We start from the raw sequence: 288,358 nt of genomic DNA on the forward strand, positions 1-288,358 counted from the left end.
TTCGGGGAAGTTTTCACCACTTCACTAAGTACACAATATGCTTAGCTCCAATGGGTAGCTTTATCTTGCGATTCGCTAAAATGGTTTCAACTCACTTCTCGTAGGAGGCTGTGGTGGGGGGTAGCCAAGTTGGAACACTTCGGGAAGCATCTTGCGGATCCGAGTGGTAGGCTTTCAAGTTGTTGGCGTAAAGAACATTATGAATTTTGAACCACGTCGGTAGCTGCAACTTGTAGGAGACATTGCCCACCCTACTGATAATTGGGAAGGGCCCTTCATACTTGCGCACCAATCCTTTATTTACTTTGTTCCTAAAGAATTGGAGTGATGCGGGTTGGAGCTTGACCAACACCAAATCGCCGATCTTGAACTCTTGTGGTCGCTGATAAGACCCTAAAGGCCTTATCGTCGCGTTGATACCAAATGATAAGACCCTAAAGTCTTATCGTAAAAAAGAAAAGAGAAAGGGATGATCACTTCGAGGGGATCGGCCTCCTTGATCGCTTCGAGGGGATCGGCCTCCTAGAGTTTGTCAAAAGACAGAATAGTATTTTTCATAGATAACTGAAAAGAAGCAGTTACATCCCTATTTATAGAGTTCCACCCAGAGTCCATCAGGACTTGAACTCTAATAATAAATAAATATTAAATAAACCTCTACTTGACTCTGAACCAAACCGACTAAATAAACAATTGGACTAAACAGACTTAATAAATATTATTCAAAAGCCCAGAAAAAGGGTCCTAATAGTTCCTCTCTCTTCAAATCAGCCTTGTCCTCAAGGCTAAGCAGCATCAATCTCGGGGAGCTTCTCTTTCAGCACTAGCCATAGACTATCTGCAACGCATCACAACCCGTTGATCAAGTAAGTATGGTCTCCACTTTTTGATAGTGTAAGCAACGGGTCGGTCTTTTAGTGTAGTAATCATTGCATGAAACTTCTGGCCCTGTATAATCAATTTTATGTTTGAACCTTTGCTATCACAAGTGAAAATCCATCCATCAACGATCTTTACTTCGAATCTGTCATAGTCTTCAATGTGGTGGGCCAATCGGTCAACAGTCTCACTGTCCATAAAATTGTTAGTGCTACCAGTATCAATCAAAACTATAATAGGCTGATGTTCCAGAGTTTCGCCAACTTCCATAGTTTGCGAGTTAGAGTAGTCGGCTAATGCATGCATTGTATGTATGGTAGGTCCAACATCTTCATTAGAATTTATACCTTCATGATCGGAGTCCACATTCTTAGCTTTCGGTTCCTCTCCAATTGGTTCAATCATCAGAAGTTGCCCTTGTTTACATCGGTGCTCCATACATCATTTTTCATCATAATACAAACCCCTTGTTGATCTTTCCTTGCTAATTTTTTTCTCATGTAGATTTGCAAATGAGATCACAGCTATCATAGTACGGGGTTAACGAGCCTTAACTTCACACCGGATCTTTGGAATAAACCCTTCAATAAATGTATCCAGAAGTTGTTGGTCCGACCAATCTCTAGCTTGATTTGACAATCTCTCAAACCTACTCTGATATTCTAACACTGTAGAAGTTTGATGAATTTTAGCGAGCTAGCAATCAACATTCTCATATTCGGATGGGCCAAAGCGAACAAGAAGCCCTCTTTTGAACTGCTCCCACGAAGGAACTCCGTGGAAAGTTTCTACCAATCGTACCACTGGAGTGCATCTCCCTCGAGCTGGATTGAGGCCACTTCTACCTTGGATTCTTCTAGGGCTCTGTGAAAACGGAAAAAATTTTCTGCCTTAGAGATCCAATTGGTCGGATCTCCATCTTTCCATCTTGGAAATTCCATCTTCATGTGTGAGTAATTTGTGTCACAATCTTGGGGCCTTTTTCCTATATTTTCATATATGTGCAACGTAGAACTTGAGCCCCCATTTTGTTGAAATTTGCTGAGGCTCTCCAGTAGGCTCTTTTTGAAAGTGTTTCTTGCATTCGGTTCTCAATTCTGATTTCCAATACTTCCATTTGTGCTTTCACCGAGTTATCAGTGGCCATTGTGTAAGACTGCAAATCTGAAATCTCAACTTCTATTTTTGGTGTCGGTCAAGGGCATCAACACTGTCGATGCGAAGTTGCAGAGGAGATGGATGCCGAGGGCAGTGCTGTAGTCACTGCGTTGGAGGAAGAGTTGCTGCCCTGTTTCTATCGCTGCGTGGGGTGAGAACGTCGGGGTTGGAAGGCAACTGCGTCGATGTGGCTGCAGTTGCAGCTACCCAAGGGGCGATCGCCGAGCAACGGGGTTGAGGCTGTGCGGTTGGGGGCAGCGGAGGCAGCGATGGTGGCGCAGTTGGGGGCAGCGTCGCCAACGGTAGAAGTGATGAGGGGGTTGGTCCGCTGGCCGGGAAGCAATGGGTCGCGATCCTTCTCCCTCGAGTAGGGTGGAGCAACAAGGGGAAGTGGCAGCGTTCGTTCTCACCCGAGCCAGGGGGAGTGGCGGCTAGGAGGCGAGCGGCGGTCGCCGCACGGTGGCTGGCAGCGGTGGTGGGTCGGTTGGAAGGCGACGGCGCTCGAGGCACGGCTGCGATCGACGAGGGGCTACAGCAACAGAAGAAGCTCTGTTTTTGCAACCGCTGCAACGAGGGGCTGCGGCAACCGGCGGCTGCGGTGGTGTTGTTGAGGTTGAGGCTACAGTGGAAAATTGGAATCGATGGTGGCAGGCTACAAGAGGAGGATTGCCATGTTTCAGTCACCAAGGGGGCATAGCAAAGGGGAGTGGCGGCGGTCGTTCTCGCCCGAGCCAGGGGGAGCGGCGGCTGGGAGGCAAGCGTCGATCGCCGCACGGTGGCTGGTAGTGGTGGTGGGGTCGGCTAGAAGGCGACGGCGCTCGAGGCGCGACTGCGATCGACGAGGGGCTGTGGCAACAGTTGTTTATAGAGTCTGTTTAGTCCAATTGTTTATAGAGTTCCACCCAGAGTCCATCAGGACTTGAACTCTAATAATAAATAAATATTAAATAAACCTCTACTTGACTCTAACTGAACCAAACCGACTCAATAAACAACTGGACTAAACAGACTTAATAAATATTATTCAAAAGCCCAGAAAAATGGTCCTAACAGTCGCCTTCCCAAGTCTACCCACTTCTTCAATCTTTTTGTCGCCTTCTCCAAGTAAGCCAGCGCAATATCTGTATTTCGATGCCACTCTCTTGCAAAGTGGTAGGTTGACAGACTATTCTCAATATACCCAATTACCATGGTATAAGGAGTTGACGGTTTTTGCCCTGTAATGATCTCGAAGGGGCTCTTGTTGGACGCAGAGCTCCATTGCAAGTTGTAGGAGAATTGGGCAATGTCCAACAACTTCATCCGATCTCGTTGGTTGACACTCACGTAGTACCGAAGATATTGCTCTAAGAGCGAGTTTATCCTTTCAGTCTAGTCATCCGTCTAGGGGTGGAGGCTTGTGAAGAAGTATAACTTCGACCCCAACAATTTAAATAGCTCGGTCCAGAATCGTCCCAGGAACCGATCGTCTCTATCACTGATGATATTGTGCGGAACTCTCCAATACTTTACCATATCCTTCATTATCAGCTTGGTCGCCTCCTCTGCTGAACAGTGTAGGGGAGCAGCAATGAAAGTTGCATACTTAGAAAATCGATCGACCACCATGAGTATCGATCCGAGTCTCCCTACTACGGGCAAGCTTGATATGAAGTCCAAGGAAATGCTCTCCCATGACCTTTTTGGTATGGGCAATGGTTCTAAAAGTCCCACCGGCTTCCGTTGCTCCACCTTATCTTATTGGCAAGTGAGGCACGTTCGAACATAATCCTCCACATCAGTCTCCATCTTTGGCCAATAGAAGGCCCTCTCCACGAGAGCTAAGGTTCTATGAATGCCTGGGTGTCCAGCCCAAAGGGAATCGTGACACTCTCTTAAGAGTTCATGTCTTAGATTGTCTACTCGAGGAACATAGACCCTATTCCCTTTGGTGCAAACGAGTCCCTCCTGGACCCAAAACCATCGTGCCTTGCCTTCTTTAATGAGCTATATCAGGGCTTCTGCTTGGGGATCACTGTATAGTCCATCCCTAATCCTGGAAAGGAAGTTGGAGTGCAACTGACTTGCTTGGCCTCTGCCCTCCAATTGTATGGCATACACACGCTCCACTTTTCGACTCAATGCATCGGCCACGACATTCGCCTTTCCGGGCTTATACTCCATTGCCATATCAAACTCAGCCAGGAAGTCCTACCATCGTGCCTGCTTTGGGGAGAGTTTCTTCTGAGTTTAGAAATAGCTCAAAGCGATGTTGTCCGTCCTTAGTACAAATCGCGATCCAAGAAGGTAGTGTCGCCAAACTCGTAGACAGTGGATCACCGCTGTCATCTCCTTCTCGTGCACCGGGTACCGTTGCTCGATTTCATTGAGTTTACAGCTCTTGTAGGCCACCGAATGACCCTCCTGCATGAGTACTCCCCCAATAGCGAAGTCTGAAGCATCTATATGGACTTCAAAGGGCTCCCCATAGTCTGGCAATTTAAGCACTAGTCTTCCAACACAGCAGCCTTCAGATCTTGGAATGTAATTTCACATTTATCGGACCACTTCCAAGGCTGCTCCTTTAGCAACTCCGTCAGTGGAGTTGCATGCTTCGAATACCCTGCTATGAAGCGTCGATAGTAGTTAACGAAGCCAAGGACGGATCTCAACTTTGGCACCTTCTTTGGAATTCGCCATTCCACAACCGCTTGCACCTTCGATTTTTTCATCCAAATAGAGCCATAACTGATTCGATGCCCCGAGAATAAGATCTTTGTTTGAGCAAAGTAGCATTTCTCCTTTTTCACAAATAAAGTGTTCTCCCTGAGAACCTCGAAGATTGTCCGAAGTTGCTTGACTTGCTCCTCGAACGTTTGACTGTAGATGACAATATCGTCTAAGTAGACGACCACGAACTTATCCAAATACTCCTTGAATAGCTTGTTCATGAAAGTCCAGAATGTGGCCGGAGCGTTGGTTAAGCCGACAGGCATCACCAAGAACTCAAAAGCTCCATACATGGTCACGCAGGTAGTCTTCGCTTCGTCGCCTTCAACATGCGCACCTACCAATACCCTGACCAAAGGTCGAGTTTTAATAAATACTTGGCTTTGCCCAACTGGTCGAACAAGTCCGCGATGAGCGGGATGGGATACTTGTTCTTTACCGTCACTTTGTTGAGGGCTCGGTAATCGACGCATAGTCAGAGGCTCCCATCTTGTTTCTTCTGGAAGAGAACTGCGGATGAGACCACCACTTAGCAGTTCACCTAACTACTTTCTAAGTTCTGCCAACTCTGGTGGGGGCATACGGTAGGGTGGTCTCGCTAGAGGCTTCACTCCCGACTCTAACTCGATGTTGTGATCCATGCCTCTGTGTGGCGGAAGAGTCTTCGGCAACTCGGGTGGCATAACGTCGTGAACTCTTTCAGGACGTTCCCACCACAGCAGGTTTATGAATGGCCTTCTCGTCGAGTGGCTCCAGCTTCATAGCAGCCACGAATGTTAATTCACCTTTTCGCACCCCTTTCTTTAGTTGTAATGCAAATATATGTTGGGGTTCCCAGGCTCCTCTCCGAGAGACAGGAACCACATAGGGGTCGTTATCTCCCATCACACAAAGGGAGTTAAGGAATGGCATTGGCACCAACTTCGTCGCGTGCATAAATTCTATTCCAAGAATCACTTGGAAGTTATCCAGTGGCACCGCCATCATGTTTGTGCTCCCGCTCCATGTTCCGATCTTGATGGGAACTCCCTTTGCCAACCCGGAGATTTGCTTGGCCTCCGAGTTCACCGCCTTCATTCGACTTGGACTCTTCTCCAAGATCAGCCCAAGTCGCTTTGCTTCTCGATCGACGATAAAGTTGTGGGCGGTGCCTGTGTCCACCATTGCATGAGTTGTTTGGCCATTGAGCTTGATGTCTACGTATATAAGCTCACCACTTCCTGCTTTTTGTAGCCTTGTCTTCATGTTCTCCCCCACTTGGCCCTGTATGGCGTTCAACAAACGCATTGCTCCCATCCGGCTCTCTGCGACTCCTCATTATCGCTACTGGATTCAAAACTACTCGAACTAAGAGCGACAGCCTTGCCCTTGTCCGATTTGGGGGGGTGGATAGAAGATGTTAAATCATTGAGTGCCTGTTTTTGTGGGCACTCCCTTACCATATACGACCCTCCGCACAAGAAGCATCCGCCAGGTTTTGGGGCTTTGCCTTTCAGACTTGGCCCTTTGTAGGAACTCTTCTTCCTTTATTCGCCCCCGAGCTCCTTCCCTCGAGAATATTTTGGAGGGCGATTGCCTGAAGATTGTTTCCTTTTTCCCGGGTCTTCAGAGAAAACAAAGTCGGTAAGCCTTTCTACGGCAGCAATTGCCCCGATCACATCGGCGACATTCCTTCGATGTAGTTCTTGTTGAGCCCATAGCTTCAAACCATTGAGGAAGCTGAACAGCTTATCCTTCTCGGACATGTCCTATATGTCCAGCATTAGTGCAGAAAATTACTTCACGTAGTCTCAAATGGAAGTACTCTGGCGGAGCTATCTCAACTTCCTTCTTGCGACGAACTCTGTGTTCTCCGGTAGGAACTAAGTTCTCAATTCCCGCTTCAAGTCCTCTCATGTGTCAACTTGACACCGACCCTATTGGATCTCCTCCCAATGGGTTCGCCCCAAAGTTTTGCATCTCCGTTCAAATACATTGTTGCTATAGAAACTTTGATTTCTTTAGAATCAGGCCTCGTAGCTCGAAAGTATTGTTCCATGTCGAACAGGAAATTCTCGAGCTCTTTAGCATCACTGGCCCCTCCATAACCATGAGGCTCGGGTGCCCTCAAGTTTTGTGGCGGCGCAACGTGGGTATTGCTTCCTCCCGTATTTAGTGCTCTTGTGAGCATGGTCACCATTTAAGTGAGTTCCGCCACAACTTCCGATGTTGCACGAAGTCTTTGGTGCATCTGACAATCGGTCGAATAGGGCCTTAACCTTGTCGATCCTGGACTCCACTTCTTCTTGCGAGCTTTCTACCCCAATAAGCCTTCGTTGGCTATGGTAGAGTTCCTCCAAGCTCGCTTCAAAAACATCGAAGCGGGTTTCCGCCGTTGTAAGTCTCTCCTTATGACTCTTTTTCCCGGTTAGCGTTCCAGATTGCGCCTCCTCCGCTCGCAGAGAACAGCCAACTTCTCGCTCATCATGTTCGCTGTCGCGCTCCTCCTGAGCGCCTCCAACAGCATGAGAGTGAGTGTGCACTTGCAGCCCACCTGTGGCTGCTTGGGGCAAGGGTCCGGCTTGCCCCGTCTTGCTTGATTCGCCACGATGCTTTGCCATGGCAAAGTTACGAAGTTTCTTCGCTGCTCACTCAAAGTGGTTGCCCGCTCTGATACTACAATGTCACGGACTTAGCTGGAATTGCCTAAGTCATGAGGCACCCTTACGGCAAAGATGCGAACTTAGCTTGCGTTGCCTAAGTCGCGCTTCGCCCTTGCGATTTACGTCCGCAAAGATCAGCCTACTTGCAACCTCTCGCAGGTCTTGAAGGATCTGTAAAAGAGAAAGTTGATTAGTTCAAAGAATGAGCGACGGACAAGTCCCGATGTCTCGCAAAAAGGGGAAGCTTTACAAGAAATTCAGCGAGCACCTTGCGTCCACAAGAGAAAAGAGGGGGAGGAGGAAAACAAAGACTTTAGAGGGTTGACAAATAGCTGCAAGTCCACAAACAGCTGCTCACCGGGTGTCGGGCGCGACAACAAGTTCCCGTCAAGGTAACGTGCGAACTTGTGAAATATTGTTCAACGCTCGACACTATACCGAAGCCCCATCCCCCATGGTGCCACCCGGGTCGTTTTAGGGTGTTGAGACGGCTGACGTTTCGCATGCGGCGGTAAGCTGCAGAAAACAACCTATGGCACGCGAAAGCAGAGCTGTTTTGGGGCTATTTTGCACGGTTCGGTAAGCTGTCGCACTATAGCGTTGCAACTTGTTCGAACTTACATTTTTACAAGCAAACGAACTTAAAACCAGGCCAAAACATGCTGTTAAGCAGTTGTACATGTAGACGAGGGCGATGAACGGTTCATTGAATGGAGTTGTTGTGGGTGTGCGACGACCGTTCATAACAGGACGATGACAGATCGAGATCGTCGAGGGAGAGCGGTGTCGGATTTCCAAGTTCTCCCTTTTCTTCTCCCTCAGCTAATACCGCCCGATAGCGGGCGACGACGGTCGAAATCGACCATCACCGATCGATTTCGTATGGTAATAGGACGGAAATAGCCCTAATCGATGCTACCACCCGATAGCGGACGATCCGTGTACCAATCTACCGGTGGATCGGTACGTACTGCCCATACCGAGCGATATCATTCGAAATTAAACTCCTTGCATTGAAGTATTATAGATATTATTAACACATAAATATGTTGTCATATTGACTTTGTATCCATAGCATTCAGCATTTTTTATGTAAGAAGTGGTGTATAAAGTGCAATAACTTTTATTAATGGTCATGCATATCTCATTTAGTATTTGCTCTGTGCAGGGTTAAATATCTTGTCTTGGATGAAGCTGATAAGCTTTTTGAGCTAGGTTTTGTAGAACAAATTGATTCTGTGGTCAAAGCCTGTTCAAAAACTACTGTAGTGCTACACTGTTCAGTGTGAGTTTTCCTGTTGAAAAACTTGCAAGTACAGTTATGGTTGATGCAGTTCGAATCATCATTGGTAGAAAGTATGCATGTAGAATCGTATTTACACTATGAACTTCCCAGTTTCTTATTCAGATGATACATCTCTAACAGAACAACTTTTGACAGAAATTCTGCCTCCGAGATGATTAAGCAAAAGCCTGTTTTTGCCGGTAGTGAAAAAGGGAATTTTGCTTGCTATTCGTCAAAGCTTTTCAGAGGTACAACTGATATCTTTATATTTCTAGCACATTAAATTCACATGATTAATCAAATATGCCTGTCTGTCAAGCAGAACAGGCATGATATCTTATTCCTTTTTAATGATGGATATCCTTTCTATATTATGAATATAAATATGTCAGTGTAGTGCACTAATACAATTGAAATTGTTTAAACGGTAGTTCGAGGCTCCCTAATAATATTGTTATTAGTAGCAATTTAGATTTATTTAACAATTTTTAAAACATTGAGCACTCTCTATTTCTCAAACAGTAATAATCAAACATCCTGCAGAGAGAGGGAGAGGGTCAATGGTAGAGATAAGGTTTGGGACTAGCATATCAGGTCATGCAAACTCATGTTGGGAATGCATCCTAATACAGAAGGCAATGCCTATTCAGAACTTTGGATTAGGATTGGATGTCATCATCTTGCTGAGAATAAACAGATGAATAAAGTTAAGTCTTACCAATAAGCAAATATGAATTCATGATTGGATGAGATGTTTATGAACCTTAAAACAATAGTACCATGCCCAAAATTCAACTTTTCCATCTTCTGCCTAGTTTCTACTGTTAATGATCTTTATGCAGATGCACACTCAGGCTTCATTCCTTGTGATCGTCTTTCCATATTCTAAAGCTTTTCTTTTCCTAATCTTATGCTTTTCTAAAATTTGTCTATCCAGATTCTAAAGCTCTTCTTTTCCCAATCTTATGCCTTGTGATCTTCTGCCTAGTTTCTCCTATTGTTCTAAGCTGTAACATTCTTCATCGAAGAGGATAAGCCTTTTCTGAGGAACATAGTCAATTTGATGGCAGCATCTGGCTGTGAGGTTCCTTCCTGGATTCTAGCTTTGCCTAGTAAAACAAAGCACCGACCACAGAGAGACTCGATATCAACCATTCCCGATGACAGTACCTAGTAAAAGAAATGCTGTAGTATGTTCTAAAGCATCAGGTTCATTTCTCCCATCCTTCCCGAGGTTGGATTTCAATCTATTCACTGATAAAAATGTTTATATGTCCTTCATAACTTCATAGATTATTAAGATCATGTTTTGAGTTAATATGATTATCTTCATAATCATACAGCTTAACCAGATCAAGTCCAAGAAAAAAAATCACAAATTTCAATTAGGAAAAATAAAATAAAATATTCTCTTGTAAAAGTGAATATTGAAGACCAATAATAGGGAAAAGAGAAAGGAATTCCATAAAGATTAACCAGATTGACGGATGACAAAATTAGTGCAAGTTTGTGGTCCTAGGTTGCCCTGATCTTAGTTAAGGATCTCTTCAAAATTGACATCATTTTATAAGCTGCCATTTAATTAATAGCTGCAGCAGAGGAAAAAAATTGTAGAGATCAAGAGAATAGTAAAGACATTGAGCCAAGAAGTGTAACAGAAGGAAGAAAAGTAATGATTTAAATAGGCGCTCGAGCGTCTCATGTGTAGACCAGGCGGTGTGCTTCAATGAGGCACCGCTTAGGCGCTTACTCAAACCCAGGCTTCGTGCGAGCACCTAGTTTAATAACCCTTTTTCTTACCCTTAAAAGCCACTCTTCACACTCACATGACCTCGAACCAATCCTAGCGTTGCTTCTGCCTCCATCGTCGATGCTTTCTATTGTTGCCTCAATCATAGACGCAACGAATCGAGACTTCCTCTCTATTGTCAATGGAGGAGTCCAACAACCTAGCAAGAGCTCGTAGCTTCCTTCAGTAACAAACCTTATCTTTCACCATGCTATTGTGTGCATCAGCGTTTAGCATTATTATAGAATAAGCAAGAACATATGTAGTATCCAGTGTAATGTTGGGCTTGTATTTGAAATCTGATCTGTTAGTTCGTGTCTTGCACAATTTAAGTATATCTGTAATATTTTCTAACAAACTAACATAACTCCCTTCGGTATATGAATCAAAGATCCTCGACGGATCTCTAATGGGGATCGGGATCTAATCAGCGTCTTAACGTAATCTTGAGAGACTCGACCAAGCATACCATATCCTTAGGTCACCAGTGACATCTCTATGTCGTAGGCAAGATAGCGAATCGCGATATAGGTGAGTCTCGAGGGACTCGACCAACTCAACCTACGTTAGGAATCGATTCCTACCTATAATGATGGAAGGTCACGTGGGTCAATCTAATTGTCTTACGTTTACCGACTTAATATTATCGAAAGAGGAGATTTTAATTTTGTCTCCTATGGCGTGTCATACACATACATATTTAATATATATCTACGTTGCATGCAAATATATATATATATATATATATATATATATATATATATATATATATATATATATATATATATATATATATATATATATATATATATATATATATATATATATATATATATATATATATATATATAGTAGGTGTGTCAGCAATCACACCAGATGATCATGGACAACATCCTAATATGATCAAGCCCGAGCCAATGGGCCTAATCACTCATATCAAGATCTATGTGTGCAGCGGCATATCTCTATGTCCTATGATCATCCATCTCGTTCTCGTCGGTTGCATAGGCATCTCCATGCCCTGTGATCATCCGTCTCGGTCTCGTGGGTTTCGCTATCGCCTCTACACTCCCGTCGTGTCTCCTCATATTATTACAACTTAATCATAGGCACGTAGGCCCAACAATAAATGAGAAAAAAATTGGAGGCTCACAAGCTCCAATAATAATAATAATCACATCACATGTATACACACATCATATGGTTAATGATCATCCATCTACATCATACATCACGTACACATCATTATCATGTAGGACTACTAGATAATAATAATAATAATAATAATAATAATAATAATTATTATTATTATTATTATTATTATTATTATTATTGTTATTATTATTATTATTAAATTATTTAATTAATTACTTTTCTACCTTTTGGGGTACCCTACAATAGGGTGCCCCACGCGGCCAGGTTTGGGCGGCTAGGATTCCCTAGCCCCCACGGTTACCTCTACAGCCAAGAAACACTAGCTATAGGGTGTACTTGCACAACCAGGGTTTGCTTGCCCATGCAACCAAGAGTCCTGGCCACTAGGGTAACCCTTGAGGCCAAGAAACCTTGGCCAGCAGGGGTGCCCCTTGTAGCTAGGCAAGGGTTGCCATGTAGCAGGTTGAGAGCAGTCTTGTTGCTCTCATTCTTGCTACTTTTAGCCAAGCTTAGAGCAGCAAGAAGGGCTCTCAGCCAAGGCTGCAAGCAGCCTTTTGCCAATCTAAGGGGTAGCAACAGTTGTTGCCCTTTCTTCCTCTTTTGTGCTAACACATCGAAAGCCCTTTGTAAAACACCTCATAACATAGAAAAAAAGTTGCACTATAGATCTATAATCTATGACAAAAAGATCGCAGCAATCACACAAAACACACAATACCTACACACATAACATATACACAATAAAAAACACATGCACAATACACATATACACACAACACATACTGCAAACAACACATACATACACATACAACTCATAACAACACACACTTCACACATATAATATACACAATGTATACAAACACAACTCATAATAACACACATTACACACAACACACATAGCATACATAACACACACACATACACACAACTCTTAACATACATAATACACATGCACACATACACACACAACTCATAACACTGACAATACACACACACATAACATACACAATACACACACACACATACACACAACACACAATACACACACACACACATAACATACACAATACACACACACACATAACATACACAACATATAATACACATACACACACAACTCATAACAACTCACATACACAATAAACAACACACAAAGACACCATACAATACACATACACACACATAACATACACGACACATACACACAACTCATAAACAATACACACTACACACAACACATACACACACATAACATATACAACACAACTCATAACAACACCTCATAAATCACAAACAACACACTACACACGCACACATAACATAACACAAAAAAAAAAATAATATACACTACATACACACAACACCCACAACACATACACACAATACACACATAACATACACAACTTATAACAACACACATAACACAAACAATGCACAACACACAAAGACACACACAATACACATACAAAACACACACACACACATAACATACACAATATACACACACAACTAATAACAATATACACATAAAATACGTATCACATACACTCATAATACACACACATACATACACACACAAACAACATACACTATACACACACATACATACACACACACTACACACACATACATAACATACACAATACACACACAACTCAAAAAAATACATACTACACACTTTGCACAACATGCTTTGCACAACATGTAATGTTAATGTATGTCCGTGTTTTTCAGTTTTGTTCATGCTTTGCACAACATGTAAACAGCTGACAGTAGGCTTAGCGACCCTTTTTTTTTCGTTTTGATGGTTGTCTTAGGATTGCAAACAAAGATTGTGTCAAGTGGGCACTTATGAGAATTTCGATCTGTAGTGGATCATTGGATCTTTTGTTGTCGGACCGTTCAAAACATATAAAATTTGTTTGTAATTTACATTGGCTATGAAGTGTTTGCTGAAATGATTGTTTGTGGATCCCGAGTAAAATATTTTCTCTAAACTGATTTTTCTTTTGTAGGTCCTAAGGGATCATCGGAGGTTTCGGGATGGTTGACCTTTACGGATGAACATATATAAGTGTCGCATGACTTAGGTAAAACTAGTCAAGTGCATGATAATGGAAAATTAAGAAATTAGGAGTTAGATCATCTTTATTTTGTCTAATAACCAATCCATTACCTGGGTTTTCATAGGCGAGTTACATCTTCGCTTACTGCCCTTCTGTGGAAAATTAGAATTCTATTGTTTTTTTATACATGTATCTCCTATGCTTATAATCTAAGTAGTGCAAAGTTAAAAAGTTCACTTTGTTAGGATCTTTTGCCAGCCAGCCATCGAATTCAGCTGTGTGAATCAGATGCAAAAGTTCTTGGTAGATCCATGGATGGTAACATAAATTGATGAGATTTCTGTAACATATTCATTGACTATTTATCGAAGAGAGTAGAATTTTGCTGCGATGTATTGTTTATGTTCTCACCTCTTGTTCTGGAATCAATTTTAACTTCATTCGAGGTAATGCTTCTATGTAGTTCTGATCTACTTGAATCTTTTGCTGTTCCCGGAGTCTGGATACCTGATCGGGTCTCTTACAAAAAGCTTAGCTTGTGTTTTTGTTGACAGTTATATGGAATTATTTTGTTCAAATACCGGATACATGCTAATTCATTCGTCGGCAAGATATGCTTATAATCTAAGTAGTGCAAAGTTAAAAAGTTCACTTTGTTAGGATCTTTTGCCAGCCAGCCATCGAATTCAGCTGTGTGAATCAGATGCAAAAGTTCTTGGTAGATCCATGGATGGTAACATAAATTGATGAGATTTCTGTAACATATTCATTGACTATTTATCGAAGAGAGTAGAATTTTGCTGCGATGTATTGTTTATGTTCTCACCTCTTGTTCTGGAATCAATTTTAACTTCATTCGAGGTAATGCTTCTATGTAGTTCTGATCTACTTGAATCTTTTGCTGTTCCCGGAGTCTGGATACCTGATCGGGTCTCTTACAAAAAGCTTAGCTTGTGTTTTTGTTGACAGTTATATGGAATTATTTTGTTCAAATACCGGATACATGCTAATTCATTCGTCGGCAAAATATGCTGAGAGCTACAGGATGTGATCCACACATAGTAGGAATTACTAGGAGATAGATTATGCACAAGGCTTTGTCAGGCATCTACATATACAGCACATACATATACACATTATGCACAAGGCTTTGTCAGGCATCTACATATACAGCACATATATATACACACAATTCATAACAACACACACATACACATACAACCCATAACAACACAACACACACATATAACATATACAATACACACACATACACATACAACCCATAACAACACAAATTACACACATACATAACATACACAATAAACAACACACAAAGACACACACACAATACACATACACACAACATACATAACACACACACAACAGACACATAACATACACAACACACACACACAAACAACAGACACATAATATACACTACACACTACACACATACATAACATGCACAACGCACACACAACTCATAACAACCGATACTACACACACACAAGTAACATACAAAGCACACATACACACAACTCATAACAACACATACTACACAAACACACATAACATACACACACATATACACACAACTCGTAACAACACATACTACACAAACACATATAACATACACACACATATACACACAACTCATAACACATACATATATACACACAACACATAACATATAAAACACACACATACATACACACACAACTCATAACACACACACATAATATACACAATACACACACAACATACACAAACACACCTCACAGGACACATACACAAACACAACAGATATTAACTGATACGATGCAGAACATTAATTCCAGGAAAAATGTGGAAGTTAAAGCCTAAACAAATATTACTGATCGAAAATAAAAATGTCTATTGCTTCATAGCATGTACTCTAAACATTATATATTTTGTATCCATGTGCATATATGTCAAAAAAAGAAAGACAAAGAAAATACAACCGAGAATACCTATAGAATAAAGAAGCAAACAAAACTAATTTTCGACTTAGTACAATTGGAATGCCAGCATTCTTAGGCAACCCAATGCTTGAGGGGGTCACAAATCCTTAACCCTTAAATTAGAGAAGTTGTGTTAGTGACTCCGAACCTAGGTCACCATTGTACAAGAGCTCATCCTCAAATACCAGCATTCTCATGTTGTATATTCTTAAAGTCATGCTAATCGGTAACACATATTTATAACTTTAGGACAGACTATCAAATGTTTATTTAATACAAATGTCAAACTAAGGTATAGAAAATATAATATTTAAGATGTAACATTGTTTTAGTCATGCTAATCAGTGATTAAGTAGGACTATTAAGTATTTATTTAATACAAATGTCAAATTATGACATTCAAATTAAAATATTTATGATACTAATTAAAACTACCAATAATAAAACAAATCCAAACATTTGAAGCTAAAATACATATGAAAAATTGACCATGTACTTGGGAATGTGTAAGTTTTACTTGGTCCCATATCTACCTTATATCAGATCATAACAGATAAGAGCTAAATATTGTCATTCAGACAAATTAACATGCATATGGACTTTACACAGTCAATCTATAAGAACAGAAACAAGTTATGAAGAACACACAAAGTGTTATTCTCGTAGATTAAATTTTAACAAAACAGAAGCAATGTAAACTATTTATTAAGAAAATATAATCTATCAGCTAAGCTATTGACTGCGTGGTAGCATGATAGTTTTTAATGTTTAAAATTAAATGGCAGACATTAACCAACAGACAGCACACCCTCTGAGTGATGTTGTCAGTAGAACAAGTGATCAAGTCACATACATATGTATATATAATTGCAAACATACATCAAGTCACGTTCTACAAGTAATTTCATATAGTTGCATTATTCACAATTGTTCATGTAATGAGATCATTCAAAAGGTGATCAGATCCTTAGTAGACTCAAAATCTTTTTACTAAAAGGGACTACACTCATAAAGAGATTCTAACCAATTGTTTAGTAAGTTTGCATTGTATTTGATGAGACTGTATCACAAGGTTAGATGACAATGTTCTATTTGTTACAATATCAAAATTTAGTAATTAATAGATATATAATGTTATACAGATCTTCAATTGAAATAATTAAGAAAATCTAGGGAAAGTCCTATACATGATAGGATACATTACCCACCACCCAATTATCAGGAAATACCAAAGATAAATTTTCTCAATAAAACTAATACAGTTTGTAGCTGGAGGAGGAAAATATCATTAACTCAAGTGGTTCACCTTAACAGCATCAACATTCATGTCCGCAGCACAATGAAGGTATGTGACTTTTGCTACGGATGTGACAAAAGCATCTCTCTGTGTCTGCATATGCATCACTGAGGTGACATGCACTGCATATCGGAAGCCCTGCAAACACTGTGCTGTGGCAGACTTGTCATCACTTTGGTCAAGCATCACACAGAAAGCAGCCATCATGGGGGCCCAGCAAACCTCAATCATAAATCTCAGGATTGCCGTATCCGTTGCAGCATAGAACATAGACCTAAGTCACCAATAAAAATAAAAATCCAAAATGAACATGGAAAAGATATAACATCATCCACTTTTTCTACTAGACTTACTCTGATTTTCCACTTTTTGCTTTAAACTGTTCTTGGTTGTGCCTAATGAGCAAATCATTTGCACCTAATGCTCTTTCTTCTGCTTGCTTCCAATTGACCAAGTTGGAAATCCTATCTAATCCCAAAAGCTTATTGATGCTGCTCGTTTGCTTACTCTGTGGAGCTGATGAATCAACACTAATTTTTTATTTCACTTTTCACAATTTGATCATATAAATAACTCAAATAATCTTCAGGTAAATCCTTCCCATCATCCATTCCTCAATTATTCGTATAAATTTGACTTTTGACATCTACAAAGAAAATTAGGTTTGACATTTTAGTACAGCGGCAGTTAAAGATTGCCAAAGAAAATCATCAGTAACAAACCGTGTCTTTCACCATGCAATTGTGTGCATCAGTGTTTAGCATTATCAAAGAATAATCAATAACATATGGAGTATCTGCACTGGTAAAAGAACTTGGGTTGCATTTACAGTAACGTTCTCGTAGCTATTCTCGTCACTTTCTGTTGGTTTTATCCCCTCTGTTATTATTAACAGTTCTTCTCTTTCCCTATAACTACTATTAATAGTAACTGATATACTGTTAATAGTATATTTTTAAATTAATATCATATTTTTATTTAAGATAAATTCCTTTTAAATGAATCTCTCTCCGAGCTACTTAAGACTTGCAAGGACAATACAGCCAATGATGCCCTAGCTGCCGATTCCTCTCTCTTTGCTGAACCTAAAAGAAGTATCCAGTGTAATGTTTGGCTTGTATTTGAAATCCGATCTGTTAGTTTGTGTCCTGCACAATTTAAGTATATCTGTAATATTTTCTGATAAATTGAAACAACTTCCTCCGATATGTGAATCGGAGACCCCCGACAAATCTCTAATGGGGATCGGGATTCAATCGGCGTCTTAACATAACCTCGAGAGACTCGACCAATCACGCTAAGCCCGTAAAGATAGGTAACTCTTGTCAATCACAACCCTTTGTTATTCCCATCCTATTTAGCCTCCGAACTTCCATGGTCTCGAGAGACTCGACAAGCCATGATGTTCGGTTAAGCCATCATCATCATTACAAGATGAGTCTGATTCAATGATATGCCCTCGAGGGACTCGACCAAGCATATCACATCCTCAGGTCACCGGTGACATCTATATGTCATAGGTCATAGGTAAGATAGTGAATCGCGATATAGGTGAATCTCGAGGGACTCAACCTATGTCGGGAATCGATTCCTACCTATAACGATGGAAGACAACATGGGTCAATCTAATTATCTTACATTTACCGACTTAATTTTATCGAAAGAGGGGATTTTAATTTGATCTCCTATGACATATCATACACATACATATTTAATATATATCTACATCGTATGAAAAAATATATATACATATTTAGTAGGTATGTTAGCAATCACACATCACATGACAAATCATATCAGATGATCATGGACCACATCCTAAGGTGATCAAGCCTGAGCCAATGGGCTTAATCACTCACATCAAGATTTATATTTTTTATTCGAAATTAAACTCCTTGCATTGAAGTATTATAGATATTATTAACACATAAATATGTTGTCATATTGACTTTGTATCCATAGCATTCAGCATTTTTTATGTAAGAAGTGGTGTATAAAGTGCAATTACTTTTATTAATGGTCATGCATATCTCATTTAGTATTTGCTCTGTGCAGGGTTAAATATCTTGTCTTGGATGAAGCTGATAAGCTTTTTGAGCTAGGTTTTGTAGAACAAATTGATTATGTGGTCAAAGCCTGTTCAAAAATTACTGTAGTGCTACACTGTTCAGTGTGAGTTTTCCTGTTGAAAAACTTGCAAGTACAGTTATGGTTGATGCAGTTCGAATCATCATTGGTAGAAAGTATGCATGTAGAATCGTATTTACACTATGAACTTCCCAGTTTCTTATTCAGATGATACATCTCTAACAGAACAACTTTTGACAGAAATTCTGCCTCCGAGATGATTAAGCAAAAGCCTGTTTTTGCCGGTAGTGAAAAAGGGAATTTTGCTTGCTATTCGTCAAAGCTTTTCAGAGGTACAACTGATATCTTTATATTTCTAGCACATTAAATTCACATGATTAATCAAATATGCCTGTCTGTCAAGCAGAACAGGCATGATATCTTATTCCTTTTTAGTGATGGATATCCTTTCTATATTATGAATATAAATATGTCAGTGTAGTGCACTAATACAAATGAAATTGTTTAAACGGTAGTTCGAGGCTCCCTAATAATATTGTTATTAGTAGCAATTTAGATTTATTTAACAATTTTTAAAACATTGAGCACTCTCTTTTTCTCAAACAGTAATAATCAAACATCCTGCAGAGAGAGGGAGAGGGTCAATGGTAGAGGTAAGGTTTGGGACTAGCATATCAGGTCATGCAAACTCATGTTGGGAATGCATCCTAATACAGAAGGCAATGCCTATTCAGAACTTTGGATTAGGATTGGATGTCATCATCTTGACGAGAATAAACAGATGAATAAAGTTAAGTCTTACCAATAAGCAAATATGAATTCATGATTGGATGAGATGTTTATGAACCTTAAAACAACCATGCCCAAAATTCAACTTTTCCATCTTCTGCCTAGTTTCTACTGTTAATGATCTTTATGCAGATGCACACTCAGGCTTCATTCCTTGTGATCGTCTTTCCATATTCTAAAGCTTTTCTTTTCCTAATCTTATGCTTTTCTAAAATTTGTCTATCCAGATTGTAAAGCTCTTCTTTTCCCAATCTTATGCCTTGTGATCTTCTGCCTAGTTTCTCCTATTGTTCTAAGCTGTAACATTCTTCATCGAAGAGGATAAGCCTTTTCTGAGGAACATAGTCAATTTGATGGCAGCATCTGGCTGTGAGGTTCCTTCCTGGATTCTAGCTTTGCCTAGTAAAACAAAGCACCGACCACAGAGAGACTCGATATCAACCATTCCCGATGACAGTGCCTAGTAAAAGAAATGCTGCAGTATGTTCTAAAGCATCAGGTTCATTTCTCCCATCCTTCCCGAGGTTGGATTTCAATCTATTCACTGATAAAAATGTTTATATGTCCTTCATAACTTCATAGATTATTAAGATCATGTTTTGAGTTAATATGATTATCTTCATAATCATACAGCTTAACCAGATCAAGTCCAAGAAAAAAAATCACAAATTTCAATTAGGAAAAATAAATTAAAATATTCTCTTGTAAAAGTGAATATTGAAGACCAATAATAGGGAAAAGAGAAAGGAGTTCCATAAAGATTAAACAGATTGGCGGATGACAAAATTAGTTCAAGTTTGTGGTCCTAGGTTGCCCTGATCTTAGTTAAGGATCTCTTCAAAATTGACATCATTTTATAAGCTGCCATTTAATTAATAGCTGCAGCAGAGGAAAAAAATTGTAGAGATCAAGAGAATAGTAAAGACATTGAGCAAAGAAGTGTAACAGAAGGAAGAAAAGCAATGATTTAAATAGGCGCTCGAGTGTCTCATGTGTAGACCAGGCGGTGTGCTTCAATGAGGCACCGCTTAGGCGCTTACTCAAACCCAGGCTTCGTGCGAGCACCTAGTTCAATAACCCTTTTTCTTACCCTTAAAAGCCACTCTTCACACTCACATGACCTCGAGCCAATCCTAGCGTTGCTTCTGCCTCCATCGTCGATGCTTTCTATTGTTGCCTCAATCATAGACGCAACGAATCGAGATTTCCTCTTTATTGTCAACGGTGGAGTCCAACAACCTAGCAAGAGCTCGTAGCTTCCTTCAGTAACAAACCTTATCTTTCACCATGCTATTGTGTACATCAGCGTTTAGCATTATTATAGAATAAGCAAGAACACATGTAGTATCCAGTGTATTGTTGGGCTTGTATTTGAAATCTGATCTGTTAGTTCGTGTCTTGCACAATTTAAGTATATCTGTAATATTTTCTAACAAACTAACATAACTCCCTTCGATATATGAATCAAAGATCCTCGACGGATCTCTAATGGGGATCGGGATCTAATCAGCGTCTTAACATAATCTTGAGAGACTCGACCAATCACGCTAAACCCATAAAGATAGGTAACTCTTGTCAATCATAACTCTTTATTATTCTCGTCATATTTATTCTCCGAATCACTATGGTCTCGAGAGACTCGACCAACCATGATGTTCGGTTAAGTTATCGCCATCGTTACAAGATGAGTCTGATTCGATGATATACCCTTGAGGGACTCGACCAAGCATACCATATCCTTAGGGCACCGGTGACATCTCTATGTCGTAGGCAAGATAGCGAATCGCGATATAGGTGAGTCTCGAGGGACTCGACCAACTCAACCTACGTTAGGAATCGATTCCTACCTATAACGATGGAATGTCACGTGGGTCAATCTAATTGTCTTACGTTTACCGACTTAATATTATCGAAAGAGGAGATTTTAATTTTGTCTCCTATGGCGTGTCATACACATACATATTTAATATATATCTACGTCGCATGCAAATATATATATATATATATATATATATATATATATATATATATATATATATATATATAGTAGGTGTGTCAGCAATCACACCAGATGATCATGGACAACATCCTAATATGATCAAGCCCGAGCCAATGGGCCTAATCACTCATATCAAGATCTATGTGTGCAGCGGCGTATCTCTATGTCCTATGATCATCCATCTCGTTCTCGTCGGTTGCATAGGCATCTCCATGCCCTGTGATCGTCCCTCTCGGTCTCGTGGGTTTCGCTATCGCCTCTATACTCCCGTCGTGTCTCCTCATATTATTACAACTTAAATATAGGCACGTAGGCCCAACAATAAATGAGAAAAAAATTTGAGGCTTGCAAGCTCCAATAATAATAATAATCACATCACATGTATACACACATCATATGGTTAATGATCATCCGTCTACATCATACATCACGTACAAATCATTATCATGTAGGACTACTAGATAATAATAATAATTATTATTATTATTATTATTATTAAATTATTTAATTAATTACTTTTCTACCTTTTGGGGTACCCTACAATAGGGTGCCCCACGCGGCCAGGTTTGGGCGGCTAGGGTTCCCTAGCCCCCAAGGTTACCTCTACAGCCAAGAAACACTAGCTACAGGGTGTACTTGCACGGCCAGGGTTTGCTTGCCCATGCGGCCAAGAGTCCTAGCCACTAGGGCAACCCTTGCGGCCAAGAAACCTTGGCCACCAGGGGTGCCCCTTGTAGCTAGGCAAGGGTTGCCATGTAGCAGGTTGAGAGTAGTCTTATTGCTCTCATTCTTGCTGCTTTTAGCCAAGCTTAGAGCAGCAACAAGGGCTCTCAGCCAAGGCTGCAAGCAGCCTTTTGCCAATCTAAGGGGTAGCAACAGTTGTTGCCCTTTCTTCCTCTTTTGTGCTAACACATCGAAAGCCCTTTGTAAAACACCTCATAACATAGAAAAAAAGTTGCACTACAGATCTGTAATCTATGACAAAAAGATCGCAGCAATCACGCAAAACACACAATACCCACACACATAACACACACAATAAACAACACACGCACAATACACATATACACACAACACATACTGCATACAACACATATATACACATACAACTCATAACAACACACACTTCACGCATATAACATACACAATGTATACAAACACAACTCATAATAACACACAACACACACAACATACATAACATCGATGACGATAAATACAACATACATAACACACACACATACACACAACTCTTAACATACATAATACACATGCACACATACACACACAACTCGTAACACTTACAATACACACACACACATAACATACACAACACACACAATACACTTACACACACAACTCATAACAACTCACATACACAATAAACAACACACAAAGACACCATATAATACACATACACACACAACACACACACATAACATACACGACACACATACACACAACTCATAAACAATACACACTACACACAACACATACACACACATAACATATATAACACAACTCATAACAACACCTCATAACTCACAAACAACACACTACACACGCACACATAACATAACACAAAAAAAAAAACAATATACACTACATACACACAACACCCACAACACATACACACACATAACATACACAACTTATAACAACACACATAACACAAACAATGCACAACACACAAAGACACACACAATACACATACAAAACACACACACACACATAACATACACAACATACACACACAACTAATAACAATATACACATAACATACGTATCACATACACTCATAATACACACACATACATACGCAACACACACACATACACACACAAACAACATACACTATACACACACATACATATAGCACATACACACATATACATAACATATATAACACATTACACATATACATAACATATATAACACATATACACACAACAAACATATAGCACATACACACACATCAAACATAACAAACACACATCATGTAATGTTAATGTATGTCCGTGTTTTTCAGTTTTGTTCATGCTTTGCATAACATGTAAACAGTTGACAGTAGGCTTAGCGACCCTTTTTTTTTTTTTTTATGGTTGTCTTATGATTGCAAACAAAGATTGTGTCAAGTGGGCACTTGTGAGAATTTCGATCTGTAGTGGATCATTGGATCTTTTGTTGTCGGACCGTTCAAAACATATGAAATTTGTTTGTAATTTGCATTGGCTATTAAGTGTTTGCTAAAATGATTGTTTGTGGATCCCGAGTAAAATATTTTCTCTAACCTGTTTTCTCTTTTGTAGGTCCTAAGGGATATCGGAGGTTTCGGGATGGTTGACCTTTACAGATGAACATATATAAATGTCGCATGACTTAGGTAAAACTAGCCGCACGATAATGGGATATTAAGAAATTAGGAGTTAGATCATCTTTATTTCGCCTAATAACCAATCCATTACCTGGGTTTTCATAGGCGAGTTACATCTTCGCTTACTGCCCTTCTGTGGAAAATTAGAATTCTATTGTTTTTTTATACATGTATCTCCTATGCTTATAATCTAAGTAGTGCAAAGTTAAAAAGTTCACTTTGTTAGGATCTTTTGCCAGCCAGCCATCGAATTCAGCTGTGTGAATTAGATGCAAAAGTTCTTGGTAGATCCATGGGTGGTAACATAAATTGATGAGATTTCTGTAACATATTCATTGACTATTTATCGAAGAGAGTAGAATTTTGCTGCGATGTATTGTTTATGTTCTCACCTCTTGTTCTGGAATCAATTTTAACTTCATTCGAGGTAATGCTTCTATGTAGTTCTGATCTACTTGAATCTTTTGCTGTTACCGGAGTCTGGATACCTGATCGGGTCTCTTACAAAAAGCTTAGCTTGTGTTTTTGTTGACAGTTATATGGAATTATTTTGTTCAAATACCGGATACATGCTAATTCATTCTTCGGCAATATATGCTGAGAGCTACAGGAAGTGATCCACACATAGTAGGAATTACTAGGAGATAGATTATGCACAAGGCTTTGTCAGGCATCTACATATACAGCACATACATATACACATTATGCACAAGGCTTTGTCAGGCATCTACATATACAGCACATACATATACACACAATTCATAACAACACACACATACAACCCATAACAACACAACACACACATATAACATATACAATACACACATACACATACAACCCATAACAACACACATTACACACATACATAACATACACGATAAACAACACACAACACACAAAGACACACACACAATACACATACATACAACACACAAACAACAGACACATAATATACACAACACACTACACACTACACACATACATAACATGCACAACGCACACACACAACTCATAACAACCGATACTACACACACACAAGTAACATACAAAGCACACATACACACAACTCATAACAACACATACTACACAAACACACAACATACACACACATATACACACAACTCATAACAACACATACTACACAAACACATATGACATACACACACATATACACAACTCATAACACATACATATATACACACAACACATAACATATAAAACACACATACATACACACACAACTCATAACACACACACACATAATATACACAATACACACACAACATACACAAACACACCTCACAGGACACATACACAAACACAACAGATATTAACTGATACGATGCAGAACATTAATTCCAGGAAAAATGTGGAAGTTAAAGCCTAAACAAATACTACTGATCGAAAATAAAAATGTCTATTGCTTCATAGCATGTACTCTAAACATTATATATTTTGTATCCATGTGCATATATGTCAAAAAAAGAAAGACAAAGAAAATACAACCGAGAATACCTATAGAATAAAGAAGCAAACAAAACTAATTTTCGACTTAGTACAATTGGAATGCCAGCATTCTTAGGCAACCCAATGCTTGAGGGGGTCACAAATCCTTAACCCTTAAATTAGAGAAGTTGTGTTAGTGACTCCGAACCTAGGTCACCATTGTACAAGAGCTCATCCTCAAATACCAGCATTCTCATGTTGTATATTCTTTAAGTCATGCTAATCGGTAACACATATTTATAACTTTAGGACAGACTATCAAATGTTTATTTAATACAAATGTCAAACTAAGGTATAGAAAATATAATATTTAAGATGTAACATTGTTTTAGTCATGCTAATCAGTGATTAAGTAGGACTATTAAGTATTTATTTAATACAAATGTCAAATTATGACATTCAAATTAAAATATTTATGATACTAATTAAAACTACCAATAATAAAACAAATCCAAACATTTGAAGCTAAAATACATATGAAAAATTGACCATGTACTTGGGAATGTGTAAGTTTTACTTGGTCCCATATCTACCTTATATCAGATCATAACAGATAAGAGCTAAATATTGTCATTCAGACAAATTAACATGCATATGGACTTTACACAGTCAATCTATAAGAACAGAAACAAGTTATGAAGAACACACAAAGTGTTATTCTCGTAGATTAAATTTTAACAAAACAGAAGAAATGTAAACTATTTATTAAGAAAATATAATCTATCAGCTAAGCTATTGACTGCGTGGTAGCATGATAGTTTTTAATGTTTAAAATTAAATGGCAGACATTAACCAACAGACAGCACACCCTCTGAGTGATGTTGTCAGTAGAACAAGTGATCAAGTCACATACATATGTATATATAATTGCAAACATACATCAAGTCACGTTCTACAAGTAATTTCATATAGTTGCATTATTCACAATTGTTCATGTAATGAGATCATTCAAAAGGTAATCAGATCCTTAGTAGACTCAAAATCTTTTTACTAAAAGGGACTACACTCATAAAGAGATTCTAACCAATTGTTTAGTAAGTTTGCATTGTATTTGATGAGACTGTATCACAAGGTTAGATGACAATGTTCTATTTGTTACAATATCAAAATTTAGTAATTAATAGATATATAATGTTATACAGATCTTCAATTGAAATAATTAAGAAAATCTAGGGAAAGTCCTATACATGATAGGATATGTTACCCACCACCCAATTATCAGGAAATACCAAAGATAAATTTTCTCAATAAAACTAATACAGTTTGTAGCTGGAGGAGGAAAATATCATTAACTCAAGTGGTTCACCTTAACAGCATCAACATTCATGTCCGCAGCACAATGAAGGTATGTGACTTTTGCTACGGATGTGACAAAAGCATCTCTCTGTGTCTGCATATGCATCACTGAGGTGACATGCTCTGCATATCGGAAGCCCTGCAAACACTGTGCTGTGGCAGACTTGTCATCACTTTGGTCAAGCATCACACAGAAAGCAGCCATCACGGGGGCCCAGCAAACCTCAATCATAAATCTCAGGATTGCCGTATCCGTTGCAGCATAGAACATAGACCTAAGTCACCAATAAAAATAAAAATCCAAAATGAACATGGAAAAGATATAACATCATCCACTTTTTCTACTAGACTTACTCTGATTTTCCACTTTTTGCTTTAAACTGTTCTTGGTTGTGCCTAATGAGCAAATCATTTGCACCTAATGCTCTTTCTTCTGCTTGCTTCCAATTGACCAAGTTGGAAATCCTATCTAATCCCAAAAGCTTATTGATGCTGCTCGTTTGCTTACTCTGTGGAGCTGATGAATCAACACTAATTTTTTATTTCACTTTTCACAATTTGATCATATAAATAACTCAAATAGTCTTCAGGTAAATCCTTCCCATCATCCATTCCTCAATTATTCGTATAAATTTGACTTTTGACATCTACAAAGAAAATTAGGTTTGACATTTTAGTACAGCGGCAGTTAAAGATTACCAAAGAAAATCATCAGTAACAAACCGTGTCTTTCACCATGCAATTGTGTGCATCAGTGTTTAGCATTATCAAAGAATAATCAATAACATATGGAGTATCTGCACTGGTAAAAGAACTTGGGTTGCATTTACAGTAACGTTCTCGTAGCTATTCTCGTCACTTTCTGTTGGTTTTATCCCCTCTGTTATTATTAACAGTTCTTCTCTTTCCCTATAACTACTATTAATAGTAACTGATATACTGTTAATAGTATATTTTTAAATTAATATCATATTTTTATTTAAGATAAATTCCTTTTAAATGAATCTCTCTCCGAGTTACTTAAGACTTGCAAGGACAATACAGCCAATGATGCCCTAGCTGCCGATTCCTCTCTCTTTGCTGAACCTAAAAGAAGTATCCAGTGTAATGTTCGGCTTGTATTTGAAATCCGATCTGTTAGTTTGTGTCCTGCACAATTTAAGTATATCTGTAATATTTTCTGATAAATTGAAACAACTTCCTCCGATATGTGAATCGGAGACCCCCGATGAATCTCTAATGGGGATCGGGATTCAATCGGCGTCTTAACATAACCTCGAGGGACTCGACCAATCACGCTAAGCCCGTAAAGATAGGTAACTCTTGTCAATCACAACCCTTTGTTATTCCCATCCTATTTAGCCTCCGAACTTCCATGGTCTCGAGAGACTCGACCAGCTATGATGTTCGGTTAAGCCATCATCATCATTACAAGATGAGTCTGATTCAATGATATGCCCTCAAGGGACTCGACCAAGCATATCACATCCTCAGGTCACCGGTGACATCTATATGTCATAGGTAAGATAGTGAATCGCGATATAAGTGAATCTCGAGGGACTCAACCAACTCAACCTATGTCGGGAATCGATTCCTACCTATAACGATGGAAGACAACATGGGTCAATCTAATTATCTTACATTTACCGACTTAATTTTATCGAAAGAGGAGATTTTAATTTGATCTCCTATGACATATCATACACATACATATTTAATATATATCTACATCATATGAAAATATATATATACATATTTAGTAGGTATGTTAGCAATCACACATCACATGACAAATCATATCAGATGATCATGGACCACATCCTAAGGTGATCAAGCCTGAGCCAATGGGCTTAATCACTCACATCAAGATTTATGTATGCAGTGGCGTATCTCCATGCCCTATGATCATTCATCTCGTTCTCATCGGTTCAATCGGCATCTCTACGCATCTTCATGCATCGCGATGGTCCATCTCGACCTCGTGGTTCTCGCTATCGCCTCCACGCTCCCGTAGCGCCTCCTCATGTGATTATAACTTAATCATAAGCACATAAGCTCAACAATAAACGAGAATAAAATTGAAAGCTCGTAGGCCCCAATAATAATAATAATCATATCACATGTACACATACGTCACACGGTTTATGATCATCTGTCCACATCACATATTACATGTACACATCATCATCATATATGACTACTAGATATATAGAGATGTAACTAAGTCATACAAAGAACCCATGAGAATCACACTAGTCTAACATATTCCCTCTTATACACATCAACTTCAATCAACCTCCACAATTCGTCCGGAAACCCTGAGGGGGGTAGCAAGATCTTCTCTTTGGGCTTACACAGATGGGTGAGGAAGTCAGCTGACTTCTTAGCTTCTTAAAGGATGAAAAAGAATTCCAGAATCTCGAAGCTCTCTTAAATAGCATGAATATATTCTTAAAGTAATTTGGCAACACCCTGACACATTATTACAACTGTTGAGAATATCCACAATGACTTGTGAATCAGACCAAAGATGGATCAAGTGAAATTTCCTTCTTTTAGTTTCAAAAGGACAAGGAGGATAGCTTATAATTCATGTAGTAGAATGAGATCTTCCTTTGATCTGCTTTTCGTCATAGCACAAATGGGGCTTCCAAAATAGTCTCAAAAAACACATCCCAACCCAACTATGGAAGTAGAGACAGAGGCATCAGTATGTATGACAATAATACCCTCAATGGGAGGGGTCTAGTGGTGCCACGTAGACTTAAGTGTTGCGAAGTTTGGACATGGATTCCAATTTGCGACAATGGCTTGAGTTGATGCGATGTCTACTACAATCGTGGATTCGTTTTGCATTCTCCTACTCACATCTTGCACAAAGACTGAAATAATAATATCTAGAGATCTTTAGGTGTTTGACTCAAATATGTGATTCCTCTAAACCCAGATATGATATATGATAGCTGTGAAAGATAGTTTCTCAATTCGACTTATGAAACTCTCGTTTTTCCAATGATTGCATACCCATATAAATTCTATGTTCCACCCCTGTGGCGAGTGGGATAGGTCGCATCTGCTCAAAATGGCTCCCCACACTCAGTGATGAGAAAGTGCAATAAAAAAAATAGGCGATGCATGCTTTCATCTTCTTGACTGCATAAGTAGCAAGAGGAATTGGTGCAGATTCTCCACTTTATCAATCTATCCAAAGTGCTCAACATGTTTAAACAAACAAGCCAAGAGATGAAAGAATACCTTGGTATGTTGCCCTTAAACCTGACAATATTACTTCATGCAACCATATTTGAAGGCTCATCCATTGCTGTGTAAGCTGATTTAAGTGTAAAAACTCCAAAAGTTGAAGGCTTTCACACCACACAATCATTCCGAGAATGAGGGAAAGTGATAATGTCAAGAATAGCATCCCAAACGAGGATTAAAGCTGGTGAATGGGGGTGGCCAACAACCCACACTCCATCCTTGCAAATTTCAAAAACTCTAGCTAAAGGGTTAGTGGAAATTTCATAATCAATATAGTCCCCAACAACAAGTTTTAGAATACCTCTTGCGTGTCACGGATCAAGCCAAAGAAAGGTGTCCTCATTTCTAATTATATGAGAAATCATAGATCCAACATGGACCTTTATTTGCAATATATTCTTGAAGCTCCACAAGCATACACTAGGAGTTGCTTGGCACGGAGGGTAATTCATCGACTAGAACAAATAATGGCTCATTTCTTATGACAAGGGGATGACATTAAAGGCCTCCACAAAGTTGCTTGGCAAGACATATACAATCCATTACAAGGAGAGGAACATGGCATTCAAAATCTTTATACCCTAAACCAAGCATATTTACTTCAATTCATTTGCGCGATAGCCTCCAAGAATATTCCCTTTGAGTCAAATGGCTTGCGAAGAGATATATAACCCAAAACACAATCTGGACCATCCCAAATGATGACTTATCATATCGAACTCACTATGGGGCCCAAGAAGCCTTATAATCAGTAATTTATACTGTACCTAGTCTACTTGGTATCAACAAAACTATTATATAGGAATCATAAAAGAATGTTCCAAAATTTTTAAAAAAAGGTGAGGCAGGTTCATTAGGTTCATTAAAAAGTTAGTGGGTCATATTATGATCTAAGCTAAATTTCATGGTATATGCAAAATAATTTTTCCGTTTCAACAAATGCTAGTTATTAAAACAACATTCCCAATAAGGAGAACAGATTTACTGAGAAGAAGAATACCTCTATTTGCCCTCATTCTGAGATCATTACTGAATCCTCCCTGTCCAACTCAAGCTGCAGCTGCTCTAATTCGAACTCTAACTTTGCTTCCAGTTGATCTATATTTCGTTTCTCGGTGCTAATCACATAATTCGAATGCCCATCAGATTCAATGGTAGACTTAGCCTCTTCCATATGAAAACTTGCCCCTTGATTCTGGTTGCATTTACTGGCATTCCCACGACAATCTGATGATGATGATGTGATATCATGAATTGATCTTAAGATGCCAAAATCATCGCCTATCTTTGGGATTACATCTTTAATTTATTTGAACAGCATTTCCATTTGAATTCATTGCTCCTTCATTTTGTTCAATTCAGTCGCCCACCTGAACAGGATGAAAGCCATACCCACTCCCATTCCTATGTCAAAAGATATCTCTTTCGGCTTCCTAGCTCCTGCAGGTCAAAGATGTGACATTGAACTCTCAGACCACAGAATAGTAACAAATACAAAAACGAGGAATTTAATGGAAAAACTTGATTGAAGAAGATGCAAAGTTAAAAATTTAGATTAAAACCCAAATCTTGTGCTGAAAAACCAGCAATGGAGGAACCTGGTAGTCAAGAACTACCAGCAATGTAGGAGCTAAGACATTCACTCGATGTGGATGGCTCACCTTCTTTACCTAATTCTTTTCTCTAATGTAGCCTTTAATTCCCATGCCTGCAGAAGGATTCCTCCATATTTGAATTAAGAAAAAAAAAAGACTAAAAACATAATATAATTGACTATATCTGTGAAGCAAAAAGACCTCGGTCACTAAATATACATGGAAATAAAACTTATGGATGCCCTATGAAACGTACGAGAGAAATGGTGGAAGAAACATCAAGCATCTCTATCCAAACCCCAGTTTTCCTTTTTATCCGGTAAATATTCTCTATTGTGACTCTCTTCTTTGCTCTCCTTTGGAGTTTGAGAGACTATCATGATGACGAAGTTTCGGGGAAGAGACTCGTGGGCATGCTTCATAAAAAGGTGAGTTCTTAGAGAGTTTTGAGACTCCTTCCTTTTTGTTCTAGCATGAACCAAACGTCGAACACTTAGCCTACAACTACACGTAAGAACTCAAAGAGGACTCGACATCCCACATGTACCTGCGAACGCATCCAACGAGCGGACGCCAGCCCCTCCATTGATCCCCTCCGTCATCTTCGAATCAGGAGAGGCCACCTTTTCTCTTCTATTCTCCTCCCCCTCCTCTGTCCTTTCTTTCCCCTTCCTCTTCTTTCGGCGACACCTCGAGAAGAACACCGTACCACCCATTCCGAGCCCCGTCTGTTCGCCACCGCCGTCGATGGACCGCTTCTGGAACGGAAGAGCCATCTGGGGAGGAACTTCCGCCGGAAAATAGCCCAAGAGGAAAGAGCAGAAAGGTCTCGCGTTTGCGGAGCAAAACCGCCCATTTCGCCGTCCTGTACGTGAGGACGGTGAAGGAAATCCAGGATCCACGTCTTCCCCGCCTCCGCTGCCACCAGCACTCGTGGAACGTCACCGGGCGCGAGGCTTCGGCTTCGGATTTCCCGCTCCAGCCTCGGGGACTCCACCATGGTCTCGAATCGGCAGGGCACTCCAAAGACGGGGAAGCCTTCATATACGTGACAGCGGGCAATGGAGGGATGGCGCGCACCGTAAAAACGATCCTGACCGTCCATTAATGGGTCTGCGTTCTGATGATGAAATTTGATGATTTTGAAATAGTATTGGGACACATACACATAACACACAAACAATACACAAATACACACAACAAACATACAATAAACAACACACATAAAAATAACGCAAATATAAACAATACACATATACACAATACATAACACACAATATACATACACACAAGATGTTGAATCTCGGATTTTGATGATATAATCAATTGATGGATTAATTGATCTAATCCATATTATTAAGTTAAGTGTGCAGGATTAACTACGATAACCAGAAAACATAAAGCAAGGATACCGGAGTCGAGCTCGATGGACGTTTAAGAGACCGAAGAATCATCGGAGATGCTGCCGGAACCATCCGAGAAGAAATCGGGAACGTGTCGGAAGTTCGCCGAAGGAATCGTCGGAGGCTCGCGGAGATCACCGAGAAGGCTCGGCTACTCGTTAAAGTCATCACAAGATCGGGAGCTTGATGGGAGTCCGTCAGAAGAAGTTCGTCGGAAAGCTCGCCGAAACAAGACTCGACGTTCGCGGTTGAAAAGCTTGCTTAGGATGTGTTTTTGTTATGTAGTTCACTTGTAATTAGGATTAGGATTAAGAGATAATCCTATATCCTGGTTAGGGGCCAACTGGGCCCAAAGTCAGAGTTGGTTTAGGCTAAAAATTAAGCTAAACCAGCGAACTAGAGAGCCAAGATTGAAGCCCAACTAGTGGCTGAAAACACTATAGTCGGGCTGAAAACACTGTAGGCGGTGGCACCGCCTAGCTGGGCGGTGGCACCGCCCAGCACCCGAGAGCTGGGCGGTGACACCTCCTTGGCTGGGCGGTTGCACCGTCCAGCACCCGAGCGCTGGGCGGTGGCACCGCCTGGTTGGGCGGTGGCACCTCCAGCACCGGAAACCCTAAGAAAATTCAAATTTTGGAGCCCAAAATTTGAATCCTCTTGAGGCCTATAAATACCCCTCTAATCTCAGCTGAGAGAACAACTTTTGAGAAGCATTTTGATTGAGAGAAAAGTCTTAGAAAGTCTTAGCAAGTCTTGTTTTCAATTTGCTAGAGAGTTCTCCTCCTTCTTTCGTATTGAAAATTTGTAAGAGGTTGAGCTGCTTGTAAAAGGTTGTAAGAGGGGTGTTTACCCTTCCATTTCAAGAGACTTGCTAGTGGAAGGTGGGAGCCTCATCGAAGAGGGGCCTCGCAAGTGGAGTAGGTCATTTGACCGAACCACTCTAAAAATCGGCGTAATCTCTAGTTTGCTTTTTATTATTGTCATTTACATTACTGCAAATCTTCTTACTGCTTTAGTTTGTATTACTCTTGCTGCGCAACTTTAAGAATACGCCTTCAAGTTAAATTTCTCAAGTTTCGTTCTTAACGTACGAAAGATTTTGATTAAAATCGAAGTTTTAATCCGCTGCACTGATTCACCCCCCCCTCTTAGTGCCGCTCCGATCCTAACACAAGACACAATACACTACACACACAACACATACAAAAATAATACAATAATAAAAACAACAAATACACAATACAAAATACACACAACACATACTACATACACACACAATATAAATACACACAACACATACTACACACACTACATACACACAACACATACTACACACACTACATACACACACAATATAAATACACACAACACATACTACACACACTATATACACACAACACAATACACATACACACAACACAATACACATACACACAACACAGACATATAATATACACACAATAAACAACACACACAAAAATAACACAAACAATACACACAATACATATATACAAACAACACACACATTACACATCCACAATACACATACACAATAAACAACACACACGAAATAACACAAACAACACACACAATACATATATATATATATATATATATGTAACACATAATACATAATACACATAACACTACAACACACTACACAAACAAAAATAATACAACATAAACAACACACATACAATACACATACACACAACACATACTACACACAAAAACAATACAACATAAACAACACATATACAATACACATACACACAACACATACTACACACACACTACTACATACACAAATAATATACACAACACAAATACAAACATATACACACACAACTTATAACAATACACACATACATAACATACACAACACACACACATAACATGCATAACACACACACAATATATATATACACACAACACACATACACAATAAACAACACATACGAAAATAACACAAACAATACACATAACACATAACACACACTACACATGCACAATATACATACACACAATATACACACACAATAAACAACACACACGAAAATAACATAAATAACACACACAATACATATGCACACACAACACATAACATACACTACATACATACAACACACTACAAACTACACACACAACACACACAAAAACAATACAATAACATAAACAACACAAACACAATACACATACATGCAATACATTCTACACACACACACAACATACATAATACAAACACATACACACATAACTTTTAACAACGCACACACATAATATACACAACACACACATATACACACAACTCATAACACACACTACATAAACACAAAACATACACACAAAACTTGCAACAACACACACACATAACATGCACTACATAAACATATACACACAACTCATAACAACATACTATACACAACACATACACAACATACATAACACATATAATATATACAATACATACACAACTTATAACAACACACACAGACACACACACACACAAACACACATATCATAACAACACACTATACACAACATATACACATAACACACATACAACTCATACACATATAACATACACAATACACACACATACACATACAACTCATAAAAATACACACACACGCATAACATACACAACACATATACATATAACTCATAACATGCACAACACACACACACGACTGATAACATAAACACACATACACACATAACTCATAACATGCACACGTACACACAACTCATAATATATATACAGATGACACAAACATAACACAAACAACTCATAACAAAAAACACTACACACACATAATATACACAATACATACGCATAAGCACACAACACATAACAATACACATACACACAATATACACAACAAACATGCACACATACCCAAACAACTCATAAAACACACACAAACAACACACATTACACACACACATATAACATACACAATACACACAACTCATAACACATACACAAACAACACACACACACACAATATATAAACACACACATAACATACACAAAAACCAACACACAACACAAAAGATACACACACACACAACTCATAACAACACATACTACACACAACACACACACATACACACAGAACTTAAAACAATACACACTATACACATAAAATACACAATAAAACAAAACACAACACAAACAACACAAAACACAAAAAAAGCACAACACTTAAAAAGACACAACATACACAAACAAAACACAACACACACATAACATACACAATATACACACACAACTCTTAACATACACAACACACACACACAACATACACACACAAATACATACACATCTGATAACACACATAACACACGTACATATACACACAACTGATAAAAACACATACTACACACAACACACACATAACATACACAATACACGTATACACACATGACTCATAACAATGCACACTACATACACACATAACATACACAACACACACACATGCATACACACACACATATCACACAAAACAAATACGCACATACAAAAAATAAACATACACACACGTAAATGGTACAAATAAACACACACAACTTACAAAACAAACAAACACACATATCACACGACAAACACACACAATACACTCACTTAGAATAAACACACATATACATAACACACACACAACATAGACAACACACACAAGCACAACATACAAAATAAACAAAACGCACACACCACACAGCACACACGCACAATATAGAAGACGAAACAAACACAATACAACACACACATACACAACACATAACACAAAACACACACACACAACACAACACACATAATACAATACACATAACATACACACAACACATAATACAAACACATAAGACACAACTCATAACACACATATACAATACAAACACACACTTCACACACACAACACATGATATACATAATCACACACATAAATACAAAACACACACCACACACACACACACTATACATAACACACACTACACACAACTCATAACAACACATACTAAATATATAAACATAACAACGCACACACAATACACATACACATATAACACACACACATAACATAAACAACACACACACAAACACACACAACTAATAACAACACACACTACACACACACAACATACACAACACATAACTAATAATAAAACACACTATACACACACAACTTTTAACACACGCATATATACACACAACTCATAAAATACAAAATACACATAATATACACAACACACACACACAACACAACATACATAACTCATAACATACACTACACACACATAACACACACGGCACACAAACAACACACTACACACACGTAATATACACAACACACACTGCACAAAAACATAAACATACAACTCATACAAAACACACACACACATACACGTAACATACACAATACAAAACGTCTCAAAATTTCATTCTGAAAATTATAATTTGCAAGTTCCTCTCGCTCCAAAAACTTCATAGCCAACTACCGTAATTAATCCATTACAAAGATTGCAATTAAATATTGTGGTAATGAATCCATCACCAAAAGGCCATAATAAAGCCTATTGAAACAAAAAATTCAACAAGGACCTACGTTGTAGCAATCATGAGGAAGTTTATTCGAGTGGGAACTGAACTTGACACAAGTAGTGGTTAGTAGCTCGAAAAAAAGTATGAAACATCTCAGAAGGATAACTTGGATAACAAAGGTTTAACAAGAATCTGCCCATAGCTAAATCCGAAGCTCCACTCTCCATGGATTTACTAATTAAATGTAAAGAAGTAATTTGAAAGTCTACAAACAGTATTTATGCTTGGCCAGACATTGAGAATAAGGACCTTCTAGTGCACCATAGCTAAATCTCAAACTGTAAATGGATTTACTGATGAAATTACAAGTAACGAGTAATTTGGAAGTCGGACTATTATAATCTACAAATGGTACTTGTGCTTGGCCAGAGGTATTGAAACTAAGGACCACTCAACGACTAGGAGATTCTATTGCACTAGTAAAACAAAAAACCTCATCTTACCCATAAATAATTACTTGAATCTGTATCTCGACCTTAGTCTACAATTTTTTATTTCATTAATGTTTGAACATTTTACCTCTTTTTCAAGACAAATGACATTTCCCATTATAAATGATCAGAAATCTTAAAAGTGCAATGCTGCAATGAAACTTACGAAAAAAAAAAGGTTTATCACTGAGCAGTTAACTAACGCAATCAATCAAAGTTGGGTAATCACATTTTTGTCTGTGTTGACTAACACAATAAGAAAAAAAGATGGGTAATCATATTTTTTATCATCTGATTAAAGTTGATTCACCTTTGCATATTCATACCATAGTCTATGGCCTTTCTAAAGATGAATTTGGGCCACAAATTCATTTCATGGAGTACTCATTCCTGCAGACTCCGTCAGTGCCCAAACATGTAAAGATATTGTTGTATCAATAGGTAATACTTGGCATCTCGTGCAGTTTTTCAGCAGCTCATACATATCTTTCAATTCATATAACTTTTTTTTATTATGGATTCAAGTGAAGGAATCTTTATTTAAACTTCAACTTTGTGATGCACATTCCAAAGGATGCAATATATCCAATGAAACAACTAGCCGTTGTTTCATCCAATTTCCCAGAAAAAGCACTGAGCGGATGGTACATTCATCTAATGATTAAATTTTAATTTTGTAATTGTGTAAGATAATAATAATGGTGGTAGGATGATATTGTCTGTTCATTTGGTGAGAGCACATTTTCTAACGGTATCAACTAAGCAAAGTTAAGTTACAAAGCAGACAACTCAGTATTGTAGTCTTGGAACCTTAAATCTTATCTTTCTATTATTGTCCATGTTCTGTGTGTTCTTCTAAGGCCTCTTGATAAAGAAAGCAGAGCAATGAACCGACTTCTTCATACAAGCTCTAGAAACGTGTGTTTGTGTTTTAATGGACTTTGTTACTTTTTTGTCTTATAGTTTGTTAATCAGACATAGTCATGACCCATGAATCTAATTATTTTTTATTTTTTTCCATTAGATAAGTAGATGCTTGAAGCTTTTACAGATGTACTCTAGAAGAGTTCAAGAGCTTCACTAAATAGTTTGCCAATTTGTCTTACAGTACATGCAAGTATTCTCCCAGTATAAAGATATCAAAATCTTACACTTTTCATGTATGGCAAATGCCTTCATGGGTTCAGTGATGAGGTAAGCATTATCATACTTTCTTTTTTTTTGTGGCTATAAATTCTTTTTCTATATCACAATTTTATTCTAGATGATAACATGATGAGTTGATTTAGGCAAGAGAAGCAAAATTTAAAAATCGTGTAAAGAGATACGTTGGAATGTGATGCTGCATGAGAATCATGATCGTGGCCACATATACTAGAATGAGAAGCTAGAATAGAAACCTGAACCATCTCGAACTATTCAAGATAATCATCCATTTTGGGATTGAAACATTATATTTGTTTATAATGAAAGACCATTGTCATATGAAGTTTCAAGCATAATTATACCCGTTGAAAGCATTATCCATCCTATAAATGAGAATTTTCTATTATATTTTTTGCTCAAAAATTCTCTTTGTACGGAACAAAAATCGAGAGGTTTGGGAGAACAATTTTGAGTGTGCATGATTTTAACAGACAACTTTTCATCATTTTATTTTTATTTATTTACTCTCTCTCTTAAAGAAGTTGATAACTCAATGTGTTATAAACAAACGAGGTATCCAACACGTTGTGTTTTATCTCTCTCTGTTTCTCTCTCTCTTCCACTCTATGTATATATATCATTCATTGTCATTACATCTTACTAGTGAATCCTCTTTTTCTCATGTAGTGATAATTCATAGAAATATTAGATGGATTCATGTAAAGGATATTGTGTCTAGGAGGAGATAGTTCTTTGGATCTTTTTCAATCCTATCTGACAAATTTTGGAGTTATTATTTTTTTTTTTAGTATCTCATATTTTTAAAAGAAAATCGATATGTTGATTATAATTTTATCTCTTAATAGATGTTTAATTTTTTTTAAAATAATCCTTAAAATACTAAAGAAGAATGGCTAACTTAGTTTGGTCATCGATGCATGTTTTAGCAAATCATGACTTCTTAAATGCTCTGATATTCGGTCCTGTTAATGATTTGATTCCTCCATCTCCTATCACGAGTTGGATCGTAAAGTAACGATTTTAATTTGTGTCTCTCGCCTATTAATATTTTTCAAAAGATCATTTGAAAATTATATCTAAGTTGATAAAACGGTACTCACTTTTAGTCATTACTTATCTCATTCATAACGGTCGTTATTTTAAATGGTATCATTATTTGCCATCATTTATATCATCTGTCATCATTGACGTCCTCCGTTATTATCAATTGAAATTTTAAAATTATCTAATTATCTATTATATATATTTTTAATCAAGAAAATTAATAATGCTAAGATAAAGAAAATTAGATATTTAATTTGTTGCATAATTTTTTCAATTTAAAATAATATAATTTTTTTAAAAAAATAATTTTTTTAAAAAAATAATTTTTTTTTCGGATAAACAAAATTATTTTAACGATAAATTTTATTTTTTAAGGATAAAATTATATTTTATTTTTAGGATAAAATTTTTATTTTTCGGATATAATTTTATTTTAGGATAAACAAAATTATTTTGTTTAGTTTTTAAGGATAAAATTTATTTTTTAAGGATAAAATCATATTTTATTTTTAGGATAATTTTTTTAATTTTATTTTTAGGATAAGTAAAATTTTATTTTTATTTTTAATTTTATTATTTTTTTATAATAATATAAATTTATTATAATATAAATTTTCAAATTAATAATATTTGGATACACATACCACACACAACTCATAACATCGCACTATACACACATAATATATACACAACACACACATACACAACTCATAAATAACACACACTATACACAACACACAAAACACACACTAACATACACACAACACACAACTCATAACAATACACTCATACACACACAACATACACAACACACACTACACACACACACACTAAACGCACAAACATAACAACACACACTAAAGACACAATACACATACACACACAACATAACACACACACAATACACATACATGCACATATAACACACACAACTCAACAACACACTACACACACAACTCAACACACACTATACATACACAACACACACTAGACACACATACACACGTATAATATACACAATACACATACAAACACGTTACACATACAACTCATAACACACACAAACAACATACACAACACACACATAACACACACAGCACACAAACAACATACACACAAATAACAATACACACATAACATACACAACACACACATAATACATACTACACAAACACAAACACACAACTCATAACACACACACACATACACAACACACACTACATACAAACTACACACAACATACACAACACATAACAACACACACTACACACAATATTCTTAACAACACACATTACACACAATACACACACAACTCATAACAACACACACTACACACATTACACACACAACTTATAACAACACACACAACACACACACACACATACACAACACACACTACATACAACTACACACAACATACACAACACACACTACACACCCACACAATACACATACACATATAACACACACAACACATACACAAAACATATACAATACACACACATACACAACACATATACAACACAAAACTCAACACACATTACACACAATATTCTTAACAACACACATTACACACAATACACACACAACTCATAACAACACACACTACACACATTACACACGCAACTCATAACAACACACACATACACAACTCACAAACACACACAACATACACAACACACATTACACACACTACACACACATAACAAACACAACATACAACTCATAACACACGCTATACACAACTAATAAACAACACACGCTATACACACACAACTCATAACATACAAAACACACACAACTCACTACACACACAAACTACACATAACACACACTACACACAAACAACACACACTGCACACAAACAACAAACACACAAATAACATACACAACACACACTATATACACACACAACTCATAACATACAAAACACACACAACTCACACTACACACACTACATAATATACACAATACACATATAACACACACTACACACGCTATACACACACAACTAATAAACAACACACAAAACTCATAACACATGCTATACACACACAACTCATAACATACAAAACACACACAACTCACTACACACACAAACTATACATAACACACACTACACACAAACAACACACACTGCACACAAACAACAAACACACAAATAACATACACAACACACACTATACACACACAACTCATAACATACAAAACACACACAACTCACACTACACACACTACATAATATACACAATTTACATATAACACACACTACACACAAACATAAACGCACAACTAATGACACACACACATACACACAATACACACACATAACATATACAACACAATACACACACAACTCACAAACACACACAACACACATAACATATACAACACAATACACACACAACACGCTCAACACAATATTCTTAACAACACACATTACACACAATACACACACAACTCATAACAACACACACTACACACATTACACATACAACTCATAACAACACACACAACACACACATACACAACTCACAAACACACACAACATACACAACACACATTACACACACTAAACGCACAATACACATGCACATATAATACACAACTCATAACAACATACTACACACAACTCAACACACACTAGACACACATACACACGTATAATATACACAATACACATACAACACATTACACACACAACTCATAACACACACAAACAACATACACTACACACACTAAACACACAAACAACATACACACAAATAATAATACACACATAACATACACAACACACACATAATACATACTACACATAAACACAAACACACAACTCATAACACACACACTACACACACAACACATAACATATACAACATGCACACACACACAACACAAACACAACTCTTAACAACATACAACATACACAACTCATAACACAACACACACATACACATAACATACACGAAACAAACACTACACACACATATTACTCTCATAACTCATAACAACACATACTACGCACAACACTCAAAACACATACAACATACACAAACAACTCATAACAACAAACACTCACACAACGCATAACATACTACACAACACACACAACTCATAAGACACACATACAACTCATAACTACATACAACACAAAAAACACACACAACGCACAGTTCATACACACAGCATACACAACACACATAACTCATAACACACACTACACACAACATTAACACACACACACAATACACATATAACACACAAAACACATACACAAAACATATACAATACACACACATACACACACATATACAACACACAAAACTCAACAACACACACTACATACACAACATACAACTAACTAATAACAACACACACAACTCATAACATACAAAACACATACAACTCACACTACATAGACAAACTACACACTACACACTACACACATAACACACACTAACTACACACTATACACATAACACACACTACACACAAACAACACACACTACACACACATAACACACACTGCACACAAACAACAAACACACACATAACATACACAACATACAATTAATAACACAACACACACTATACACACACAACTCATAACATACAAAAACACACACAACTTACACTACACACACAAATAACACACACTACATAATATACACAATACACATATAACACACACTACACACAAACATAAACGCATAACTCATAACACACACACACAAACACACATACACACAATACACACACAACACACATAACAAATACAACACAATACACACACAACACACTAAACACTCACAACACACTACACACACACAACACACATAACATATACAACACAATACACACACAACACGCTCACACTCTTAACAATACATATTACACACAATACACACACAACTCATAAAAACACACACTACACACACATCTCATAACAACACACACTACACACATTACACACACTATACACATAACTCATAACAACACACACAACTCACAAACACGCACAACATACACACAATACACAACTAATATACATAACACACACATACACTCGAAACTCATTACAATACACACTACATACACAACACACACTATACACACGCAACTAATAACAAACACATACTAAACGCACAAACATAACAACACACACTAAGACACAATGCATATATACACTCATAATATAACACACATACAACTTATAACAGCACACTACACAGACTACACACACACTTAACTTATAACAACATACACTACACAGACAGAACATACACAACACACACTAGACACACATACACATGCATATACAATACATAATATACACAAATACACACTACAAACACATAACACACAAAGCACGCAAACAACATGCACACACAAAGCACGCAAACAACACACACACAATACACACATAACACACACTACACATAAACACAAACACACAAATCATAACACACAAAACCCACACATACACACACGACACACATAACATATACATAACTACTCATAACAAATAACACACTACACACACAACACACACACATAACTCATAACAACACACATTATACATAACACAACACACATTACACACAACACACACATACACACAACTCATAACAACACACACACACATACACACACTCACACATATACACAGCACACACGGATACACACATTTATACACATAACTCATAAGGTACACATATACAAATAACTCATAATAACAAACACTATACACACACAACATGCATAACACACACATACAATACATACACAAACAACACATACTACACACACATAATATCTGCAACACATACACATAACATACACAACACACATGCACATATACACACATACATACATATACAACTCATAACACATTACACACACACAACACAAAAAAACATACTATACACACACAACTCATAACATAATACACATAACTCATAACACACACAAAACAAACACAACATACACACACAATACACAAACACACATAATATATACATAACACACACATACACTCGAAACTCATTACAATACACACTACATACAACACACACATATATACATAACTCATAACAATATACACATATATAACATATACAATGCACACACACATACACACAACTCATAACAAACATACAAACAACACATACATAACATACACAAACAACAAAAGAATACTCAAAGACACACATAACATACACAACAAACACTACACATAACGCAAAAAATACATATACACACAACTCATAATAACACACACACATAACATACACAACACATATACACACAACTCAAAACACACACACACATACATACACAACACACACACACATATACACACAACTCATAACATTCATACAAACATACACACACACAACTCAACATACACAGCACACACACATATCATACACAAAAAACACACATACACACACATAAATAATATACTCTATACATATACACATAACATACACAACACAAACACATAATATATACAACACACGCACAACTCATAACTACACACATTACACACACAATACATACAACATACACAACACACACAACTCATAATAACACACTACACACACACATAATATATACAACTCATAACATATACAACACACACACATACACATATAACTCATAACATACATACACACACAAACGATACACACAAACAATACACACTATACACACAACTCATAACACAATACGCACACACATACACACACATAATATATGCAATAATGCAGCCTTATATTAAATGCTACAATCTATGGCAGCTCAGTATACAATGGTGATTTTGTAAATTAACATTAAATATTTGGTATTTGCTGTTTCTGGATCCTTGTCCAGGGTGTCATTCACAAGTTTTACTGGATCACAAGATTAAAGTTTTTCAAGCATGTTTTGAAATGGACATGATGATATCCATGTTACATTATATTTTCACCTCTAAATCTTAGCCTGGTTTAGTTAGACAGCTTAAATATGATAAAGCAAATGCTCCTACCTATATCCTATTATACCAAGGTGAAGTATCAAGAAATTAGCCAAATAGAGAAAGAAGACTAAGTATCATTAGCAACAAAAAAATTTAACTAGGAACAGAAATGAATTTGATTAAAGTGTTATGAGAAAATATTGAACTACATGCAGTCTGATAAAAATGCAGAATAAAATGAATATCATTGTTTTTATAAATTAGTAAGTCTTTGTTAGATTTTTATGAATGGCCATATGGAGGTTTAGAATGTATACATACAAGTCATACAATTTGTCATATTCCATATCCATGTGAGTCATTTGTTCTTGTTTATATATTATATTTACACCTTGGCACAATGGTCCTATAAAATTGTACTAGGATATACCAGATGGTGGTCTATATTTGTACATATCTTTTGCTTCCAAAGTGTTCTGTTTTGTGTTTTGCTATTTCGAAATTATCTCTGTACTCATGTACATGTGTATAATGCCTTTCATATATATCTGTTATTCTGTCCAACAAAATGACATTGTAAATATATACTTGCATTACAATAGTTGGATGGACGGCCTATGAGTGGAGACATTGGTAAAGGTGCAACAAAAGAGGCGGTAGACTTTGCCGTTCATTTGGCTGCTGCAAGTAAGAAGCCTCATGGTAGATATGCAGGATAACACATATGGATTAAGTAAATAGTGATCGACATAAACCTTTCTGAAGCAGGATCAATAATTCTAGCAAATTTGGCTTCGTAAGGGTTTTATCAGCAAGCTGGTGGCACTAATGCTTTATCCATCAAGAGTTTAATGAAACAAGGGCTCTTCCAGACAATGACCATTGATGGTACGCTCCTTTGTACTTGGTGTAACAAAGGTTGTCTGATTTTATTCTATTACAACTTCTCTCTGGGTTTTAGTGAATTTACTTCAGAGCTTATTCTGTAACAAGCGAAAGAAATCTAAAGGGCATCATTCATCAAGAAGTACCACTATGATAGTTGTTTGTATATGTGTGAATTTACTTCAGAGCTTACTCTGTTACAACACACACTGCACACAAACATAAACATACAACTCATACAAAACACACACACACATACACGTAACATACACAACACAAAACGTCTCAAAATTTCATTCTGAAAATTATAATTTGCAAGTTCCTCTCGCTCCAAAAAGTTCATAGCCAACTACCGTAATCAATCCATTACAAAGATTGCAACTAAAATATTGTGGTAATGAATCCATCACCAAAAGGCCGTAATGAAGCCTACTGAAACAAAAAATTCAACAAGGACCTAAACTGTAGCAGTCTTGAGGAAGTTTATTCGATTGGGAACTGAACTTGACACAAGTAGTGGTTAGTAGCTCGGAAAAAAGTATGAAACATCTCAGAAGGATAACTTGGATAACAAAGCTTTAACAAGAATCTGCCCATAGCTAAATCCGAAACTCCACTCTCCATGGATTTACTAATTAAATGTAAAGAAGTAATTTGAAAGTCTACAAACAGTATTTAAGCTTGGCCAGACATTGAGAATAAGGACCTTCTAGTGCACCATAGCTAAATCTCAAACTGTACATGGATTTACTGATGAAATTACAAGTAACGAGTAATTTGGAAGTCGGACTATTATAATCTACAAATGGTACTTGTGCTTGGCCAGAGGTATTGAAACTAAGGACCACTCAACGACTAGGGGATTCTATTGCACTAGTAAATCTAAAAACCTCATCTTACCCATAAATAATTACTTGAATCTGTATCTCGACCTTAGTCTACAATTTTTTATTTCATTAATGTTTGAACATTTTACCTCTTGTTTCAAGACAAATGACATTTCCCATTATAAATGATCAGAAATCTTAATAGTGCAATGTTGCAATGAAACTTGTGACAAAAAAAAAAAAAAAGGTTAATCACTGAGCAGTGAACTAACGCAATCAATCAAAGTTGGGTAATCACATTTTTGTCTGTGTTGACTAACACAATAAGAAAAAAAGATGGGTAATCACATTTTTTATCATCTGATTAAAGTTGATTCACCTTTGCATATTCATACCATGGTCTATGGCCTTTCTAAAGATGAATTTGGGCCACAAATTCATTTCAGGGAGTACTCATTTCTGCAGACTCCGTCAGTGCCCAAACATGTAAAGATATTGTTGTCTCAATAGGCAATACTTGGCATCTCGTGCAATTTTTCAACAGCTCATACATATCTTTCAATTCATATAACTTTTTTTTATTATGGATTCAAGTGAAGGAATCTTTACTTAATCTTCAACTTTGTGATGCACATTCCAAAGGATGCAATATATCCAATGAAACAACTAGCCGTTGTTTCATCCAATTTCCCAGAAAAAGCACTGAGTAGATGGTACATTCATCTAATGATTAAATTTTGATTTTGTAATGGTGTAAGATAATAATAATGGTGGTAGGATGAGATTGTCTGTTCATTTGGTGAGAGCACATTTTCTAACGGTATCAACTAAGCAAAGTTAAGTTACAAAGCAGACAACTCAGTATTGTAGTCTTGGAACCTTAAATCTTATCTTTCTATTGTTGTCCATGTTCTGTGTGTTCTTCTAAGGCCTCTTGATAAAGAAAGCAGAGCAATGAACCGACTTCTTCATACAAGCTCTAGAAACGTGTGTTTGTGTTTTAATGGACTTTGTTACTTTTTTGTCTTATAGTTTGTTAATCAGATATAGTCATGACCCATGAATCTGATTATTTTTTATTTTTTTCCATTAGATAAGTAGATGCTTGAAGCTTTTACTGATGTACTCTAGAAGAGTTCAAGAGCTTTACTAAATAGTTTGCCAATTTGTCTTACAGTACATGCAAGTATTCTCCCAGTATAAAGATATCAAAATCTTGCACTTTTCATGTATGGCGAATGCCTTCATGGGTTCAGTGATGAGGTAAGCATTATCATACTTTCTTTTTTTTTGTGGCTATAAATTCCTTTTCTATATCACAATTTTATTCTAGATGATAACATGATAAGTTGATTTAGGCAAGGGAAGAAAAATTTAAAAATCGTGTAAAGAGATACGTCCGAATGTGATGCTAAATGAGAATCATGACCGTGGCCACATATACTATGACATATACTAGAATGAGAAGCTAGAATAGAAATCTGAACCATCTCGAACTATTCAAGATAATATTTGTTTATCATGAAAGACCATTGTCATATGAAGTTTCAGGCATAATTATACCCGTTGAAAGCATTATGCATCCTATAAATGAGAATTTTCTATTATATTTTTTGCTCAAAAATTCTCTTTGTACGGAACAAAAATCGAGAGGTTTGGGAGAACAATTTTGAGTGTGCATGATTTTAACAGACAACTTTTCATCATTTTATTTTTATTTATTTACTCTCTCTCTTAAAGAAGTTGATAACTCAATGTGTTATAAACAAACGAGGTATCCAACACGTGTTTTATCTCTCTCTATTTCTCTCTCTCTTCCACTCTATGTATATATATCATTCATTGTCATTACATCTTACTAGTGAATCCTCTTTTTCTCATGTAGTGATGATTCATAGAAATATTAGATGGATTCATGTAAAGGATATTGTGTCTACGAGGAGACAGTTCTTTGGATCTTTTTCAATCCTATCTGACAAATTTTGGAGTTATTATTTTTTTTTTTAGTATCTCTTATTTTTTAAAAGAAAATCGATATGTTGATTATCATTTTATCTCTTAATAGAAGTTTAATTTTTTTTTAAATAATCCTTAAAATACTAAAGAAGAATGGCTAACTTAGTTTGGTCATCGATGCATGTTTTAGCAAATCATGACTTCTCAAATGCTCTGATATTCGGTCCTGTTAATGATTTGATTCCTCCATCTCCTATGACGAGTTGGATCGTAAAGTAACGATTTTAATTTGTGTCTCTCGCCTATTAATATTTTTCAAAAGATCATTTGATAATTATATCTAAGTTGATAAAACGATACTCACTTTTAGTCATTACTTATCTCATTCATAACGGTCGTTATTTTAAATGGTATCATTATTTGCCATCATTTATATCATCTGTCATCATTGACGTCCTCCGTTATTATCAATTTAAATTTTAAAATTATCTCATTATCTATTATATTTATTTTTAATCAATAAAATTAATAATGCTAAGATAAAGAAAATTAGATATTTAATTTGTTGCATAATTTTTTTAATTTACAATAATATATTTTTTTAAAAAAAATAATTTTATTTTTAGGATAAACAAAATTATTTTAACGATAAATTTTATTTTTTAAGGATAAAATTATATTTTATTTTTAGGATAAAATTTTTATTTTTCGGATATAATTTTATTTTGGGATAAACAAAATTATTTTGTTTATATTTTAAGGATAAAATTTATTTTTTAAGGATAAAATCATATTTTATTTTTAGGATAATTTTTTTAATTTTATTTTTAGGATAAGTAAAATTTTATTTTTATTTTTAATTTTATTATAATTTTTTATAATAATATAAATTTATTATAATATAAATTTTCAAATTAATAATATTTGAATACACATACCACACACAATTCATAACATCGCACTATACACACATAATATATACACAACACACACATACACAACTCATAAATAACATACACTATACACAACACACAAACACACACAACATACACGACACACATACACACAATAACATACACACAACACACAACTCATAACAACACACTCTACACACACAACACACACACACACTAAACGCACAAACATAACAACACACACTAAAGACACAATACACATACACACACAACATAACACACACACAATACACATACATGCACATATAACACACACAACTCAACAACACACTACACACACAACTCAACACACACTATACATACACAACACACACTAGACACACACACACACGTATAATATACACAATACACATACAACACGTTACACATACAACTCATAACACACACAAACAACATACACTACACACACATAACACACACAGCACACAAACAACATACACACAAATAACAATACACACATAACATACACAACACACACATAATACATACTACATATAAACACAAACACACAACTCATAACACACACACACATACACAACACATACTACATACAACTACACACAACATATACAACACACACTACACACACACACAATACACATACACATATAACACACACAACACATACACAAAACATATACAATACACACACATACACAAAACATATATAATACACGCACATACACAACACATATACAACACACAAAACTCAACACACATTACACACAATATTCTTAACAACACACGTTACACACAATACACACAACTCATAACAACACACACTACACACATTACACACAACTTATAACAACACACACAATACACATACACGACACACACTACATACAACTACACACAACATACACAACACACACTACACACACACACAATACACATACACATATAACACACACAACACATACACAAAACATATACAATACACACACATACACAACACATATACAACACACAAAACTCAACACACATTACACACAATATTCTTAACAACACACATTACACACAATACACACACAACTCATAACAACACACACTACACACATTACACACGCAACTCATAACAACACACACAACACACACATACACAACTCACAAACACACAACATACACAACACACATTACACACACTACACACACATAACAAACACAACATACAACTCATAACACACGCTATACACACACAACTAATAAACAACACAGACAACTCATAACACACGCTATACACACACAACTCATAACATACAAAACACACACAACTCACTACACACACAAACTACACACTACACACAAACAACACACACTGCACACAAACAACAAACACACAAATAACATACACAACACACACTATATACACACACAACTCATAACATACAAAACACACACAACTCACACTACACACACTACATAATATACACAATACACATATAACACACACTACACACGCTATACACACACAACTAATAAACAACACACACAACTCATAACATACGCTATACACACACAACTCATAACATACAAAACACACACAACTCACTACACACACAAACTACACATAACACACACTACACACAAACAACACACACTGCACACAAACAACAAACACACAAATAACATACACAACACACACTATACACACACAACTCATAACATACAAAACACACACAACTCACACTACACACACTACATAATATACACAATTTACATATAACACACACTACACACAAACATAAACGCACAACTAATAACACACACACATACACACAATACACACACATAACATATACAACACAATACACACACAACACACATAACATATACAACACAATACACACACAACACAAATAATATACACAACATGCTCAACACAATATTCTTAACAACACACACTACACACATTACACACACAACTCATAACAACACACACAACACACACATACACAACTCACAAACACACACAACACACATTACACACACTAAACGCACAATACACATGCACATATAACACACAACTCATAACAACACACTACACACAACTCAACACACACTAGACATACACAACACACACTAGACACACATACACACGTATAATATACACAATACACATACAACACATTACACACACAACTCATAACACACACAAACTACATACACTACACACACATAACACACTCAACACACAAACAACATACACACAAATAACAATACACACATAACATACACAACACACACATAATACATACTACACATAAACACAAACACAACTCATAACACACACAACACATAACATATACAACACGCACACACACACATAACACACACACAACTCTTAACAACATACAATATACACAACTCATAACACAACACACACATACACATAACATACACAAAACAAACACTACACACACATATTACACTCATAACTCATAACAACACACACTACGCACAACACTCAAAACACATACAACATACACAAACAACTCATAACAACAAACACTACACACACAACATATATAACACTCACACAACGCATAACATACTACACAACACACACAACTCATAAGACACACATACAACTCATAACTACACATAACACAAAAACCACACACAACGCACAGTACATACACACAGCATACACAACACACATAACTCATAACACACACAACACACAACATTAACACACACACACAATACACATATAACACACACAACACATACACAAAACATATACAATACACACACATACACACACACATACACACACATATACAACACACAAAACTCAACAACACACACACTACACACACAACATACAACTAACAAATAACAACACACACAACTCATACATAACACACACTATACACACACAACTCATAACATACAAAACACACACAACTCACACTACACAGACAAACTACACACTACACACATAACACACACTAACTACACACTATACACATAACACACACTACACACAAACAACACACACTACACACACATAACACACACTGCACACAAACAACAAACACACACATAACATACACAACATACAATTAATAACACAACACACTATACCCACACAACTCATAACATACAAAAACACACACAACTCACACTACACACACAAATAACACACACTACATAATATACACAATACACATATAACACACACTACACACAAACATAAACGCATAACTCATAACACACACACAAACACACATACACACAACACACATAACAAATACAACACAATACACACACAACGCACTACACACACACAACACACTACACACACACAACACACATAACATATACAACACAATACACACACAACACGCTCACACTCTTAACAATACATATTACACGCAATACACACAACTCATAAAAACACACACTACACACACATCTCATAACAACACACACTACACACATTACACACAATATACACATAACTCATAACAACACACACATACACAACTCACAAACACGCACAACATACACACAATACACAACTAATATACATAACACACACATACACTCGAAACTCATTACAATACACACTACATATACAACACAAACTATACACACGCAACTAATAACAAAAACATACTAAACGCACAAACATAACAACACACACTAAGACACAATGCATATATACACTCATAACATAACACGCACACAACATAACACACACACAACTTATAACAGCACACTACACACACGCTTAACTCATAACAACACACACTACACAGACAGAACATACACAACACACACTAGACACACATACATATGCATATACAATACATAATATACACAATACACACACTACAAACACATAACACACAAAGCACGCAAACAACATACACACACAAAGCACGCAAACAACACACACATAACATACACACACAATACACACATAACACACACTACACATAAACACAAACACACAAATCATTACACACAAAACACACACATACACACACAACAAACATAACATATACATAACTACTCATAACAAATAACACACTACACACAACACACACACATAACTCATAACAACACACATTATACATAACACAACACACATTACACACAACACACACATACACACAACTCATAACAACACACACACACATACACACACAACTCATAACACACACTCACACATAAACACAGCACACACGCATACACACATATATACACATAACTCATAAGGTACACATATACAAATAACTCATAATAACAAACACTATACACACACAACATGCATAACACACACATACAATACATACACAAACAACACATACTACACACACATAATATCTGCAACACATACACATAACATACACAACACACATGCACATATACACACATACATACATATACAACTCATAACACACTATAGACACACAAAAACACACTATACACACACAACTCATAACATAATACACATAACTCATAACACACACACAAAACAAACACAACATACACACACAATACACAAACACACATAATATATACATAACACACACATACACTCGAAACTCATTACAATACACACTACATACAACACACACACAATATACACAACACACACATATATACACAACTCATAACAATATACACACATATAACATATACAATACACACACACATACACACAACTCATAACAAACATAAAAACAACACACACATAACATACACAAACAACAAGCAATACACAAAGACACACACATAACATACACAACACACACTACACATAATGCACAAACACATATACACACAACTCATAATAACACACACACCTAACATACACAACACATATACACACAACTCAAAACACACACACATATGCAAACAACTCATAACATACATACAAACATACACACACACAACTCATCATACACAGCACACACACATATCATACACAAAACACACACATACACACACATAAATAATATACACAATACAAACAAACATAACATACACAACACAAACACATAATATATACAACACACACACAACTCATAATAACACACTACACACACACATAACATATACATCTCATAACATATACAACACACACACATACACATATAACTCATAACATACATACATACACACACAAACGATACACACTATACACACAACTCATAACACAATACGCACACACATACACACACATAATATATGCAATAATGCAGCCTTATATTAAATGCTACAATCTATGGCAGGTCAGTATACAATGGTGATTTTGTAAATTAACATTAAATGTTTGGTATTTGCTGTTTTTGGATCCTTGTCCAGGGTGTCATTCACAAGTTTTACTGGATCACAAGATTAAAGTTTTTCAAGCATGTTTTGAAATGGATCTGATGATATCCATGTTACATTATATTTTCACCTCTAAATCTTAGCCTGGTTTAGTTAGACAGCTTAAATATGATAAATCAAATGCTCCTACCTATATCCTATTATACCAAGGTGAAGTATCAGGAAATTAGCCAAATAGAGAAATTAGACTAGGTATCATTAGCAACAAAAAAATTTAACTAGGAACAGAAATGAATTTGATTAAAGTGTTATGAGAAAATATTGAACTACATGCAGTCTGATAAAAATGCAGAATAAAGTGAATATCATTGTTTTTATACATTAGTAAGACTTTGATATATTTTTATGAATGGCCATATGGAGGTCTAGAATGTATACATACAAGTCATACAATTTGTCATATTCCATATCCATGTGAGTCATTTGTTCTTGTTTATATATTATATTTACACCTTGGCACAATGGTCCTATCAAATTGTACTAGGATATACCAGATGGTGGTCCATATTTGTATATATCTTTTGCTTCCAAAGTGTTCTGTTTTGTGTTTTGCTATTTCGAAATTATCTCTGTACTCATGTACATGTGTATAATGCCTTTCATATATATCTGTTATTCTGTTCAACAAAATGACAATTTAAATATATACTTGCATAACAATAGTTGGATGGCCGGCCTATGAGTGGAGACATTGGTAGAGGTGCAACAAAGGAGGCGGTAGACTTTGCCGTTCATTTGGCTGCTGCAAGTAACAAGCCTCATGGTAGATATGCAGGATAACACATATGGATTAGGTAAATAGTGATCGACATAAACCTTTCTGAAGCAGGATCAATAATTCTACCAAATTTGGCTTCGTAAGGGTTTTATCAGACAATGACCATTGATGGTACGCTCCTTTGTACTACACACACAACACACATAACATATATAACACAATACACACACAACACACTACACACACATAACACACATAACATATACAACACAATACACACACAACACATCCCATTCCTATGTCAAAAGATATCTCTTTCGGTTTCCTAGCTCCTGCAGGTCAAAGATGTGACATTGAACTCTCAGACCGCAGAATAGTAACAAATACAAAAACGAGGAATTTAATGAAAAAACTTGATTGAAGAAGATGCAAAGTTAAAAATTTAGATTAAAACCCAAATCTTGTGCTGAAAAATTGGCATACACCAGCAATGGAGGAACCTGGTAGTCAAGAACTACCAGCAATGTAGGAGCTAAGACATTCACTCGATGTGGATGACTCACCTTCTTTACCTAATTCTTTTCTCTAATGTAGCCTTTAATTCCCATGCCTGCAGAAGGATTCCTCCATATTTGAATTAAGAAAAAAAAAAGACCAAAAACATAATATAATTGACTATATCTGTGAAGCAAAAAGACCTCGGTCACTAAATATACATGGAAATAAAACTTATGGATGCCCTATGAAACGCAAGAGAGAAATGGTGGAAGAAACATCAAGCATCTCTATCCAAACCCCAGTTTTCCTTTTTATCCGGTAAATATTCTCTATTGTGACTCTCTTCTTTGCTCTCCTTTGGAGTTTGAGAGACTATCATGATGACGAAGTTTCGGGGAAGAGACTCGTGGGCATGCTTCATAAAAAGGTGAGTTCTTAAAAAGTTTTGAGACTCCTTCCTTTTTGTTCTAGCATGAACCAAACGTCGAACACTTAGCCTACAACTACAATTAAGAACTCAAAGAGGACTCGACATCCCACATGTACCTGCGAACGCATCCAACGAGCGGACGCCAGCCCCTCCATTGATCCCTTCCGTCATCTTCGAATCAGGAGAGGCCACCTTTTCTCTTCTATTCTCCTCCCCCTCCTCTGTCCTTTCTTTCCCCTTCCTCTTCTTTCGGCGACACCTCGAGAAGAACACCGTACCACCCATTCCGAGCCCCGTCTGTTCGCCACCGCCATCGGTGGACCGCTTCTGGAACGGAAGAGCCATCTGGGGAGCAACTTCCGCCGGAAAATAGCCCAAGAGGAAAGAGCAGAAAGGTCTCGCGTTTGCGGAGCAAAACCGCCCATTTCGCCGTCCTGTACGTGAGGACGGTGAAGGAAATCCAGGATCCGCGTCTTCCCCGCCTCCGCTGCCACCAGCTCTCGCGGAACGTCACCGGGCGCGAGGCTTCGGCTTCGGATTTCCCGCTCCAGCCTCGAGGACTCCACCATGGTCTCAAGTCGGCAGGGCACTCCAAAGGCGGGGAAGCCTTCATCGGAGTACTTATACGTGACAGCGGGTAATGGAATAGAGCAGAGCATGACACTAAGGAGAGAGAAATGAACGATGGAAGGATGGCACGCACCGTAACAACGATCCTGACCGTCCATTATTGGGTCTGCGTTCTGATGATGGAATTTGATGATTTTGAAATAGTATTAGGACACACGTACACATAACAATACACAAATACACACAATACACAATAAACAACACATGAAAATAACACAAATACAAACAATACACATATACACAATACATAACACACACTACACACAAGACACAATACACTATACACTATACACACAACACATACAAAAATAATACAACAATAAAAACAACACACACACAATACAAAATACACAAAACACATACTACACACACTACATACACACACAACACACACACAATATAAATACACACAACACATACTACACACACTACATACACACACAACACACACACAATATAAATACACACAACACATACTACACACACTACATACACACACAACACACACACAATATAAATACACACAACACATACTACACACACTACATACACACAACACAATACACACACACAACAAAACACTACACACACACAACACAATACACATTCACACAACACAGACATATAATATACACACAATAAACAACACACACAAAAATAACACAAACAATACACACAATACATATATGCAAACAACACATAACACACATTACACATCCACAATACACATACACACAACAAACATACACAATAAACAACACACACAAAAATAACACAAACAACACACACAATACATATATATACATATAACACATAATACACAACACTACAACACACTACACACACAAAAACAATACAACATAAACAACACACATACACACAACACATACTACACACACACTACTACATACACAAATAATATACACAACACAAATACAAACACATACACAAACAACTTATAACAATACACACATTCATAACATACACAACACACACACATAACATGCCCAACACACACACAATATATATACACACAACACACACACATACAATAAACAACACATACGAAAATAACACAAACAATACACATAACACATAGCACACACTACACATACACAATATACATACACACACAATAAACAACACATACGAAAATAACATAAATAACACACACAATACATATGCACACACAACACATAACATACACACAATACACATACATACTACAACTACAAACTACACACACAACACACACAAAAACAATACAATAACATAAACAACACAAACACAATACACATACACACAACACATACTACACACACACATAACATACATAATACAAACACATATACACACAACTTCTAACAACACACACACACATAATATACACAATACACACATATACACACAACTCATAACACAGACTATATAAACACAAAACATACACAACACACACATACACACAACATGTAACAACACACACACATAACATGCACAACACAAACATATACACACAACTCATAACAACATACTATACACAACACACACACACAACATATATACACATATAATATATACAATACATACACAACTTATAACAACACACACAAACACACTCATAACACACACAACTCATAACAACACACTATACACAACATATACACACAACACACATACAACTCATACACATATAATATACATAATACACACACATACACATACAACTCATAAAAATACACACACACACGTATAACATACACAACACATATACATATAACAACTTATAACATGCACAACACACACACACGATTGATAACACAAACACACATACCCACATAACTCATAAAATGCACAACACACACACGACTGATAACACAAACACACATACACACATAACTCATAACATGTACACGTACACACAACTCATAATATATATACAAATGACACAAACATAACACAAACAACTCAAAACAAAAAACACTACACACACATAATATACACAATACATACGTATAAGCACACAACACATAACAATACACATACACACAATATACACAACAAACACACATACACAATAAACATGCACACATACTCAAACAACTCATAAAACACACACAAACAACACACATTACACACACACATATAACATACACAATACACACAACTCATAACACATACACAAACAACACACACACACACAATATATAAACACACACATAACATACACAAAAAATAACACACATAAAAACAACACACAACACAAAAGATACACACACACAACTCATAACAACACATACTACATACAACACACACACATACACAATAAAACAAAACACAACACAAACAACACAAAACACAAAAAAAGCACAACACTTAAAATGACACAACATACACACACATAACATACACAATATACACACACTACACACACAACATATGACATTCACAACACACATACACACACAACTCTTAACATACACAACACACACACACACAACATACACACACAAATACATACACATCTGATAACACCCATAACACACGTACATATACACACAACTGATAAAAACACATACTACACACAACACACACACAACATACACAATACACGTATACACACACGACTCATAACAATGCACACTACACACACACATGCATACACACACACATATCACACAAAACAAATACGCACATACAAAAAATAAACATACACACACGTAAATGGTACAAATATACACACACAACTTACAAAACAAACAAACACACATATCACACGACAACCACACACAATACACTCACTTAGAATAAACACACATATACATAACACACACACAACATAGACAACACACACAAGCACAACATACAAAATAAATAAAACGCACACACCACACAGCACACACGCACAATATAGAAGACGAAACAAACACAATACAACACACACATACACAACACATAACACAAAACACACACACACAACACAACACACATAATACAATACAAATAACATAGACACAACACATAATACAAACACATATGACACATAACTCTTAACACACATAGACAATACAAACACACACACAACACATGATATATAACATACATAAACACACACATACACACTTAACACACAAAAACATACACACATATAAATACAAAACACACACCACACACACACAACATATACACACACACATCACATACTAAATAGGACACACACCCACACTATACATAACACACACTACACACAACTCATAACAACACACACTAAACAAATAAACATAACAACACACACACAATACACATACACATATAACACACATAATGCACACACATAACATAAACAACACACACAAACACACACAACTAAAAACAATACACACTACACAAACACAACATACACAACATATAACTAATAATAACACACACTATACACACACAACTTTTAACACATGCATATATACACACAACTCATAACATACAAAACACACACATAATATACACAACACACACACAACACAACATACATAACTCATAACATACACTACACACACATAACACACACGACACACAAACAACACACTACACACACGTAATATACACAACACACACTGCACACAAACATAAACATACAACTCATACAAAACACACACACACATACACGTAACATACACAACACAAAACGTCTCAAAATTTCATTCTGAAAATAATAATTGGCAAGTTCCTCTCGCTCCAAAAACTTCATAGCCAACTACCGTAATTAATCCATTACAAAGATTGCAACTAAAATATTGTGGTAATGAATCCATCACCAAAAGGCCGTAATGAAGCCTACTGAAACAAAAAATTAATAAGGACCTAAACTGTAGCAGTCATGAGGAAGTTTATTCGAGTGGAAACTGAACTTGACACAAGTAGTGGTTAGTAGCTCGGAAAAAAGTATGAAACATCTCAGAAGGATAACTTGGATAATAAAGCTTTAACAAGAGTCTGCCAATAGCTAAATCCGAAACTCCACTCTCCATGGATTTACTAATTAAATGTAAAGAAGTAATTTGAAAGTCTACAAACAGTATTTGTGCTTGGCCAGACATTGAGAATAAGGACCTTCTAGTGCACCACAGCTAAATCTCAAACTGTACATGGATTTACTGATGAAATTACAAGTAACGAGTAATTTGGAAGTCGGACTATTATAATCTACAAATGGTACTTGTGCTTGGCCAGAGGTATTGAAACTTAGGACCACTCAACGACTAGGAGATTCTATTGCACTAGTAAATCTAAAACCTCATCTTACCCATAAATAATTACTTGAATCTGTATCTCGACCTTAGTCTACAATTTTTTATTTCATTAATGTTTGAACATTTTACCTCTTGTTTCAAGACAAATGACATTTCCCATTATAAATGATCAGAAATCTTAATAGTGCAATACTGCAATGAAACTTGTGAAAAAAAAAAAAAAAAAAAGGTTAATCACTGAGCAGTTGACTAACGCAATCAATCAAAGTTGGGTAATCACATTTTTGTCTGTGTTGACTAACACAATAAGAAAAAAAGATGGGTAATCATATTTTTTATCATCTGATTAAAGTTGATTCACCTTTGCAGATTCATATCATCTGATTAAAACTTGCTGCTGTTAGATTGGATGAACAGGGTAATGAAACATCTGATAGTAGTGGTGCTTTCGATAAACTGTGGAAGGTACGCATTATGTTCATGTTCTTTGTGTTTGATCTCTGATATTTGCTGTTAACCATCTTATCGCTGATCAGTACTTAAATATCTTTACAATTAGGGTGTTATCTAGGTTAATTCAGTTCACTTTGTTTCGTTCCTGCAATTAAAATGAATGACTCAGTTTAGATTGATGCATGAAATAAGAAAATGTCTGGATTATGTTGAAGCATCAGATACACAAAATCATTGAATATTTTATAAACATGTTTACATGCTAAAAATGAACTAGCATTATTAGATCTAATCTAATAAAAATCCCAACGATCATTATGAATGAAGTCCACTCGAGAAAATAGAGAAAGCTACCCTAGAAGGAGAAAGAAATGAGAAGGGTTGAAACCAACATGAGCCGTAGGGGTTGCCACTCTTTGTACGCTTGAGCGAATTCTATTGATGAATGGTGGGATGCTGGTGGGAAAGTCGAGGTCTGATAATCAATGGTAGGATATATTCCAATAAAAGGGGAGCTATGGTGAACGTGTCCTTCCATTATAAAAAAATAGTTATTAGTAATGAATTAAAGTTATTTTCAAAAGTTAAAAATTATCATTAATTTTTAATATATTAATAATTTATTATAAGTTAATGTCACGTAAATAGATTTTGATGAGAGGTTTATATGTTATGTTTTAAAAAATATAAAAATTATTTTAGATACTAGTAAATCATAAGGGAAGGGCTTAAGCGATCTATAATTAAAATCATAAGGTATAAAATAAATATTAATTTTTTAAAAAAATTTAAATTATATATAATTATATTAATAATTTATTATGAATCAGTTTGTGATTTAAGTAAATCATAATAATTTATTATGAATTATCCATAATTAAAATCATATTAGGTAAAATATATTTTAACCCTATAAGTAATTATATATATTTGGATTTGGTTGAAATTGATAGGTACTTGTTTGGTCATTTTTAAACAAAAATTTAGTAAACCATTCTCATTGTAAGTAATAATAAATATCATAATGTTTTAATCATTTGGATATGTCAATAATTATTTTTAAAAAAAATTAAAAAATGATTTGATATGTTTTGAGACATAATTAGGTGGTTGGGGTTGGAAATAAAATCTGACCATTTCAAAAGGATTAGAACAAAGTAAGTTGACATTATCAACTACTACGTTGGATTCAGAGGACTTTTAGGGGTGGTTAAAGAAAAATCTATGTCATAATGTCTTAATTTTTCATCCATCATCGTGTGGAAGTCGAAATAGTGTTCGATCGGAAGATATGCTACCAAAACTAACCCGAGTTTAACCCACATGATTAAATTCGTTTTAATCTCTTAACAAAATAATTTACCAAACTGATGGGAAGGTCACGACTACTGTCGAGATAGGGGATTGAATAGAAATTTATAGCAAATCTCGTATAATTTTACCATGACTTAATGTACCTTATTTGGATCATCCTAATGTAGTCTATATTTATGCAGATGTAAAATAATTGACATAGGAAGGTCACACGTCAAATGTTTTACCCAAATTGCATGCAAAAAGACCTACTGGTTCAGAAGATCATCTTCTGCATCAGATGGATCTATTGGATGGGGACAAGTTGTGGTTCCTCCGCCCCCCTCCACCCACCAACACATCAATTAAGATATTTTCTTTTGGGAATATTGTTTCTTTTGGTTTGGTTTGGTTTGGTTTTGTCTTTCTGTAGCATACCCAACCTGTTGACAAGTGCACTGTAAAATCTCATTGCATCTCTCTTAGCTTAAACTGTTGAAATCTGAAATATTATTTCATGAGCTGGCGTCTGTGCGCACAGTTGTCGAGACCTCATTATATCCCACGCCTGGAAACCTCAGGATTTTCGTGAGTGCGTATTATCAGTAACCACTTAACGAGCTTCCTTGTGATGGCAATGGCAATATTCACTTCACGGCTGCAACATGCTGCTGCTCCTGTTCGTGGAAGACTAAATAACAGGAGAGAGGACACCATTTTTAGTCAACTGTACGTGTCCTGTGTATGTGTTCGATACACATCACTACAATACTGATAATAATATTATTATTATTATTACACAATTTTTTAGTGAAACGTACTCACGTGAGTTGCAGCGTAATTTTTTGATACGAGATACGACGAGCGATACTTTCCTCGTACCAATCTTATGTGTCGGCTACGTGTCCAATGATTGGCGGTGATTAGCAGCGGTTGCTTCCGATCACGACGAACGCAACTGACGACGGTTTAGAGGGCGACAATGACCCACGTAGAAAGAATAATTTTGATAAGGCGGGTCGTTGTGCTACCGACCGTAAGATATAGCACATACGTCGCGTTGTAGTATCATACCGTCCCCCGTCTACGGTAGGACACCGCGGGGCCCAGTCACTTTGTGGGAAGTCGAAGCTGTTTCCTCACTTATCACGCGCACCGGATCTCCGCCTACCTGCAGTCACCCGAGGTTTTTGGTCGAAGCAGCGCGATTGCGGTTCTGCGAAGAGAGAGAAAAGAGGGGAGCTCACTCACTCTCTCTTGACCGTCTCTCTTCGGATCCCCATCCTAGTATCTTCAAGCTCTTTGTTCTTTGTTCTTCTCTTCCAGATCCAATCGCGACCCTCCGATCATCCATCTCCCTCGGTATCCACGCCTCCGTGGCTTCTTTTCCGTGTTTCTTTCTTTCTTTCTTTATTCGTGCGATTCCTTTTTTTGTGTTTCTTTTGCATTTTATGAGTCTGATTTCGCTAGGGTTTTGGTCGGGAATGTGATCCTCTTTATCAATCTGGCCCGATTCATGATGGGAGGATTATTTGGCTTGTGGTTGTGGGGATCAGGTTCCACTACTGTTGGATTCGGTGAAATCGGTCCTCAAGTCTGATCATTACTTTGGGTTTCTTGTGCTCTGGGTTCGCGTCAACGTGAGGATTGAATGGACCAGGTGAGCGCTGTTGTGCCGCTCGTAGATGATGGTTTTGAATGGTTTTTCGGTTGGTAAAATGAGAGGCTTTTGGTTGCAGTACGAGAAGGTGGAGAAAATTGGAGAAGGAACTTATGGGGTTGTGTACAAGGCCCGGGATCGTCTCACCAATGAGACGATAGCTCTGAAGAAGATCCGGCTGGAGAATGAGGACGAGGGGGTTCCGAGCACTGCCATCAGAGAGATCTCTCTCCTGAAGGAAATGCAGCACAACAACATTGTCAGGTCGCTGCCTCTGTTCCTTCCTTTCTTCTCCTTTCCCATTTTGTTAAGTTTATTTTGTTTCTGAATCGTGCCAATGTAACATCGCTTACTTTTGCCTTTTGTGTATACGCTCCCAGTGTGTCGAAAAGAACGAATTCGTTTATAATTTTGCAGTTTTGGATGTATCGCTTTTTTTCACGGTTCGTCATTATCATATCATATTGCTTAGATACTAAGAAGTGCTTAAAATTTATCAGCACTTATTATTCCACGGCAATGTTGTCGAAGACAAGTACATGGGCTTGGAGGAACTATCTTAATATTAACCATGGAATCAGATCTTTCTAAAATGCCACCAAAGTTTGCAGATATTTGTCCACAATCAGGCTAAAATCAGTGAGATCGACTGCAATCTTGTATCATGAGATTGGCCAATTTCATATGGTCCTGGTGCCGCGAACCAGATTAGCATAAAGCATTTGGGATAATTGAAACTGAGAGCATTGATTCCACAAAACGTGCACCAAGATATAAGTTTATAATAAAAAATAACATTTAATGTTCAGCTTGGATATGGTTGTTTAAAAGGATGGTTTTGAGCAAGGTTCTAAATACCGTACCGTGCCAGTGTATCGATCAGCTGTCAGTACAGTATGTATCAAATTGTATCGAGCATATCGACACACAGGACACTAAAGTGTACCGATATACCGCCCGTACTGAGTTGTCATAGACTTAGCTATAATTGTATAAGTCGTGAAGCACCCTTGCGTCAAAGTCACGGACTTAGCTAGAGTTACCTAAGTCGTAAAGCACCTTTACGCTAACTTCTCGGGCTTAGCTGGGATTAACTAAGTCATGACGTGCCCTTGCGATATGCATCCACAAATGGTCAGCCAATTTGCAACCTCGCTCAAGTCCTGTAAGACCTGTAAAAAGAGCAAGTTGATTAATTCAAAAGCGAGCAGTGGACAAGTTCCGATGTCTCGCGAAAAGGGAAGCTTTACAAGCAATTCAGCAAACACTTTGCGTGCAAGAGAGAAAAGAGAGGAAGGAGAAAATAAGGACTTTAGAAGGAAATACGAACAATCGCAAGTCCACAAACAACTGCTCACCAGGTGTCGGGCGCGATGGCAAGTTTCCGTCAAGTTAACGTTCGAACTTGTGTATATCGATCAACGCCCAACACTACCCCGAAGCCTCATCCACCCCTGTGCCACCCAGGGGGTTTCAAAGGTATGAGATGGCTGATGTTTCGCGTGCGGCTATGGTCTACAGAAAACAGGTTGTGGCACGTGAAAATAGAGCCATTTTAGAGCAGTTTTGCCCAGCATGGTGAGCAGTGCTGCGAACTGTTCTTGCTTATTACATTTTTTCAACAAAAACACATAAAACCAGGGCAAAATATGCTGCCAAGCATCTGTACAAGCATGCAAAAGCGATGAATGGTTTGTTGAGCAAAAATATTGCGGGTGCACAATGACCATTCATGACAGAGCGGTACGGTACGGTATTACAAACCATGGTTTTGAGTCTTTTGACTGCTATTACAAATGATGTATGGGCATATGATAAGGGAAGAATTCTTTGTTTGTTGTTGCATTATCTGCTTTTGGTTGTGTCTTTGTCAATGCTGTAATTGTAACTGCTTAAACTTTCATGCAAGTATTGTCCTAATCACTTGATTTTACAGACTAACCATTTAAAGGCACTAAATCTTTGGCATATGCTACTGTTTAAATTATGCACTTATGAAGGCCTGTATTAAAGCTTGAAAATAAACCTTTGTATATAAGAACAATTTGTTGTTTTTACTTCTGTTGCTTCTTCTTACCTGTGATTATGATGATAAAAAGCTTTTTGTAATTGTTCCTGGCATTGAATTCAAAATAGCTTCAGTGTTTGGTGATTTTAATCGTTCTATTTGCATAACAGGTTGCAGGATGTAGTCCACAGTGAGAAAAGGATTTATTTAGTATTCGAATATCTTGACTTAGACTTGAAGAAGCACATGGATTCTTGTCCTGAACTTGTTAAAGATCCACGACTAGTTAAAGTGAGCTAGTCTTTTCTCTATATTATCTTAGTTTGTGTCATCTGTTACCTGTAAGAGTACATGCTTTCAAAGAGGTATCGCGATGGACATTAGTTGTACAAAAGCATATTGGTGAAAGTTAGATGAATCTAATTTTGCTGAAAAAAAATCAAGGTTTTGTCTTAGTACTAATGCAGAATATGGTAATCTTGTGGATTGGTTTTTTTGGAGTTTGTCTCCTAACATAGGAATGTCTTCTGCACTCAGTAAATTCTGGATGCAGAAAAGAATATTGACTCGGCCTTCATTTACTACTGCCATTCTGGAAATAAGTGTTTTATCTTTTGGGGTGTCATATTTTTAAAAATTGTAGTTACGATGCAGAAAAAGTTCTTCACTGTTTGCAGTCTCATACTGCCTAGTTGCTTTTGATGATGGTGTTATACTGGGGATATTAGAAATGTGTTTCTGATTTATGATAGTTGTATCTTGGAAACTTATCTCTCGCTTTCTTTTGCGTTTTCAGACATACTTATATCAGATACTTCGTGGCATTGCCTACTGTCATTCTCATAGGGTTCTTCATCGAGATCTAAAGCCTCAAAATCTGTTGATTGATCGTCAAACTAATGTGCTGAAGCTTGCAGACTTTGGGCTTGCTAGAGCTTTTGGCATTCCTGTTCGGACATTTACACATGAGGTGCTACTATGAGTTATATCAAATTTAACATGACATTTCGATATATAGTCAAAACTTATGTGTATAAGCTATTGATGTGTTGATTACAAATTTCTTTTGAAGAAATCAAGCTCATTTAGATCAAAATTTATCATAGTGTACTAGGTATTGTTATTACTTCAAAGCTATCTGGTAGTTCTTTTACATGTGGCCATTGCTGTCATAAAGAGTTCAGCTTCTTCCCACAAACAGTCTTTTAGATATTTGTACTAAATCAGATAATTTTCAGACTAAGGCAAGCCTTATAGTGCTGCCAAGCACCCCTATTCTGATTGGTGGCTGGTATACTACATGCCACCAGTGCAGCATAACTAAATGCCATGCTGTCATACTGGTGCCATCTGCTGGATAGAGGCACCAGGTGCTTTGTTTCCTGCCTTTCTCTTGAGTGCGATTATGCATGGTGAAGTGCAACTGGAAAGCATTAATAATTCTAGGGGTTTAAAGCTTTTCAAGCCTTAGAACATATGCTCCAACCCATCTTAGAAGAGTAATCTGAACCAAATTTTACCCTGATATGGGCCAGCTCAAGTCAGACCTAAGATTATGGCAGAAAATGATATGTATAGTTTAGTGCAAGCCACTGCTAGACCACTCTTATTGGTCTCAGAACCTTGTGCTGGCTCTAGTAGTTTTGGGCTTTACTTAACTTGCCGATACTCAAATCTCCTATGACTAAAGAACTTTCAAACTCTCATCTGTCTCTGCTGTGATTTTATCTAATACCTCAGGTAGTCACACTCTGGTATAGAGCACCAGAAATCCTCCTCGGATCCCGACATTACTCTACTCCTGTTGATGTGTGGTCCATCGGCTGTATTTTTGCTGAAATGGTGAATCAGCGACCATTGTTCCCTGGAGACTCTGAGATTGATGAATTATTTAAGATATTCAGGTTTGTTTGTTTCATGAGTGCTGAAAATGCTTTCCTTGTATTTGGTAGTTGTAACTTGAGCCTAATTTCTATGAAACTATTTTATCTTCAGAGTCTTGGGTACCCCAAATGAAGAAACTTGGCCTGGAGTTACTTCCTTACCTGACTTCAAATCTGCTTTCCCCAAGTGGCTTCCCAAGGTATGAGTGAAGAATAAATTTATTTGCTTTCACACATTGGTTGTGGGAAGGCTGTATGAAAAAGTTCAATTATACGGTTGACTTAAATGCATATAGAACTTCCTGAACCCAATTTTTAGTACAAATGAGAAGAACGAAAGTTGTTTGATTGTCACAATGATTTTCGCAAGTCCATTATTAGGATGCTGGACTCATCAATGAGGTGTTCTCTGTATTGTTGCGACACCTGTGTTATGTGATAAAGGATTCTTTCCCCTCTTTCCCCTGTTCTCCTTTTACCTGTGCAAGGCATATGGCACTATCTTTTGGATATTCATTCAAAATGCTAACAACCCCACATATTTGAGGGTTCAGATTTTTTTCTGCCTTTGTGACACAATTGGCTGTTCTTCCCCACTTTATCTCTCTAATTCCTTTGGTTCTCTCTTGAAGGTCTGTAATTGGGTTTCTGTTGTGCAGGATCTGGCAACAGCAGTTCCAAATCTTGAAGCTACAGGAATTGATCTTCTCTCTGTAAGTGCCAATAATTTTGATATATGCATATGTGAAAGAAAACATTGCTTTTATAATGTGAAATTCGAGACAAGCTCAATAGTTTTGTTATTTGAATTATACTTTTATGAAAAAAAAAAATCTACAAACACGCTGGACACTATATGCAACAATGTGCATTTCACTTGGATCGCAGTATGATAGCACCCCAGTTATCTCTAGTTCTGAAAGCTACTTTTCTGATTTTTCTAGTTGTTGGACCATTTTGAGAACATAATTATTTAGCCCTTAAATGATGAAATATCCATGATCATAGCTACAATTTGCATGGAAAAAAATAAATGTTATGTTTCAGCAAAATGGATTACATTTCTTTCACTGCTTATCCTGGCCAAATGGCCAATTAAAGTCCCTTGTCGCTAATTGTCCAATTAAAACATTGGTTATCAGAAAATGCTCCGCTTGGACCCTAGTAAAAGAGTCACCGCTCGACAGGCTCTGGAGCACGAGTATTTCAAGGATTTCAGATTGGTGCCATGACTATTATTCTCATGACACTTTCTGGATCATTTGCTAGTATAACAAAGTGTAGCAGCTCATCTCTGTGTCTCTGCTACCGCTATTACTTCTGTCACGGTTGCCTTCGCTATGATCAGATGTTGCTTTACTTGGATTTCATTGACATTCATGTCGACAGGATCTGAATCCTGAGTGCTGAAGGATCTTGGTACTCGCAGTTCACCTATATCAGGCAGTACAAAGAGTGTCACAACTCCTATGTTTGTACGTGTGAGACTAGTTTTCCTTCTTTTGAACCCATATCTGGCAATATGGTTTACTTCTATAGGTAGCATTAAGTATCATGTGTATGGTTGAGATATTTGTATTGCTGTTTAGGTTGCAAGAATCTTCCAGGTATTCATTGCAACGACGAAGGATGGTTCCTTTGTGAAAATTACCTGCTAGATTTTCTCTTCTGCTGGTGCTGAACCCAAAGCATTGCTTATTCCATCTAGTTGTAGTCACATTTATTGTGGGGCAATTTGTTGACGGTGTTTAAAGCAAAAGCATTGTTTGACGAAAATGTTTTCTCATTATGGCCTTGATTTAGTGGGTAATACTTAACTTTGTTTTAGTGTTCAAATGCTGCAACCTACGTATTAGTAACCAGGTCAGATCATTTAGCATGGTCCAAGTGCCTATGGGATCTTATTGGTCTAAGGTGCCACATCAGTTGGTCCCTCCAATGGGGAAAGATATATTCCATTGCTAGATAGATCTTGCAATAACAATAAGTTGGAATGTCTCAATTATTTAACTCGGGTAAACTAAGAGAATCTTTGGGTTTTCAAGTATTTAATCATTGCATACACATGCATTTCTTTATCTTCTCTTTCCGAATGCCCTGCAATAGCAGTCCGTTAAATACCAGATTTCTCTCTTTGTTGACTCGAGACTGCGATCGACAGGCCCTAACGATCAACTCAGAGGCGCTTGGTTCATATGGGTGGCCTGGACAGCTCAACTTTCATCAATTTTGTATATAAGGTGGAAAAAAAGATGGACGTCAAATAAATTATTCATGAACATAATATAAGATTAATAATAATGTCAATTACATTTCATTTGATCTGTTATAAATGAGCATATAGTCCTTTATCTTAGAATCTATAGATTTTCAATGATCCAATCTAAATTAAGTCAAATTCAACTGAAATTGTAACTGAAAGAAACAAAATTCAATAATAAAAAAATCATGTCTTAAACCATGGCTATAACACCACAAGTAAACAGTTGAATTCATGTACAAATAAAATACCATAGTACACAACGTAAATCTCATGATATTTATACTTAGTAGATTTCATAAAATAGAGTTTAATTGAAAAAAACATATACTTTTAACAGATTTTTAGGAAATCTAAATTTCCTGAAAGATAACTCAAATAGATAAAATCCTGATATTTCCCCCTTACTTATTTACTTTGACTTATGTTATTGATAGAAATATCATATTCTAATCTATGCGTTGAGAGAGGATAAGATTCTGAATTTGTAGTGTTATAAAGGATGTCTTCAATTAGGATATCGATTCAGAAGTGATACATATCCATTATGAAGACGTACTTATCCAAGAGTCATATCTTTGATCATTAATAGATATGACAATTCAAAATAAATTAATTTTTCTCATTAACCAATAAGATTTAAATTATTTATTAAATCATCATTAATATCACAGGAATAAAAAAGTCATATGGCCCACATTAATTTTAACATTCCAAGGATGGTTGGAGTAGGATCCATAATGGTATCTTCTTAAGGGGAATTCTATTCGATGGTATGAAGACAGAGTAGATTCAGATGTTGGATACTGCTAGTTGATTATCATTTAATTAATTGTTTAGTTAAAAAAAATATTTATAAAATATATTATAGAATGTATTTATAGAGAAGACAGAGATGGTTGTACAATACAATGTATTAAACATATTTTGTATTTAATTATAGTTTAATATAATAGATTTTATGGTGATGTTGATCATTTACCGAGAAGGAAAAGTAAGAGTCCAACTCATACCAGTCCTTTTTAAGTTTTTGCTTCTTGAGGAGGAATAATGAATGGCATGAATGTTTGATGGCCACCAAGGAAGTTGAGCAGTCATCAGAGAAATTGGCCAACTGGGTATCCTCCTTGTAGTAAAGCTTATTTATATCATCTCATTACTCTCGGTTCAACTGCAGCAGCAGCAGCAGCAGCACATGTCAAAGGTTTAGGTGTGAAGCACTAAATATTCACCTTCCTCCTCTCTCCTCTCTGTCTCGGTAATGAATTTACTACACCAGTATTCTTCATGGTGCCAAAACCAAAAGAAGCAGTTTGATGTGATGTTGAGCGATTCCTGGTTTTGCTAATTCTTGGTCCCATTGCTTGCGGCATTTCCACAGAGTTCAAGAGCTAAATCTTTATATGACCATGGTCTTCACGGGGTGGTTGAATAAAATTAATTAGGAAGCATCGACCTGCGAGATCTCGGAGCCCATCTTTGCACTTCTTCAGTGATTTCGTCGGAGAAGCTGACACCTCAACTGTGTAGATTAAAGATAAAGATACAAGCACAACTATATATATGATATGAATACATTGACACTGAATTCTCTTCACTTCTGTTGCGTTTCTTCTCCTCTCGGTCTGTACATGCATGCATGGCTTTTGGCCATAGGCGATCATTGCTACCAGTCTTCTTTCTCTGCTGCCTTCGAATCTGCTGCACGGAGCATGGTAACTCCCACCCAGTCTGATCTTTATATGTTAAGGCATAGAGCAAGACTCTGATGTGAACTGTTATCAATCCTCAGCATCAACCTACACCTTCGTGAAGCACGCAGTGCAGGCACCGCCGGTGTCGTACTATGACTACATCATAGTCGGCGGTGGGACGGCAGGCTGCCCACTGGCCGCAACCCTGTCGGAGAAGCACAGCGTGCTGCTGCTGGAGAGAGGTGGCTCGCCTTACGGAAACAGAAACATAACAGAGCTGGCATACTTCAGTCAGAACCTGGCCGACACCTCGCCGGCCTCGCCCTCCCAACGCTTCCTCTCCGAGGACGGGGTCATCAACGCGCGCGCTCGGGTGCTCGGGGGAGGGAGCTGCCTCAACGCAGGGTTCTACACGCGCGCCAGCCCCGAGTACGTGAGGGACGTCGGCTGGGACGGGGCGTTGGTGAACCAGTCCTACCAGTGGGTGGAGAAGATGGTAGCCTTCGAGCCGCCGATGCTTCAGTGGCAGTCGGCGGTCAGGGACGGGCTTCTGGAGGCTGGCATTACGCCCTACAACGGCTTCACGTACGACCACATGTACGGGACAAAGATCGGGGGAACCATTTTTGACAGAGACGGGCACCGGCACACCGCTGCCGATCTGCTCCAGTACGCGAATCCCGACGGACTGATGGTTCTTCTGCATGCCACGGTAGGAAGGATCTTGTTCCGGCAAACAGGTAATGGTGAAACATCGTGAGGAAGGAAAGAAATTAGAAGGTGTGAAACGAAGAAGAGAAAGAAAGGAAAGCTGGAATAAATCTTGCTTCGTACGTAAGTGCAGGAGGAGCGGCAAGACCGGTAGCTCATGGAGTTGTGTTCCACGACGCGGCGGGCGTGAGGCACAGGGCGTACTTGAACAATGGTGCGAAGAATGAGATCGTAGTGTGCGCGGGGGCAGTGGGGAGCCCTCAGCTACTCATGCTGAGTGGCGTCGGCCCGAGGGATCACCTCGAGTCACTGGCCATCGACGTCGTGGTGGACCAGCCCATGGTGGGGCAGAGTATGTCGGACAATCCCATGAACGCCATCTTTGTTCCTTCTCCAACGCCGGTGGAGGTCTCCCTCATACAAGTCGTCGGCATCACCAGGTTTGGGAGCTTCATCGAGGGGGCCAGCGGATCCAACTTCGCTTCACACTACTCCCAAATCACTCGCGAACTCAGATTTGGCATGTTTTCTGCTCAGGTACCTACTTAAAGCTGATCTGAAACTTGTACGTGCGTACCAGTACATCAGTCTCAGATGATGCACGAACACATTGAGCATATGTTTCCGCTGCAGACTGGCCAAATATTCACAATCAATGACATGAACGACCTTCCTGCTGCGTCGTCCTCCATGAGAGGAGGGTTCATACTAGAGAAGATCATGGGCCCCCTCTCCACAGGTCATCTTGATCTCAAGAACAAGAACCCGGATGACAACCCCTCTGTCACCTTCAACTACTTCAAGGAACCCGAGGATCTACAAAGGTGCGTCAAAGGCATAGAGACGATCGAGAAGGTGATACAGTCGAAAGCCTTCTCTAGGTTCAGGTTCCAGTATATATCGACGGAAGAGCTACTCAGAATGACCTTAAACTTCCCCATGAACTTACTGCCGAAGCATGACAACGCCTCCAAGTCCTTGGAGCAGTTCTGCAAGGACACAGTGATGACCATATGGCACTACCATGGAGGTTGCCAAGTCGGCCAAGTGGTCGACAAGGATTACAAAGTTGTCGGCGTGGATGCACTCCGAGTAGTGGATGGATCCACGTTCAACTTCTCCCCTGGCACAAATCCTCAGGCCACAGTCATGATGCTTGGCAGGTTTTTAATCTTACTTCCATGCTTGAGAATGATTATTTTAATTTTTAATCTTACATATGATCTCAGTGAAGAATTAATATTACTATGAAAATTTTGATCGTCCTCCTTCCCATCCCTTTCTATATATGTTTCTGTGATATATATATATATATAATCAGAAAATAATTTCAGCGGAGTTTAATAACCCGTATGTCATATTCTCAAAATGTCCCATCTACAAACAAACACTAAAATGCTCTAGAGGTCATTTGATTGCTTGACGTGTTGAATTTTGTGCTTTTCTATTACATGCATATAGGTACATGGGGATCAAAATCCAAACTGAGAGACGGGAAACAGATGATGAAGTACGGAGGAAATCCTGATGTGTGGACCAGGGAAAGCAGGGGGTGTTCGTGTAACTGTGCTGTTCATTTTGCCTTAAATCCATTATCATCATTTAATGAATGCATCCAAAATATGCCCATTTTCCCACCTTGCAGTAGAAAAAGATAGAATTTTCAAATGTTTCCTTCCCTGATGTTAAAAAGTAGCGGGGTCCACAGATGGGTCCCACGCTGGGAGCCAGACCCGACGGGCGAAAAAATCCGGTGGAAGTCGCTCCAAACGATCTCGAGATTCGTGAATTTCCATCTCGAATCAACGGGAAAGCACGTGTCCATTCTCTTACGGTCAGCCCCAGCTGTTCCAACTTCTAACAATTTGGTGGTCTCGCTCCCTGTTGTCTCCAGCTGGCGCAACCCGGTCGGACATCTAATTAATAAACATTACCTTTACCTCTTTCTATTTACCCAGCTTGCGTGTAGTTGAGGCTATTGGAGAAGCTTCGTGGGCCCACGTCACATGTCAGTATGCTAAAGAACTTCAAGGTACGTGAAGGCGGGTGGACACACAATTAATAGGTACCTTCCCGCTCAAATTTAGAATTGCACAATTACCCATCCTAAAGTGGGTCCGGGTTCTGTGCCGCTGCGTGACCAACCAATATCCTAGGCTTCACATTTTCAGAAAAGAAAAGAAAATAAAATAAAATCCAACGAACGACCGAAACGTTTACACCAGTGTCGTTGGGCTCCACGCCTTGTCACCACACCTCCACCCCTCGGCATGATGCTTAGTGTGGGGACCACGACGGCTGGGGCTGCGTACCCATCGCGACGAACCGACGCCACTAACGCACCGACGAGACCACTTGCCTGCGTTGTGGGGCCCGAGAGTTTGGCCGCCAACCGAGAACAACCACCCACGTGGGTACCACTCCCCCACGCCGGAGGGCCGCCCCACTGGGTTGGTTCCCCATCACGTCCCGCTTATCCGAGTTCGTTTTCGCTACGGAAGCATGCGGGACCCACGTCGTGTAGTGGTGAGCCCCGCCTACAAGTAAAGTGACTTGACAAAGGGGAGAACGCCAAGTAACATGGACCCTACAGTTGGTGCCCTACTTTGGTGTGCCATAAAAGAATGAGAAAATACGGGTGTATCCTCGCAGGAAAAGTTCGAGGAAGTTTCCCTTGGTAGAGCAAAAGTACTCTACTTATGCGTCGATGAATTACGCCACGACGTACCTCATCTTTATTGGGAGTTATCGGTGGAGCCCACAAGTGTCCCGTATCCCAAACCTAGCTAAGTGAGTTGGATGAGTCTGACGCGGGTAGGAATAGATGGGTATCGCAGCATGGGAGTCTTTGTCCGCACGCCGACCCCGGCTTTGCCTTCCGAAAATTAATCAGGATACCGGGGTTCACCAAATTCCCCGAATCAACCCTCTCTGTCACCCTTAATCTTGACCAAAGTGGACCCGTCCAATTCGACCCCTGTCTTACCCTTGGTCGTGACCCCGGTGGACCCTACTCGGCATCCGACGGCTGGTACAGCGTGGACAAGGGTCCCACTTTAGAACAACGGTCGACGTGCCGTAGGATGAAGATAAAAGAACAGGGGGTGAGCTTTTAGGGTTTCGATCCATCTCGTCTTTTGGTGCGTGGGAAGTGTGGGTGCGATCTCTTATTTTTGAGGGAAAGAGAAAAGTCGTGAGCTTTTTCGAAGAAGCGAAGGCGGAGACATGGAATCCCAGACGCACGGCGAAGAGAACCGACGGCGGAAGACTGACCTAGGAGCAGGAGGGGGAGGAGGAGCTGTCCCGACGCCTGCGGTCATACCGGTCCACCGATTCATCGTCCCCAAACCAGAGCCGATGGAGATGTTGGGGATGAGGGCATTCCAGATAATGCGGAGGCCAGCGAGCCGAACCAAGGATCGGCACACGAAGGTGGAAGGCCGAGGAAGGAGGATCCGAATGCCGGCGGCGTGCGCCGCCCGCATCTTCCAGCTCACGCGTGAGCTTGGCCATAAGTCGGATGGCGAGACCATACAGTGGCTTCTGGAGCACGCCGAACCAGCGATAATTGCCGCCACGGGCACCGGGACCGTCCCCGCCATCGCTACTAACATCGGCGGTACCCTCAAGATTCCCACCGAGGCCCCGACATCCGCTCCGGTAACCTCCACATCCACCCCCTCGGCCGTGGACGACGCAGCGTCGGCTGACGATGAAGGAGCGGGCAAGAAACGGAGGAAGAAGCTCCAGCCGTCGCGGACAGGCGGCGGCACAGTGATCGCCGGTTACTACCCCGTCCAAGACCCTTTACTTCCGGTGGGGGGTGCGATCTCCATATCCTCGGGCCTGGCGCCGACCGCGGGAGGGGCGCAGGGAATGGTCCCTGTGTGGGCGCTCGGAGGCGGCGCAGCTGCGGCTAGCGTAATACCGCCGGGGGCGCTGTGGGTGCTGCCGCCGCCGTCCGCCACGGCGGGCACGTCGAGCCAGTCCCAGGCTTGGACGTTTCCTCACGCGCCGCCCCAAATCGTCAATCTTGCGACGTCCCGACCGATCTCGACCGACGCGCTGTTCTCCGGCGGAGCACCCGGCGTCAACGTTGCCACCACGGCAGGAGGGAAGCATGAGCTGCAACTGATGTCTGCTTCCGGTGAGCCACTTCGCGGTCAAGCACATGAGCTAGACGTGGACGACGAAGACGAGGAGATCGAAGAGGACAGCAGCGAAGAAGATTAAAATTGGATGTAGGATTTTACGAGGAGAGGGCTTCTTCTCCCTCCTCTACTTTTTCCGTACTTTTTTTTTTTTTTCTTTTCTTTTCCATCTCTTGTTCCCTCATGTTTCTACCTCCTCGTCCCCCGTCCATTTGTTGCTGGTACTTGATGTATCGTTCCATTCAGTTGCATAACAAAGCACAGTCGCCTGCAGCCATGATAAACCATTCTTCGTGCGAGTGTAGTGCTGCTTCGATGCAGGTGGCGGCGAGGGACCGGGTCCGTTGCAGGGGAGGAGACGACGTGGTGCGAGGCTGCGCCTCTAGGTAGGACGCGGGACCCACTCCTCCTTTTTCTCTTCCTTATCCAAAACCGTGGACGGGGCACTGTTCCGCACGCGCGCAGTGGCGTGGGATCACCACGCATTTTTGTTTGGTGCCTTCCGTTCCGCCGACCAATTAAACTAGGCAGGGATGGGGGCCATTCGAGGTGGGCGGGGGGGCATCCATCACTTTGTCGCCTTCAGATTTGCACCAAATGTGGTGGTTACGTTAACCGGATCTTCCCATGAAATCAACTACCAGCCGGCCGTATTGTGAGTTAAGCTTTTGTCTCGTTTGTTCTGTAACCTGCTTATCGTCGAGTCGACGGGCATCCATGGATTCGTCCCTGCAGCAGGATCTGGATTATCCCCACCCACTTACTGATATGGTATCTAACGCTGAGTGGAATTACAGCAAATTGCAAAAGTTTTTTTTTGGATCTTTCCCATGCAATAGGATGACGAACGTTGTTGGGTTCCACACGCACTGAGGACAGACACTTGGGGGTTTGGGAGGCATGATGAACGTGATAGAGCAACTGCGAGGTCAGTTTACAGGCTCCTTCTCCTCGATCTTTATTTAGTTTGAAATGGGTGATAAATGTCTTTGATAGTTTTAATCACACCTATAATGAAGTTGTTGGGTTTGTAAGTTGCTACGCTGCCATCTTTCAACTTTTGACTGCTTGAAAAAAGGCTAGGGACGTATAATAAAAAAAAGATGTGGCTCTTCTTATTATTATCTTGGGACAAAGTTGCTTTTCCGTGTGACCTCTCTACTAAGTTTTGGAGGCTTATTCAAGATCGAATGAATATTAAATTTTAATTCTTTATATACCAACGTAGGGATGCTTAGGTTAAAGAGGGCTCTGATGTGTTCTTGTTACAGCTATTTGATTGTCGTAGGCTTCTTGGGTGGTCTGCTCATATGACAAGTGATGGGATGCAGATTTCTTTTAAATACAATCCTAACCCTAATGCAGGTGCTAGAAGAGAGGACAAAAAATAGTTGTTGTAAGCTATGGAGAAAATTAGAGGACTTCATACGAGAAGAAAAAAAGGTTCAATGATTGGATAGTCTATTCTGGTTCGATTTGTATATTGGTTAAGAACATGTTGAGTTGATATGAAAAGATAAAACCAATATGATTGAGTTTATAAATGACTTTCAAGATCTTCTGAATTACTTGAAATTAAAACTTTATTGATAGATGAGTTGGTGGATTTGTATTCTCCTTGGCACCTTTGCTTGATAGTTGGAGAATTTTAATAGGAGCTCTTGATAATTATAATCTTAATAATAAGTTTTCTATGAGTGCAATGAAAAACATAAGAAAAGAGTTGCTATAGAAAGGAGTAAGAGACAATATGAGAAGCCCTAAAAATTTTAAAATCATGATATATCAAGATGAAGGCTCAAATCCAAATCAAAAATGAAATATATCATTATGTAAACTAAGCTCAATGAATCTACTGGTGATATATGGTCTAGTGAGATAATAAACCAACTAACTTTGTTAAGCTTGAACCAATAGTATAAATTTCTTAAGCCTATATTAGTAGATATATACCTGTTAGACTATAAGTCGATGGAATAATCTTGAAATATCAATGTTTTAATTAGCTATGAATATCTTGTTTTGTTCATTAGAAAAATATGAATTTAAGAAAATCTCAACTTATGATACTACACGTGAAAATGAGTTCAAGTAGCTACAACTATGAATAATTTATTTTATTTTTTTTATAAAGAAAATAAACTTAAAAAATATGTTTATGAGACTAAATATAAAATATGAGTAACATTTAGACTCACATGATAGAATGCTACTTCTCAGTATGCCCTTTACTATGTTAACTCTCATACCAATTATTAGCGTCAATGGATTAAAATTGTTTAATAAAAATTACTCTATAATTGAATTGACAAGTAAAGTCACTTACAAAAAGTTGGGATCTAGAAATGATTATAATTCAATAAGTCAAAGATATAAGTGATCTTACACTTGAAGAACTCAAAGAGCTATTGATATTATCCATCAGACCCATATAAATCAATCCAAATTCTTATTCGCTTTTGATGTAAGACTAAATGGGAGTGTTACATGTATATTAAATTTATAGATATTATCAATGGATTAAAATTGTTTGATAAAAATTACTCTATCATTGAATTGGCAAGGAAAGCCACTTACAAAATATTAGGATCTAGAGATGATTGCAATTTAGGAAGTAGTTAAAGATACAAGTGATCTTCCAATTGAAAAACTCTGAGTTATTGATGACGAAGAAGAAGAAAGCTTACTCAATTAAAAGAAGAAAGGGACATTTAAGGCAATATGAAATAAATCTAGTGAATCAAAAGTAGAAGAATGATCCATTAGATTAGTGACAAAGTACCTTTATAACCTTTGAAAATAAGATAAGTGACCGATCTGAAATTTCTTTATCACATACAAGCATTTTATAAAATATATAATGAGCTAAAAATAGTTTGTTTAAAAATATAGTCATGATAAATAAACTCTAGACCTCGATAAATCTAAGTCTACATATTGTAAACATGCATTAATTATCTTTGATACCTTTTTGTTTTAATTGATTGGCTTATTGTTCACTTTAAGAGTCTATTAACCATCTCTATCAACTCAACTACCTTAAAACCAAGTCTTGTTTATATAATTAACAAAGTATTAAGGTGAAAAGAATTATAATAAGTAAAAAATGATAGTAAGAAAAGAGAAAAAAGAAAGAAAAAAAGAGGTGACTTACCATCATCTAGTGCCTCAAGACGATGTTGGATCCCAAGTTCTTGATCTTGAGTATTTTCTTTGGAAGCACTCATTAATCTATTGAGTATCTTCATAAGATAAGATTGAAAAATAAATTAAATCAATTCTATTAGAAATAGGAAAGATACTACAAGGTAAACTTAAATTACTTGACCAAACCAAGCCTCATCCATTCCTTGAATTATCGAGAAAATTTTTAGAATTTTAACAAGCTTCTCAACTTGCTCATAGTTGATTAGCCCTGTAGCTCTTTAAGGAGTATAGAGGCTATCAATATTGTCTATGGGTGAGTCCTAACATGTTTGGGAATGCACTTTTTTTTTTTAACTTTTATAATGCTTAAGGCTCCTCGAAGCCTAAAATAAGATAGAGCCATGACCAACTAAATCTTGGTTGACTAGCACATTTTCTAATAGTATTAAAAGATAGTATAAAAAAAATGACACACCTAAATAGGAATTTGATGCAAACTAAATATGAGCTATTCATGAATAATGAAGCATTTCACCCTAAAAGGAATGTGTAAAAGTCAAAACCCGATATTAAATATATTCAAGGCTATATTGGCTCATATGCATGTTGCTTGACAAGAGAGCTACTAACTAGTATATGAGAGTAATTAGATACTTCTCTTGGTAGGTGTTTGTATCAACCTCCTAAATCTTGGAGCCTTAAATCGTCCCATCTTATAAATGTACATGTTGATCTTCTCTATGCCTATATTTTATAGAGAAAACGAAGTTACAACATCTTAGTCTTTTGACATGGAGGACAGTTAACACCTTTGAGCGGGATAATTCAAATCCGACTCTTTTAGGTGAAGTTATGAGGATCAATGTCCTAAACCCTTAGATATATAAGACATTAGAATTTCGTAAAGATAGACTCATACTAAAGTAGCCAATGCTTTTACAGTTTAGCTTCTCATTGATAATAGACTTTGCTAGCATAGTAAAATCATTACAAGGTCACGATTCAAAGGATACAAAACTATTTTGATACCATATCACTCTCAAATCATAATTGCATGTTCGATATCAAAATAAAAAATATTCTTTATAATCATATAGATTCAAGGGCTCTTTTATAATGATATATTATCCTTTTCATTTGCTTTTCTTTGATATGTTATTATTCTCTTCACACTACATAAAATTCTCTCCTTATAAAGGGAGATAAAGATAAGTTTGTACTATCCTATATTTAAGACTTAAGAATCGAAGAAGAATTAATCGAGAAGCTTCTACTAGCTTTTGTTTTATAATTTCTCTTGTATTATATGATGCTCATTTTCTTTTACATTATGCCAATAACCCTAGATAAGATCCTATCGTAACTTGTTTGGTGGTGTCCATTGATACACTTGAGAAAATGAATAAGGTTGATTCCACTAATGCTCCATTGGATGAATAATCAAATTTTGACTATATCAAATGAGTTATATCAGCTCCGATTCAATCTATCCGTTGAAAACTAGATGAGTGGACAAAGGATGGGAAGATCAAACCACTATAAATTAATTTGCATTCATTCTTTTGCTTGTGACTTTTATTTATGATTGTTTATTTATTATTTACTTTACTGGTATTTTTTACTCGCACTCAATATTTGGATAATTGTGTTGTTAATACAAATTTTTTGATCAAGTATTAAAGTTAGTTAAAATTTACTATAATACTAATTCACCCCCTTGCCCCCTTAGTGTTATTAAGATCTTAACAATAAAAACTTAAACAAGAGCTCAAACAACCCCTGCCTTAGATGCTCCATCTACAAAGAAGAGCTCAAACAAGACTTTAAACTATCCCTACTTCATAAACTCTATCTATAAGAATAAGAGCTCGAACAAGAGCAAAAAGACCTAAACTTTGTTGAGAAGTGGAATATAAATGGTTGAAGTTTTATTGATCATTTCATATATTTTATAATGAGTTCTACATCATGGTCTATAAGGAAAATAGAATTGTTGACATTAAAGAATGTACATTAAGACATGATAATGTTGGCTCTATTTTTCTATTTCATTTAGAATCTAGATATCTCATGTATTTTGGAGTGTTCTATGAGCATGTTTTTTTGTTTGCCCCAATTTCTCCAAATGCTTATTCATGCTTGTTTTGATGGGCTTTTCATTCATATCATATAGAGAATAAGATGTTATTAAAGATACTCTTGACAATGTTGTGCACTTTGTTCAACTTTATGTGTTTATAACCTTGTGTCATAGATTATTGTTCAATTGTATGATGGATGAGAAGGCTACAAGTGTTGATGTTGATGAGACTATGATTGTAGATGAGAATGAGATAGTGAAAAAGGGCAATTTTAGAGGTCGATAGGATTGTAGGTATTGTCTATTGAGGAATGTGTGTACAGACTATGATAAAAAGGCTCACCATATAACTTAATTTATGTTATTAATAGAGAATTAGGGCTATAAAAGTATATAATATAGATAACCAACAAATAATATTATTATTTTTAATAAAGTCCCATGGTCAAAGGACGATTGATCCCACCATAAGAAGAAAAAATCTTGTGGCTTCAACAATAAAATAGTTATATCAAAGTCCCTATCTTCTAACGAAAAGAAAGTAGAATATAGTTGGAAAAAAAAAACAACAAAAAGACCAATAGTATTGATGAGTAACAATATGATAAGAACAATAAATGATGCAATTAGATAAATTGATAATATGGATGAAGAAGACTAGCTACGGCTTGATAAAGCCAAGAGAGATGCGATAGTGAAGTATACCGACATATATATTTGTATATGTTTCTTTTATTTCGTATGCAACTTATTAATAGATGCTTCTCTTCAAATATACAAGAAGAACGAGGCTATTAAAGATAAGGAAGCCATCAACAATAATAAGGTCATAAATCTTAATTATTTGGAATCGACTACATGATTTTTTTTGTTGCCATTAAGATATGTAAAAAGTCATACGGTTAAAAATGAGAAAGCTATGAATATAATATTCAATATGAAGTATTTATCATGAGTTTCATTTTTAAAGTTTTTTGAGTTATTTGTGATTGCCACATATTCTAGCATCATTGCATCAAAGGTTGCCAAGTCTAATGCATCAATTATTTTTAGCATTATTATGTACACATATTTTTGGGTAATATCTTTTTATTGCCTGATATTAAATTATATATTTCTAATATTATTTAACTAATTTAATTATTATATTTCAATATAAAAATATTATCATTAAGTAGGGACTTCGATATTCAACCTAAACTATCAAATAAAGTATGATGGACAGTCAATTTTATGTTCATGCCCTTGAACACATATTTCCATTGGCACCTCATGGCTTAAAAAAAAAAAGTATTATAATTCATCTTGGATTATAAAGAAGTATCGAATGACATTTAAGGCAATGGTAAATGAACTTTTCATGTGTTGTGGGTGAAATTTTATTTTTTTAGCTTCTGACTTTAATATTGTGATGCTAATAGAAAAAACTATCACAGAGACTGCTATGGATCAATTAGGGTGTCTCAATAAGTATATTGCTGAACATCAACTACAGAGATAAAATATCCAAAGTGAGTCTTTATAACTTTTATTTAAACTATGTATGTTTCATATCACTAAGATGATTTATTATCTTATTTTGTAGCAATGATAATAGTATTTTTGTTATCGAGTTCAACAATGCCCTGATCTATAATTGACCCTTGGATATGTGATAAGTAAACATATGCCGATATCGATTGGATATTGTGCAATTAACTATTGAAGATGATGGCAGCGAAATTAATTTCTCACTATCATGATATACTTTATTGTTGGGAACATAGGTTGTTAATTTCATAAAAGAAGCTTTGATATAAATTTTCTTAGGATGAATTATCGGTGATGTGGTTGTTTATGGCTACGATGGTTTTTGAGTTGCATTGGAATTGATTTATAGTGTTTTAGAATATGCGGTACAATGTTTCAATCATTTGTACAGTTATGTTAGGTTATAGTATTATAGTTTTTATTATATGTGTTAAAGAGTTTGGTTGCTATATGTGATAGATTTTTGATAAATTATGACAGTTGTCTTTTATAGTGTTTTAGTATATGTGATATACTAGTATGTTAAATGTGTGTTTTGGATAGTGAGCTTCTATAGTGTTTTAGTATATGTGATATAGTATTTTGTTAAATGAGTGTTCTCAATAGTAAGCTTGTACAGTGTTTTTAATATATGTGATATGGTGTTTTGTTAAATGTATGTTTTGGACAGTAAACTTTTATAGTGTTTTATGATATCATTATAATATTTTATTAAATCAATGATATGAACAAAACCACGGTAAGGTTTTAGGATTGAATCAACACTAAGTGGGAGAGGTGAATTAGTGTTATTAGAAAACTTTCGATGATTCAAAAGATTTTATTCGATAAAAATTGATATCTAGTGAGCTTGACTTAAAATACGTGTAAAGTGGAGTGAGCAATAAAATCAGTAAACAATAAATATAAACAGTAAAGGAAAAGAGCACACCGGATTTATAGTTGTTCGATCGTCGTGACATACGTTCCCTCTCGATTCCTCTTCACTCGAGGTCATCGGTTTTTATTACTGATCTTCTTTCAATAGACGAAGATTAACTACCCTATTACAATTATTTTTTCTTTCCATATGCTCAGAAAAGAACCTTTACACTCCTGTTTTACAAGTATTCCCTTACACACCTCTCTAAGATGAGAGACACTAAACTTTAAAAGAGATTATAATTTTTTTTCTTAAGGATTCTTTCCCTCTTACTATTTAGTTTCTCTTATAAACCGAGCAGGGATGAGTAAGGTATTTATAGGCCCCAAATGGATTCAAATTTGGAGTCAAAACAGTCTCATCTCGGGTTTTCAGGGTACTGGCGATACCACAGCTTACCAATTTGACATTGGGCGGTACCACCGCCTAGTCTGGCGGTATCACTGCTTGACACACTAACACTAGGCAGTACCATCGCTCAGTCTGGTGGTACCACTGCCTGACAGTCTTAGAGATTAGACTTTTGACTTTTTCAACTCATAGGCGATTCCATTGTCAGTTTAGTGGTGTCACCGCCTGACCCAACTTTTGGATTAATAAATGGGCCTTCCTCCATCCAAAACAGCCCCAACTTTGGCCTAGTGGGCCTCTATTTGAGTTATCTTAGTTACACCCAAAACTAACTCAATTAGACCTAAACTAGCTCGATCTAGATATAATTGATTACAAGCATGAATCCTATATTGTTCGGCATGTCATTGGTTCATCCAATGCTTCGTTTGATCCTTCGGTGCTTCATCCAATCCTTCGACGTATTATTCAATCGGCATATTGACCTTATGCAATTTTCGATCTCCTTAGTGCAATATCCGATCCTTCGGCCCGATGCCCGAACTCATGGTACTAAGTCTTTTTGTCATGTCGACCATTCCTCTAGCCCGACGTCCAATCTTCTGACATATTTTACTTCGGCCCAACATCTGATTCTTCCTACTTTAATCGAATTATCTTTCCTTGATCGAGGTTAGTTCTGCGTTACTCAAACACATATTAGATTATAATTTCATCGATTGAATTCATCGTTAAAATTCGATATTCAAGGCTACTATAAAAACACTATATCCAAAGGAACTCAATTGATGCTTGTCATTTTGTTTCAAAAAAACTACATTGACAGTTGGCAGGTTATTGGTCACATTTAAATTGATTTGTTGTACTTGGTGATATTAATCAACCTTACACGATATGTCTTAGTATTACCTTATACTACGATACCAGCCAACAAATAGTGTAATGTGAATCGACAATGGTATCTACAAAATTACATATCCTAAAGCATCACAATTTCTTTAATCCGGCAACAATACGTAAGAATGATGACTGGAGCCTAACTGTTTGCATACTAACATATCTTTTTTAACTCATGCCTTTTGTTGTTGATGAAAGAAGAGAAGTTGTGACTTATGCATCAACATCAACAGGAAGAATTATGATTTCTTGCTTATAAACTTTTTTGTTATTATATTACACATATTTGATTCATAAAAATGATTAATTTACTGGTATCTTTTGATTGACATTATACATTGATAATGGTTGAAATTTGAAACTTTGAAATGATTATGATTATAAATTGAAATTTAAAACTTAATTGAACAATAATTTTTAGGCTTAAATGATTGAATTATAATATTGACAAGATCAAATTTCTTTTAACTTAAATTCAATATAAGCATATAAAAAATATATGATCATTTGAGTTCAAGTTTTGTCTAACTTATTATGACATATAGACAAGAAGTCTTATTAAAATCCTATCATCAATTGGTTATCACCATCAATAAGGGAGAGATTATTAAATCTTGAATCTTAATGATGAAATCAATTGATGAGTTTATTAAACTATTATACTTTTGAAATAAGTGACATAGAAAATATTTCGATCATGAACATAAACCACCGAAGGATCAACTATCGAGTATGAGAGTTGGACATTGCGCCGACAAATTTTCATGTTAAAAATTGAATGTCAAGCTAAAAGATTAGTCGACGTGTCAAAGATGAGAATTATTGCTATAGATTCGAGCATTATGCTGGAAGAATTAGATATTATGTTAGAAGATTGGATATCGTAAAAAATTCGACATGCTAGTAGAATGGGCGATATGTAGAAGGAATGGGCAATATGCTAAGGATTCAAACAAAGTGCTAAAAAATTGAATGAGCGTATAATGTAACAAAAGCTTTATAAATATATCGAATATAGTTGATTTATCAAAGTCATTATTGAGATCATTTTGAGTCAACTTGAGTTGGTATTGGATTGAAACAATGCCAACTTATCAAGAAATCATTAGGTTTGAAAGTGGGCTAAATTGGTCCTGTTAAAAGTCAAAACTGATGGCCTAAACTATGCCTAGGTGGTGGTACCGTTAGCCCTAGGCGATAATACCGCTTGAGTCAACCAATAAGCATTATTTGTGCTTGTCAGTTTTTCCAGTGGTAGTACTACCTAAGGCAATGATAATACCACCTAGAACTAAACTTTACGATCGTAGTACCATTGAAGTCTAGAATTACGATGTCAAAAGTTATGGTGGTGATACCACCTAATGCCAATGGTAGTATAGTTTGTACTCAAAATTTTAGATATTTAAATTTTGTCTCAATTCTTAAAGCCTTTGGGGGCCTATAAATACCCGACTTAGGCTTGGTTGATAGAGCATTCATTCTTGAGTTTGTGAAGTATTATATTCCTCTCTTTGAGAATTGTTTGATGCTCTTACTCCCTCTTGAATTTAGTCATGATACTAAGTTGTAGGAGATGCGAGATCTATTATAAAAATGTGTATGAAGGTTTTCTTCTTATAAAAAGGAGAAGAGTTATAGCAAAGGTAGTTGATCTTTGTCCAATAGAAAGAAGATTTGTAGTGAAAGTAGATAACCTCAAGGGAAGAAGAATCGTAAGTGGATGCAGGTCGGAAAGATCGAACCACTATAAATTAGGTTCTCTTGCTTATGACTTTTATTTGTGATTGCTTACTTATTATTCACTTTACTAGCATTCCTTACTCGTACTTAATATTTGATTAATCATATTTTCAATATAAATTCTTTGATCAAACTTTAAAATTGATTAAAATTTACTATAATACTAATTCATCCCCCTAGTACCATTAAGATCCTAAAAATAAGAACTTAAACAAGAGCTCAAATAACCCTCGTCTTATATGCTTCATCTATAAGAATAAGAGCTCAAGCAAAAGTTAAAAGACCTTCTGAGTTTTTTCATTCATGTAGAAGAATATAAATGGTCAAAGTTTTATCGATCATTTCATATATTTTATAAGAAATTATACATCACAAGGAAAATAGAGTTATTGACATTAAAGAATGCACATTAAGATATGATAAAGTTGACTCTATTTTTCTATTTTATTTAGATATTAGATATCTTATTCTCCCATAGTATATTTACATGTATTATGGACTGTTGGGATTACGAAAAGGTATTTATTATTAATGAGATTTATCTGAGATTATGATGTCACCTTATTGATGTAGCCTACCCAATGAGGGAGAAATATTAAATTTGAAGACAGAGTCATCGAGGTACATATATGATAAGTAATTTTCAAGGCAACCACCTACTAGGAATTGGCTATATACTGTCAAGGACATTGATTTAATAAATGGTTTTTTATCATTTGTATATTTTATTTTTTTTTGTATTTATTTTGTCAATCTAATTATGTCTTGCATTATTCATTGTTGCCAATAGTTGACAACTTGTCAACTTTGGGCCACTATAATTGGGCACAAAGTATACATTCTTTTATATTAGATAGTGTGTCTGTTGTATTCGATTGAATCAATAGGATCAAGATAGGAGAATGAGTGGCCATCGGCGACTTTAAAGGGATCTTAGTAATATATGTGTGTGTGTATGTATGTATCTTTGCTATTGACTTCTTGGTTTGAGCATGTTTTTTTGTTTTCCTCAAATTTTTCAAATGGTTGTTTACGCATGTTTGAATGGGTTATTCATTCATGTCATATGGGGACTATCAATAAGATATTATTAAAGGTGCTCTTGACAGATGTAAGGATTATTGATTAATTTTTTTTTTACACTTTATTTGTTTGTAACCTTGTGTCATAGATTATTATTCAATGGATGGGAAGGCTACAAGTGTTGATGTTGATGAGACTATGATTATAGATGAGAATGAGATTTTAATATTGTCTACAAGTGTTTGGGTAATATCTTTTTATTGTCTCATATTAAATTATATAATTTTAATATTGGTTAACTAATTCAATTATTATATTTAAATGTAAAAATATTATCAGCAAGTAAGGACTTTGGTATTCAACCTAAGCTATCAAATAAATTATGATGGACCAGTCAATTTTATGTTCATACAGGTGAACATATATTTTCATTGACACCTCATGGTGTTAGACTTTAAGAAAAATATTTTTATGTATTATAATTCATTTCGGATAATGAAGTATATGATGACATATAAATGAACTTTTCATGTGTTGTAAGAGAAATTTTAATTTTTCAGCTCCTAACTTTAATATTGTGATGCTAATAGAAAAAAATGATAACAGATATTACTATGGATCAACTAGGGTGCTTCAACAAGTATATCATCAAACATCACCCATTTGTCAGATGGAAAATAAAAGAGTTCAAAATATCCAAAGCAATATGTATCGTGAGTCTTTACAGTTTTTGTTTAAACTACTTTGCATGTTTTGTATCACCGAGATGATCTCTTGTCTTATTTGGTAGGAATAATTATAGTGTTTTTGTTATTGAATTCATCAATGCCCTGATCTATGATTGGCCTTTGGATGTGTGATAAGTAGACATATGCCAATATCGACAGGATATTGTGCAATCAACTATTGAAGATGATGGCAGCTAAGTTCATTTCTGTCTATCATGATCTACTTTATTATTGGGGTACGTACATTGTTAATTTAATAGAAGAAGCACTGGTATAAATTTTCTTAGAATGAATTATCGGTGATGTGGTTGTTTATGATTATGATGGTTTTTAAGTTGGATTGGAATTGATTTATAGTGTTTTAGAATATGTGATACAATGTTTCAATCATTTGTGCAGTTATGTTAGGTTATAGTATTATAGTTTTTATTATATGTGTTAAAGAGTTTGGTTGTTATATGTGATATAGATTTTCGATCAATTATGATAGTTGTCTTTTTACAGTGTTTTAGTATATGTGATATACTAGTTTGTTAAATGTGTGTTTTGGATAGTGAGCTTTTATAGTGTTTTAGTATATGTGATAAAGTGTTTTTGTTAAATGAGTGTTCTCGATAGTAAAGCTTGTACAGTGTTTTTAATATATGTGTGATATGGTGTTATGTGAAATGTGTGTTTTGGACAGTAAACTTTTATAGCGTTTTATGATATCATTATAATGTTTTGTTAAATCAGTGATATGGACAAACACATTGTAAGGCTACTTCAAAAACAATATTATCTAGAGTAACTCAATCGATGCTTGTCATTTTATTCCGACAACCCACATTGACAGTTGGGAGGTTATTGGTCACATTTAAATTGATTTGCTAGACTATGAGGATATGGATCAACCTTACAAAATATGTCTTATTGATATTACCTTATACTACAATACAAGCCAAAAAATAATGTGTAATGTGAATCAACAATGGTGTCTACAAAAACTACATACCCCAAAGCATCAACCGGCAACAATATGGAAGAATGACGATTGTAGCCTAACTGTTTGCATACTAAGCATATCTTTTTTTTTATCTTTCCATTTTGGATCGATTCAATTCTTGCCTTCTTTCGTTAACCAATCTACACAATAGCTATTAGAGGTAATATGGTTTGATCATCTTCATGTTGAATCCAATATTATTATATGCTTAGGAAATATCTTTTCCTGTTCTAGTAGTTGACATTGGCCATACGAATATATTTTGTTGTCAATGTTGATTACAATCATCTCCGACGATGTCTAGACTTGAAATTCACAATTAGCATGAGGTAAAACTCCAAAGAACCAACATTTTTTTTTTATTTTTATTTCTTCATTTGCTTCTCAAAATAGCTCGTCAATATTAATCCCTTTACTATTTCACGATGAGTATAGAACTATTTTACGAGTTTTCTTCTTGTCATCTCTATTAAAAAATATATCGGTAAACTACAAATAATCCTAAGCATGGAATTTATACTTTTCGATCCATTCATAGTCAACATTTAACATCTATGTCCTAGGAAATAAGCATTAGCTCACCTCTCATTTTCAATTTAGTGAATCCAACGATAACTATTAATGTGATGTTCTCTCGTCCTTTGCATATATTCATTAAATTTGTAAATGTTTGTAGCTCTGTTGTAGTCCAAAATAATTTTGCCACTTCACAATCCCAAACATCACTCATAAATTTTTTTGACATATGTACCATCAATATCCAGATGATTTTCTGGGAAGATTTTCTTAATACCTTTAAGAATAACTAGGTTCTAGTCTGATAAATAATGATGCAACTATAATAGAAACCATTATTAAGAATCTCTATTTTCAATCTCAGTCACATCAAATGCAAATGGGAATAGTTTGTTTGCACCATCCACTTGTTGTAGCCATCAATCAATAAAGCACCAAAGATAGGTCTTCTATTAATCCTAAAATTCTTAATACAAATATAGTTATGGTGCTTTTATAAAGTTTCACAGTCTTCTTCATTTGCATTTCTAAAAAACTATAAAGATAATATAAAAATATATTGTAAAGGATACATTTTTATAATTATTTTATTCATTACATCATATACCATATACACAATTGCACTAGGGCATCATTTTCATCATAAAGTCCAAAAAATAAATCAAAAGATAGCATCTCATTGTTTTTATGAATTGTTTATAATGTTTTCATTCGTATTTATAAAATAACATACAAACACTGTAAATGATATATATTTTAGTAATTCTTCCATTCATTACAGTACATTATACATACACAATTGGACATCATTTGTATTATGAAATCAAAACAAGTGATGAAAATATATCATTTCAGTGTTTTTATGAAGTATTTACAATATTTTCATTCATATTTTTAAAACACTGTAACGATAACATAAAAATACTATAAAGGTAACATTTTCGTAATTCTTTTATTTATTACATCATATACCTATAAATAATTGAACTAGGATTTCATTTGCTAATATTACGGAGTCCAAAAAAAGGGCATAAGATATCATTATAGTATTTTTAGGAAATGTTTATCGTATTTTAATTCATATTTATAAAATATTATGAATATACCATAAATACATTGTAAAGATAATATTTTCATTATTCTTCTAATAATTACTGTTAGGATCATAATTACACTACTACGGGTTGAATTAGTATTTTCAAAATAAAATTTTGATTTGAAAGTTTCAGACCAGGAACCTTAGTCCATCGATACAAGCTAATTGCCTTCACGTCACTATTAATAACGTACCAACGACCTTTTCAAATGACATTACTATAATTTTAGTTCCAATGTCTACAATTTTCCTTTAGATCCGAACCCAATTCCAACCAATCAAGTGAATATCCTTCAAAATTTTCTATATTCCCATCTGAATGATTCGAGCTGATCAAAGAAGCATTTTGATGAACTCGAATGTGTTTCATAACTAGCAAATTCAAGATCGATCGATCGATCGATCATTTAAATATCCAAATCCGGATACGATGCGGAGACTTAATTACTTCAATTCAGACTGAATTCGATTTAAAGATATATCAAACAAATCAAATATTGCGTATTATTGAGAGAGAGAGAGAGAGAGAGAGAGAGAGAGAGAGAGCAAAAGAGAGGGTCGAGCCGACAAAGCGCGGTATCCCGGGTGATGGCGCTCACGTGATGAGCATCCGACGATCGCCAAATCAACGTCCGGTCGTGGACGACAGGCGCATCAACGGCCAAGATCGGCCCCACGCAAACCGGAGCGCGGGCCTCATCAAGGCCAAATGATTGGGGTTGGCCTTCGTAGCTTTGACTGATACAAGCAAACCCAAACCGAATGCTAAATAAAGAACGAGAGAGAAGACAAAAGAGAAGCGAGGCGGAGGAAAGAAAAAGAGAGGGAGGACAAGAAAAAAGAAAAAAGCGAGAGGAGGGGGGAGAAGAAAGGAAGCAATTGTCGACATCGTCGGCGTTGCAATCCGTTCGTTTCCCGATCCGATCCGATCCAACCTTCTCCTTCCCGTCCTTCTCTCTCCTCTCTTCTTCGCGGTGCCGCTGCGCTGGAAGGCAAGAGAGGGGGGAGGGTTTCTCTTTGAGGGAGGCCGATAGATTAAGACAGAGAAGGGAAGAGCGGGGGAGGGAACAATGCATATGATGCGGCGGCTGAAGAGCATTACGTCGGGGCGGCCATCGTCCTCGGACCCTGTGAGCTTTAATCCCTTTCTCATCCTCCCCTTTCATGTGGAATTCTCATGGAGCGAAGCGTTCTTTTTCTTTCCTCGTTGTTGTTTCTCTTGCATGTTCTAGTTTAACGGTGCTTTTGATTGGTATTGCCGGCGGCTTAGGAAGTTCTAATTTTCTGATTTATGGAAGGTAGTGCGGTGTGGTCTTTAATTAGCAAAATAATTCAGATTAGCTAAAGGATTTGATGCGATGTAGGCTGTTTGTTTGTAGTAACAAGTGTACTATGGTAGAGTTGCTTAATTTGTTGCGAATTGCTCTCTAAAACAAAACAAAACAATTCTTTTCTCAACTTTGGAGCAAGTTATGGAAAGGAAACTGTATATTTGTTTCAGGAAAATATCATGACGTGATGGCCACGATGATTAAATAGCTGCGTTGCCAACGTTGAATGCTTTTATGCATGTGGCTTTACCCGGTCAAGGACAAGTATCTGTTTCTGGGCTAAATTGGAACACGTTGGTTGGGTTCAATGTGACATTTTGAAATCCTTAATTGTAACTCAAGACCTTCTGTTTGTCAAGATTGGCAGAGTGAATGCAAATGTTTCTTTTGTTGAGGTGGTTTCCTCTGCTTTATTGATGTTGGGTTAGTTATTCCTCTATCACATTGATTGTGTGATTCTTATAAAGCATGAAGTGATAATTATGATGGCTTTCTTGTCAGTTTCTTCCACTTGAAAGGCTTTATTTTCTGGCTGGCATTAAGGATCGACTTCTTGGGCATTAGTGCAAAATCAGTCCCCCTTATAAAAGCATACGTGGTGACGTACAAATACAAATTCTACACAGCATTGCGAAGAAAGAAAAACGGAAGATTGTTATGAAGGTTTCTTGATATCTGTTTATGAACCCCCAAGTGGAAGGCTGGGTATACAATTGTGTGGTTGTATATATAATGACTTAGCTAATATACAAAATGGAAGTCATATAGAAGAATAGATCTAAATGATCAGTTAAAGCTGATGAGTAGTGATACAACTTGCACGAATTTTGTCAATTTTTAGATAAAGTACTGATAGAAATACTGCCCTCTGCTTATATATAAATTGGCAATTGTAAGGAAAGAGCTATTACTGTTTAGGCTTTTCTGTGGGAAGTGCAAATAGAGAGAATCTGTTTTACTTTCTCTAGGACCTCTTATGGGAAGGTTGCGGTGCCTCTCTTATTGGCATTGATTTTTTTAATTTTAATTTGATCAAAGAAAGATCAAGCTTCACCGATAATATAGAGTCCACCATTATTAACGATATAGAAAGGAAAGAGGATGAATTTTTAGGACAATATGGCAAGCTGGAAGTTATAATTAATTGCAGTTTTCATTATGATTATGGACTCAAGTACTGCTCTACACTGACCACACTGACTAGTATTTACTGATCTGACACCATACCAATGTGCTGTATCCAACCGTTCAAAATATACTGAAACTAGAAAGCATTCTTTTCAAATTTTTCCCAGCAGTATGAGTAGGATATAACTTTCTGGACCAACACTGTACTTGTACATGACCAGATCAGTATTAATATATTTATAAATCATATTTTTATATATTTTGACTCTCGTTGTGTTATTCACTTTTTGTCTTAATGGACTTTTTGCACCTTCACTAAGGGCGGGGACTATGGAACCAAAAAGACAAAGGTTGATCAAGATGGAGGAGGCAAAATCCTCGTGGAACCACATATGAGTGAAAAAAAATCTATTGAATTAGATCATTGTTCAGCTTTGAATCAAATGAATTTTGATGCAAGCTCATCGAGTTCTGATCCTCCTATGAAAATTCAAGAAGCAACTGTTGATCAGCTCCCAAAGGAAATGAATGATATGACAATCAAAGTTGATAAAGTTAATGACCATGATGAGAAGGTTTGTCATCTTGTTTTGGTTTCTATCTCCGTTATCTAAGAATTATCTGTCCATTTTACTGTTTCTTATTATAGACCTCAACTCATGATGGTGGATTTTACAGGAAAATGATGGGATTATGGTAAATGGAAATGGAACTGAGACTGGTCAGACAATTGTAATAACAATTGGTGGTCGAAATGGTCAGCCAAAACAGGTAAATATTATTTTCCTGAAATCTGAATCTTTTACATCGTTACAGATTAAGAACTGCTCTTTCACATGCCCTGTTCTCTGGGCTTATGGGTTTGTTGGCATTGAACTTATCTTTTTGTTGTTTATTTGGTCAGAGACACTAAGGATATGTGGTGTTGTCTAAGATTATCAGCGGATTTTGACCTTAGTTAGCCAAATGCCTGAAGGGATCTATTTGTGTGACCCAAAATTAGTTGTGAAGACTTGTCATTGATGTTGTTTGTATAAGTTTAGGGCTGATATTTAACTTTGGGAGTTGTCGTTTTTTTTCTATAGGGTGGGCTTGGTGTCATGGTAAGTTCTCATTTTTGCAATTCAGGTGACCAAGGTTCTGCGATTGGAATAGAACCTCTCCTTGCAGCAGCAAGGCTGCACATCTTTACTTCTTAGACTGGGAGCCTTTCCCAATGGGGTGTTCTTTTCTTTTGGCATTCTTGTTCTACCTGTAACATTGGTTTTCTTGGATCTAATTATACATAATTGTAAATTGAAAATATTAGTTCACTTGTTCTAATCTTGGGTTGCTATTCATTTTTTTTATAAGTTTGCCTCAGTTTTTGGATATGCAATGAATAATCCATTAAATAGGAACCAAGAACCCAGATAATTATTTTTTTGCCATTTTGATGCCAGACAATATCATACATGGCAGAGCGTGTGGTTGGCACTGGTTCGTTTGGTATGGTTTTTCAGGTACCTAAAACTAATTCCCTCTTGGTAGACCTCAGATTTATTTACAGTGCCATATCATGATTGATGGAAGTCCAATAGTGCTTTTTCTTGTATCAGGCTAAGCTTGTGGAAACAGGGGAAGCAGTTGCAATTAAGAAGGTTCTACAGGATAAAAGATACAAGAACAGGGAACTCCAAATTATGCAACTACTTAAACATCCAAATGTAGTTGAGCTGAAGCACCATTTCTTTTCAACCACTGACAAAGATGAGCTATACCTCAACCTTGTACTTGAATATGTTCCTGAAACAGTTTATCGTGTTGCAAAGTATTATAGCCGGATGAACCATCATATGCCTCTTATTTTTGTTCAATTGTATACCTACCAGGTGAACAGAGAGAAAAGCAATATGTTTTATTTCTTTTGGCTGTCTGCAATAATATTTTTATTTCAAAGTTCTGTATCTTTAATCTTTTCTTGACCAAGTATTAAGGATTGCATGTTTATTGGTGTAGATTTGTCGTGCTCTTTCTTATATCCATCGTGTCCTAGGGGTGTGCCATCGTGACATCAAGCCACAAAATATACTGGTAAGAATGAGATATATATACTTTGGTCTGGTGAGGTCCTATCAAATTTCATTTGTTTCCTTAGCCAGATTTATCTTTTGTTTTTTTTCTTGAACTTCTGATTGGAGATCAAAATTATTGCTCTCTGTTGTCAAACCTGATGAATTCTATATATTAAAAGTGTCATGTTAAATGCATTTTCCAAATAACCTGTTTTCTATTTTGGATAATTTTGCAGGTGAATCCTCAGACTCATCAAGTAAAGCTTTGTGATTTTGGTAGTGCCAAGAAGTTGGTATGTTGGCTAGCTTGTGTTTTGTAATGCAATCTTTTTTTTTCCCTCATAATGTTTTTATAGCTTTGGTAACCAAACATCTGATTTCAGGTTCCAGGGGAGCCTAACATATCTTACATTTGTTCACGGTACTATAGAGCTCCCGAGCTTATTTTTGGAGCTACAGAATACACCACTGCTATTGACATGTGGTCTACTGGTTGTGTTTTAGCCGAGTTTCTCATAGGGAAGGTAAATGTTTTTATTAGTTTATACACTCGTGCAATCTTTTAAAGTATCCTGCATTAGATGCTTCAGTTGATTTCTTCTAGTCTTCAATACCATATGATTTTAGCTAGAGTACAATCTTGAAATTCCTTTTTTGTGATGATTTGAATGGTGCAATATGCATCTTCACTTACTGATGTTTTTAAAGCACTAATATCTTTCAGACGTCTGATTTATATACTTCTAATCAAATGATATCTGCAACTCTCCTTTTCTTACTCAATAACTCAAATTTTCTATGTCCTGAGCTATACATTTAGAGAAAATAGTGACTGCATTGGAATGGACCACAAATTCTCCTTTTTTTTGTCTCATTTTTCCTTATTTGCCAATGAAAGAGTATCGAGAATAAAAAAATATGTTAACATCCAATATGGAGCACAACTTTGTGTTTCAACGGTGACAATAGCACCCATCATGGCTGTGGCTGGCAGCCTGCATGGTCATCATGACTGCCATGGCAACTACTATGATTCTGATGCTTTAAGTCATCATAGCCCATAGATTATTGATTACTAATCCGAGTCTCAAAATGAGGCTCCATGCTCCTGCCCTGGCCTTCATCAGAATATAGTCAATTATGCTATTCCTCAATTTATATTTTAATGAGATTTTTTTGTTCATTGGAGACGTGGTATGTCAATGAAGTATATTTACTATGAAGGCATAAACTAATTGTTACACCTTGGAAACAGTTGAAATGTGTTTGCATATGAAAAGTTACCAACCAAAATTTCCAACCCGATCTATATAAATGTAGTCCTAAAAATCATCACATATCATGCTATAAGTTTGTTAGTACCTTTTGACTTCGAACAATTTGCATAAGTTCTCCCAAAAATATTGGTAATTGGAATTGAGATCTTTCTTTCCCAAGATCTTGGGATAATATTTGACTTACAATTGGCAATTACTGGCTTCTAAGTAAAACTTTCTGTTTTGTACATATCATGGGATGCTAAATCCCTAAAAACCACCTTTCACATGTAACTAAACCAGCCAAGAGATGCCATTCTAGTTTTACATTATTTAGACTGGAACAGTCTGCAGAAAGTTTTATATCAATATGTTACAACTTACGAGAACTTGAATGTTCAGCAATTATGCTTCCGATTGTGCCTCCATTTTGGTATTTAGAATGTTTATGAAAAGACTACAATCATTTTAATCTATTATAACCCCATGTGCCAACAAGCTTTTAGGGGATTCTTCGTGGCTTGACATACTTCAGTTTTGTTAAAATTTTAGTTCTTTTAAGGTTCCAAATTCTTATTGATTAGTGTAAGTTAAATGGAGTTACCGGTGATTCTTGAACATCACTGACATTAGAAGATATATAGGCTCTCTTTTAGTGAGGGCAAAATGAAAGGGAGAAGGGGAGCTATGATGCAGCTTTTTTTTTTTAAATCAAAATTACTATATGACATATAGCAATTAATTACCACAAGTAAGAATTGGCTCTTTAATTTGTTATATTTCATGTTCATCTCATTTTTCCTCTTTGATATTGCCTTATCAAGTTACAACATCACTTTGGTATAAAATTGCCACATTTGTTTTCTCCACTTTCGATTTTATCTCTGCAGCTTTGTGCTACTCAATTTTTTTACTTCAACAAGAACTTATTTTTACAGCCTCTGTTTCCTGGGGAAAGCGGTGCCAATCAACTTGTGGAGATTCTCAAGGTTTTATATTCTGGATTCCCTGGTTGATATGTGTGCATGTTTGATCTATCAGAGATTATTCTTTCAACGATCTCATCTTTAACATGTTGCTATATAGGTATTAGGTACCCCGACACGAGAAGAAATTAAGTGCATGAATCCAAGTTATACTGAGTTTAAATTTCCCCAGATAAAAGCCCATCCATGGCACAAGGTCAGTAGATGGATCTTCTTATAATGAAGTGAACAATTGGTTCTTGATGGTTAAATGATTGAGTTCATATGCAGCTTTTTCATAAACGAATGCCCCCTGAAGCTGTTGATCTTGTGTCAAGGTTACTCCAGTATTCACCAAATTTGCGCTGCACTGCTGTAAGATAATCTTAACCAGTTGCCTGTGCTGATTGGATCTCTTTTGTCGTATCAATTACAGCTTTTATGTTCTTTTTCTATATATGATTGTTGTATCATCTAACATCACCTGAACATCGATTTGGCATAACTTTGTTCACTTTTATGAAGCTATTTCCTGTAAAGCTGTTCTTCCTCACCTGACAAGTGGTTTTAGGCAGCATAGGCATGCCTGATTGTTTGTTGTTGAAGTTGCTTGAATCTTATTAAAAGTGTTGTGCTATGGTAAACTATGTATATTTTTTACTTCCTAAGGGTAAAAAAGGGGATTTTCTGTGTTACGGTAAACTGACAAGACTTTTAACAGAAAGCTGAATGTAACATTTGCTTAGCTATCTAGGTTAGAACAGCATGGTCTATGGATACCTTTGCAATCTTATGTTGGTCCATATTCTTGTGTTCTTTTCATCTTGGTGCACACATACTCTGTTTTCCACTGAACAACTCAGGGAAGGCCTTTGCCTAACAGTTGATCCTTTTTTTGTGCTGTGACCTCAATTTACTCCCTTCACACTTATGTCAAGAGAAGATCTACACGTTTTATCTGTGTTTGCTATCTGTAAAACTTGGATTTTGTTTCTTCTGGTGAACAGCTGTGTCAGATTCCATGTTTTCTCTCTATATCATCCTTGGCTTGGTTAAACATGGACTGGATCAAAAACAGTTCTTTCAATAAGCTTGATTCTTATTGGAATTATGCATAGGAATATGAAAATAATATTTATCTGGTCAGTCATCAGTTGTTGAGATGTATGTTTCAAATCATCTCATGGAATTAAGAATGCACTTTCTTTTATTTGAGAAACAGATGTAAAAGATGTTTATTTCCATGGATTATGCAGTTGGAGGCATGTGCCCACCCATTTTTTGATGAGTTGAGGGACCCTAATGCACGTCTGCCAAATGGGCAGCCGCTTCCTCCTCTGTTTAATTTCACAGCTCAAGGTTATACGGCATAGCTGCTTTTTTGATGGCTCATCTACAAAGTTGTGTACAACTCATTTGGATGTGTTTGATGCAGAGATTGAAGGTGTTTCTCCTGAACTAATTCACCGCCTCCTCCCTGTGCACATCAAGAGAATGATGTAGACTGGAAGCTAAGTCTTGTAGACGTTAAGCATTTGTACAAGAAAAAGGGCATAGTTGAAGAGAAATCAAGAAATTTGGTAGTGAATATCAAAATGGTTTCAATGACAAGAATTTTGTATTCTCTATTGTGCATCAAATGTTTCATATGGAAGCCACGCATCAGCCCGTTCTGGCTTATCGTCATACAAGGTTTCTTTTGATGCTAGTCTGCAGTTGAAAATTTGTTTGTATGTAGTAGCAAATAATTCTCATGATGATTTCTTAAGTAAAGATCATTTTTTTTCCTACTCTCTTGATTGTCAAATGGAATGATGAGACACATGATGATGGCAATTCAAAAAAAAAAAAAAGTAGGGAAAGTCCATTCATATACCTTTAATGAAATTAAGGTATTCAAAATTGGAGTGGCATTTTCCTAATTGATATTCAATGCTATCATATTTATTTAGGGTGTCTTTTTTGGAAATTTTTTTTGGGTGTCTAAATCCTTGCTCATTATAATAACGCTAATAAAGCCTGTGATAATGGATTTTTGTAGGTCTAAAAAATATTACTTGATGTGAGCAAATAAACTGATTTCCGAATAAATTGCCAGATGTGAAGTCAACAAGTACGCAGGATGTTAACTTGACAGTGTCTATTATATTAGTTCATCATGTCATCACCAAATAGAAATGAAAAAACTGTGTATCAAAACAGAATAATTTTCTATGAATTATCGATTTCGGAATAATTTTTCCTAGTAGTTCCGTTGTTATAGTTTCTTTGAAATCGAATTCTGGTTTGCACACACCGCCAGTAGCACAAACAAAGGACAAATCAGTTAGTTCAGTGCATTCCTCGGTTAATTTGTGAGCACATGGTGGCTATTAGGAGTTCTCTTCGGTTGGGATAAACAAATATCTGATCAAATTGATGGGGAAGTTGCAATGCTAAGATCATTGTATCAAACAAGTCATGAATTGATGGAAATTTTACCCTTGGGGAATCTGCCAAATCAATCATGTTGGAATCAGCACTTTCTTTCATGTTCTTCTCTTGGAGGTGATTTTTTAAAGCTTCACAAATTAGATTCTGGTGAAGTTTTGTGTTTATACTTGTACATTACGCCAAACTGCCCTGATATAATTGAACTAATTCGGATTGTGTAGGAATCCCATCTGGGATAAATAACCAGATGTTTTCTATTGAGTTTATTATTGATTCTTGATGATCATCTATAAATTTGTATTAAGATTATTTGGAGTACATCAGAGTTGACCTCAGATTGATGTTTTCCTAAGAGTTACTGCATCAGAGTTGTGTGCTGCACTTACTATGTCTTTGCACTTTGAAAACTGTATCTATCTGAATGAAGTACTTGACATCATGCTTTTGTCGTTTTGAATTTGCAAGGACTTTATTCATATTCCGATGTTTGGTGCCAAGCGATCACTGCTTCGATGCTTGGATGATATACTGAAGCTCTTTTAACAGTCTAAGCAATTTATCTTCTACACACATGAGCTCTCCCTGCTGTTTCGCGTGCAAGTTTCTTCTTTATGTCTAGCGAAAAATTCAATTGCTACAAGAACTTCTCCAGGCCATAGATCAAGTTCTGCAACAAAGACCTTGTGGTTAGATAGATGATCCATCTGTGTGCTCATATAAGCTACAGAGTTGCTTTTTCCAAATACCTTCAAGCGAACCACCTTTCTAATGGCCAAGATGAGGCCTGGCATAAGACACTGAACATTTGTGATATCATGTCTCACAGAGTAAACCTGCAGAAACCATTTGGATTTCTTTTGCTGCTGATACACTATAAAAGAAATTTGTGTGTGGAAAGAACACCAGCATACCTCCCCAGGACCCGAGAAGTGTACTGTTGTGGTAGAAGTTAGACCCGGTAAAACCATGCTGTGGACACGCACTCCATCTTCACCCAGAACCTGACCCCTTGCCTTATAACAGAAATCACACTTGAGATTCGTCAGAGCATTTTCTCTGTGCAAGACACGAAAACTATGTACATCTGTTGATATGAATGCCATGCCTGCTATGAGTACTCACATTTGATTCCACGGTAGTTATCAGAACTCCATCTTTGCTGGTGTTATCTTAATTTCTCCATATGTTTTCAGTTATAATTTGGAAGCCCAGTTTGGGAGAACAACAAGAACTTGAGCATTTATTCTTTTTAACTTGTTTGTCAGATTCCACAGAGCAAAAGAAGGTTGCTGTGTTAATATTAGGTTTTTGGTGAATGATATACTATTGCGTCGACAGGAGGAGCTAAGAATTACCGATGCATAATAAAAATTAAAGAGTTCCATAATGCTCAAGCGGAATCAATATATTGTCGGTACTTACTGGATTGTCTGTTGAGATGTCTTCCCGATTGTATCTTTGGCCAAGATCTGTGAGATTATTAGCAATTTGGACTGCTTCTGTTGATGGTAGATCCTGTCCAAATCAAGCAAGTCAATGCAGATGCTTATCGAGTAGCCCAAAGATGTTACGATTCAAACAACTTTGGTTAACTTTGATGGACAGAAAACTTTGTTTGGTTTGACAATGGGGCGACTAACTTTTATATGCAGAGGGTCACAATCGATTTGTTGAACTCAAGACTGTGTGAATTCGCAGCTATCACTTGTAATATTAGACAGAAATGAATCGTTTGATGTGTCTCATAATATTATTTATTGGTCGATTGAGCACTGCGTTGCTATATATGTTGCAGTAAAGTTGCTTACGGATGGATCAGGTCTCGATTCAACAATCTCTACATTGTTGTAGTGGAAGGAAGCTTGGAGTGCTGCTTGCTGGAGGAGAAGAGAGCCGATAGACAGTGTTGGAGCAACAAGACAACCCTCGTAAGAATAACAGGAGACAGACATGTCAGAACCCTCCCTCCGGTTATCTTAAGAAGCATCAAACTGGCGAATGCTAGCTACTACGTAAGATTACTACTTCATGCTGTACGAGCTCACCATGCTAGCCTTGTCGCAGAATACAGAGAGTGCAGTTACCGTTTCTAAGTCTATATTTGGGACGTATACAACGCTCCTCAAGCCGAAGGCTGCTGCCTGCAGTTACCGGGAAGACAACTCGAGGGTGGCCATTCCAAGTGTCAGAACAAGATTCCAGGTTAATACTGTTTGTAGGTGATGGATTACCTGTTTGACATTGTCGTAGACGCTTCCAGGGTGTGTGAAATCGACAACGACTCCATTTGCCTTGGTCTAAAAAGCAAATGAAATGAAAGGGTACTATTCTATCAGAGAAGAAGAAAGATGATTTGAAGACAAATGCAGATGATGAGATACCATCACAGAGATAAAAGAAGTAAATACCTGGGCTATGGACCCTGAAATCATGGTCAGATCATTAAGAATTGGAATCTCCAAAGGCTCTTCCATGCCACATAACTGAAACAACTATCCATTGTAATCAAGGGGAAGACAGAGCACAACACCAGTACTCAAGAGAGAGAGAGAGAGAGAGAGAGAGAGAAAGAGAGAGAGAGAGCACCTTTCCTGCATCGTGTCCTACTAAATTGGTATCCACGGCACCGGCAATCTCCATTCCTCTGGCTTTCGTCACGGCGACGATGGCAGCTTTCCCAATCTCCTTTGTCGCACCATTGATCACCACCTGTTCCCATCAAACACGAGCTCTTAATTTGCTGCAAACTTGGCCGAGACTGAGGCTGGAGGACAACAACAGAGGGACATGGGTACCTTTATGTTGTTGGTGGAGGGCTGCATCGAGCAACAGAAGGTGGCGGCCGCATTAATGATTCTTGAGGTCTTGTTACAGCTTCTTGGATAGACCGGATGCTTCAAGGCGGTCATCTTCGCTGCAGCTGAACAATAGCGGGTGGGATGGTCGCTATGCTTTCTTCCCATCCACTTTAGATAACGTGTGCCGCGGATGCCTCATCTTCTCGAGCAGGTGGGCTTGCCAAATGTGTGGACTCCCACCATTTTCACACGCTTTCTGCTGCACGTGTGTCCACTGGGGCTTTGTGATTTAGATTGACCAGACGAAACCAGACTGCACCAAGTATCTGTCGTCTTCTCTGATGAACTAATAATAATGCTCTTGCATTTAAATATCTCTCAAGTAGGCAGCACCCAAGACGATGTCCACGAGTCCAAATCCGAACTAGAATTCCCCCCAGAGATACTACTACAGATCACATCATGATTTGAGCTGAAGAGCTTTGCAGCTGGATCCTGTACATCGCACGCTCCCTCTCGCCCTCAGTCGAACACGCTACCGCTTCCCGAGCTCACCTCACCTCACACCACAACACAACACAACATACTGCTCAGCAGTGGCGGCAGCAGCAGCAGCAGCAGCCGGAGGAGGCGATGGACCGGGAATGGAGGAGGGCTTTAGCATTGACTTGTAGGAGTCGACGTTGGTCCGGCGGTCGGCGGTGTTGGAGATCTCCTTGGCGACGGTGTCATCGGCACCGCCTAAACTGCATGAGGAGCGCACCAAGTACAGTACCACGAGGTGTAAAGGGGCGTGAGGCATTGTTGAGAAATGATTCATCGCTATGGACTAAAATACGGATGGATATCAAATAAGCAGCCTTTTTCTTATGTGCCAAGACGAACAGCATTTTTAGGGTTTCCAAGCACGCATATGACTTTAAATGTCAACTTGAATAAGTTTAGTCACAAGACGACCTAACCATAGCTCAGAGGGTTTGCATGATAGATATAGAGTCTTGTTCAGCAGAAACTGAGGTTTCAGCTACTCGGAACACACACACACTTGGGGAAGAACGTAGATGGAAGAGGTGTTGGTTGACTTTTAATGTCAACACCTTCTTCTTGGTCAACAGTAGCACAAGTCAGTGACAATTTGTCTTGTTCAACAATACCAGAACGTGGTAACGATTTCCATTTTCCATTAAAAAAAAACCACAAATTGGTGGCTGTTTTTGTTTAGTTCGATGCCAGTGGGAACTTATCGTTGCTACAATTTCCGAGGCAAACTATTATAAGCTAAAACAAAAGAAAAACATTCCTTTGCAAAATTCAACTTATGAAAACAATTCAAACTGTAGAAGATCAACATCTTTCATGTGCAATCTCTTTTTTCAGAGACTTAGACCAGAATGGCTTCACATTTACTAGCGACTGAAATTAAAAAGTATCAAGGGAGACGAATAAGAGGGAGGAGAAAATGCATTTTCTTTTGCATTTACAATGCAGAATATTAGCAAGCTCACTAATAATGATTTACATTCCTCAAGCTCAAACCCACTCTATCTTTCCACACAGGAAAACTGAAGCAGAAAAAACTAAAAGTAAAAAATGGACAACAAACGACTTCGCTTTGTATCCAGACCCTCCAATATTTTCTGGGGCTAAAAATAAAATTTACTGACATTTACAAATTAATAGATTAAGTTAGAACTTTGTCATCGCTTTGACTTGGCTCAAATTCAGAAGCAAATATTATTTTAGTCAATCTTAATCAGATCTTTTACTATTTCCGACACTTGGGGCGGACCTGTTAACCGTTCGCACACTGTATTGCTCATATACCCTAGCCCGGTTCTCAGCCCACCATTGTTCTGCTTGCTTCTCACTGAACCGCTTGCGACTGTATAAGAAGCAATGCGAAAATGCTTTTAAAACCATCAAAAGTTGTAACTGGATTTGTACATAATTGTTTATAACAGTAATATATGAAGCAAAGTCTCTAACAAGCATTTGTAAGCCACACTTTTGACCAATGAAAGATAATTGATGTCACATTGGTTATTGGCAAGCATGTAGACATATATCTTAAATGCTCTGTTCTGATGTCATACTTGCAACTTAGCATCTGCAAGAAGAACTTAACTAATGCCAACTTGCAATTGTTTGGGCTTGTCACTACACCAACAATAGCAAACTCTATGTCCTTCAGATGTAGTGAGAGATTTTTAGTATTATCTGCTTTTGACAGAAATTGAAAAGACAAGATAGACATACCTAAACCGAACCCGTTTTAGGTCTCTCGCACCTTCAGGCAAAGAAGTAAGGGTGATGTAGACACCTGGCTCATCTTGCTCAACCCATTCTGTTTCATGATTGGGATCAGCATCGATCACTTTACTTCCATTCCTTGATACTGGGGTACCTAGATTATTGCGACTACCAATGGTACTTTGTCCATTGGAACCTAGCACTTCACTGGAACCATTTGCATCTTTTTCACGAGAGGTCAACAGGCTGCTTAATTTCTCAGCAGTTGCATCTGAAAAACTACTTGAGTCGAGACTAGTGTTGAAGGATGCCGAGGAAGAAAGTTCACTGTTTTCAGCTGCTCCCACTGGCAATCTTTCAGCCATGTCCTTTAACTATTGCAAACATGTCAGAAACAGATGGAAGATGTAAGACCATAATCAAACAGTGCAAGATGCAAATGACTAGAATTACTAAATGACATTCCTGTGGACAAAATTTCCAGAATCAGTCATGTAATCTCTTCAATAGTGTGAATTATATTACAGAATATTTATTTGGTCAGGAAATGCAACGAGTATAAAAAACTTATGGATGCTGGCATCACAATTACATTGTTTCGCAGCTAGTTCTCAATCATCATAGTGAAACGGATGCCTGTTGTAAGAAACCATTTGGATGTCACTCTATGAGCTGCGCGTAATAGCTCAAGACAGCCGTATCATCCTCTACTGGAAACCTAACTTAAAACCTCTTTTGATGATTGAATGTTTGGCATGTGGTTTTTAGATGAATCCAAGAAAGACTTGCATATAATTTTTACAGATTTACAAACAAGCTATAATAGCTCTTCAATAGATTTATTATGGTAGATCTTCAAAAAGAAAGTTTGTAACTACTAACTATATTGATGTTATAAAAGATAAATATGATAGTATGGTTATTAGTATAAATTAACCTTAGGGAGTCCTTATCTTGTTTCTTTTTTTGGTAAAGAACAAACTTAATAGTTATATACAAAGTTCGCCTTACCGGTCCATACCGATATACTATGCGTTGGTATAGCAAGGCATACCGATGACACAAAAAATGACCAAAAATAGCTCCAAAAATTTCTAAAAAATACAAAAACAAGTTAGATTAGGGTTTCTAAGTTAGAAATAAATATAATTTATATATAATTTTAGTAAAAATAATTTAAATTAGGAAAGATTAGTGGCACATATATTTTTCAAGCTTTGAGGAGTAGCTTTGTGGTATGTTTCGGATTGTCCTTCCGTTAATATTGAATTATCCAAAAAGAAATTATTTGAATTGTTAGATTATTTGTTAAACAACTTAAATATTAAGGTTCAAATAAATCAAGTAATCGATTGATGAATATATTTGGTTCTACCACTAAAAAGAATGATGAGACTCTCTGGGCGATGGATCGAGGTCCTCGATATTATGTATCTGTATTTCAATTTAATATGTTTGTCGGACCTAATCCTGAAATTGATCCCATGACATATTATACTGATATACCGTATGTTATTCATGCATCAATATGGTGATAATCGTAGTTTGATCGTTGTGAACCACATGTGTCCGATGCGGCTCCTAAGGTAAGTACGATTATGACATATATTGGTGTAGAGGTTGGAGAATGCCATAACTTCTACTTTTGCCATTGATTTGGTCCTCCATATCATAAGATCGATCACCGTATTGCTATTAGTCGTAAGATTCTTCATAATATGATAACCGTGAATACGACAAGCTTTGCTAAGTGTCTACGTCGTGTAGGCTATATCATATCTGCTCAAAATCCTCCACTGTCATCCCCTTCCCCTTCCGTATATAAACTTAACTAGTACCTCGTTTAACTCCATGATATGAATCTTGGATGGCATGCATAAAATACTACTCCTCGATCCATGCACCACCCTCAAATTGTGTAGACGGGACTATCGACTCCCCAACGTCGCCGCCATCATTGGTCGAGGCACTGCTGTCCATGTTGCTGCCATGTCTCCGGACCGAGCGGGTTACTAAATGCAATTGAGAAGATGTCTCGTTGCCTTATTCGATTCTTTCCAACGGTACAACTGATGCTACTTTCTTTCCCTTTGCCTTTGCTTTTACACACTGGGCGAACGACTGTGATAGTTAGGTGTCTCTAGTTCCTCGAGTAGTCTAACTCAATGTGAGTGAGACTACTTAAGCTTTGTAGAGTTTAAGAGAGTGCAAATGAGAGAATGAGAGAAATATGTGAATGAGAAAGTAATTGAGAGAGTAGATGAGTTAGAGAAAGTGAAATGGGAAAAACGAGGGGGAAGAAAGGGTTTAAAAACCCTTAGATTTAGTTCAAATGATCAAATGGATCGTTTGAATTCAACAAATCCCAACCATTGATCAGTATCAATCGAAATCCGATTGTTACTGATTGGTACAGGTCAGTAACAATCGGATTTCGATCATTCTGACCAGTACAGACCTCGTATCGAGCGATATAGGGTCCCCAGTTATTGGCGGCCTGGTACAAGGTGGTCCACGTGCTGGTCTCCTATCAGACTAGTACATACCGCCCAATATAGGTCAGCATAGCAAATCTTCATGATGTATTTTATTTGCTAATAATTTATTTTAATTAATAAGAATTTAAATAAAATTCATTCTACCTAATCTAATTCTAAACTAAAGGTTTTAAATATGTAAAACTAAGGTTGAATATATGAGATATAATTTTAGTAATATTAAGGGAAGAACTAAGGATGGAAAAGATGTTTCAATAAGTTTTAGGTACCTTTAGATCTATTACTAAAGATTGGGAGATAGATATTGTTAATAGAGTTAAAACTTAGTGGTTAAAGTAAAGAGAGATGTTATAAGTTTTATATAATTGTCAAAATACCTTTAAGACCAAAAAATAAATATAAAAGATAATTGTTAGACTAATGCGCTTCATGGACTTGACTTATGGGTGGTTAGCAAGCAACTTATATCAAAAGTTTCTATCACCGAGATAAATTATTTTTGAATACTTAAGTATGTATCCAAATAAAATGAGGAAGAATCGCTTAAAACGATATAGACATGAGGGAAACATCAAAAAAATTTACTAGAAACTATAAATAAAAATATAAATTAATTCATTTAGGGATATTGCTTTATATAGAACTTTTTTAAGCTCTGCATGATATTTCAGCAAATCAATTCTGTACTAAAATAATAATTGAAGTACATGTTTGCCATTCAAAGCAAGTACCCTTACTTGAGCAGTGAGTGACTTGATTACTTCTTTGGCCGCTTTGCATTTTGCAGCTTCTTCTCCAGCAACTGAAATAGCTTCCTTCAATTGTTTAGTTGTTCTCTCTAACACAACCTCTTGAAGCTGAGCTTTATAAGTAAGATTTGCCACCTACAAATATGTTGCTAGAGATGAATGAACTACAACCGCTATGTTAATATAACCATATAGAAATCATTCTTTGACTAGCTCTGTGAGAAACTACAGTTACCTCATGATATCTCTACCTGATATAAGAACCTATAGATAACTAAACAAGATACTCAACAACAGATTTAATTTCTTTATCCAGTTGGCAGCATTCACCCACATGAAAAAAAAACAATTTCCAAATGCAAAATACCATGTTTAAACCAAGAAATTTTCAGCATGTTAAAATAGCATACTTTATCAGTCCTATTATTGGCATGCAGGTAAAGTCGCCATATGAAACAAGTTCAAATTGAAATCAGTTTGACTTTCATAAAGTAATTTTTTGAGTGATTACTTGTGTGTTCAGTATTTAAATGCACCATTCATGTTAATTGGCAAGAGATCTGGTTCAATGGACAGTCAAATTAGAGTTTAATGGTTCTATCTCTCTGATGATGTCAGAATGGCATCTTCCCTTAGCAATCACTTCAGTAACCACCACAAGTCCCTGCGACATTAACTAGGCATCTTTAATTGGATGTTCTCAGCACAGAAGCTATCTATACCATCTGAATTAACTGGAAGCTGAGTTTCTTGAAGGAAATAGGCATTGCATCTTGAACTGGAAGTAATCCCTGGACCTTTGGTTTCTGTTACGCTCTTCTTAAAAATTACAGGTTCTGTTTTTTATCTTTAACAATTTCCACTCTGGATCTCTCAAATTCCAACGCATAGTAGTGTTGTCTAATTAACAAATCGGAGGTTGTGAATAAACTAATTCCTTAATGCAGGATATTTTGATTTATTTTTCTTTTAAATACATCTTGTTAGTTTAGGGGTTGCAAATTTCAGAAGTCAAATAGCACTTCTTCTATGATCTAATTAAAAATCTAGGTTGCTGGTTCAATTAGGGCTCATGATCACGAGCCCTCTTCTCCATCTCAATGTGCGAAGCGTATGCCTGCTATCATCCTCTTCCACCTATCCACTTGCTGTCCTGTCACGGATTTAGCTGGTTTTGCCTAAGTTGTGTGGCACCCTTGCGTGTCTATCCTCAAGGGATCAGCCTCCCCAAAACCTTTTATGGTCCCTTAAGGACCTACAAAAGAAAAGATGAGTTACAAAAAACGTTTAACTCGAGATCCACAAGCAGCCATTTCAGCAAACACTTGATAGACAATACAAGTTACAAACATGGACTTCACAAGCTCTGAATGGTCACACGACAAAGGGTCTAAGGTGGTCCGCCACAGCCCCACAAGTGCTCATATGACACTACTACCAAACAAGGTAGTAAATCAACCCTAAACACTACTCCAAATGCCAATCCAGCCATGTGCCACCTGAGTAACTCCTAGGTGTTGTATTGGTTGATACTCCGCGCTACTCTGCGGAGCAAGAAAACCTCCAAAATGATTGCTTGGATGACCATTTTCTAGGCAATTTTGCCTCTGCATGATGACTATACAACCTACATTTACAAGCCTGAAACGACCACCAAAGCCAACTAAAATGAAGCTGTCAAACGTATTACAAGCCCTCTACATGTTGTGCAAAGTATGAACAAAACCAAAAGATACGAACATACATGAGCATTACATTAAACATCTCGTTTATAGCTTTGTTCATGACATTCTCTCCCATTTATCCCTTCGACATCCTCGTCGAAGCCTTTACAGACGCTGTATCTCCTCGCCTTTGTTGAATCTTCAATCTTCAATCTTCTGCTCTAGCTGCAACGCGTCTCTTGGCTCCCATTTGCACTCCACCACTATTTTTTAGTAGTCGAACTTTAATCCGCCACACTGCTTCAACTCGTAAATGACTCTGACTTTGGTGTAGGGTCAATCGAGTTGTGTTGATCCTTGTTGGTTCCTACGGATACTTCAGCTGAAGGATAAAACGTTCCTTGTTATGCGTCAATCTCTCAAACATCTCATATCGCTTGAACTGAGTGGATTCTATTGGAGCTTTAACGAACATCGCCTTGTAGACTTTGAAGTTTTTTGGGTCTTTTCTCCCGCAAAATTTGCCCATTGATTTCTATTCTACTCAATTGTTGTCTCCAAGTAGGTTTACATCATTTTTACTTTCAATTGGTATTCTATTGGGAAATAAAACGGACAATCTACTCTCGATAGCACCGATCACCATTAGTAAGGATTTGACAACTATTGTCTTCTACTAAGTTTCTTTGAGAGGTCTTTGAACCTGTGCAAAACTCCTTTGCTGGATAAATAAGAGAACTGGGGTACTCAGTTTCACCCATTCTCTTAAAAGTTTATAAGACAAAGGTTACTCGACTTCGCTCGCCTCCTTAAGGATTGTGCTCCATGCATCGAGCTGGTTACTAGCCTTCACCTGTTCTTTGCTCACACTTCCGAAGCACCCGAAGTGTTTGTACTCCTTGCGTTGAGTTAGCTATTGTGATTCGCCTTCTCATTGCAATTGAACTTTTGGACTGCAAGAAGTTTTGCCCGTAAAGAGTAAAATTTCACCCTGACTTGAAGCAAGTCTTCAATAGTTTTGATCGTCTTTGGGATTGTACCGTCTTCTCCATCATCTCTACAGCCTACTCCTCTGAGTAGAAAAAGTACAACACCACGTACTGCCTATTTCATTCCTTAGTCGAGCACTCCTACATCAGCCCGAAGTTCTCCACTTTTGGTTATTTTGATGAGAAGCCCATTAACACCGATCTTACGAAGTTCCCTAGTCTCTACCCTTCAGCCTTGTTTGCCCTTCAGCCTTATCTCGATACTTGGAGTTTGCCTCTGCATTCTCTACCTCCTCGGACCCCTTTCACGACCACACGCTCTCCGTCCATGAGTGCAAGGGATTGATGACTCCACGGAAGTCCCGCCTCTACGATACCATAGCGTTGTCATGCCTATGGCTATACTATCTGTTGTCTCGTATCAGTGTCCCTTTCTTCGTAATCGATAGATCCACCTCTGCGACATTATGAAACTCCTCCGAGTCCACCTCCTCTCTAACCGACGCTCAATTTTGGGTAGCTGAGTCCCTTTGGACTCGTCGTCACTTCCTCGCCCCTTTTGAACCTCTGCTTTAACACCTCTATGTTCTCTTAGCAATTCCCCTTGGTCGATGGAAAGACAGACTACAACTCTCATACATGGCCTCCGCCATCATGTTACAGGGCCCACATTGATTATGTTCTCCTTAGCTTCCTTAGTTGCAATGTTTGCTTACTCGGCCTTGTCCTCTAACTTATCGGACTCCCTTAAGCGAATATAAGATCTGGAGCAATCTGACTCTCCAGCCGCTTTGATCATACCTTTGTATGATCAAGTCCCCCTCATGGGACTCACTAGTACATGCACTTGGAATTCCCTCTCGGTGGTACATAACCCCCATATGCTGATGATCAAGGCTTTTATCCGATGCAAAATTCAATGCACGCACAAAAGACCTACCTCTACGATACCATGACATTCGCTCCTTGAATCCATAACCCTTCTTGTTGTCATGTTGTTCACCAAAGTGGAGCTCCCAACAGCTCCCGATCATACCTCTGCATGATCAAGTCCCTTGCAGGACTTCTCCCGTGTGTGTCGCATCGCATCGAACTATTCACCATGATCCGTTGCACCATGTCGTCTCCTAGTGATATCTCCATTGCATTCTGATCTTTATGGGATGAACTCAGACTGTGATCTCTCTATGTGTGACCTCTACTAGCATATTGCAAGGCCTCCGTCACCTTCAATTGTGTTCACTCCTTTGGCAATCCACCTTCGTCCACTCGCTCTCGGGCCACACCCAAACGAAGCACAGCTCTAGGACAGTCCATCATGTGCCTAGCAACTCCTGAAGTCTACCGACTTCGTTGAAGTTGGTGCGCCATTGTCTAGATCCTGGGCCTTTGCCCCCCAACACAATCTCCGCTGCGCATCGCTTCCTTCGCGGCAACTCAAAAGGCAGCATTGCGGTATATTCTTCAAGAGTACTCGCCTTCGTGTCCTCTTACCTCGTTCCAAGGCCTTTTGACCCCAACTTTGCCTCCGTAAATTAAGTCGTCTTAGTTCCTCTGTCAACTTCTTCACCAAGATAAGGTGTATGTGTCTTAAAGCTCTCTTCAACTTTAGCACCATGCAAGTTGAGTCCGATCTTCATATTGACTCTACGTGTGCCTTCGTTTAGTGTTGCCTTGAGTCGCTCCCCCCCTTGATCTCGCAATGTGTCTACCAACACATTATCTCGTGCGAGATCATGCGATGACTCCTCGTTGCTCGCTCAGTCCATTGAGCTTTGTGGAGTTATTATCTTAACGTACACTTCAACATATGCAATCCGTTGCACATGATTCTCCCTCTGGAGAACTAGGACTTATCTCTCCTGGATATCTGTCCCGTTGGAGAAACTTCTCTCTTCGCATCCTTCCCTCTGGAAGTTTCGGAGACCATCATCCTCTTGGACTATTCCGCCTTACTGAATAAACTATGCACTATTCAATGCACTTGCTATATTATGACTCTTCACCAATACAACCCTCAGTGTGCCCCTCAAGGCCTAGCAATATGCTGAACTCGCTGCACACTTCAATCTCCTACAGATATTTTCTTCCCATGTCGAAAAGAAAGTTATAATGCTTCATGGCATTAAGTTTCGGTCTTCTTGGGATGGCCATGGGTAACCCATCGTCCGCATACAAGCCCTTGCATGAGTACCAAATTCTTCGAGTTAGCAATTTCCCTCACCTCTGTGAATTTTACACAACTCTTTTGATCGTTGAGCAACCCATCCCACCTTACACAGTCTCATTCGTTGCCAAGCACCCTACTTGCCTTGAGCACCGTCAAGTTTGGTTGCCAACATCGAGCCATAGCTCTAACTCAACCATCCCAACCTTTGTGCACTACACGTTCTTCATAGCTTACTTGTCCTTGTGGTGCTGCTTGCGCGAAAGGGTTGGTCATTCCTCTAAATGTTAATCTCGGATGCTCACTCCTCTAAGTGACTCCTTTCCCTACGTCTTTGCACCTGTTTCCCCCAAACGGTCGTGCATGCTAGCTGCCCTCCACATAGCCCCGCTAGGTCCCCCACGTTTGCTTACCAAGTATTTCTAAGTATGCTTATCCCGCTCTAATACCATCTTGCATGGACTTAGCTGGTTTTGCCTAAGTCGTGCGGCACCCTTGCGTGTTCGTCCACAAAGGGTCAGCCTCCTCGAAACCTCTTATGGTCCTTTAAGGACCTACAAAAGAGAAGACGAGTCAGAGAAATCATTTAACTCGGGATCCACAAGCAACCATTTCAGCAAACATTTGACAGACAATGCAAGTTACAAACATTGACTTCACAAGCTATAAACAGTCGCACGACAAAGGGTCCAAAGTGGTCCGCCGTATCCCGAAGTCTCCACAAGTACCCACATAACACTACTGCGAAACAAGGCAGCGAACTAGCTCTAGACACTACCCCAAAGGTCCATCCAGTCATATACCACTCGGGTAGCTCCTAGGTGTTGTGCTGGTTGACACTCCACACCACTCTGCAGAGCTAAAAAACCCCAAAAATAGCTATCTGGATAGCCTATTTTTGGGCAGTTTTGTCTCTACGCGACGATTGCATACAACCTACGTTTACAAGCCTATTACAAGCACTCTACATATTATGCAAAACATGAACAAAATCGAAAGACACGGACATACATAAGCATTATATCAAACACCTCATTTATAGCTTTGTCCATGATAGCCCATTGCATGTCGCCCACTGCCCGTCACCCACCGTCGACTTCTTAGGTATACTTTCACCTCTTCGTTGTCTTTTCTTCTTCCTTACTCTTTCCCCTTCCTCCTCTTTCTTCCTTACTCTTTCTCATTCCTTGAAATTTTCAAGTAGTGACTCATAAAGCTAGAACAATCTCATGTTGGGGCTTCACTATAATTTAAATAGTATTCCTTAGATTCCATCAACATGCTTACCATTTTGAATACAACTTTGGAACAATAAAGTTCAAATGCTAGTAATAGATGTACAAGCCAATCATACACACATATATAGAGAAAATCCAACTTCATAAATAATCTTCACCTCATGCAAATATAATTTAAAACTATTTATTTGATGGCCCAGATGTAACACACTATGCTTTCCTGATGGAAAGATATTGCAGAATTCATTAAAAACCAATATTAGCAAAATTATATAATGCAGCAAAATTTATGAAAAGATATTGAATTAGTTATATAATAGGTGGCAGTCCACGTATCGGCACCTAATATTTCAGATGCAGATCTATTACATAGTAGCATATGCACCTAGAAAACTTTTAAATAAGTATGCCAAAATTCAGGAAACTGAAATAACAGCAGCAGCTATGAGTGTATAATACAAGTAGCATCGATGTACCAAGAGGCGAAGGACATCTATCTTTTACAAATTGGATTGAACATAGTATCCATATTGCAGATCAAGATGAGACAGAAAAGTTTTGACATCAATAAGGAAACTTTAAGATATTCCTCAGAAAAGTAACAAGTATATCACATTTAAATCTATCAAAAGATATGCTGAAGCAGGTGTGGAAGTACTCAGTAGTTCAAACATACCCAGTGTAATTGGACGCTGGATCAGAAAGCAACATAAATATATCCTTACGGATGCTTGACATTGTAAATTTACCTGAGCCCTTAACTTCAGAACCTCTTGGCTTATGCTGTCAGTTGCACTCTTTGAACCATCAAGAATGGTTCTCAGAGAAGTAAGTCCCTGAAGAGTTGGGTTTGGTGTGGTAGAACGAGGGGGGCTGGCCCTTCTAGAAACAGGTGATGTTGCTCTGGAAACAATTCTTGAGCCAGGAACAGAAGCTGAAAAGAACTTTTTCGATGTTCCAGATGCTGGATTAAAAGATTTTGAAATGTTAAGGACACCCCACCATGCAGTTCCATTTGGGATTGGAGAAATGCGACTGCTAATAAATTCAAATTTCTTGTTCCTTTTAGAAAATCCACTTTCCATTTGCTTAAAGGACTCCATTGAAGAAAATCTATGGATTTGCACATTTGATCTTGGATCCAATTTATCCTCCTCGATCATGTCACTGAACCCCTGAATCATATTTCCTCGTTTACTAGCAGCAGAATGAGATGATGAGTCAGTTTCCAAGGGCTTGCTTAACTTGATAAAGCAGTTGTCACATACACGATATGGTTTATGAGGATTTGGTGCCATAGAAGCCCTAAGAGATTTCTTATTGCTGCACGAATGGCAAAAAACAAGTGCACAATTATAGCAGTTATGACGCTTTCTCTTAAAATTAAAAGGCAGACAGCAGCCAGAGCACATAGACTGATCAACTCCAGACACCCATTTATGGATACAAATTGCTGCAGTAAAATTAGTGCCACAAACTACATTTCTAACTTGTTTATCCTTTAAAGCTTCAACTAACGTAGGGGAATTTCGGTCATCAGTATCACGATGTCCTAATCGACCATTTGCTCCTTTACCCCATGTGTAAACTTCAGTTCTTGAAGTTAAGACAGCAACATGATAAGCACCACATGAAATCTCCTCGACAAAGTTCTTAAGGAGCTTCCCTTCAACACGCACAGGGAGCTTTCCATCTGATTGAGGGTTTCCAAGTTGACCATAAACTGCACTGCCCATTGTGTAAACATGGCCTGAGGTAGTAAGTGACACTGTTAGGCTATGCCCACAAGCAACTTGACAAAAGTTTGGTTCAACCAACGCAGCTACACATGTAGGCACTAGTCTATTTTCTTTGTCACCATGTCCAAGTCGTCCTTTGTCACCATCGCCCCATGTAAATAGCTTCCCAGAAGAACAGTTGCTAGAACTTGAATTTCCAGAAATAACTTCTACAACCGCAGCAGTATGCCAAACACCACAAGCAGCTCGAACTGTGCGCAATCCCCTAAGGGATCCTACTTCCCGAGGTACTGAAATACTTCTGCGATCTCCATGACCTAGGACACCAAACGTTCCATCTCCAAAGGTGAACAGTTGCCCTGAAGAGGTTACAACAGATGTATGCCAAGGTCCACAAGAAACTGATGAAACATGTATACCCTCCAAGGGTCCACTAACCATTTTTGGAAGCCAGTGGCTCATTTCATTTCCATTCCCAAGGAGCCCTAGTGTAGAAGTACCATCACCCCAGGTGTAAAGGTCACCAGACAATGTAACAGCACATGTATGATGCTCTCCACAGGCTACAAGTTCAATATTCATATTTACAAGAGCATCAACTAATCTTGGTTGAGAGACATCGGTCTTTACTCCATGCCCAAGCCTACCTCCTGACTCCTCGCCCCAAGTATAAATCTCTCCTTGCTTGGTGACAAGAGCAGCATGTCTCCCACCACAAGATACATTTTGCACATCTAGTATTACAGCAGATTCTAAGGCTTTTGGCACAAGAGAGTCCATTTTAATAACTGAATAGCTACCAAGTCCCAGATTTCCACCACCTAGAAACCCATTTCCGGTCCCTTCACCCCATATGAATACATCCCCTAATGCGTCTCCATCATCATGACCTGAACCTTGACTGGATGAGCTTACAGCACTTGACAGACTGACCCTAAATACATCTGTCGCAATGACCCTTGTATGCCCATTTATACTGTCTGAGCATCCAGAAGATAATGAGTGGAGTGACTCAGTAACAGAATCTGAAGGAAAGAAAGACTTTGGAGGTACTTCATATGAAACAACCTCAGAAAATGACTTGTCCAACCCATTTTTTGTGGGGCTTTCATATGGACTTCGAAGTCGAAGAGTATCACTGCCATCCTGGATTAAATATGACTCAGCAATTTTCTTACATAATAGCAAAGTTAGAGAAGATAAAATGATGAGCATAGAGGACCTTCTGCATGCTATCACTGCTACCAAAGGGAGAATTTAAAGGAGAACTTCTACGGGTGTATGTTCTTGGACTATTTGTACCAGATGACACTCCATCACTTCTGGATTCTGTTCTCCATCTCCGATAATGGCTGCGTGATATCAATGTTTTTAGACCAGCAAACCAGACTTCAGCTTCATCTTTATCCTTACATATCTTGCATAGAGAAAATTGAAAATAGAAAAAGCAACATGGATGCTTAAATGTTAAGAATTACTAAAGGACAAGTTAAGAAAATTATCAAAGTCTTGACTACACTTACAAGATCTAGTGATCTCTCATTATATATGAGAGAAAATGACTGGCGCTCCTTCTCAGGTTGCCGGTATCTCTGAAAAATTGCCTGACAGACAGATATGTATTAGGAGTCAATCTTTCTAGAAAAAAAATTTTTTTCTTTCAGTGGATTATTCATTTTCACTTCCATTTGGTTAAGTCACTAAGAAATTACTATTCAAGACTATTTGCTTCAAAATATTACCACTTCACACCTGTCTTTGTCAGATCACCTTGTTGTCTCATCCATTTTTGCCAGCATAATATCTCATTAACTGATTAGGCAGGGTCCTAGATTCATCAGACCATGCATTGGTGGGAGCATAGAGCACTGGGTTCACCCTTTTCTTTGGATCTTCTGGTTTTTTTCATTGTTTGACAAACAATTAGTCCATGACATGATCAAACCTTTATTGGGGATTAGGTTTGTAGTGAAAATTTATCAGCTTGCTAGTTTTTAGTGGTTATTCCACAGTCTGCATAGTGAAAAATTAATTCTCTAAGAAAAATAAGATTTGATGGGTGTATTTTAGAATCTAGATAAAACAAATAGAGAGATAAAGTGGATTCTAATAACTAATCATAAAGAAATAGGGAACTCTGAAATTGCAAAAATTTATTATAGCAAAACATATTTTTGGAGAAGTTCAGTGTAATGTAAGGTAAATCTCAATAAGTGATCAAGAAACAATGTAGGAACAATAGATACATAGGGCTTTCAAAAGGGTCTCTAATTAAGAAATAGAATATAAATAAATAAACATAATACATATAGGTAAATAATTCAGGAATTGCTAATAAGGCCCAAAATCAAATAAATAAACATAATACAACCAGGATGGCATTCCTCAGCATTTTAATGGCTTTTCATGATGAGAAACAGAAACTACCTATGATATTTTTCATAATATTCTACTTCTGTTTACATAAATGAATGGATAAACATCCATTGATATCCAAAAGTTATATAAAGTGGAAATGAGAAGCATCAAATTTTCTCTTTAAGGATTTAAACAATAATAGAACTCCAACAGGACAAATGAACCACCCCTATGAAATACCCTTATGATGAACTAGAGTTCCAACCTTTTACATTTTGTTGTACGTTCATGATGAACAGAATCCAATACCTTTAATTATACAAGTACCATGTGAGGTGATCCACTGACAAAGAAAGAAGACATGGTAGGTGAAAAGACAACAGTGACAACTATCCAGCAGATATGTTACTGGTATCACAGTGAACAGACAGTATAAAAAAGGTGGTCAGGAAACAGCAGAATGGGTCCTTTCTAAAACAGAATAGTTTTTATACTGATATTCTGTTACTATCAGCAAAATAGCTATAAATCAATGATCTTCAAGAATGAAGAATGATAAAGAGAAAAAAAGTAATGAAAGAAAGGAGTTTTATGGCTAGAAGAATATTCAAAGTCTACTAGTTGCAAATTTCACCAATTCTCAAAAATAGTAGGATAGGTCATGCATATGCATAAACATGTATTGGCTTCCCCTAAGATTCCTTGGTCTCTAAAACATATGCACAAACCTGTTAGAAAAAGATTCAGTAGACAAACATAGTAAGAAGCAGTTATCCATGGTGACACTTGAGATGGGAGTAACTGGCAAAAACATATTACTTCCAAGGATGACATTCTGTCAGCAAAATAAGATATAAAGTGGATGATGTTGGCATCCATCCACTGACTTGATATATGCATAAGATTAGAAGAAGACACATTTGGTTTCAAGAGTAGATGTTTTGACATGCAACAAAGTGACAAGTTCAATCATTTTCTGAAATAATCTAGCTAAACAAATATCTCTGGAAGGTAGCAGCATATTTTGCTGTCTCCTTATGAAATATGTATCATCCAGAAATGCAATGTCAACTTTTTTGCGACTAAAGCTTATTTATAGTTTCAAGAATGAGACTATTTAATGTGATCAAATGGATTTTCCCCATGGCTCCAAGTATACTTCTCAAAAGAATAGTAACTCATATTTTTGCAAAAGAAAAAAGTTTAGTCCATAACTTATGCAACAATTCTTAATTGGTGAAACTTTGAGGCTCTGAAGGCTTGTGCTATCACAAAAAAGGAACTTACAGTGCGTTGTCCAGGCATGATTCTGGCTACATGGCTTAGTTTGACATGTTTCTCCTCTTTGCCCGAGAACCATATTAGTACAGACTCATCCTGAAAATACCAAAAATGCCATAAATGAACAACCAATCAATAAACAGTAATAAACAATACATGCTGACAGCTGATAGTAGTATCAAACAAGTGATTTCCAAGAACTCTTTATAGGTGCACATGTTCATCTACCAATTATTTTCTCAAATTCATGGAAGATAGGAGGTCCCTAAAAAAGAGCAAAGAGGGAAACTGTTATTGAGTTTACGGGTTAAAAATAATAACAAAACTCAAGCATAACCTCATGGGCTTATACCCCTTATAATGTAGTTACGAAGCATCATGGAAGAAAGCTTTTCTTTCTTCACAACTCCTCATCCTCAAAATTCATCTGAACATATCCCTTTAACTCTTCAAATACAGCTCCTATGGCTTAATTTCCCTATCCTATTCAATGTCAGCCACAGTAGGTCTCATATCTTTAGAGCAAATGCGGGAGTATATAAATTTCCTAAAATTTCTACTAAGATTAGCAATGAGAACAGTGTTGTCATGAGGTGTTGAAGTGTTCATCTAGACGCTCAGGGAAGGTGAGGTGAGGCCACGGCACCTGAAGAGAACCTAGGCAAGGCACCTTCAACTAGGCAACATCTAGGCAAGGGCCTTCAACCAGCCATCATGTAGGCAAGAGCCTTAGTTGAGGCATTGTGTGACTAGGAGCTTGCCTAATACTAACCTAAGCTTCTGACCCAATAAGCTTTTACCCTGCCTCCCACACACAATTTGTTTTGTATGTTCCATATATACCACTTTGATCTTGAGTTCATGCAACAAATTTATATAAAGAAGATAAACCAGCTGAAATATCAAACATTATATAATCTAGTGTAGATTAAGTACAAGTAAGCACTTTAAGACACATCTTGATTTGTGGAATGTCATTGATCCTATTTCTCTAAATAAAATTGATGATTTAAATGAATGATTAGTTGAGAGATAGATGCTAACACGTCAAATGCAGAAGATGATTTAGTTTTTAATTATCACACTTTGACATGATGTGATATACCAAGGGCAGCTGTGGTTGGGAGAACAAGGACATCTGAAAGACAACAAGCAACAACATAGACGAGAGAAACAACATCAAGTTAAAGATAGTACATGTTGAAAAGAAGGAACTTGATTATGATAAAATAGAGGAATGATTGAATGATAAAAAATAAGTGGTAAAATAGATAAGCACATGGATGATATCGATGATGATGATGTGGTGGACCTTGATGATCATTAGAATTCTCGAATTAATAGATATTTGACTTTTGTGTTTTCTATTTAGTTACCATTTTGATGATCAAATACTCTCTACTTATGTAATTTGGTGCTTTAATAATAATGGTCTTAAAAAGAAGTTAGGTGAGGATGATGTGGTGCAACACTATTTGTCAGATATTTCTTCTATTAGTGAGGTTCAAATCCTATCTCAAGCCATACTTGATCGACGTGTTATGACGCGTTATAGATATCCTGTCACTAAGGTGCTTGTTCAATGAGCCAACTTACCAATTGAATATGCCACTTGGAAGTCTTACAAAGCATTGGAGGAAAAGTTTCCAGAATTCGTTGCTACTCAGCCTTAAGGACAAGACTGTTTTGGAGAGGTGGGAAATGTTAAGATTCCTTAATTTTAGGAGTCCTTAATTTTAGGGATTTGATATTAATCTTTATTTTCCTATTTAGTTTTTCCTAGTTATGGTAGGAGTTTTTGAGTTTTTCCTATTATGTTAGGAGTCCTTTAATGCAGTAAATTAGGAATTGCTATTTTTATTTTTGTTAGAAATCCTAGTCCTAGTTGACTAAGGATTAAATAACTCTATATATATGTAATGTCTTTGGCTATTTTTCTCAAGTAATCAAATAAAACTCAAAGCCTTTGACCAACTTGGAGGTTGATCCCCTCGAAGAAATCAAAGGGAGATTAATCCCCTTGAAGTGGCCAAATCCCCATATATTTTCTTAGATAAAGCCCTAGGGTTTTATCACATGAGTATCAGTGTCAAAGGATTCAAATGATTAAAAGAAGAGTATACCCAATGTCCAAAATTTGGCCATATCAATCAAGAAATCCAAGATGAAAACTATCATGAAAATATGGACTTCATCCTTAGAGATTGTTACCTTTTTCGGTCTACTAAATTGTGTGTTTCTCGATCCTCCCATTGAGACTTGTTTGGGAAATACACGTATGTGGATTAGGGGATCATCTTGGACGAGACAAGACCATTGATCAATTGAGGATAGCTTTTACTAGCCTTCCATAAAGCTAGATGTTGCTCGAGTAATGTCGCACTTGTCAAATTACCAAAACTCATAAGCACAATACTAACCTATACACCCCCATTACTTATTCCATATTCACCATGGCAAGATGTGAGTTAAAGATTTTTTTTCCTTGTATCTCCCAAAACAGCCCATGGCCATGACTCTATTCTGGTTATGTTGTTAATCGATTTTCAAAAATGACTCATTTTATCTCATGTAACAAGACCAACAATGCTTCACACATTGCTAAATTGTTTTTTCGATAAATGGTTAAGTCACACAGTTTACCCTCAACTATGATATTTAATAGGGATATGAAAATTGTTTGGCACAACATTGAAGTTCTCTTTAGCCTTTCACCCTCAAATAGATGGTCAAATTGAGATTATTAATCATTCCTTGGGAAATCTTCTTAGATATTTAGTTTGGGAGAAACTAGGAAATTTGGTCTTAACAATACCCATGATAAAGTTTGCATACTATAACTCAGTCAACCGCTCCACTGAAAAAGGTCTATTTGAAGTTGTCCTCAACCATACTCCTCGCACACGCATTGACCTTGCACCACTTATATTTGACTATCGTGCCTCAGAACTAGCTCACTTTTCCACTCAACATATTCATGATTTGCATGCTAAGATTCAACATAAACTTGCCCTAAGTAATAAAAGTTACAAACTTACTACCAATGCACATCGTATAAGTCAAGAGTTTCAAGTTGATGATTATGTCTTTGTTCGCATTTGCCTTGAGAGATTCCCCAAAAACTCATTCAAGAAGTTGTATGCCCAAGACATTGGTCCTTTTCCCATTATCCAAAAATTGGGATCTAAAGCATATATACTCGATTTGCCTTCTGACTTAAATATTAATCCGGATTTAACTCCATATCATGGTACTTTTGAGCAAGGATTTTAATTTTGAATGATACCATCTGTACCGGGCGGTACGTACCAGCCCGCCAGCAAACCGGTACGAGAACCGCCCGCTACCGGATGGTACCATCGATTGGGGTTGTTTCCGCACCAATCGGTCGGTAACGGTCGATTTTGACCATTGTCGCCCACTACCGAGCGGTATTAGCCGAGAGAGGAGGAAGAAGAGGGAGAAGAAAAGGGAGAACTGGAGATCCGGCGCCGCTCTCCCTTGATGATCCTGATCCGTTGTCGCAGATGAGATGTCGCCTCCTCCTCGTCTGAGGCGACGAGGCCTCGACATCGTAGGTGACTTCTCCTCATCCGTACGGGGAGAAGAAGCCTTGGCGGGGAGAAGAAATTGTTCCCCACACGGGGAGAAGAAACGAGGCGACGTCGTCGAGGCATCGCCGACAACTTCTCCTCATCCGCGTAAGGAGCAGAAGCCTCGGTGGGGAGAAGAAACTGTTCCCCACACGGGGAGAAGAAACCGTGCGTGGGAGAAAAAACCGCCTCTTTCTCCCCGCGATTTCTTCTCCCTACGTGGGGAGAAGAAACGAGACGACGTCGCCTCCTTTTTTTATTTTTTAACTTTCATATATATATATATATATATATATATATATATATATATATATATATATATATCGAGCGGTACGCTTGTACCATACCATACCGAGCTAAGATCAAAACTCCGGTACGGTACAAAATTGCAATCCTTGCTTTTGAGTCTCCTTATATGGCTACTAGTGTCCCTCCAAGTGACAATCCTACTAAAGGACCTACTCTCTCACAACACAAGGTTGACGTAACATCATTCTTGATAACCTCCTTCTTATGTCTGATACTAACATCACTTTATACTTTCTTATCAAGTGTCATGATCGTCCAGCTTCCGATGCCACTTAAATTACTTTTGAGGAACTTCATGACTTTACACCAGACTTAATGGACCATACCTTACAAATCACTCTCCGAGGTCGAATTCTTTTCACTAGGGGAGAATGATGGGGCATCATCTAGCTTTATAAAGAATTTGAAAAAAGTTTATTCTAGATAAAGAAATCAGCAAAAAGTCATCAATTAGTTAGCCTAGAAACTCTTAAGAGTTTTATGAAAAATTGAAGTCTTTTTAGTCTTTCTAGGTGCTAACCTCAGGACTCTACTTTTATATTAAATGAACTCTTTTATTAAGTGCACGAAGTTGTTTCAAAACTGTTTAGGTCTCATAGAATTCACATTTTGGATTTCTAAAAGACAAACAAATTCCCTAGGAGGGAATCATTGCCTACATTGATTATAGTAAGACTCCTAAACCCCTATAAATAGTAAGGCATGTCAATGGATGAAACACTTCATATTTGAATAAAAAGAATTACATCTTCTCTTCTAGTATCTTACACTACTCTCTAATCTCACACTTTTCTTTCTCTCTTTCCCTCTCTTCCTCCTCCCCTCTTCTCTTCTAGTATCTTATATCACCCATTCCTCCTCTTCTTCTCTTTCTCCTCTTTTCCTCCTCCCCTCTTCTTTCTCTCTCTTTGGCATCGTTTAAAAATCTTAGATACCAAACCAGTACTAGTTGCTGGCCAGACCAGTATGGATCTAGTATGTACTTTATGTATCAACACACGGTATGCTAGCATACCAGTCACATCAAGAAGGATGGAAAAGGAGGAGGAGGAGGAGAAGAGGAGGCAAGGGGCAGAGTAAGAGGATGAGAAAGAAGAGAGGAGAAGAAAAAGAAGAGGAAAAGAAGTATTGGGTGACGAGTAGTGGGCGATACTTGCGCTAAGGATAAAGACTCTCCTAATTCAAGAGAGAGACAAAATAAATACAACCAAATATATGAAAAAAAGGAACCCGTGTTAGCTTACTACCTAGTTCAAACATGTTATCAGGCCTAAACTAGGAGGTAAGTCCGATGCTAGAGGTTACCGAGAGGTGAACCGAACCCAAACCATCCAAATTGGACTAATCTGCATCTTGATTCACTGTTGGATTGACATCCATCTAGTATATAAAGGTTTCAGTGGTTTAGATAGATCATGCTCTTTGGTCTAGGTGATACCAGCTGATATCGACCCGTACCAAATGTCAGTACATCACCTCATACAAGTACCATAATGATCTGGTCATTGGTCTGCATCGGTACTAGAACCAACTTTTAATTCATCAAGCTCAATATTGCTTGGCATATGATTTTTTTTCCAATTTTACTAAATGGTGCTAGTCACTAGATTCCTTGATACCTTGGTTATACATGTCTGATAATTACCAAAATTGACTTCTATCCATTAATCAGGTATCACGATCAATCTCAATCCTAATATCTAGAGTCAACGGTCAACAGAACTTGATCCAAGTCCCTTAAATCTTGGATTAAATGAGGTGATGTGAGCTCCACTTGTTAAGGCTCTCACGAATAATTTTCTTACAGGCAAACAAGATTAAACATGAGATATCATAATTGAACCATTCACATGTAAAAAAATCAATATCAATTACCAACTATTATATAAAGTGAATACAGTGTGTTTTTTTTCTCGGGCAAATAAAAGACCATATGCGAAAGCTTTAATAAAAAATGATCATATATTGTATAGTCTTTAGCTGTCAGCAAAACAGAATTGTACAGTAACTAAGGCTATTGTTTTTTATTTACATGACATAAAGGCAAAAGAGAAAAGACAAACAAAGACTTGTAAGTAAAACTGGAAAATATATTAGCAATCTTGAAATGTGAGAATCTGAATTCCTGGACAAATATACAAAGCTTACATTGGATAATCTAAATGGGCAAAACTTGGGTTTTCCTCTGCGTCCATACTTTAGCAAGTATGCTCCTTTCTTCAGAGCAGTAATAGCCTGTGAGAGATGAAAAGAAAATCATGTTGTTTGTTATGCAAGACAAGTTCGACTGTTCTGAAACATAGCCAGATTAGAGCATGTCCACTAGGAAAACAATGAAGTTTAGGCATATTATTATTTAGATAATATTTGTCCACAGAAAAGATAAGAGAATGTCCATTAAGATAAACAGCATAGTTTAGGCATATTACTATGTAGATAATATCTGTGCATAAAAATGGTAAGAGAATATGCCCAATAAGATATTACCATTTGAAGTTTCAAAAAAGTTGTATTTTTCAATTGGATGCTGAGGTCAGTGTCCACTCTCTAATAAAATTGACTCTAGTACCACTGCAAAATGTTTTCTTTGCTTTTTTACTAAAAATTTATTTATTGAAATCCCAGGACAACTTTTCAATTTTTAACTAAAACATTAAGTTGGGAGTTACTAGAATCCATAGTCTGGCTCTAGAAACAGTCCGACAGAGCATCAGCAAACTGAAAGTTTAAATTTGAAACATATATATTTAATATCTCAGACATTTCCTCAGGAAAAAAAAAAACTCAGACATAATATGACACAGAAAACAGAAAATTATCATGAAAATTAGACATATGCTTAAGACATATTTCAATGGAAAACAACTGGCACCAAGCAACAAAAATTATCCAACAAAAAAGCTAAGTACATGTATTTCTTTTTCTGACTTGTTATATTTTTATCTATTAGCTCTCTGTATATATAATTTGCTTAAAATTTAACACTGCATATTTGACTAAAATGTATGGAACAAGAAAAAGGAGGCAGCAAATAGACAAAATAACATAACGGACAAACTTTTGGACTCTTAAAACCATATATATGTATATATGTATATATGTATGTATATATGTATATATATATATATGTATATATGTATATGTATGTATATATGTATATGTATGTATATATGTATATGTATGTATATATGTATATGTATGTATATATATATATATATATGTATATATATATATATGTATATATATACATATATATATATACATATATATATACATATACATACGTATATATATATATATATGTATATATATATACGTATATATATATATATATATGTATATATATACATATATATATGTATATATATGTGTGTATATATATATATTCATATGTATGTATATATACATATATATATATACACACATATATATACATATATATATGTATATATACATATATATATGTATACATGTATATATATGCATATATATATAAATGTATATATATGCATATATATGTATATTCATACACATATATATATAGATATATATATATGTATGTATATGTGTGTGAGTATATATATACCATGATAGAATACCATTATGGTAAAAAAGGGAGATCAGACGGAACTTATCAAGGATAAAGTTCAAAGTGAACTTCATCTTATTACTTTAGAGGGACGTAATCTAGATAAACAGCCGACCAGAATCTATATCTTCTATTATAAAGGCCTGTCATGGTCAGAATTCAGCAGTAATGCACAACTGAAAGATAATAGATGGTGGGCCAAGATATCAGAAGAGAAGTTCTGGGTTATTTAGAATTTTAGAGTGCCTAAAAACAGAAGAATGGCAACTTATTTTATTGAAGAGAGAAAGTATGTCCATAGTAGAGATACCAGAGAGGAAAAGGTACAAAAGTAGTGAAAAATACAGGAAAACAGATGAGAAGAGAGATAAGGGCCTTTCAAACCCTGAGAAAGCTTTGGTATATCAAGGACCAGCTGAACAACAATATCATATTCTCTCACCAACTAGGACTCATGAATATGTATAAAACTGAAGCTACTGGCCAGCCAAATTTTTTTTCCATGTCAGCTAAATTGAATATAATAGAACTATAAAAAGAAATATTTATTGGCTTATGTAAAAACCAGTTGTGCCCCTTCTAGGAGGCACTCCAATTCAATAAGACTCTGAACATATTTCTCTTGTTTGAGGATAAAAATAGTTAAAATCCTGAAAATATTGACCTAAAGTAGACCTAATGACCTATGATACAACATACACATAGGCTTCACCCAAATTGATCATAAGATAAAATATTGGGCACACCAAGAGAATAATTCCAAAATAGGCACAATATGCCAACAACAAGACTAGGGAAATTAAAACAAAAGTAAGGCTTAAGGGGCTCTGTAGATGCCACACTATGATACATCATGACCAATCTGTTTGATAAATGCAGATTTTATATGTTTAAGAAATAGATGAAGCTAAATTCTCCAACTATATAAACAGTAATAGAACCAAAATAAGTTTTCAGTTGTATCACAGACCTAACATGTTCAGTGGAGCAATGTTTATATAGTGCTGCGGCCATTTCCTCCTCTGGTCAAATCAACGAAGATAAATATATGGCTAATAAGTTGAAGCTAAATTCTCCAACTATGTGAACAGTAATGGGACCAAGATCAGTTTTCAGCTGTATTGCAGAAATCAGTTTCCTCCTTTTCCCAAGTGTTGTCCACCCAAATCACCAAATACATACCATATGATAGGTAGTCAAGAAATTTAAGGACTTGCTAGTGAGTTTTATTGGCACCATCTGAAACAATTAATAGGCCTCCTCTCCCTCTCCAAATGAAAAACAAGGACTCTTCATGTGATCATACCAAACTCTGAAAACCAAACGATAGAAAACTAAGAACACCAAACAGAAGTTATGGACACTGCTCCACACGAAATTGGATGAAAGAGAACCAAAACCATAAAAGCAGCATCACTTTTTCGTTCTTGTCAGGATAAAAATTGGTTAGGGAAAAATCTTATAAAATGCACAATTTCTAGAATGGCCTAGTTACCTCCATAAAGGGTTCTTATTAGATAAGAATATTTTCACTTTGCATTTATGCTTTAACAATATAAATGCCTGGAACAACTCTCTCACGACCTCAGCCAGTGGTTCTTTAGTGCAAAGAAAACTTAGCAATAAGACATAACCTACTGCAGTAATCAATGAGAAGAGGAAAGCAATATTGACATGCACATAGCAGTTTTAGATGTATATTTCATGTGCATGTAGCTGAACAAATATAAGAAATTCTCACTCTTACTTCTTTTGGTTCATCTGATTTTCTACCTAGTCTTTCTAGTCTTATGTTTTTTATTCAATGATAGGAATCTCACTGTCCTCTATTTTCCCCCTAACGTCCCTTAAGTACTCCCCAGAAAAGCAAACTCATCAGGAATGAGTAAGTTAGGGAGCAACTAACACAAATAGCAGTCAACATTCTGGTTAGGGCTTCAAAAATACCACATCATCTAGCAGCATCGATAAACACTAATGAATCTAAGAGTGGTCGACTGTCGTTACAAGAATTTAATCACTTCCAGAGGAGCATTTAGTTTTTAATGTACCCTCGTAAATAAAAAAAAAACAAAGTTCAATTTGCAAAAAACTGTGAGAATACTTCAACTAATATATATGGGAGCTGTAACCGAAAACTGAATACTCCAACCCTGAGACTAGTACGACAGCTTGTAATTTGTACTAGGACACACGCCAAAGTCTACAAATGCAAGCAAAAATAGCATTTTAGAGAATAACAACGAAAGCTAGCAATATGGACGACTGTGATCGCCGTGGCAACAACAACAACAAAAGGACTCCCAACTTTTTTCCAGTTCAATCACACAAACCAAAGAAAAATATTTCACGGGGTATCCGTAAACTTTACCTGCTCGATGTCCCTCTCCACGTGGCCCGCCCTGCCGCGATCCGCCGCCGCCATAACCGCAGCCGCAACCGACCATCAAGCTTCAATCTTTCTGCTTCTCACAAGAGAAATCAAAACCCCCCCGCAGCTGTGTCACAAACGAGGCCTCCAAATCGTTAATCCAATGAAAATCACTTGTGGGAAGATCTAAGCATTACGAAATGCTCCAAATGCATCCTTGATCCATCAAAACCCAGCCTCGATTCCGATTAGTAGAAAAAATTCCTGTTTCGGAGCACTTGTTCGGATCTTAACAGAGGGAAGAGGAAAGAGATGGGATTTGAAAAGCGCTCCCCTTCCTGGCTTCACTTAGCTGTAATTTTTCCTTGTAGCTGTTGATCTAGCAAGTTGATCCATTTAGGAAATCTGATTCACGATTAGGGACCTCGTACAAAAGATATTTATGAACAGAGATGACTGCTCCCCCCCCCCCCCCCCCCCCCCCCCTTCCTCGCTTTGGCTTTGATTTTTCGATTATAGGTTTTAGGAAGTCCATTTTTACGAATAGTTGCTAATACGAATACAAAATTAAAAATTAATATGACCCTCGATTAACCAAAGCTTCGCTCTTATTCTTACTTAAACAAACAGTCCATCGCGTCTAACTCGTGCGGTCAGTTATCAACTTTTACTTGCGCAATAGTCCCATAACTTTAATCTATTTCGGAAAGAGCCCTCTCGTCTAACTTGTGTGGTTCGGTCCTCCGCTTCGATGCAGGGTCATCTCACCGTCAGTGTGACGGTGATCGCTTGGGATTTGGTGGTGGCCAGAAGCTTATGATAATAATAATGGCGTTGTTCTTTTTAAGCGTGAGTTGGCGAGGGACATGAGCCCGGTTGATAACTAGCAGTCAAGGGATGGGTGTTGTAAATAAAGATAGTAATCATTGCTTTGCCATAAGGTTTAATGGTAAATTAATTATTCAGGGCCTCCATGGAGGGAGGAATGTCATCACGACCGAACGAAAGTACTTTTTTTTTTTTTCTCAAATTATTAGCTTCCATTACTCGAAAATTTGAGCTTCCGTTATTAGCGTCAATGTCAAGTAAGCAGCATTTAAAGAATCTGAGGTCTTGTAACAGGCGGATGATTTAAAGAATCAGTATTTGTGAGGTCTTTAAATTATAGTGACCTCACAATTATAGACTATAATGTTATTAAAAATAATAAATGATAAGAATAATTATTGAAAAAGTTTTATTGAAGTAACTTTAGCTTTAATACATTAACATGTTCCCTCTCCTATTTATAGAGAAAGGATTGGCCGTGGAACCAAAGACAAGAGCGAAACTTCGCTTTTCTCACTACTCAGGTACCATGATGAAAATAATAAAAAATAAAAACAATTATTGAAGAAGCTTTATTGAAATAACTTTAGCTTCAATACATTAACATGTTCCCTCTCCTATTTATACAGAGATTTCCTCATATAGTTGGAAAAATCTTATCTTCTATCAAATATAGGATAGAGGACTGAATATTAAAAGACGAGACATAATACTATAGTGGTGGGTCTTCGAGTGCTGACAGAACTTGTGCTTTGGAGGGGATAGCATAATTTTGATCGTAAATGGAGTATGGATGATCCCAAAACGTAACCAAATCTATCATATAAGTGCTCTACAAAGGCATAACCCAACTCATGTTTGAGCAAGACTTCTATACTCTTGAAGTGTGACGGTGATAGAGTGAATTTAAGTGAATCCAATCAAAGTAACCCAACTCTTTATCAGCTCTGCATCAATTGAGAGTCCTTTTAAAGTACTTAAAATTCAGCAACCAACAACTTCTCACCTTTGGGTGATCGACTACATAAGAAATAGTAGTATGTCAATACACTATCTTCTCATCAAGTTACCTTCGCAATGGGAGATAATGTGGACCTACTTGGAGGAGAGGGTGAAGGATTAGAAGATGAAGGGGCAAACTTCACGAGAGAAGGCCACATACTCTCCAAATTTTATAACATGGCACTGTAAAAAGCTCCAATCAATAATAATCAAACTCTTGTAAGGTGACACCTTATAACCTATTGCAACGTAGGATGCTACAATATTATGAAAATATAAAACAAAAGTTCTAAAAAAAAAAAATCCTTACTTCTGAATAAAATATAAAAAGAACATCTAAGATGATTTCAACATATCAAAAGGATACTGTTATTCTAATTGATTTAAACATACCATAAACATTTATATAATGTAGTGATCTAATACAAAACTGAAATATGATTCATATTCCATATCAAAAGAGAGCAAAATCTACTTAAACCCATAAAATAAAAAAAGTAGAGAATAGTAAGACGTAGGGGGAAAAAACAGAAAAAGAGAACATTGATTACACATTATAAGATGCAATGTAATGACACTCAAAACTACATAATTATAATAACACCCTGGATAGAGCTTAATGCTAGAAATGGTTCCGTCTGGCTTACAATATCCAAGTCCAAGATTGTTGTGCTTTTAGGTGGCTGTACATGTACCATACTTGTAGCCTTGCGTTACTGCTGATGATGCAGCACCTCGAGAGGTAACTTTTTTAACCATCTTACCCATAAACAGTATCCACCAAATACTTGTCAAGACATAGATCTCATGCAACTCTCCACATACATCTCTTATTCGTTAGCATACATTATAGCAATTAACATTTACAGTCTGCTTCATGAGTCCGCACTGCCTACCAGTGCAAGCAAGAAACTCTTGTAATATCCAGAAGTGTCACCGATAACATCATCATTCAGAGTGGCTCGGTATCTCTTCTTATACTCCTCTTTTATCTTTTTCATATCGATCTCAGCTCGACTTACTATAGATCTTGTAAGAGAGGCCTCATCTGTTCCAAGTCCTAAGATTGAAGATCTTATCACCTAGAACAACAAGTATTTTAAATAACAAAACAATATAGAAAAACACATTTTTGTTACAGTTCTTGTGATATTACCTCCGCAAAGTGTCTCTCAGGGGAAGTCAGGCACCAAACAATAGCCTTAAGCATTGAGAACAATTGGCTGCTGCCTTGATTGCTGATGTCCTGTTCGAATTATTAAGAATGTTGACTATGAATCTTTTAGCTCACTAAACATCGAGAAACATTTGAAAGAGAATAACAGCAAACAATTCAACCGAATACTTGAAGCAAGCAGAAGTTTTTGGATGTTGTTTTTAGGTTTCAGCATAATTGTCACCTATAGAACTACTAATCTGGATCTTATTTGTTGAAATCTATTATTCATGAATTTCTAAACCTAGATAGAAAATCAGATGGTTAGAAATGAAAAATATAGCTTAGTGTATTTTGTAATTCCTTTTCTCATTGCTCTAAGCACCTCATCAATGGCTTTTCCAAAATTTTGCTCATAATGCTTGAAAGTTTCTTTGAGTTGAACTTTGTTCCTTGTGCTTAGTATGCGAATAACTTCCGCATGGCAGGGTTGGCTTTTTCTAATGGCATCATGGAGCTCAGCTGCCTCAGATTTTGCTATCTCCTCGTCCACATGCTCGCCATCATACCTATATGAGCTCACTAGTTGAACCAACAACTGCGCAGAAGCAAAATGGCATGAACTGTTCCTGTCAAATACTCCACCAGCTTGCCATATTAAAGTAAGCGAGTACATATATATTAAAATTATGCATCTCAACTACCTGTCTGAGAGGGTTTGTTTCAGAGAACTTGAAAGCTACGTCTTCTTCAATAGATGATAAGAAAAGGGAATGATATGCCTTTCTGACAGCCATCAGATGATCTGAACATGATGCACAGGCAACTTCTATGATCACCCAAACATGACGATCATCTTTCTTTTTCAATGCTTTGTGTGCAAGCTTGGCATCTCGTTCTGCAGGGTCTGCCGTCCACAACATCACGGCACCCTATACCACAAGACAAAAACATTCTGGGTTTACTTCAAGATGTAAGAAAATATGAGATGGCTTTCTTATTACCAGATTTGGTCCAACAACAAATAACTGTAAGCTCAGACTTGCCATCCAATGCCTGTACGTTTGTTAAATGTGTCCTGTAACTGGTGATACCCAAGAACAAATATCCTACTCAAAATTGATAACCTTCAATGCTGAACTTGTCCTGCATGACTTTTACAATTTGTATATATTGAAACAATCATAGTCCGTGACCACTAAATCAGCAATTGATACTTTCCTGTAGCTAAGTTTTTCATCTATGCACTTTCTTTAATCATGAGAATTAGGAACAGCACTAGAGTTCACAACTGAACAGAGAAACAAAAGAACTTGTGAGTTCCTAAAACATTGGTTACATTTTTCTTTTTCAACTGATCCAAGTTATAGCACATCAGAATGAAGTTCCCAAATGCGAATCTAGAGAAAGAAAAAAATTGATGTCACAGAACTGCCAAACAATTTTCCAGAGTAGAACTGGACATCTTGAAACTTTGAGTAAAGAGAAAGATCAGAGGCTCCAAGAAGTTGAAACAATGAAATTTGATTTCTTCTCCACCTTCATTCTTCAATTTGATTGATCCGGATGGTCATATAGCATTCTAATTCTCCTAGCAACCACATACTTTATCAATAAAGAAAGCCCAAACTCCAGCGAAAAGCAAAAGCATCTCCAACTACTAATGTGCAAAGGCTTAAACACCACAATTTCCACAAATCTCACATGATGTAACATTAAAACTACATGTTCACGCAGATCATGGTATAAATTATTGTTTCTTCCGACCATAAGTTAATAGATTATGAACATTGTAGTGGTCAAGGTTCTCGATAGTTATTGAAGATAATAATGTCACCGCGCTCCTCCAAAGCCACCTAATTTATCCTATACAATACTAAATTCAACTCCAATCTTGAAACAGTATTGGAGTTTATAAAATAGTTCTAAATAATATTAAATAAAAAAATGCACAAGCGAGTGAATTGCCCCATAAGGTACATAGTAAAGAAATTTATAAAAATCCAGTCCAAAATTGCAATCAAGACCACAAAAGATTCACAATTCTTCAAGCTGGAAGGCATAACTAGATATTACCCTGAAGTCGCCGGATAGCTCCGAGTGGAGGCGTTGGAGGAGTGATTCATTGTACAAGCGATCATAAGTCTCAGAGATCGCAGCACGCTGCGCCGCTTTCCGGTGGCACAAAATCCCGATGATGGCCTGCTCGTCCGTTCCCCACCCTTGGCATACATCGTGTAAGATCTGTGTCAGTGGCCTTAAGAATAATGATACATGCCGCACAACATCAAGCTGTAGTACATCGCATGGTTACCTTGGAAGGCTTTCCTCAGATTCTGGGCGTCTTGCTCGGGAGATGGAAGGGGGTTTGGGACTGTGATGGACGCCATGATCCCCTCCTCTGCCGGTGCGAACAGGTGGGAGACTTTAGGCTTCCACCCCACCTCTTTGTATGACAGCTGTGGCATAATTGAAAGGCAGTTGGATGAAAATGACATTTCCCTTTTATTCTGGGGTATCTTTGGGCCCACATGAGCACCTAACGGTTTAATGTAATCGCGTGGATCACATGTCGCAACGCAACTATTTCAGGTTATGCTTGCGGGTATTACTGGCTCGCGTTACCGTTTAATTTAACTAGCATTTGAATGCACCAAATAAGAATCAATAAATATTATTAACAAAAGTTTGAATGTACCAATGAAGATGTCATTCACGTATAATATCAATCAAGAAAGTAATAACACTCTCACTTATTTTCTTACCCACAAGGTTTATTTTTGTTCTTAACAAAGTCATAAAATCTGATCGTCTCATAAAATTTTATATTCTAATTTTGGAAAGTTTGCTTTAGTCCATATATATAAACCTAAGAAATCTACATATCTTATTTGGACTCTCCTTGGATACGAATCTCTTAGGTTGTATCATATACACCTCCTCCTAAGGGTTATTATTAAGGAACATGATTTTCACGTTCATTTGTCAAATCTCATCGTCATAGTATATTGCAATAGCCAACAAAGTTTGAATAGATTTCAACATGACTACAGGTGAGAATGTTTCATCATAGTCAACACATTATTTTTAACGATACGCATTAGCCACTAACCTTGCTTTATAAGTCTCCACCTTTCATCTACTCCAATCTTCTTTTGAAGATTCATTTGCAACCAATGGGTACGATACTTTCAGGTGCATCAACTAGGTATCAGGATCTCTTTTATTTTCTGAGTTTTAAATAATGTTTTATTGAGTTTGTTAAGAGTCGGATAGGAGCTTATTTAATATTTATTTATTTATTAGGAGTCCAAGTCCTAATGGACTCGGGGGTGGAACTCTATAAATATAGATGTATCTATTTCTTTTCATCATCTATGAAATATTATTCTAGTATTTCAGCAAATCCTAGGAGGTCGATCCTCTTGAAACAATCAAGGAGGATGATCCTCTCAAAGTGATCATCCGTTCCCGTTGTAATTCCTTGCATCACATTTCCACCGCAGCCATCATCAAGTCTTTTCCTCAAAACAGCAACTAGCATTAGCGCCACATTCTGCTCAAGCGAGAAAGGACTACCGTTGCAAGTCCACTGCTGACCACCCTCATGCCAATCATCATTGTTTCCCAACTGTGGTCCTTGGCGTCTCTACAACGACTCCTCTTCCTTTGCAATTCCTCATCCCTCGCAGCAATAGAAATAGGGCAACTTCCTCCATGTCTCATCCCACCTTCCACTGCAGTCGTCGATCACCATTGTTTCCGTCTTCTTCACCACCGGCATCGATAGCAGCAGCCGCAGCCTCAGCCTCAGCCCTCGACTACTCACGACCCCTCGGTGCTACCAACGTCTCATTCCACACAATGACAGAAATAGGGCAACCCCCCACACCTTATCCCACCTTCCGTCGTAGCCGTTGATCGCCACTGTTTCCGTCTTCTTCACCACTGGCATCGACAACAACAATTGTTGGCTCAGCCCTTAGTCGCTCATGACCCCTCATTGCCGCCAATGTCTCATTCCATGCGGCAACAGAAATAGGACAACCCCCCCATGCCTCATTCCACCTTCCGCCACAGCCACCGATTATCGTTGTTTCCTTCTTCTTTGCCACTAGCATCAATAGCAGCAACCATGGCCTCAGCCCTCAGTCACTTGCAATCCCTCGGCATCACCAGCGTCTCATCCCATAGTGCGATAGAAATAGAGTAATCCCATGTCAATCATCGTTGTTTCCCAGCCCTTGGCAATGCTACTCCCAGCCGAGTCACTATTTCTGCCTCCCAGCCATGCCCTCAATGCTGCCTCGGGCCGATGTCAACCTCCCAGCCTCAACAGCAGCCCTTGATAAAGATGTTCTCAGTCGCAACACCATCCAGCCTTGCCCTCAACGTTGCCCTAGGCCGACGTCACTAAAAGTTGTACTAAATAGGACAATGCTAATGCCTTGACTAGACATCAGAAATAAGAACCGGGGATTATAGATCTGTAATCTTATGCAACAGCTACCGATAACTCAATGAAAGCCCAATTAGAAGCCTTCGAAACCAAAATTGAGAACCTACCGATAACTCAATGAAAGTCCAATTAGAAGCCTTTGAAACCAAAATTGAGAACCAACTGCAAGAAACCCTTAACGATTTCAAAAAGAGCTTATTGGAGAACTTTAGCAAGTTTCGACAATGTGAAAATTCAAATCCTGCATTAAACCGATCTAAAGATATAGGAAAAGGCCTCAAGAACATAACACAAGCTACCAATGCATGAAGGTGAAATTTCTAAGATGGGAAGATGGGGATCCGACCAATTGGAAGAAAGATATGTATAAGAAAGATTAGTGTGCAAAAACATACGGAATTGAAAACTACGCGTATAAGAAAGATGTGTTACCTAAGGAGATCATATAACCCTGAAAACCTGCAGATCTATAGGAAATGATGAAGAAGGTCAACTGTCCTCCTCTCTAGTAGTGATCCACATGATAGGGGCTGCGAAGACGCTCCTCAAATCGTTGTCTAAATCTTTTCCTTGCGCGTACCACGCAATCAAGAAGGGGCTGCCCCTTCTTACTATCCATGTTGAATCTTCGATTTTGATGATGAAATCAATTGATGAAGTTATAATCTAATCAACATTTGAGTGATGTAGGACTAACTTCGATCATGGAAAGACAAATCGATTGAAGCAAGAGAATCAGAAGTTAGGTCGGAGAGCATCATTTCATAAGATTAGACGTCGGTTCGGAGGACTAGTCGACATGTTGGCAGAAGGACTTCATGCCATGAGTTCGGGCATCAGGCTAGAAGGATCGAACATTGCTCTAAGAAGATCAAATATTGTGGGAGGTCAACATGTCGATGGTTGGGCATGTGCCAAAGATTCGAACAAAGCACCAGATGAACCAATGACATGTTGGACAATATAGGATTAGTTTTTGTAATCGATCATGTCTTGATCGAAGTAGGTTAGATCGTAATTAAGTTAGTTTTGGGTATAACCATACTAACTCAATTAGGGGTCCATTAAGCCTGATCTAGTGTTGAGTTGGGCTCATTGGGATACTTATTCAGTGACCCAAAGTTAGGTCAAGCAGTGCCACCACCAACATAGACGGTGGAACTGCTTGTGAGCTAGAAAAGTATGAAATATACTTCTTCCAAAAGATCCGGTAGTGGTACCACCTAGTATCAGTGTTGCAGGCAGTGGTACCACCCAACAAACGCGATGGTATCACCAGTATCCTAGATACCCGGGATGAGACTTTTTTTTGCTCTATTTTTGAAGTTATTTAGGGTCTATAAATATCCCACTAATTCCTACTAAGGTAAACAAGAAAGAGAGTAGAAATAGGAAAGAATACTTGAGTAAAAAAATGTTATAATCTCTCTTGAAGTATAGAGTCTCTTCCTCCTAGTGTTTAGAAGCATTTCTAAGGGAGGAGTGAGGTCTTAGTATAAAAGAGATATGTAAAAGTTTTCTTCTGAGCATCTGAAAAAGAGAAAGAGTTATAAAAAGACTAGTTGATCTTCACTCATTGAAAGAATATCGAAAAAGAAATTGGGAGTGGACGTAGGTCGGGATGATCAAACCATTATAAAATTATATTATATTTCTATTCTGCTCTTTATTATCATTACTTATTGATTGAATTGTCTACCACTCTCACTTGCAATATATTTCTGATACGGCTTCATCAAACAAAATTTTTTAAACTGACGTTTTAACGAAACACTAACTCAACCTCCCCTCCCCCCCTCCTTTAGTGTCGTTTACGGTCCTAACAGTCCACATGCCCTAAATAGAGGCTGTTGGCTAAGGATGAGAGAGGGAGAGGAAAATATTAGGTGGCAGCAAAAAATCCTAGCTCATTGTCCTTTGATTCCCTCCTATTTATATACGCCCCCTATCAACTTAACCCTAATAGATCTTATCATATTGGGTAATGGATCTCCATTCAACTACTCAAGCCTCTTAGATAAGTGGGTCTCTACCTAATAATCTCTCATTGGCTCTTATTGGATCTCATTTATATGATCCAATAATTCAAGGGCTTATTGGATATCGAATAAGATAGGAGCTCCCACGGATATCTCATATTCAAATCTCGACTCGTCGCAACTCCTACCATATGTGTGACTCTCTAGGCCCATTATCAAATTGGTCATGAGTTATACCTATTAGAACTCCTTCTGGCTCAGTGGATTATTATCTATATAATGCACTTGACTCATCGATTACGGATGTACTAGGCCACTACGTCATAGTCCCCAAATGATACAGGGGAATTCAATCCATTGGACATGTCTATCCTCGGTTATCATGTATCTATAATCCCTTGTCTATCTAATACCCTAGAGACCGTATACTGAGCATGGTGCTATCAGGCCCATACGGTTTCTACTTGAGTCTCGCTCTAATCAGATTCTCCTATAGAACTCTTTCTCTCTTAATCCAAATAACCTTGGTTAGGGATTTGCTTAAGCAAAAATATATAGGATATTCCTCTCATAACACCAAGAATGGATGATCCTCTATCGACACTCAATAGTTCTCGTAAGGTTGGCTGCTACTCTTGATTATCAGTTGTGCTAAATTTGGAAGTTCCAGACTTATAAGTTTAGTATCAAAGAGTGTTGTATTCATATAGAACATCCTTGGTGTCTCAAGTCTAAGGACCAAATACACTATTGGAACGATGAAATCGCTATTGACAATAAGGCATCATCAACTATCCAGCATTCTGTGAGCGGATTATTCAGTGAACTCATTTTCCAATGAGCACCTACACCGTATCCCTAGTGTCCCCACACGAGCAACCAAGAGACTAATCGTCTCCATCATATGGATGTGTGTACAATATACTAGTATATTCAGTCATCTTGATATCTCTCTCGAGTGATCTATGATCAGAATTATTTATGATCTGTGTTTAAAGGCGAATCGATCTTATTATCATGATCTCATCACGATCTGATTCTCATTACACAGAATTATGTCACACGTGTCATCACTTATATGATTAACTTGTGAGACATCTATGAGTATCAATCTCTTACTTGACCTAAAGGCAAATCATATACGTGTCTGATCTCAATCAGACCCTTGTAACGTTTTAAAAAAAATCTAAGATATTATCTTCAGATAACTTTGTCATCTACAATATTATCTTCAGATGAAATTCTTTTCATTGCTACATCACCTCGAGTCACGACCACTTTAGCAATCACCTCATTGTAATATAAGGGAATGAACCCCTCGTGACACCTCAAAAACCACTCGCCCACGGTAACACGTACGTAGGCCATCGAGCAGAATCGTCGCTTGCCCACCAAAAGAAACCTCGAGACCTCTAAAGATCCAACATACAAACAAGTATTGTTTAATTAGCTTGACTGATGTCTGGAAATGAATTAATTAGTTACTCACGTGCACCGCAAAGCACACACCCATTCAAAGGTCAAAATAAAAGAATACAAAATTTAAATGTATATCCTTATATGTATACAATTAATCTCTACCTATTGACTAGTGGAAATAATAATAAAATTAAAAATCAGATTGATGTTGATATTTTATTTTTTAGTAGCAGGAATATTTGTTAGTTATTAATCAGAGTATTTATATATGAACGATTTAAGGATTTGAAGGGATATACATGAGAAATGTAAAATTTTTGGAAACACATATATAATATTCAAATATAAAGAGGAAATATGTTATGTCGATGTAGATAAAACATCAAAGAACACCATTATTTCACATCAATGCCATTGAAAAGTATGCCAAATCAATGCGACAATTCCAACGACGAAGCTTCCTCGAAGCTCACTGCCGTCTCCCACTCTTCTCTCTCCTCATCCCTGTTTTAACTCTTTCCTCTCCCCTTCTCTACCCTCCCCACCCAAATCTCTCTCTCTCTTTCTCTCTCTCTCTCTCTTCCTTCTTCCTTCTTCTTCTTCTTCGTGTTCTTCTTCTTCTTCCACGCCTCGAAATGAAGCTAAGTGTGGATTCCTTCTTGAGCTCTTTCAAGAAGTACGCCGCCGCCGCAAAGAACAAGAAGGGCAGGCGCGCCATCGCTCGAGCCGACGCTTTGAACGCGTCTTCTTCTTCTTCTTCCGCTTCTTCTTATTCGGAAGAGTACTCGACGACGACTGGCCTCCAAACAACGCCGAGATCCGTCCTCCAAGCGGCCCACGGAAAGACGCCGCTTTTTCTCTTCCCTGATGAGGTCTCCTTGCTTGACCTGTTCAACATGTTCGACTGCGACGGGGACGGCAAGATCACGAAGCGGGAGCTGGAGGCGGTGCTGCGGCGGCTCGTCCCGGACGCGCCCACCGCAGAGGAGGTGGCGTCCATGGTGGCGGAGATGGACCGCGACGGCGACGGGTGTATCAGCCTGGACGAGTTCGCCGCCCTCGGACCCGCGCTGGCCGCCAGCGCCGGCGGCGGAGAGTCCGAGCTCCGTGAGGCGTTCGCGGTGTTTGACGCTGACGGGGACGGCAAGATCTCGGCGGAGGAGTTGCTGGGCGTGTTCGCTACGCTGGGCGACTGCGGGTGCACGCTCGAGGACTGCCGCCGTATGATCGGCGGCGTCGACGCCGACGGCGACGGCTTCGTGGGCTTCGAGGACTTCGTGCGCATGATGGACGGCCAGATACGTCGATGACCAAAATGGAGGGCGGTGATGGGCGGAAGGATGGTTTTGTGAGACGAAATGTGAAAAAGACCAAAGGGTTGGGTGCGGATCAATCAACCCGATGGAATCAAAGAAAAAGGTTACGTTTGTGGCTTCTTCATGTACAAATATCTTTAAGAATTACTCAAGAGGTTTCTTGGCTTTATTTCTCCATCAGTTGTTATTGGTATGATGAGCGAATACGGAGAAGGAACAGCCATGATGAACGAATATGACGAGGATGATGATGGCTCACACAAGGTTTTAGCCTTCAAGTTTCCACATTGGGCCCATACTTATCATTATCCAAAGTGATAATGATGAGGGTTAATATTATCACTTGTAATTAGTTATCATTACCATCTCGTTCTTTATATTTTCAAAAATTATATTGGGATCTCTATATTTATAAAAGTGAAATATTTAATTTTATTTCTCCTCATCGACTTTACTGATAAAAAAATTATACGTGTTTAGTGGTAAACCAAGGTAAAACAAAGTCAGCACGTGCTCAGTGATCAATTTTATAGTATTTCGATCAACAGAATCGATGAGGACAAGTATAGAGATCATAATTTAACTTATGTAGATGCAAACTTAGACATGCATAAGATGAAACTGCAAGAAATATATCTGTTTTTTTTTATATTTGCTATAAGAAAAGATTTAATGTTGTATATTTCTTATCACTTATTTGTTTGTAACGAATGCCAATTTCATAAGTATTAGTTATTTTAGATACTTTTGTTAAATTATTTATTGTATTACTAATGTAATGCTGTTTTATACAAAAATAATTGTACGATCTTCGTAATTAACACATGGATGCATTTTGATAAAGCCATATGTTGGCAAATAAACGAGTCTTCATGTATTAATCATTCATGTGTGTTAGACGTGGTATTCGTGCGTCCTAACAATTGATGTTTGAAATACCGATACTTTGATATTGTGCATGATACTACTCTCTATCAATCTTGTGTTGTTTGATTTGGTGTATGACTTATGTTACCCAGATGTTGTATATCTAGCAAGATATGATGACTCTTTACAACCAGGTATCATCAGTGTAATAGAGTGCAATACTTAAATCCAATGAGAAGTTAGCCATCGTGGAGCCTTTCCTGCAGTATTAAATGTCTAGGGAGGATCAACGTATATACTCCAAAGGGGAAGGGTCAATTTACACTGCTGCACTTCGGTGCACTTAAATAGCCAAAAACCTGGAAGGATTATTTACACTGCTGCACTTCGGTGCAAATTTTGCAGCATTTCCCAACGTTCTTAGTGCAGGTTTTAATTTCGCACCCCAAAAAATAAGAGGAGACAGCAAAAATAAAATCACTACGACTCTTGAGCACCTTTAATTTCAGTATACAATGTCTCTGTACATAGCCAGTTCCATGTAATATGGAGACCGGCAAATGCCGGACTGATCCTCCTGGCATGTGTAGATAACTCCGCACTGCTTCCCCATAGCTTCAGAACACTGAGCAACGTCCGCTGGAGCTTAGCATTGCTTTTCCAACTCGGACAAGTAGAGAGCCAGGTCTGGTTGCACTAAATTTTTCCCATCATTGTGCTTTCAGAAACCTTAGGTTGCCCAAGAGATCTCATAAGATGGTTTAGGTCCTCCTCTTTAACTCTTATGCAACCGGAGCTTGAGATGGCAAGGCATCCTGTGAACCAGACCCGTAGACACCAGATTTATAGTCATATGAAGTCGGCTGGTCTTCGGAAGAGTTCATAATGGGCATGTTGTCTGCAGAGTTGAATGCAGGTTCAAGATTCTCATTGATGCTCTTTGTTGGCCTTCTTAATCTTTTTGACCTTTCTTGGACAATATGATCTTCCTCATACCCACTTGGACTGGGTTCATCAGTTTCAAGGACCAGATCCATGTCCTCTGCAGTTCTCTGAGGGTTCTGCAACTGTAAAGGATTATCCTTCTGGGATTTTGCTTTCCTCTGCACAACGGATGTAAAGATCCATCAAAACCAAAGTAAAGACAAATAAATCTACAACAATTTTATTGGATGATCAAAGTGCAGATGACCATCTGCTTGTGTTAGTTCTTAAAGGAGAACTGTAACAAATGACTATTTCCATGCATACTCACTAAATATAAAATCCTCTGAATTTCTCAAAAGAAAATTTGAGTTATTTTCTCTAACCAATTATCATCCAAAATTACACTAAATTAAATTAAAATAAACTAGCAGTTCATTGATTTAAGATTTAATTTGAAAAATATTCACCAACTAACTAAAGATATAATTAAGAATTCAAATAAATAACACTATGCATTTGAAGTTCTGAAGGCATAGGTGCTGCTCTGCGGCTGTTGAATTTTTAATAAATCCATTCTACATGAAAATATACCCATGTTCATACATCCCAAAATTTTTGTCACCATCAGATAATTTTTCTAGTTCTATCAACTCAAGAGTGTTTTTTAAAAATCGGTAAGTCGATGCAGTTTGTCCAAATTCAACGTATTTGTCACTAGCCAATTGTTGAGAACGGTGAACTTATGACAGTCAACATTAGAAATTAGGCATCACTTAACAAATAGCATGATAACACAAGAATAAGAAAAAATTTGCATCCAGATGTAACAATAGAAAATATTTGATGTAAGTGCAAAAGAAAACACCATAATCCATTATTTAAAATTTTCATCATAAAATTCAGTTATGCAAATTATGAACCTTGAAGCAACTTTATTTTAGCCAAGAATACCTTTTTCCTATGTGCATTCTCTTTCTCCAACTCGTTTTCTGCAGAACCACTGTTTGTGAAGTCCTCCAGAGATACATCCCCCTCCTCATCTACTCGTATTCCCTTTAACCGCTTTTTCTTCTGTCGATCCTTTGGCTGCTAAAGAAAGATGACGGTAACTATAATCAGCCATAAGTGAAGTAGAACTTAAATTGTTTGATATATTTAACAAGAAACTCCAATTATCATAACTACATAAACATTGTTCTACGCTGCAAAACCAGATAAAAGATATTCATCCAAAATACTAAATTATGAAACTCAGAGCTATTTTGACCAAGGTTTTAAATATCAATCCTTTACCAATTTTGGAAATCTATCAGACCATGTATGCCAAAATACTATTCAATACACACCATATGAATTGATATTTGGAACCATGACTCTGACATACCATGGTGAGACAAACCATATCTAGATAACCACTATAGCTTCGGAGGTTGAGTGGAAAACAAAGACATGTTGGGTGTTAAGGGATAGCCACCTGTACCGGTATTTCTCTCAATTTCTGCTCCAACTGAGCATCATCAAGGAGTAAAGAAACAACATCCTCAGGCTTCAAGAGATCACCCTGAACATGACCACCTGTCATGACGAGCTGCTGCACGGTATTCTTCTGGCTTGCCCGTTGCAAAATCTTTTCTTCAACTGTTTCTTTGCAAATGAGTCTATAAACGGTAACCTGAAGAGTAATATGACATATCATCAATGAAGGCATCTCAGTACACATCAATACACTGAAGTTGAATTAAAAATAAAGGTTGCAAATGCAACAGTTTCTGTCTATGTCAGGCAGACAGACAGAAACTGTCCAACCGGAAAAAGAAAAATGCAGACATCCAGGCATATCTATGATGTGCATAAACCAGTGGTATTTTTTCCACATGGGCTTTAAGTTCTCTTACAAGTTTCAATTAGATCCAACTGGACAAGTCCATACCACCTTGCACGAAAAATGAAGTGCTATTTAAAAAGGTAAAAAAAGATGTTACAGAAGTTCATTCATGATTTTCAAGTTAAGCTACAGATGATGTGAATATGAACTGATAATTCCATGGAAAGACTCTAGAATTACTCCTTTTGCTAAAATGGAAATAGTTTCTCTTTTAAGAAATTAATGAAGGTTATTATTTGCTGTAGAAAGACAGGAATAAGCAACAATTCTTAATATCCATATAAAAAAAACTATACTAGGTCATTCCATAAGGAAAATGTTGTCTGAGATGCTTCAAATTCACATTAATAAATGTTAAATATGGTACAGTACTCACAAATATGAGAAAGGATTATAGTTGTTCCAGGTTATGAAAATTTCAAAACAAGTGATATAAAGAAAATATACACAAAAAAGAAATCCAAATATGATAAGTAACAAGAATTTAATATAAAACTACTCATGAAAAATCTATTTATTTTTACTCTGTAATCCATGCAATGATAGAACAAATTACAAGTTCTAAAATCAACCATCCATCTTGCCCAACATACACAGTCAATTGAAGAAGGGCTTGCTGCATGGTCCAAGGGCTAGAAACCTAAATCCTAAAAATGACCCCACTTCCCCATGCCTCCTGCAATCCCGCCCCCTGCAATTCTCACAGATGCCCTGCGTGCTGCCACTCACCTCCCACCACACAGTGGTACTCCTATCCTCATCCTCCTCCTCGGCCACCAACTTATCCTCCTCAACCACCACCGACTTATCCTCCTCCCCTCTTCTTCTCCACCTCCTCACCCTTCCCTCCTCTTCTTCCTCCATATGTTGGTATGCAGGAACGGACTGGACCCATAAGTTCTGACCAAGAACCCACATGAATCCAGTACTCAAAATTGAGAACCTTACTTAAATACACTTCAAAAGTTCACAGAAGCCTACAGAAGGCTGATCACATGTTTTGAGTTTCAAAAAGCAAAGGGGGACCACAAAGTTTTTTCTTCGCAGGTCTCTACATTCTAACAGAATTTCAATTGCATCAACCATTTTGCCAGAAAATATTGCTCACCATTCGCAACAAAATTCATATATTCTCCTTTACATGGTAATAATTTATAAAAAAAATTGTATCAAGAGAACATGGCTCCGGTGATGTCAAAGATTAAATTGCCCAGTATCTCATGCCGGGCTATGCAAATAGAAACCAGCATTGGTTACAAATACTTCAATGAATATATAATTGGTTGTTTAATTATTATGTACATTACACTTCGTCAGAATTAGAATATAGGTGATTATAACAATAACTAAGCAATGTATACCCTTGTGCAAATATAAGGTAGACGTCTTTACACCCGTAAGTATAGTTTCGTTATTTAATTATTATGTTCATTACACTTCCTCACAATCAGAATATAGGTGATTATAACAATAACTAAGCAATGTGCAAATATAAGGTAGACATCTTTACACCCTCAAGTATTGTTTCATAGATTTAGACAGCAAGACTATTAAAAACCTTGGAGTATGCAAAACTTGACAATGTTTGCATGTTATTAATTTCACTGACCTCCTTTGTCTGACCCAATCGATGTGCCCTATCCATTGCCTGTAAGTCTAAAGTTGGATTCCAGTCACTCTCATAGAAGATGACAGTATCAGCAGCAGTCAAATTAATACCAAGCCCTCCAGCTCTTGTACTCAGCAAGAAAACAAAAATATCATTCCTGCACAGAAACAAAATCCTAGGTCAACTAAAGCAAAGTATTAAATAGCTTAATCATCAAATATCTTAGTTATAGGACCCCTGTACCAATTTAATTCACATACTTCTAAGATATTACTATAAAGAAGACTGCTTACCTGCGCTGGAAGTCTCTGACCATGTCACGACGGTCCATAATAGTAGATGATCCATCTAGTCGAAAATACTTGTACTTCCTATAGTTCATATAGTCCTGCAAAATATTATAGTGTTCTCATCTGGAAGAAGCTGCTAGTTCGTAGTAAAAAAAGTATGTCACTACCATTGATAGATATAAATACATCACAATGGAACCTCTGAATACTGAAGGAAAAGAAAACTTGTTTCCTTTGAACCAAGGTAACAAAATAGAGGCATGGGCTTTTAAGTTCTAAATGTTAAGAAACTGTTCTTTCTGTTAAATCCTTTTATGTGTCTAATATCATCGAAGCAATGAAGCCCTTTCAGCATGAGGATTCGTACCCATAAAAAACAAACTGCAATTCCCTAACAGACAGCAAACTTTTTAAGGTTAATTTAAGTTAAGAAAAGTTGTAGAAACTAGCCATGCTATTCAAGAACTAGTCATCCATAACCAATAACACTCTTTAATGCAAGAATCTAAGAACATCATTGGACTTCTGTACTCCATGTTCACTAGAAATCCTCTCCATCAAAGTGGAGGCTATCAGATAATCAGAGCCATGTTTCTTACTAGATAATAGTAGCTAACACCACAGTTAAACACTACACAATCTTTTCCGGGAAAATAAAAAAATGTTATCTGATAAGATGATCCAGCATATGTTAGCAAGTATGTTGTTTCAGACTAGATGATCCAGAGCATTCTAAAGTAGAAGTCTGTTAAATCATTGTTGAAGCTTAAAAGACAGACCAACACTCAAAACTGGAACACAGTAAACTTTTCATTTACTATCCCACTCTTAGCAATTAATTTTTTTGAAAAAACTAATTGACCCACACTCTAAAGCCAAGTTCTCATCACTTAGTTGACATTGCTGAGAAGTTTTGAGGGGAAAAAAGATATAAAGGCTGTCAGTAGAAATTACAAATACCTCAAGAATATTCAACATTTTTGTCATCTGTGCAAATAAAAGCACACGATGATTTTCAGCCCGGAGACGTTTCAGTAGTATATCCAGTGTTTTAAGCTTCCCAGAATCCTACAAAAAAGATTTGTAGATTAGTGGCTACATCCAATGACAATTTAACAGCATCACACCTAATAAAACAACCTAAAATAGCTGAAAAAGCATGACCACCAACAGATTCCACAGAATAGCCTGGAGGTTATCTCACATTTCAATTGTTCTATAAATCAAAAATCAGTACCGTGAGCATTTTAGCAGGATCAAAGCTTTGCATGGGTGGTGAAGAACCAAAAATCCTGTATGGAAGCTGAAAAATGGGCTCAATCGCATATGACTGAGAAATCTCTTCGATCAAGTGATGATGATGCATAGGCCTTCTAGGACCATTAAACTCGGAGGTGCGTGCAAATCCAAGAAACAATTTCTTCATCCAAGGATGATGAAGTTCCTCATTTATTTGGTAGGCAAAGCTCCTGTCAGGACACTGAGCATGTATCTGTGAACCAGAATATAAAAATTAATGCCAAAAAGAGATTGCCTGAGTATAATTCAAAACCATTGATAATTGTGCAAATAACACACTAAGCTACATTTTTGAAAAGGCTATCTTCTCTGTATATAGCAAGTGAAAATCTGATATCAGCAATAGTGAAAGAAAGATAAACAATTGAACTTACTGGTGGAGCTCTGGCTCGTGGAATGAATGCATACATTGCACGCAAAAGCCTGATGTTCGATGTATACCTATCATTATGAGAGGTAACCAAAGCCTCATATGGGGCATCACCAAGACCAGTTGCAAGCCTTCTTCTAAGCAAGCTTGCTTCAGACCTTGTTGGCAACAGCAACATCCGTGCAATAGTTCTAGTAGTTTGTCTATCCAAATGACTGTTTTCAAGATCATCACCTTCTGTCTCCATAAACAGGTCCAAGGTTTCATCAATGAGTTGTCTATTCCACCTTAAGACAGAAAAGAACAGCCTCTCAAGTAGCACACACTTGGCTAAAAATGAGACTTCTATAGGTGATAAATCCATCAGACGAGTAAATCCAAATGTTCCACTAACTTCAGAAGAGTTTACTAGGCATTTATACTTTGGCAATTCAGACTCATAAATGTTGCCTGGTGAAAATATATCAAAAAGCCTCTCAAAATATTCACAGTGAACACCACGTCGAGGAACAGAAAAAGGTACTTCAGTGCTTCGAATAATTTCTTGATGGATCAGCTTTGGCACCTGAAATTTGAAAAAAATACTACAATAAAGGAAAAGAAGAAATTCATGGACATAGTAAACTGAAAGGCCAATCCCATGGAAGCGCATAATCAATTGATAAATGAAAAGGGAATATGGAAAAAGCACCTTATATGTTATTGGATTCCTATTTCCTGCATAATTAACATCTACTCCCTCCAATGGAGATGGAAGAAGAGAATTTGGGATCTCCGCAAAGTAAAAATATGAGCTTCCTTCATTACGCTCAAACAACTCTGGATGATTGCACACCTAAAATATAAAGAAAGGAACATTCTCAGATAATAGACCTCACTATTAGAATATCACACATTTACAAGATAACCCAGAGTGTACTGAATATACTACAGGATGAACAAGGATTAAAAGTATTTATAAAGACTACAATTTTTAAAGTTTACATAAAAAGGTGTACCTTCCTTAATTGTATGACAATATTCATCAAGTTAACTATTTTCTTCTCATTCATATGGCCACGGCTACCATCAAAAAGCTCGGCAAGGGATATCTTGTTCTTTATAGCACGATAAAAAGCCTGCTGTCGAGAACTCAAGTTACAATGAACTGTGATTTCTGTCTTCCCTGTCATCTCTGATATGACATCTTTCTTAACTCGCCTCAGCATGAAAGGCTTCAATACTGCATGCTACAAGAATAAGAAGAAAATCACATACCCCTAGAAAGAAACATCTATCCTTATATAATTAACAACTCGAATATGACCTTTGGGATTGGCATAACATATATAGATAACATTTCCATTATATAGATACCATTACTGGAAACTTAACTAGCAAAGACCTTAAAATACTTATCAATACATGAAAATACATAACCTGTTGCAAAGAAAATAGACTACGAAAAGGAATATGCTAATGAGTATTTATGAATATTATCTCAAGTAAAAAAATCTATAAAGTGAATATGTTGCTTATATATCCGTATATATGATTTTGTACATACAGGTCCTGTGGTCTATTTACCCTTGACCACATCAAGTCAGGTTAAGTTTTTCCTCTCTATTCCAAGTAAATATTTCAAGAAAGAAGATGTGATGCAATGTTGGCAAACTATTCTTTTCATTTTCAGTCAAGCAGAGAGCTATCAGATATAGTTAATGTACTCATGCCACATAACAATTACACTCACCAGTCTATTGAGCTGATGTTCATTTAAGGTGCCTCCATGTTCTGCATGACTCTCAATACTGACAATAAAAAAGGAATTTAGCAAGAAATGCATTGAAACAAAACTTGAACAAGAAAGAATCCTACAAAGCCATACCCTTTAGAAAACCACTCATCAAACTGCTCATGACTGTCAAACAAGGTTGGCATAATAAAATGAAGAAGGGCCCACAACTCAGCCATATTGTTTTGTATTGGAGTTCCAGTCAGAAGCAAGCGATTTCTACAGTTAAAGCTGAGCAACGTCTTCCATCGTATACTACAATATATAAATAAAACAGGATGCACATGTGAGTTATAAAGAAAAGCATCCTTCTATAACAAGGATGTTAGTTGAGATGGAGACCTATATATTGGCTTTAAAGTAGCTTTAAGAAATTCAGAATAAATAAAGTTTTTTAAAGTTTCTATCAATAAATATGTAAAAAAATCACAGAATAAAACAACCACCTGCTTGAACTTTTTATAGCTTGGGCTTCGTCTAAAACCATATATTGCCATTTTAGCCGTCGTAAGTACTTCTCATCAGTCACAATCAACTGGTAGCTTGTAATTAGTATGTGAAATCTAGCATCCCTATAAAGAAAGAAGCTATTAGTGATCACAACAATACAAAATGGGAGTTACAGTTTACCAATACAAGATCAAAAGAAGAATAGCATGTTCATAGCCACACACAACTTACCTTTTATAAAGACGCTTTGCATTAATGTTTTTCCTGAGTACTGTTCTTTCATTTAACCCACCCCAGTATGGAAGTGTTCTGAAATCAGGGCAGAACCGACTGACTTCATCAGCCCAATTATTCAAGACAGAAGATGGTGCAACAACCAGAAATGGACCCCAAATATTCTTTTCCTGCTCACATAATTATCAAATGTAAAGGAACATGCAAGAGTTGTAGTTGTTGAAAGCTGAAACAGATCTTTAAAAACTTGGTATGCCAAACTGTAAACCGAAAATAGCTCTAATCCACCAACAAAAACATAAAATGTGAACTAAATTCTAGACAAGAACATTCGTGGTGGTCAACATAACTGGACTAAATTACATAATTTGCTAACTTTAAACAAGTTTTTTCTTGCTTATCTAGCTAACTATGTAATCTGGACCAACAAGAAAATCAATTGCAAATGTTATATTAACCCACCCTTTAGGTGGGTTGCTTTATCTTGGGTTATTCAGTCAGAACTCTTTTGAATGGTAATTTGATCATTCTCAACTCTAACCAGTTTATCAAAATGCCTGAACCAGAGATACCCTAAGTCATAACAGATATATGGAAACTAACATGTGGCATTCAAACACAGTTCTGACCATCACTTAATAATCAGTCACCAACCTCAGCCAAATGAGCCAAGAAGGCCATAGCTTGGATTGTCTTTCCAAGGCCCATTTCATCAGCAAGAATTCCATTCAAACCCTGTACAAAAACAGAAGTGAAAAAAGAAGTAAGCCAAGAAGCCCCAAGAAAGGCTTGAAAAGCCGAGTGATATCCAATTGTGGCAAGAATTTTTGCAGAGAATCCAAATAATTACCTGTTCATAACAGTTAACTAGCCATTGTAATCCTTTCAGCTGATATTCTTTAAGATGCCCTTTAAACATCTCTGGTGTTTGTACAGTTGATGTTACAGGCATTGTGGAGCTGAAGATACATATCATGATATAGTTAACGTTAGACTATAACAAGCAATAGCTATTCCTTTCTTGTTTTGGTCAATGGATGGTGCTTAGTATGAGTAAACTTACGGGTTTAGAAGGTCTATGTCATTTGACCCTCCAGCTGAGTCATTTGCCTGATCCTTGGTTTCAGCTACTTGTCGCAGCTTTAAACATGCATAATCAAATTCATTTGTAATCTTTTTCTGCTGAGAAACAGCTTGTTTGGCGGCCCTGTGAGCTTCCTTCTTAAGTTCAACTTCTTCTGGATCCTCTTCATCCTCTGATTTAGAATCAAGAGGCAATGATTCCTCTTCTGGAAGTTTAGCTTCACCTTCTACCACCAATAGGTTCTCCACAGGTTGTGCTGAAGACTTGTTCCCCATGAAATGACTGTACAGCTCCGTCTGTGATATGAGAAAGTTAAGTCTCTGCTGTTGTCTCTTAGCTTCACGTAATTCTTCCTCACGCTTCAAAGCTTCAGCTGCATCCCTTTCTTCTTTCTTCCTCAGTTCAGCCTAAAACCACATTTTCAGTTAAACCTCAAGGGTTCAAGTTCTTTCAAATAGCATATACTCACTTAAGGATGCTTAAAGAAGAAATTGATATTCCCAATTGGTTTACCAATGTCCTGGAATATATATTTAAGAACCAAAAAATGTATAGAGACAAAATAGCTTTTTTGATAAAGCAATAAGCAAACACCATCAGAACTTATTTTATCCAATTCACCAGTTTTTAAGTTAAAGATCACAATTACAGAAAATTCCTTGCATGGACCATATAATATATTGTAAAAGCTACAAAGAATACTGAGGAATGTTTATTTCACACATCTACCACTTTTCAAACTGTTCTACATGCTTTAAGGTACAATATTTAAAGATTGATATTGAATCAAAATCATTGTTAGCATGTTTCACCACATGATCCAATACATTTCAAGAAGGGAAATAATTTCTGCAGCAAAGAATCCAGCTCTAAAAAAATCCTATTGCTTAGTCAATTTATCACATATTTTATTCTGGAGATATTGGAACTGCTCCACTAGCACCTTAAATCAAGGATTAGGGTGCTTGATACCGATCCAATTGCAATTCAACGCCAATCTAACATAGTAAAGTTCTATGCAGTTCCATACTGCCACAATCTCAAATGTGCACCACTAGACATATGGAATTTCATGAAAAATACGTGGCAAAAACTCCAACATATACAACAATGAGCTTTATAGCTATTTCATAGCATTTTACTCATTTTATGACCAAATTTTAGCTTCTGCAGATGGCAAACCTTCCAATCTTTAGTGCATGAGGACTTGGGATTTCTAGATGCCTAGAAATGGTAAAAGAAATAAAAAACTTCATTATGAAGTTTCTTGTGTTCTTGCATGGAATGATGTGCAGCGGATGGATATATCCTAACATATCCAAAGAACATATATAAACTATTTTTAAAAAGTTGTCAATCTTCAAGCCTCTATTTAAACCGGGAAGAAAAAAATACATGACAGGATTAAACACAAAGAAAGAGAAGGTACTACAAACAGTTCCTCTTGCTAACAATTTTTTCAACTATTTAACAGAAGAAAACATGGGTCTCATCTCATCCATGGTTATGCATACCAACCGAAATTTCATATGAAGAATGTGACCAAAACATGTAGCAAGTTGAATGTTAGTGAAATAACTTTGTCAGAACAACATTATTGAACTGCAAGACTGCATATGAAAAAATAGAGTAACATGGAAAGAAAGTGAATCCAACCACTCTGCAAAAATAGTTATATCACCATAGTCAAATGGAAATAACTAAAACATTTATAGTGTGGAAAAGAAAAGCTCAACTACCTGCTCCTTGTCTACTTTCTTCCAGAATATCAACATGTCTCTAGCTAGCCTTCTAGTTCGAGCCGCAGCACTTCTCATCAGTCTTAGTGACCTACTCACCTTCAACTTTACCTGCAAATTTTATGTATATATACAATCAACTAGAATGGAAACAGAAAAATATAATCAACAATCAAATCGCGCCAAGTAGCAGAATGATGCATTCCAGAAACGTGGTTAATACCTCTCTTTGACAAGTCTCCGAAAAACGTTTAGCATCTGTGAGTTGTTTCTTGTGAAAATTAGTAAATATCTTATGATGCTTCGGAATATCCCTTCTTACAATATTAAACCAGACTTTCCCTATCTTCTCTATCTCTTCCTTCTCAATCTCAGAAGGATCTTTCTTCACTATTTGCTTCTTTGGTAAGCTCCGTTCAATAATCTGTAATCAAATCAAAGATAATTCAAATTAAAAGGACCAAATAAGATTCCAATGCTTAAGTTTATCCTACTCATATAATCAATTTCTTTCTGCCAAAAACTGACCTCATAAGTGTCCCCTTTCTCCAAGACTTTAACATAATAAACCTGTAGTGTACCAGAATCTGACATGATTAACCGTCGGATCCTACCAGCTGCACCTTCCGGAATTGAAAATGGATCCAGGCCAATGTCGCATACTTGAAGTGTAAATTTTTTATCAGAATTACCAAATGAGAGTGCCTTTAACCTAGCCTGAAGTGATTCATACTGGGGCTGAGGCTCATTCAATCCACCTTGATTGTGCGTGTCAAACCTTCTATCAGTAGCAATCATGGCAGCCAGAGACCGCAAATCTAAAGAACCATTTAGGAAATTTTCCTCGACTATAATGTCAGCAATACTTGGTAAGTTCAGCGAAGCCACAAGCTTATCATAAGTTGGAGGTATTTGGTATGTGATACCCTCACCAATGTCCAAGTAAGTAGAATCCATGGACAAAGTGTACCTATTACCCCCATCGTAATCCACATCCAAATCAGCTTCGTAATATCCAGGTGATATTTCCATCTTACGCGATGTTGTTTCCCCCTTAGCAGAAACCAGAGGCTCACCAGTGAACTTCCTAGTTTTACTCCCATGACTTCGCTTTGTACCTGACATTGCTATCCGAGAGGAAGCCAATCCTGACAACGATTCTTTGGACTTCACTTTCCTATATTTTTGCACATGATCACTGAGCATTGCACGGTATTGTTCCTCGGATATTCCGTTTTCATATTCTTCATCGACCTCATCATTACTGTCAGTATCATTCCTCAAGGATGAGTTTGCAACAGCCTCAGACTCGACACCATGCCTCCTCCTCCTCCGGATCAACTCTGGAGATATTTCACCATTGCACCGCTCAAAAAGAACCCCCTGACCTGTTTCACAAACAATCATGAAGAAAGAAACAATGCATACAGATCACGATTAGAGTAAAGAGTACCCGAATGCTAAGTATCACACTAAAAGATATATATTTTTTGGGCAGTAAAAGCATTAACAGGCAACGGGTCTCTAGAGTGTAATCTGTAGTCACGATACCATGTACTATAAATATAAAAAGGAGAAAAGAATAGAAGAAAGAAACTAAACAAAGAACATAAAGGCGAGTACCTTGGCTGCTTCTATTCTCGTCCTGACTACTATCCTCATAATTATGAAATTCATCATCTGGTTGTGGTACTTGAAAGCTCATTAACGGCTACATGCAAACCAACAACATCAAGAACAATACATTAGAATGGAAATATAAATACAGTAGACCCTCATAGAAGAAAGAAAGAAAGAAAAGCAAAAATGCGTACTTTGACAACAAATAGCAACAGGAATCAAGAAACACCGAAGGAGCAAACAAAACAATCATCATAATTGATGGTAATGCTCGCGGTACAATCATATAATAATATATTTTAAAAAAAAGCTTTAGAAAACGAAAAACCAACTAGAGTGCTAAGAACAACAACGGCCTAAAACCAAACGAAAGCTGAATCTAACTCTGCACAGCCAATCACGAGAACCCTAAATTGCAAACTTAGAACCAATGCCACCAAGTTGAGGCAGTCGAGAGAAAGCCCCCATCAAGAATACTACAGAGAAGGCCAACCATTGTACGAATAGGAATTACCTCGGGGATGGACGAGAATCTCGACAAAAAAGTATCAGAAGAAAGAGGCGAAGAGGAACGGGAAGGAATTAGTGAGAATTACCTCGAGGTTGAAGAGATTGGAGTAGGAGAGGCCGTTCTTCGAGTGGTGCCGCCGCGGCTCCATCGAGGAACGGCGATCGACGTAGCGGCGGGAAGGATGGGGGGGGACGAGAGAAGCGACGTTCGGCAAAACCCTAGTTTCTCCTTGGTAGAATAATAAGCGGAGGAGACGAATCGGCACGTGGGCGGGGAGTGCGGGGGCCGATGACGAGAGGAAGAGGGAGGAGAGGGTTGGGAAAAGAGGCAATGGCGAGCGTGCGGAGGAGGAGGGGGAGAAAGCTAACGTGGACCGGGGGAATCGGTTCGGATCAATGCGCGAGTCGATTTTGGAGTTGGGTTTTTGATGGACCGCCGGTTTTATATTTATTTGGGTTCGGTCTGAACTTGACGACGGTTCTGTTAACGTTAGGCTTGTAAGAAAATATATAGTAAAGCATAACCAAATGAAATGACGGGGTGAAGTCATTTTGGAGAACTATAGACAATTAATTCTTGGGGAAATTATCCACCCTTTTTTTTTCTTTTTTTTTTAATCTGGCCTAGCTTTCCTGGCAGCACATTTCTCTAAAGCAATGTAAGTTGTAGCAATAGCTGTTTAATGTCAGTAATCAAATGCTTTATTTATGATCCATGGACTTGGGAAATAAATGTGTTCGCTAAAGTGACTCCATCTCACTTTGGACGATGATAAATCCTACTGCCTTTGCTCCACGTATTCATGTACATACATCTGGCCAGCTGCTTGACATATGCTTTCCTCATCACGAACGATGTCGGTAGCTCCACCCTCATGTAAACAAGTAGAATACTCTGTATTACTCGTATAGAATTAAGGTTCATCTTATCCATTTTGATTATGAACCTCCCGAGTTATCATAGTTTCTTTTCATCTAAAATAATTTCTATATTTTAAAAAATATTTCCATCAAATATAAGTTAACAAAGGTTAAAGAGTCTTTATGAAAACTTAGGACGACGATAAGGAGATAAACGACGTTGAACCAATGAGAGGACAAGTTTTATGGGCTCGGAGGAGTCCTTTATCGACCGACACCAAGGTCCAAGGCTGGTAGCATCCTTGTGAGCATGATGTCGCAGGTGACCCTGCTCTTGGAAGCATAGAAGCACCGAAACTACATGGTGGCTCTCAAGGTGATAGCGCCACCGATAGGATTCTTCACCCCGATTGATTTGGTGACGGTGCTGGATATGAGCCAAGGTATGATAGGGAAGAAGCTCCGGATGCTAAAGTGTATAATGTGATTAATTGTTTCCTCTTTGGGCCCAGGGGACCAACTCTACATTATGACCTTCTCGATCATCACAAGTACTAAAATGCTCCTTCCTCTACGGTGAATGTCAGGGCAAGGCTAATGCACTACTTACCGGATTATGGAAAAACTTGTTTTGAAGGAAATTGATTAAGCCATCGATCCGCGTTTTTAAATCCACCTATTATTTTTCTTAAACTTAAATCATATGCTATTATATTAATGGTTTATTGTAGGCTAACGTATCACGTAAGCATATTCTTTCATCTGTTAATTCAAACTTGACGAGAAGAGCTTATATGCTATATTTTTTTAAAATGTAGGGATTATTTTAGATACTAATAAAACATAAGGGTGTAAGAGGTCCATGGCCAAAACCAAATGGGTTAAAATGGACATTAACTCTTTATTATGATTCAACATGGTATGTAAATAACTATAACATCTGTTAATTCAAACTTGATGGAAGATGCTTATATGCTACGTTTTTAAAAATATAATGATTATTTTAGATAGAATAAACCATAAGAGCTTAAGAAATCTTTGGTCAAAATTACATACGCTAAAATAGAGCTTAACCTAATCTTATACTACCCACCTACGGTTGATTTATACTGCTTCAGCTACCGCTGAGGAGCAGTCCTCAATTTATTTCCTTCAATGTGAGCCAAAGTTTAAGCTACAACCCACTTAATGAAATGAAATAAGCTATTATTTTTTGTCATACTTAATCCCCCAATTAGGTAATTCACATCATGTTAAATCTCACTTTAAGGCTTTTTCTTTTTCTATTTATAGGTTGGAGGGGTTTTACCTTGATTCATCGATGTGGTCGACATCATCGTGTCGTCTATGAGCAACATTTAAATGAGGTTCTCCTTATTGTTAGTCATCGTTGACTCAAAAAGCTTTCTTGTTCTTCTCATGGCTTTGAAGTTGCTACTACCTCGTTTGATTTCTCCTCCTCTTCTCTCTTGCTAGAGGTACACTTTAGTTCCTTGTATATTGAAGTAAGAGCCACTTGGGTAAATATAAACCATACTTTTTGCTTGGTCGGATATCAAGTCTTTCGTCGAACCAATTAGATATTGGGTGAAAAGAAACTTCTTTCTATCATTTTGGAATTGATATTTCTTAGCATATATCAAGTAGAGCCACCTTGCATGTAATCTTGTCGATGAATTCCTTTATGATTGTGAAGCTTATTTTGTATTATTAGTCAATCTTTTATCTAAAAGGATATGGATATAAATGTAGTGTCGTCTAGCTTTTTGACCAAGCTTAAGGTTCTTTTACTAGTCGATGGTGAAACACTGAATCTTTATGGTGAACCTCTATGCATGGCATTTGTCTTAGTTGTTGTCAAGTGCTTAAAAATTACCCAAAATATTCTTGTAAAATGCAATCAATTTTTTTTTACCACTTTTTGCATTGATCCTTACATTTTAGATGAAAAATTATTGCATTTACTTGTTCTATTTCAATTCAAAGATGAGATCGCATTTCAAATCATATAAAAAAGAATATTCTTCCTAGAGCTATGAAACTCATGAATCATGTTAGGATCATTTCATTTTAAATCATATCATCCATATTTAAGGAAACAAATGATATTCTCTTTACCTCAACATGTATAACCAAAATGCCAAAATATATATATATATATATATATATATATATATATATATATATATATATATTGGCTAATAAATTATTTTGAGTTGCAACCAAGAATATTCAACTCATCATGTTTTATCTAGCAATTGTTGAATCGCCTCATGATCTATGTTTTCTTCTACTTGTAATAATTTTCAATTTGCTTGACTTTGTACTTCCCAATATCATCATCTTGCTTTATTTTTTTTCTTATAAAGATAATTTACACCAATAGACTTGTCCTATATAGGTAAGTCAACCATCTTCCAAGAATGATTCTTCTTTGTCCTTGCATTTTTTGACTGATTAGGGATCTAAATCCCATGATTGGAACTCTCCACATACCTTAGAGAAGTCATTTGCTTCTGAAAATAAGTCAACCACTAATTCACACAGATGGCGCAAAATAAATAATTTATCTGACAACATAGATGTAAATGTTTTACATGAGCTTGGCATCCTTTCAGTTTACTCCATCTTTCTTACTCTCGGAATCAGGTAAGACATTATTTTCCAGATTGATAGTCACTTGCAATATCATTAGCAATACTTTGTGCATCCTCCCCAGAGCCATAAATCCCTCTTCTCGCAAGCCCAGCACAGTAAATTCTGTTCTTCCCTTTCCAGTGGTTGGGGAACATTTGCTTGGCCATTCCATCTTCTCCAATGAGACAAGCATCATTCTGCAAACAGCCACTATTCATTTGTGATTCAAGTTTGGTATTTCTTTCTGCATTACAAACTGAATTGGCGATGGAAAAAGAAGCATGAAATGAAAGCTCGTATTACCTTGAGCCATTTTTTCACTGAGCTTCTGTAGCCTGTGGCAAGAACTATGGCATCAAAGTTCTGAAACCTTCCATCAGAAAATGTCACACGGTTGTCTTTAATACTCTTTATTGAAGGTACAACCTGCCATTAATCCAATTATCAAACTAAGATTTGCTTAATTAACACACTATATGCATATTTTAAAGACAATAACATAGAAAACCTAAAGCAATTAAGATTCACTGTTCCAAAAAAATGAGAGTAAAAGAAGATATGGAAACAGAATTTATAATGCATTCGGAGTAATCTCATAATTTTCCTCCTTTTGATACTTATGAAAGAGTGCGGATTAGTACATTCAAGTACAAAAAGCATATATTTCCCTTCTATGTTCATTTTGTAACGCTTCTTATTTGAGCTAGGCTTGTCCAATCCAAATATTCTTGTGATTGACGCAAATATTTTTGTTTGCAAATACTTTCTATATTTACTTCAGAACAGAATGTGTGCTCAAAATTTTCATAGCGTATTAAGATCTTACAAAGTCTATGTTAGTATCAAATCATTTGAAACTTAAATTTAGTAACAAATTTTCTATTCCTGAAATTTCTAACATCCTTTCGCTAATGCTATATTGTATCAAAATTGGTCATATGAGTATAAATTAGCCTGTGCAATCAACACAATAACAACACACTGCATACTATAGACATATATGTAAAAGCTTCATTTGTGGAATTACATACTACAGAATTGTGATTCTCAGGTTGAAGAGATTCTGAGACTTGGTTTCTATAAATCACTTAATAGGGCATCATTTTGCACAGATAAGAATCACAATAACATAAAAAACTCAACACTTGCCTAGAAAGAGATAAACATCCCATAATGCATCACAAGAAAATTAAAATGCAAGACAGCGTAGTAGGTACCTGGATTTCTCCAGACTTGATCTTCGTTACTGTGCCAATGTCCACAACAGGGTATATAGGGGTGTATTTCTTCAAATACATTGGTCCCTTTGTCGGTCTGTGTAAGCCATACTTTGACAAATTGCCAAATTTGAAGTAGCATAACAAGAGAATAAGAGCATCCAGTAGACGACACGGCAAAAATTTCATCAGAAACATTGCCACTAACCATATCTCCCTCGATACAATGTGAAGCTGCATAAGGAAGTAATGAACCATGAGCACCATTTCAATTGAGTTTTTGTTTACGCTGGTGTGGTGAAATGTATAGAGAAGAAGATAAATTTATACGTGCAAACAGGTTTTCCTAATTACTATATTGTGACTGTGAAAGTTGGTAAAATTGTCAAATTAATGCAAATTTGAACACAGTCTATTGGTTTGTATGAAATGACTCATTTGCCATCCATGATACGGTTAGATTAGCTAATTAATAATTAGTGACTTGTAGATCAACATTGATTGATTGGTCAATTTATGAACCAAAACAAATTTGTTATTATCTTCACACAGAACACAATTTCAGATGTTGATACGATGGTAAGCCAAGATGTAAAACAGGATCAAATTTCATACCAGTGATTTATTTTTTAACAAAATAAAATGTGGATCAAAGTGAACTTATCAAAATCAATATTCAAATCAGACTCTGTTCTGTATCTGGACAATCTTAATTCAATTCAAGCGCACACCTGATTTTTAACATCAACAATATAATGCAGTAACAGAGGAACTAAGCATTAGATTTATTAGTTCAAAGTCGGAATGCACATAAAAAGTTCAAAGAAGCTGCACATCCAAAATTTTCAGGAAAAACGAAAAAGAGAGAGAGAGAGAGAGAGAGAGAGAGAGCTTCAAATCCTGTTTCCTAACAAACGAAAGGCATGATCTAGCAAGGAAAGAAACCTTAGAAAAAAAAAGGATCAAAAGCATAAACTTAATCATCAACCTTGTGGATTTAATTTTGGACACTAGTTTTCCTATCTGTTTTCCCCCAATCTTTGTTATCCTTGCAAGCTGAAAGGTAGATCATAATAATTTCTCACTGCCATCACTCATTACCAGCATTTATGAATGCCTAATTGGATACAGCTGAAGAGATCAAGCATGAAGAAAGAGACCCTGATGTTTTGGTTGGCCTACCTGGCTCCTCACCACAATAAAGGTCCGGGCGCCGTGCTCGGCCAGATCGAGCGCCACCTCCATGCCGGAGTTCCCGCAGCCGACCACCAGCACGGCATTGCCTTGATACCCCGAACCCGACCGGTACTGGCTCGAGTGCACCACCGGGCCGCGGAAGCCCTCCAGCCCCGGAATCTCCGGCACCGCCGCCTCGTCGTTCTCCCCACTCGCCACCACCAGGTACCTCGCGGCGTACTCCTCCACGGCGCCGTCCTCTGCGTTCCTCGCCACGACCCGCCACCTCCGGGCCGCCTCGTCGTACTCCGCCGACTCCACGTTGCGGCGCAGGCTGACCCGGAGGCGGAACCGCGCCGCGTAGTCGTCCAGGTAGCGTATGAAGTCCCGCTTCGGCAGGTACGTCGGGGCCGACGGCGGGTGCGGCGCGTGCGGCAGCTCGCTGTACTGCTTGGCGAGGTGGAGAGCGACGCGGTCGTAACAGCGGTTGCGCCACATGGAGCCGACGCAGTCGTCGCGCTCGAGGATGAGGCACGGCACCGACAGCGCCGTAAGGCACGCCGCCGTCGCCAAGCCGGACTGCCCAGCTCCCACTATCACCACCACCTCTTCCCTCATCTCCATCTCTCTCTCTCTCTCTCTCTTTTACACGCAGAGAGTCAAATCTCCGTCCTATTCTTTGAATGGACTTGAAGGAGGAGGAACGGAGATTACTTCTTTATATTGTTTCTCTCTCTCTCTCTCTCGCTACAGTTGGTATGTACGGCTTGCAATGCTAATGATTGCGAGAGATGGGACAGGTGTCGGAGAGCACATGGTTGTTGGCCTTGGAGTTCACTTGTGTTACCAGCAAAGGCGGTATAGAAAACATGGTTACCGACTTGTAAGAGGGAAAGGAGTTTTTGGGTTCAGTGGAAATCTTACATCCCTCGAATGCAAATGAATCCTTCATTTCATTTCATTTCATTTTTTATATCTTTTCTCATGTTAATTAAATTATTATTATTTATTTCTATTTATCCAACGTGTATGAGAGTTGAATTTTCTAAAATAGATTGTCCTTTCCATTTTTATTTTTCTCAAATGTTGTTGTTACAGTATTTTGGTCTATTATAGTATTTTAATTTATTATAATATTTTGATCATCACAATAAGAATACTATAAAGTCTGCTCGAAAGCATTATAAACGACACAAATAGATCCATAACATCAACCAAATCAACTTCAAGCCTCAAAATTTAGTATCATAATGGTCAATGGGCAATGACAAATAGAGAGCAATAATATGATATCACTTACAATATTTTTCAATATTTTTAGTACTTCAACAAAAAATATTATAAAAAAATATAAGTGAAGAAATAATTTAATATATGATTCAAATAAATATTTATAATAGTTTAGGAATAACATCACCCAAATAGGGATAAAAAATTAGTTTGTTACATTATTTTAGCCACCGCAATAAAAATATTATAAAATCTACTTAAAATTAGTATAAATAATAAAAATAAACTTCTAACCTCAACCGAACCAATTATAAGATTAAAAATATGACATTGTAACGATCTACGAGCGATGACAACCAAAAAAAGCATAATACGATATCACTTATAATGTCTTTAAATAGTTTTATAATATTTTTAGGACCTTACTAAAAATACTATAAATGAGTAAAATAAAAACACTGTAATAATTTATAATTGATGAAAAAATAATGAAAAAAGTACCATTGGGGTTGGTAAGAGATATTTTAGATATTATTTAAATTAGGAGGAGGACACTATTTTTTTTGAGTAAAAGTAAGGTAGGTAATGCTTCTTAAGAAACAAAAAAAAAAAAAAAGACTTTTTTTTTTTTTTTAAGGAAAAGCATCCAATTCTCTTAATTCCATCTTTTTGTTGCCCATAATAACCTTTTGTCCATAAATGATATAATTATACTTTTTAGGATTTTTCTCTCTCTAGCTTAATTGGTTTAGCCCTCTAATTTAACTCGATTAATTGAAGCTAAATTAAAGAATAGGTTAGCCATATTTGTTTGGTTAGAATGGGTGAGTAATTTTGCCTTTCTCTTTAGCAAAGAGAAATGCATGGAAAATAAAGAATTCAAGTATGAAAAAAATTAAGATTAACTTAGAGGAGAGAATACAGAGAATAAACTTAAGCATTATTAGAGGTGTATAACTCGGTATTTTATTCTCAATAGAAGAAAGATTTGGATATTTTACCATCAACATACATTGTATAAGGAGTGTCGTTAATGTTTTTATTATTAATTTTATATCTTGTATTTTGGTATGAAAATCTTCTTCTCAGAATGGCTTATTACAACACCCACAATAATATGGAATTAGCTAACTATTTTCGACTTGATCTGATCCTTTGGATCAATAATACATGAATTAGGCTGCTGCACCAGATGTATTCCAACTGAATCAACCTCATATGGTTAATATGGCACATCAGGCTTTAGTTGCACCTTCTCTCATTTGAACATAAGTGCATGGGTAGATTCTCCTCCTACGCCAACACAATGCCAACCCTTAAATGCCTGACAGAGTCTCTATCTCCTCATTTATTTCTAATTTATTCTGAGGAGCCAACAACATAGCTTTGCCATTACTACATGTTATGGTTGTTTGTAGCCGAAGCACTACTGGATGCTGGGATTGCACTTCCTTCTCTCTTCTGCGGTAACTGGTGATCCTTGCAAGCCAAGGAGTTGTGCCCCCCTAAGGAAAGAGAACTCTCTCTCTCTCTCTCTCTCTCTCTCTCTCTTCATCCTGTTTCTGAAACTTCTGAGACAGACAACAGGAGGAGCAAAATGAGAGATCCAGCTTTTGCTCCAAAACCATGCATCGGTGTGTCGCCAAAAGAAGCTGCATGCACTCACCAACGAAGAGGACTTTTTCATCATGAGTTCCAGACCAATCAAGACAATGGATTCTGAGTAGCTCACACATGCAGAAACAAGAACAAACGTAGAAGCTACTGCATCGACAGCTAAGCTGCAGGTGACCTCTTGAGAAAGAGAAAGGTGATGATTCCAAGTCAAGCCTCAGCTGTTCCTTTGCCTTACCATTTGCCTTTCTTGAAGCAGCAGGCAGCATATAATGGCAGCTCGATGTTGCTTCAACTACATTGCATGGGAGCATTATATTGCCGCGTCGGAAGAGTGCAGCTTTTGCAGGGAAGAACATGGCTTGTGTCTCTCGAACACGACAAGTGCTATCATTGCCCTCTTCCTCAGACATTTCCTTCCTCGCGTTGAAGCGTGCATGCAGAAACAGTTCCATGTCAATTCCACTTCTTCAAAAAGGACAGACTTCCATGCTGTGCAATAATAATACATTGCTGACCCAAAATTATTAGTCCTCTTCACGTCGAAATGGGTTTATATTATATATATAAATATTGAGATTTTTTTTAGTTTCTAAAAAAGATTATGGTACTAGTAACTTATTATGATATTTGAGTTAGGTGGAATAGATATGAAAATAATATTTCTAAGTAAGAATTTAGATTCGAATGATTCATATTCGAATAAATATACTCAAAAATATATTTATGTTTTTAAACAAGCTTTCGGACAATAGTATATAAAGGTTTATAATATGTATTTTTTGTATTTAAAAAAAGATTGATTAGTGTATATATTTAAATATTAATAAGAGTAAATTTATTATATTGATCTTATATATAGATGGTATTTTGCTTGTAAATAGTTATCTTAATTTATTATATGATACCAAGATATTTCTCATCAAGAATTTTAATATATTTGATATAAATGAGGTATCTAATGTTATTAATATTGAGATATTTAGAATAAATCTTAAGGATTGTTATGACTATCTCAGAAAGAATATATCAAACAAATCTTGAAGAAATGTATATGTAACTTTATTTAACTAATGATACACCTATTACTAGAGGTGAAAAATTAAATCAGTGTCCTAAGAATGATTTAGAAAGAAATCAAATGAAGTATATCCTTTATGCATAGTTGAAAGTGTATTATATGCTATAAAGAAATATCTTTATATTGAAAAGTTATAAAGAAAGTAATAGATATAAAGAAAGCTATTATATTGAAAAGCTATACATAGTTGGAAGTCTATTATATTGTAAAACTATAAATAAAGTAATAGATATCTACAAGGAATAAAAACTACATGCTTACATATAACAGGTTAGACCATTTTAAGTGACGAGATATTAAGATGATAAGAATGATGAAGCTTACAGCGACGTCGAGGAGATGAAAGACGTGAAATGAGAGGATAAGTTCTATGGGCTCCTTGTGGCCCCTTGCGCTCAATCTACTAACCGCACTGACAGAGGAGTTCTTCGTCGACCAACATCGAGGTTTAGGGTTGGTGGCGACCTTGTGAGCGTAATGTCGTAGGCAGCCCTACTCTCAGAAAAGTGAATGCACCAAAGCTACGTGGTGGCTCTTAAGGTAATAACACCACCGATAGGATTCTTCATCCTTCTCTGTACCCCGATTGATATGGTGATGATGTTAAACATGAGTTAAGGCATAACATGGGAGAAGCTTCGGATGCTAAAGCGTGTAATACAGTTAGTGATTTCCTCTTTAGGCCTAGGAGATCGACTCTCCATTGTGGTCTTCTCAGCCACTGCAGGTGCTAAAAGGCTCCTCCCTCTATGACGAATGTCGAGGCAAGGCCAGCATGTTGCTTTCCAGATTATGGAAAGGCTTGTTTCGAAGGAAATTGATTAGACAACTGAACAATATTTTCAAATCCACATATTATTATTATTTTTAAAACTTAAATTACTTGTGTCATTATATTAATGATTTATTGTGAATCAACATGTAAGCATATTCTTATGTTTGTTAACTTAGACTTGATGGAAGGGACTTATATGCTATATTTTTTAAAATATAGAGATTATTTTAGATAGAATAAATATTAATAACTTAAAAATTTTATGATCAAAATTACATGGACTAAAATACACCTTAACCCTACCCGTATTCATCCCAAAATGGATTGATGTCTACGTGGGTCAAAATCCGACCCGTTTTGAGTCGAGCAATGTGAACAAAAAAAAAGCGTCCCCAATTTAGGCTCAGATCAGTGTGGCCCATACGGAGCCCATTTCCAGCCCTCAGAAGTCAACGCCCATCTCTCCCTCGATACTTCACTTCCTCTGCTCAGATCGGTGTGGCCCATCTGGAGCCCATTTCCAGCCCTTCGAAGTCGGCACCCGTCTCGCCCCCTATACTTCCACTTCCTCGGTCCCTATTTTGGAGGAATACGAGTGCTGAACGCCATCCTTATACTGCCGCAGTGCGATCCGGAAGCCAATCTGCCATCACGAGTAGTTCCCGTTGCCATTAATTCCTTTTCCTTTCTCTCTTACCTCTCCGATCTTGGATCTTGGTCTTGGCACTTGTTGTGGATTCATCTGGACTTGAGGACGAAGAAAGCGCGATGGGGGCGGGTGACGGGCTCGTGGAAATCCAGCCTGAAGAACTTAGATTTACATGTAAGTTGCTTCATGTTCTCGATTGGTAGATTTTGCTCGTTCGTTAAGGACAAGGGACACTATAGTCGCGCTGTGTGATGAGCTCGATTATGTAACGAGTGGATCGGGTAGAAAACCATCGAGTCCTGTAAACATTTTCTTAATGTCAGCTGTTCTGCTGTCCAAAGAAGTTTTTTTTTTCTCATTTAAAGGGACGAATTATGTGTCTTCATCGACTGCGTATGATGGGTTGTTTCATGATCTGATAGTCTTCTGGGAAATTGTCTTGATGTAAGTGTATATCGTGATGCTTTTAGCCTGTCTAAAGTTTCTTCAGCATGAAATGTTGTTTACTGGAATGAGAAAAGATGATGCATAAGCATGGCAATTTGATTTGTTAAGTTTAGAGCAAGGATTTTTAAGTTTCTGGCTTATGCATTTCCTGTTTGGGTTGTTGATTCATGGTTTCATTGCCAAGTTGATGAATGTTGAGACTGTAGGGTACATGCGGCCTTTTGTATATTTTGAAGATTTCTTTTGAAATTTTAGCTGTGGGATTTAAGCACAATTGATATTTGTTCTCTATTCATCATCTTCTTTATCATGGACGAGACTGACCCTGGAAAAACACAACTGATAGATGTATGGATTACAAATGGCTGGAGTTCAAGGCTTCTACTTTAAACAATGGGGCTGTGAAAGAGGAGCCAATTCATGAAAAGCCTATGTCTAAAGAGACTGACATTTCAAGTGACCAAGCACTGAGTGGACTAGCGGATTACAACTCAACTCATGTAAATAATTTTTCTACTGTGATTAATGTTTCTGTTGCTGTTTTTCCTTCAAAATGATCTTACTTTTGATTATATAAATATTTGCAGTTTTTACACAAATTACTATAGTTTGGATATACCAAATAATTTTGAATTTGTAAACAGATGTTCTATCATGTTTTGCTTTTTAAGATTATAATGTCATTTGGTTTATGCTATGATCATTCTTAAAGCTATTTGCCTTGTCAATGTTGAAATGGTCTCTTTATACATGATACTGCACTTCTCACGTTCCCCTTTTCTGATTGAGCTGGTTAATCTGGTTGATGTTTGTCCAGGTTGCTAAAGATATTGATGAGTTTAAACTGAAGCTCAACAGCCTTGAAGTGAAGCTAAATGATGTTTGTTAGTTTTAGTATGCTGGTTATATTAATCTGGTGCCTTTGTTTAGTGTTATTTATAATGTTTCTTATTGCATCATGTAGCTATACTTTGGTTTTAGCATCTATCTCCTAAGTTTTACTTTTCCCACCTGTTTCCTGTGGTTAAGCCACACCAGATGGCATGCTATTGGATGGAGCATGGCAAGGTATCACTCTTGTGGCCCATGCTACTGCCCTTCCTCTCCAATCACCTTTTCATTCCATCTATCTTGGAATGGGTAAGTCATGTGTTTTACTATCTCTTGTGCACGATGCTTAACCTCACTTTTGTCCCATGGCATGATAGAGTGGAAATTTGTTGTGTACTATAAGGTTTAAATATTGGTTAGATCGATGTGTATTGCCCGATATTTACAGGTCCAATTAGCAACTGATAATGGTAGGTATTTATGTTTTCATTATTTTTTAATGACATTGTGTCATGACCCAACCTAATGGGATAACTGACCTGTTAACTTCGTTGAGCTTGAACCATTGATCTAAAATACTTAAACTAAAATTATCGGTAGTACACCGATTACTTTCTATATGAAACTAATCGGGATGTTATAATCTTCCCCACTTAAGGGCTTAACATCCTCGTCTAGGCTAAATCAAGCCTAAGCATAGCCCAAATCAAACCCTAGAATGATGCATGTGAAGCATAACCCAGTGGTGGCTCTATGCCATGATGTGTCCTCTGACCTTGTCCATAGGTAGCTTGTCTTACTCGAGCCCCTCACCATGCTCCAATGCTAGGTTGGCTCTGATATCAATTGTCACGACTTGATCTGATGGAATAATTGGCTTGTTAACTTTGTTGAGCCTGAATCACTGGCTCAAAATGCTTAAGCTGAAGTTACTAGTGGTATATCTATTGGATCCTTATAAGTCAAGTCTTAGCCCATTTCCGATGTGAGACTAATCGGATTGTTACATATTGGATTGTAGATGCCGGTATACCATATGTTATACTAGTATCTGACTGATCTTATAGCCGCCTATCTGAACTGGTGTTTAGACCATTGGTGTGCACTGTGCAGAACTATTTAAGACCATGAACAGTTGTGGTCATCATTTCATCATTTAAGGTTCTTCTAGTAAATGTCTTTGAGGTACAGCCATAAATAATGTTCAGAAACTGACTATGTTTACTGCATACATCATGCTCATTTCTAACTAAAATGTGATTTTGTATTTCCTTAATTTAAACAGTCATATATTAAAGTTAAGTTGCTCTTGTTCTACATCCTGTATCCTGTTTCTGCTTGTATTTGTAATATTGGAATTGATAGTAATATATTTTGGGAAATGATGCTAAATTCCATCTTCTTTTAAGAAAGACAATAATTTTGTTGTCTAAGAGACAAACTTTTGCAGGCTGAGAAGACAATAACAAATCTGAGGGGAGAGAATAGTGCAGCCAATCTATTGAGAGAGAAATTTCTACATGAAATTGTGAGTTCATTTCTTTTGAAAGCAAATTTATGACCCTTATGCTCTTAAATCTTATGTGGCAGGGATATGAAGCCTAAAAATGTTGGCCTGATTGCTTAGTATATGCAGTAAAGCTAATTAATGTCTTTTAGTGCTGGAAAACTTTGCCATAAATTAGAGCTCTGCGTAGATGTGTGGTTGGTTTGGCTCTTATCTTTTACTAACCATGCCTTTTAAGAATCAGTTGAGGGTTAAAACAAAGAATCTTTCATCTGAAGGGTTTTTCCTCATCTTTTTAATGGATAACTTTTGCAATTTGGAGCTGCTTCCCAACCTAATTGACACTGGGTGAACAAATTCCATTAGAGGATGCATATTAGGCTGTGGCATCCTTCCATCTGAATCTGAATCTGATGATGAGATGCTTATCAGTTTGAAATTGGTTGCTTCATGAGCTATATACAATTTCAACATGCATGGTATTATTCCCATTCTTGGAGAGATCTTAGAGTCAGAGTTTCTAGAAGGGCTACTAATCAGCACGACGAGTAGTTCTTTTGGTAGATCACATGTTTTTGGATAGAATGTCGTTGTTGCAAGTTTCTAATCTTCTTAGTGGTGCATTTTTCTCCTTTCAGGCTGTGGTGAGAAGGAAGCGTGCATCTAGAGTTGAGGTTGGTTTTTCTATCTTGTCTGTGGTCTGCGTGGCACTCGTTGGTACGTCACTCGGATATCTTTCGCGCTCATTGGGTCCATCGGGAAACTCGAGTATGGATTAGTAGCATTAGAGTTAGACACTTTTTAATTTGTTTCGATGGTCTCTCCATTGTGAAGCGTAAAAAATTTCCTGTGCAACTCGGTAATTTAACCTCTCTCCATGTGGATGACCCATGTATGTGCATGTAAAAGGCAAATCTTGATATTACATGTGTGGGGTTGGACGGTATGTATGTATGTCTTGATACATTTTTTTGCAAATCTATCTTTGCTGGATCGTTGGACTACTTACGATTTCTGCTATGGATTAGCATTCTTGCTAAGAGGGTAGCTGATGCAAGCACAAAATAGGAAAAACAAGATTTGTCATGCTGCCTAGTTGTTGTTGGTCTCGGAATGCCTAAAGGTGAATGGATCAGCCCAAACAACCAAGTTCTGGAATTAATCTGAGAGGATGCCAACGTTTGGAATTTGGATGATGCATCAGGTTATAATCTGAGATCCACTGGGCTTGTTGAAATTGATATGCTTGGTTAAATTTGCAGTAATCAATCTGCTTCCTAATTTGTTATTATACCTTCGTGCTGATTGCCAATACTATTCTGCTGCACAAATAATCAAGAGTGCGCTGCTCCGAAGAGAGAGAGAGAGAGAGATGTTGATCTATGGTCGTGAGACCGAGCATGATCCCTATTTAACCAAAAGCCAACTTATCCAATCACCCAAATTTGGATACTTCCCACAAAAGAGAGGGAATTTTATTGGATAAATTATCCTACAATATATAAAAATTCATAGACATGTCCATCGCATATTATAACGGGTAGCCTTGTGGGGAGGAACTATTTGAGTAAGAAGGAGCTTCACGGTCCCACCTATTACATGGTAGCCTGAGCAATGCTGATACGGAAAGCGGGGGAATGGCAGCTCACTGCCGTGCGACTCATGCTCCTTCTTCCTCCTCGCGCCGCCAGACGTTGATGGGATAGCTCTTGAGAGTCCTTGTGGTGGGGAAGAACACCAGCCTATCTTTCTCCGCCTCCTCCCAACTGTGGCCCCATTTGGGTACAAAGGTCAAGGATTTCAATGTCAATATGTGATGGTAAGACTACATACACCGTGCATGCTCATACCCACGTACTTGAATCGAGTGACGAGGTAATGGAGGAAGACGGATATGACCACCCGAGCGAGCTCATAGCCGGGGCACAGCCGCGAGCCCCCGCCGAAGGGGGTGTAGACAGTGGCCCCCCCGACCTGCTGCGCCGCTGCATTCTTCTGCACAAAAGCCCGACACCAAACAAGTGAGTGAGTTCAGCCATCGAACACCTCGAGCCTCATCGGCATATCTCATCGCCGAAAGGCGCGCGGTGCCTATACCTGCCATCTCCAGGGGTTGAAGGTCCGGGCGTCATCGAAGTATTCGGTGTCGAGGTGGACAGCACGGAAGGAGAGGAAGACCTTGCACCCCTCGGGAATCGTGTACCCTGCAAAGAGAACTTGAGCGACATGGAGAAACAAGCAGAGATCGGAGTAGATAAGGCTTGGGCTTGTCTACCTTTGAAATGGAGGTCTGTCTTGGCTCGCCGGAACACTCCGCCAATGATGTTGACCACTCGAAGGGTCTCGTTGATCACCTGCAATCAAAGTTATCTGTTAGCTTTAGAAGACGAACCTTTGTCCGATGAAAAGATTGATCTTTTATAACCTTTCAAGTAAGAAAACTGAGAGGATAGTTTTATAGAGTTAAGAATAGAAAGAATCAGATTATAAATATCGAGTTCAAATTTAAAATTTTTGGATTGAATTGATTTCCAATCGGATGTACATTCTAGCTATCTTACAGTGTCAAATTTGATTCACTAATTAGATCAAGTCACTAACTCTTTATTTGTTATAAAGAATTACATTTAAATATTTTTTTATTTGAGGATAAAACAAAATAAGTTAAATTATTACTTTCTACTCTCTTATTGCTATCATCCTCTTTTTATTTATAATAAAATTATATATATATATATCATGTAATCATATTTGATTTTAAAAAAATAATTAAGCCTATAGGCAGACAAGTTAATTAATTTGATATAATTAATTAATATCGAGACTTGAGCGGATGGATGTTTCGATATAAATGGCTATTTTGTGAGCTATAGTAGGAAAGTTTGAATTTGGATATGAGTTAGATTTGCATAAATACACATGTTATTTATTTATTTCTAAGGGTAAATACGAGTTTTTCTGCTTAATATAATTAAAAGTATGCTGATTTCAGTGGACAAACAAACGACACGTAACACAGTGCAACTTGGATCCCAATCAACGAAGAGGTAAACCAGAAGATAGAAGAAAGAGACTTACGCACTGTGTGAAGGGCATGGACTTGTATTCATCCCAGTCCAAGGCCGCCTCCTCGTCTTTCTTCTGCTTCCTTATCCCTTCCTGCTCTTCCTGCAACAAAGTAATGCTGTGTTCAGTAGATATGAAGCAAGCAGCAGCAGCAGAATGGAGCTGGAGCAAGGCACCGCACCCTGAGCTGCGCGAGGGCTCGGGGGTGGTCGGTGAGGAACTTGACGGCCAGGGTCATGATGGTGGACGTGGTCTCGTATCCCGCCACCAACAACGACAGCAGGAAGTCCACTATCGCCTCGTCCGTCATCCCTTCCGCTTCTCCCTCCAACAGCTCCTCCAGCATGTCTTTTTTCTTCGTGTTATTCTGGCTTTCCTTGACGTCGACGTCGATTCCTGTCGGCTTCTTCTCCAGCTTTCTCTTTCTTATCACCTCCTTCAGCGCCTCCTCCACCTTCTTCCTAGCCTGTTCCTTTTGTGAGCGTCGATATAGACACGAAGATGCGATATATATATATAGAGTTTTACCTTCAGGGCACGACCGTAGGTGGTGAAGGAGAGGAAGGAAGGGAAGGGGATGGAGAAGAAGCCATTGATGAGGAGGAGGTACTCGTGGCGGAGGGACTCGATCCACTTGTGCTGGTCGTAGCTGACCAGCTGCTTCACGGTAAGCTCGAAGGTGATCTTCTTGGCCTCGTCGAGGAGGAGGACCGGGGAGGAGGAGGGCCAGGAGTCGAGGGTGCGGCGGACGAGGCGGTCGATATGGAGAAGGAGTTTGGCCTCACGGATAGCGGCGGGGGAGGTGAGGCGGGCGAGGGTGAGGGAGTGCATGCGCTTGTGGCGGGCGCCTTTCATCACGACGAGGGAGTGGGTGCCCAGCAGCGTGGAGAGGGACGACGGATAGCTGCCCTCCACGGTGCGGTCCTCCGCCCCCAGCACCATCCGGTTGAACTCCGGGTCCGCCGAGAACACGGTGCGCTCCCCGAAAACGTGCGTGGTGAACAGCCGCCCATGCCGCCGTACCCGCTCGTCCATGAACGGCTCCGGGTTCTCCGATTTGTACGCCGCGATCAGCTGCAGCGTCTCCCCTACGACCGGCAGCCCCTCGCTCCCCGGCGGCAACCGCCCCGTCGCCCAACCCCTCCTCCTCCTCCTCCTCTCCAATTTCCAGACCACCACCGCTGCGATCGCAAACAACACCACATCAATCAGCGAGGGAGACCACACGCCTAAGGCCATGCTTCCCCACACCAGCAACCGACCGTTGGAACCAACGCCTCGGCAACAAGCAGGAAAAGAATATAAGGAGGGAACAGTGTGTGACTGGTGGCGGATCATTTTACCAAATACCCAGAAATCAGATCAGCGTACGACGTGGTGAAGGGAGACGGACGGGGGCAGTTGGGTGGGCTCCACCATTCAATGCACTGACTCTAACGATATACGAATCTCCATTTCCCCAATTCTCTCTTCTCTGGCGGGGCCAAGAATTGACCATCCTTCCTGGTAGGTTTTCGCATGGAGGGCTGGAGGGGGCTGATGTGAAAATCCATTCGACCTCAGGTGAACTCTCCATCCCGCTTCGAATCATCGCTACTTCTTCGTCCGATCTATCTTCTTCTTCTTTCACATCAATGGTCGATGTTTTCAGGAATCTTGTTGTTGGGAGGGGATGTCCCTTTTGCTAACGATACCTTCTCCAACTGTGTCCTCCCTTCCATTCTAATCTTCTTTGGGTATCATATCGTGGAGGAGTTCAATGATTCTAAAGAAAAGTTCCTTTTGTCTCTCTGCGACTGTGTATCTAATTACATCGCCGTATATCTCTGCTTACTCCTTTTGGATTAACGATGCTATCCGTTGTACTCTTTTTGTTTCTCCACATCCTATCTGGAAATCATACAGCAGGTTGAGACCTAAATGATTTTGAAAACACGACCATCTATCCAGTGGTGCTTTGTGTTCTTCAGTTTTTTACATGTCTTCTCAAAATTCATAGTTCAATATTTGTTGATCACTCACTCGAGTCTTGATCGAGTTGGTCTTGGAGACGACCATTTGTTATGGATCATATTCTTCTTCTTGCAATACGTTGGCCGAATTCGTTAAGGCTGTTAATGTATCCTATTTGCTGAGCCGACAATATGAATGGTCGTCACTTGATTATGTTAGTATGGGCTATATAATTTGTGTAAGATAGATGATATTGTATGTGTTAGGACCGGAGCGGCACTAAGAGAGGGGGTGGGGGGGGGGGGGGGGGGGGGTGAATTAGTGCAACGGTAAAGTATGATAAATTTTCGACGATTTAAACACTTTCGGAAACTTCGTACGATAAAAGCAACGTTTCGTTTGAAACCGTTTCGATTGCGTTTTAACTTGAAGGTAGTAAGCTATTGAAGGGGTTTGTAATAAGGTAATAGCAGGAAGTAAATGCAAACCAGAGAAGACGGTAGTTTATAGTGGTTCGGTCAATCGTGACCTACATCCACTCCTCCGATTCCTCTTCCATCGAGACCACCGACATCCACTAATGATCTTCTTTTACTAGGCGAAGATCGACCTTCTTCTTACACCCCTCTTACAACCTCTTACAAGTGGTTCACCCTTTTACAAAGATTTCAATGAAAAGAAAGGAGGTGAACACTCAAGCTATTGAAAACAAGACTTTTCCTAAAGCTTTTCTCAACTTTTAGCTTCTCAATAGGTTGTCTTCTCTGCTGAGAAATGGGGGGTATTTATAAGCCTCAAGAGGATTCAAATTTGGGCTCCAAATTTTAAATTCTCTTGGGTTTCCGAGGCCGGCGGTGCCACCGCATGTCAGTGTCTGACACTAACAGTGGACTGGCGGTGCCACCGCCCAGTCAAGCGGTGCCACCGCCCAGGTCTCTTCAGCTCACTGGTTGGGCTCCAAACTTGGCCCAAACCAGTCCGAACTTGGGCCAAATTGGCCCCTACTTGGGTTATAACTACGAATTTAAAGATATTTTCTAAGCTATTACAAAGTCCGTAAGTCAAGACTTCTACAATAGTTTTACTTAGATATGTGTCTCTTCTACAATAGTTGCAAGGTGCTAAGATGCTGTAGCATACGAGAATAGTCCAAAACCAGACATGGTTTGGCTGCAGAATGGTGCAATAGTGAGTGAGGCTCCTTCCTTCCTCCCAACAAGTGACGAGGGAGTGTTTTAGGCAACATATTAGTCATGTTTTATCAACACCCATCGCCTCTATCATGGAATCATCATCTAGACTCAACATATTAGTCAACCTGCCATTTAGTGAATCAAGCAAACATGAGTAACATAAGCAGAATCTAAAAACTAACTCTTCTCGAAAGATGTATCATTACCTTTAAAGATTGTGAAGGATATCTTCATCACCATCCATCACAAGAGAGAACTCATCAATCTCTTCTTCCTTTTTTTTTTTTTTTTTTTTTTCTCAGATAATTTTGTTATATATATATATATATATATATATATATATATATATATATATATATATATGTACTCTTTATATCTATAACATTGAACATCATTCAAAAAAGACTTAGACTTTTGACCTTGGCCTACCATGTTGAGATCTACCCCTATCAAATTATCCTCTTCGTCAATCTCCATTGTGAGTTGTTAATGTTTCATCATCTATATTCTCTTAATTATAAAATCTTGAATTATCCCCACTTGACTTCTTTACATACCTTTTTAAATAAATTTTGAAGAATTCATATCGTTTTCTTTTATCATTTCTAGAAATCCTAAAGAGCAGCATCTCTAGGCACCTTCGAGAGAAATCTAAAAATCTAGAAGCACCAAAAGTATTCCTCACATCTTGTTCTCCCCATCAAAATCTAGACATTTATGAGATATTTATTTTTTAAAAAAATTATATTTTATTAAAAAAATAATTTAATTAAGAATACATCAATTAATATAATATAATTAAGATTTCTAAAATTACTTTCCAACCTTAACGATAAGCTATCATTGTGAAATGCACACAACTGTGTAGACCCTTTGACACCATGACAACATCGCCGTAGGATGAGAGCTTACCAGCAAAGAGAAGAAAGTAGCTGCGTCGGCTTAGTTGTCGTAGTTAGTGTTCATGCTAGAATCAGCTTGACGACGATTGCACAACTGCCAAAACCTAAGGAGTCACATCCACAAACAACATCGAACGACCTTCTCTAAGGTAGAGATCACGTCTTCGATGTCCATGTTCGATGTATCACGACCAGGTGACCACTCTCTTCTCCTCCTCGCCTCCAATTCCATGATAATTCTATGTCTTCTCTCTTGGCATATTATCGGAAGGATGAATGTCGTCGTGAATCGGTGGGAGCCTTTCTTGCTTGCTTCTTGCTGGCTTGGAGAAAGAAAACTGGTGATTTTTCTATCCATAATTTATTAATATTGTCGTGTAACATAAAACAATTATTTTATGTTTGTTCTCACAATTGAAACTAATTCTTCTACAAACAGAATTCGGTGGAGTTGGTCCTTTCATTAATATCATTCGAGTGTCCATCTTCTAACATCCTTCGTTGCTAATCCTCTCAGTATTCCGAGATTAAGATCTTACTCGACAAATCCGGTTGGCTCAATTATAGCTATAATTAAATTAATCAAACCAAACTCCATACAGTAAGATATTGGCTTTTTTTTTATTTTACCTATTTATCATTCTAAAGTTTGAAAATAACATATTTGTATTTATAAATTTTCATATAACAAACATATGTATCCCGTCAAATATTAAAATCTTTCACATGTATTCCTCCGATTAACATCTATCAAAGAAACGCTTAGTCTAGCCATGATTTAAAAAAGCTGATATTAGCTAAGGTTGAATTGGAAAAAGAAAACCTATTAAAATTTTAAAGAAGGATTAATGTCATTTAGAGTTTCACCAAATGATCATTATTAATTGATGGAGATCGAAGATGACGACATGTATATGTATTATGAACTTAAATACATGTGAAATTCTGCCTGAAACCCTATTTTCTCACTTTGGTAGACTGAATTAGATGGTCAGATAATAAGCAGCAAAAAACGTTGATGCATGTTTGATATACTCGCTCATGAACAATGGAAACAGACTTCATGAGATACATAATAATCACACATCCCAGTGAGCAAGAGTCTGCTAAATTATTGGCAGGGCCAAGTGCAGCAGCTCTCTTATGTTTCCAAATGCATGACAAAAATACAAGGAAAGATGCCTACGAGGAATAGGCATATCAAAGAGATATCCAAAAGCAAACTCATATATATATTTTATGGACAAAAAACTAATGAAATTTTCATGTATTTTAGACCAATAAAGGCCCTACATCGAATATGCACCAATTCAACGACATAGTAATGGCCCGTGCTACATTGCATGTATGCATTCTGAAATGCAACACTTTTAACACTTTTTGGACCTTTTTCTTCTTTTATCTTTCTTTGAGCTTCAATGTCGAATGACAAGGCCTCCGCGAGACACATAACCTTGCATGAAAAGATACCACAGTCCACGGCAGTTTGAGAAGTGAGCGGTGACACCACAAAAGTTGGATTATTCACAAAGAATAATGGTACCGTGAAAGCTGCGATGTCGTGCCTACTGACCAGTTGTTGAATTCCAACCTACATCCTCCTTTACATGAAGGCAAAACATGCAAAAGTACCATCCAAATGAATGGATCTGGAAGGACCTCTACTCGTGTGTACTTTCGAAGCTATCTGGTGCATTTCTCCGCTGTCTCTCTCTCCATTTCTCACCCCATAATTTGGCCTCTGCAACAGCATGCTCTCTGACAAGATCACGGTTCTTCGGGGAGTCTCTTGCTCCGTCAATGTGGACTGGGCTATCCATCTGAGACTCTTGTGTCTCAGACTCCTCCAAGCCCCACTTCTGCCCGGATCCGCAACCAGAACCACCTCTGCCAACTTTTGCACCTTTGCTTAGTCCCTTCACTGGATCCCTTTGCCTGAGATCTGGAGAATTTCGCTGTGGTGAATGGACAGCATGTTGATGGTCCTTTCCACTTCTCGATCTTGGGGTAGATGGGCCAAACCTAGTACTCTGACCAGTAGCTGAATTCGGATCATAAGTTTGTGAAGCTAAATATGAAAGTGCTGTCACAACATCCCCTATGAGTGGACGAGTAGCTGCTTGCTCCTGCAAGCACATTGCTGCAACAGCCAATGCCTGATATAAGCCTCTTGCAGGATAATGGCCTTGTAGCAACGGATCAGCCATCTGAGGGAACTTTCTTCGATCTTTAAATAACGGACGAGCCTGTACATGAGATTCACAGGATCATAATTTTAAGCAAAATCTGAACTGATATTTGAAAGGTCAACATATAACCTAGTTTTTTTTACTTTTATATTCCCAAAATGTAATATTTAATTTTGGAATCTAGAGCTGGGATCAAGACTTTGAATCATCATACTAGTAAATGGTGCACCTTCACTTGAATCCTACAACTAAGCCAGAAGAGATAGGACGGAGCAGTTCAAAAAAAGAAAAAGAACAACATACCCATGCAACTAGATTTTGTTCTCCAGCAGGTCGTGTGTTGTCAATTGCTTTACGCCCAGTAATCAGTTCGAGAAAGACAACACCAAAACTATAAACATCAGATTTCACAGTTAACTGCCCTGTCATAGCATACTCGGGAGCACAGTAACCATATGTGCCCATCACTCTTGTTGAAACATGAGTCTTATCACCAACTGGACCAAGTTTTGCAAGCCCAAAATCTGACAACTTTGGATGATAACCTTCACCAAGAAGTATGTTCGATGATTTGAAGTCACGGTAAATAACTGGAGGGTTCGCCTTATCATGAAGGTATTCCAAGCCTTTAGCTGCACCAGCTGCTATCTTCATCCGCGTGTTCCAGTCTAGTGGCTCCTTGTCAGCTGGGATATCTATTGAAAACCAAATAGAAATCAATTTACAATCAAGTCAACTCATACGAAACTCCACAAAAGCCTTAAGGTAATTTGCTTTACTCCAGGTTGGAAAGAAAAAGAGGCATGTCAAAGGGTTAATTTTCCAAAACTAATGAAAGACACTGATAAACGACCTTGAGAGCATTTGCAACTACCCTTGTTCATAATGAAATTCTTAAACTAAACATCAACCAATCTCACAACAAAATAAATACAAGAATTTTGTTTAATTTTCAGAATGACATCAATTCAGATGAAAGCACTACAGAATAGAATGGAAGCAAAAGAAGGGGTTTCTGTTGAAATTCAGCCTCTTTGAACCATGAATCCTTGTTTTAATTAATAAATGGAATGTCTCATAATGAATTAGTGAGAGAAGCAATCACAGTTAATTTGTGACCCAGGTGACCAGAATTAGTAATGGAATATTGAGAGGAGTGCATTGTTTTGGACCATCCGTTTTTGTCTCATCATGAATTGCCAAGGAGGATTGCCAAAGATATTGAGTCTAGTATGATCCAATTGCTAAAGTATATTGAGTCAATACTGTGACCCAATTGAATCAACTATGACCTATTTCTTCTCCAGTGATATGTTCCCCAAGAATATCATGTTTCTGTGACAAACAGCAGCATGGAGGACATCCACCAAATGAGCTCTCGTAGTATCTACAACATTAACCTGATGTAGAGACTTTTTGAGAAAAACATGAATCTCAACAAGATTTATGGAGTATCTTTCATACATTGATGAAAATTTATATAGATGAAGATTTAAGGAGCGTCCATCAACAAGTTTCATGGATTATATATGCAACTACTTCCAGATATAATAGCCTGATCCCAGTAAAAAAGTCAAGCAACCTTTGAAAAAAACATATGCCATGCATCCAAACTCCAACAATAGCTAGCATTTAAAGAACGACCATGGCTGAATCTTCCAAATACAACAGATCCAGAACACTAATGATTAGGTCATGGTCTGTTGAGCTGTCTTTTGACAAACTTTGTCTAGATCAGAAGGCAAAATTTTCTCTTCTGGCAAAGAATTTCAAGTTAAATACAACATACAAACTGCTTACAATGAGGCTCAATTTAAATTCATTCTTGCACTAATATAAGCACCACATTTATTTACAGCGATTACATAACAGCTCAGAGTTAAAGAGTACCTTGTCTAATCATGTATCAGTCTAACTGGTATGTAGCTTATTCTCAATGACTAAATGACCTAGTTTCCTTTTGAGAAAATCTATTCCAACAATCAACTGATAGTTGTGCTTACATATAAATGAATGGATACTAAAGATGAAATTGTTCTAAGAATGTGGATTCAAAATATTTTTAAACACATGAATAATCATAGATATTATGTTTGATAACTATAAACCAGTGCGACTGCTGGCAATGAGTCCTTGATTGATTCATTAAATACATGCGATCATCTTTGGTGATGCATGTGATCTATGTGACTATCTTTAGAGGGAAATTGATTGATTTATGCATTTTCATTCAAGAAAAGACAGCTGACATGTTTTTATGGGATCAAACATTTGTCTAGGAGAAAATATCATATATGAACAAGAATGTCCAAAATTATAGAAAGCCCACCTCAAATGGGAAAACCGCAGAATGGAGATTGAAATTGCAAAAGTATCATACAAATCTGGAATACCCAAACTTCGCTTCCAATCCTGGTCAACAAATCAGTCCATGTATATTATAATAGTTAGCTGTGATCAAATTGATGCTCACATATAATGCCCTGCAAGATGGTACATGGCATGACATGCAGCATACACTTTATTTCAATAGGATGATCCTATCGAAATATAACTTGTACTAAGAGCATGAAACTACTGTAAGCAAAGTTTAGTTCAGCTTAGGTTTCATACGATATTATGAAGACTTAGTTTAGTTCTGCTTAGATTCCATAGGATGATATGAATGTGCTCCTTTTGCTTTCTTTAATCTAATTCTCAATTTAATATGATGTTAAGCACGTTCGTGTTAACAAAGAGACAGAAGTGTCCATGTATATCGCTTGAAAATTCTTTCATACTGCATAAATTGACCCCCCAAGACCCGCATTGGTGAGATCCTCGTGCATTGGGTACACCTTTTATAATGCATTTTATGTGCTAATTTATTACTCAAGAGCTTGATAGCATTTATCTTTTAACTTAAGTTGTACATTTGATATGGTTACCTTTTCTGATTTATTGTTGAAGATCATGATAACAATTATGTTACTGAATCATACACTAAATGTTCAAACTAATTTAGCTTGATGGTGAATGCAATAAAAAATTACAATAATCAAGGACCACAAGTCATTGACCTATTACTGCAGAATTAGAATAATGTATTGGAAATAAATGCTAAAGCATCTTGCTCTCTAATATTTTGCCATGTTAGTGTCCTCTTACGTCATGATACCAGTAGGCATCTTAAGAGCACTGCTACATTATAAAAGTCATAATCAGTGAAGCACCGCTTGGGCACTCGCGTGAACCCAAGCGCCAAGTGCCTCGGGCGAGCGCCCGATTGAAACGAAGCATTCGGTTGAACATTAGCTTCACTGGTTCTATTGAACCAACTAAGCTATATAATGTTACTAAACATGCGCACACAAACCCTGCCCCCCGCGCGACCCTAAGCCATAAACCCTACTTCGTGCGCAGCCACTGCCTTCGCCATCGTCGCTTCCTCTACTGCTGCCTCCGTCGTCAATGAACAAGACTGACGCTTCCTCTACTGTCAACGGACGGGTCTGAAGGTCTAGCTTCCGTGTGCAGTTCCCTCCGCTGTCGTTGCTTCCGTGTGTAGCTCCTTCCACCATCGAGGGAGAGGACCGTAGCTTCCTCTGCCATCAATGGATGCATCTGAAGTTTCCTTTGCCCATGATGTCATTATCCACAACTTTTGCCATCGCAGCTATCACCATCTAAAGCTTTCTTTGTCCCTGCTACTGTCGTCCGCAGCTTCCTCCACTGCCGCAGCTGTCCTCCGAAGCTTCCTCCACCACTGCTATTGCAATTCGCAGCTTCATCCACTGTTGTTACTACTGTCATCCGCAGCTTCCTCCGTCGTGGCCATCGTCCTCCGAAAGTTCCTTCGTCACCGTCACCCTCTCCTTCCCCACTTTCCACCATCAGTGACTCTTTTCTCCCCTCTAACTACTGGTAACAGTAGATTAAATATTGCTAACAACAGATTTTTAACTATTGTTATCATATAATAGTCCCTATTTAGACTTTAACACTGCTAATCTCTATTTATTAATTATATTTTATATTTTTATATTTTAATATTTCAAAGCGTCTCGCTTCTCTTGAGTCGGTACCTAGGCGAGCAATTAGCGCCTCGGGCATTTTCGAACCTTGGCGCCTAACGCTTTTCAAATCATTATTGGAAAGTTCATGAAAATGTCATGCAAATGTGTGATAACTAGCAAAATTTTCTCAATATACTAAAATCTTCACGACATGAAATGATTATTTGTATGTTCATGAAATCATAATTTCAACATGTCAAATTAGAATTGGGGACATGTTGTCTACTTATAATCACATATATGTCTAAGACTCATATAAGATTATTGTCCTAATGTCATTGAGAGGATGAAAATTAGCCTACAGTAGGTATTCCAGTTCTGAGAACCTAATCTCTATGATAGGTGATCCTTTTTGAGGAATAACAAACTGATTGGTTAATTAAGAATCACACTAGTGAACACTTTAATACAATTATATAGGACGAATATCACTCCAATCCCATCCTTATCATGATCGGTCTCATCTACATAGTTATAAAGAGAGCATAGATATCCCTAATAATGTATGCAATATCCCTAATAATTTATGGAAAAGAAAAACCCAAGATAATTTTTTTTTTATAAGACATGACTCTATGAATATCCCTAACAAAGTATGCTATATATAAGCATAATCCATAAACAACTCTAGCTAGGGATCTAAACAATCCTTAGAATATCTCGTAAATGAAGATACTCACACACAATAATCATTGCAGAAACCATCAACAATGTATTCCACAATTGCAAGTTACTATCATCCGAGTCAAAGAAACATAGTTCAATAATTGATTCTAGTTTTGTTCCCTTCAAATGGATGGTTCAAGTCTTTTGATGGCATCTCATTAACCACATGGTATATGTACTGTTGGAATTTTTTTTGTGAGGGACTATAAAAGAATTCAAAATTTTCCTTATTTAAGGTATTTATTTTAATAGTTGTATTTAGTTTCCTAGGAACATAGAGACCTGTTATACGTTGTTTCTTCTCACTTTCTCATGATCTACATCTCATAAACCCGTTGAATCATTTGATAGAAATCTACATTATTTATATGTTGACAAATTGAGAAATTTTCAGTTGTATAGATGTTCATTGCATGTAACTTGATTAAAGACAATATGGTAATGTGGGTCCAAATTGAGAGATTTTCATGAGGGACCTTAAAGCTCCATGCCAAAAGTTATGGTTCATATAGGATCCATATGGAAAATCAGCTCTAATATTTACAAACTTGATCTTTCACTGAATTGTGGCATCAGCTGTTCCATTAACCACGAGGGCCTCACATCATGAAATGGGCTATGATATGATATTCCAACCAGCTTTCCTATAACAACCCTCTACACCCATTCCATCACTTCCACATCCTTTATTTCCTTATATTTACCATCATATGATAAAAGAGAATCCAAATTGGCAGATTTTCATAAGAGACCTTAAATAAGTCACACGCTAGAGATTTTCGTTCATATAGGCTAATATGGAAAATACACTATAACGTTTGTAAACATGATCTTCCATTGGATTGTGGCATCAATTGTATCATCAACATAAAGGGCTTGACATGATAAAAAGGACTACAACTGACGGTGTAACCATCTTTTTTTTCCTTACCAATTCCTTCCCTTTCACATCCTTTATTTCCTTATGTTTACCATCACATGAAATAACAGAAAGTAGAAAATATCTTGAATGAACAATAGGTTACTGCTGACAGTAATGCATAAGAATAAGTTTTTATCAAATGGAAAGGACAATCATATTGAAATTGAACTTTGATCAGTAAGGGTTTGTAGCAACTCAACTCAAAACATTATGATAATTGTTGTAGCATCCATTCACCAAAATATGATTATTTTTAAGCCTAAGATATTGTTGGAGACCATGGTGCTTTTTTATTATATACTAGGCATAGAAAGATAAAAGGTCAATTGAATCCCTTAGAATATCTGATGAGTTTATAGATACAAACATTAAACTTATTATTCATTTTCAATAATCCTATTCTTATTTCTTTGGAATATTCTTTAAATCAGGGTATTAGCAAATGTAATGTCTCTACATGTTCTACCAAAGTTAATCAACAAATAAAAAGGGAAATTATCTATAAATTTAAAAAAAAGAATTATAAGCTGCATTGAGTTTTAAAGAAAGAAGTCAATGCCAATAAAAAATTATGTAAAAACGAAATATTATTTTTCAAACAAACCTGGAAGTGTATCTTTTTTTCAGTATGAACTAAGTGTTGTTTGTCATAAACTCAAGAATAAGCTTTATTTAGGTAACTTTAATTTTGCTTTTCCTTCATGTAGTTGGTTCTATTTAAAGGTGACAGGGTTCTAAGCAAAAGATGGTGTTGTAAATGAAGTTTAAACTAATAAAAGAAAGTTATTCCTCACTAAAATGTGTTCATCGTTCATATATGAGACTTCGGAAGGTATAAGGCCTTCGTCCACAAGAATAATTCCAGGAGCCTTTTCTCTATCTATATCATCTAATATGTTGCTCTTCTCATATACTTATCCTAGTGAATCCTACTTTCATAAAATCATTTGTTAGAAAATTTTGCAATCTGTTACTTTATTCGTAGCCAAATTAAATTCATTCATCTCCATTGAAATCTTCTTGCAATGCAATTTCTTGTGAACCACTGTTATTTTCTTCTATTGTCTCCTATTTGGACTATGACTTCTCTAAGAATTAATGCAAGCACTATTCATCATTGATAAGTTCTTACCAAAAAAGTAGTAAGTTCTAAGTGGTGCATGAATTTTTTGCAAGCTAAAAGAACAAATCTAAACTAAAAGCTTAGGCAAGACAATAAAATAGGACTGGTTTGGTAAAAGAACAAATACATGGGGTTTGGTTTGGTAAATTTGTTGCTGGATATTGGTTTCTAGATCCATTATGGGCAACTTCAAAAATCCAGCTCTGGCATATGCACCCATGTAAAATCATAGGACTACTCACAAGCAATGGCAGAAGTTATTGGTACTCAAGTCTACATGAAGAGGACATCATTTAATTCCTTTCTAAAGAGTCCTAGTATCCCTCCACAACAACCTTGTATTTGTTGTTTCTTATTAGTCAATGCAAGTCATGTAAAATGTTAACAACTCCAAAGCAAATGCCTGAAAAAAAAAGAAAAAAAAAGGTGAATCAGAAGGTACAAGTCACAATTGTTTCTAACTTCCCACTAATGTGCTTACTCCTGATTGTTATACTACAATGAAGCCCGTGGTACATAGATGCATTTCTCCTAGTCTATATACTATTACTGATGCTGGATGTGGCATGCCCATCAACACCCATGTCATGATGGAAAATCGCCTTAGGCGTGTGCCTTAGCTCAAAAATTAGTCATTCCTCTTTATTACAAACTTAGGGGGTGGGATAGTTTGTTGCCATGGGCATATCATCTGATCTAGATATAAGACCAACCTTGGATGGAGTTGGGATGAGACTAAAAAGAATGGTAAAAAGTAGACAAAAGGAACATGGGAAAAACAAATGGCATTTAAAAGAAAATCGGAAACCATAAACATTACAATCTAGTTTAACCTATCCAAACACAACAAAAAGAGTCGGGTATGTATTTGCATAATAATTTCAACAGAAGTTTAGAATTTCCAAAGGCTAGTGTAACTTGGAACTATGCAAGACTAAATTTAGCGTACTCATAGCACCCTACACTTTTAAGCATTTATGCAAGTAAAAAAAAGCAGATGGATCCTAATAGATCATGACTAATAATGAACTAATAACTATTTTATAAATCATCCTTATCATTTATAACTAGTTAATATCGGTTTGTATATCTAACCGAATTGCAACCATAGGAATTAAGAAAAAATAAGATCAAAATAACCAAATCAGAAGTATAAGACAACAAAGAAATCTCTAACCATGCAAATGATCTTCTAATGATCCCAATGGCATGAACTCATAGACAAGCAATCGTTGATCACCATCAGCACAATAACCGATCAGATTGACAAGATGAGGGTGATGTAGGAGGCTAAGCATGAGGACTTCAACCAGAAATTCTCTGTTCCCCTGAAGGCCATTTCTGTCAAGTTGCTTAACAGCAACAACCTGCAAAGATTTGTGTCCGCAATAAGCTCAATGGCTTTTATACTCTATAATGCATAAACAAAATTTAGCTGATAATTGAACGTATTTTTTTTATTTTAGATCAGTTTCACAAAAGTGATGAAGACCATTGTTGATAGGTAAAACACGCAAAGAAAACACCGATAAATCGACACTGAAACATAAAGAAACCAACCTGTCCATTTTCCAACCTTCCTTTATATACACGGCCAAAACCACCTTCACCCAAAAGGCAATCTTGTCTAAAGTTCTGAGTGGCAGCAGCAAGTTCACGGAAAGTGAACGTCTTTGCTGCAATATGATCAGCATTGCATTCTTTGGGAGTTGATGCTTTTTTACTGGTGTCTGAACCCATCCGCGACTTCGATTTATCTAGCACCACAAGAAATCAACGAGGGTGAACAAGAAACTAGATATTCTGCTTCCAGAATTTAATAACCATGTGATATTAACTTTGAAGGCATAGTTAGACACGTCAAGTGAAGGACAACTTTTTGAATTCCATAATTATGAGTAAAGTTTGTTCAATCCAAAAACGACTAATTGGTCAATGACATTGATCAGACCATAGTATCACAGAGGCATGGTGAATTTCATGCATTAGCTTCCAATTCGTCATAACAAATCCAAATTGTTTAATGACAAAACAGACACGCAAATTTATTTCAAAGAAAAAAAAATACATCTTTCTCACTTGCGAAGGAGAAATTCATGCATATGACAAAAAAATTATATTCCTAAATGCAGGAGTCTGATTCCCAAATTCTGAAAGATTTTCTATCAGGAACACCACAAGTAGTTCCAAAAATCATTATTTTTCTATTCTATTTCTCATACAGTATTCAATTGACACTTATCCAAAAGAGATCGATAAGTGTCCCAATGCCCACAGATCAGACAAAATAAAAAGATCAAAAACTAAATAAACAAAATACTCCCTCCAAAGAAGCAAAGCGATCCCATAGGATCCACATGTTCGCACAAAATACCAATTTTTAGCATCAAAGTTGGGACTTTCTTACCAATACTGCCATGATTAGACGCCGTGGCGGCGGAAGAATCCTTATGGTAAGCCCCACCCGCTTTACCCTCATTCTTCTTCTTCACTTCCTCCTCTTCCCTCTGACTGGCCGATCCAAAACACGGAAAGCAACCCATCTAATAAGTCAGAAGTACCAAGAAAAATCCACAGATTACAGCTCCTCCTCGATTCTCCGATCGATCGCGACCCCAGCTACACGAAGTCTCGCCGGCGGTGCACCAGATCGGATCAAAACAATTTGTGCTTTTTCGATACAAATGGAATAGAACTCAGAGAAGAGGGGCGGAACCATACGTAGAAGTCTGGGGTTAAATCGTGCGTGAGAGAGAGAGAGAGAGAGAGAGAGAGAGAGATCAGCAGCTTCTGTGACTCGAGGAAACGGACAGTACCGCATATGGTAAGAGAGGATTGTGGGTAAAATTTCTTTTTCGACAAAATCGTGTGACGACCCTATTCTTACCCTTTCACATAGTTATATATGGCCCCCACAGAAGCGCATTCGTTGGAGACGGTAAAGCGGCAGGTAACAAAATCAACGAGTGAGGTATTATTTTTTCCCTATGAAAAAGTAATTGAGCAATTAACGAGACATTAAAATTCTGATTTCATTTTTGGGAAGGGTTTCGGCATCATATTGCAACTTTTGGTGAGATAAGTACCGGCAAGTTATTCTTTTTAATTAGAATATATATTTTAAATATTTAAATTTAAATTTAAATTTAAATTGTTATTCTTTTTAATTAAAATATTTTTTAAAAATATTTAAATTTAAATTTAGGAACTAACTTTGGGTGATTTTTAGGGAAAAGCCCAAGTTTGAATGTTTGTGGGGGATAGGTAGATAGTACCCCTTATTTCCAAAAATATCTAAATTGAGCTTTTATTTTATAAATAACAAAAAAATATCTTGGCTAACAACTAACAATTTTAATTTTGTTTTTTATGTTTTTCCCGTTATAATTTCTTTTTCAACCGAGTCTATATTTTTTGATAAGATTATAGTTTTCTTTTTGTTTTTGTTATTGAACTAAAACACACAATTTCCTTGTTAACGTATTAAAAAAACATTGAAGCTGAATCTTAATTAACTCAATCTTATTACATTTATTAAAGTTGCATAAAATATTTTATTTTGGAGTTCTTAAGTGATTTTAAGTGAAAATTAAAAATATTTTGACATATTTCCAAATAAAGCATGAGAAGTTTATATTTTTGAATAAACTTAACTTAAGGGTTTATTTTTTTTAGAAATTATTATAATTTTTTATTATATATTTAAAAATAATTAAAACTGTTCTTAATTAGAATGTCTTTAATAGATTTATAATATTTTCGTCATTGAATCAAAATATTATAACTCGGTGTTACTTATTTGAAGTTTTTCCTAACAATAAATATCAACTTTACTATAGGTTTTAAGGTATTATAAAACTATTAAAATAAGAATTCAAATGATTTTGGATGAAAATTATGAAGGCTTTTATATATTTCAAAATAAATCATGATAAAAATTCTTTTTTTTTAATTTTTTTAAAAATAATATTTTATAATCATTTTATTATAAAGAAATAATAATACATTATCTAGTTATAATGTTTTTGGTTCAGTAATCAAAGACACCATCACTCTATTCAAAATACTCTAAATAAAAAATATTATAACTACATTCAGAAATATTGTAACTGGTTCATCAAACTTGCAGGAGTCATTAAGCATTTTGGTTTCTCCAGAGGGGAGTGGCTCTCTCATCTTTCGTTAATAATACATTCACATATTTCGAATAAATTTTATACACGTGATAGTATAAAGAAGAAACCTTTTTAGTTTTGATTTATAAAATATTGGTCCACTTTTTAGTTTTGTATATATATAAATACACACACACACACACACACACTCAGATTTCACTCCCAACTATGACCAAAAAATGTATTCAAACAATTATACATCTTTCTATTATACAAATGATAAAAAATAGCTACATTGTTTCTTCTTTGATCCCTTTGAATTTCTTATGGGATTAAATCCCGATTCATTGCAAAGTTTAAAAGAACAATGAGATTATGGAAGCCAATATTCTCACATTTATTTGCTATCATTTTCACTGCAAAACAAAGGCACAAAGAACATAATGCTTTAAACCAGAGATATTGTACATTGGCTTAACTTAGATGCCATAACTAAGCTGTACTAACTATGAACTCACAAGGAGAGATAGCTGCTTCATAGACAAAATACCGAAAAAGAAACTTAGTAAGTCAATCAACTCAGGGCAACCAAAAATAGAAACACCAAAAAAAAAAAATCCAACATTAGTACAAGAAAGAATAGAGAAGAAACGAAATGTAGCATTTTATGCTGAATGGCTCCATTCACTTAGAGGCCTTTCAGCTGGCCAACTAAGCCAGCAAATCCTACCCATTTCTCCAATGCACTTGCAGATGATACAAATGCCAATTTGGAAGACTCAATGTCACGATCACCAACTGCAAGAAGAGAGTATATGTAGAGAGGTACAAGTGGCACATGAAGATAAGCATTTGGACACAAGTTGGTCTACTGTTGCATAAACTTCATACCTGATGTAAACAAGGAAGTTAAAGAAGAATTGAAGTTGTCCACCTCAGTTTTCTCTTCAGGGCTAGTGCTTAGCTGCCAAACCAATAAAAATGACAGCATTAAAGCAATCATAATGGTGAAATTTTGAAAAAAAGATTTAGAATCAAGATAATAAATCTCGACCCGATACTGGTTTCAATAATTTATAACACTGGTACGGTGCTTGTATACTGAGCAGTATACCGATCTATACCATCGGTATCAACCAAAATAAATAAATAATTAATGCCAACTAGTATATGGTCCGATACTAATCCTTTGCTCGAACCAGTAAATACTAGTTGGTACAAGTTGTACCAATCCATATTTAAAACCATGCTTCGTATACATAATGCTAAGTATAAATAGAGTGGCAACCTTAGCAAAAGCTGCATTGACATTTTTAACCCAGTCAGCATTGGTGCTTGGCCCTAGAAGAGAACTTGCTGCAGTGAGATCAGCATTCTCAAGAGCTTGGCCCACTTTGCTTAACTTGTAGATTACTTCTTGCAGATAACCTGTAATAAGTGCCATTAATTAATAGGCAGAAAGAGATGTAACCACTAGCTCCTACTTAACATGAGAAAATGCAGAATGCAAATATTATGAAGGATGTGTCTCTAATGAAGAGAAGACAAGTAAATAATTATGGATTTTCTATGGTTCATAAGCAAGATAGCCAACTAATGGATTCACCAAGAAAGAAAGATTAGAAGCATTCCAAGTAACATATGTTGTAACAAGTTAAATTTGGCTTCATGGCACATTCTAACGCTGCATGAAACGTAAAGCAGGTTCTGATACCCGCATGAACTGTGTCAATCTAACATTTAGTACTTTAATTGGATCATAACAAAAATGGAGATGAATTGTTTCTCATCTACCTCATACATTATCCAGCTTCCCTCAAAAGGAAAAAATTAACAGAGAGAGTTGCAATGAATTTGAAAACATGCTCAGGAAAGAATCAGAAAAGAACTCAACACAATTTGAACAAATTTTATTCTTTTGATTCTAAGCATATCAATGATGCAAGACAAGATTTTATTAAACATTGCTCATGGATGTGAATGCCACTCATTGCATGTAAAAGATTGGGCCAAGGGTTATCACCAAGGCAAAAAATTAGATGATATCTTGCATCATTTATAGCATTGCTCAAAAACTCAGTCCATGTTTTTCATCTTATGGAAAAACACAATTAGATTGATTGAAAAACTCAAAACCTTCAGTTAGGTCAGACTTACTGCCTAAATTGATTCTCCCTAACTTCACATTGGTGGGATCAACATTTATTCACACCCTACATTTACTTATGATAGAAGATAAGATTTCCCCAATTTGATAGAAGATAAGATTTTCCCAACTATATGAGGAAATCTCTCTATTCTGTTTATTCTGTTGAGGGAAATCCTTCCTCCTAATCTGTATAAATAGGAGAGAGAACATGTTAATATATTTAAGCTAAAGCTACTTCAATTCTACAATAAAGCTTCTTCAATTATTGTTCTTATCTTTTATTCTTTCTATCATGGTATCAGAGCAGTGAGAAAAGCGAAGCTTCGCTCTTGCCTTTGGCTAGCGACCAACGCCGCTGAGAAAAGCGAAGCTTCGCCCTTGCCTTCGGCCAGCGACCAACGCCGCTGCAGCCACATTCCTGAGAGGTTTCACGGCCAATCCTCAATCTTCCTCACCGCGGTAGTCTTCGCTGATCTGCCAACAGTCGGCGGACTTAAGGAGAACGAAGGGAACGCCTGTGCCCTCACAGCAACAGCCAATAATAGCGATCTGCTCTTGCTTTGCTCACAAAGCCTCTCGCTTTAAACCATTCTTTGCATCGACCCAAGATTGATATCGGAGCACCATCTTGCGGACCCCAACTTGATAGAAGATAAGATTTCCCCAACTATATGAGGAAATCTCTCTATTCTGTTTATTCTGTTGAGGGAAATCCTTCCCTGTATAAATAGGAGAGGGAACATGTTAATATATTCAAGCAAAAGCTATTTCATTTCTACAATAAAGCTTCTTCAATTATTGTTCTTATCTTCTATTCTTTTTATCATGATAGAAGATAAGATTTCCCCAACTTGATAGAAGATAAGATTTTCCCAACTATACGAGGAAATCTCTCTATTCTGTTTATTCTGTTGAGGGAAATCCTTCCTCCTAATCTGTATAAATAGGAGAGGGAACATGTTAATATATTCAAGAAAAAGCTATTTCATTTCTAGAATAAAGTTTCTTCAATTATTGTTCTTATCTTCTATTCTTTTTATCATGGTATCAGAGCACTGAGAAAAGCGAAGCTTCGCTCTTGCCTTTGGCCAGCGACCAACGCCGCTGAGAAAAGCGAAGCTTCGCTCTTGCCTTTGGCCAGCGACCAACGCCGCTGAGAAAAGCGAAGCTTCGCTTTTGCCTTTGGCCAGCGACCAACGCCGCTGAGAAAAGCGAAGCTTCGCCCTTGCCTTCGGCCAGCGACCAACGTTGCTGTAGTCACATTCCTGAGAGGCTCCACGACCAATCCTCATCTTTCTCACCGCGGTAGTCTTCGCTGATCTGCCAACAGTCGGCGGACTTAAGGTGCCGACTTAAGGAGAACGAAGGGCGGACGTAAGGAGAACGAAGGGAACGCCTGTGCCCTCACAACAATAGCAATCGCAGCAACAATAGCGATCTGCTCTTGCTCTACTCATGAAGCCTCTCGCTTTAAACCATTCTTTGCATCGATCCAAGATTTGTATCCTTGTCAGGAGCACCATCTTGCGGGGGAAGATAAGATTTCCCCAATTTGATAGAAGATAAGATTTTCTCAACTATATGAGGAAATCTCTCTATTCTGTTTATTCTGTTGAGGGAAATCCTTCCTCCTAATCTGTATAAATAGGAGATGGAACATGTTAATATATTTAAGCTAAAGCTACTTCAATTCTACAATAAAGCTTCTTCAATTATTGTTCTTATCTTCTATTCTTTCTATCAACTTAGATCCTACATTTTTGTGTCCCGATATGTTTTGATGGGATGAATGACCTTCTGAACTTGAATCACCAATCTAAAATACTTAAAGTCTAAGTTTATGATAGTAGCGTCATCTAGCTCTGCTCCACTAAAGGGATTCATATCCTTGTTAAGGACCCAATGATCCATGCCTGATATTAAGTTTAGCAGTCACCATGTCTGATATTAAGTCAACTTTGATACCATTTGTCACGACCCAGCTCAAGACAATAACTAATCTACCCACCTTGTTTCGTCTGAACCAAAGATCCAAAATGCTCAAGCCCAATCTGATAATGGTAGATTTATCTGATCCTTATAAATGTTTTCAAGCTATCAATCACTTGTAATATGAGACTAAACCGAGATATTATATGTATATTTGAGTATTTTCAACTAACAAATCAATAAATTACCACAAGCATGCATACAAACTCTTTCTTTGGATAGTATTCTACACCAAATATACACGAAACCAAACTTTAGAATGATCTGAATCAAAATCTCATTGGAGGAAAAGGCAATTAAGCACAGAAGAAGAGTAGAATAAGAATCAGTTCAGAAACTACCATGATGAACATGGGGGTCTGAACAGTTAGCATTAAAAGAACAAGAACTGGTTTCTTGGGGTTGATCCTAATTTAGGGCAACATTAGCTGACCTTTTTCCTTGTCGGAGGAGCTGATGACGCCCTGTCTCTGCAGTCTTTTCTTCCGATCCTGCTTCACCCGTTCCAAGAGCTCCTCGTCGTCGTCCGCCTCCAGTATGGCGGCGGAGGCGGGTCTAGCGAGGGAGAGAGTGAGGGCGGCGAAGCATGCGGCTGCCAGGCCTTCCCGCCTCCCCAGAGTGGCCGACGCGCGCTTGGACGGCGGTGGCACCACGACGAGCGTGGCAGTCGTGGGAACAGTGGCGCGCACCGCAGCGAGCGCGAGGGTGGAAGGAGGGCATGTGGCTATGAGCCTCGCGAGGGGAGGAGGCAGTGGCGGAGTCATCACTGCTTACACCGTGAAGGATGGGATGGGATGGAAGATGATGTGCTGCTTGCTGTCGGTGGAAGGCGAGAACTCAAATCGATTCCTTATCCCGACTTGACACGGGGAATCCGAGCTGGAGGCCACCTTGCGTACCATTTCAATTCCGTTTCATATACCTATTTTTCATTTACATTTGCAAAAAAATAAAAATAAAAATAAACATGGGTACTATTGAAGATTTAAACGTATAAAATAATATATATATATATATATATATATATATATATATATATGTAAAATCTAAGTCTTTATGGGTTATATGTGCAATGCCAAAATCTGAAGATAATTTGGCATATTTTAACGTTATGCTGTTAAAATATGTAATGTGTAATAATGCTATTAAGACGACAATGAGGATATTAAAATAACTAAAATGGCTATTCCTTAAAGGATTGACGTGGAAAACCAATTAAAATTGTTAGGGGGCAAATACACTATTATCGAAACAGGAAAGGATAGAAATGTAATAGTGCCTTGTTACAACATCAGATAAGCACGGCGAATAGTTGCCCTCACTCGCGATTCAATGGGCTCGAAGCAGAGGGGACAAAGACTCGAAGCCCTTCGCTTCTCTTGTTTCCTCCTCTTTTTTTATATGCTTCCGTGGAAGTCTTAGCGACGCATCATATTCCCCTCCTCCTTTCTCTCTCTCTCTCTCTCTCCCTCTCCCTCTCCTTTCGCCTCTCGTCGCGCCCGTACTTGCAATCACCAAATTTGCTACTATTTGCTCCCCCCCCTTTGTTTCCGCTCCCCGCTTCCCGCTCCTATGGGTTCCGATTTGAAGGAGGAGGCGATCAAGGTGCGGTTTTGATGTCCTATTCTGGGTTTTATTGCTGTCCGTTCTTTCGTTTGCTCTTTTAGGGCATTTGGAGTTGAAAAGGTAAGTGAAGATGAAGAGGCTATTTTTTACTTGGTTGCAGCGAGCTAAGGTGCTGATGGTGGGCGCGGGCGGCATTGGCTGCGAGTTACTGAAGACCCTCGCGCTCTCGGGCTTCCAGGATGTTCACATCGTAATCACGCGTCCATGAACTCAGCTTTTTTTGCTTTTCTTAACTTTTACTTCTACTTCGAGATTTTCATGCGACGGTTTCTCGACGTTGTGGAATTTTAGGGTTTGGTGAAGGATAATCTGTTTTGGGAAACCAAAACCACCACCACTTCCGTGTCTATTACTGATTAATTAGCGTGTGATAAAAAAGTCGGTGATAAGTTTTTTTTTTTTAATGCATTTGTCATAGTGTACAAAGGTGTTTGTTTTCAAAGTTGGAGGAAATAGAACTTTATGAGACTATAGGAGGAATTACTGTTGGATGGTCGCTAAACTTATAAAAGCAGCTTATTTGGTGCGAATTGCAGTCAGTGAACAGGTAGTTTGGTGAGCTAATGTTTGGAGGAAATAAGTCTTTAGGTGACTATACGAAGCATTTGTTGTTGGATAGTAGCTAAAGTGACAAAAATAGCTTCTCCGATGCAAATTGCAGTCGGTGAATAGGTGCTATTTGTTTTCAAAGGAGAGTAGACGAGACAAAGTTTCTTTAGTAAAAGTAATTACCGCTGCCAAGTTGCTTCAGTTATCATATTAAAATGCAATTCAGATATTTATTTCTTGAGGAACGTTGAATCTTGCTATCGTCCATGAAATGCCTATGATTCTCATGTAGAAGGACAACTACAGAGTTTTCATTGTATCTTACCAAAATATTGTAGTCTAAAATGGAGAAAAGTCTAAGGACAACCCAGGATGGGATGAACATGGTCACACACACACACACACAAAAAAAAAGAGAAAATGCTAGCTTTTTGGTGAAAGGATTCACAAGTCTATAAGTAATTTAAATCGTATGTAGCATGTACACAGTGGCAATTGCACATAGTGAATAGTTGGTGCTGTAGTGGATTCTACAAGCCCAAAGCAAACCATCAATATGAACTTAATCTTTTGTTAATAGATAATTATTCATTATCTTTGCTTCATCATATTATCTACGTTAAAATATAGTTTAAAATTTTATTTTTAATTTTTATATCGAAACTGCATTGGGTGCTTTTCTGTTGGAGGAAAACCCAATAGTTACAACTTGGACTGGCTCAACCAATATAAAATGGATCTGATGAATGGACCAATTTTATTTGGAAGGATCTCCTTTGCCCAGAATATTTTTTTGGGGTTTGCACAATCAATGTGGATCAAAACCAGGTAGTCATCCTACATTTTAATTTGAGAGAGGTGGGTAAGGCTATTCCAATTTAAGATTGCCAATCTATTATCTATTGTTGCAAGTGTGGATGTCATCCAATATATATTATAAATTATGTTTTAGATATTGCTTTTTGAGATTAAAATAGGGGCTACAGTTTCAAGTCCAACTATGTAATATATTTGTTAGGAACTAATAGTATAGGTTTGATTATTTGTACTCGCCAATCGATATACCTTTTGTATGAAACTACTTTTCTTTTAGAATTCTTAAATGGTTCCAAATTTATTTTTGTAATATAACAATTTTGTCCTCTAGAATTCGTGCTAATTCACTTGCTGATTATGGGACACATTGGATCCATTTTAGCAGATGTAGACAGTGCAATATCATGTGTATTTTTGTAACAATTATATGTTCAGGTTGCAAAACCAATTGATCTCATCAAAATTTTCATCTCTGGGAAGTTGTTGTAGTTGTATTTTGTGCTGTAAGTTTGATGTTTATATTAAATAGTATTGTATATGTCTCAGTATTATTTGACTTGTGCAGATTGACATGGACACTATTGAAGTCAGTAACCTGAACAGACAATTTTTATTTCGGCAAAGTCATGTGGGGCAGTCTAAGGCTAAAGTATGAAACAGATATAGTTCTTTCTTTTGTCTTGGAAAATTACAGTAGATGCTTCTAAAGTTTCTCATGTTTATCTGTGGTTTTCAATATTTCAAAGAACATTGTTGTTTGTGTCAGGTTGCTCGAGATGCTGTCTTAAAGTTTATGCCTCAAATTAATATAACACCATACCATGCAAATGTGAAGGATCCTGGGTTCAATGTGGATTTTTTTAAGCAATTTAATGTGGTACTGAATGGTCTTGATAACTTGGATGCTAGACGACATGTTAACCGTCTTTGCCTGGCTGCTGAAGTCCCTTTGATTGAAAGTGGAACCACAGGGTTTCTGGGGCAGGTAGGACTCTGCTTGATTCTATTAATTTTTTTTACAATCTTGCCAATATGTTAGTAAATCTGTGCTCAAACTGCTTGTCATTTGCAGAGATTCTATCATTGTCAGATTTTCTTTTCTGCTCCTTTTTTTTTTGTGCATAGTTATGAAAAGTTGATGCCTAGTTCATTCTTTGTTGGAGAAAAAAATTAAACCTTTTTAGTGATGCTTTTCCTAGCAATAAACTCGATTAATGCTTTTAAGCATGCTGCTGAGCTTAACTACTGCATACTGTTTGTAGAATGATCTATATTGTTCAGCTACTAGTTGTTCTTGCTATTTGGTGATATATTTCTGCAGAACATTTGATACTTGATGCAAAACATAATTTGTCAAGCCAGGAAATTATCCAATTTACAAATCACCAAGTTGATAATATTGCCTATGTCCGTGGCTTCATTATTGCTGAATTAACTAGGTTCCTGAAGATTTTGTTAGTTTCCTTTCAAATTTTTTTATTGCATTTACTTCAGGACCATGAATCAGTTTATTATGCCTGAATTAGACTACTATCTCTTTGTGTCTTCAGTTGATACATATCTTTGTCGCTTCATGATGAGCAGGTTACTGTCCATATTAAGGGCAGAACTGAATGTTACGAGTGCCAACCCAAACCGACTCCAAAGACCTATCCTGTCTGCACTATCACCAGCACTCCATCAAAGGTTAAAACTTAAAACTCTGTCAATGGTGATTACCGTCATAATTCACAATTTCATTGCTTTATGTAATTTATTGTAGGTGAGCCAATTCCAGCAGATGTTTTTGCTAGGTGGAATGTCTTTTTTTCATGAGATTTCTGCTTTGTATATTTGGTCTTGTGCATTACAGTGTTTTCATTATATACTTTCATTGAACAAACAATATGGTAAGTTATGAAGGGGTGGTCATTGGGTAAAGATAACCTTTTGAATTGGATCAGTCCAAAGAAGGCAGTAGAGGCTGCAAACCTCATAACAAAAACCTCTACCTATGTTGGTAGAAGGGACCTGGGGCAAGAGAGATTGTGATGAGTACGACCTTGTAGAATGGAGTACAATAGATTTATGACTCTTGTCACTAATCACTATACTGTTGTTATGTGTTGCAAGATATATCTGGCTGAAAGAAAATGAAGAATTTTCACCATACATCTATTAGCCATGAGATCCACCATAGTAGGAAGGTTGTAAATGTAATGAACTCTTATCGATCTTGATACCATACAAGATCCTGTACAGGTTCTATCTCATTTTACTTGTAATCAAGTGCATTACCCTTTCTCATCTTTGTGGCTATAACTGGTTGCATGGATTCTCATGTTCCAGATGCACATCCTGGATGACATGAGCAAAATATTCCTCCTCAGTCTATGTGCCACTTGCTTGAGTTTGATCAGCGGGAATATGAGATTGGTCATCCTGGTCACTAACATCAGTGGCATACTGCTATTCACATCACTACTATATCCACAGACCTTACGAAGCATGCAATTTGAGGGAGAAGGTGTCGCATCACCCCATTGAACCTATTGCTTGTTGATTGTGTCCAACGGATTAATCCACTATAAAGCTTGGTCCTTTTCCTTACCATGATAGTTGCAAGTCTCAATCTGTTGTGTTTTACTACGGTTCCCATTATACAGACGGCTTGAAATTTGGCCATGTTGTTCCTTTTCTTATCAATCCACATCTTGTGACAAATGTCATTCCTGTTCCTTATGTACTTCCTCAAATATTAAACAAGATGGACGAGAGGGTCTCTTAATTCATCCTGTAGAGGATCAACTAAGTTCTTTATTGCACAGACCCAATTGAGCATCAGATCTAAATTATCATGATAGAACTGAATGCTGAATGGATCAATCTTGAGTTCCTTTGTTTTCTTTTCTATGTCAGCACAGAGTGATCCTCGAACACCTGTTGTGGTGGATGTCCGCCAACTTCTTCAACTGTGTGTATGAGAGACAACTGTGAACTTTCATATGAATTAAAACAAACAGTGTCTAATTATGTTCGCAGCCGTCTCTCATACACATGATTGGTCAGCTTTTTATAAATTTGGTGTCCTTTTGAGTGGTGGTTCCGAAATGTAATCATCACTCGACTACATTGTATACTAGACAAACAACTTAATTAAATTATAAGTCAAATTGTAGGTGTTAATCGTATAATCAGGATTCATATGAAATTGGTATGATATTGCATTTTTTTTATGAACATGTTGGAAGCTTCCCAAAACAATTGTCTTTATATTGATAAGGATAAATAATTAACAGATAGTTGATTATTCTTTAATGTAAACCATCGTCAATTTAGATAAGTGATCTACTATACCACCATTACAGCATTGATTATCTTGTCGTTTTGTGGTTCATATCTATACATCAGATTGTGATGAGCTACAGACAACTCTGATTTGATGATGAGGTTATATCGATATTAGTATGCCAATTTAAGATGATATGTTGCATAATGAACACTATGAATTGCAATTTCGGGCATTGGTCTTGTACCAGTCTAGGCTCGGACATGTATGTACCTATTTATACTGGTGTATCAACACTTAGTAAATGGTAAAAGTTGGCTTTAGAAAAAAGAAGGTTGAAAAATCAACCAGAAAATGGTAAAAAAACCCTAATTCGTGGTGTTTCTGCCTCTTATCATAGATTATACAATCAATTTAAATAACAATAAGATAAATCTAATATATAACGATAGAACACGAAGTCAAAATGTATAGTTGTTAATGATGCAGAAATATTTATCTTTATGGATCCGTCGAAGAACTCTGTTGTATATTTTTCTCTTGCTTCTCTATGGAGTAAGGTTTGGGCTCATTTTCCTAAAAAAAGAAAACTTGTGGCTGATATGTTTAGTAGTAATATTTGGAAAATTTTCCAAATATTATTGAAGTAACAATTTACTAAATTAAATATCCCATGCATGAAAATGTTTTTTTGTCGGATGATACTACAAGATACTGCAGGCACTTTTCCTTTTTTCCTGTGCATTTTTATGGTTTTGTAATATTTGATCTTCTGTTTATTTGTTACAGTTTGTTCACTGCATAGTTTGGGCAAAGGACCTGCTTTTTGCAAAGTTGTTTGGTGACAAAAAACAGGAGAACGATCTCTTTGTCAGTGCTGGTGATGGATCTGATTCAGAAAAACCTACAGATATATTTGAGCGAGGCTCAGATGAGGATCATGAGCAGTATGGTAGAAAGATCTACGACCATGTTTTTGGATATAACATTGAAGTTGCCTTGGCTAATGAAGAAACATGGAAGAGCAGAAGAAGACCTAACCCCATCTTTCTTAAAGATGTGTTGCCAGAAAGACTTATCCTGCAAAATGGAAACGTTGAAAAGAACTTCCTGACCGAGGATTTACCATTGTCTGCTATGTCCTCTGTTGGTCTCAGTAACCCACAGGATGTCTGGAGTCTTGCTGATAACTCACGCATATTTTTGGAGGCATTGAGATTATTTTTTGGGAGGCGAGAGAAGGTCATTAATTCTTGTATATTTCAATATGTTTTCTTGATATTAATCTTCATGTTACATGATTCTTTTTTTTTCCCCTCCATTCTCCTATTTGACTTTCAGGAGATTGGGAACCTGACTTTTGACAAAGATGATCAATTGGCTGTGGAATTTGTGACTTCTGCGGCAAATATTAGGGCATCTTCTTTTGGAATATCTTTACATAGCCTCTTTGATGCCAAAGGAATTGCTGGCAACATTGTGCATGCTGTTGCAACAACCAATGCTATTATTGCTGGGTTAATAGTGATTGAAGCAATCAAGGTGCTTCAAGCTGATTTTCAGAACTGTAGGTAGGTCCTGTATCTTCTCCAGCACTTTGTTTCCTTATCTTTTAATCCTAAAATGTAGTGCATTGGTAATATCTGTTTTTTGGAGTTGATACTTATCCTCACATGAGAATTAAACTTTTGAAGGTGGCATTTGTATTAAGGTTAAGGATGGTTGAGGTGGTGGTTATTGGTTTACGAGTCAAAACACACTTGAATTGGAATAATCTGATCAAAGAAGTTAACCTACCAAATTGGGCCCATCTAAAATTTTGGATTAATTTGACCCTTTCTTATTTTGCTGTCAACCCAGATAACACAGACAGCTAGTTTAACAACTTGACAAAAAATAAACTAATGAAGGACAATTTAACTCGGCTATTATAACTTTAAAACATATCCAGCCTAATAGTTCGCAATAACTATCTGGATGTGCTAGGCATTTTTGTAATTGCCATTTGAATTTTAAAATGATGTTTAGCGGCATGAGTGCATATCGATAATGGCTGGCACATGCATTCCATGTACCCTGACCCTTCATCACCTACCTTGTGATCCTCAGGACACCTTGACATGCAGTACATTTGGTCTGCTTTGACCAATTTATTTTGATTAGATTGGAATTAATTTTCTGGGATTACTAGTATTTATGTTACATCTACAAGTCAAAAAGACAAGGGGGAAAAAAAACAGAATAGAGAGAAGAGAAGGGTCTGGGAGGGGGGAAGATAAAGGCCAGTAGGCCAACACAACTCATAATTTTATTAATATACCATCTTAACATTGTCAAACTCTCATCTAAAGTTCCTTTCTTGATTAGTAAGTTCATCAAATAAGGAAAGAAAATCATTACCTGCAACTAACTACTCCCAGTTTATCTTCTAAATCAGCTCAAATTTGTTTAACCTTGACAGGTAACAAAATAAACCGAGAGCTAAAACCTTGTCAAGGTTTGAGACCTGGTTTCATCATATGAGCAGATGGAAACATAACATTTTGGGAAAAAACAGTAAATAAAAGAGGGTGGATCATCCACCAGGATGAGGTCTTAGATTTCTTTGCCAGCATTGCCTAGGTGTAAAAGTTACCATAAACATGTCTTATGATGGCGAGTGGATTCATAGGAAGTTCTGGTTGCTCATTCTTTAGGAAAAAATGAACTGTTTCCCTCTCACGGTTGCTTTGGTGTTATATTAATAGATTTAATAATTTCTGCAATAGGGAGGCAATGGAGACCCTAGAGCCATAACATTGGCCACAGGTGGGTCAATGAGAATGGTGAGGTGGCTGACACAGGCTGAAAAGGGAAATGAAAAAGAAATTGTGGTCAGTGCCTGACTGATATGACCAAAATGCTCCAGTTTCTTATCGACACATAATTAATGTTTTTTGCTTGGTACTTGATGATAATGAACAACAATAGTACTTTGCTTTCTTGCAGGTATTTTTATTAAAAACATTCTTTCGTGTGTGAACACTTTGCATCACTAGTGTAGTGATGCTGTTTGATCCTTTGTTTTACTTAGCTAGGTACCTTTTTATTAGTTGTTGTTACATGCAATAGTGGTAATTGAACTATTTCTTACTACAGCAGTTCTAATAAATGGACATTTTTGCATATTCAGGATGACCTATTGTCTTGAACATCCAGCTAGAAAGATGCTTCTGATGCCAGTAGAGCCATTTGAGGCCAACAAATCTTGTTATGTCTGTTCGGAGGTCAGTTTGTTGGTTCATTAGGTATGAGTCATGACCTTTTATGTCATTTCATTAAGTTCCTTTCTTTAATTATTTTTATTGTATAATCAGACACCCTTGCTTCTGGAGGTGAACACTCGAACCTCAACATTGCGGGACTTCGTTGACAAGATAGTGAAAAACAAACTGGGCATGAGCTTTCCTTTGATAATGCAAGGTGCAACCCTTATCTTTGAGGTGGGTGATGATTTGGAGGAAGATGTTGCTGCAAATTATGCCTTAAACCTTGACAAGGTTTGTGGCCTCTCTGTTTTCTTATTGGTCTTTTCTAGTCTTTCTCTTAACTTTTTCCAGACATTATTATTTTCTTTTCAACATGGTGAATGCAAATATGTTAAATATCCTTATATTGCAGGTCTTAGTGGAACTTCCTGCACCAGTTTCCAGTGGGACCATGCTTACAGTTGAGGATCTTCAGCAGGAATTATCATGCCATATAAACATTAAACACAGGTATTTTTTTATACTTGCTTCCATATGCTTTAGTACCCAGAATGTGGCCTTTTGTCATCTCTGCAGGGAGATTTTTTTTTTCTCTATGAATTGTCTTTGGAGAACATATTTATTGGACGTCAATGTAGGATTTATCTGTCTTTCATTTTTTGTCATTTAAAATCCATTTGTTTACATGCATCAATTCCTGATTTGAATATGCTATGCAAAGAGAATTAGTTACATGCATCCATTTGTTTAGTCGAGGATAGATTTTACTGGTCGTCTTTAAAGCGAGATGTTGCTTGAGTAGTGTCACGGTGTTGAGCTTGTCACATTGTCAATACTCGCAAACACAATATTGGCCTATACACCCCATTATCCATTCCGTATTCACTTGGCAAGATGTGAGTTTAGATTTTGCACTTGGACTTTCCAAAATAGATTGTGAACCTTGACTCTATTTTGGTTGTTGTTGATTAATTTTCAAAAATGGCTCGCTTTATCCCATGTAACAAGACTAATGATGCCTCACATATTGCTAAACTGTTCTTTCGAAAAGTAATTAAATTACGTGGCTTGCTCTCAATCATGGTGTTCGATAGAGATATGAAATTTGTTAGCTACTTTTGGAAAAACTTTGTAACAAGTATTCGACACAACATTGAAGTTCTCTTCGGTCTTTCACCCCTAGATTGATGGTCAAACTAAGGTTGTTAACCATTCCTTGTAAAATTTTCTTAGATGTTTAGTTGGGGAGAAACAAGAAAACGAGGGCTTAACCTTACCCACGGTAGAGTTTGTATATAATATCTCAATCAATCGCTCGACCGGAAAAAGCCATTCGATGTTGTGCTTGTTTATACTCCTCGCACACCCAGTGACCTTGCACCTCTTCCACTTGACTATCGTGCCTTAGAATCAGCCCACTCCATTGCTCAACATATTCATAATTTGCACGTTGAGATTCGACGTAAAATTATCCCAAGTAATGAAAGTTACAAACTTGCTGCTAATGCACATTATAGAAGTCGAGTTTCAAGTTGGTGATTATGTCTTGGTTCGCGTTCGCCTTGAGAGATTCCCTAAAAATTTATTCTGAAAGTTGCATGCTCGAGCCATTGGTGCTTTCCCTATCATTCAAAAAATTAGGATCTAATGCATATATGCTTGCCTTCTAACTTAAAAATTAGTTCAGTTTTCAGTGTGGAGGATTTAACTCCATATCATGGTCCTTTTGTCCCTTCGTTGTTTATTGGTGTTTCTATAGGTGACAATCCTCCCAAAGCACCAATTCTCTCACAACACAGGGATGATACAGAGACTATTTTTTATAACTGCCTTGTTACATCTACTATTAGCATTTCTCAACACTTTCTTGTTAAGTGGGATCGTCCGACTTTCGATGCTACTTTGATTACTTTGGATTTTGGAGGAACTTTGTGACTTTGCACTAGACTTGTTGGACCAGTAACTTGCAAATCACTCTTCGGGGTCAAGTTCTCTTCCATTGTGGGAGAATGATGGAGAATCATCTAGCTTTATAAAGGATTTTAGAAAAAGTTTATTCTAGGTAAAGAAATCAACAAGAAGTCATAATTAGTTGACCTAGAAATTCTAAGAGTTGTGTTGAAAATTAAAATTTTTTTTGGTCTTTCAGGACTCCTTTTGTATTAAGTGCATTATTGTATTAAGTGTACTCATTTATTATTTAAATATCATAGAAGTTACAATTTGAATTTCTATGAGGCATACTAATTCCCTAGGAGATTACTCTTGGGAATCATTGTATTCATTGATTGTACTAAGGCTCCTAAACTCCTATAAATAGTGGAGCTTGTCAATGGATCAAACACTTCAGATTTGAATAAAAAGAATTGTATCTTTTCGAGTCTCATACTCTCCTCTTTTATCTCACACTTCTTTTTGTTTCTCTTCCCCTCTCTTCCTTTCTACTTCCCTATTCTGTTCTACCTCAATGAATGACAAAGATGTAATCTTTTTTAGAGATCAAATGGAGAAAGGAGGTATAAATTTTGAACGGACAAGATGCAATATGTGGATTTTGATGGCTGCTAAGATCAGGAACATGATGAAAGCGATTCTTGGAAAATTTAAAAGTAGATGTGCAGGTTTAAGTGAGTTGGTGGCCTGTAGATTAAGAAAATTAGAAACATAGGGGAATCTTAGAAGATATATAACTACTAAAAAATGGAAAAACAATAAGTATGACAATTTTTTTAATAAGTTCGGTCTAAGGGTGGGAAAAGAATATTTTTCAAATTGTTAAAGCTAAAGATAAAAAGGGTAAAGATTTAGGTAATATTAGGTATGTAAAGTATATAAAGAAGAAGACTTACAGATTTTTTTAATGATCTGATCAATGGAAGTTGGAGAAGACATTTTTATAAATTATTAAAAATATATTCTACAGAAAACTTAGTTTTAGAAATAGACAATAATGGTGAGTTTAGTGACCATAGAATTATTCAAATAAGTTAAAGAAGCTTTTAAAAGGATGAAATAGTTGATGTTCATAGATGAGGTACTTTTACACCTGAAATCATTCATGCTCACAATTGCTTTTTGCTATATGCAGGGAGGAGTTTGATGAGGATAAGGAACCTGACAAGATGGTCCTGTTGGGGTGGACCGCTCGTGAGAAAGAATCTCAGGTTGTAAGCAACGGAAATAGCACATCTGCTGCCGTTCCAGCAGCAGCTGAAGCAACAATGAAGTCTGAAGAGGCTGAGGTAAATGCAGAAATTTCTGGGACGAAGAGAAAGTTGTCAGAAATCTTGGAAGCAACAGAGAACCAGGAAGCTTCTCAGATTCTCTCAAGTTGTCAGAATTCTCAAGAACTTGAGGATGATGACGACGATCTTGTTGTGCTTGATAATTATCCTGAAACAAGCAAGAAGCAGAGGTTGCATTAGGTTTGAGAATTTTTTACATGGTAAAGGTTCTTGCCCCAGCCCCAGATTGAGTAACTTTTGTCATTGCGTAACTGCTTTTGATTTGGTATGAAGCTAATACAATCAACTAACAAATTGTACTTGGTTGAACTTCACTCTTAAATTATCGCTTGAACATAGTTCAAGGAGATGGAGTTCCGGATAGGAAGCATCTTGATCACCGATGCTCAATCCATCTGCATCTGCTAGTCAGGGTTGAAGGTTTTGAAACTTCTGTAACCGTGCGTGTCGGATCTAGTCATATTTACTTTCCGAAAAACATTGTAGCTTATGGTTTTGTGTTCTTTGAGAATCGTAGATAGATCTGCCCATGACGTGTCACCGTATTTAGCTTTGTAACACATTTGATAAACAAATTGCTTAGCCAGTCATGAATTTGTCTTGTTATTCTGTTTAGAAACATCAGATTTTCAGAAAGTTACTTACCCTGCCTGTCTCTTGTTACCTGCTTTATTTTCCAGTTTTGTGACTGGATAGGCAACATGGAACCTTGTACATGATGATCAACCTGTGAAGTTGGCAGGTGGGTGGAAGTTCATCTTCTAATTTGTATACATGGGGGGATGCATCATCTCAGCAGCAGCTACACCAAGCATATGGGATAATGGATTTTTATTTATTTATTGTTGGCAAGTAGAAGTAGTTTGGATCCATCGACAATGGTCCATCATATCGTCGCATCATAAGAAAGCTCGAAAGCAACACAACTCTCTCATCCTTGATTGATACAACAGCATTTATAGTCTTTTAGCTTCCCAGATAACAAAAAGGAAAATTATGTTATGTAGTAGATCTCACCCATGTTTCTTGTAGGGAACTTGAGCAAGCGCAAGAGGTTGAAGGTCGATTAACGCTTTATCACATGATCGAGCAGCTGCTGCTGGTGTTCTCATCGCTGAACAAGGTGGTGTAGGGGTCGCTCTGGTGCGGCAGCAACGACGGCGGGGGTGGCGGCACGTTGTACATCGGCAACGGCGGCCGAGCGTAGCCCACCGCCTGCTGCAAGACGCTGTCCTGCGCGTTCATCATCATCATCATCTTCATCATCTGCTGTTGTTGCTTCTGCATCATGGCAGCCATGTACTGCTGCTGGTACGGGTTGGCGGTGGCGACCACCTCGGGCGGCTGCGGCGGCGCCATCGTTTGGTGGTAGTACCCAGACTGTGGAACTCCCGCCGGCAGTCCTTGCACCACTGCTGCCGCCGCCGCTGGGATGTTTCCCATCATGCCACGACTGAGCATGGGATGATGACCCCCACCACCCGCTTCTTTCTTGCCATGACCTTTGCTTGGATTACTGTTGACATTTGTGTTCCCATTGTTAGCGCCATTGTTCTTCCAACCATGCTTGGTGGCAGATCCACCACCACCTTTTCTACCACCTCCGCCAGCGTCATTCCCTTGCATGGCGTTGCCTTTGTTCTGCACTGGCACTTCACCTTTCTCGGCACCGCTGCCACCGCCACCCTTCTTATTGCTCATGGCGTTGCCTTTGGACGCCGCGACCGCGGGCTTGATCTTGATGTTCTCCAAGTCACCATCGAATTCGGCGTCGAAGCAGTCAAACTCGTCCGTCTCGTCGTCCTCACCGCCAAACTCATCGTCAAGATCGTCTTCGTCGTCGTAGTCATCGAAGCCTCTGGGAGGAAAGGTAGATTTGGGATACTTCTCGGGTGGGAGCTTCAAGTCCTTCAGCTGCGGCAGCTGCAGGTCTTTGGCCCCCTTCATTTGCTGCAGTTGTTGAAGCAGCTGTTGTGTTGGTTTTGGGTGCTGACCTTTTCGGTCTTTCCCACCACCACCACCACCGTTTCCACCCTTTGGTTGCTTCCCGTTGTCCTGCTGCTGCGCTTTGCCATGTCGTGGCTGTGGCTTCTGGCCCTGGTTGATGATGATGTTGCCATTTTTGGGAACCAACAGCTCCGCATGTTTGCCAGCCTTGCAGAGCTTCTTGATGAGGGTGGCAGGATCAACATCACCTGAGACGACGGTCACCCTCCCTTGCTCTGCATCTATGCTGGTTGTATACACTCCTGATCACGGTATCAATTTGAAGCAGAAACAACAAAACAAAAGGAAACAAGCAGCTATAAGAAATGATAGAAAGGTAACGAAGATGGGTGATCAAAGATAACAATGCTGCAGTTGAAGTACCATCAACTTTCTGGAGCAGATTCTTGACCTTCTCCTTGCATCCATTACAGTGTATGCTGACTTTGAGAATGCATGTCTGCATGGTGAAGAGATTGTTCAAGGCACAGATGGAGATCAAGAAATGGCCTTGCACAAGATCTTGGGTCTACAAGAAGCAAAGACAGAGAGAAGAAAAGGAGCAAAAAGTAAAGGTGAACTGTTTACCTGTATCTTTAGGAACTTGATGTCTTCTTTCTTACTCATCCCTTTCACCAGACACAAGAAACAGAATGTTTTGTGTACCTCAAAGCAAATGCAACAAGGAAAAGATCAAGAGAAACCCACACGGAGGAACTGTTCTCTCTGAGAACTTCGTTACTCCAAAGGCAAGCTGTAGAGGAGAGAGGGATTGGTGCAGAATTCTCTCAGGAAAGATGAAGACTTGGGGATTTATAGAGAGTGTGGATCGTGCATAACTTGACCATTGGAATGGCCAGTGCTGCCTGAGATCTCAGGTAGTCTCTCAACTCTCTCTCTCTCTCTCTCTCTATACATATATATATATATATATATATAGATGATTTGACGTTCAATATACTCTTTATGATTGATAGATAATATATTTTATATTAATTTTAAAACATCAACTATAATAGACTTTTTATGATTATATACTTTACAGAAGAACATCTCATATTTATTATAAATTCTTATGGATCAATCAGCATTTAAAGATAGATATTTATTAGTTCTTAGGTAAAGATCACCGTGGTGGATACATCTCTCATCCATCCAACTCAGCAAACTCGTCCCTTTTCTACGTATTCGAGAATGCTGCTGAAGATGAAATCAAAGTTTGCCCCAACCAAACAAATGCAAACGATTATTTTTTATAGTTTATGTGGTGACAGGATGGAGGTGGAGTCCATCAACTACTGCAATGCAAATGGAAAGCAGAGCAGAGTAATGGGTTGGATCACCTAAACCTCGTCCTACTCGTTTTGAAGTGTTCCCCATGCGGAGAGAGCAAAAAATCAAATAGAATATTGATAAAATCATAGTTTGACCTATTCTCGTAGAGAAATAAAATGGATTAAATTATAGAGGAGATTACTATCACGAAGACTGTGGATTTAGAATTCTTAAGAATGAGTCCAGTAATCTATTTCGACCTTCTGGATTACAACTCCTGGAGTTTGCAGTGGATTGTCATCGACCGACTATTAAGTTAGTGGCCGACAACAACACTAATGACATCCAAAACATATGGTGGTGGAGTAGAGGAAGATGAGCAATGACCATGAGAACATGGAAGCAGAAACCGAGGCAGGAACGATGAAGGAGGTCAGCAGCCAATGGATGAATGTGTTGTTGCAGCAGATGCCGGTTGAGATAGCGCAGCAGTTGCTGCGTCCATAATATAATATACTACTACTGAAACCCTGCAACAGTGCAGAAGGGTTGAGGATGGGTTGGTGTTTGAAACGAGGAGAAGGAGAAGGATGGCAGTGAGGCGGAAGAAGAATCATCTGCTCAAAGCTTTGCTCAAGTCATCCTCGAATATTTTTTGTCCTAATCCATCATAGACTTTCTTGAAGTTTAGTTTAACTAGAAAGAATGAAAGGTTGTTTATTACGAGTGTTAGATATCATGTAGACGGATTCATTAGAAATGGCTACACCATCATCATGTAGGTTGCGGCCAAGAATGAATGTAGAGTGAATAAGAGGCCGGAGGAGTTGCAAGAAGGATTTAACAAAACTTTCTTCATAACGTGATCACAAGATGGAAATTACTAAACCATGCAAATGTAAAGATGCTAACAAAATAAAATAATTTATGACTATTTGAATGAATGGATTTGAGAGGTAAAGATTGAACTATAATTTCATGTTATTAAAAAATGATAAAAGTTGGGTTTTATATATATATTTTTTAATTTTGACTTATAGCTTGGGTTGAATTGATGTCAAATCTAATAAATGTTAAATCGATCAGTTTGACTCAAATTAGGATAATATGTGGTATAACAGCTCTCTCGAAGTCTATTGACTTTGTTGAAATTGGTACATCATTGTTTAGATACTAAGCCTTCACCCCCAGCATAATCTTTGGTTTCTTCGTGATAACTCGAATAGAAGTATTATAGTATATTCTTCAAGAATACGTGTCATTGTGTCCTCTTACCCCATGTCAAAGCCTTCTGACATTAATTTCATCTCTGTCAAATATTTCGCTGAGATAAGATGCTTGTGCCTTGAAGGTCTCTTCATTTTTGGCAACATGAAGGTCTCTTGATCTTTGTCCAAAAAAAGTTTTGTGTATTCACTCCATATTTCATCTTATATGTCGACTCCTTTCATGCGACTTAGGCACTTCACTAAATTCCACCTAAGTTGTTTTTTTGCCCCATAGTTTTCATTGAGTTAATGGTGGCCCTTACGTGCACCATTTCACAAGTCAGCCCTCCATTGAGTCCGATCTCTACATCAACTCCAAGTGTGCCTTCATTTAGTATTGCCTTGGGTTGCTCTCTCACTTGATCTCTCAATGCATCCACCAATGCATTATCTCATGTAAGATCATATGACGATTTCTCATCGTTTGCTCGGTCTGTTGAGCTTTATGGAGTTATTGTCTTGAGATACTCCTCCTAAGCATGTGCGGTTGATTACACATGGTTCTCCCTCTAGAGAACCAAGATTTATCCCTCTAAATATCTATCTCGTTGGAGCAACTTCTCTCTTCGCATCCTTCCATCTAAAAGTTTTGAAGATCACCCAATTTCGAATGTCTGCTCCTCTAAGCGACTCTTTTCCCTATATCTCAATGCTCGTTTTCTACAAACAATCGTATGCCCTCGTTGCCCTCAACGTAACCCCATTGAATCCCTCATGTTTCTATGCCAAGTGTTCATAGTGTACTTGTCTAGCTCTGATACCAACTGTCACAGACTTAAATGATTTTGTCTAAATCATACGGCACCCTTGTGTGTCTGTCTGCAAGGGGTCAACCTCTCTATCTTCTCTTTGGTAGGTTCTTGAGGGATAATAAGAGGTTTCAAGGAGGTTCATCTTTTATGGATAGACACGTAAGGACGCTGCACGACTTGATCAAAATCAATTAAGTCCGTAACAACATGTCGATCATATATCGATCACACGTTCGACATGTGTTGACTATATATGACATTGATATATCAATAATGTGAAATACTATGTGACGATCACATATCACTGGTGGTAGCTATATGCCATTGATATATTGTTCATGCGATACTAAATGTATTATTCACATGGTTATGCTGCTGCTGTGGTATCCATGTTAATTTTTTTCCATAATACTCTAATTTCTAGAATAGGTATGATCCTAATCATCTAATGGTATATTTTTGGTAATAGTCATCCAAATTATTTTTGGAGAATCACGAGATTTATGACGTCATGTATCTGGTGGTCTAGAAGATGATTAAACAGGCTGATCAAACGATGAGTTCGATTCCAATCAGACGATAATATTGTTGATAATTGGATGCCACTTGTTGTTGTGGGTGTGTCCACAGGCTTCTAATGGTTGTCAACTCCAAGTCTTCTGCAATCAAACTTCTCCGGGAGAAGTAAAAAACTCCAGCCATCTCCCCTGTTGGTGTTCCTTTTAGGTATTATTAGTCTTCCACAATATACTCCCACCTGTCCAAACCTGACCCTCTCAGGAGTCACTTCACTTGGTGAAAGAAAGATGTGATGCACTGAAGCTTCCATATCCCACCTCCCCGTTCATGAACCTCATCACGAACAGTCACATCACCCCTCCTACGAACGAACTGCCAATCCATCCTTTGAAGTAAAACATTATCATAAAAAAGGTCGGTTTGGTAGATACAAAGGAAGAAAGTGGTTGATAAGGGAAGTCCTATGGAGTTTGCATCCATTATCTACTCCTATCTAATGTTCTCTATACAAAGAAAAAGGCCGATAAACCATCGAACACAGGTAAGACAAGACACAGAGCAGTAACACGGGATTGAAACAGAGCACGGGCTAGAGAAGAAGAGACTTAGAGCGCAACATTCACATCGTCGTCTTCCTCCTCCTCCTCCTCCTCCTCTTCCTCGTCGGTCGACAAATGCGCCAACCAGCAGTAGCCATGCAGGTGGCCGTTAACGCATACGAAGTAGTCCAAGCTGCCTTCGTGGGAGCCCAGCCTCCGGGAGGCGCTCCGGGGCACGAGGCCTGCGGCCGTCATGCTCCACACGCGGGCGCCGCAGTAGGGGCAGCGCACCCCGGCCTCCAGCTCCGCCTGCTTCCCGATCAGCCACGCCCGCGTCCGAGACCGCATGAACCCCCGGAACACCCCCCGGTAAGCGCCGAGGTCCTCGTCGCCGCCGCGGCTGGACTCCCGGTGCTCGCAGGGGTCGCTGACGAATAGCAGGTCGCCCCAGCAGCGGCGGGCGAGGAAGGATCGGCCGGAGGTCTTGGAGAAGCGGGAGGCGGGGACGAAGTGGCCCGGGGCGGGGCGATCGAGGGTGAAGAAGCGGGTGGGCGCGGCGCAGCCGCAGCAGAAGAAGAGGAGCTTGGCCAGGGCGTGCCACCCGCCACCTAGCCTGCCACCTGGCGCGGCACCCACCGAGGTCAGCGCCGCGACCATGCGCGGGGCCCGGGCGAAGCAGAGCTCCCGGAAGAGCACCCGGCCGGCGACGGCGCGGAGGCGGCGGCTCACGCAGGCCGCCACGCAGATGACGTGCGGGTCCCAATCCATGCTGCGGAACACCAGCATCAGCACCCTCTCGTCCAGTATCCCCCTGTTCGCGTCGCTGCTGCTGCTGCTGTCGCCGCCGCCACCGCAGCCGCCACTATTTCTATCTTCCGCGGTGGCAGTGCGCGTCGATGGGTTGGAGCAAGCGTTGCGATTCCGATTCTTTCTGCTTCGCTCCATCATCTCGTCCCTGGACACCAATCAGATGCCAACTGCGGCACGGATCGACATGGGTTGGATCTCCATACGGCTCGCGTGGAGTTCAGTATAGATCAAGGGAGAAGGTTGGATTTGGTCGGTTAAAATGTCGGGAATCGGACGGGCTCCAAATTGCTGCTCTCTGCTAATCTCTTGGGTAAATGCGAGCTATATTAATAAGCAGGGACACACTGGTCGATGTAGGCAAGTATGCATTGTATCGAGTTAGGCTCGAGAATTTAGGAACAAATTGGTGGTCTAAATCGGCATGAAGCGGGTTCGGGATGCCTCGGGGACCGATATGTCTTTTGGTGGAAGGGGGGGGGGGGGGGGGGGGGGGGTGGGGAGGTTACGAAGGAAGCGACGGCCGAACACGTGTCGCCCAAGGAGTCACAGACGCGGTAAGGGTGCGTTTGATTTGCTGCAGCGTCGTCACGTGGCCGTTCGCGGGGATCCGACCGCGTGGATTCGACGGGTCTCGTGCTTTAAGATGGCCGAAGTGCAGGACACGTGGAGGCGGGAGGGCGGGGATTCTCTTATATCTTTTCCGTGGCCCAAAAAATATCTGCGTCCGCACGTGCCCTCTCCCGGATCGGGTGGAGGCGACGTGTCGAGAGGAGCGGCCCCCGCGGAGGGTTCGTACACAACGCGGGCGCGATCGTAGCCGTACACGTTCTGATGTTTCTAAGACGTGTAATCTTTTGACGCGGTGTGGTCGCCACGTGTACGAGAAAAAAGGTGGGTGCAAAATAGAATAAAATTATTTTTTTAAAAATATGTTTACCCCTCTACTCGAAGCTTTTAAAATTATTCTAAACATGGAACATATTGATCTTTCTAACCTCATTGAAAAAAAGAAAGAACACAAATATGATATTATCACATGATCAAATGTGCTTGAGAGATTGACCATCGAAGATCAAATTAATCAAACACGATGAGCATATGGTGTTACGGACGTCACTCCAAGATTATCTCAAAGCATAATACGTTCCACTCCAACCATCTTGAATATAACTATCCTTAGGGTCACTTATAAAAGAGACTTTCAGGTATGCTCTCGACACACAATTCACTTCCAGTATTGATCAACTAGTTTGACCAGACTAAACCCCAAATCTAACATGATTGTTAGAGGGGTATTTGTTGGGGATACCCCCTGATTTAGTTTTTGTATATTTGACACTTTGCAAACTATAACTTAGACTTAAATTGACTTAGAACATATCTCCGTTGGATCTAAATTATTATCCCAACTCGAACAATTATAATATGTACTAGAAGATTTGTATTGGTGTTGAAAAATCTGGGACAACATTACATGCGCGACGAAAGAACAAAAAGATAAAATCCTAAAATTCCCGTATAAAAGAAGGTTTCATCGTCGTGCAAAAGTTGATGCGTAAAAACCCGCGAAACCGAAAAACTACGCATAAGAGAATTACCTAGGGAGATCGTATATCCCTGAAAACTTGCAGATCTGTGAGAAAAGATAAAGGAGGTCAACTGTACTCCTCTCTAGCATTGATTCATACAGTAGGGGTGCGAAGATGCTCCTCAAATCATTGTCCAAAACTCTTTCTCGTGCGCACCACACAATCAAGAAGGGGCTGCCCCTGCAGTATAAGGAGGAGAGGGAGAGAGGAGAATGGGAGGAGGCAGAAAAAAAGAACCTCTAGCCTATGGGTCTTTGGTTCCATTCAATTTATAGAGGTCCCTTGTCAACTTAACACTAATGGATCATGCCATATTGGGTATTATATCTCCATCCAACTACCCAAGTCTCTTAGATTAGTGGGTCTCTACTCAATAATTTCTCATTAGCTCTTATTGGATCTTATACATATGATTCAATAATTCAGGGGCTTATTGGATATTCAATACGTTAGGGCTCCAACGGATATCTCATATCTGAACCTCTACTCGTCGCAATGCTTACCATATATGTGTGACCCTTTGGGCCTAATATCGAGCTGGTTGTTAGTCATATATGTCAGAACTCCTTTTGGCTTAGTGAATTATTATCTCCATAATAATTCACTTGACTCATTAACTATAAACGTACTAAGCCATTACGCTGCAGTCCTTAAATGATACATGGGAATCTAATCATTTGGACCTACTATCCTTAGTTACCGTGTACCTATAGTCTCTTATTCATCTAATATCCCAAAGACCGTATACCGAGCATAGTGCTGTCAGACCCATATAGTTTCTACACTAGTCTTACTCTAATCAGATTTTCCGGGAGAACTCTTTCTCTCTTAATTCGAATGACCCTAGCTAGAGATTTATCTGAGCAAGAACACATGAGATATTCCTCTATGACACCGAGAGCAGATGGATCCTCTATTGATACTCAATAGCCCATGTAAGGTTAGCTACCATTCCCGATGACTGATTGTGCTAGATTTGGAACCTCGAAACTTATAAGTCTGGTATTAAAGAGTGTAGTACTTATATAGGACATTCTTGATGTCTTAAGTCTAAGGACCAGATACACCACTGAGAAGACGAAATCGTTGTCTGACAATAAGACGTCATCAATTTTCCAACATTCCGTGAGCGGATCAATCAGTGAACTCATTCTCCAACGAACACATGCACTATATCCCTAGTGTCTCCAATGAACACATGAATTTATTATATTTTTTATATATACATATAAGTATTTAAATTATTTTAATGTAGAATTTTACCTTTGTATTATGTATATATTATTATGTTATAGGGTTATGCTTACTAAAGAAGTAGGATGAGGTGTTAACCATTAAATATCTTACGTTAAGGATTTTAAAATATTATACAGATCGATACAAATCCAATAAAGGGAATAGGAAAAATAAATTGGCATACTGATCTTGAGAACAGTTAGATAAGGTTAGGAATTTGGCAATCTCGAGGTAGGAGAAAATTTTTAAAAGTTATAAAATAAAAAAGGACGGAGAGATGATTTGAACCTTTACCTAAAAGACATAAAAGGGAAATACAAAAGAAATAATTAAACAACACATAGGATCGATCACTAGGTCGAGGAGGAGCGATCGGCTCGAACTCGGAGGGTTGTTGGGGGCAGCGATTGCAGGCAGCAAGGGCGGAGGTGCGGCAGAGGAACGAGGTAAACAATCTTATCATTACGAAGATGGGAATTTTCGAAAGTTAAAGAGTGCTCAGAGTTAAAATTCCCCCAATTTATTTATATAATTTTGCTTTTTTTTTTAAAAAAATATCAAATAGAAGCGGCTCCGAATTCGAGTTCATCCCCAACACTAGCTGTATCCGCCTCTACTATTTAACACTCGCACACGCCGATTACAACGCCGCCTCTCTCGCTCCCTCCTTCCTTCCGTCTTTTCCCCTAGCTAGGGTTTCTGTTTGCCCTTCTCCCTCTCCCTCTCCCTCTTCTTGCGATGGCGCGATACCGGAGTCGGAGCAGAAGCTTCAGCCCGCGGCGCGACAGCCGGAGCCCCCCTCGTCGCAAGTACTACGACGACCTCCGCGACCGCCGCGGCGGAGGAGGTCGGGACTACAGGGACCGGCGCTCCTCCGCCCCCTCGGGCCTCCTCATCCGCAACATCGCCCTTGACGCCAGGTCCATCGCTCCCCCTTGATCTCTTCTCTCATTTTTTATTTCTTGATTCTCTACGGTTTGCTTTTCTTTAGTCCTTGTTCTGTTTATTGCTTCCGTACCTTAAGTTTCAGTTTAAGGATAATATCTTTTTTTTTATTGCGCTGCTTATCGTACTGTCAAGTTAAATATTTGAGGCACGTATAAGTGAATGCTGAATCCACTCGTAGGACTTCACAATGTTCTGGTAATATTGATGTAAGGAAGACATGGAAGTTGAGCATACTTCATTTTGAAACAGACTTAGTTATGAAAGAATTGTGGCTATGCATAAGACAGTTTGGATTATAAAATTTTAACGGTTGGTCTAGGTCTCTAAGGGTGTTGGTTGTTTCTTGCGTTTTGGAAATATGCAGCTTGACTTCAGTATTACGTATGTTTGTAGTTTAACTAACTGGGTTTTACGTAGGTAGTAGATGAACATTTGGGTTCTTTGTTGGATTACTAGATTATAATTTTGTAATGTTTTTTATATTAGACACATTAAATCTGGCATGCTTCATAGTGGCTAATAACCTGTGTACAAGGCTCCTTTGAGGGTCGGTCTATTTAAGTAACAAACTTCACTTTACAATGATCTTATAACGTAGCAGCATGGCCTTCCAATCTTATATAATTATCATGTACGGAATCCATTTTGAGCAACGATGTTGAGAACTTATCCATGTTCATGTTTTCACATCCTTCCAAGTCCGAAAATAGATTTGAACAATGCTTTATTAAGTATGTGGAAGCTTGCTATTCACTGCACTCTCCTCCTTCATTTGTTATTGCCATCAAATCAAACAAGTAGTGGGAAGGAGGCTGGAATAATTAAGTCAAAAGGAAAAAACAGTTGGTTTTACTCCTAAATCTCCAAGTAAGTTTGGTGAAAACATGAGATGTTATACAATTTATTATTTAAGCACTAAATAAGTGTGATCTATTGATCCACCCAATGCAGTCCTTGTTTGATATTGGTTCTCTGTGAACATCATCCAATTGACAGCCCATATAATTTGCAATTTGATTATTGTTGTGTAAAACATCGCTGAGATAGGCAAGAGTTTAATTGAAAATGAAAACTAGGGTGAGATGTGATTGCAAACTAAAAGGCAACTAACATCACCATTTCCAGGCTAGCATTTGCTTTTGGAAAGTCCATAAAATTTTTTTATTGGTTTTTTACTATTGCGATTGAAATGGTTTGTTGAGTTGGTAATTAGGTCGGAGAAAAGCAAACATGGCTTTCTTTTAAATTAGCCAATGATATCATGCATGGTTGATAAGAATTGTAATTTTAGAATTTATAAAAATACTAAATTTGAGGTGTTTCAGCTAGAAAATTGATGCTTATAAAAATGCTAACTTTCCATCAATTTAAATTAGAGATTTAAAAGTGTGATAAACATAGATGGTTAATAAATTTCAAAATTTCTAGTTTCATTTCATAGTTCTATTTTTGCTTCTTTTTATTTTTTTTAGAACTATTCAAAATTTTATGATTTTGAATTCTTTTTTGGACTGATCTGTAGAACTAGCATATTATAATCTTGCTTCGGTTTCTGATCTCCAAGCCATTGTGTGCTATACAAAAATGTATTTAATTTATGATTATCTTGATATTTTATCAGTTCATGCAATTGTCTATGAGATCGAGTGTTTCTGGTTTCTGTTGGTTTTAGATGCAAATGAAGACCAGTGCTACCACGTTCCTTACTGTAGCTTCTACGTTAGTGGTGTATTTGCAAACTTTATTTTCTTTGTTTCTAGATGTATGATGGTCATGTTTATTATGCAATAAAATTTGCTTATTTGTTAATCTCTTGTGAGTTTGATAATAAATGATGTTGCTGTTATATGCAGGCCAGAAGATCTTCGCATTCCATTTGAGCGTTTTGGTCCTGTGAAGGATGTCTACCTGCCAAAGAATTACTATACTGGGTATATTTTGTTGTTGCCTGTAACCAAATTGTTTTTTCCTACTCTTATTATTGGCAAAGATTAGCTATGTAGCAGTTTGGCTTGTATGTCGCTATTTAATTTCTGATCTAATGGCCAGCTATGCACATGCTGTTCTTGTGCGGATCCACTGTTTGAGAACCTCAGAGTTAAGTGCAAATTTCAGCCATGATAAACTGCATGTATGGGGAAAAAGACATGTAGTTACTATTTCAAAGTTCAAATGGCCACAGTTATGTTTTTTTTTATGAGATGGTTGGTTACTTTCTCAAATTTCTGCTATAAGTGAATAACATAAAGCAAAAAAAATTCAGCTTCTAAAATTGTCAGTTTTTTTCTTAGTTCAGCTACTTCTATTCACATGCCAGAAATATTTTGTTAAATAGATTTAGGTCCCTACCACTTAAATTATTTTTATTGTTTGTTATATTTTAATTGATGGTGAGAATTACTAGATAGGTGAGATAGTGAACTTTAAGATGATGAACATATAAAGATCCCTTTACGTGGATGAGGCATTTGATGGAAATCCTAGTGATTTTTTTTTTAATCAGAAGATTGCCTGAGACATCTTTGTGGGTTAATGTGATGCTGACAAGAAGTACAACTGGCATTATTCTTTTTTAGAATTGTATTTCAAGTTCCTTCTTGCATACTGTAGTTTGTTACTGCCATGAAGATGATAAGGTCCACACTAGTGTGTGAGGTCTCTGTGCTGCAAGGAATTGTTTGCCTTGGTGTGAACTGTGCATGATTTTGCCCTTTTATTTTTAGCAATTTAAGATAACATCTTGCATCCATAAAGGTTGGCAAAGGATATCCCAGATGGAGTGATTTATTAAGGCAAGTTATTTATGAGGGTTTTGTGCAAGAATCATAATCTGGTTTGTAATCTATGGAAGTATGGTATTCTACTATAACCTGCCTGTTCTTTATTTTGTTTTCTTGGAGATGCCCACAGGTCTTGCTGCTAGCTTAACCACTTTAATAGGTTCTCATGTACATTGGAGGATTTAACTCCACACTGATTTGTTACCACAGTAGTCCTCTTCCTCCAATAATACAAATTTTTTTCATTACCACATTTCTTGGGCATTGGTCCTCTTTGTTAGTAAACTCTTTAACTGATGATAGATCACCATAATTCAAGTTTGTAGTTATGCTCATGACATGATGGGCATGTGGATGGTACCAATTATATGCTGTAATAATTGGGCTTTAGTAGAAGCCTTTTATTTGATAATCTTAACCCCTTTTTGTTTGTCTACTCCAGTTGGCACCAAAACAAAGTATGAGTGGTGATAGGTGATGAAAATGGAGCTAAGGGAGCTTATGAGAAGGGAGTAGCGGAGATATTTGTCATGGACAATTAGTTGTGGCCAAAATCAGTGATTTAAAAAGCGCTAGGCGCCAAAAGACGCCAAGGTCCAAAAACGCCCGAGGCGCTAGGCGCTCGCCCGAGTGAAGCGAGGCGCTAAAATATAAAAATATATAATATAATTAATAAATATAATTATTTAAAATTTTAAATAAAAATATGCTATTAAATTAAAAAAATCTAAGATACAAAATCACAAAATTAATAACATTAAAATCAAAATAATATATCATAAAATTAATAACATTAAAATCAAAATAATATATTATTAATCTATTAATGAAAATTAATCATTTCAAAATTCAAATAAACTTAATATTAAGATTTAAGAGTATACTGAGCAGTCTGAGCTTGACGGAGAAAGGAAGCAGCGTCGGCAGCGGCGAGCGGCGGGGGGAAAAGGAAAGGGAGCGGGAGGCGCGAGTAGCGGGAGGGCTCGCGGGAGTCGCGAGCAAAGGGAGGGCTCGCGGCAGGCGCGAGCAGCGGGAGTCGCGAGCAGAGGGAAGGCTCGCGGGAGGGCTCGAGGGAGGCGCGAGCAGCGGGAAGGCTCGCGGGAGGGCTCGCAGGAGACGCGAGCAGCGAGAGGGCTCGCGGGAGGGCTCGCAGGAGGCGCGAGCAGCGAGAGGGCTTGCGGGAGGCGCGAGCAGCGGGAAGGCTCGCGGGAGGCGCGAGCAGCGACAGCGGCGAGCAGCGTCAGCGGGAGCAGCGGCAGCGAGCGACGAGATCGCGATCGCGATCGAGAGCGGCAGCGGCAGCAGGTTAGTGTTGGGTTAGGGTTAGGGTTGGGGTTATATCGGTTTAGTTGGTTCGATTGAACCAACTAACAACCGAACCAGACCTAAAATTCTGGTTCGGTCGCCTTGGTTTACCCAGGCGCTCGCCCGAAGCGCCCAGCGCCTGGGCTCGGGCGAGCGCCCAGGCGGCGCCTGGGCTCGGGCGAGCGCCCAGGCGGCGCCTGTTTGAAGCGCACCGCCTGGGACATTAGCGAGGCGCTCGGGCCTCGCCTCGCCTCGCCCGAGCGCCTAGGCGAGCGCCCGAGCGCCTTTTGCAATCACTGGCCAAAATTAAGATCCTCAGTGGTGATGTCCAAAGCTTAGTGTGTACTATCTGCCTAGGAGTTGGCATTTAGAATTATATCTTTCCAACCATACCCTGGCCATCAAGGAAAATTCTATCCATGTACTTTTGATCTTTAATGTAGTTGCTCTTCACAAGACTTGTCTGATGATCCTTTAATTTTTTCCTTTTTTATGATTACTTTAATGTACCAAATAGAGGTCCGTTTACTTTAATGCCATAGGAAGGTGCAAATTATGTTAGTCGAAGAAGCTGAGCATTGGTGATGTAGTGATAACGTAAGGAGGTGGATGTCATTTTTGTAAAATCAGAGATATGGCATTTCATGGATTCTAACGGACATGTTAGTGGTGTATGATTGGAAGGTTGTGGTGTTTTGGGAGAAGGCTTATCGGAGGAGAATTTTACAAGGATGAGAGAATAATTGAAGACCGAAGAGTGTTTGCAGGATTTGGTGATCCACGCCTATTGCTGTTGAGGCTTACAGAGAAGTTGACTTTAATGAACTCAATGGTGGCAAGAGATCAAGCTGCTAAAAATAGAAAAGAATAGACACATTGCTACCATATGGATCTTGTAATTCACATGGGAGAAGACAATTCTATTTGATTTTCTTTTCCTTAATAAGAGAACATTGACAATATTGAGTCATTGCATTTAAAAGCTAAGTGCTTGCCATTTGTTCAGTTAGGTGGTTTTGTTGTCTACTCATTTAAAATGCATCATGGATATAATTTGAATTGAAAACACATATTTGGTGCTGTATTGTTGATAGAAACTTCTTATGTATGACAAGGGTTCACTCTTCTTAATAAGGATGATATGGAACCACTTTGACTTTGTACGTTGATCATGTACATCTTTATTACCACGTGTTATATTATTTGTTTGATGTCTTTTTATCATTTTTTAATGTCAAGCCTTTAGAATTTCATATTTGGATGTCATGGTTGTTTCATGAAATTGGTGATTGTAGAACCTGTTTTGTTATTAAGTATCTTGTTTCAACACTTGGAAACATGCTTAGAGTTTGAAGGAGCTTGTGGAGTATTGGACTTGATGCACTATGCTGGCATGGTATTAGCATGGGGATTCTTGCGTTGCTGGTTAAGTCCGATACTATGAAGGTCTCCTAACATGTTATGAAGTTCATCAATATGTTTTATATGAATTTCAATGTGAAGAGCTGGAGTGTAAAGTGTGGGGCTCTCTTAACATGTCATCAGGAGACCAGAGTGCCAGGAGTTTTTGAAAAAAGAAGGCCTTTGTTCAAAATATAGGTAATCATGAAGATTCTAAAAAAATAGGCTAGGATTAGAATGCTATGTAAATGAAATAATTGTCTTGCTAAACTCTCAAGACCTTTTATTTGAGAAAATTAGGTTGTTTGCGTGGACTTTATTGTATAGTGTCAATGATGATCTGCACATTGGTCACATTCTTTTTTTCCTAAGGATAGAAAATGGTTATCACTTGTTGTATTAAGGGTAGGAAATAAAAGGTATAAGATCAGGGAGAAAGCAAAAAAAGAAGAAATACAGATATCTACACAGGATCCTAACAAAACCTGCAACACATGCTTGCCATGGACCTCTAATTAGAGACTGTGCCTTCTATTGCAATTGGATTAATTTCCTTGCCAAAAATTGATTTGCGGTTCCAGAAGGCTCCAAATGGTATTAAGTTTTAGGTTATAATTTGTCAAGTATCACTCTTTAACTATATATTGTAAATATCAAGTGAGAGAGGTTACGTTTTATTGAACCATCCTGTAAAGATTTTGCATTAACAGAAAGGACGTTAGTTTGGGGGCCTTGGCAATCATTTGAAGCCTACCAGATACCACATTGTTAACCATAGGATTTTTGGAGGCGACTATCTTGATCTTTTTCCCTTCTTGTTTATACTCTTTGTCTCTCTATATTTTTCTTTGCTTTGTTTTGCCTCTCGTGTAGGCATGCTTGTGTTGGCACAGCTGCTAATGGAAATGGGCATGCATGATACCAGTATTTAAGAGTAATAATAGTCAATTACTGAATCTTTAATATATCTGCTCTATTTTATGGCCACTTGTTTAGATTAATCTCGTATGTAAATCCACACTGCTGAAAGATACTCAATATGTGTGCAAACTTTGGGAGGCTTTTTATGGATAAAGATGTTTCAAGTCTTGGGCATTGATTGAGGCACAAATTTTCTTAGGAATGCATTGTAAGCAAATGCTGGACATCTATAGTTATGCACTGCACCATTGAAGCTTTATACCATTTGAGGACGTTGCAAAGACGAAGTGGCATGTGATAGAAAACACAAGAAACCAATGGTTTTTTCCCTCAAAAGATTAGCAGCTGACTAGCATGTTCGTTATTTGCTTATATACCAGAACTCCTGACAAATCTTATGCCCCTTCAACAAAGACCTGAAAGTACGAAAAAGAAGTAACTTTAAAGAGAAAGCTTAACAAAAGAATGTGGTTGTTTATCCTCATGACAACCAATAGATGGTTTACCATAGAAAACATAAACATCACTCTATTTGGTTTGGCTTCTTTGTCATAGAGGGTTGTTATGCACCCGCAACACCTTCGTCAATGGATCGTTCGTCACTTTTGCTTGCTTGTACATATGTTTGGCAGCATGTTTTATTTTGTTTTTTTGTTTTTGCTTAAAAACTGAGCAGGAACAATTTATAGGGTTGCAGAGCGATCGTTCACTAGTATGGGCAAAATTGCTGTAGAATGGCCTTGTTTTGTGTGCCATGACCTGTTTTCCACAAGCTGTGTTGTGGCAAAATGTTGGTCATCTCAGCACTTCAGAACCTTCCGGGTGGTATAGGGTTGGATGGGGGTTTGGGATAGTGTTGGGTGTTGATAGGATTTACAAGTTTGCACGTTTAGTTTACAGGAACTTGCCAACGTGCCCGACACTTGGTGAGCAGTCGTTTGCAGACCTGCGACTATTCGTTTTGTCTTTTAAAATCTTTGTTTTTTTTTTTTCTCTTGCACACCAAGTGTTTGTTGAATTGCTTGTAAAATTGTCCCTTTTGTGAGATGTCGGGACTTGTCTGTCGTTTATTTTTGAATTAATCAATTTGTATTTTTATAGGTCCTTCGGGACCTGAGCGAGGTTGCAACTAGGTTGACCCCTTGCAGATGGATAACACAAGGGTGTCTCATAACTTATGCAATTTTAGCTAAGTCAATGACAGTTTGGTAAATTTCTTTATGTTATGCTGCACCTGATGTGTGTTGACACTGTGTAAGGCTGTAAGTGGGTAATTTGGTGAAAGTTCTCCATCATGTGAATGAAATGGTGAAAATGATCTTTATGCACTATGGATTGACAAGTTACTTTCCTCTATTACTGCATACTTTGAAATTCGTAAGGAGCTTTTATTTCTCATATACCATGAAGTAACCTAAGGAAACCAAAAATGGATCTGTTTCAATATTAATGTTGCTGCTGTTAACAAAGTCTCATATGTGGACACTGCAACTGCAGGGAGCCCCGGGGTTTTGGATTTGTCAAGTTTCGCTATGCAGAAGATGCTGCAGTGGCTAAGCAACATATGAACCATCAGATTTTAGGTGGACGTGAGATCTCAATTGTCTATGCTGAAGAAAATAGGAAAACTCCACAAGAAATGCGTATGACGACAAGGATTAGGTGTGCTTCATGTTTTTCTTTCATGACATCATCATCTATATCCTAGATGCTATGCAAATGGTTGCAAACTGTGTTGGTCTATAATCCCATCGAATATCATGATATTACTTTTTATTTGAGGAGGCCATACATTTGGATTAAATTAATTTTTTTCAAGGAATTCAGATAGCACTCACATTTATGCTGGTGCAGTGAAAGATACATGGAAGGAAGATACAGTAGGTGTTCTTTATCCAGATCTCCTAGACGTCAATATTGCTGTGAGTATTCAGAAGTTAGCCATGTATACTGAGTAAATAATACGGTGAATGATCTTTATTGTCTTCAAATAAACTTATGATATATCATTCTCTTTTGGCAGCATATTCACGTTCCCCCACTCCACCCAGACATGAATCAAGGTCAGACTTATTTTTCTGCTTCAATATATATGTATTGGTCACCTTATTTCTCCTGTGCTATTTATAATGAATTTATTAGTAATGGTATCATTTCTTCTTGCTTCCTGCTTGTTGATCTTGCTTGGAGTTTGTGGTGGTTTAGATTTGCTTTAATTCATCTTGGATTTAGAATTATTCTTCTAGCTGTCCGTTAGGATTAATTACTGGTTCTTTGATGTGCACATGCACTGAAATTTCTGTCTACTTATATTTTTCAAAAACTAGCTTAATATTGTTATTTTGCTGCTAGTTAAATTTTATTTAGTTCATTTTAAGAAATGATTTACTGTATTCTATCATATTGGAGACAGATTTTTGTTATGTCCATTCTATACACCATAATATTTGGATTGTGTTGCAATTATCGACTAGCAGATTTTTGCGATCTCCAATCTATCCACCACAATATTTGGATTGGGTTGCAATTTGTGACATTGGTTTCACAGCCTAGGTTATGGTATGTTTGTAATCTAGAACCAAAAAAAATCAAAATATGAAAACCCTAAAAGGAAACAACAAAAAACATAATTTCTCAGTTGTAAACCGAAGAAACCAATAACCAATTGTAATTTCTCAATCGTATGGGATTAGCTTGACGAATATTTTCCTATCAGACGATGACAACAATAATCCATAAATCTCAACTATTTGAAATCTATTACATGGATCTTTTGCCACCAATGAGATGGATAAAAAATCATATATTTAATTAAGTTAAGAGTACCTAAATCTATATTTATAGTTTCTATTAAAATATTTTTAGTTTTGCTCTACCTCTCCTTATATCACTAATGGTAACTATTTCACCTCTCACTTCTGTATATCTCCTGAGCATATGTCCATGTCCATAAGTAATTGTTCACGAATAAAAATATTTTTTGTCCATGTCCATACCTAATTGGTCACGAGTAAATGTATTTTTTTTTCAATCTTTCGTAGCAACTTTATATATCCACCTCAATATTTTCATCTCAGTAACATTGACTTGTTTGTATATGTTATTTTTTAAATGCCCGCATTCCCAAAAAGCATTATTGGTCTAATAATTGTATTATAAAAATTTTTTTAATCTTAAAGTTAAGATATTCGATAATCACACAACTCTTAAAGCCCTTCATCATTTTAACAATTCTGTTTTTACTATATGAATATCATCGATCAAAGTAGGAGCAAACTAAGAAAATAAAAAGCAAGAGAGCAAACATTCATTATTATACTGTTTATTGATTAACCTTATGCTTTCATTACATGTTTGTATATACACGCATACGCATACAAGAACAACAATAATAATAAGGTTGTAAAGTCCCAACTAAGTTAAGGTCTTGATCTTGTGCCCCTATTGAACTATATAAAAATTATATTCTTAGTTAAATTAAAAGTATTTATAGTTTCTAATAATATCTTTTTAGGTCTTCCTCTATCCTTCCTCGTAACTCATATATATATTATCTTAAATGATTCTCCCTCTTTGTATACTCTATCAAAGCTACAATAATTCACAAATAAAAATGTTTTTATTTCTTTTCTTGTTCTTTTTTGTAACTCCGCACATCCAATATTCTCATTTTGACCACACTCTTTCTATATGTTATTAATTGCCTAATACACATCCATGAAGTATTGGTGATCTAACGATAGTCTTAATAAAATTTTTATTTTATTTTTATTTCAATCTAAGAGGTATCTGATGATCAATAACCCTTGGTATCCTTTTCCATTTTGATCGTCTAGTTTTTACAATATGAATAATAACAATCTTTGATCCAAGATAGTCTAAAACTTTCAATAGAGCTTCTTGTTCATCCAATTTAATTATATCCTTATGTTTACTATTTCTCGTATTACTAACCTATCTCATTTATTCAATCTTAGTCCTACTCAATTTAAAATTGTCTCTACAACTTAAGTTTAGAATAAAATTCAACTGCAATAATATCGTTAACAAATAAAATATAATAAAATATACCAAGGAGCTCTATTAAGCTTTCTCTAAATCAACAAAAACCATATATAAATTTTTTTTGTTCTTTCTATACTTTTTCATTAATTGCCTCAAAAATAGGTATCTTCCCAGTAGATTTCTTTGTATAAAACCAAATTAATTTTCGATAATAATTATTTTATATCTTATTTGATTTTCATTCACTCATTCTCGAAATTTCATAGTGTCACACATAATCTTAGTTCCTCTATAATTAGATTAGCCTTGGTATCACCCTTGTTCTTATAAATTGGTACTAAGAAGCTTTTCCACCATTTCTAAGTTTTTTTTTCTTTTCTAAATTTCAAGATTTTGTTCAATAAATTAGTCAACCAAACTATTCCTCAATCTCCTAAGCTCATCCAAACCTCAATAGGGATGATCTTATACTTTTAACATATTTTCATCTTTTTTAAAGATTTCTTAAACTCACTTGCTCTAATATCATGAACAATTTTATGATTATTAAACCTAACACTATCCTCTATATTTAAGCTAAGTTATTTGTAAAATATTCATTAAGTAATTTATAAAAATAGTTTTTTCATCTTTGAAAGTCAGTTGGATCTTGGAATTCAGATGGTTTGGATCACTACATGACACCAAAGACATTGGTGCATTTAGTTTCTGATATCTCAGATATTGTAATGCATGTTCTTGCAACTTGATATATGAAATTATGTAATCATGGCGATGTTTTGACTTTTGAGTTATATAAGACATGTCGATATGGTCAGTAGTTGCTCAATGTCGATGGTTTCCTTTAGGATGATATTACTGAAGCTGATGAAGTTTCAAATGAAGCTGCATTTTCCTCTGGCTTTGCTTTCTTTCTTCAGTGCCTTTGGAAGATGAGTTAATTCTGGAGGCAAGATAATACTGTAACTAAAAGTAAAAAGTAACCCTTTTTTTTTGTAGCTTTTATGACTAGAAGTAAAAAAGTAACTCTTAAAGTGCTTGTAGAATTTCCAAGTCTAATTACCAGTTACATTGACATGCAACCATTTCTTTGATATTTGATAATTATTGATAGATTGCTTCATGTTCTTCAGAAAATATGAAATGATTTTTTATGTTGCTCATGCAGATCATAAAAGTGAAATGGGATTGTAAAGAATCAAAGATTATTTAAAAAGAAAAGAGTGTGACTCTAAAGTTGTTGGCTAGTTGATTGACTTGTTTGAAAGCTATTGAAGAAGTTTCAGTTCCAATTTTCAACAACAGTGGTTACAGATTGCAGAGTTTGGTAGAGATACTACAACACTTGAGAACTTCCTTTTCCCCTTTTAGAAAGAACTTTCAGTTTCATGTTTTGCATTCTAAAGATGATGTTTGCTTTTGTATACTATCCAGTTACGAAAGAAACTATAGTTAAAGGTTCAAGAGAGACAACCATGGCCTCCAGTGAATAAGCCGAAAGACAAACTAGGATGATCTCCAGAGAATGGAAGCCCATCGAGATAGCATAATTCTTGATGGTGGTCATACCTGAGTTGAAAGTTAACAGAGTGATCAATAAGCAAGTACACTGTTTAGGAGAATAACCAACACATGCTTGGATCAAAGTTGCATATCTCTGTTCAGGAGTCCCTGTGATATGTGGTAGGTAGAAATCAATGTCGAATACTTAATCCGGTTTGGAGAGAGACTTTTAGTCGATGTTATGGCACACTGTTAAACTACCATATATATTTGAACACACCTGCTTTAGATTAGGCTATTCTTCCTTATAGTAAGATTGGCGAGAAGTTGCCCTTCCATTGCAGATAATTTTGTGTCATGATATATTTAGTTGCCATCCATAGAGATACACCGGCCGATGGTTTTTTGCTTACATATCATGCTGCGAATTTCGTTATTAAGTGATGCTTATGGATGAATGCAGGGATAATGGCCGGAGCAGTAAGGATAATTATTACTCTCCACCGAGATCCATCTCCCCGTCTCCACAGAATGATAGGGATTATAGGTCGCATGATAGGAGGGATGATGATAGGGAATACAGGTCCCATGATGATGAAAGGGATTACAGGTCGCATCATCAATCTCCAAGTCCTGCAGGAAATGGCCCGAGCCCATCAAGGTCATGATCCTACAGGTGAGGGTGATCTTCTCTCTCATTGTTGGCTACTGAAGAAGTTCTCACTGTTGACTCGACTCATGCAGCCCTCGGTGAGCGCTGGAGGAGGCATTGCAGCTGCATCTAGAGATGGCATTATGAAGCCTGGTGATACATTAGAAATAGGCAAATCTGTATGCAGAAGACATGGATAATCCTGGAATTTCAAGTTTTCCTTAACTTGATGTTATGAATTCAGATGTACCTCTACCCAATATCCATTCCCGAAAGCATGAACTTGGTACCTTGAATCTTTATCTTATTTCCTTGCGAGCAAATGTTGCATTTCAGATGATGATCATGCCCTGTCTCGTGCTTCGTTCAACGCCCAAATGGTTGTTACATGTGGGATATTTTACTTTAGGGAAGTGCAAGTGATGTCTCCGAGTTCTTTTATGCTTAAGATTTGTGTGCCCTCTATATTTACATCGTAATTTCTCAGAAACACCGTCCGGTGGTGTGTTATTAGCAGTTCATAACTTGGCTGGCCAATCGAATTGTTCAGATCAGAAACTCTTCTTCGAGGTATGGTATTAATTTCAGATATTTGCATAATTTTCTTTTGACTTGGTTGGAAGTTTTCATTTCTGGCAAGCTTAGCTTGCTCGTTCCTTTTTTTTTTTTTTAAGAGTCATATGAAGAAATTTGTGAAAATAGAAACAAATAATATATAAAAATGCAATGCCTAGAATTGGACCTATAAAAAAACATTGGTTTGGTGTGATATTGATGAATCGTTTTTACAAAATATACTAATTTACACGAGCAAAGCTCTCTACTTGCATCTCCTATAATTGGAAGTGATATCTTCAATTAGTAAGTAATAATCCGAAGTAATATATTCAATTAGTAAGTAAACACATCGATCAAATATGGCTTGAGGTAGAATTTAAACCTCACCGGTTGAAGAAATATTTGACAAATGATATTGTACTACATTATCCTCACCTAACTTCTTTTTAAAACAAGAAATATGAAGAATTGGATGTATATTAAAGCTTGCTAGTAAATCCAAGCGATATAAGGCTTAAGGTTAAAATCGAAGGAAAACCCAATGGCATATTGTAAACTCTCGCTCGTTGAATCTCGGATTTTGATGATGAAATCAATCGGTAAATTATTTGATCTAATACATGTGTTGAGATAAATATGCAGGATTAACTACGATAGCAGTAAGGCGTAAAGCAGATGATGGGCCGGAGTCGAAGACTCAGACGATATACCGGGAGCTGGCCAAGAGTTCATCGTGAGATCACCGGAAGCACGTTGGAAGACTCACCGAAAGCTCGTCGGAAGATCGCCGGAAGACTAGCCGAGAGTTGGTCGGGAGTTCGCCGGAAGCTCACCGGAAGACTCACTGAAAAGTTCACCGGAAGATCGCCGAGTGAAAAATCGACGAACCATGCTTGCCTTAATCGTAGTTAGAACGATAATTAGAGTTGATTTGGGAGGTAATCCCATCAATTCTATTAGGGGCCAACTGGGCTCGGAGTTGGGCTGGTTTGGGCCGGAGTCAAGGCCCAACCAGGATACTGAATTCCTGGCCGACAATGGTATCGCTTGGAAAATAGCACCCCATGTGGTCTGGCCGGTGGCAATGCCGGCAGTTATTACTACCAACGATGGTACCGCCCCTGTCAGGCGGTGGTACCACTAGAGCTCGGTCTCCTAGTTATGTCAGACGGTGGTACCGCCCAAATTGAGCGATAGTACTGCGCAGCGTCAGATGTCAAGCGGTAGTACCACCCAGTAATAGCGGTGGTATCGCTAGTACCCCGAAAATCCGGGATGAGACACTTTTTGGCTCCATTTTTTAAAGCCATTAGGGCCTATAAATACCTCACCATTTTCAGCATGAAAAGGCACCGAAGTGTGTTATAATCTTGAGTTATTGGGGTGTACAAGTGTTGTAAACAAGTGCTAGAGTTCTCCTCCTCCCTTTCTAAGTTTTGAGATCATTGAAGAGAGGTGTGAGACTTGTAAGGGTTCTCTCCTAAACCCGTGAAAAGGAGAAAGCGCCGTAAAAAGTAGTTGGTCTTCACCTATTGAATGAAGGCCTTTAGTGGACACCGGAGACCTCATCGGAAGAGGAATCCGATAGTGGATGTAGGTCACATTGACCGAACCACTCTAAATCTGGTTTGCATTTCGTTTTAAGCAATTTTCTTTAACTGCAAATCATTTCATAGCAAAATGCTTCTTCTCTCATCTTGCTTTCACTACACTTATACTCTCTTACGTTTTAAAGTTAATATCTTTCCGAATCGATTTCCTTCGAATACGAAATATTTTCTGAAATCGCGTTGCACTAATTTACCCCCCCCTCTTAGTGCCGCTCTTGATCCTAACATTGCTCACTCTAGGAAGTTTGCTTCATTCTAGCTAGTGAGAATACGAGATTATCTCTTTGAAGTTGAATAATCTTATCCCTATCAAAGAATTCCTTATCCACTTAATTAATCTTAAAAGAACTATTTTGTAATCATGAGAGAAGATCGATCATAAACCATTTCAAAAGGAATTATTTTAATAAAAGAATAATATATGGTATTATTCTACCATTCTGCCAAGGAAATTGTTTTATCCACTAGTTTGATTTATTCATCACTTCTAAGATAGTTTTCTAGACATCTATTCATCACTTCTAACGAAAAAAATAAATAAAAATAATAATCCCTAATTGGCTACATCAAAGGATTTTTTTCACAATTAAAAAATTAAACTCAAAACTAAATAAAAAATAAAGATTAATATTAAATTCTTAAATTAAGGAATCCTAACACTGTAAACTTATGTTTTCTCCTTCTGTCTGAAGAAGTGCCAACACTAACAACCGGCCAAGAAAATTTGGTGAATACAAATCATCTCCTCACTCATCATTCTTGGCTCTCTTTAATTTTCACCTTCACACAAAAGCTTACCTGGCTGTGGACTACTGAAAGAAAAATCATTAAACAAAATCCAAGTAAATTGTCTTGTACATTATCAAAATACTTTCTGAAATCTTTTGATTCAAGAAAGGTATTTGTACAAAAAAAAAAAAAAAGACTCGAAGAATTCTGGATCACTAATGAGGCCTGGCTTTATATGGGACTGGAAAATAGTCTAATTTATACTGGAGCTCAATCTTAGAAAGAATACATTATATATGAATGTATATAATTTATATATACTATTTTTATTTGTTCTCTAACCACCTACTTGAGTAGTCTGGAAGTTTTGGGGGAGTAATTGGCTGCTTTCACTGCGCAATGCTGGTGTCCTGCTTCTAAACATGTGCTTTCTGCACCGCTGAAATATGCCATCATACATGAGATCAAATTGTGCTCCTGCTCTCTCCCGATGCAAGATGAAAAAGATGTGATCGGCTTCAATGATCTTATAGTACCTGAAAGAACATCAAAAGAATTTTTCGCTTAATACATGAATCCATGACATTAATTGTACATATAACAATAACAAGGAGGACATACAATCTTGACTATTTTGAGTTAATCCTATGTATCTTTTGCCATCATTGTGTTCCGTAGAAAATTATATCTTTAGTTAAATTGAGAATATTTAAATATTTATCTATAGTTCTTAGTAAAATTTTTTAGATATCCTTCTACCTCTCATCGTACTATTGATAGTAATTTTTTTTTTAAAACTACAACATCTATGGGTATCTTTAATATATGCCTATATCATTTTAAATATTTTTTTTTATTTTACTCACCATGAATGGTTCACTTAATTGTCAATGAAAGAAAGAAAATATTTTTTCCTAATTTTTCTTATATCTCAACACATTCATCTCAATAATACAAACTATATATATAGATTTTTAATTACTCCACGTTTAGATTTACAAAATATTGCATGTCTAACAATTGATTAATAAAATTTTTCTCTTACTTACTGATCCATGTTGGTACAGAAAGGAGGAGGATATTTTTGGAAAAGATCACTTTTTTGTCACCATATAAAGAAGATCTACAAAATGAAAGCTAAATAGCTGATAAAAAGAAAAGGAAAACTGAACACATGATTCTTCACTTAAAAAGCAGTAACATCAAGCACTGAATAGCATGCACTTTTCTCTTCTTTTTTATTTTTATTTTGTGTAATATACACACCTGCACAACTTCTCTCTGAGACATAGTCTGCAAACGATATTACTTACATAAAAAGAATATATATCATACAAATTCTAGCCTAGGTCACTGTCATGGCTGGTTCAAAATATCATGTTGGTGACTTCAAGTTTCAATTACCTCTTTTAATTTAAAAGAAGAAAAAAAAAAAACATGAAGTGCTTAACGCCACCTCAAAACATTGATTGTCAACATATGATTTGATGTCAAATCTGATCTGAGTAACCCTATTATTACTTGCAATCTGTTGGTTTTTAATTCTAATTTTCTTTTTCAGGTTCATCAGCTTCTGCTAGAAAAATGGGCACAGCATGGTAACTTAGTCACTGTGAATACCTTTATTTAAAATGCTAATTATCCAATAACAATCCTTTAACACTGTGAAAATGTTGTGATGCAATGTTTTGTTCTCAGTACAAAGGGAAAAAAAATGAAAACTATAGACTGATGCAATGCAGTGATTGAAAAAGGCACTCGGGCGAGGCGAGGCGAGGCCCGAGCGTCTCGCTAATGTCCCAGGCGACGCGCTTCAAACAGGCGTCGCCTGGGCGCTCGCCCGAGCCCAAGCGCTGGGCGCTTTGGGCGAGCGCCTGGGTAAACCAAGGCGACCGAACCAGAATTTTAGGTCTGGTTCGGTCCTGGTTCGGTTGTTAGTTGGTTCAATCGAACCAACTAAACCGATATAACCCCAACCCTAACCCTTACCCAACCCTAACCTGCTGCCGCTGCCGATCCCGATCCCGATCGCGATCTCGCTGCTCGTCGCTCCTGCTCCCGCTGCCACTGCTCGCCGCTGTCGCTGCTCGCGCCTCCTGCGAGCCTTCCCGCTGCTCGCGCCTCCAGCGAGCCCTCTCGCTGCTCGCGCCTCCCGCGAGCCTTCCCGTTGCTCGCGCCTCCCTCGAGCCCTCCCGTTGCTCGCGCCTCCCTCGAGCCCTCCCGCTACTCGCGCCTCCCGCGAGCCCTCTCGCTGCTCGCGCCTCCTGCGAGCCCTCCCGCGAGCCTTCCCGCTGCTCGCGCCTCCCTCGAGCTCTCCCGCTGCCCGCGCCTCCCGCGAGCCCTCCCGCTGCTCGTGCCTTCCGCTCCCTTTCCCTTTCCCGCTGCCACTGCCGCCACTTGTCGCTGCTTCCTCGTTTCTCCATCAGGTTCAGTATACAGTATACTCTTAATATTAAGTTTATTTGAATTTTGAAATGATTAATTTTCTGTTAATAGATTAATAATATATTATTTTGATTTTAATGTTGTTAATTTTTATTTATTTGAAATTATTAATTATATTATATATTTTTATATTTTAGTGCCTCGCTTCGCTCGGGCGAGCACCTCGGGCGTTTGTGGACCTTGGCGCCTAGCGCTTTTTAAATCACTGATGCAATGCTGCTATCAACTAAGCAAGCTTAAAATACACAATTTTAATACATACAAGACATGAAGAATGAAATATATGAAGTAGGAAGTGCTCTATATACTTTTTTAAGGACTACAAAATGTACGGTATGCTGAAATGTAATGCTATCACATGAGATAAAGAAGCAGAGTTGGAGTACAAACCAGATTCCTGGCTGCAAAGGAAGGCATGTCGAGTCATCCACAACAAGAAGGCTCGGGTGCTCTACAGGAAGGCGAGGATGAGTCATGGATATTGTGTTGAGAGCTCCATCATTGTCTTCCCAATCTTCGTCTCTGTGCCAACTCCACCAGATCGCAGCTTAGAACTCAAAAGAACATTAGCTTGCATTGGTCAATCGCTCACTCACCTGTAGCCTTTGTAAGGCAATGATGCATTGCGAGGGAAACGCCACCGGCACATCTGCAACACCCGAAGGAAGAGCAATGGATGGACGCCCAAAATGGTGGAGGGAACCGTGAGCCCAAATATCTTCCTCGTCCTCTTGGTTGCGTAGCTGAAGTAGAAGGTGTTGGGGAAGGTGCGGAGTCCCGAGTTGAGCTTGATGGAGCCTTCAATGGTGAGGTCCGGTAGGATCCAGTCGCCGGTGGCGAACGGCCCGGTGTTGCCTAAGAGCAGCTCAGCCAGACCTGAGACGCCGGTCTTCCTCCATCCCATCTCGAAATGATCGAACCCGAAGTTGTAGTAGTTCTTGAGCCATGCAATGTCAAACCAGTCGAAGAGTGTGACCCCAATGCGACAGAGCTGAAGCAGACATATCGACTTCATCGTCCTTCCATTTCCTGGTCTGCAACAGAAGAAACCCGACATGAAGTCATCCATCCATCAAGAACTTGCTGGAGGAATCCTGATGACTCACCGCATGCCGTCGTAATATGTTCGGATGGTTCCGTTGATTGCGCCGGAGAGGGAGGTGATGCTCAGCACCCAGTCCTCGGAAGTGTCGTAGCCGCTGAATGCCTGCAACAAGGAACATGTTTGATTCAGGGAAGTGGAGGAGGAGGAGGAGGAAGAGGGAGGAAATGGAGGCACCTTCTCGGCAAGCATCTGCTGCAGCACCCTGGCAACCTGCACGCCTGCGGAGTGCCCGACGAAATGGACGGGGTGGTGCTCATCCCATGAAGGGTGATGCCCTAAGTCGCGGCGCAAGAAATGGATGAGCTGCAATCTAATCCGGCAGGGGCGGGAAGTGATCGGTTTCTGCCTTACCTCGTTCGTAGATCTTCCCGAGCTGTGCGTGACCAAAGTTCCTGCTGTGTTCTTCTCCGTAGTCCACTTGCCCTCCCTTCAGATAGTAGAACAGTTCCCTTGCCCTGGAATCATGGAGCACAAAGGTCTCATTTTTCTTTCCCCTTTACATGAAAACCCCTTCCAATTGACCTCAAAAATGTGATCTTTGGGTAGACCTACCTGTCGTGGATGCTGGTTAGGGATCCTAAATCCGGCACCAGAACGTGGTCGTCCTTCTTCTCTGCCCCTGCGAAGTACGACAACCCTCCGAGCTTCTGCAACCCGATGAGAGACAGAGAGAGGATTCAGTACCAAATCAAGAAAAGAGAAGATAGGCTTAAGCATCGTTGACGAGGAAAGCAGACCCCTTTGCCGAAGCCGAAGATGCCGTGCACCAGAACGATCGGCGGCTGCGGCAGCGGCGTCGGAGACCCATCGAGAGCCGCTGCCTGGAGCTTGCTCCCTTCGTCCGGGTCTCCGGTGGCCAGGTTGAGGACGTTGGGGCGGAAGCAGTCCGTCAAAGCCTGAGAAAGATCCGACGCCACCGCGGTGCTGAATATGTAGAAGCCGAAGAGCAGGTGCACCGCCGCGCTGACGAGGAGCTCCGTCAGGCCGAGGATTCCGATCGACAGCCTCGCCATTTCTCGTCGCTCTCTCTCAGAGCCACCACACACCAACACTTGCTGCTCGTCTTCCAACAAGGACAGCAGAGATGAACAGGTTGTGGAGACGAAGGGAAGAGAGAAGGCAAATGGACCCCTTCCTCTTCCTCCTCCTCTCCGCCCTATCTCTCGCTTTCACATCAGCGTTTTGACGAAGGAAGAAGCGAGGAAAAGATGACTCCTTCCTTCCACTTGTAATACCACACAACCTTCCGAGTATGACAGGAAGGAAAGAAGAGAGAGGTGGGTGGGAGTTGGCAACGGGTACTCTCTGCCCCATTCATCTTTGAATCCCCAGTTTGTTTTCTCGGGTTCCGCTCCTCTCATTCCCACTCATGCTTGCTCATTGGTTGGCTTGCGAGTGCCAGGCTCACCTCTCGATCGACAAACAGGGATTTAGGGACCTAATGATAGACCAGTCGTCGAAAGAGGCGTGGGATTCTAATCCATCCACCTCAGCCTGTCGATGAAAACGGTTATAAAACTTGGATCATATCAACGAATGATTTGATGAGTCGATGATGTCGAATCCAATTTTAGTGAAGAGAGGACAACAGATGTCTTTGACTGGAGATGGGGGTTAGTTTAATTATATAGCAATTTCTTTTATGATTGGATGAATGCATAAAATAAATTGTTGTTTGCTTTCCTCTTGTGTCTATGGTGAGAGAACATTGCAGATACCCTCTTCTCTTTGAAGGTTGCAAAATGGTAGATTTATATGGATAATGATATGTATTGTTTATTTTCCTCTAGTCTGTCTGCTGTAACATGAAGTAAAAAAAAAAAAAGGTCAACGATTGATTGATTCTATTGGATGTATAGAGAGAGGGATGAAGAACGATAGATAGATAATCAACAATAAAAACCAGTGAATCAAGTTTTTATCGTCTTTTGACTTACAGCCGCGCCGCTTGGAAACGATGGAGCATATTCACTACGCGAAACAAGGGGATGGAAACAAGCCCCTTGGTTGGCCCATTAGAATCAACACCGAGAACCTCTGACTTCGGCTAGGTCAACTAGGTAGGGCGGCAGTCCATGATTGACCATGGAATAATAATAGTCCAACTTACAAGGCGGTTGTTTCTTAAGCTCATGGGCATCAATGACAAGGATGAGAATGTGGATCGATCTGTGCATTGACAACGACCCAAGGGGACCTCAAATAATACCACAAACGCATGGTATAGTGTTCATAACCATAACCTGGACGGATTGATTGGAGAACAATATTGTCATGCACCGTGAGCTATGTATGCATTACTTCATCCTTCTCATCTCAACATGTCATAGAGATACCAACCCATTGGAACCAACCAAGAAAGCAATGCAACTTTTTTCAACCAGGAGCATCAAGAGCCAGCAGCTGCTGCTGCTGCAAATCAAACCATGTCCATTTTCCTCAACATCTTACAGCTAAACTTCCTAGAGGGAAGAAGAATTAGTGACAAACCGTCTTGGAACACTGAACAGATCCCTCCCTGCAAAAGGGGATGACCACTCGAGTGATCCAGACAAGTACGAGGAGTCCGTTGAGAGGCCGTCATCGTGCATCCCTGGTACGTAGATGCCACCTGTGGCGTCCATGCCTGGCCTCGCAGCTCTGCCACCCATAAACATGGTAGACCACGTAGCAGATAGACGATCGCTCTTCGTTGATGGCCTCAACAGAGTTGTATCCAAGCTCCAGTCTATAGAGGTGTAGTCACATGGTGTCGATCCACCAGAACTCCAGTCTGCTGGTGATGAAAAAGAGGAACCAGATGAACCCCACCCGGTGAAGATTCCAAGTGAGGGTGGCACCACAAGCGACGATGACGATGATGATGAAGAACCAGCAGCGTTCCATGAACCATCGAAGCCAGAAGAAGTTTGGAAATGACTCTGGGGAACCAATTGCTGGGCACTGGAGCCATTCAAACCCAAATAGTGTGGACCATGGCCCAGACCCCCATTTGCCATCATCATCTCCATGCTAGAAATACCATTTGAATACCATCCTGTGGAAGCTGGTGGTGATACACTAATGCTGGGGCTTGTGGACGTGATATTGTGCTTGGCATTGACGGACTGGGGACGCTGCATTACACTGACCGGTTCCCTCAGTTTTATCGATGGCATGTTGGCCCTAGATTCACTGGTTGCCATCACAGACCGAGTGGTTGGAGATGCGGCTACCTGCAAGGATGACAAAGAGTATGAAATGGATGGTGTAGGACTAAAATTTGACCACTTTTTCTCCACAGGAGCAGCCACTTGTGTTCTTCCCCAATCTGGCTTAGACTGTACTCTTCTCAAAGATTGCAAATTCCTACTTGTGGACTCTACATCTCCATTTGTCACAGTTTTGAGGTAGTTTGGATCCCGTTCATCTCTTCTCTGCTGCTGAGTGCCAACTGACGCCAGCCCCTTCTGTTGATGTCTTGAAGTTGCATTCTGAATAGGTATTGCAATCTTATTGTCCAGATCACTTGCAGTGGCAGAGTCACCTGTTTCTTCCAATTTCAATGGAGAAGATTTTGGCTCTTGCTTCTGTGCCTTTAAAGTCTCTTCGGCCTTTTCTAGGTCACCCTCACAAGCAACTACAGCTCTTTCAACCTCCTGCTTAGTGCACTTGAACTTCACCACCATGTCTGAAATCTCTGCAAGCTCTGCGGTGATGTCTATTTTCAAGTTAACACTACTGTCTATGTTTGCGGCAATCTGCTGTTTGCTTTCTTCATTCCCTTCAAGGAGCCAAGCAATGGATTCTTCGACACGCCCTTCATTTTGTATAAGAGCCATTGTTGCCTGTTCTGAAGAGAAACCCATTGCTACAAGTTTCTGGGAGAGCATCTCTAGTTTCCTAGACATGAGGTACCCACAACAACGCTCATGTAGTTCCTGTGCTCGCCTCTCCTTCTGGCGTTGATGCTTCTTCTCATTTTTCTGCCGAATCTTCTCGCGCTTGTCGGTATCACAACCAGGTACAGATTCAACGCGAATTGCATTATTAGTTGTACTTTTCTCCTTCTGATCCTCGGACTCACCAGAGTAGCCATTATGGTTAGACATCGAATCAAACTCACCTGTTGTACCAAGTGAACTACTACCAGAATGCTCCTCCATTTCATCTATGGTTCCAAAATGACCATTCAATTGGCCTGCCGGCAATGAACCAGAGGCCATTGTATCAAAGGTGTGGAATGTCCCTGAATCTGGATTGTATGCATTTGAAGAAGAACCATTCCCATAGCTAGGAGCTAGAGAAGGTTTCGAAGAGACTTTGGCTTGTTCCTTGGCAGCCTTTGCAGCCAATTTATCCTTCGACTTAGATTTGGACGCTGGAGACATTTCTAATGATTTTATTACAGTAATTTTCCTGCAAAAGATCGTATTGCAAATTTGATTAATCAGACTGTCATCAAACGATTCACTCAAATAGTATTATGAGGCCTGCCAGAACAAAAAATAACAGACATGAACAGCAGCTTCAACCAGGAATCTCAACTCACTTCAGAAAGGAATATGGAAGAAATAGAAACAGAACCAAGGACAACAAACCAACACTTACAATCACAAGTTACAACATCCTAACTAATTAAAGTTGACCACATAGATCTTTTCCCACTATATGATATTTTCTATAGGGCATATCCCTAGTTAAATCAGTGGTATTCACTTTGTTTTATATCATTTCTATAAAGTATTTTTAGGTCTTCCTCTTATCTCCCATGGTACTGTTAATCCTAATCAAATCAGTTCATCTAATCATGGCATACGTAGATCTTAGTAAGATGTCTACACAATCTTAAAACAATTTTCACTTTATCCTTTGTCAAGACACATAATTGCACACGTATAAAATGTTTCTATTTTATTTTTTTCTAATACCTCCACACATCCATGTCAACATTCTTATTTTGAGTGCATTAACATTACGTATTGTTTCTTAACTTTCTAAGATCGAACACAGAGCATGATTCATCTTATAACTATATTATAAAACTTTTTTATCTATGGGGTACACAACAATCACAAAAAAAAAAATTCTAACACACCTCGACTTCATATCATGTTTTCATTTTATTAACAATATCTTCATCAATCCTTTTCTCCCAGTAAACAATAGATCCAAGATGACTAATATTCTTAACATTTGTCCATCCATCTTAATTATAACCTTGATTGTCATAGTATTACTGAGATAATAATTACATACACCAAGTATAAGTCCTACTTAATCAAAGTCCTCTAGTTAATAAACATGGTCTCAAAAACTCAAATTAATCCCAATTAACCTTTCATCAATTGAATCAAGGAATGAACTAAGTGCATCCGAATGAAAAATGCAACATAAAAATGAATATACAAGTCTCCATCCACCCTCTCACCACAATCATAAGAAATTACTGTTGACTTCATTCCGTTCAAGCACATAGTGAATAACAGCAAGAGACAAGACAACACAACTTGCATATATACCTAGTATCAGAAGAAACCACGAGTTCCTGTCGCAAGTATAACTTCCTCAATATTACTAGCTTTATCTACCTAACACGTTTTTAATGATAATACAGGTAAATTACAAATAATTTGTACTAGTCCATCTTCAAACGTCTATTTTTTGTTTGGTGTAACATCAAGATTGAGATAATAATCAGCAAATAATTTGTACGGTTAAACCCAAAACAACCCATGTTAATGTTGAACCTAGAAGTAGCAAATAACAAAGTCTTTCTTGGGAACATATCCACAAAGAAAAATTACAACAAAGAAATTACTGATTCCACAGAAGCATTAGTGATCGATCCCAAGAATGATGAAATATGCTTTAAAACGTATAGATAAACTAAGCATTTTTAACTTATGGTCATACCATGCTCAATTATGAAAATAAGAGAAAAGACAAGAAGAGAAATATGAAACTTCAAGAAACAATTACTTGCATAATAAAACATGGAGATTTCCACAATTATCTCCTGATAATGGTCCAACCATGCAAAGGACTGACAACAAACTGCCCACAAAAATAAATTATTGCAACAAAAATATGGAAACTCTAAGTTTGGTCATGCTGAATATAAAAAGTGAACAGCTCGACAAATGGGGCGACAATGAAGATATCATTGTATTCCAATTCCAATATGGTATGCTCCCATAGCAGTATTATCCAAAGCTGATTAGATTCAGGCTGATTTTCGGCCTTATAGTTAGAATTTAAAAAATGGTCAAAATTCGATTGAATCAACCATATTCAGCCATAGTTTGCAGATTTTAACCAATTTTAGCTGATTCAACAGACATAATAAAAAACAAAGAAGGGAGGAAAAAGAGGGGAGAAAAAGAGAGAAGTTGGAATATCTTCGATGAAATCGTCAATGAGACATGAACAAAATGCTGAGAATATCTTAAGCACCCATTTTCTCAAGGTTATAATATCGTTCATTGCCACAGTTCTTTCGTGTTTTTTTACTGTTGATTTGACTTCCAAACAAACAATACTTGAAAGTGACATTTGTTGAAAGGGAATCCTTAAAACATCTCCCAGTGGTTGAATTTATTGTTACGTTAGATAAAACATCAACCAAGATTCTGGTTGTACAACAATGACATTCTACGTCAACCCTATGCCAGTAGTGAACTTACATTGTATGTGGCATGTAATGCTGGGTTACAACACAAGGACTTGCATATCCGCCAGCTAATGGCATGTTATAGTGCATCATTTGTGGTATGCTGTTGTGGATTGCAGAATAGCAGGCTGGCACTAGCAAGATGCATGGCTCCTTGCTGTTGGTATAGGACAACGTGGTTATGAAAAGAAATGAAAGTTTGACGTAACACTATTTGAACTAAATAAACTAAATTGTGGAAGGATTTTATAGATGTACAATATTTGGTCATTGGTAAGATTGCATAAATTTGATCCACCCAAGATCCTACATTCCTGGGAACCTGATACACTGTACCATGTTTTGCATCTTTAACTATCCTTTGTCACCTATGTTTCTGGTGTTTATGCTGATCATTGATTTTTTTTTGTTTTTTGCAAATACATTTGCATCGTTGGTACAGAAAGAAATTCGTCTTTTCCTAGGGATTTATTCATTAACATGATTATGGAATATCTTAAATTCATTGTTCCTTGTAATTGTTCACAGACTGCAAAGTTAGTGGATAAAGGACTTTGAGGTCATTGTTTAGCTTTAAGCAACATCCTGTCGTATAGGCTGGTTAGCTTGTTCATTGGAACATTCGAATACATCTGTTTTCTTTCACCAATGCAAAGCTAACCTATGCTGTCACTTGTTTACTCAATTCTGAATACAAACAGGAAAGCATTCACAAGAATATAACTAATCTATTAAAAATCGGAAGCCTATGGATCCACACACTACTCCAATAGATGAAGACATTTTTGTTAGAAAGTCAAATTTATAACTCCCACATTGAAAAATAAAATTAATAAAAAAACTAGTGTGCCAGAACAAAAAGGATCTAAAAAGCTTTTTAGACTTTAAATAGTAAAAATCTAGCAAAAATCTCATAATTTTTTGCTGGTTTAGATGGATTATTTTGACAAAATATGGCATAACCTTCTAACTCATTACAAACTTATATCCTTATGTCCAAACATCCAAACTTCTATTGATCAATCCATTAAAGATGTCAGCTTATTATAGTGTTTGGTTGGTGCCATCATGAATGTAAGGTGCATTTTGCATTGCATGCATGAGATCTGTGCATCTGAATGCCAAGTCCATAAAAACAAAATAGAACTCTATTCCAATTTCAGATTGATACCCCTGGTCAAATAGTTGTATATAATCTGAATGGAAATATGTGGGTCGACAAAATTTGATAATACCTATGGCATCAATCGTATCCAATGAAATCTTTGTAGAACTTGCTGTGTTTATATGTGGATAAAATGATTTGACAAGGTCATAAAATAAATAAATAGGTAGACCATATGCCACTTGACTTGTCTAAACAAAAAAAAAAAAAGGTAGAGGATAAAGAACAGTACATATCCTAGTTATATGTTAATAAAAATGCTAGAAACACACAAATTATGTTACAAACTAAGGCCAGAAAGGTTTAAAAACAGTTGCATCAAAATATCAGGTCGATAAATCATAAGATGTGACTCGAACAGCCATCATCAACTTAGAGAAGGTAAGAAAAATAGTGGTGCGCTACTTAAATTCGAATATGAGACATATATAACCAGCTCGAAAATTTGTGTATAGGATGCAGATATAGCATAAATAAAAGAATTCTTAAATAAGATTTTATTTATACTCCAAGTTAATAACGTGACACAAATATATGACAATAATATGAACAAAAACATCAACGAACAAACAACTGAAACTGCATCCGACAACCATTTCCGAAAGAACTATGGAGTATATGCATACCCCAGTTACACAAATCTTACCATCATTATGACTCAAAAAAACAAAAAAAATATCACAACAAAGGACTCAACAGAGCGTGAGCCCTACATTACGTCCCTAGACCCAGGCGCATCAGTAGCTTAATCCTCTGACGAAGAAAACCACCGAAACGACCAAAAGCAATCTAACCAATCAACGGATCCACAACTATATAAAGAACAATCCACGAAAGAGATTATATTAGTCAAACACGCGTCGGAATTCGCAAACGGCTCAAAGATTCAAAACCGACAAAATCAGAATACCGAAGATCCAAACCCTAGCTCAAGTCCCCTCTAAAAGATCCGCCCCCAACGAATCGCCAAGAAACAAGAAGAACTCGTGCAATCCAATCCTCTTGTAAAGAAACGACCAACCGAACCGGAAACGTATGCGAAACAATCGTAATTCCCTGGTTTGACCAACCAAGATCCAGAAAGCACTAAAACAAATAAAGCAAAAGCAGATCGAGATATCGGAGAGAGGAGGGGGGGGGGGGGGGGGGGGGCTGATTGAAAGCGTGGACTAACCTGAGGGACAAGGCAATCTATCTGAGGGCGGGGGCGGCAGCGAAGGGGAGGTCGGAAGACGTGATCGATCGTTGTCGGAACAAAAACTAGGGTTTCGAAGGAATGGGAGTTGGAGAACGAGCGAAACCCCTCTCTCTCTCTCTCTCTCTCTTTCTTTCTCTCTCCTAATTTGCGATTGGCTGTGGACGGGCGTAAGGAGGTTATTAAATGGGAATGACGAGGAGAAGATTTGGGATCCGGAATTTTGCCGTGTGTAAATAGCTCGCCGCCTCATGGATCCGTTTCGACTTTCTGACGCGGCAATTGACTTGCCTAAGCCGAGGATTGTGTCACGATTCAACTCCTACGGATCGGATTGGTGGTCAGATTACCGAAACTACGACGAATTCGGTCCAGCTTTCGACTCGCCTGGCTCGAGGATTGGATCAACGTTCCGCCCCGCCCCCAAATTCGAATCGGATTGGTCTCAATTTGCGAGTCCGAGCTTGACAGAGAATTGAAGGAATACATATCACCTATCGAGTGTAGGATTAAAACACGCGACATCTTTATCAATTTTTTCTACGATCGAAATAATTTGATTTAAATCAATATATAATTATGATGAATATAATGACATACATGGATCTCATATATAAAGATAGATATATTGATAAAATACTTGATATTGATTATCATGAATTAACATTATTTTGTAATTATTAATGAAAATGATTATGCATGTATAGGTTACAAATTGACATACTCCAAAGTTATAGTTGGTTCATTTATAACCAAATTGAGAAGCATATATCCAACAAAATAGTGTGTAGTTGGATGAACTTATGCCTTACCTTTCTCAAACTGTTTATTTGATAACTTGGTTGAGCTCAACTGTAAGTGGGTAACCAACAAAATGTAAATCCACATAGGCTCCAAATTTATGAATCTTCAATTTTGATAAAAGTTCAAACCTAAACTAAGTAAATGAATTTTCCAATTCAATTCGATTTCTTTTTCAACCTAGATTCGTTAAAAACAATATATAATTTAATTTTGATATGAAAGAAGAAATTGATTTAATTTAGGAGTTTGTCTTTAATACTTTTGAGGATGTGATGCTTTTCCATTATTATGATGGTTTTGAGGAAGCATCGTCTGCTACCAATGGAACAGCATCAAGTGGGAATTTTCTTTCAGCTTTATATATTTATTTTTTAAACAGAAACAACAGCCTTTCAGAAAAAAAAAATATATCTTCTTCAAGAAAAAGTTTGATAAATGTGGGCCTAAAGAATAATTTAAGTTCGTCACATGATTACTCGAAATATCCAAATAATGCATATACAAGTACAAACTTCACATGCGAGCGAGCATTAACGAATCTTAATTTGAAAGGGATTTCAAATGTCTAACTATTCCACAAAGCTCTAATAATTCTGGAAAAAAGTTTTTAAAAATCATACTTAACAATTTTCCTATAAGAAAAGCATCAAAACGAAAAGTCTTAGACAACATTATAGTGTTGCAATCAGTAATCATATCAATCATTCCTCAAAACAAAAAAAAATTTAAAGAAAACACAAAAGAGACTACCAGCAAATGACAGAATATAAGCCTTAATCATGTGGATCATCCCCAGATTAACAAATGACACAGTAAGCCTTAAACAGCTAATTTGATTCATACATAAACAAAATTGTTGCTGAAGCACCATCCGAAATACAGTTATATTATCCGCCAAACAGAGATACAATTCAATTGCGTAGTCAGATATGCCACAAGATTTGTGCTAGTGCCTTGCAGCGGTACCCTTTAGTTGTTCATGCTATAGTGATACAGTTTCCTTGACATTGAGAATATTACTTCTGAATCTTCCTGACTTCCTCATGTATAGAGTGAAAAAGAACTGTGGAGATGTACCTTTCACCAAAGCTCGGAAAAATAACCTGTATTTGTGGTTTATAGCATGAATGGACATTGTGTTGATGTCTGTCATTGTAGCATAGAAAATCTAAAAGAGAAAATGCACAATTCAAGTTGAATGCATAACAAAAAAGCATCTGCCTGGATTTTTTTTGTTGAGGATTTGAAGATCAATTTTCACATGTTATACCAAATTTATAGTAAATATATTAATTATGATTATCTTCATCCTGTCTTCTTATGTTGGATGAAGATAGTGCCCTTGAAGGTAGAGTGAAAAGAAGCAAAACGGAGAGAAGAGATTTGAGTATAGGTATAGGAAAGATAGAAGGGACAATACTAAACAGGAACTCTAAATGAGGAGATTGCATTTGGAAGAATAATTTAATTCTGTATCTCAAGGGCTACGTAACTTGCCTATGGGAACTCTACTCCCAGGCATATACAATACCTGACATTCTCCCGAGTTTCAATGGAACTAGAAAAAGGAAATGTATTAAGTCGTTGGCTGTTTGTCAACGGTCCCAGCTCTCAGCCACACCATCAATAAACCAAACTTCTAGCAAATTTCCTTTACGTTTATCCCCTACTCCACCTAGCCACGTTTGGTCCTGTTAGGACATTCCTAATGGATATTCAATCTAGAATGGTGCAGCTCTGGTCTGATTAGGAGTAGTAGCTGACCCATCAAACTTGGTGGTGTGTTAGCTAAGACGCTGTTTAAGGCCTCAAGTGATCTCTGACTATTGATTTGGCACTTGGGACCCTTACTGGACCATCCATGTGACTGGGACCTTAAGTATGTTATACTCCTATTGTGAAGGGTTGTTTTGAACTCTCTCTTAGCCCACGCTGGAAAAGACTTTGGCCGGCCCAAACATGACAAGAAAGAGATATATTCTCTTGCTTCTCACTGCTAACACTGACGAAGAGGCTTGGAGCATTTCAAAATTTGCACCACAACCTTTTCACCAAGAGCAGACTGATTCTGCAAATAGCATATTTAGAAGAATTCTTTTTTTCTTTTCATGCGTGGAAATCTTAGAAAGAATCTTCATCATTTTATAGGATATCCGACCATCTAGCTTTCTGCAACAATACCTGGAAGTCTTGCATAGATGCATTTTTGTCGATATTTATTTTATGATCTTGTTGATTCTTTTAACCTACTTACTGATAGCATCCCAGATCAATTTAAAAATTCCATGCTAAAGTTGCCCATCTTTAGGCTGCTACCTGTAGCAGATGAACATTGTCATATGCCAGCTTAAACTCAGGTTTGTTTTCAGTCTACTAAAGCCTTCCACTGAGCAAGTACCAAGTATATTCATTTTAATAGATTATTGTGCAATTTGTTAGTCACTTTTTATAATTATGTTTTACCAGTGGTGGCTCCCTGTGCAGCCAACTAAAGCCTTTCTATAAGAAACTACCAAGTTAATTCATTTTAATAGACTATTGTACATCAATTTGTGAATCACTTTTTATAAGAAACATTCCTTAGAAAAAGCCGATGGTTTTGTCCTTTTTCCAAGGAACACTCAAGTTTCATATTTTCTGGTGGAGCACCACTATATTTTAAAATCCCAACATTACCCTCTATTTTCCCTTCCGTCCCTTTACAAATAATTCTTTCCTAATACGATCCAATGAATTAAAAGTTGATAGGCAATTTATCCAAAAATCCCTTCACTATTGGCTTTTTAACAGACAGCTCCTTTTTACCTTGGGGGGTGCCCCTATTTTCCCATTTGAACGAAAATGCCCTCACTCTTTAGGTCAAATGACATCGGCACCAATGCAGAATTCATGATACCATTCTTTTCTGTTGAACCAGTTTGGTTCGATTCTTTTCTGTTCAGTCAATCCGATCTGCACATATATTCCAGATTTAACCCCGCCTCGATCGCCTCCTCTGACATAGGAGTGTCTTCAGAATTTAAATTCAGAGAAGTCAATATAATCACACTAATTGTTTAGTTTTTAATAAATCAAGAATACTCATTTCACACTAATTCTGAGATGATTTCTAATATATATATATATATATATATATATATAACATGAATTATACATCATTGGAAAGCTTACTGAGTCAGGAATCAAAGGCATCTTACAGAATTCGATTTGATTCTTGAAAAAGTTACCTAATGGGTGCTCTAGAAGAAAGTTTTCACAAATTGAAGTCCCTAGATGACACTGCATAGTCATGCTTGTTGCCATAAAATAGAAAAGGCATACATCTTTATGATGGGAAAATCTCAAAAGAAGAGAACATGAACGTAAAAGGATCTTATTTAATATGGGAGAAAAGGAAGAGGGAACTTTAGAAGAAACATGTTCCTAACAACTATAGGCAAGATGTTTTTCTTAAGTTTGATAACTTCAAACAAAAGGATCTTTCTATAGAAGAGTACACATCCTCCGCGTTCGAGTGGGATAGAGAACCAGAAACTTGGGTGGTCCAGCACTTCAATTTCAATCTTTGAATCTCGATAAAAGAAGCATACCATTTTCTCTAGTGCTCTATTGCCTGAAGAGACCACTTCAACCTCCACATCCTCCAAAAAGGATGAACTAGCCCCAAGCTATTAAGGCGGAAGAAGTCAGTGTCGAAAGATTGAATGATCAAACTAGTGACGTCTTCAATCTCAGAGTATAAGATGGACATGGGAAGGAACTTATTTTCACAACCTAGTGATGCTTAAGGATTGTTCTTTTTTGACGTGTTTAGGTATTATGATACAGTTCAGAGGCTAAAGCTTGATTTCTTAGAAGTCAAGGTCGTCGAGGTAAAAAGTTTGCCTTCTATAGAGGCTGAACGACCCTTGGCCTTCACCCACATTTTATGATTTCTTGTTGTTTTGAGTGATGGCACGCATGGTGACTCCTCATTGGTTCAGGTAAACTAGGCGCTAGAGGGAATCATCCTAGCACTAAAAATTGAAGCGAATCAATTTGGTAGATGGACAATTTATGGCTGCAATTGATGCACAGCAAAAAAGTGATCATGCCTCCAACATGAAGCAACCATGCTCAAGATGTAATCAAGTCATGCCTAAAGAAAAAGAAAACAATTTACTGGTTTGCCTTCTATAGAAGAAAAGGTCGCCGTGGTAAAAAGTTTGCCATCTATAGAGGCCGAGCGACTGTTAGCCTTCACCCACATGCTCTGATTTCTTGTTATTTCTAGTGATGGCACACATGGTGACTCCTCATGCCAATACACAAGGGTGCCATGAAGAAAAAGATAGCAATTTACCTGTTTTGATACCATTTGATTATTGATCTAATCTAATCACGGCTCAAATCTTTCTGCAAAATAGTTATAAAGAGGGAACTGAGAAAGGTGGGGGAAGGAATGACCAACGACTATAGAGGAAGGTGGGGCAAGGAGAGGGTGGCAGACGAAACTACAACTGCGAACTGATGAAGCTATAGCGGCGAACGAAGGCAGCAGACAACGTTGTCGATGACGGCGAACGGAGCTACAATGTCAGACAAAGCGAATGAAGGCAATAGAAGAGGTTGCCAACAGCAGTGGACAAAGCTACAACGACGGATGAGGTTTAGGGTTTAGATAAGCTATAGCAGCGGATGAGCTGCAGAGACGAACAAACTGCAACGGCGAACAAGCTGCAACAACGGACGAGCTGCAGTGATGACGAATGAGATCAGACGAGGTTTCCGATGGCTACGGTTGAAACGAACAAAGGCGAGGACGTAGGGTTTCACTTTCACCTCTACTTTCTTCCACAAGGTCAGGCAAGGGAGGGGGTTGGGGGGTGTCAGGTCACTACGTTAGTTGGTTCGATTGAACCAAGTTTAAATCAAACCACCTGACAAAGTACATCGATAAAGCACTGCTCCTGAGGGTTTTGCGAGGCGCTCGGGCCTAGCCTCACATCGTCCGAGCACCTTTTGAAATCACTGGTTACACGATAGTGGTTCATTCTTAAAACTTCTCGTCCAACCATTCCATAATTATAATTCTCCTATAAGAACCCTACCATTATGAAATGCTCTCTAGGTTTTACAAGTAGAAATTTTCACTCCATACTCTTTGAATCTACCACTTGAAATTAACTTAAGCATCAAAGAGTCCAATGACAAGAACAACCCGAGGTTGGACTCCCTTCTTAAGAGAGAACCCTCAATTCAATTCTTCTCTTTAATGTGATCCTCTACATATGAGCCAGGTTGAACTCGCTTCATTAAATATAAGCAAGCAGCCAAGAACAACCTTAACACGACCATTTGAAGAAAAGCAAAACTTCCTCTCAAGAAATTTGCCCATGAGAGAAAGGCTCCAAGTCTAAACAATTTTAGAAAATTGTTGCAAAAGGGGGCAATTGGAGAAGAAATGAAGAGAAAGATGGAAAGGGGCTGCTAGTAGAGAAGAAATAAGAGGAAACAAGGAATCAAGTGAGGAAAAGAAAATCAAGATGAGACTGATATTGGCGTTGGTCAGAAGGTTCACACATAGGTACTCACATTGGTGGCATTACAAGTAAGCACAATGAAAATATATGCAAGGCTTGCTATATCGCTCGAGTCGGTATGGTATGAGCAGTATGTATCGATCTGACTCGCCACCGAGACATAGCTCACCCGAGCCCACCCTAACAGACCATATGTTGATACACCGGTACAGATCAATACATATCGTACTGACAAATCTCTAAGATGGGTCTAGTACCCAAAATGGTCAAATTATCATAAATGTACTAGTTATGTTATGTACTTGGACCAAGCAAAATTGCTTTATCTACATGTCAATTCGAGGTTGGACAATATAAACTTCTCGGTATGGACTAGTCCAACTATACCAATATTCTTGGTCCTAAATAGTAAATACCAATAACTTTGCATGCATTTATAGTCACAAAAAGGAAAACTTCGCTTTTTACATATTATTAACATAAGAAGCTTGTCTTTTGAAAGAATTTTCCTGCCAAATTTTTTTTTATTTTTGGATGACATTTATCATTATATTTAATTTCCAAAAGTAATTTTCACATTTGACTTGGGATCAAGAATACATTTCGAGAAATGTCCAACATGCATCACACTAGTACATACCATGATATGAAGAAGACAAGCGGAGAGGATGAGGAGAGAAAGACGAGGGAAGGATGCGGCAAAGTAAACGAAGAGGAGAGGAGGCAATGGCAATGATTGAAGTGGTCGATGAGGAGAGGAGCATTGATTCTACCAAATGGGTTGATGGATGATGGGAGTTTAGGATTTTTATTAGGGTAAAAAAATTGAGAAAAGGAACCAGACAATAAGCTCAGTTTACAAGCTCATTGCGAAGTAAGCCTTTTATCACATGTGGATTGATGGTCGTATTCAGTTCATGGGCGGACCGGTATGTAGCCACTAATTGTTCTTCCAAGGGGTCACACAACAAACGCCAATTTTCATGCAGGGACCATTATGTGAGAATGGAATATGTGTAATAACTTACAAACTAGATTTTCTCACATGCATCACATTATACCCTCCTAATTGCGGTATTAATTAATAAGGGCTTTCTGCTTTCTATGTTTTTCCAAGCTTGTTCTCCCAGCATAAGACAACGTCCTTTGGACACAAAAAGTAGACTACAAAATGTGCATTACATGAGTTGCAGAAAATTTGAAAAGCATGCTTATCTTTTAGGAAACCCATTAACTTTATGCTATATTGGAAGAAAAGCAATGTGAAGAGGGAAGATGTGTTTCATTACCGCAATCAACTTTCCAGCATTTTCAGGTCTTTTAGCCACATGGATGGCAGCAGCAGCAGCAGCTCCTGAAGATATACCAATCTGAAAATGATATTATTATGAATATTTCGATGACTTGCACAAAGTAAAATTGCTAGAATCAGCAAAAACTAGTATGCTTCTTATTCTTGTAAGATATGGATCGTCCATAAAGAAATTAATCTTCAAACAATTAGAGACCAGACATAATTACCAGTAAACCTTCCTCCAATGCCAACATCCTTGCAACTTCAATGGCTTCAGTAGTTGTAACCTAGGATTAAAGAAACAACTCGATTGGTGCTAAGATGTCATAAAGTTAAATAGGAAAGAAATAGAATAGAACCAACTTCACCTAGAACATCAAGACTAAATAGAAACCAGCTCTTTCATCTTGTGCCAGTGCCACAACAAGAATATGCAAGTCCAGGAATATGAATTACAAAGGATTATATTTAAATTATTTACATAGTGCAGAAAATCTAAAATTAGTGACAAATGGAGAGTAATTTTTGGGTTCCCTAATCGGAAGATATGTTAACAAAAAAAGAAAGTTCATGTTATCAGTGTAAAAGCAAATAAAATGATGATTTACACAACCACTATGTTGTACAAATTGAAAATATTTTGCAGATTTTGCCTTTTCTGTACTTGATCAATACAAATATCACATTTTTTTATAAAAAAAGAAAATTATGCCTACTTCAAATGTTGAAAATAATCATTTCAATGTCTTAAATCAAGCTAGACCATTCTGACACAAAAAATGTGGATCATCTGTTTGGAAGTTTTACCCAGAGAAAAGAACGTTTTCTGGAAATTGACAGAATCTTCAATTCAAGAAAATTCTATGTATGGCAGTCAACACAAACCGTTGATGAGCTGCTTGTTATACATCAAGGGCACAGGCAGACATAAACATGACACCATAGAGACATGTGGGCATGACAAATCTTGTCAAAGTATTTTTATCTTTTGTGCAAAGGTAAATTGTAAAGACAAAACTCAATTGACCTTGCTATTAATAGTCAAGGTCTTTGACAACTAAACAAGCTGACATCTTTAGAAATTTGTCCAATTGAGACTTCAGACCTCTAGTACACAACCACAAGGCCTCGCTCGCTATCTTGTAGAAGTAGGATAGAACACAACATAGATATGACAATTGATAAAATATACAATTTCTTTTTATTGTTATAGACTTGTACCTTGTAAAATTTAAGCAATCTATGATCATCATATATAATTCAATCCATCTATCAAGTCAAAAATTCACAAAAATACCTTAAATCTATATAAAAACATTGATTCAATCAAAAGCTTGATTTAAAAATCCAAGCATACTGGTCAGTCCAAACTGGTATTTGTCAGTCCAACAACCATAGTCTTGACTACTGTAATCCTAGTCTGGCTGGTACTAGGAGATCATCTTATTAACCCACTAAACCATATCCATACATGGTCAAACTTGGTGGTGGCCTAACTAAGATGATATATGCACTAAATAATCTGATCCTTTGCAGTGGGACATAAACCCTACTTTGAGCTGCCTATATATGGTAGGGATGCCTGAATTTTGACTCTCCATTTGAAAGGTTGTGGTTAAACTCTTTAACTCCCGTTGCCAAGACCAGAGTCAGCCCAAATAGGACTAGAGTGTGGTCACTGGCCTTTTTTTCTCAAATTAGTTCAGATGATACCAACCAGCATGAATCAATCCGCCCAGCAACCAATATGGCCAGTCGGAGGAGATGGCCTCCGGAACTTCCAACTCAATTCAAACTCCAAATCACACTTGCAGAAAATTCCAGAGAAGAGAAGGTTTCCTAGAAGTTTAGGTCTTAATGGGTCATGGATGAGTAATGGGAGCATGAATAAGATTGGGCAACCAATTAACATACGACTTTTCTTTTTCTAGTCCGATTAGCTGTCAAGAATGGATTAGCTAAAACTATATAGAAGCTTGAATGAAAACGTCAGTACTATATTAGGTGAGGGGAATTTGCGAAAAGGTGTGCTACGTAGCCCATAAGACATAAAACAGAAGTATCTTGCAAGAAAATTTCCTCTTCAAAATTCCTCTGTACTCGCTCCTAGAACCTTTCATCTCCATTCTCAACGTGTTCTCTTTTTTCTCCCACTTTTATCTTGATTCTCTATCTTCGAAGAATATTTTCTTTCCTCGAAGCAAGAAAACACTTGATTGAAGGCAAATATCCTAATAATCCTTGGTCTAGAGTAAAGAAAAAATTAACAAAAGCTTGAGGTAAAATAGCATAGATTAAGAAAGGCAAAGTTCCTCTAAAATAAAATATTGAACCTAGGTTAAAAAGACAAGAAAGGCTCAACTTAGTTGACCAACTCATGTCTGAGTACGATTGGTCTCAATGGATGCAATTAAGAATTAGGCAAAAGCAACCACCTCGATGCATTTATAGTCGCCCACAATATCAATCATTATGGTGCTAACACACACACACCAGTCCCCTTTTTAATACTCCATTGCAGCATTCATAGGCAAAAAAAATCAGCCCTACTGCCTTTTAGAAGAATGAATCTAAGTGCACTTAAATACAGTTTTTGCCAACATTAATAACTTGTGAATTAGAGTTAAACAAGCATCTATTTTCTTACAAGCCAAACCTGATTCTAGAAAATAAAATAAAAAAATTAAAGAACTTATTTATAATTTATAATTTATAATTTATTTATAAAAGTATTATTATAATTTATAATAAGTAATTTGGATCTGAAATCAATCAGCTGGGACAAATTACAGGTGAACGCATATGTTCACCTATTTTCTTAGAAGATTCTTCAACCAAGGTCAATCCTAGAGTCAAATCCAACTGTAAAACCATAGTTGGAGTTGCCTCTGATTGACCCACACAGTAATTATCAAAATAATTCCAAAGTAGAATTCAATTGTCAACAAAAGTGTTGGACATTTACCAAGTGAGCGAAGATTAATGCTTTAGAAGATCTAACAATGTACATTGGGGAGAATATCATGTAATGTGAGTTAAAATAAGACTTCCTAACCTTTATGACCTCATCAAGTAACGTAACGTCCAAGATACTTGGTACATAACCTGCTTTAAATTATCAGAAACAATCAGTGAGCACATGAAGAAAATACCAGAAAAGAAACCACATTTTCTATAGGCAATATCATTTAGCATTTACCTGGATTGTCCCCACAAATAACACTAGTTTCAGCAGGTTCTACTCCAATTACCTAGATTAAATTTTCCAGAAACATTAGTGCAACAATGCAATGTCCTTAAGAAGCAGAGAAATAACATAAAACCTTGCATAATGCAAAACTCATTTTCAAGCAACACGCAAGATATTAGGCAATGCTACTGAAAAATTTCACATTATACATGGTTAAACAAACCATATAAAAGGTGAATATAAAGAATAAAACCTGAAAGCAAATTATGTTGGACAGCCACATGGGTTTGTGATGTCAAATATCGTTATGCAAAAGTTAAATTGCCAGTGTCTCCCTGCATCAATGAAGTCACTGATGCTGGATAGTGATTTGTGAAAATACTTTCAAGGTGGCTCAAAGAAAGAAACCACCTCTAATTAACTGAATATAGTGGATACCAAAGCTGTTAAAGTGATAACAAGTTGTTTGAGTGGTGATGTTCAATTCACGTCAAGTATATAAAAAGAATTATTAGCAAAACTTTAATGAATGTCAAAGCTATAACAAATATCATGCAAAAAGTTGATAAAATCAGAACTGCAGAACTACAATACATTGCTAGAACCTACAACATAAAACTAAACATGTTAACAACATCTCAAAAAATTATTTTGAATGAAAATGGTCAAAATTTGGGTTTTCTTAGAGTCTAAGCAATGATATATGTCTCAAGGGAAGCATTGGCATACAACCACAAGAACACAAATCCACGAAGCCAAAAGCTAATATTAACAAGGATCCAGGCATATCTTAAAGCCAAGATGTGGCAAGATTTATAAAGATCACAGTAGTATTCTAAAATGTGACAAAGGCATATATGCATATGCGAGCATAAGACGAGCAGCATGTACCGATCCGAGCCTGAACCCATGTGCAAACTGCCCTCATTTCGACCAGTCCAATCTAACCCATTAAAAATAGAAAAAACACCTATTTAACTCATCAACCGCTGGTTTACATGAGCCATTTTTGTCGTGCACACCCTGCAAGTCGCCTACTATCTCCCATCGAAATCATGTATGCTTCCTCCTCTTCATCCCCACTTTCTCTTCTTTATTCATCTTCCTCCTTCCAATTCCTCTATCGCCTCAGCCAGACCCATCTTCTCTAGCATCCAATGAGAACTGAGGAAATGAATTTATTCTAAAGATTATGTTCCCAACGTATAACAGTGACCATTTATAACACGAAATACAAATTTGTAAACCTCTTATTCCTCTTTCATCCTCCTTCCAGCCAGAATTTGGATATTTATCGACTCTAAGAATGAGGTTTGGCAGTAACTTCATGGAATATAAAGAAAAACCACCATGAAATCTTTTAGCAGTGAATTAGCCATCAATTGACCCAATGCAAAATACAAACTATTTCATTTATAAGGACCAAGGGACTTAAACCACAGGTAATTAAATTGCTCAGACTTACCTCTAAATAGTACATAAAATCAAATTTTAATATGGCCGAGTTAGACCAAACTAATTCAATCAACGTAGACCTGAATTAGAATCTGTTAGACTAGCATAGACTAAATAAAATATGTGCATCAGTGGCACATTCAAAAGCCCAGTGCTAATCATAGATTCATTTGTCGGTGAATTGAAATATGAAGATCACATGTATCAACCTTCACCACTTGTTCTTAAAAACATGTATTTGATACTTAAGCTTTCAACATTTAACAAAGTTTATTTAATTTGCAGATAATTTTTCTTTACAATATTGATTTGTATGTGATAGTGCATTACATAAATGCAAGGTTTGCTCATTATAAAAAAAGTAGCTAGTGCCATCATATATAGTTGAGCTCCAACTTATATTCAATTAATGATAAAATATGCAGCTTGCACTTTCTTGGATTTACCAGGTATCAATACATGTTAAAACGTTTTCCCTCTTCATTTTCTTTTTTTTTTTTACAAAAATACTAAAAGAATCATTAACCAATATCAAGTATACAATAGAGAACCTCTTAGGCTCCTAGAGGAAAAAAAACGGGGAACTATTATTGCTTCTTGAACCAGGATAATGTCAACAAACTATCAAAAAGATCATGTCAATGAAGAAGCGATTATCCCATATTGCATATTCTACTCTTGTTAACAACTCAAAAAGATGGCATATAGTTGTTACAGTTGGACCCTAAAGTTAACAGGAAGCATTATCTAGCAAGATCTTTACTTTCCTATGAAATATTCTTAAAGGACAAATTGACTGCACTGTGACAGATTATTGGTTTCCGCATGCGAAGAGTGGATAAAGAATAAAACATAAGATTCGGCCAAGAGTATTTCAGACCTTGATATGCTTGTTCATCATTTTAAGATAACGTCCTGCACCTGTGATAGTACCACCTGTTCCAATGCTCGCAATAAATATGTCAACACCACCCATAGTGTCCTCCCATATCTCTGGGCCTGTGGTTTCAAAGTGGATCTGTATATTAAAAGCTATGTATGAATTATAATAAAAGCCACTCGTCTACATATAATATACTTCAAACATCATAATAAAGAAAAGGAAAATCAATCCATCTGAGTCAAGAACCTTTGTATTAACTGGATTGTCAAACTGCCGAAACATGTATGCATTTGGTGTCCTGCTAACTATTTCTTCAGCTTTGTCCACTGCTCCTTTAATCCCTTTATCAGGATCTGTTAGAACAATATCTGCTCCAAATGAACGAAGGAGTACACGTCTCTCCAGATTAATTGATGCAGGCATAGTTGCTATAAGCTTATATCCCCTAGCAGCAGCTGCAAATGCAATACCAACTCCAGTATTTCCACTAGTCGGTTCAACTAAAATGCTCTGCAAAGGATAACATATACACCATCTTTAAAGGAATTCATAGTTTTAGGTAAAACAAGCAAATAAAAAATACCTTCCTCGGAAAAATTAGCCCCCTTTCTTCGGCATCATTTATCATGCTATATCCAATCCTAAGGGATAAAATGATAAGAACTAAGTTAATCAGAAGCATCAGCTGAAAAGAGCTAAAGTGCAAAAGCAAGTTACCTGTCTTTGACACTTCGACAAGGTTCCATGGACTCAAGTTTCGCGGCAATGTTAGCAACACAACCTTCAACGACTTTGTTAAGATAAATCATAGGCGTCTTCCCAATTAACTGATAGCAAGTATAAATAAAAGATATGAGGTCACAGAGGCTTAGGCACCGAACAGAAACTTCAGCAATTCCATCACTTTTTTATGTCATTTCTTTATTACAAAAATATGTTTCAACAATCTTTAGTACACCACTGAGGCTATCTGAAGTCATGACCAAAGAGTTCATATCGCTATATTGTTAAGCATGATGCAGTAATTAGGAAGGTCACTTCCAAATACTTGGATCTTCCTTCATTCCTTTTAGAACTATATTCAGCCAAAGCCACTTGACATAATAACAGAATGGCACTCAAAACCCCAACAAACCAGACAATTGTAATTAGATAGGTGAATCAAGTTGAAATTTTTTTTTTGTTAATCCCAACAAGATTTTCCATGAGTTCTGTAATCAAAGAAATCTTTGTAAACGAAGGGCGACGATCCACAAGGAGTGCGGGCTAGGGGATGGTCATCAGCAATAATCACAAGCTGGGGGGGCAACGGTCGATGATAGGGAGCTGGGGAGCATTTATAGTGGTAGGGTGCGTAGGTGATGATCATAGGGTATGTGGAGAAGGGAAAAAAAGAAAGGGTAAATTCAAAATTAGAGGGTTATAAATACTAAAATATTATTTTACTAGTTTTTTAAGGGATTGCGAATAGTAAGGAGGTTGTCAATACTAAAAAAGGGGCTCCAAATATTAAGCTCCTAAGTAATTGACATTAGAGTTTATAGTCCTTTATAATAGAACAATATACAATATACAGGTTCGTTTTGTTTGAGATCTAGTGATATTTGAGATACTCTATTCAGACAAAATTATCATATCACTTTGTTTGTTAGCTCACAAAATTTTTTTGATAGCTCAAATACTGCAAAAAAAAATTTAGCAAATTTAACTCCTATTAAGTAGGTTTCATTCAAAATTCATCATCAACCACCTCATTCCATACTTCTATCAATTATCTTCAGTTTTCAACAAGCAGGCAAGAGCATACGAAAGCTAGCAGTGAGCAAGATTCAATGTTTGTATGGACTCGAAGATAAAGTAGATGACAAACCAAGTAACATTGAGTCAAGGCATTGTCCCTATGTGAATTTCTACATCAAATACATGCACACAATGATAATTATAAATGAAACTGACGATGCTTTATACCTTTGTTATTGTCCTCTTCGCCATTGGGAATATCATCTACATCCTTTATCATGAGATATGGCTACACATGAATTCAAAATATATGAACTCTACCATCCATCAATTGTTTTCAAGCCTTCTTAAAGATAACATCATTGTCAGTAATTGTCTGCACTACAAACTTGGGTTCAATCTCATCTACCACAACCTCCATAGACCCTAGATGTACCATGTATTGTATCTAATTTGATGCATCAATTGATTTCTGAGAAACCATTTTTTTGTTATAGCATACCAAAAGGTTTATGATACTCATCTTGGTAGGGTCAGACCAATTGTTGCATATACATATCACAACATATAGGTCTCATTGCTTCTTAAAAGAACAATTCAGTCCATGATCTCATCGATCTTCTTATCAAGATATACGCCGAGGATCTCATTTGGTGGGGACTATACTCTAGAACCATACTTTAAATGATGGACGTCATGGATTGATGGTAAGGTCCTCGAACTACATTTAGCAGGGATGTAATTAAATTGGATAATTTTACAATTACCCATCCAATATTATTGTTTTTTCTCCCTCATATGCATTAATGATCTTGGTGGCTAATTTTGCAATCTAAGGTGGTAAAGTTTTGAGATCTAGATCCATAATATCAAGATATCAAGAGCTGGCCTCCTATTAATTTTGGATGAAAATGAATCATATACCACCTACTTGGGGACACCTCATATTAGTTGTGATGCCCAGGAACCAACGAGCTGCCTTAGGCTAGCAATTTTGTTTAACCTTTATGCATTACTACCTTGATGTGAACAATAATTTTTCCGGATCTTGAGATTGAATCCTCTTCTTGTGCCAAACAACCATAATGACCCTTGATGAGTTTAGAAGGGAGCTAAGAGTGAATTTGATGTGTTTTGAGAGAAATTTTAAAGAGAATAAGAGTGACAAAGAGGGATCGAGAGAGAGAGAGAGACAGAGAGGAGAAGAAAGGGACTTGTAGGGGGGCTATTCATAACCACCCAAAACAGTCTCTCTCTCTCTCTCTCTCTCTCTCTCTCTCTCGGTAATAGATCAGTGCATATAGTTTGACGTCAGTTTAAACATTTTAAGATGTCTCATCAAGATATCTTGTTTCCATTTCTTTAAGAAAATATGAAAATTCATTAGCTTCCCTCTAAGGGGTGATAAAAAAAGAACAGGAAACATCAGAGTAGGAGCTTCAGCTCCCCACTTCAAAATGTTACCCATCCTATGAGCAAAATTCATTATCCTTCTATAAGTTGCTCCTTTTTCCTATGCAAGAATTCTACTACAACTTGTTTTTGTCCAACATAGTCTTGGCTACACAAGGCACCAAACCAAAGTTGGGCTGATTGTACCCCAGGAACATGCTCACAGATCAAGAACGAGAAGGCTTCAATTATGCATTTAGGATACTGCTACTTAAACCTCCATCTCTGAGCATATTTTTCTTTGTTTCACTTTTTTTTTTTTTTCCTAAAGGTTTTGCATGGACCTTGGAAATATTTCTGTATTCAAAAGCACTGTACCAATATTTTCTAGCAGTAAAAGCTTCCAAATCAAATAGCAGTCTTAGATTGCTGGTTAGCACATGAATACTCTTTTTATTTCTGTAACATTATGACTCGGACAAAGCCTACAAAAGAAATGCTTACTTTCCTAGCTTATTCTAATAATATATGTAGAGCTCATTAAACAATGAAGCTGAATGTGACCTGGGTGACGTCCTCGGCGATGTTGACGGTCTCAACCTCCGCCGTCGAGCGAAGAGAGACGGCTATGGCGGAGCCGGCGACGGGCTTATTCTCGATGATGCCATCGAACGAGACACGGCCGGAGAGAGAGGGTCTGGAGGGGAAAAAGCGAGAGCGGTGGGGGGAGGAGAGGGGAAGGATCGAGGCGGAGAGGAACGCCATAAGCGCGGCGTTTATGGAAGGGTTTTGAGAAGACGGGAGAGTTTTATCGCTTCGAGGTAGAGACTTGTGGATAGAGAACCGCCCGAATGCGGTGCCCGTGCGGTTTATATCGCTTGCACAATAATATATCTCAGCATTTCGTTCGAAACGGGTATTTATCGCTTTTTTTTTATTTATTTCAAAATCCCTCTATCATTTTATAAATCCAAAAAATATTTCTGATAAGACTCGACATAATTTTTTCACACAAATACCCTAATATTATTATACAATCAGTTACAGTATTTTAAATACTATAATTAAGAAATTAAATCGGTTCACCCTATTTACTTTATCCAAAATCGGGTTCGCAAACACACGAGTGAACCTATTGTGGAACGCCATTGTGATCTATCTTATACCATGAATTACAAATAATTTATCGTGGGATCAAACTTTGTGAGCTGATACTAGTGATTTTTGAGTGAAGTAGTTTTGGTTGTAATTCATGAGATCTGATACGGCATATTTGGACCCCCAAGATACGTAATGTCAGAATCCGTATTAAGGCATTGCTCGACCTCGAGAATCCCGAGACGACGACGCCCCCAAGACACGCTATGTCAAAATACGTATTAAGGCATTGCTCGACCTCGGAAATCCCGAAACGACGTCGCCCCCAAGACACGCCAAGTTAGAATCCATGCTAAGGCACTGCTCGGCACATCCACCATGCCAATCTGCGTATGACCGACCCACGTACAGTAATATAAAGACCTACAGCCAGCATCTGGCAAAAAAGAAAAAAAAATTAATTGATCACTCAACTGACTTGCTCGTCGGAGGGGTCTCGTCGGGTGATTCCGACGGGGCCATTTTTGTAGGAAAATACAATCACCTCACGAAGACGAGCTGCCAACCACCCCAAAGAATGAGAGACGCAGTTCGGCATACACGGCGCCCGGATCGACGCACCAAGGAACACTGATTAACACCCTGTCGCGAGGGCCCGATCGACCTCGGCACCCAGCTTAGCCGACAGAAGACTTCCGACATCAACCCGTGAACCAGGCTGTACTGACTCATCAACCACGACACATTTGTTCACTAACAAGATCTAATATGGTCGAAAAGTTTGAAAACAATATTGGAATGTAATTCATGAGATAACGAGAGTTGCAATTGATTTGGATCTAAAACTAAAAAAGATTTAGAAGCTGAAACCATTATTTAATGGTTAATAGGTTTTGATGGCAATGAGTCCATTCCTCTTACAACTTACGTCCGTGAGGATACAGCTCGCGACCATGGAGTTAATAGGTTTCACATGTCTTGGACATTATTTAATATATAATCATTACAATCCCCACCAACATATCATTATAAGAATGATGGTACGTGTTGATGCATTATCTATTAAATCAGTACCATGTTGATATTAACTAATATGCTACGGAAGTCGACGTCCATAGATATCTTGACTTTAGGTTTTTAGGTGTCCTGAACATGATTTTAAAGACTAATTAGTTTTTATCCCATGGATATAGAATGACACATGTCGGTATATTATTTATTATATTAGTATCATATTTGCATCTACTAATATAGGGGTAAGGAAGTAACCGATACGTCAGTACTATATACGTCAGTACTATATAATCGATACCTTAATGTCACGCGATCGATACCACAATGTCTTATATGATCTTGGTCAATATTTTAGCATGAGATCGAATTAACCAAACGTTATAATATCTTAGATTTGGTGCATCATGATCTCGATTAAGTTTGAAAGAAATGCATCACCCTCTTCGTAATTAATGTTGATCACTAGAGTAATGATAGTAAAAGTTTACTATAAAAAAAAGGCTCTCCAAGTATACCCCTTGGATACATCTGATAATATAGTATAAAACCTAAGATGAATCCTTCAAATTCCCAACTAATTTAAGCATTAAAAAAATATTCTCATTGTCGATTGAAATCAACCTGAGACAACGTTAATATTTAAGTTCGACAAATTCTCAAGAAAAATATTCACTAGAGTGTTCTTATGAGTTTTTTTTTTAATATTTTTTCTCCGATTCAAACATTCTAAACCAACAACCAATATTTTTGTATAAGATTATAATGTATATTTGGAGGTATAAAAAATACTATAGCTAATATAAAAAGTATGATTTGTTTACATATTTTTATTCCCAAACCAATAAGAAAATTAATTTGTATTATGTTTTGAGTCATCATATATTTATAAAAAATACTAATAACTTTATGCAAAAAAAATATAATAATTGGATCACACCCGTGGAGTAGTCAAAAGAAAAGAAAAGAAAAAGCTACGATGAATATTCAATAATAAAAGTATTTTTGGATCAAGAGAAAGAATGTTGGAGAGAAAATAAAAAAGGAAAGATACCTTTCAAGAAAAACCTAACAAGTCGATGGGATTTTCGTGGGAATCGGCTCATTGGATTTAAAAGTTGCAATTTCTTAATTTTTTGCTGAGAAAAAAACACAAAAAGAAAACTCAAAAGAATTTAGAGAGAGAGAGAGAGACGGTACAGATATGTTGGATCTACAAAACCTTTTCCCCAACACCGAATCAACTGTGCAAACCATTTGTGCCCACAGGCGTACAATTTGCTCGAGAGCGGTACTTTTTTTTGTCCTTCCTGCCTTTGTAATTGGAGGGACCCTTGATAGATATAGGAGGCGTTCACAACACAAAATAAACAGGTCTACATAGCTTTTTATCGATGAATTATAAGTATATGAATCTATTATAACATTTCAAATGAGTTTAATATGAAAATAGGTATTTGAATCTAGATTAACTATGGTTACCATGGTTTTTTTCTTTTTTGTTTGTTCGCTTGTGTGATGCCAAACTAGGTCATGTTAGCGAACCCTTACAACATGATCGAGGTGTCAGCATGGCTCAATCTAATCGCGGATGCACAAAGACGTCGGAGCGGGTAGTTGATTGTTTGAAATGTCTATCGGGTCGGGTCGAGGTTGAGAATGTCTCCAAACGTGGTCCTTCTTATCAGTCAGGGATCTGCTTCATTGTTGTCGGGTTCCTACACACAAGTCGAAGTCAGGAGAGGGTTTTCCCGACTCGACTCCTCTGAAGGTCAAGTAAGTATTGAGTGAAGTATAGGAAATTTTCCTCTCCCTAATGTCGATAAGGGGGTTGGCTTTTATACTTGCGAGCGAGGGTCAGTCGTACGCGATCCTAATGATGACATTCAACTCATCAGGCGACCGACTTGTACCTCCGTACAAGCGCTAATCGACCCGTACGAATCTGCGTCAGGCGACATCATTCCAAGTTTTCCAAAGAGAATCTGTACTGTATGGCATTGTCTGTATGATTTCGGATGACGTGAGACAGGATGATCACCCACCCGAGTCTAAGATGCCATGTTGATATGACGCACTATCTCAATCTCGAGGCTCCACATCCGTGCTAATATATTTGCTGATTGTCACCCCTACCAAAATATGTCATATCAAGTCCAACCAGAATCCAAGCACTCAACCTACGCCATAATATATGTAGAGTTCAACTTTAGAAGGAACAATTTGTTGATGGATTTGGGAACAAACTATCATACTTTTAGTAAATTTAGACACTCATAAATGAAGAATTTTTACATTATCATATATTTTTTTTCCAAGACATGATTGGAAAAATAAGAAAAAATTATTAACCACATATATTTTACTATTTGGAATCCTTATTTTACTATTTATAATCTTCATTTTTAAAAAATTAATATTTCTAAATATTCTTTTCTTCTTCTTCCTCCTCAACTTCGTTAGAGGATGTCATTAAGAATTGACATCACTTCTTCGTTATGACTATGTTTATAATGAGCGACGTTGGCGAGGATTGACATCGCTTTTGACTATTTTTACGACGAGCGCTAATGGGCCAGTAACAACTAGATAGAAGAAAAAAAGGAGAAATCAAGATGAAAGAAGGGAAAGAAATAAGTGAGTGCACAAGCTCAAGCATCTCACGGTAGCTTTTTTTTTAAAGGGGTAAAATCAATAATTGAGAGAAAAATTAAAATAATATTTTATCAAAATTTATAAGTGTTGTTAATAATAAGAGAGTTAACAATAAAAAAAAGGAACCGTAAGTAGTAAAGCTTCTCAACCGAGTTACCTTGAGATTAACCTATCTGAAAAACATACAAATTGCTAATCATTATTTATTTCCTAACATAAAAAATAATCTATCCTAAAGTTAGAATAAATATATACTTAGGTTTTATATTGAATCACATCATAGTGGATAGTTTATGAATGATTTTATCTTAATTTTTAAATTAAATTTTGACGGATCTTGTGTAACACCCATGATTAGTCTCACATTCGAAGTGAACAAGGTTAAGATTGACTTATAAGGATTTAATGAATATATTACTAAAAACTTCAGCTTAAATATTTTGGTGCTCGTAAAGCCTCAAGCCATGAGATTTTATGATCAGAAATAATTTATGTTCTATATTTTATCATTTTACATATTTATTTACAGTTTAGTTTTGTGAAATTATAATCACATGCTTTTGTAAAGGCTACAAAGAAGATACAAACTTACCTCTATCATATACATCTATATTTTTAGTTATTTGGATAGTGTTTTGGGTGAATATTCAGAGAAACTCCTTTTTTTTTTTTTGAACTTTTTGCTTAAATGTCTTCTTGATAAGACAATTGGAACTATTTAGTTACACTTATGGATCGATTTAATCTCCATATATAAGATTTACATGATTAGTTGTAATATTTTTTTAATAGTTTATATTTTTTTATGTATTTATAGAATTTTTCTAATAAATTTATTTTTGACACAATATCCAATTTAGTTACAGGATTTTTAATAGGTGTGTTTTATCAAAAATAATTTTTGCAAAGATAGGAAAAGGAACATTAATTATCCTAATGTTCCTAAAATATATTAAAAAAATGTTTTGCAAATGCAAAACATTATCTTTTTATATTTAAGAATGAACAGGCAATTAATTTCTTTTTTTAATCTATTTATTTATTTCCTTTTTAATTCCCATGCACGCTGTCCTTGCTGTCTTTACACCCAATCAGTTCACCAGAGGCCAGGAGAGTGCAAGCATGTGAAATCAAGGGTGTGTATATATCAATCAATCGTGCTTTCCGTGATCACAGGGATAAGGCCTCATGATTACCGATACGACAGCGGAGGACGAAGTCGCGTTCCCCCAAATGACGCAGGCCAACCGCGGTGGCATTCTCGTAGTTACGGACGAGGACGAGGGCCAGTTCCGTACCGCCACCGCCAACGGTCGTGCTCCAAGACGAGACACGTTTCGATTGCTGACTCGTCCGGACACGGTGTCCGGTCCTACCGAGCCCGACACCGCATCACCGCCCAAATTCTCTATGAACCCAAACACCTACGATCGTCACCCACACGCGTACCTCTTCCTCCTCCTCCCCCCCACCCCCCAACCGTGGGTCCCGCAGAGGACGACGATGTCCGAGCTCCACCGTTCTGCTGTCGGTTATGTTATTGATGATTATTATATATCTATATTTACCGTCTCCGTATAACTCCGCTCGTTAAATGGGAGGCGAAGCCCTCTCCATCCTTTTTGTCTTATCATCATCGGCTGCTCTTTGATTCGATCTATCCTTTTATTCTCGTGTTCTCGGCTATTTTTCCGTGAGATTGTAGTTCGATTTTGATCTGCGATCATTCTAGTTCTTCGGTTTCTGCTTCGGACCAAGAATTTCCCCATTTTTTGAGGGTTTCGATCGTCTCCCGCTGGATCCGGCGGTTGAATGATCGATTCCGGATTTTGATGCCGCCTTCTGAAGGTTGCATGCGTGGTTGACAACGAGAGAGAGCACGCCGGTCCGCAATCATGCGGGCGGCCATGGTTGTGTGTACCAGTGTGCTCTTTCTCGTCGTCACCTGGCTCGCTCGCCCTCGCGACGAAGCGTGTTCTGTGCCTAGAAGCCCTCTAGGTTCGTTCTTGTCACTTCGATCCTTGGTTGTTCACTAGAATCGATTTGCTTTCGGTTTGATTTAAGTGAACTTGAGAACTTTCATGCTACTGTTTTATGCTTCTTCTTATCCTCGCATACATTCTATGTTGAAGCTAGTAGACATCTTGATGAATCGTTTGAGCTGCATTCTTTCTCTAGAAAAGGTGCCATTGTCTTCGCTCTATTACAAGTGAATGCTCTACTTTATAGTTCTATAAATATAATATAGCTGAATGAAAGCACGATTAACTGACCTGGTGCCCAACGATGTTGATGCTTATTTCCAATTAGTGTACAAGTTGTAGCGAAGATCCATCTGTCATGTTTCCCTTTTAGGAACCAAGCGAAGATATGCAAGTGAATTGGATGAGGTGAACATAGCGTGAGGAATATCCGAGGCACATAAACTTATCAATAAAATTTCGAATACTATGTCTTTTACATACAGGAGAATCCCCATCTTTACCAGCTTTTTAATTGTGCTGCACTCTAATGGTGTTTGTACTAGGAACGGATTAATGACACTGCAGTAGCGGAATAGTCTCCAATTCATGTTGTTGTGTTATAGCTGGTAATACTGTTGCGCTAGTTTGGGTTTAAAAGATTGTATTGGCAATTTTAATGTTTCTTTGATTAGATTTCACGGTAATGAAGTGTCTTCCTGCCTAGTATTTCTTCTTGAATTTGAAGTCAAATGAGTTTCTTTTGGTTCTAGATTTGTCTGAGATTCTTCCCTATTGAGTACAACAACTGTGAACCATCTATATGCCTCTTTTCCTGTTGGATGAATAAGCCTGAAGGCATTGTGCTTGCAACTTGTCTTGTGTATACACATCACAGGAAGGATGTAATTTTTATTCTGCAAAAACGTACACACAGCTTGAAACTTCCAAGGATCGAGGCTATTTTGAATTTGTATTTTTGTCACATAGTTCAATTATATAATTTGGATATTTCATTTTTCTGATTCATTTCTTAGCCTTTTTAACCTATGCTTTGTCTGTTTATTTTAGTGTGTTCAAGAGGTAAGTCAGAATGTCACTTACACATGGTAGTAAAATGGTACACTGTCGGCATCATTATTTAGCCAACTTTTTGTGTCTTGGCTTTTTATTCGTAAGCTGATCTCTTGTGGCTTGGCTTCTTCTCTACAAGCTGGACTTTTTCTCCACTATAATGTGATCACTGCTGTTGGTTTGAGTCGGTTCATTTTCTTTTCAAGGGAAAAATTGTTTATTCCGGATGGAATGTGTGGATCATCTTATTTGTTAGATGAACTATGTTTATAAAGTTACTTTTGGAGGATTGTAGAGAATAAGATATCACCTGACATATATGGTTGCCTGTACTTTATTCTATGTATCTGTCTCATACAATTGATATTTCTCTGAAGGACTACATTGTTTGATTTAGACACTGTAGCAGTAAAAATTTAGTCTCTAGATACACCTTAATGGCTGATACCTAAGTATATGTTATTGTTGCTGAATTAAGCAAGTATGCTCGACTGATTTGAATTGTAAATTCTGTCTGTAGTAATTATATTAACTTGAAATAAGCATGCAATGATGCAGTACCAAATAACAAGGAAAAAAAATCACTGAGACGGATGTACAACTGACTAATAAAAGGTTCTGTAAATTAAATAAGATTAAGACATTCTAGACTAATATGGGTTACCTGTGAAACAACTCAGCCTGTTATATAATCATAGCAGCTTTGAGTACATGTTTCAAGAATAAGAGTATATCTGCTTATGGTATTAAAAAGTTGTTGATCTTTACCATGTATGATAATGAAATACTATAGTTTGTTTTGAATAATACCTGACTGCTCAACATGGACTTATTTTTATCTTTACATAATAAAGAAATGGAGAAGCAAATAAAACGTTCAATCCAATGAAGCAAGTTGAGATTTATAGGCAAAAAAAATTAACATCCCTATTATAGTTGGTTATCTTTGTAAATATTGGAACTTAATAGACGTGGAGGATTTAAATTTGGATAAATTGATGGTTAATTTGCAATCCAATTTATTAAGAGCGGTGGTAAATATTATATTAAGTTAGACTTTCATGGTTATGATTTTATGATAAAGGGTGTATCCAGCGCACGAGACTCCCGCCAATGCGGGGTCTGGAGAAGGTCAATGTATGCAGCCTTATTTTTAAATATTTAAAAAAAATATTTTTGTGACTCGAACCCTAGTCTCCCAGGTAAAGGAGCAACCTTACCTTATGTCTAGGGAGGGCTATAATTTTATGATAATAGTAAAATTATTCTTTCTGGATGAGATAATAAATTACATGTGAGTACAGTAAGATGTTTTAACATAGCCTCTTGGATGGATAAGTGAAATTTGGAAGACTTACGTAGTTAAATGTGTAGAACCAGTTGCATGTTTAAAAGTATAATAATCATGCAAAAACTTCAAGAACATAAGGTGAATTCTACCAAAAATACATGTTCTAGAAATAAAAGGTATCCATTAAATAGTATTATCATCCATCAGTGAGTCTTAATGTCCATTAAATGCAACAGGAGGCACCAAATAAAATCCACATTCTGTATTTATGTTATGTTTTGTGATAGAGGTTTGAGATAATTGTTGCTTTCATGTGGCTTGTTTTTTGTTTGTAATTACCAAAGATTGATATACGATTGTTTTATAGTCTCTGAGTTAAAGATCAAAATGCTAAAAGTAGTCATTATTATCATAGACAGTTGAAGTTCTAGTTTCTGAAGTAAATTATCTTCAAAGAAACATCCTCAATGGATGACATTGGTTAACATGAATTTTCCTTGACCTGAAACTCCTAATACTAAAACTACATAGCAGGGAGATGATGTTATATTTTCATTGAGATAGAATTTAATCTGATGATAAGTTTGCTTGTGAGGTTGGATGTGTTGATGTTCATTCGATGTATGTGGCATTGGCAACAATAAATGCAGTGGTTACTTATGTTGAAAAGAAAGTATGATTTCAAAATGTGTCATGCAAATGCAGAATATGATTAAGTGAGATATCAAAAGTGGATTTCTTCATGGAATTCTTAATTTTGTTATTTACAAGGTTCTCAAAATTTCTGAGGTGGGTATCTTCATAATAATATCCTCTTGTATGTTAAAAAATAGAGTTAATGCATGCAACTTCTACATGACAAAAATATGAATCTTGCTCCTTTTCCATGTATAGATTGAAGGAAAGAAGAGAGAGTTGTATTAAATCTATCATGCCAGTAGAATGCAATCAATAAATTTTCATCTTCTGGGCAAGCCAGCACATTGTCTTGCTACCTGGGCAAGAACTTCATCTTCTGACTGTTTTCGGGAAATAGGTTTGCCTCTGATCTTGACTTTTTGGTTCACTGTGATGTGAACGGGATTGGATGTAATCTCTCTTTTTTATCATCTTAATATAATTTTCGCCTTTATGGAAAAAAATCAATAAATTTTTAAAATATGAAAAAAGGGTGAACAAGAAATTATATCATATTTACAAGAAAACAAATAAGTTTTCATGTGGGAAATGAATGTAAAATATGATGTAATTATGTAATAATGAGAGGCAGGTGTTTGGACCATGTTTCTTTGCCCATACTCTCTTCTCATATCTTTCTCTTATTGTTGTCCCAGTGTGATTTCTTGTGACCAGATGATTTGTATAACCTTTTCTTTTACAGGTTATAACCTGAACTTTGCACAGGACCAATTCTAATGATTCTTGATCCATTGTTTGTAGAGAAGAAAACATCATAATTAGTGATACCTTATTTTTGTCCTCTTTCATGTTCCAAACATGAGCATGAATCATTTGTCTGTTAACCACATCACTGGTAACTGAGAATGTTAGAGATGAGACAACCTATCACAAGTCCTTGTAAAGAAGGTGGTCTTTATTTATTTGACACTGGACAAAGTGCCATATTTGATTCTCAACTTAGGATCCAAATCTGAATATAATAAGGCTTAAGTATTTAAATGAGGATTCAGATAACATGCATTAAAATAAAACTACTTTTGAAACAACAAGGTTGGATGTTGGATTTTTAAGTTTATATATCCAGTTACTAACTGATGTTTATATTTGTGAAAATTCAATAATTTATGGATGAAATAGAAATTTTATTTATGAAATAACTTATAGATTTAAACTATCTTTATTGTGTCACATAGTAAAATTATTTGTTGATTGAATAAACTCTGTTAAGACTGCAAGTGTTAGAACTTGAAAAGGTATATTCACATGAACAGTAATGAGCTTTAGGATTAGATAGGGGAAAGGGTTTAAGGAGTTTCAATCGTTGGCATGTCATAAATAGTAATGAACAAAGGTGGGAGATTGTTAGGATTAGATATGTGAAGCAACCTGTGTCGATATTCATGTTCTTGCTCACCTGCCTGCACGTGCAATTCTAGTCAGGTTTCAGTTTTCAGGCGTGGATCCTGCTAGATGGTAATCTGGTATACTATTAGGTGTAAAAATCAGTATACTACGGATATAGCTCCTAATATAATCAAGATATCTTTATTTTCATTTGTCGTCCTTCATAGTCCTGCATATTTCCTTGGGAAAATTATGGAAAAAGCTCCTCTTATTAGATTTTTTTTGGAAAGTGTCCTCATTTTTAAAATTTTCTAATATCGTCAATTTTTTTTTCCTAATACCTCGAAAACACTTGACTTGATAGTTAGTCGTGTACTCTTTCTTCCTTCTATTTCCTCCGTTTTCTTATGGTTCGATTCATAGGATGAATCAATTTAGATACTATGTTAGAGAGTTTTTTTCTGGTAATACAGGAAAACACTGACACATTACATATTTTTTTCATACAAATTTTGTAAAAATAATATTTTTATACTATATTATAGCGTTTCAACAATATCAGAAAAATACTGTAACATAGTGAAAAAATTGTATAACTGGACTAATTCACCCTATTGACCAATCCATAAGAAAAGGGACAGGTGACTAGGGGTAATCCAGGTGTTAGGGGCAAAAAAAATAAAAGATGCTGTTAAGGAATTTTAAAAATGGAGGTACTTTTGGTTTTGGAAAAAAAAGTCCAAAAGGGTTTTTTTTTTTGTTGAGAATTCATCCTATTTCTTTGACTTGATGTTTCTTCACCAGCATTAAAATTTGCAACTACCTCAGTTCCAAATTTGTTTTTCGAACTAATACAAGCTTCTGAACTATGTGTAGTAAATATTTTTGTAATAGTTTCAAGAATTTATATTTCATAGTCTTTTTCAACTTAAAAGCTTTTTATTCAATGTATATGTACCCTTGAGAGTGGTCAACATGTTTTGCAGGTGGCAGGCTAATAACTGTGTTCTGTTCTTGTGCATGTTGCATGATGTACATGTTTGCTGGTTAGATGCATTGGTACAGTATGATTGACGTACACCGTTATGGACCTACTTGGGATAACTACACGCCCTAACATATGATTGATCTAAGTACATCAACTGGCATGACATAGCATGTTACGTACCACGAGACCTTGATTGACATAGGCACAATGATTGACAACTTTGAATTGCATTCGGTCACGTAAGTGATCTTTTGTAATTACATAAGTTGTACACGGAAGTTGATATTTTTCAACAAGTATTTGTAAGTACATAAAAAAATGAATTTTTCAGTTACAATGGAGGTACTGCTTTGTGTTGTTTTGATCCACCTCATACATTTGTCACCAAGACTTAGTTAATGTTGATGATCAAGTTCCTATGGATGCCTCTTTCTTAACTGGAGAATAGAACTTAATGGAACATTTGATCTTTGCTACTGAAAAATCTGCCTTACCATGAATCTTTTGTCACTAGCTATCATGATCCTTATTTACTAGCACGTGGTACATGTCTTTGTTTATGCATGTGAAGATATGTTTATCCCTCTTTTGTTTGGTTTTTACTTTTTAGTGCTATCGACGAAAGAATTTGCAGATGACAGGTTGATTACTAAACTTCATACTAATAATTTTGATGACATTTATTTTAGTCACTTTAATTGCCAATTGTAGTGAAAGAATCAGAAATTGATGTGTAAAAATTACTTATTTGCTACTTCCTACTTGTTTGTTATAGAGCTATGTTGAAAGAAGATTGACAGCAACAATTTAGGTTGCATAAAATTACATGATAACACAGAAAATTAGTGTACAGCCAAACAAAGAGGAAATTTTTTGTCGTTTGTTTAATACACAATGTCTAACCTATAAATATATAGGCAGACTCTACAAGCAGAAACGAAGTTGATAGATTTCTGAAATGCAATTTTTGAAGTTTGAACAATGTCAACATTTTACATTTGGTGGTGACTCGTAAATGGAAAACCATCAAACACAAATTTCAATGGCCTGTGTGGTTTAAGTTGTGAACTAAATGTGTCCATGGTCAACTTAGCCTACACAAGTTCCTTATATTGTCGTCTTATCTAGCCTTGAGGTCTTTTTTTTTTGTGTACATACAATGGGTCAGCTTGTATTTTGATTTGGAAGCTTCATGTTGAAAAATGTCTTAATACTTTATTCGATGCATGATATTTTGGTTTTCTCATCACTCATGGAAGTATATTAACTTCACCCACCATATATCTTTCTCAAAAAACGTGACTATGGATCCTGCTAGATGTGAAATTTGATACTTTCACTTACCCACATGCACGTGTGATTCCAGTCAGGTTTTAGGTTTCAGGCGTGGATTCCAACTTTGTTTTTTCCAACTAATACAAGCTTTAGACGGAAGTAATAAAGAATCTTTGTAATAGTTTCAAGAATTTATAATGCATGATTTTTCAAAAGCTTTTTATTCAATGTGTATGTACCTTGTAGAGTGATCAACAAGTTTTGTAGGTAGCACAGCTCTGAATTGTGCTCTGTGCTTGTGCATTTTGCATGATGTACATGTTTTCTGGTTAGCTACAGATGCACCGATACAGTCTGATTGATGCACACCATCAGGTACCTACTTGCCCTAACATGTGATTGATTGGTCGAAGTACATCAATGGCAGGATACCATGTGAGACAGAGATTGACGCAGTCATAGCAATTGGTACTATGAACTGTATTTGGTCACATAACTGATCTTTCTCATGATGTTGATAGTTTTGAACGAGTATTTTTAAGTATATAGAAATGGATCCATGCTTGGTTTAGTTTGAAATTAAAACTTAATTTGCTTTATTAATGTCTACTTTAAAACTTATTGTTATGTTTTTAACTGAAGTTTAAAATGCTAAATGAAAACTTTTAACAAAAATCATACCTTAGTTGCAGATAGATCAGAGTGAAAGAGAGCTCTAATTGAGAGGAAAGATGCAGCCTCGTCAGATCACTGAATGAGAGAGAAAGAAAAAGAAAGAGAGAGGAATCGAAGAGATGGCATGAAAGAGACATTTTAAGCACCATGACATGATAACTTCGGTTAGGGGCCTTAAATTCCTCGTTTTGTTCTTATTCCATTATTTGTTCCCCTGTCTTGTTCACTATTCTGTATAGCAATTACATGTAAATGCATCTAGAAACAAGTCTTTAAGACTCTGGAATGATGTGATAGAATCCAGTATGAAGACTAGTTAATCTTTGAATTGGCGAACTATATTGGTGGACTTCCACAAAATGCTGGTTACATATAACTCAACTGGTGAAAAGCCAGTTCTGATGTACATTTGTGATGATTGTGACCTTTATTTATACGATGCTTTGATTATGATTTGGACTTGGTTTTGTTGTTGTAGTTGCTGCTTGGATTATGATCTGTTACTTTTTAAACTTACACTTGTTGTAACAGTAGCTATAACATAAAATTATCTTAGTTTTTGTTAATTCTTAGATGTGCTTGCAAGTTATAGATAATTCCGATGAGATTTAGGAGACCAAGGATATTTACTGCAAGATTCGTAAATATGCTGTGATTTAATGGTTTTGGGAGACATGCTTCTGTAGATCATAGTTTTATTATAGAGTGTGTTAATCCTTTCACAGTTTCTGTTATTTGTTGTGGAAGGACTTTCCCATGCCTAGCTTAATTGCCATCTGTCTGACACCTGATTGGAAACATACTCTTAGCTCTTGTAATTTTATTATTGGCTAATCCTTCGCAAAATTTTGCCTGTAAATGTATGGGGTTATTATGTTTATGATTTAAGCTTTATTTTTTTATCCATCAGCAGTAAAATATATTCTCATCAATTCCTTGCATGTTTTTTTTCTGAGCTTTTTGCATTCAACTGTGAATGTTTATCGTCTTTAGCTGTTATCATTTGACTGAATTATAGTTTTGTGATCTAATTCTCGTGCTACTCAAAGATAATAAATAGTACCAAGTGATGATTTTCTGTCTGCCAGTATAAGTTGTTGATGAGGCTGCAGAAAGTAATTTGTTGCTATTAAGATGCAGGCCCTACCTCTGTCATCAATGAATACTAGTCATGAGTCATTGTTTGTTCTATCGATTTACTGTTTAACTATTATTGATTTTGGACCTGCTATAATTTCTTTTCTTTATCATTAGAAAAATGAAAAGAAAGCTAGATGGCTTGGCTTCCATGCTTTTGAGGGCTTCAGTGGATCGAGTTGGTGCATAATCCAGGACTTGGTTTCAGTCTACTTGTTTGATCTCCAGCGATAACCCGGTTCTGGTGCATGAAAGGAGGTAAATCACCTTTTACAGTCACCAGATAATGAGCATAGACTGGAATGAGGTACATAATCTTGGCCTTTGTTATTTATACTTTGTAACTGGTAGCTAACTAGAATCTTTGTTGTAAATACCATGAAAAATTGATGAGGCAATTAGAGTTGCAACTGCTTGGTGTATGGATTTCCCATTAGAGCTTATTTTTAACTTTTGCAAATAATTGATTGATTTCCTTGTCACTTTTCATATATTTTCTTTTCAAGGTTAGCCCTACACATTTTAAGAGTATATATATCTCTCTCTAAATATTTAGAACCTCCACATATCACTCCCACTACCATTTATTTAGAACTACCCCATTAGAGTTTTAAATATAAAAATATCAAAAGCATGCTTTCTATTCTAAGTGATTGCTTTATATCTGCCTTGTTCATTTTCTTGCAGGTCGATAAGGATTACATCATTGAAGAAGAATAATGATCATAAATAAGCCATCCAATCAAATATGCATTTGTATGATGATAAGGTATTCTATAATAGAGTTTCAAAGTTTAACAGTTAATGCATATGAACTACAATGATGATAGTAAGTTTTGAGATGTGTATATGTGTGTGTGTGTGTGTGTGTTAAATTTAAATTTTAAGGGGTAAACATCACGAGTTCCAGTAATGTTCTCATGAGCCGAACACTGTACACTAAAATCTGATTTCAGGATGGAAACATCAAATGGCCAAAGATCTGAAGGATGCAAATATCATTTCCATCGCAAAACAAAGATGCAAATGCCTACAGAAAAACATGTTCAGGGGATTCATTGGCTGCCACTATATCAGAGTTTCCAGCCACAAACTCCTCAAGGGTCAGAGCAGGGAGGGAGAGAAACTCCGGAGCTCCATCCCGGTTGTGCAATGTGATAATCGTCCTCGATCCATCGCATCCAATGTGAGTCACATGCTGCACATCCGTTGGGAATCCAATCTCCATCTCCACCTCTTCATCTTCCTCCCTCTGCAGTGCAAACAACTGAGCCATGCTCTTGATCAGTCGCTGCAGCGCTGCAGATATGTTGTGCCTCGGAAGAGGAGGAAACCCCAGCGATCTCTTCATCTCCAACCTCGGTAAGCTCTCTTGTACACCTTTTGATAACAAAAAGAAGTTTCTCCTGGTATCATTTACTGAAAGGAACACAGAATGGCATTGAGAGAAAGAATGAGAAGTTTACTTTGCGATGATTGAGTGATTCTGTCGGGGCTTTCTTGTGCTGCTTTCTATCAACCGAAATATCTCATTGCCTATTAATGGAGATGGAAAGGGCACAATGGAGTGCAACAGAAGAAAGAAGGGACCTGCAGACAGAATGGCTTATCATGACATGGGGAAGTGTTTGTTGAAATCTTTGACGATGGATGTCATTGACTTGGTCAGCAAGTTAGCAGATCTCCATAGTCTATAGCAGGGCATAGACGTGTGGTTGGTTGCTACTTTACTCGTTGCTGGTTGCAGTGCCGCCTGTAGTCCTGTCTTGTGTTTCTGAGAAGCCTCCTATGGTGTGGCAAATATGTGTAGCTATTCTGTTGTGTCACTCACTGCCTCTCCCTTTTGATCACTCAAAATCTTATCAAGAGTGCAATCCAAGCAATTCATCCAATCATCCAGAACTGATGCCATCATTTAGAAACAAGATCAAGAACCTCCGAGTCAGTCAGGCGGTCACAGGAAAAAAGAAAAGAAAAAGGAAGAGATATGGGAGACTCCACTGTCGCTTTCTTTTGTTTGGAATATTGAATGCTCTGGAGTGGACAATGATCAAGTACAAGTCACCATCGGAATCTATATCCAAGGATGCTGCAGTCCTTTTGCTGGCCTTAAAAGCAAATGGAGTTTTGAGGGCTCCAGTTAATTCTTTTGGAGTATGTAACTTCAATTCTTCTCTCCAACAAATAATCATCCCATCCCATGGAAATTTTATTGTGCGAGTTCCCAACACTCGAATGTATCTGGTAATCATCTGTGACCTATTCTGTAATCTTCACTCGGAAGCCATCTGCTGCCATCAGCCCCCATCACTGTTCAGGTATCAGTCACTGTCATCTTCACTTCTGTTTTTTTCCTTGCCGATTTGAGACAGAGCTTTCAATTTGAGTTGGATTAAACATGGTTCAATATGTAGTTAAACTGTCCAATTGTAAGTTGACACATAATTTTTTTTTGGACAGACTTATCTTACCCTAAATCCAATCTGTTGTTAGCCAACTTTATAAAATAATATATGGCGTCTTAAGCACTTTTTAAATAATTTTCAACCTCGTCAGAGTTTTGGTAGTTGAATTTATAGTGTTAATTTATAAGGGCGTTTCTCGATTGTTTGATTCTTTGTCCTTTTTGCAAAGGGTGTTTAATGCATGTTTTTTACTGGTTTATTTTTTTAAAATATCTCCATCTTGCATTCTATGATTGAAACCATTTATTTAACCTTTGCGCAAGTGTTAAGTCTTTGCCCTTACCTTGTTAAATGGGAAAACAAACAACTGGTTGGATCGGTTCTTCGAATCATGAGTGTGTGATAGTGATTTGAGAATTGTGAATGCTGTTGGAGATATTTTTCACCTGATGTCTGTTATAGATGATTATAAAAATTTGTCTATATCTTATGAAAAAAATCCTGTAGCTAACTAATTAATCATTCATGCTCGTTCAGTATTTTTTGTTTTTTTTATCTTCGTAGTGAATTCTTTCCGTTCTTAGATAGATCTCTTAGTTTGCGCTGACGCCAATGAGATTGTTTCCTTTCATCAATAACTTTTCCTTCTTGAAAAATAAAACTACTATTTAGACTACTAAGAGGGGGACAAAATTAAATTTGATCGTTAAACTTAAATGCATATAAGATCTTTAGCAAACAATTCATTATATATATATGAATTAATTATAAATTATTTTTTTATAATTAATTATTTTCAGTATTTTGATTTTTATATTTTTAAAAATTATATTTGGATCCTTATACTTTTAATATTTTTTCTTACGTCATCGACTCATGAAAATATTATGATATTTTTATTAATAAAATCGATGATAGAGAAAAAAATAAGATTAAATATTTTAATTTTATAAATATAAATATTTTAATATAATTTTTAAAATTAAAAAGATTGAAATGTTAAAGATAATTAATTATAGAAGATCATATATATAATTAGTCATATATATATAATTGAAAATTTTATTTTTTTTCTAAAACTTCTATTATTGATGAACTCAGTTGAATTATAGATATAAATTTAGACAGAGGAGAGAGATGAGAGAATGAATTTGAGTTCGTTCGGAGGATTGGGTGAACGGCGAGAAGGGTGGACACGATGATGCGCTCCTTCCCGCCGTCGGACGCCTGCCGCCCCTGTGGACGGCATATCCCGCTTTGTGGCCGCACCCGCCGACTCGGGGATAGCAAGCAGGCCGTTTGCGTCAACGGGGAGGAGGAACCAAAGGACCCGATACATGCGACATAGCGGACGAGATAATATCATAGTATAACGGCCCTTACCAACTCGGACGTGTCGGCTAATTTTACGAATCCGAAACGATCTTAAAAAATCCAATTAAATCTCAATATTTCCTTAAAAATTCCATCGACCAAACCATAAAACACTAAAGATAAAGAAAGAAAGACACCCACCACAGTCTCTCGATGTCCTCCGTCTCCGGCCTCGCATACGCCTCCTGGGGGAACAACGTCTTCGACGCCTTCTCCATCGAACCGTGGGATCCCTTCGACGGCCTCCCCTTCCGCTCCTCTTCCTCCGGCCCCCGCTCCTTCTCCTTCGTCGGCGCCCGCGTCGACTGGAAAGAGACGCCGGAGGTGCACGTGTTCAGGGCCAACCTCTGGGGGCTGAAGCAGGAGGAGGTGAGGGTGGAGGTGGAGGACGGGCGGATCCTCCGCATCAGCGCCGAAAGGAGCCGGCGGGCCGACAACGCCTGGCACCGCGTGGGGCGGAGCGGTGGCAGGTTCCTGAGGAGGTTCCGGCTGCCGGAGAACGCCAGGATGGAGCAGGTGAGGACGGCAATGGAGAACGGCGTGCTCACCGTCACAGTTCACAAGGGGGTCTTGAAAGGGCGTCTCTCGTGATCTCGGCACAGAGAGTCTTGTTTTGGATGGTAAGTAAGCGTCTTATGGACGTGTTGATGCGTGGTTGGGCTTTCGTACGCGTGGTGTTTGCTATCGTTCACCAGTGTGGTGGAATGGTGCAACAACAATAACTAGGAAAAAGTGAATGAAAAGAACGGACACTTATGTTTCCCTGAGATCACAGGAATAGGTAATGGCTTATGTTCTCAGTATAACAGGGGATAAGTTTTCATCAGTACAAAAAGCATGGAGACAGAGTGCCATCTTCGCTGTGCTTAACGATTACGGTTGGAGATTGTTATTCACTTATTTTTCTATTAATAATTCCTTATTTCATACAATCATCTAAAATATAATTTTATTAAATATAATCTTTTAATTATCCATCAATAATCTCACAAACTCTTAGTTATTATTACTTCATAAAACGCATTTCATCCATCAGTCGGTCATTTTAGTTTTTATTGCTTTAAATATTGAAACCTTCCACAAATGTTTTTGTCATGATTGCATTAGTTTATTTGAGTTAAAAGATTATTATTATTATTATTATTATTATTATTATATATATATATATCTCAAAAGCTTTCACATAAGCATGTGATGGAAACTATTAACTGTTGCTTAACCATCCTAAAGGCAATTTAATTGTAATTATAGCATAATAACTACTTCGATTTCTTCTTCGTTAAGAACATAAGCTACATATTTAAGCACATCTTTTTCATCAACATCTTTAAAAAAGGGAAAGGAGAAAGAAATTATGTTGATCATCTTATTACCAACCACAAAGTCAACAACTTAGCTGTCCTGACACGATCCATAAGGTAATATATAGTCTATGAATTTGAGAAGGTAGAAGATGACTAAGGCATCATAACGTTAGAGATCTCTTAAAGGAAGCATTTTGATGATTACAAAATGGCAATAGCTCGCCCTAATAGGGGCCTTTATACAGAGCAAATTAATGAGAAATAAAGCTAAGCTATGAATTATGGATATGTAAAAGCTTTAGCCTCAATAATAAAAATTATGAGAACTTGCACCTGGATTCCTTGTATCATCATAATGATCACAAGACTGATGTATCGGCGTCAACATCTTCTTCATCGTCCTCGGACATGGATGAAGCAGGGGTGCCATCCTCCTTTTCCCAGTTGTTGGAAATCTGAGTCTCGGATTTGTTTCGCCTCCGTGCACCAAGCTTTCTTTGGTGCTCTAGAGAACAAAAACAATAGAAATGAGCATGGCAGAGCTATGTTGGGAAAGCACATAATTAACAGATATTAGCTTCAATTTACTCTTGTTGTTGATTGCACTGCGGGTCATCGCCAAGAACTCTTCCCAGTTGTACTGTCTTAGTTCCTGTTTCTCCTCCTCCGTGAGCTCAAAATTGGGTTCTCTCCCACACATGAAAGCTGCTCTATAGGCAAAAATGAACAGTTCGAATAAGCAGGAAATAATGAGTCATCCCAACAAAATTACTTACAACATATATAATCTGTAGCAATAAGTCAATACCTTCACCCATTAGCTGGACAATTGCCTAATAAATTTATTCCCTCCATGCACATAAAACGATCTCATGCTTTTACGTGAAATGTGCGGTGTTTCCACTGGAAAACCATGCAAAACACATTTGTTTCCAATTTGGAATTGTTATGATCATTATGTAGGTTCTGAACCTAACCTATGACCTACCCTATGACCTTACTTGCAACTCCTCTGACCTACCCTATAAACATAAGATTTCAAATATTTGATGTTTAAGATTTATGAAATATAAAATGCTACGTATCATAATCAATAGAGGATTCAATTTAAATAATTTGTGCAAGTTCTACTTCCATCTCAGATTGGTCCTGGTGACCAACTCAAAAACATTCTCAGATCCTCTAGTAAAGTAATCTGAACAGCACAACAATAGAGAGTCGAAGATGCATATAAGTATACAATTGCATTTGAAGTAATACTTAGCGAACAAGATTATAGTAAAATAATTGACGGACCTAAGATAAAATAGGTAAAATATTTCTATTGTTTATTAAAAAAATAAGATCAGAATCTCAAACTTCTTATAACTTATAAAAACATCTTTGAAATGAGACCATTGTGAAAAGAGTAAAATGTGAAATATGAAAGGAAGGTTAGCAATTATATCTAGAAACAGGAAACAAAAGACAGCTAAGAAACTTCTTATGCAATATGCATGGATTGTTATGCTGATCGAACCAATTTGTGTTGTTTGTGTTTTAACGGACACGGAATCAGCACCAGTAACAGCTTCCCACTATATCAAGGTTATTGTCAACATAAACTTCACAAAGCTTCCTTTGTGCCTTTGGCAGCAGAATTTGGTGTTATCATGAGTTTCAGTTTCATGCCATTTCACTGACACAATGAAGTCTATCACACTGAGTGCTTTTCAGCTGAAAACAGCTTTTCAGTTATTTTCAAGTTTTTACCAGTTGTGTCAGGTGATCTTATCAATGTGTTAGACTTAGATTGGCCATATCAGGCAAGCAACATTATGTAATTAAACAACCAGCTTGTTTCAAAATATCTGATCCATTATATCTTAAGGAGCAGAGGGGAATTATCACTTGGGAGTTGGGAGTACCATTGCCTTTAAAGGGAAGATGCTCCAGCCCACAAATGTTACTTGATCACCGGGCAGAATAGAGAAACATAAGGCTAGAAGAGAGGTTATACCATAGGATAGGTATGCAAGTATTACTACTATGTGTTATTTTACTCTAGTGAAAGCTTTTTTTTTCT

General features: G+C 37.5%; 24 protein-coding genes, 1 long non-coding RNA gene and 1 pseudogene across 50 annotated transcripts in view; 11 read left to right on the forward strand and 15 right to left on the reverse strand.

Moving 5' to 3' along the window:
- Positions 1-12,183, forward strand: part of LOC135645660 (DEAD-box ATP-dependent RNA helicase 57-like) — a 74,374-nt pseudogene extending 62,191 nt beyond the window's left edge.
- A 14,557-nt stretch (positions 12,184-26,740) lies between these two features.
- Positions 26,741-32,863, reverse strand: LOC135586065 (uncharacterized). The gene is made up of 4 exons (XM_065162435.1): positions 32,415-32,863; positions 31,273-31,712; positions 27,366-27,658; positions 26,741-27,286 (listed from the first exon to the last, which is right to left on the reverse strand). The coding sequence occupies exons 1-2, from the start codon at positions 32,641-32,643 to the stop codon at positions 31,606-31,608; spliced, it is 336 nt and encodes a 111-aa protein (XP_065018507.1). The 5' UTR covers positions 32,644-32,863; the 3' UTR covers positions 26,741-27,286; positions 27,366-27,658; positions 31,273-31,605.
- Positions 32,864-65,899: 33,036 nt separating this feature from the next.
- Positions 65,900-71,881, forward strand: LOC103994217 (cell division control protein 2 homolog A). 3 transcript variants are annotated; one of them, XM_009414550.3, is made up of 9 exons: positions 65,900-66,093; positions 66,202-66,391; positions 66,471-66,655; positions 68,570-68,690; positions 69,196-69,369; positions 70,140-70,303; positions 70,395-70,482; positions 70,942-70,995; positions 71,425-71,881. In XM_009414550.3, the coding sequence occupies exons 2-9, from the start codon at positions 66,383-66,385 to the stop codon at positions 71,512-71,514; spliced, it is 885 nt and encodes a 294-aa protein (XP_009412825.1). In that variant the 5' UTR covers positions 65,900-66,093; positions 66,202-66,382; the 3' UTR covers positions 71,515-71,881. The 3 variants fall into 3 exon arrangements, with proteins under 3 accessions (XP_009412825.1, XP_009412827.1, XP_009412826.1); XM_009414552.3 differs by having other exon boundaries at positions 71,672-71,881; XM_009414551.3 differs by having other exon boundaries at positions 66,288-66,391.
- A 2,300-nt stretch (positions 71,882-74,181) lies between these two features.
- LOC135645661 (protein HOTHEAD-like) lies at positions 74,182-76,475 on the forward strand. The gene is given in 4 exon segments (XM_065164286.1): positions 74,182-74,257; positions 74,299-74,982; positions 75,081-76,110; positions 76,409-76,475. Coding segments are annotated over 4 exon segments (1,857 nt in total).
- A 1,585-nt stretch (positions 76,476-78,060) lies between these two features.
- On the forward strand, positions 78,061-79,382 carry LOC103994216 (transcription factor PCF2). Its single transcript, XM_009414549.3, has one exon. It carries the CDS (start codon positions 78,173-78,175, stop codon positions 79,178-79,180), a length of 1,008 nt encoding a protein of 335 aa, XP_009412824.2. The 5' UTR covers positions 78,061-78,172; the 3' UTR covers positions 79,181-79,382.
- Positions 79,383-94,915: 15,533 nt separating this feature from the next.
- On the forward strand, positions 94,916-102,558 carry LOC135645534 (shaggy-related protein kinase alpha-like). Of its 2 annotated transcripts, none has more exons than XM_065164016.1 (13): positions 94,916-95,246; positions 96,896-97,150; positions 97,254-97,346; positions 98,018-98,077; positions 98,156-98,446; positions 98,574-98,648; positions 98,866-98,922; positions 99,013-99,153; positions 100,824-100,874; positions 100,972-101,067; positions 101,142-101,225; positions 102,107-102,209; positions 102,286-102,558. In XM_065164016.1, exons 1-13 carry the CDS (start codon positions 95,187-95,189, stop codon positions 102,351-102,353), a joined length of 1,434 nt encoding a protein of 477 aa, XP_065020088.1. In that variant the 5' UTR covers positions 94,916-95,186; the 3' UTR covers positions 102,354-102,558. The 2 variants fall into 2 exon arrangements, with proteins under 2 accessions (XP_065020088.1, XP_065020089.1); XM_065164017.1 differs by having other exon boundaries at positions 98,174-98,446.
- A 1,094-nt stretch (positions 102,559-103,652) lies between these two features.
- Positions 103,653-106,266, reverse strand: LOC135644922 (dihydrodipicolinate reductase-like protein CRR1, chloroplastic). Its single transcript, XM_065162902.1, has 10 exons — positions 106,079-106,266; positions 105,870-105,992; positions 105,692-105,766; positions 105,515-105,580; positions 105,329-105,424; positions 105,092-105,208; positions 104,706-104,798; positions 104,195-104,296; positions 104,030-104,116; positions 103,653-103,950 (listed from the first exon to the last, which is right to left on the reverse strand). Exons 1-10 carry the CDS (start codon positions 106,244-106,246, stop codon positions 103,918-103,920), a joined length of 960 nt encoding a protein of 319 aa, XP_065018974.1. The 5' UTR covers positions 106,247-106,266; the 3' UTR covers positions 103,653-103,917.
- Positions 106,267-107,462: 1,196 nt separating this feature from the next.
- Positions 107,463-133,331, reverse strand: LOC135645535 (PH, RCC1 and FYVE domains-containing protein 1-like). Of its 2 annotated transcripts, XM_065164018.1 has the most exons (9): positions 132,877-133,331; positions 129,065-129,151; positions 123,021-123,110; positions 120,899-120,979; positions 120,598-120,792; positions 118,386-120,521; positions 111,567-111,713; positions 108,338-108,705; positions 107,463-107,963 (listed from the first exon to the last, which is right to left on the reverse strand). In XM_065164018.1, the coding sequence occupies exons 1-9, from the start codon at positions 132,928-132,930 to the stop codon at positions 107,831-107,833; spliced, it is 3,291 nt and encodes a 1,096-aa protein (XP_065020090.1). In that variant the 5' UTR covers positions 132,931-133,331; the 3' UTR covers positions 107,463-107,830. The 2 variants fall into 2 exon arrangements, 1 of the variants encoding a protein (XP_065020090.1); XR_010498819.1 differs by lacking the exon at positions 107,463-107,963 and having other exon boundaries at positions 108,566-108,705; positions 118,313-120,521.
- A 1,890-nt stretch (positions 133,332-135,221) lies between these two features.
- LOC135644747 (annexin D3-like) lies at positions 135,222-138,329 on the reverse strand. Its single transcript, XM_065162622.1, has 6 exons — positions 138,177-138,329; positions 137,939-138,084; positions 136,567-136,794; positions 136,248-136,460; positions 135,863-135,952; positions 135,222-135,788 (listed from the first exon to the last, which is right to left on the reverse strand). Exons 1-6 carry the CDS (start codon positions 138,250-138,252, stop codon positions 135,582-135,584), a joined length of 960 nt encoding a protein of 319 aa, XP_065018694.1. The 5' UTR covers positions 138,253-138,329; the 3' UTR covers positions 135,222-135,581.
- A 5,898-nt stretch (positions 138,330-144,227) lies between these two features.
- On the forward strand, positions 144,228-145,204 carry LOC135646071 (probable calcium-binding protein CML18). Its single transcript, XM_065165199.1, has one exon. The coding sequence runs from the start codon at positions 144,355-144,357 to the stop codon at positions 145,027-145,029; it is 675 nt and encodes a 224-aa protein (XP_065021271.1). The 5' UTR covers positions 144,228-144,354; the 3' UTR covers positions 145,030-145,204.
- Positions 145,205-146,374: 1,170 nt separating this feature from the next.
- Positions 146,375-160,032, reverse strand: LOC135582729 (chromatin-remodeling ATPase INO80-like). 4 transcript variants are annotated; one of them, XM_018830727.2, is made up of 22 exons: positions 159,780-160,032; positions 159,187-159,274; positions 158,092-158,951; positions 157,787-157,987; positions 157,564-157,674; positions 155,804-156,231; positions 155,591-155,699; positions 155,395-155,475; positions 154,738-154,910; positions 154,503-154,628; positions 154,150-154,311; positions 154,015-154,072; positions 153,281-153,511; positions 152,974-153,117; positions 152,287-152,847; positions 151,851-152,105; positions 151,574-151,681; positions 150,617-150,711; positions 150,324-150,480; positions 148,310-148,501; positions 147,781-147,915; positions 146,375-147,005 (listed from the first exon to the last, which is right to left on the reverse strand). In XM_018830727.2, the coding sequence occupies exons 1-22, from the start codon at positions 159,840-159,842 to the stop codon at positions 146,685-146,687; spliced, it is 4,659 nt and encodes a 1,552-aa protein (XP_018686272.2). In that variant the 5' UTR covers positions 159,843-160,032; the 3' UTR covers positions 146,375-146,684. The 4 variants fall into 4 exon arrangements, with proteins under 4 accessions (XP_018686272.2, XP_018686270.2, XP_018686271.2 ...); XM_018830725.2 differs by having other exon boundaries at positions 148,304-148,501; XM_018830726.2 differs by having other exon boundaries at positions 147,781-147,918; positions 159,780-160,031.
- A 3,070-nt stretch (positions 160,033-163,102) lies between these two features.
- On the reverse strand, positions 163,103-166,279 carry LOC135645331 (probable indole-3-pyruvate monooxygenase YUCCA11). 2 transcript variants are annotated; one of them, XM_065163627.1, is made up of 4 exons: positions 165,591-166,279; positions 164,409-164,642; positions 163,495-163,617; positions 163,103-163,388 (listed from the first exon to the last, which is right to left on the reverse strand). In XM_065163627.1, the coding sequence occupies exons 1-4, from the start codon at positions 166,206-166,208 to the stop codon at positions 163,212-163,214; spliced, it is 1,152 nt and encodes a 383-aa protein (XP_065019699.1). In that variant the 5' UTR covers positions 166,209-166,279; the 3' UTR covers positions 163,103-163,211. The 2 variants fall into 2 exon arrangements, with proteins under 2 accessions (XP_065019699.1, XP_065019700.1); XM_065163628.1 differs by having other exon boundaries at positions 163,266-163,401; positions 165,591-166,278.
- A 4,554-nt stretch (positions 166,280-170,833) lies between these two features.
- LOC103994208 (uncharacterized) lies at positions 170,834-174,722 on the forward strand. 3 transcript variants are annotated; one of them, XM_018829956.2, is made up of 7 exons: positions 170,834-171,107; positions 171,299-171,377; positions 171,727-171,880; positions 172,198-172,260; positions 172,410-172,520; positions 173,662-173,739; positions 174,357-174,722. In XM_018829956.2, the coding sequence occupies exons 1-7, from the start codon at positions 171,053-171,055 to the stop codon at positions 174,495-174,497; spliced, it is 681 nt and encodes a 226-aa protein (XP_018685501.1). In that variant the 5' UTR covers positions 170,834-171,052; the 3' UTR covers positions 174,498-174,722. The 3 variants fall into 3 exon arrangements, with proteins under 3 accessions (XP_018685501.1, XP_065019511.1, XP_018685502.1); XM_065163439.1 differs by lacking the exon at positions 172,410-172,520; XM_018829957.2 differs by lacking the exon at positions 172,198-172,260.
- Positions 174,723-175,249: 527 nt separating this feature from the next.
- LOC103994415 (cytochrome P450 90A3-like) lies at positions 175,250-178,017 on the reverse strand. Its single transcript, XM_009414734.3, has 7 exons — positions 177,313-178,017; positions 176,966-177,250; positions 176,797-176,886; positions 175,994-176,072; positions 175,816-175,922; positions 175,577-175,713; positions 175,250-175,484 (listed from the first exon to the last, which is right to left on the reverse strand). Exons 1-7 carry the CDS (start codon positions 177,817-177,819, stop codon positions 175,379-175,381), a joined length of 1,311 nt encoding a protein of 436 aa, XP_009413009.2. The 5' UTR covers positions 177,820-178,017; the 3' UTR covers positions 175,250-175,378.
- A 4,026-nt stretch (positions 178,018-182,043) lies between these two features.
- LOC135646183 (receptor-like cytoplasmic kinase 185) lies at positions 182,044-192,582 on the reverse strand. The gene is made up of 5 exons (XM_065165449.1): positions 192,195-192,582; positions 191,348-191,544; positions 190,965-191,154; positions 183,325-183,716; positions 182,044-183,078 (listed from the first exon to the last, which is right to left on the reverse strand). The coding sequence occupies exons 1-5, from the start codon at positions 192,328-192,330 to the stop codon at positions 182,494-182,496; spliced, it is 1,500 nt and encodes a 499-aa protein (XP_065021521.1). The 5' UTR covers positions 192,331-192,582; the 3' UTR covers positions 182,044-182,493.
- Positions 192,583-194,330: 1,748 nt separating this feature from the next.
- On the reverse strand, positions 194,331-198,876 carry LOC103994205 (thylakoid lumenal 16.5 kDa protein, chloroplastic). The gene is made up of 4 exons (XM_009414536.3): positions 198,474-198,876; positions 195,191-195,330; positions 194,794-194,866; positions 194,331-194,700 (listed from the first exon to the last, which is right to left on the reverse strand). The coding sequence occupies exons 1-4, from the start codon at positions 198,802-198,804 to the stop codon at positions 194,591-194,593; spliced, it is 654 nt and encodes a 217-aa protein (XP_009412811.1). The 5' UTR covers positions 198,805-198,876; the 3' UTR covers positions 194,331-194,590.
- A 490-nt stretch (positions 198,877-199,366) lies between these two features.
- LOC135583833 (SUMO-activating enzyme subunit 2-like) lies at positions 199,367-211,443 on the forward strand. 2 transcript variants are annotated; one of them, XM_065164526.1, is made up of 12 exons: positions 199,367-199,645; positions 199,767-199,856; positions 201,597-201,680; positions 201,798-202,016; positions 202,616-202,717; positions 205,089-205,541; positions 205,641-205,870; positions 207,472-207,565; positions 207,656-207,838; positions 207,960-208,057; positions 210,636-210,992; positions 211,132-211,443. In XM_065164526.1, the coding sequence occupies exons 1-11, from the start codon at positions 199,613-199,615 to the stop codon at positions 210,970-210,972; spliced, it is 1,923 nt and encodes a 640-aa protein (XP_065020598.1). In that variant the 5' UTR covers positions 199,367-199,612; the 3' UTR covers positions 210,973-210,992; positions 211,132-211,443. The 2 variants fall into 2 exon arrangements, with proteins under 2 accessions (XP_065020598.1, XP_065020597.1); XM_065164525.1 differs by having other exon boundaries at positions 210,636-211,443.
- Positions 211,444-211,606: 163 nt separating this feature from the next.
- Positions 211,607-213,664, reverse strand: LOC135645790 (heavy metal-associated isoprenylated plant protein 32-like). The gene is made up of 3 exons (XM_065164527.1): positions 213,367-213,664; positions 213,163-213,238; positions 211,607-213,041 (listed from the first exon to the last, which is right to left on the reverse strand). The coding sequence occupies exons 1-3, from the start codon at positions 213,403-213,405 to the stop codon at positions 211,870-211,872; spliced, it is 1,287 nt and encodes a 428-aa protein (XP_065020599.1). The 5' UTR covers positions 213,406-213,664; the 3' UTR covers positions 211,607-211,869.
- Positions 213,665-216,975: 3,311 nt separating this feature from the next.
- On the reverse strand, positions 216,976-218,396 carry LOC135645173 (EID1-like F-box protein 3). The gene has a single exon (XM_065163301.1). It carries the CDS (start codon positions 218,077-218,079, stop codon positions 217,198-217,200), a length of 882 nt encoding a protein of 293 aa, XP_065019373.1. The 5' UTR covers positions 218,080-218,396; the 3' UTR covers positions 216,976-217,197.
- Positions 218,397-221,056: 2,660 nt separating this feature from the next.
- On the forward strand, positions 221,057-234,588 carry LOC135644409 (serine/arginine-rich SC35-like splicing factor SCL28). 2 transcript variants are annotated; one of them, XM_065161951.1, is made up of 8 exons: positions 221,057-221,212; positions 221,332-221,686; positions 223,568-223,645; positions 229,619-229,783; positions 229,976-230,043; positions 230,145-230,184; positions 234,093-234,305; positions 234,374-234,588. In XM_065161951.1, exons 2-7 carry the CDS (start codon positions 221,505-221,507, stop codon positions 234,295-234,297), a joined length of 738 nt encoding a protein of 245 aa, XP_065018023.1. In that variant the 5' UTR covers positions 221,057-221,212; positions 221,332-221,504; the 3' UTR covers positions 234,298-234,305; positions 234,374-234,588. The 2 variants fall into 2 exon arrangements, with proteins under 2 accessions (XP_065018023.1, XP_065018024.1); XM_065161952.1 differs by having other exon boundaries at positions 221,104-221,212; positions 221,335-221,686.
- Positions 234,589-237,259: 2,671 nt separating this feature from the next.
- Positions 237,260-242,142, reverse strand: LOC135644357 (uncharacterized). The gene is made up of 8 exons (XM_065161861.1): positions 241,466-242,142; positions 241,281-241,375; positions 241,080-241,183; positions 240,903-241,003; positions 240,730-240,830; positions 240,220-240,657; positions 240,014-240,145; positions 237,260-237,714 (listed from the first exon to the last, which is right to left on the reverse strand). Exons 1-8 carry the CDS (start codon positions 241,739-241,741, stop codon positions 237,516-237,518), a joined length of 1,446 nt encoding a protein of 481 aa, XP_065017933.1. The 5' UTR covers positions 241,742-242,142; the 3' UTR covers positions 237,260-237,515.
- A 929-nt stretch (positions 242,143-243,071) lies between these two features.
- On the reverse strand, positions 243,072-249,900 carry LOC103994198 (uncharacterized). Of its 2 annotated transcripts, XM_065165106.1 has the most exons (3): positions 249,720-249,900; positions 247,394-247,537; positions 243,072-245,126 (listed from the first exon to the last, which is right to left on the reverse strand). In XM_065165106.1, exons 2-3 carry the CDS (start codon positions 247,471-247,473, stop codon positions 243,191-243,193), a joined length of 2,016 nt encoding a protein of 671 aa, XP_065021178.1. In that variant the 5' UTR covers positions 247,474-247,537; positions 249,720-249,900; the 3' UTR covers positions 243,072-243,190. The 2 variants fall into 2 exon arrangements, with proteins under 2 accessions (XP_065021178.1, XP_009412801.1); XM_009414526.3 differs by lacking the exon at positions 247,394-247,537.
- Positions 249,901-251,301: 1,401 nt separating this feature from the next.
- Positions 251,302-266,877, reverse strand: LOC135645963 (putative inactive cysteine synthase 2). 4 transcript variants are annotated; one of them, XM_065164945.1, is made up of 10 exons: positions 266,585-266,877; positions 263,606-263,715; positions 263,472-263,529; positions 263,135-263,398; positions 262,886-263,023; positions 260,560-260,611; positions 260,416-260,468; positions 257,588-257,647; positions 257,356-257,436; positions 251,302-251,647 (listed from the first exon to the last, which is right to left on the reverse strand). In XM_065164945.1, exons 1-10 carry the CDS (start codon positions 266,783-266,785, stop codon positions 251,561-251,563), a joined length of 1,104 nt encoding a protein of 367 aa, XP_065021017.1. In that variant the 5' UTR covers positions 266,786-266,877; the 3' UTR covers positions 251,302-251,560. The 4 variants fall into 4 exon arrangements, with proteins under 4 accessions (XP_065021017.1, XP_065021018.1, XP_065021019.1 ...); XM_065164946.1 differs by having other exon boundaries at positions 260,416-260,465; positions 266,585-266,876; XM_065164947.1 differs by having other exon boundaries at positions 251,509-251,647; positions 257,356-257,420.
- Positions 266,878-272,379: 5,502 nt separating this feature from the next.
- On the forward strand, positions 272,380-283,757 carry LOC108953670 (uncharacterized). Of its 7 annotated transcripts, none has more exons than XR_010498900.1 (7): positions 272,380-272,782; positions 276,005-276,146; positions 279,774-280,237; positions 281,328-281,517; positions 281,898-281,979; positions 282,167-282,396; positions 282,469-283,757. It is a non-coding gene; the product is annotated as an uncharacterized LOC108953670 (long non-coding RNA). The 7 variants fall into 7 exon arrangements; XR_010498901.1 differs by having other exon boundaries at positions 280,085-280,237; XR_010498902.1 differs by having other exon boundaries at positions 280,091-280,237.
- Positions 283,758-285,067: 1,310 nt separating this feature from the next.
- Positions 285,068-285,756, forward strand: LOC135644392 (17.4 kDa class I heat shock protein-like). The gene has a single exon (XM_065161926.1). It carries the CDS (start codon positions 285,143-285,145, stop codon positions 285,578-285,580), a length of 438 nt encoding a protein of 145 aa, XP_065017998.1. The 5' UTR covers positions 285,068-285,142; the 3' UTR covers positions 285,581-285,756.
- Positions 285,757-286,447: 691 nt separating this feature from the next.
- The window catches only part of LOC135645234 (ethylene-responsive transcription factor-like protein At4g13040), an 8,213-nt gene continuing 6,302 nt past the window's right edge, over positions 286,448-288,358 (reverse strand). For all 4 annotated transcript variants that reach the window (XM_065163420.1, XM_065163418.1, XM_065163417.1 and 1 more), the window contains 2 exons: positions 286,882-287,003; positions 286,448-286,798 (listed from right to left, as the gene is read on the reverse strand). In XM_065163420.1, the coding sequence (XP_065019492.1) occupies positions 286,653-286,798; positions 286,882-287,003 (268 nt within the window). In that variant the 3' untranslated portion in view covers positions 286,448-286,652. The remainder of the gene's footprint in view (positions 286,799-286,881; positions 287,004-288,358) is intronic.

The sequence above is a fragment of the Musa acuminata genome, chromosome BXJ3-8 (assembly GCF_036884655.1).
Source record: "Musa acuminata AAA Group cultivar baxijiao chromosome BXJ3-8, Cavendish_Baxijiao_AAA, whole genome shotgun sequence".
In the NCBI taxonomy this organism is placed as follows: domain Eukaryota; kingdom Viridiplantae; phylum Streptophyta; class Magnoliopsida; order Zingiberales; family Musaceae; genus Musa; species Musa acuminata.

Coding starts and splice junctions, on each gene's coding strand:
- LOC135644409 (XM_065161951.1), top strand. CDS start 221,505: ATGGCGCGATACCGGAGTCGGAGCAGAAGCTTCAGCCCGCGGCGCGAC. Junction 230,044..230,144: donor TCCTAGACGTCAATATTGCT/GTGAGTATTCAG, acceptor CTCTTTTGGCAG/CATATTCACGTTCCCCCACT. Junction 230,185..234,092: donor CCACCCAGACATGAATCAAG/GTCAGACTTATT, acceptor GGATGAATGCAG/GGATAATGGCCGGAGCAGTA.
- LOC103994205 (XM_009414536.3), bottom strand. CDS start 198,804: ATGACTCCGCCACTGCCTCCTCCCCTCGCGAGGCTCATAGCCACATGC. Junction 194,867..195,190: donor TCAATGCAGCTTTTGCTAAG/GTTGCCACTCTA, acceptor TTGGTTTGGCAG/CTAAGCACTAGCCCTGAAGA. Junction 194,701..194,793: donor AACTTCCTTGTTTACATCAG/GTATGAAGTTTA, acceptor CTCTTCTTGCAG/TTGGTGATCGTGACATTGAG.
- LOC135582729 (XM_065164129.1), bottom strand. CDS start 159,842: ATGGAGCCGCGGCGGCACCACTCGAAGAACGGCCTCTCCTACTCCAAT. Junction 157,988..158,091: donor AGAAAGGGGACACTTATGAG/GTCAGTTTTTGG, acceptor ATTTGATTACAG/ATTATTGAACGGAGCTTACC. Junction 154,312..154,502: donor GCTATAAAAAGTTCAAGCAG/GTGGTTGTTTTA, acceptor TATATATTGTAG/TATACGATGGAAGACGTTGC.
- LOC135583833 (XM_065164525.1), top strand. CDS start 199,613: ATGGGTTCCGATTTGAAGGAGGAGGCGATCAAG. Junction 199,857..201,596: donor GCTTCCAGGATGTTCACATC/GTAATCACGCGT, acceptor TGACTTGTGCAG/ATTGACATGGACACTATTGA. Junction 202,718..205,088: donor TCACCAGCACTCCATCAAAG/GTTAAAACTTAA, acceptor TATTTGTTACAG/TTTGTTCACTGCATAGTTTG.
- LOC103994198 (XM_065165106.1), bottom strand. CDS start 247,473: ATGATGCACTATAACATGCCATTAGCTGGCGGATATGCAAGTCCTTGT. Junction 245,127..247,393: donor CATTACATGCCACATACAAT/GTAAGTTCACTA, acceptor GATCTTTTGCAG/GAAAATTACTGTAATAAAAT.
- LOC135646183 (XM_065165449.1), bottom strand. CDS start 192,330: ATGGGTTGCTTTCCGTGTTTTGGATCGGCCAGTCAGAGGGAAGAGGAG. Junction 191,155..191,347: donor GAAGGTTGGAAAATGGACAG/GTTGGTTTCTTT, acceptor AAATCTTTGCAG/GTTGTTGCTGTTAAGCAACT. Junction 183,717..190,964: donor ATTAGAAGATCATTTGCATG/GTTAGAGATTTC, acceptor GGTTTTCAATAG/ATATCCCAGCTGACAAGGAG.
- LOC103994217 (XM_009414550.3), top strand. Junction 66,656..68,569: donor CAGCACAACAACATTGTCAG/GTCGCTGCCTCT, acceptor TTTGCATAACAG/GTTGCAGGATGTAGTCCACA. Junction 68,691..69,195: donor AAGATCCACGACTAGTTAAA/GTGAGCTAGTCT, acceptor TTGCGTTTTCAG/ACATACTTATATCAGATACT.
- LOC135645535 (XM_065164018.1), bottom strand. CDS start 132,930: ATGGCGGCGGCGGATCGCGGCAGGGCGGGCCACGTGGAGAGGGACATC. Junction 120,793..120,898: donor ATGAGAGATCACTAGATCTT/GTAAGTGTAGTC, acceptor TCTCTATGCAAG/ATATGTAAGGATAAAGATGA. Junction 107,964..108,337: donor CTAAAACGGGTTCGGTTTAG/GTATGTCTATCT, acceptor CTTCTTATACAG/TCGCAAGCGGTTCAGTGAGA.
- LOC103994216 (XM_009414549.3), top strand. CDS start 78,173: ATGGAATCCCAGACGCACGGCGAAGAGAACCGACGGCGGAAGACTGAC.
- LOC135644922 (XM_065162902.1), bottom strand. CDS start 106,246: ATGGGAAGAAAGCATAGCGACCATCCCACCCGCTATTGTTCAGCTGCA. Junction 104,799..105,091: donor AATCGAGACCTGATCCATCC/GTAAGCAACTTT, acceptor TGATTTGGACAG/GATCTACCATCAACAGAAGC. Junction 104,297..104,705: donor ACATCTCAACAGACAATCCA/GTAAGTACCGAC, acceptor TTCTGTTATAAG/GCAAGGGGTCAGGTTCTGGG.
- LOC135645963 (XM_065164945.1), bottom strand. CDS start 266,785: ATGGCGTTCCTCTCCGCCTCGATCCTTCCCCTCTCCTCCCCCCACCGC. Junction 263,024..263,134: donor ACAATCCAGTTAATACAAAG/GTTCTTGACTCA, acceptor TTTAATATACAG/ATCCACTTTGAAACCACAGG. Junction 260,612..262,885: donor TGATGAACAAGCATATCAAG/GTCTGAAATACT, acceptor AATTTAATCTAG/GTAATTGGAGTAGAACCTGC.
- LOC103994415 (XM_009414734.3), bottom strand. CDS start 177,819: ATGGACGAGCGGGTACGGCGGCATGGGCGGCTGTTCACCACGCACGTT. Junction 177,251..177,312: donor CCTACGGTCGTGCCCTGAAG/GTAAAACTCTAT, acceptor CAAAAGGAACAG/GCTAGGAAGAAGGTGGAGGA. Junction 176,887..176,965: donor GAGCCCTCGCGCAGCTCAGG/GTGCGGTGCCTT, acceptor ACTTTGTTGCAG/GAAGAGCAGGAAGGGATAAG.
- LOC135644747 (XM_065162622.1), bottom strand. CDS start 138,252: ATGGCGTCCATCACAGTCCCAAACCCCCTTCCATCTCCCGAGCAAGAC. Junction 136,795..137,938: donor AGCTATCCGGCGACTTCAGG/GTAATATCTAGT, acceptor CTTGTGGTATAG/GGTGCCGTGATGTTGTGGAC. Junction 135,953..136,247: donor TTGGAAAAGCCATTGATGAG/GTGCTTAGAGCA, acceptor TAATTCGAACAG/GACATCAGCAATCAAGGCAG.
- LOC135645331 (XM_065163627.1), bottom strand. CDS start 166,208: ATGGAGATGAGGGAAGAGGTGGTGGTGATAGTGGGAGCTGGGCAGTCC. Junction 164,643..165,590: donor TTATTGTGGTGAGGAGCCAG/GTAGGCCAACCA, acceptor TTCCTTATGCAG/CTTCACATTGTATCGAGGGA. Junction 163,389..163,494: donor CAGTGAAAAAATGGCTCAAG/GTAATACGAGCT, acceptor GGCTGTTTGCAG/AATGATGCTTGTCTCATTGG.
- LOC135645790 (XM_065164527.1), bottom strand. CDS start 213,405: ATGAGTAAGAAAGAAGACATCAAGTTCCTAAAGATACAG. Junction 213,239..213,366: donor TCAAGTTCCTAAAGATACAG/GTAAACAGTTCA, acceptor TTCACCATGCAG/ACATGCATTCTCAAAGTCAG. Junction 213,042..213,162: donor TCTGCTCCAGAAAGTTGATG/GTACTTCAACTG, acceptor TACCGTGATCAG/GAGTGTATACAACCAGCATA.
- LOC135644392 (XM_065161926.1), top strand. CDS start 285,143: ATGTCCTCCGTCTCCGGCCTCGCATACGCCTCCTGGGGGAACAACGTC.
- LOC135646071 (XM_065165199.1), top strand. CDS start 144,355: ATGAAGCTAAGTGTGGATTCCTTCTTGAGCTCTTTCAAGAAGTACGCC.
- LOC135644357 (XM_065161861.1), bottom strand. CDS start 241,741: ATGGCGAGGCTGTCGATCGGAATCCTCGGCCTGACGGAGCTCCTCGTC. Junction 240,146..240,219: donor TTGCCTTACAAAGGCTACAG/GTGAGTGAGCGA, acceptor GAGTTGGCACAG/AGACGAAGATTGGGAAGACA. Junction 237,715..240,013: donor CCTTTGCAGCCAGGAATCTG/GTTTGTACTCCA, acceptor ATGTTCTTTCAG/GTACTATAAGATCATTGAAG.
- LOC135645534 (XM_065164016.1), top strand. CDS start 95,187: ATGCATATGATGCGGCGGCTGAAGAGCATTACGTCGGGGCGGCCATCG. Junction 98,923..99,012: donor TTGGTAGTGCCAAGAAGTTG/GTATGTTGGCTA, acceptor ATCTGATTTCAG/GTTCCAGGGGAGCCTAACAT. Junction 101,226..102,106: donor CAAATTTGCGCTGCACTGCT/GTAAGATAATCT, acceptor TGGATTATGCAG/TTGGAGGCATGTGCCCACCC.
- LOC135586065 (XM_065162435.1), bottom strand. CDS start 32,643: ATGGCTCTTCCGTTCCAGAAGCGGTCCATCGACGGCGGTGGCGAACAG. Junction 31,713..32,414: donor CTCGTTGGATGCGTTCGCAG/GTACATGTGGGA, acceptor TTTGACCTGCAG/GAGCTAGGAAGCCGAAAGAG.
- LOC103994208 (XM_018829956.2), top strand. CDS start 171,053: ATGGGGGCGGGTGACGGGCTCGTGGAAATCCAGCCTGAAGAACTTAGA. Junction 172,261..172,409: donor TTGAAGTGAAGCTAAATGAT/GTTTGTTAGTTT, acceptor CCTGTGGTTAAG/CCACACCAGATGGCATGCTA. Junction 173,740..174,356: donor AGAAATTTCTACATGAAATT/GTGAGTTCATTT, acceptor TTCTCCTTTCAG/GCTGTGGTGAGAAGGAAGCG.
- LOC135645173 (XM_065163301.1), bottom strand. CDS start 218,079: ATGATGGAGCGAAGCAGAAAGAATCGGAATCGCAACGCTTGCTCCAAC.